This window comes from Aythya ferina (assembly GCF_964211825.1).
Source record: "Aythya ferina genome assembly, chromosome: 1".
Lineage (NCBI taxonomy): Eukaryota > Metazoa > Chordata > Aves > Anseriformes > Anatidae > Aythya > Aythya ferina.
Genome location: NC_140296.1, coordinates 162,678,868 through 162,952,481, shown reverse-complemented (window position 1 = coordinate 162,952,481; position 273,614 = coordinate 162,678,868). Strand labels below are relative to the sequence as shown.

Below are 273,614 nucleotides of genomic sequence, written 5' to 3'. Positions count from 1 at the left end.
CGGTCTATATGAGAGCTTGTAAATGGCATGATGCTCACACTGGAAAGGTGAGGTGACTGTCACCTCACTTTAGGGATGGGATGTAACTTGCAGATAGAGGCACCTAAATTTAGATGTTTATGGGTTGTTACCTAATTGTGAGCTGGGTGTCCCAGAACTCATTTGAGATGCCACAGGGTATATATATCCAGTGGCTGCTCCAGGAGCACATGTGTTTCCCATACCTCCTGTATCAGATCTGGCAGCTCTGTGCAGATGTTTTAGATATCCTAAGGCATCTCAAATCACCTTCGTAAGAGCAAATTTTTCCACTGAGTACTGACGTTCCACCAACTATTTCAGAGCTGAGATGTCTGGCTTATAGGAAGGCACCTGGGTGTTCACCATATGGGCTTCATTCTGGTGCATCAACACCAAATACATGTATGTCAAAGTACTGTAGAGTAACTGAGTCACCAGCATGGGGCTGGCATATGGGACACAAGAGCTGTGGGAAGCTACACTTCTGGAGCAGCTGCTGACACTGGATAACCCAGGGGATCTCAGATGGCAGTAGTGTGTAGTCAACTGAATTGAGTCCCGGGTGTCTACAGAGTAGGCATCTTCATGTCAGCCAGTTGTCCAGATTGCCACTGCAACTGGTGAAGAAAAAGAAACATTTCCAATGGAGTTTCAGTTGATCTGCTCTGGATGAACCAAATCATACCTAAGAAGTACTCTTTTCCCTTCATCAGAGAGAAAGTGAGATAAGATGTAAGGTAATTAATTCAGATACAGATCTTTATACTTGCCAGCTGAGTTGCATACCAAGCCTCCAAAATCATTGCAACACAAGACAGTAGCAAAAAACTGGTGATGTTGGCAGGTCCCTTAGATTGGGAGGCTGTTGGTAGCAAACTAGCTTGCTTTGGCCATTGCATGGCCCTGGAAAGCTAAGCTGGCTGCTGGTGAATGGGAGGGAGCAGCAGCTGGGTTATCCCTCTGTGTTGGCTCTACTCTTTTCCCCTTCTCTGGTCCTGAGGTGCCAATGCTTGGTACTGCCCACAGTGCCCTGGAGTCCAGGGCCAACCCTGCTCCACCAGCTTCAGCATGGAGCCATCTATCAAGGGTGAAGCACTGCAGCCCGTCTCATCACAGACAGGTCTGGAGGAGACAGTGTGTCAAGGAGGTTCAGGGAGTGAGTTTGTAACTTCTATAAAAAGAGGTAATAAAGCAATTAGACACATGGGGAGAGACAGTGCTTAGTGCTCTGTAACGAATGTCTAAATGATATGTATTTTTGGTCAGTGATATTCGCTGAATTGTGAGTATGTTTGTGTCATTCCTTCTGCTTAGTTACCTGTGCAGTATGTTGACAACACAAGAGCAGACTTTCTCCTTGAAAACTCCCCCTGCCAGCACTTATCTCCTTCATACTGAGCTAACATTGCAGCAGCCTCCACCCTGTCCTGCCCCTTCCATTTCCTGCGGTCTTGAATCAGATCAGATACAAACATTACAACACCCTTGGAAATAGTCATGGGGCAGGGGACTAGCCCAGAGGTGACAGACCTCCAGCACAGGCAGCCAGCTTGGAGCACTCTGCCTTAGTCAGGGGTGAAGATGAGGGCAGGGGCTGTCACTTCTGGGTGCCACCTCCCTGTAACATTGGATTTTGTGTTGGGGGTCCCATCCCTGAAGCCCCTCTGCTTTGGCTCAGAAAGCACGTGTCCAAGGATTACCAAAAATGCTACCTGAGTCAAGTGCTTTTTGTTTGGAAATGAAATACATGACGCCAAGAAGTGAATGTTTTCTAAAAAATTTGAAAAAAAAAAAAAAAACCCTCATAGCGGTGTCCTTCAGAGCTGTTACTTGTCTCTGCAGCCATCAGCTCTTCCAAATTGCACGTGTCCTGCTTACCATTTTCAGTTTCACTAACAAAATAAACATTTCCAGTATGTAACAGTGGTGTGTTACTTTGCCAGAAGTGCTGGTTGACACTTTCTTCATTAAATTAATAGGTTTTGGCCAACCTCTCTGTATTCCTGGCTCCTAAATGCCCATATTCCTAGTACAGAGGGTTCATTTTCTGGGAGGGGGGAGATTTGGACAGGAGAGCAAGGAGATTTGTTAAAATACTCAGACCACTGCTACTGAGTATGTATTACAAACAGAGACTTTCAATTCTGTGAATGATCTGCCAGAACATCCCTAATTGGTTAGAAGACCTTACTTCTGGAAATGTGATAGAAATAGGCTGTCTACTCCTCCACCAGGAACAAAATGTTCTGTTGTGCTGCAAATGAGATTGCTTCCTTATGCAATCCCAGGTACGGCTACCTTTGTACCTGTAAACCCAGGGGTTGGCTCCTGAAGCACCCACCTAAACTGTCCTGACTTTATACTTAGACTTGCACCTAGACCAACTCACATTATTTTTCATACACTATAAGTGCAGAATCCTGAGCAAGAACAGGAAGAAAGAAGAGGAAAACAACTATGAGCATCTGTGGCTGGGATCACTTTGCCTAGGAAGAGCCTTCTCATGAAACGGGACTGGTGCCCTTGAAGGCTGTGAGAAAATTCAATGAAAAATAGATTTAGCAATTCCTTTTGGACTTCCAAGTATATGCTGATAAGTGCTTTACTGATCACAACCAAGTCATTCCTTCAGATGTAGTTTTCTGGAGATATCCTGTACCCACCACCTGGGGAGCTAATAGGGTTCCAGTCCTTTTTGGCATTAACATCATCCACTTCTGTGCTGATGCTGTGTGTCCCTAAAGTAGAAAGTTGCACTGGTGGGTCATGTATGTAGACACATACTTGGGGAGAAGCGTGCAACTTTCAGGAAACAGGGGATCTGAAAACATACCAACCAGTAGGGATGTGACCTGACACCCCTGGAAAGCAAGACATGCCAAATTGTAATCAGAAGAACCTACATTTCTAGGAGAGAGAAAAGGATGATCCCAAGGCTGGGCAAATGATTTAGGAGGGAGGGGATGTCTGGCTGCATCTTTAACTGGTGAAGTCTGGCAAAGAAACTATCTGCAACTGCACCAGAAGAAGTTGGCTTTTGCTTTCCCTTGTGCCAGTCCTTCTCATCTGGGTACCCTGCCTGGCCTCTAACAGGATTCCCTTTTTCACTCCTTGCTGGGGGTTGAGGTGGCTGGCTGAGATGCTCACTGGCAGATGCTCAGACCATCTCTTTGGACAGGTGGCTGTTGGCAATAGATTTTCCAAGACATACTTTCTGCCCTGGAGTGTGATGCTGATCTCATCTGATAGCTGTGGCTCGGATAAGAGGCTCTGCGGAGGGCTGTTTTTGCACAAGAAACATTCCTGAGACCTTCAACCTCCGAGTATCACCAATGACATTAAGCTCACTAAGAGCCATAGCAATACTCATTTCATGCATGCCTGCTGCATCTAGTGGTTAAACAGCATCAAAATCTATGACATAATGATACACATTCAAATAGCTGCACTTAGGGAAAATGAGGAGGAAACAGTGCCCTATTGTATCTGTTTAACCAAGGCAGAAATTTAAGTGGGTGTGCCTAAGCTGCCTGAGAGCATTCCAGCCCCAGCCTCTTGCTTCTGTAAGATGATGCCTCTCACTGCAGTTTCTAGCCAATCTGGGTGGGCATTTACCCGCACACGAACACACATTCTTGCTCGCAGGCATGCACACGTAGCAGCCTGGCCGCACCCAGTCCCACGCCACCTGCATCTCCCCTGCCTCTGCTATTGCAATAGGTATTAAAAATAGATAAAAATATAGGATTTGCAAGGTGCGTTGGTGAAGGCAGGAGCCAGAGAGTATAAGAGAGAGAGGACAAGTGCAAGCCACTAGCACCACTGAAAAGATTTTCCCCTAAAAACTCATTGCAGGTTGTTCTGCCCATGCTCCATTGTGACAGGACCTCTTCCCTTGCTTTCCAAAGTGGGATCTGAAAAATCTACACTCTTTAAACGCTATTTGGTTCAGTGTCTGCACTTTATAAGATGGAGCACTTAAAGGCCACAGATTTGAATCCTAGCCAGGGAGATTAAGTACTTGAGAACTGAAGCTGAGGCTGTAATGTAATCCATTTCATTATTTTCCCTTTAATTCTATCGTAATAAAGAGTGGAGATCTCAAGGGGAGAGCTGACTGGAAAGTGCAGTCTGTATATAAAATTTCCACTCTTACCATATTAATCTTTCCAACAAATGCGAAGGAAAAATAACTCAGCATATGCAGCCTTACACATGGAGTCACACACATAGAGAATGAACACACACACACTCTTCCTCACTCCTTTAACCAAAAAGCCATCCTTCCATTGAAAGTTCAAAAATGGAAATTTCCACTGGTGATTCAGAACAGCTGGCAGGACTTGAAGTGTCTCCTCTTTTACTGCTGGGATTGATTTCTCTGATTCACCCCAGGATTTCATTTAAGATAAGATTGTAGGGCTGCCAACATTTGAGCCAGGTGCCTTCCTCTTCTCTTGCTCGGTGGTCACAAAAGACATTGCAAACTTACTGCACGTACGAAGATTGAAATAACATGCAATGCTGGGCTAGGAAAGAGCATTACACTGTTAAACATCAACTAGAAACTTGTGCTTTCCAGGAACATCCAGTCTGGATGCTGTGCCCAGGGCTGGGTGGAGGCGAAGGAAAAGAGAAAAGGGGTGTCTGAACTAGACAGAACACAAAGTTGATTGCCAAATTTCTGGCATTACTTATGTTTCCTCCAACCTTCTTGACAGCCCAGGAGCTCGTCTAAGCTAGGTGGAAGAATGTCAATGTGCTGCCATTTTTAGTAGTCAAACTGAGAGAACTTGGCAGGAAGAAGTCAGGTTTGCAAAGCTTCTGGCTTGTGGTACAGAGAGAAAGAGAGCATGTGCCAGTGGATTTTGGCCAAATTGGACCAATAACCTCAGCTAAGGAGCACCTTTTAAGCTAAAAATTGGCCCTGCTCCACTCCTCTCCCCTCACTCACTCTCACCCTTCCTCTAGTGGGATGGGCCAACAAACTGTCCCTGGAGAGCTGCTGGGCTCTCCAGACCCAGCAGCCCTGGGATGCTTTGCTTGGTAAACAAAGTTACACGCAGTCCCAGTAACAGCCATGCCCCAGGGAAGTGTTTAATGAAGGTTTAGTTGCCAATTAACCTCCTTAAAAATGCAAACACAGCTTCAGCTAATGATATCAGCAATCCAGCAACGCATCAGAGAGATGATACTGCCCTTGGTGTGTGCATGCTTTCCCATGGCAAATGGAAGCTGCAATCTCCCCACAGCAGGTTCTGCTCCTTTTCCACAGTTGTTGCATTGGCTGATCATCTCTTCCTTGATCATTATTAACAAACTGCTACAACAGACATTTATTTGCAGTAATGGAAAAAAACTGACTGGTGTAGGAGCAGCTCTGCTGAAAAAGCTGTGAAGTGCTTTTCCAGGAATCCCTGGCCACATGTAAGACCTCACCCCAGGGTAAAACCTAGCCACTGTTGGGCATCAGACAATGCCACCACATTTTAGGGAGCAAGTAATAACCCACCTCTGGGACCTGCAGGGAGGTTCACATAATCACACAGAAAAATTATTGCCTTTGTGATTACATTCTTAGAAGGCTAAAGGAATTGCTACACATTTTGGCTCTGACCTTCTGTTTGGCACATGACACATCATATCGCATGTGGGATAAGCTAAGATATATTCCTGAAAAAAGTCTATGCTGTAATGGAATGAAGGAATTCCACTTATGCTATGGATCTGAGCAAAATTATTGCTGATCCCCAAGTTACAGAGCCATTATGTATGTAGGGGAAGAAGTTACCATGAGATTTTACATTACATGGGATTCGAGTCTGGATGTTATTCTGGATTGGGTCAACAGATGTCTTCATCAACAGCCCTATGACTTCTCATGCTAGGCTTTCATAGCCTAAATAGCTGTTCCAGCTCTAAGGAACCAGCCTCAACACAATCAGCCAGCTTACATTTAGGTTCCCTTGAACCAGAACTGAACTCACACAGTGAATCTGAAGTTGTGGTGAACTCAAACAGCACTAAACCAGCTTCAGCTCTTACCTGACACCCCAACTATGAACTCAATCCAACCTATAATGATTCACCTGTCTGACCAGCACTGTGTTTTTACTAGAGGTAAAGGCAAAGGAAAGCGACAATCTGTGTGTGATCCTGCCAAACAAAACACACATTCTGGATTTATTAAATGACAGTCTGGCTTCTTTAGCAAACACAGCATCTGTTGCCATCCTGTTTCTAATTAAAAAATGTTTGCTGTTACATAACAGTTAATCCCCAATCTCCAAAGTGGTTAATCTAGATGTACACATAGTTAAAACCTTTGCCAGCCAATTGAAATCTGATTTTCCTAACCACTCATGTATTATTGTGAACCAGAGAAACAGGGCTGTTGAGTGTTACTGGTTAGGATGTATCCTGATCTTCCACGACAGCAGAAAAATTTGATAGGTTTGCCCTCTATCTAACCATCATTCTCTTTGCTCACCAATCAGATTTAAGACTAATGCAAGTTGCTGAATACAAATTAACCACCACTTCCTAACAAGCAGTCCTACATTATCAAGCAATGAGAGACTGGTCCTGCAGGCCCAGCAGGGTCTCCACTGCCTTGTTTAATTTATCTCATTGCTTTGCATCTTCTCGAGCATCTATGAACACAGACCCCAGCCTGTCCCTGACTGGATAAGATAGTCCTGCAGTTGTGCAGTGGAGGGACCTCCACCTGCACAGGGCTGCAGTAGTTTCCTCTAGCAAGAGGCTTCAAAGCACAAATGTCTCCTAAAATGCCATCAATACACGGAGAGCCACACAGGAATTGCTGAGGCAGCTGACATCTCCCCCTGCCCTGGAAAACACAAGGCAGGCAGAGCTGGAGGCAAAGGGGCCAGGCAGGCACCTGCCCACTGCCAAGAAGAATAGCCCACAGGACCATATCATGGTGAGATGTGAGCAGCAAAGCAGAGAACCATCTCTTGGGCAGCTTAGGGACCTGCTTGCAGGCTGATCAGATGGCAAGGCGAGCAGGGAAGAGTGCAGGAGCTACTTTAGAAAGGGGTTTGCATGCGTGAGACTGTCTTGGTGAAAGCAGGAAGTCAGACATGTAAGAATGGGTAAGGAGGAGATGAGAGGTCCCAAAAATGCACCGAATAATGGAAGCTTAATAAGGCACCATGTTCTGGGGCATGCTGAGCACCAGGAAACCCTGCTCAGGGGGCATAGCAGCAGGGTTCAGCAGGCCTGAGCCATCTGAATTTGGGTGCTGGTTAATTACACAAAAGGAGGCCTCAGCTGACACTTCAGAAATAATCAAAGAGGCCTGAAGGCAGGAAGAGAGGCAGCACCCAGGGACTCAGGGGCAGAGGGGCTCCCCTACCCTAGGCCATGCAGAGAGATTCCTCCACGCTGGCAGAGGTGTCTCCCAGCTCTGTTCACCTGCAGCTGGCACTGCCCCAGGATTGCAGTCACCAAATGCTTCCAAAGGTCAGTGGAGTCCCTGGTTCAGCTTTATCTGATCAGATGATGGGAGAGGACTAAGTAGTGATGCAATCCTGCAGACAATGCAGAAAATCAGAGCTTGCCTATTTCTGCTTGTCTGGGCAGAGATTTCACTGAGGTGCCAAGCAGGCAGGATAACCTGCTCAGAGGGGGCAGTCCTGTCTTCCACCTCAGGGCCCAGCCCATTGCCCATTTCAATCACAGAGAACACTTCCAAGCTGAAGGTGGGCCTGGGGCCATGCACAATTTCACAGGACGTGAATCCTGTGAAATCTTTCAATCCAAGATTAATTTTAAGGCTCAACATGGCTTCTGGTGCAGTTACCTCACTTCAGCAAAGCAGGCAGAAGATGACACATTTGTCCTGTCATTGTGAAGGTCAGTGAGACGAGCATCCAGATCCTGGGAGACAGATCGCTTCAAGGCAGGGTCACCTAGCCATGGTTGGCTTCAGATCTCTACTTGTCGAAGGTTGTTTAAAACCCCTTTTGGGGCTTTAAAGCCCCAAAGGGCTTTAAAGAACCCCCTCAAACCAAGAACCTTCTTTGCTGTATGTATAAAACAGAATTACAGAATATCCTGAATTGAAAGGGACCCCCAAGCATCATCGAGCCCAACTCCTGGCTCCACACAGGACCAACCAAAAATCAGACCATGTGTCTGAGAGCATTGTCCAAACGCTTCTTGAATACTGTCAGGCTCGGTGCCATGATCACTGCCCTGGGGAGCCTGTCCCAGTGCCTGACCACCCTCTGGGTGCAGACCCTTTCCCTAACCCCCAGCCTGACCCTCCCCTGTCCCAGCTCCATGCCGTTCCCTCGGGTCCTGTCACTGTCCCCAGAGAGCAGAGCTCAGCACCTGCCCCTCCGCTCCCCTCATGAGGGAGCTGCAGGCCACCATGAGGCCTCCCCTCAGCCTGCTCTCTTGGGGCTGAACAACCAAGGGGCCTCAGCTGCTTCTCATACGTCTTGCCCTCTAGGCCCTTCACCATCTTCATAGCCCTTGTTTGGACACACTCTGATAGTTTTATGGCCTTCTTATGCTGTGGTGTGCAAAATTGCACTCAAGTTGAGGCTGCACCAGTGCAGTGCGGAGTGGCACAATCCTTTCCCTTGATCAACTAGCAGTGCGGTGCCTCACAAAGGTTCCCTAACAAACCTGACTGAAAATAGGAAGCTTGACTGGAGCAAGACCACCAAGCAGGCAGAAGGGAAGCTCCCTCTACATTTGATCTTAATGCCAATAGGCTATCAAATTACTGCTAACATTTCTTCCACAGATCATTTATAAACAGTTTCTGTACTATCCATTTTGGACAGAAGAGCCAATACTCTGCATTTTTTAAAACTTGCATTTTCACCTAAACTTTTCTTAAAAATTGGAAAAGCGACTCCAAGATTCCTAAAGTAATCCTCGTGAAAGGGTGTGGACAGCCTTAGACAAAGATACATATTGATGACAAGTCTAGTGGAAAATTGCCCAAAGATCTGCAGAATCTCTAAGAGGCTTTTTGAGACCTGCAACTGCAGGAAAAGAAAACTGATTCTGTCTAGGCTCTGTCAAAGGGGTCTGTTAGGGTATCTGCTTTATATTGTTGATTGTGTTTGGGGATGACTAGTCCTTAACAACCATATAGAGCCTCTAGCATGCACCAAGATAAAAGGTTTAACACACCTGCATGTATGCACATGAACAGAAGGAACAGGAAATCAGTCACTAGTAGCAAATTTATCATTCCTTACTTTTTGTTACATTAAGTAAAACCGAACAACTCTCCACACTTTCTCTGCAAGGCTTGCTCCATGGATATTGCACTCGCCTTCCATTGCTACTCCACAGAAGTTATTTTTATGACATCAACTTTTATTATGCAAAAGACCTTTTTGTATATTAAAGCCAACAGATTTCATTCATAAGCCCTGGTTCATGGGATAGATCAGAAGAACAAGAAAAACACACAAGAATAGTTTCCTTCTGGAAAGCCAACATAACTGAAGCAATTCAAAGTTATCATGCAACCCTCCCTCTACCTCACATGGAAGACTTGCAGAGCAACTTTTGCTATTTGCTTTTCTTTACACAGAGACGTGTTTGTGGGTGAAAAGTCTTGAAGAGGATATGGGGGATTTAAATCAGTCCAAACGGGAAACGTGATGACTAGCTACCTTGCTTAAGAAAAATATATAAAAAGGAAGAAGTGTTGGACAGAAGAAATAGATTCTGTGAGAGGCATGTCAAATTTTTCTGCCTTTGCTAGGATTTGAATGGAAGACAAAACATTTTCCCCCTTTCACACAGAAAGCCCACATCAGGAACCTTCACAGAAATACCAAGCCAAATGCATAATGAAAGGCAGACACTTCTGACGAAGTCCTACCACTAGAGTTTATTATAGAAAGGCAATGAAGCTGCATGTACATCTCTGCAATTATGATGATCCTCCAGCAGAGAAGGCAAAGATAAAATCTTTGCTGTACGGTCTCTTCCTTGTGGGCACATCGAATTACCCTGCATCAGCCTCTAATCAGCACAGCTTCATGTTTACAAACACTTCCGCCAAAACTACTGAACAAGCTCCAAGGGCACCCACCCCTCCCCAAGGATCAACAGTGTAAACAGCTGAAAACTGCACAGTGCTGCCATCCCCTATTGCACAACTAGGCATGACCTTGGCACAGTCCAACACATACCCTCCCACGAAACATGATGTGCACTTGCCTATCATAGGCAGGAAGGCACAAACCCATGTCCCAGGGGGCTTTGGGAGCAGAAAGTGCTATTGTCATTAGTGTCTCCCCACATCTGGAGGACTCTCAGGAAGAGGTACAGCTCTGGAGGCATTGCTGTATCCATCCCATGGCCAGAGAGACTATTCTCGCTTCCCAGGTGCCAGAGAAAAAACATCCTCTACTCTTCCTGTCAAATAGTTATTCAGAAGGAGCTTTCATAGCTTGACCAGGAGAAAGAAAAAATAATCAAATTCTAAGGACTAAGAAAGTTTCCTTCAACTTTTTTTTTTTTTTTCCCTCCTCAAAACTCAGGGGTTAACCCAAAGCTTGGGCTTCTATGTCAAACTCATATTCTGATTCTCTGAGTTTACACAGTGAGGTTTTTTTCCCCCAGATCAACTGGTAAGTACTTATGCAAGAGCCTGTAAGAATTCAGAATGACTATGCAACTACTTCTAGCACCAAAACTGTATTTTTACAGCATTTGTTTGTGCTGCAACATTTACTAGAAATAATTGCTCACTTGAGTGTTCACAGAAAGTCCTTGCATGCCACCGCAGGCAAACTACAACTTCATATTTATACAAGATCAAAATGCTTGGTACATGCCTGTGTCTTTCACAGGTCATGTAATCAATTCCATTCCTTTTCAAGTACTTCTAAGAACTTTTAAAGTATGTTGGATGTTTTCCTTCTTCAGTGCTTGGCTAACCTGTGAATGTTTACTAATTTCAGACCTGCTTCATAACTAAGTTCCTCCAGATTCCCAATCACTTTTTACTCAGTTCCCACGTAATCTGAGGCTCTTCATAGCACAAACAAACGGTGTTACAAGAATGTCACCACTGTCACCTCTGGTCTTGGGGGCTGACTGAAAGGAAGGCTGTCTGGTCTTTGGACCACACTGCGTTCCACACACAACCTTCAAACTGAGCTGATATATCCACCTTCAGTCCTATGACTACTTTAAGCAGACTTGGGCTGCCATCACAGAGTATAAATCCCTGGGATTTCCCACACTGGTTCCCAGCTGTGCTTTCTTGCCTATGTCTGGTCGTGCACCCCTGTGCAGAGGGCACTGCCCTGCGGAACTGATACAACCAAATCCATTTCAGACAGGTCAGATAACACAGCTCTGGATCATGGTAGGGTTGCAGGGAACCATGCTACGTCTCTGCAGCTATCCTCATAATGTTTATGTGGCGTAACAATAAAACAGAAACAATTTTTGGTTTCTTAGTACTAGGCCTGAACACAACCCTGCTTTCTACCCTAACATCAATGTTTTACTCCTCCCCTCCGAAAGACTGTCCTGCCTCTGCTAGCTCTGTAATATTAAAATGAAAGACATTATATTCCATTATATTCCATTCTTTACCACTTGAGGTTAACATCTGTGCAGCATTAGAAATCAAAATTGTAATAAATATTTTCATGCTTTATAAGTATATAAACCACCATCCTCTCATTATTTCACCTTCGGGGAGTGCAGAAAACAGCTTTTGAGAACAGCTTTTGTTGAAACTTCATTTGAGTTTCAACTACAAAAATTGGCAGGTTGTGCTAGCCTGATCCTGCTTGATTTCACTAAGGTTAATCCTCCACCTCAGCTCCCTGGTGAGCAGGGACTTGAGAGGCTTCTGTAGAAGTATGCTTCAGAATTGCCCTTCAAGGGTCCTCCTAACTGAACAAACACGCCCGCACCAGTTAGTACACAAAGCCACACACATATCAGTGCTGGTATTTTCTTTTATCCAGAGAGAGACAGGTCTCGCTCCATTCTTTTCCCCTCACATTTCATTAGATCAGCCACAGATTTTGCTTTAGTCTGGCTGTAAATTGTTTTGACCAAATTCATCTTTAGACACTCCCTATTCTACTTGGGTTGTATAAACACCCTCCAACCTATCCCTCGTGGCACAGTCAGAGTAAGAATCTATTTCCTGCCACTCCAACCGGCTGAAGTATTTTTAGTTGAAATTGAATGCACATACCTGTGGCAGGTGAGGCACCAGTGAGAACGTGGATGTGGGCAGACCTTTGCTTTTCTAATCCCAATGGTTTCTAAAGCTTATCATTCCAACCAAAGGGAGGTGCCCAACTGTCTAGGCGTCACTCCTCTCACGGAGGATCTGCACCCTTTTACAAAGAGTATACTACTTCTCTCCTGCACTGTTCTTGCTACTAGGGGCAAGACAGATATTCTCCCTCCCCTGCCCCCCCCCCCGCTGATACAGCCTTCCACACAAGAAAGAGCACAGAGATTTCTGGAGTCTGTAAAACTTGTTAGGAAAGCCCCGTGCAGCTTCTGGAAGGAATGACCCTGCCCCATTTCCTCTGGCAGTAAAACTGCCCTCCACATCACTTTATGAGATTGGTTCAGGACTGGCTCTGTGTGCCACCCAAGTTCCACAGCTGAGAGAGCACTCATGGATTTTCAAGGGACCCAGAAACTTGGGGAGTTTTCATTTAGTATAATACAATCTTCACATAATCTTAATTTGCTGATAACAGGTCTAATCCCATGCATTTTATGAATCATAAATTCAAGCACCCAGCAGACCTGAAGAGCAGTCAGAAGAGCTCCCTTGCTCCATAGGGAACAAGCATTTGCATCTCCACCCATATGTTCACTCATTTTTATTCCTCTATCTCTGGTGCTTTCTGGGCCTGTTTTCTCTTACCCAAGTGGATGCCTACCAAAGGACCCTGTAGAATTAACATTGTTACTGCACTTCTACTCCTGCCTCCCTGCTGCAAAGCCCACAGAAGATGCACACTCTCTTCCTGATTTATAGGAATGCTTTCAGCAGTCAACATATCCGAGTTCTGCACTAATCCTAGATTGCTTTAGAATCATCATACTTGAAGACAAACATGTGGAAGATTTGAGTAAACTATTATAAAAAAGGAGGAAGTTAGAACTCAGGCATTCTTCTCAACACTAGTATGTTCCTCATGAAGATACGAGAGTTGACTTAAAGAAAACACATTGCCCGTATTACAAAATACAGCTTGATTAGCATTCATGTTTTGTAAAATGTGTTGCATTTATACTTTTGTTTGGGGCATTCTGACTAGCATACATGTGTATATTAGATTTATGTTGACACTAGGAAAGTAACCTTCCTTCTGGTTTTAATTACTGCAGTAGTTTCTGCTTTCCATTTACCTCTTAGAGAAGAATTTTTTTTGCTTTTCATGGAGCAGAATGCCCAGTTTTTGGGTGGTTCTGGACACTGCATTTCTGTGTTGAATGATCACGAAGGAGCTTCTCACCCTTCTCTGTCCACCAGATAGGCCAGTATAAATATGTTTATTGCCAGCTGGAACTAGCACTAACCTTCAAGTCTGATATGAAAAGTATATTTTTTCCATTCTCACAAGTGTATTTATATGATGCTGATCTCCGTACAAGACAAAGAGAACTGCCACAGAAATAAATAGGGCAAAAAAAGTCTACTCTCCACCATCCAGCTCGTTGGGTGCTTTTCCATGTAAATACCACCCTCTTGTGTTAGTCTGTAAGCACTACAGGAATCAGTCAGAGAACAAAACAAAACAACCCTTGATCTTGCCAATCTTTACATATTCTGGATTGAATTCCAGGCAGTAAACAGCCCAACCCAGCCAAAACTGGCTCTATTTCTGTTGGTCCACTCTTCAGCTGACACATTTAAAGTATTTATGTCACATCTGAATCGCTAATAAGAATGACCTAGGAGGAAAACCTTCTGGCATAGCTGATACTCAAAACAAGCATAACAGGTCAGTGACAAAACACGAAAAACCAGCTAGCTTTAAAATTAATCTATATTTGGAGTTGTCCATGTCACATGTCCCTTCTCTAAGGCAAAATCATAACACAACTGTGCTGTGGAAACTCAATTACTTCTTTTAACTTTTTCATCTCTCCTTTCTTCTGACAGACCTATTTGACTCCAGATGTACTCAGTGAGTTTGGGTTACGGACATAGGCTGCAGCAAAAGGAAAGTTGCACCACCCTGGACTTCTTTGGGGCCAAACCACATCTGCTTCCATGCCCTGAGGAGATGGTCTGGTGTCTCTGGAAGGAAGACTGACCCCATGGTACCACAGTGGACCAATCAGTCTATAACTTGCAAAGCAGAAGAGAGGAAGGTATTTTCCATCTGGACTACCCAATTAAATATTAAGCAGTCCAGAAAAAAAAATCCACTGGAGATGGATGCTGAAGGTCATTTTTGCCAAGCTCATGTAGCCATAAAGAAGTAAAAGCTTGTCCAAACACTGAGCTAGAAGGCTTTCCGTTTCTTCTTTTTCCCACCTGCCACCTTTTTCCTGACACCAAGAGCTTCTTCTGTGTCATCATCATCACCATTCCGAGATCGCTTTTTCTCTCCCTGCTCCCGCAGCTCCTGCAATGCAATCAAAAGATCAATCAGAAGTTATGTCAGACAAGGAAATTCAGACTACAACAAGTACAGCAACAAAACATTACCACCTACCATTCGAGCAAATCTCTGGGCCTCAGCCACACGTTCTGTCAGCATCATAACCTCCTCCTCCTGCATGGGGAATGCTGGCAGCTTCTTGCCAATCAGGTGTTCAATGCGTTGAAACAGCTCTACATCATACCTGAGAAAAGACATTACCCTGAATCAGCCCAGATGGGATTCATTCAGTCATCGCTACCCACAGACACTGTCCCTTAATTCCTCCCAATAGCTACACTTGGCTTGTGCTGATGGTCTCACAAGCAACTCTTAAATGCATCCATATGATGCTATCCTTCACTGATATACCTCAGAAGCATTTGGCAAACACTTTGTTTAGAGGAATATTTCAGCACTTCTTAACAAAAAATAAAAATATTAAACCTGCATATATTATAAAAATGTACATATATTACACAGTGAAATGATAAACAATTAGTTCTGATATTTACATAGATCCAGGATAAATTCTGGAAGCAGATTTCTCCTTCCCCACTCCCCTGGGCTTTGAACGCTCTCCCCTTTAGCTACATAAATCCAACTGGTGCCTCAAAATGAAATACAGTATTTTCTTCTCAACCAGGATCAGGTCAGTTGTATTCTACTCTAAAAGACAACTAGGAAGAATAAGTTTGCTGTAATTTAAGACTTACTGTGTGACAAAGGTGATAGATTTTCCAGACCTCCCAGCTCGAGCTGTTCTCCCAACACGATGAATGTAATCCTGAAAGCAATTTTCTTGATAAGCAATATCACACCAAAAATATACACAGCGAGCACAGAAAAGAAGTAGGGGAAAAAATCAGACTGCATGGTTGTTTCTTCAGGGCAGAGGAAGAAAATGGGGAGAAAATAGGGCCAGGATTATATACTCAGACTGTGTGCAGCATTAAGGTTTGATATTATGTGGCTTGTGGAAGCATCTTAAACATTTCTTTTTTCTTTTTAAAAGAAAAGATCACTTCTGATTACTCAAGACTACAGAACAGAAGTTGTGCCACATGACTTATTACTGGTACTATCACTTCCTTGGAAAGACAGTATTTAAAATAAAAGTGAGCCAATGCCTCCATTTTCTTTCTCAGGATCTAGTGCTCTACATCATCTGTCTTCCATACAAACTCTCTAGCAAGTAGATTTAAAACTGGCAAACAGAGTGAAAGGGAGGATGGATGAGAACAATTTGGAAGCTTCTATCTAGCACCTACAGCTCTGGGCCGTTTTCCAGGTTTTATACTGCATTACAGAAGTTAAAACACTTTATCCTCCAAGCAGTGTCTGTGGACGTTGCTATAACACGAGAAATCAAAGGACATGTTCTGTGACATGGTGAGCTGAGAAGGAGGTGCACAAAATTAATGATGTCGTTCATGTGCCTGGTCCCCCAACTTTAACTTTTGTCCTTTTACGATGGCAAAAGCAATGTCTTCAAAGATGAACTATACTTTCTTCTGTTTGCAGTGTATAGTACCTTTGAGCATTACAGGGAACAACAGCAAATCCTTAACTGCATGTTAGTAGTGTGCTTTCTGAAACTAGGCTGGTGAACAGTCACATCCCTAAGATAATATTACGCTTTCTATAAGGAAGAAACTTAGTAACTCGCTTTTTTTTTCAGTTTGCTATAATTTTGTGATATGAAAGTGGAACGTGCAGACATCTTTCTTGATCAAAGAAATCCTCCAAGAACATTAGAGTCAGAGATTCTTTTTTTTGCCCTTTTCAACAGTTTAAAATGCAAAGACAACACCCGTATCACAGGTACAGAGATGACTTCCTGAAACTTGTAATATGGTAAAACTATTTCCAAAGTCTGTAATCTGCTTGATGCAGCACAACAAAACACATACTCTAAGCAGAAATACAAAGACAGAGAACATCCCTCACTTTTCTTAACTTATAGGATCAGTTCTATAAACCAGATCAGAACACCCAACCAAATAATAGGTATCAACTCAATCGCAGAGGCTGAATAACTTCTTTTCATTAACACAAGTGTGAACTACACATCCAGTCAGCAGAACACAGGTTGTCTCTTTGTCTAGCTTCAACACTCAATACGCCTCACAGTGACAGGAAACCCTCAGTTAGCACACACACTAACTTACCTTAGAGTGCGTAGGAATATCAAAGTTTATCACCACATCTACATGTGGGATATCCAGACCTCTACTTGCAACATCAGTAGCCAGCAGAATAGAACGTGCCTTTGCCTTGAACTTGTTTAGAGAGCCCAAGCGTTTGTTCTGGAAGAAAGGACAACAAAAAGAGAATAACGTTCACTCCAGTTAATATGCTCTTGTTGAAACACTGTTAGAGAAGAACTGGAGGAGAAACCACTCAAAAAAAAAAATAAAAAACTCACTTCTCTAATTGTTTTTTGAACTATTACAGAAATCAGTGGCAGCACTCACATTAGATTAGCTTCTAGGGATCAGTCCAGTCCACTAGTTGTGAAATACTCCTTCTGCAAGGTAGTTGTGACTCATTATGGTACAGCCCATTTCCCAAGAGACATGACTCCTGTCTATTCCATTCTGTGGGATATGCCCATACCTGACTCATCTGCCCGTGGAGAGGAATGGCAGTGAACCCCAGGTTGCGGAGCAGCAGAGCAGTCCTCTGAGTATTGTTACATGTACTACAGAATACCATGAAAGAATTTCCAGCTAGTTCATTCAAGATATAAACCAAGTAGCTGTCCTGTAAAGAAAAACAGGGAGGGAAAAAAAAAAAAAAAAGGATAATCACATATGCTGCATTAAAGAATAAGTTCAGTACAAGCTAGAGAAAATGACAAGATATTTTGCAGATGTAGGAACAACAAGACAAGATACAGAATAAAGAATATATTTTTTATATTCTGTATATATATTCTGTATACAAAGAACATATTCTTTATTCTGTATCCAGGGGTATTACCTTGAATTTGGATGGGATGAAAATGTAGTACTGCTGTAGTTTTTCAACTGTCTGATATTTGGAAGAAACAGCACATTTAACAGGATTCTTCAGAGCAGCACGCTGGAGTTTTTGAACCTTGGAAGAGCAAAGTAAGTTAATACCATGTGGACAGAGACTTTGTCAGAAACCTGGACATGTACCAGGCAGCCGAGACAAAAGTGTAGCCTGATGGAAAGATAATTAAAGCAGAGTACTCTGCTCTCACCTGCTTGGTCATAGTGGCAGAAAACAAGAATGTCTTCCTGTCTCGAGGAATCACTTTCAGTATCTTATCTACCTGTAGAAAGAGAAAAGAAAGAAATGCTGTACAGAACAGCAATCAAGATATAAACCCCCTCCAAATATAACTGTCATCCAAGTGAGGAGTTCTGCCCCGCATGCAACTTCAGCTCACACTAGGAATAAATTTCCCATCTTCTCATGGGAAGTTTTGGGCTGATACTTTGTTGATAGTCATGCAGTGTGCACTCTAGAAGTCAAACAGCAGTGCAAACAGCAAGCAATATTCCTGCAGGAAGGTGTATGTGATTGTCCCATGAGTTACTGTATAACATGTCAGGCATTCCAGAGAAATCAGTAGAGTTCATAGACAAAATGCCCCCTAGTACTCTGCAGAACTCTCCTGCTAAATTCAGCTCTCACCACAGGCTTCCATGCAATTATCAGATCTTCACAACAATTTGCTATTAACTTCTACAGAACTACTTGCTGAAACATTTACATGACTGCATGAAGCAATTTAAAGGGATGCCCCTGTGGTGTTCCAAAAAATCTTCCTTTAGCACATTCCTACCTCTGTCTCAAAATCCATGTTGAGGATCCGGTCAGCTTCATCCATCACTAAGAATTTCAGAGCTCGTAAGTTGAAGCCCTTCGTGTTCTCCAGGTGATCAACTAGACGGCCCGGGGTTGCTACCAAGAGAATCAGAGAGAGCAAGTTAAGAATGAAAGCAAAGGAAAAGATCCAAAGAGGTATGTCATCTGTTACAGAAATTGAATTCTTCACTGAAGAGAAACCAGATTGCTTTGTGGGAAGCACTCTTTCAGAGGTTATCCTTGAAGTGATTTGAAGTAAGACTAATAGAGTCAGACTCTCCGAAGAGCATCCAGCCCCTCAAAAAGCAAAACAAAACTGATGGCATATGAGATATACTGAGAAGAATGAGATCAGGGTTTTGAATACTTCAGAAGAATGAAAAGCCAAGACAAAGGCAATCTAGCAGGAATGCTTTGGAATGAGCTCATAGCAGCAAGGTTACTGATGCCTTCTCTAAAAACATCAACAAGCTAGAACTCAGATCTCAGGATTAAAACAAATGAAGGAAGTACTTTCACTTTTTCAAACACATAAAAGCTTGTGTCACTCTTTCTTTGGATGACTGCAATTTGATCATATTCATACCCCATACCTCCTGCACATTGACTTACCAATTATAATATGCGGTTTCTTGGCTAAAGCCAGAGATTGAGACATGTTGTCAATTCCACCCACAATAACCGCTGCAGGACAAACAGAATAGTGTCAATCTTTCAATTTAGCAACAGCCAACCCCTTGAACCTTTATGCGTTTTCTCTCACTCCTTGCCACCCACAACAGCACTAGACCAATTAAAAGTTTGTTTTCTTTGTGAGAATTCACTGTATTTCCACACACCTGACCTTCCCAGGCCTCTTAAGCTATACACTGAAGCCCTTACCAGCCTCAAACATTTTTTCACAGTTCAAGAGCTACAGACAGAATCTATTCCTTGCAGCCTAACTCAGATGCAGAGTCTCAGAATTCTAAAAATATCCAAAACCAAAAAATAACACAGTTAAAAGGCAAGATTAAATTACAACATACTACAGAGCAGATCTCTACTCAATTTAACTGAACACAAACTCATTATTGGGAATATTCTCTCCTACTTCCATTTCTTATGGTTTGGACATAAAATGCATAAGAACTGCAGAGTGTTCCATAAGGGAAGACCACACTGTCACAAGTATAGTTTCTTTCCCACAACTGATATGTCTGTCGTCCAGGTAAGGCTACTTACCACTGTGGACACCAATGGAAGATCCGAGAGCTTCAAACTGCTCTGAGATTTGGAAGGCCAGCTCCCTTGTTGGTGTGAGGACAAGAGCAAATAACCGCTGAGGTGCCTCCAGCAGTGCTTGAAGAATTGGTAAAGCAAAAGCTCCTGTTTTACCAGAGCCAGTTTCTGCCAGTCCAATTATATCTCTGCCTACAAGTAAGAGGAAGAAGGGCAAGAACTGTTACAATTCTATACTAAAGAGGACTTCAAGGAACTGTGCAAAAAGTACAAGAATTCACTAAGGATAAAAAGAATAGCCTCTGCAATAGCTCCTCAAAAAAAAAAAAAAGAAATACACAAAGGGTGAAGGAAAAAAAAGAACTTCAGAACATGTCTACAGAATTTTAAGAGTTTAATTTCAAATGTACCATAGCAATAATTACAGTCCTGATTCCTTTCGTTCTTCAAATAAATTTCTGACAGTATACAAGTTTTCATACGTTTCACAAACCGCAATGTATTTGGTTCCATAGATTAAAACAGTAATCTAAACCTGCTTGCATCCAGCAAGGATTAAAACAGCAAGTCCTCTACGTACACACACACAAAAAAAACACCACATAGGCAGCAGAGTAGAATTCATCAGCAGGATCCATTCTAACTTCCTAAATCCCAACAGCTGAGAACATGCTGCCAACAGGCCTTAAACAGAAAACCCAGGAACACAATTTTACTTTTGTTTTTGAAGAAAATATTATATATGGATTAAAAGAGCATGACAACAGTTAAGTGCAGGACAGACCAGACACTAAGTTTATTTCCATTTTTAAACCAGCATCACTACATTAAACTGTCGCCGTGAATTCATGATGGATTATTTTTTCATATGAAATATTCCAGAGGTAAAAATACTTGCTGAATTTAATAATGTATTTTCCAGCAGTCCAGTATGATTATAGAAAGTCATAGTTGCTTCATTATTTCTCACTTCAGAACTCTAATTTCAAGGAATTGTATGCTCACAACAAAGCAGATTACACAAGCTATGCAATCAGTCAAGGTATCTCCAATTTCAAACACACATTGTAGATCTCTAACAGAAGATGAACAGTCCTAAGTCTATCAAGAAGCATCCAGCATATCCCTGAGTACTTCAGAAAGACCACGGGCAAAGGTGACTAGCAGCTCAAATAACTGAAAACAATTATATTTAACACAGAGTGCCAGAATTATCCAACAGTAGCAAACACATAAGAACCCACACATTAATCTGAAAGTCTGAAATTTCAGGCAGTGTTGCAGGGGAAATTAACATTTCAAGCTCCATCAGGAAAGGACATAAGAATGAACACTGAAATTCCTTTTATACAGAAATCTTCCATGATGAAATGAGGATGCTTTCAGCCCTGTCAATACTCAGCAAAGTTTACTCCCTCAGAGCTCCTGAGGCATCGATACCCATACCTGGGATCAGAGGAGCACGCTACTCACCTTGGAGAGCCACAGGAATAGCCTCAACTTGAATCTTTGTTGGTACCTTCCATCCTAACTGGTCACAAGCTTCACACAGGACATCTGTCACTCCCTGAATATTAGTGAAAAGAAGAAATGGAGACAAATATCATCAGGCAGCTCTAAATTAAGTCACTGCCTTACATACATACTGCAACAGAGCCACGCTTGTTTCTAACACAGCCAAATCCCATCAAGCCCTCAAATCACCTACATGTAAGCACGCTTTGCTCACAGAGATGCTCACTTCCACCAGTCCCATCCTAGATCTTCCCAAACCCATTAGAAGTGACTGCCATCAGCAAGCAACTACTCATTCCCCCCCCTAGGTTACACAAGCAACTTTCCCCACACAGACAGCTGCCTTCCTTCCTCCGCGGGCAGATGGCATTAGGATGGAAAAAAAAAGGAAAACTCCGAGGCAAGTTGCTGCAACTGGAATAGGGGCAAGCGGCCGGGAGGCAGCACCCGGGGCAGCAACAGCCGCACAGCGGGCAGGGCCAGGCAGGGCAGCGCTGCCACGCACGTGTCCTCCCCCAGCACCAGCAGCTCCCCCGGGCCCGGGGCGCCCCTCGGGTTGGGGCAGGGAGCGGCAGCGGCTCCGGTCGCCCCTCACCAGCTCCTTGAAGCTCTGCGCTGCCGCTGCCGCCGCCACCTCCTCCTCCTCCTCCTCCTCCGCCGGTGCCTCCACCGCCGCCTCCTGCTCGGCCGGGCGCCCCGGCGCCGCTCCCGCCGCCATTTTGTGCCGTCCCCTCGTAGCGCGGCTCGCAGCACGCTGGGAGCTGTAGTGTGCCCCGGGGCGGCTGTGGGACTTGTAGTGCGGGACGGGACGGGACGGGACGCCCAGGGGCCGCAGGGCTGTGGGTCGGCTCTCGTGGTGCTTGGGCACCCTGTGTGGTGTGCAGGGCGTCCCTGCTCCTGAATCCTGCGGCTGTAGAGGAAGCAGGCAAATGAGCGAGCCAGCCCCCGAAGTGCACGCATGCAAGGAACAATTTAACTTATTCAGAGCTTCATTTTGGAGTACCAGTGTGGGGGAAAGAAACCGCAAACGGCAAAAACTGTCATTGTTCATCCTTGTTTTCATGTGCATGGTAGTTACCAAAGTGCCTGAAACGCAACAAAACACGCCGAACTGTAGTGACAGAGCACAAAATGAGAGAACGGGCGTTGGGAATGGAAGATAACTCATGGCAGGGCGAGAGGGAACGGCCTCGAGTTGTGCCAGGGGAGGGTCAGGTTGGAAATGAAGAGACATTTCTTTTCAGAAAGAGCGGTCAGGCACTGGAATGGGTTGCCCAGGAAGGTGGTGGAGTCACCGTTCCTGGGGGTGTTCAAGGGAAGGTTGGGCCTGGTGCTTAGGGACGTGGTTTAGTGGGTGACATTGGTGGTAGGGGGATGGTTGGACCATATGGTCTGGAAGATCTCTTCCAACCTTAATAACTCTGTGATTCAAACACTCCCCCAGCTCTCTTTCGAGGCACTGTCACCACCCAGGCAGGCAGCCTGCAGGTGCACAGGGACAAGTGAAAATGGCGGGGGATGTGGTGCCCTTCAGGGGAAAGCTGTGCCAAAATTCCATGTCATGGCAGTCGTTCCTGAGCTCCCCCCCTTCCATCTGGTCTGGGTGTGCCCTCTGATCTGCAGTCCCAACACTGACAGCAGCAGGGCACTCTTGCAGCTAGGTGAATGTCCTTTACTTTAAGGAAGAATGATGCTACAATATCAAAGGGCTTGGGCCTGAAAAGGACAGCAGAGCTGACTGCAAAACAGAACTCATAAACTGCATTTCTGAGCAGACCTCCATCTCTTGCCACTTGGGAAGCCTGTCTGGGTGTGCTCATAGTGGAAAAGCTGACGTACCTGAGCATCTGTCACTGGATTCCAAGTGTGCCATTTCCTCTGCTCCCAGAACAATGAGGAAAGTGAGAGGAAATCCGAACAAACTCTCTGCATGACAGGGAAAGGAGAGGAAACCTGAAACAATTCACTGTGCAGCAGTGGAAATTAAACTGCTGCATCCCACTGTGATCAGGATCAATGATTTAAAAAAAATAATACCACAGCACCTGATGTAAATGCTAGCTATGAAAATATGTTAAAAAAAAAATTATAAGGGTTTGAGCTATAAGCTTGCTGTATCTGAAGTGTAGGCCTGGACAGTATGTAGACATGAACCCCTGTAAGGGTCATTGGGACGCCTTGGGAAATGGAGTCAGGGATGTGATGGAAGTCACTGTTTCTGATTCTTTGTTGAGTTTACTGCTCAGATAACATGATAGGTGCTGTTTTTGTGGGGGCAAGGGGAGCAATTCGTTAGCTATTCTGGTAAGTTCCGGTTTAGGTGATTTCCTTGTGTACAGCCTCCCATTAGTACAGGTATAATAGCAACTGTTTCAGAAGCGATGCATAATAAGACAAGATGTGTATAGTGGGTGATAGTTAATGCTAAATGGTCCAGTCCACTCATTGGGACGCACAGGGAGGCTATTAGAATATCCTCGCTTCCTGACTTTATTCAGACTCCTCTGTCATTTATACTTTTTATTATGCTTTCAGAACGTACTATGGGATTTCGTGGTAAAATGATAATTGCATTCCTACCTCATCACCGAATCAATCCTCCCTGAAGCAGTTTCAGCAAAAGGGGAGTAAGGATGGCATGAGGAGGCCAGGATTCACAGCTACCAACCCAGGCTATTCATCAGCTCACACATACACACTTCTCTCCCCCACTTCCCAGCTGCTGAAGGAAGAGTTCAGCCAACAAACACATCTACAAATTTGAAGGACTAATAGCATAACTACTATTAAAAAAAGCTGCTGAGATAAGACAGCTCCCCTAAATGTTGCTTTTGACTCTAAGGGAGTCAAAATATTGCAACTAAGCCAATACTGGGGTATGTGCTCCACCCCAACCCTGCCCAGCCCTCCCTCCCCCCCCCCCCCCCCAAAAAAAAAAAAAAAAGAAAAAATACATATTTTTTGCTTGTGTAGCTAAGAATGGAAGTAAAAGTATCTCTGATTTGTCCTCAGCTACTGAAGAGATGGCTGTGATTGCAGTGCAGGACTGTGTTAAACAAACCAGCACTAAAGAAACTCTGAGCTATCAAATTCAGATCTTTTTTTTAGATCTGTCTATTCAGATTTGTGTTGTTGTTCCTATGTTGTTCCCTGTGGTGGGACATGAACACAAAAGATGCATTGCCAGAAAAACTGGGGAGAGCATAAAAGAAGAAATGAGTTATATAATTTTGTCTGTGATGACGAAAGCAGCTGTCTCAAAAGAACCTGGTGTTTATGGTATGGAGCTCTCTGGTGACATGCTGGAGCACTAAGAAAAATTCCACACCATGCCTGTCTTTGCACAGCATGCAGTTCACACTCTGAAAACACACTTATATGCTCACATGTATGCACCTCGCAGCATCTGCATGTCAGAGACCAGCATGCACAGGGTACATGGGCTCATGTGCACGCCAGGATATGCAGTCACACAGAGATAAATGCAGACATTCATACGTGAACGCCAGCTGGGTATCATGGAGTCAATGACCTCACTTTTCATTCTCCCCTTCTGAGCACATCCAGCTGCTCATACAGTGTCTGGAGCTGTGGGGTGAGGCAAGAGGCAGGAATGTGATCACATGCAGGTGTGCAGAGAGACACTGACACAAAAGTTCTTCATATTCATTTAATCAAACTAACAATGTACTTGTTCATTTATGGCAAACAGACATGGGCATTACAGAAATCTGAGTCACATTCTGTGGGACCAAAGCTTTTGTTTTATGTGCCAAAACAAAAGTGGGAGTCATGAGAGAAAGACAAGGTAAGGAAAAGTAGTCAAAATTTGTGAGATTGAGTGTTTCCCTTCCCACAATTTTCTTGGTGCTACAGAATTACAGATTAGCTCTTCTGATAATTTTGATTCATGTTTCTGCAGGAAGTTCCCCTGCGGATTGGGGTCTACCTGTGGAGGTGGAATTGTCGCTGTGTTAAGTCCTCTATCTGTCTCAAGCTAGCTTCTGGGGTGTCTTCCATGTACCTCTGCCAGGTACTGACATGATCCCCATCATCACTGCACTTGAGCACTTTGCGATATTTGTCCCAGAAACACCCTTGTGAGGTAGGGAAGTGCTACTATCCCCATTTTTACACAGCGAATTGAGGCACTGAGGGGCTGAAAATCACTAGGTACGTACTTAGCAGAACAGTCACTAGAAACTGGATCCCAAGTCATTCCTCCTGCTTCCTAAGGGCTCTGACCACTGAATCATCCTTCTCCTCTGCACCCCTCTTGATTATTAGTACCTGTGTATGTATTGTCAATGTGAAGCCTTCCATTGGAAGCACTGCTAAGAGTAAGTGTAGCTCTCCGCAGGCACTGCCTCCTCCCTTCCCAGACAAGTCACTGTGGGTTTCACAGGCTGTTTGACTGCACAGAGAGTGGCACCTCCATCTCTCAGATGTGCTCGCATCAGTGCTAGGCTCCAGCTCAGACCAGTAACACAAGCCTGCTCTTCCCTCCCTGCTCCAAAAGGTACACTTACTTTTCTCCCCAAGAGTCCCCCAAGGCAGTCTCTGGTCCCAGGGTCACTGACCAATCTTCCTCCCTATTTTGGTTCCTAAGATCTGTCTCTGATTAACCATAGTTCCCCATACTTTGTAACTACCATCTTTCAGGCCATGCTTTCCATTTCCTATAGGGGTTTGCCCTCCTTCACAAAGATCATGTAACTTGCTCTCACATGCCACAGACTTGCTTTGCCTCTCAGAACTGCTGTATCACTTCGGAGCAGAGATCTCCTTTTAAAAAAAAAAATAAATACAATATCAAAACCCTAAAATTTTCCTCTGTAAATAAATAGAATACAAATATCACAGTTCTCAGCCAGGAAAGGTTTCTTTAAAACAGACAACAGTTTCTGGCCACTATATATTTTCACCCTGGGATGAAGAGCCATCCATACAGTCTATCATATCTGGGGCTGCTTGCTTCAACAACCTTTCCAGATGTACCTTGGTAATGGGACTGTAATCTACTGGAAACTGGTGGCTGCTGGTTCTTTGAGGGTATCCCAGCCCCCTCACTGTTCATAGATTTGTGAATTATTTACAACCGAGGGTCAGTCAGCACCAAAACTGCAGGGATTTCATGGGTCTACTGACCAGCTCCTTTCTGCTGCCATGGGAAGGCAGAGTTAGGTGGCTGGGGAAACACGACTGAGGAATGGCCACCTTCCCCTGTGATCAGACTCCATGTGTCCATCATAACTTGGTTTAATTATGGGGCAAACTCTTTCAGATGGATGGTCTTGGGGTCTTGGTGGTGGTTTTAGCACCCAGGCTGTTTCCTCATCCGTGGGGAAAGCTGTGTCCTGGACTCAAGGAGTTCACAGACTTCATCCATTGCCCTGGTACAGGTCTCAAGGTTGGCAGCCAGCTTCTGGATTTTGGCCTTCAGCACGGCCTGGCTTACTTTCGTAACCTCCTTTGTATATTCTGGCACAAGGAAGCTGTGGGAGCCGCAGAAGACCAAGAAGCAGACGGAGTTGTACAGCGAAATGGAGGCCCTCTTCTCTGACTGGAGCAGTGCGGGGTCCCCTGGGCCCTGCCCCCGGCGGAGGAATTCCAGGCAGCCGAGGATTTCCCTCATCTGTTTCCGACAAGTCGTTGCAATTTCCTGCACCTTTCTCACCTCCCGGGAATTGCAGAGCACCAAGGAGAGATCAGAGGTGATATTGACAGCCCCCCCAGCAGTGGCTAGGCCCAAACCCACAGCTGATGCCAGGAGGGAGGCTCCCAGTGTAGCCGGGCTCAGGGACAGCCCCACGATGGCCGTGACTGCTCCCGCGGCGGTCAGCGAGCTCCCGCTGATGTTGGCAATCAGGGACCTTTTGCGGAGCTTGTTTATTTTACGAGCTGCCTTGTGGAGGTGAGCAATTTGACCACGCAGCCTTCGTCTCTGATCCAGCAGTGCTATATGGAAGTGGTGCGTGGGGTCCACTGTCTGGGGAAGGGCAGCACCGTTCCTCTCCATGGCCTCTGTCCAGAAACAGAAAAAGTTAAGTTGGGATTTACAGAAAAAAAAAAAAAAAAAAAAAAAAAACCATGCTCAGCCCGGACTTCCATTTCAGGGATGGCACCCAGCCAATTTTCTAGTTTCTCCCGGCTACTTGAAAGGTTGGCTGTCCGCACGCACGCACACGCTCACGTACACACACGCACGCACACACGTACACACGTGTATGTTTAATTACCGTATTCCAACTTTCAGACAGAGGAATTTTTAAATGTTTTTCTTGATCCTTGAGAAGACTAAAATATCTTAAGGACTGGCATCTGAGGTACTGTTCTTGTTTCTGTGAGCACACAAAATATCTCTTCCTACCCTGGGAACAAAAATTTCCTTAAGATTAAGTGACTTGGTGTCCAATGCTGCCAGAACTAATAGGTATTGTCCCCACCATGGAGTTCAGAGGATTTGCAATATTAAAGGGCATCCATCACAAGAAAGGACAGACTCTGAGGAGATCTCAGTAGCAGAAAAACCCCGTTTCAGGACCAGCTAAGCAAAGCTGTTCATTAATGCAGCCATCTTTTCTAAGTATTCTGTACTGTGAACTGGAGGGTCCTGGCCCCTCACACTGGTACACTATGACTAGGTCCCCTGGTGAAGGGATGCAAGACACGGTCTCCTGATGGCTCTTGAACAGGAGACGTTTATTACCCTTTTTCACTTATTACCTTTTTTCACTTATTACCCTTATTCACTTTTTCACATATACTGTCCCCATAGCCCCACATGCTGTCCATGCACCCGAATCTGTCATACAATTGGTTAGAGACCCTCAGACATGTGCCTCGAGCCAGCCAGCAACTGGCCACTGCCCAAAGCTCATCTTTAACACTGTAGCCAATTTACGTTATCTCAACCTTGCTCAAGTGACGTGTGAAACAGCACGGAGCCACCTGCAAATTCCTTTCCCACACCCTGGGGCTTTCATTCTGCAGACTCCCTGTCTTCCAGAAGGAAGAAACCACCTACCAAAGAGTCTTTCCATCCTGAAGTGTGTAAATAAATTATTCTTGTTGCTTTTTATTATTATTATTACTATTTTATTTTCCCTACTGCTTGTCCTAATCCTTCTCACACAGAATCCTTTAGGGCCTCCCCTGTCTCCTGTGACTGTCAGAACAACATCCCATTCTCTCTGAGGCCCTTGGTATCATCAAGCTATTTGAGCCACTTGTGCTTTTCTTAGCTGGAGGCATTTTTTAATATGGCTATAATCAGAGATGAAGCTGAAGAGAGAAGGACTAACACTAAGCTAAATAAATACTGGTGTCAAAATGAGCAATGAGCACATCATCAATGACTTAGCAACAGATCAATATCGTGATCATTAACTATATCAATTCCTGTAGCATCTTAACAACTTGTTCTGCAGATTTTCTCTCTGAGAACACTCTAGTAATACCAGTAGCCATCTAACTGCACAGTTAGTAGAACAGTCATTCAATATATAGCCTCAGCCGTACAGTGAAACATTTCTTTTGATTACACTGATTTATACCAGCATAAAAGAAAACCAAGACATCTCCTGTTTTTAGGGGAAAATCTCCCCAACAATATATATTTTTTTTAATTAATTTACTGTTATTAAGAAATTATAAATACAGTTTATTAATAAATTATTAATAAATATTAGCTTTAGAAATATTATTAAATACTGTGCATAATAGTCCCAAATCAGTTTCTAAAATGCACATGCTTTCCTAATGCAGGTCTCAAACAGATTCCAGTGAAATACTGGTTCAAACTTACCTTTAGTTTCCAGCTGACCTCCCAACAGACAAATTTTGGTCTGTTTCTGGAGGAGACCAATTTATAGCTCCTGTGGACCAATTGCTGCAATGGGAATGCTTTGCCTCATACTGGGAGTTTGCCATTTCCTGCTCTCCCTTGTGCAGAAGGATGTGACACACTGGAAAGTGACCTGAGGGACAGCGAGCACACATCATGTTCAGGAAGCGATCCCTGCGAATGAACATTGTGTGTTCGCTTTTCCTGCAGTGTAGGGGGGAAAAAAATAATAATGAAAAAAATCTCGGCCTATTCCTGGTTCTGAGCTAGTGCAGTCATTCCCCCCAGGGAGCAGTTGCCTTTCCTTTCCCTGAAATAGCAACTGACTTTACTCTATGCTGGAGCCGCCAATTACTTGATGACTGAAGTTTCCCCCCACTCCACATCTAGAGCATCAGCCATTCAGCTACTTCATTCAAGGCCAGTGTACTTTTAAAATCCCGTCTCTTTGGGATGATGGTGCTTGTGACTGGCTGGAATGCAGCAGTGCTGCATGAGAGCTGGAGCGGTGCTCAGCCCATGTAAGGGAAACAGCAAGTGGCAAGGTGATGGCTCTGGATTCACATCCCTGCCCCTTCTCAGTAGACAAAACTGTTGCTCTGTTTCTCAGCCATGGGCACTCTTATTTTCCTAAACTGCATGCCCAGCAGTTGATGACCAGAAAGAAGGGGTCACTGGGATCTCCTCCTTTGCTGCCTGTTATTGCCTGGCAGCCGTGCCCACCTACTGATGTGGCCAGAAGGAGGAGATTGTCAGGGTGTTGGGGAGGAACAGTCTGAGTGACACTCCTGGTGCTGCCTTTCACACTGAGCCAGGGCCAGCTTGAATTAAAGACAGGAAAAGGAAATGACTTTTTGGTGGCACTAAGTGGTGCAGTTCACCTCAGACCAGAGTGGTGCGTGTCCCTCTTTACACAGGGCCTGCAGTGCCAGGGACATCCGTTTCAAGCAGCTGTGCTGGAAGACAGCAAATGTACTTTCTTGCTTGGTGGTTCCTTCAGGACTGCTTGCCTCTCATTCTGCCTCAGGGTCCCCCAGGCATGGCTAATTTGAAAGCCACATAATTTTTACTGAGTGGCAAGTCTTTACTGTTGAATCTGTGAAGTGTGTAGCCACACAGTTGCTGCAGCTGACCCAGAGAAGAGACAAAGACTGTGAAAGAGCAGGCAGGGAGAGGAGAAGGTTGGGGTTGCTCATTTCAGTGCAGCTTGGTTTTAGAACATCTTAAACTGACCATGAAACAGTATGTCAAGTGTTTTGTCATGGGCGGATGAAACTGGACATGAACTAAAAAAATCGATAGCATTAAAAAGCTTCTACAACCTGTCACAGAATGGAAAGAGAAAACATTGTTTTGAAGATGCTTAAATAAGCAATCTTGGTCTGTTACACTTTGTACGTATTATATGTTAACAGGAAGATGACTTTTGACACTGAGGGAAATTGTGCCTTAGCCTTTCCTTTTGTTTTAGCAAAAATATGCTTGAATTGGAGCCCATCTGCTTTGGCAAAGGTTTGCAGTTGATAGACATGAGAGTTCTTTCACACATTCCCAACAGAAAAAGCTTTCTTGATGTAATTGCACCTGCATTGTGACTTGTCTTGGCATAGATATTTTTGTTGGAACAGCGAGTTTTGATAAGAGAGGAGAGGAGAGGAGAGGAGAGGAGAGGAGAGGAGAGGAGAGGAGAGGAGAGGAGAGGAGAGGAGAGGAGAGGAGAGGAGAGGAGAGGAGAGGAGAGGAGAGGAGAGGAGAGGAGAGGAGAGGAGAGGAGAGGAGAGGAGAGGAGAGGATGATGACAGTGATGACAACAATGACAATGATGAGGAGGAGGAGGAGGAAGACAAGGAGGATGAGAAAAAAGAAGGGAGGGGAAGGGAAGGGAAGGGAAAATAAGAAAATATTGCAGAAAACAAGGGATTCCCATTAAGTGCTACAAATAATATCAACTTGATTTTCAAAAGGAAATGTAAATACAAATAAGAAACTTCATTTCCTATGGAGTCTTCCAACAGCAGTATGCTGTGGCCTGTTTCTGTTCCTGTTCATACCCTTACAAGCATCGCTTTGCTGTGAGCATTGGGCTTCACTCCCACAGAGAACACACCAGTGAAGGTAAACTGGCAGGAGGGGGAGCAGAACCATCAAGGAACATCTCTGAACACCTCTCAGGGAGTGAAAGGCTTTCAGTGCCATTAGTACACCTGCCCAGATGTGAGCACATCTCCTGAGTCACCAGGCAGGTCCCAGGGACGCTGACTGAACCAGCTGCCAGAGACCTCAAGACTGTTGGGTCACGTCCGACCCTCCCTGGGCAGTCCTGCAAGCTAGTGGAGGCCCAGAGATCCTGCTGGCTGTACGTGTTCATCCAAGCCCCGCTGCTGCTGCTGCAGTCTCTTCATTCTTGGCTCAAGCTGGTGCTTGAGGGTGGAAGAGGTACAGCAGGCGTTTCACGATTACACTGGCCAAAAATCATCCCTCTGCTCCACCCTTTCCCATCTAGCCTCATCCTCCTGAAATGTGCAGAAGCCAGACCCATGCAAAATCTGCCCTGAAGGCATTTTGAGAGAACAGATGACAAGCAAGAGGAAGGAAGGATGTTTTATGGCCTCAGCTCTCTTCCTTCCAGTGGATTTTGGCAGAAGTGACTGGACTTTCTGCTCTCGATCTCCCCGGCAGAAGGGATGTAGAGCAGAGTGAAACTGTTTTGATCTACTGCAGTGTAGCATTTGATGGTGGAGTTTCATAGATGCACTTCCTTTATTAATACTATTTTGATATAAAGTGCATTCACATTTAAATGCCATCTTTTTAACAGGCATGTTTTGTCATGTTTGGTGCTTTTGACCTTAACTGCTGGATCCCAGGGTTAAAAGTTTTCTCTTTTTTTTCTCTCCCTCTCTCTCTTTTAGTAGAAAAGAGAGTTCTTCTCTTGCATCTTTCAGGTTAACCAGCAGTGCATTGCACAACTTTTGCAGCTACTTGAGAGAGATAACTCAATATTCATAACAATACACAGGGATTTAATTGAGAAATAACTTAGATAAGAGAACTAGCTATCAAATACAGTTATTGGAAGTGGAGTTATTTTAGATGGAGGCTGTACTGAAGGTCTGCATGTTAATTCCATTCCAGTTTTACCAATTATGATGACTTTTGATAATATGTCTGGTGCTGTCCTTCAGCTTCAAAAACTGGAATTTCAGAAAGGGGGATTGGACTTGTGCTGGGATGGTCACAGTCATGTGTCAGAGTTTCATTCTTTCATCGTCAAAGATTTTATCCACAGTTCATAAAGAAACTGATGCTACATTTGAAGATCAATGAAAAGTCGAGCAGTTTGCATTGTGATGAAAAACAAAATCCTAGACTCCTCTAAAATCTTCTGGTCTCCTCTCATTGTTTTGCAGGGTTTTTAAACACTTCCAAGACTTGGCAGATGTTGTTGTTTTGTTTACTTTCATATTAAAGTTTTACTACTAGGTTTAAGATTAAGCAGAAACCATTCTGTATGAAAATACATTATGATGAAAACAAAATAATGAAATCAATTATACTGATTAAATTCAGAATGAATTTGTCTCAACCTATTTCCTTTGTCAGTGAGCATGTTTATGAAAAAAAAAAAAAAAATCTACAGTACTTTCTACTTTCTACCAGAGAAAATTAAAGTTTTATGGGAAGTCAGCACCTCTTCCTACCCTTACAGTGGTCTTTTACCTGTTACAGGATAATCTGGTTGATCAAATACCTGTAAAGCCTGCTATGGGTGGACAAGATGCTGTTCCTGCCTTTACTCATAAAGGCAAGATTTGTTTCACCTAACTTTAGCTATCAACAATTTATCTAAGGACAGTTGTCTAGGCTCTCTCTATGGGCAGGTACCTCCAGAATTTAAGTCACTTATTACAGAGCGGGTGCCTGAAAGAGATGTGCTGAACCAGCCTTTGGAGAAGGCTGTTGTTCTTCCTTGCTCTAGAGAGAGCCTCAGTATATGAATCAATGGGCCGGGTGCAAACTTCTGAAGAGCACTGAAATTAGGTGAGACACATCCCTGCCTGAAGTTCAAGGAAACAGTTTTTAACTCCTCCTTGATTTTTAGGCCTTTGTGTATCTGTCATGTTTCTGTGGTGTCAGCTGGGAGATCAACCAGCAGTACATGCAATTCCTTATCCCTCTTCCACCTCATTCAATGTCCCCAAGGTTTGTTTGTTAGTTTTATGCTCCAGTTTTGAATGCCTCATCCCACAGAGAGAACTCTTGGCCAAAGATGGTCCTTGTAACCCATCACCTGGAGTCCTACAGCACCAGTAGGAAATGCTGTTTTGTCAGCGTGTGGGAGTCTCATCTCTCTGCAGTGCCTTCCTTGTGCACCCCACCAGCACCTGGGCTAGGGGTGCAGTGCTACCTGGCCTGGGCTAGGGGTGCAGTGCTACATCCCTCACCATTCCCTTGATGATAAGGACCTTCTTGCCCACAGATTTACCCAGTACCTTTTGACCCTGCTGATGCCAGCTGCCTCTACCACCTGCTGTGACAGCAAAGCCCAGAAGTTCTTGGTTACTCATGATATAAAGTATTTTGTTTTGTTTGTTTTCAGCTAACATACCAGTTTCATAAAGTGACCCTTGTTCTAGCAGTGTGGAATTTGGGAAAGAAGAGTTCTGCTTTTTCCCTACCCATGGCTTTGGTTATTACGCACTGCATGGTGTGTGGCACATGGCCCCCCTCATGCTCACGAGTGACAAGTTGTTAGTCACATCTTCTAGTATAGTGGAGGATTTGTACAAGCCAAACACATACAGAAGAACAAAGGACTTTTCTGAGCAACAACTGGGAATGCCAAGAAAACGTGTAACCTGTAATATCATTGCATCACAGTCCTAATGATTTCTTCTAGGTCCTGAGAGACTAAGATTCAGATTTAAAAGACTGAATCTGAACAGAATGAACAATTCCAATTTTTATTTTACTTTTTCCCCAAGTAAGACTTTTACTTTCAAGTTATATCAGAGTTGAATAGATGCCAGATTAAGACAGTTTTATTTAGAGTCAAATCTGGATCAGAACTGCACTGAAAAACAGGTCGGCTTGACTCCTTCCTAGAAGTAAAAAGCACAAGATCCTCATTGCAATATTAGAAAACAAATTGCAGGGTACATTCTACATTGAAAGAAATTACTAAAAAACAGGTCAAAAATAGGTGCAGTATTTTTTATACTCCTATATATTATATATACTCCTGTATATACTCCTGTGTATATCTATTGGTCCTTCTGGAGAAGGACATGGAAGGGCACTGCACACAGTTACAGTCTCGATAGCAGAACTCCCCTCCTTCTGTATGGACTCTCCTGCCTTTGGGCACTTGGGGCTTTCTCTGGGCTCCATGTAGCTTGATTAGTTACAACTATTTTTTACTAAGTATTCCCTGTTCTTTCCCAATGAAAAGCTGCCAGCCTGCAGGGAGAACTGGCCATTTCCACTCCAGCTCTTCTCAACACACCTAAAACTGGCTGAAAAACAAAGTAGAAATCTGATCCCTAGCACATCTTGGGAAGGGAAGGATTCCCCTGTTGCATTTCTTTGGGGCTTGAGTTTCATCCAAAATAATAGGGAAGGACTCCTAGTAAGAAACAGTCTCCAGTGGGCACCTATAGCACCCAATGAATGCTTGGATGTTCATCCAACAAGGACTTGCCAATCTTGCTGCTGAGGGACCGGCTGCCTGCTGGCAGGCAGGACAGGAACAGGTAGGTCAGAGAAGGTGGAGATGAGAATGGCAGCTAGCTAAACTACCTATGCAGGTGTACTGGCTTGTAATGCACCACATCTCCAATTTTCCGTTCTCAAAATAAAATATCTCTGAGGTGATTCCTCTCGGCAACACATGAGGACTGGGAACAATAATCAGAAATGTTCTGTCCTATTGCCAGTGTACTTAGACAGAGGAAGAAAGGGAAATACTTCATTTCTGAAAGCCAGGCAGATCTTTTTGTATCTTTCTCAGCATCAGAAATTATTACATGCTCCCCAGGCCTGATGACAGAGTAGCTGTTGGTGACATAAAGTTCTCTGAAGGGAAATTTATGAAGAGAGGGGGGTTTAGGATGGCATGAAGGACATCCTGCTACGCTCATGAAGCCAAGGACCAAATCTGTTGCTGGGAGATCTGGCAAGAGCAAGTCACCACTCCCATAAAGCCTGTGAGCCTGCGTTTCCAGAAGAGGGGAAGGTGCCCTGCTACAAAGCCAGGATGTGATGGGGACTGGCACTTGGCATTTCTCCCAGGCTCTTGGTTGAGATGTGTGCTGTGCCCAAGCGCTCTGCTGTCCAGTGTCCCCAAAGCCATTTGTTAATAGCGCAGGGATGGTCAGCAGGTGTTCTTGGCCCAGAAGGATTTGTCCTGTTTCCTGACACCCTGGACAAATGATCACAACACGGGAGGGAGGAAAGGAAACCTGGGAAAGAGTGTACTTCCCTGCATCCGCAGGTACACCCTGCAAGATTAGCAGAAGCCATAAGGGCAGGGCATGTTTGAGTGACCTCTTGGTGTGCAAACACATACAATTTTAAAAAATGCTTTCTAAAAATGCCATCATCCTGGGAGGTACAAAGATTTGGAGGGGTGGTATACCTCTCTAGTAGCATTTGATCAAACGTAGACTTTTGAAAAATCAGATAGTACTTCTTGGTTCTTGTTTGGAGAGGCCAGTTGGATCCTGTTGAAGTCCATTCAGAATGAAAATGGAAGTTCCCATTGTCCTTGCTCTAGAGGAAGATATGGTAGATATGGTAGACACTTTGCAAACCTTGAGCAGGTTAGAAAGAAGCTCAAAGGAACAGCTCAGAGGATTAAGTTCTCACAGGTGGGTGGAGATGGATGAAGTCACCATGGTGGGGAAACGATGACAGGAAAAAGGGAAAGAAGATGCTGGCACTGGCACTGATAACAGCATGGAGGGCTAAGGGTAAGAAAGCATCATACAAAAAGCTGCAGGAGTGTCTGAGCAAGGAATACAGATAAGAACATAAACTATAGTGGATTGCATATAAGAGTATAACTGAGTTGGCCAAAAAGGGATTAGAAGAGCAGCTATTTAAAAAAAAAATAAAAATCAAATCAAAACTAATACTAATTCTTCCATCTGTCACAGTAGCAGCAAAAATCCTACCAGAGAGCCAGTCAGGTCACAAGACTCCAGATCTGTAAGCCTACTGTCTGTGCCAGACACACTGGTAGAGCTAGAACAAGGATCAGAACAACCTCGTGGATAAATACAGCCTTTTCATTAAAGTCAGCAAAGTTTCAGTTTGCAAAAGGAAGTCCTGCCTCACAAACATCATGAAGGTTTTTTTGATGGGGTCATCTGGTACGTGGAGAAAGGTGACCTAGTTGACATGATTGGCTTGAGTTTCCAAAGGCTTTTAACAAAGCCTCACTGAAAAGACCCTAAAGAAAAATAATCAGCAGCAAGGTAAATGGGAAAATCTAGCGTGGAGAGGTAAGTAATAAAAGAATGGAAAAAGCACAGAACTAAATAGAGAAAGGTTATCAGGGAGTTCTGCAGGGGTCTGCACTAGGATTTGTGCTACTAAACAGAGCTACTAAATGACCCGGAAAAAGGGGGTGAACAGTGAGATGATGGGCTCTGCAGAAAATATGGCAAGTTAAAATGCTGATGCAGTTATATGTTTAGAGAAGCTTTTGTTTCAGTGAATACCAACACTAATGCAATGTGAGGTTGATGTCCACTAAGTATAACCGTAATCCATGTCTGCTGTTACAGCTTTGGGAGGACAGAACAAAACAGAACAGAAAAGAGAACAGAGAAAATATAAAATAAAATAAAATAAAATAAAATAAAATAAAATAAAATAAAATAAAATAAAATAAAATAAAATAATATTGAAATATAATGTAATGTTATATAGTATATATAATACACACAATATACATAATAAATAAAATAATTAAAAATAAAAATATAAATATGTAAATATGAAAATTTATAATATAATACAATATGATATGATATGATATATAAGAATTTTTTTTATATTTTATAGTATAATATAAAAATAAAACAAAACAAAACAAAACAAAACAAAACAGAAAATTTATTTATTTATTTATTTATTCTCTGTTCTCCTGTCTCCTCCCCTCCCCTCTTCTCCCCTTCAGCTTTCTTCCTATGTCTCACATGGACCAGTAAGGTTGGAAGTCTGCAAAGAGAGCTGATAGAAGATAAACTGATATGGCTTGTCTAGGAAACAAGATGTGATCTGAGCTGCACCTTATGGGCAGAGAATATCAACTGAAGGTGGCTGTCACCAGTGCTCTATGCCAGATGTTCTTGAAAGGTGTGGTAAAGCCACTGCTACTGAATTTATACATCTCTGGGAGCAGAGATGGTTCCACTGAACTCCCTTGAATCAAGATGCCAAATTTGACAAAGCTGCCTTTTTAGGCTGGTTGTGGACTCTGCCTTTAGGAACAAATCAAATCCTTGATGCTTAGGTTAGATTTTAATCCAAATCCATAATGTTAAATTTATACTTGCTGACTTCTCTTGAAGTGTCCTAGGGCTCCCCTCTATTATTTTTTTGGGGGATATTATTTTATTTTTGCAGCACAAGAGAGATTGAGTGACTATATAGATCAGATGACAATATTTTTACTGACTGTCAGAGCTTTAGAAAAACTTTTTCACATCTGAAGCAGCTCTTCAGGTTAGAAGTGGACCTGAGAAGCATATGGAGACTGATGCATTTCCTGATGTATACTCAAAAATTGGATCAGTGTGAATGTAGGACTTCTGATATCAATGTGAAGCTACAAGCTGCTCACACTTCCTAGCTGTTCTGCAGCAATCTTCAGCTAGAGAGCTCAATGAACTTTGAAGGTGCCTCTTTGCACAAATCTTCTTGACATGCAGGGAAACAAAGGTAAGGAGAAAGCTGGTGGTTTGCTCTTTGCCTCGTGGGCAGAACCAAATGTTGAATGTAGGTGGCCTCAATTTCAGGTGAGTATTTGCTTGCTGAGGCTACCCTGTGACCCAGCATAGCTTTTGTAGCACTGGTCAGGCTGTGATTTTAAATTCTGTTGTTCCAGGCCCCATCAAGATTGGAGGGTGAGACTTTCCATTTCTGCATGTACTTCATGCTTCTGATTCTAGGCAGCTGGATGTGAGGAATACTGATTCAGCCTTCAAGGCCACGGCATTCTTTTCTTTACATTTACTGGGAAAGAAAAGGCATCAGTAGGCCAAAAGGAATGTTTCCTGTGTAAAGAAAGGGACAAAATTCCTGTGTCCTCTGGGATAAAATTTCATTTTTGTCTGAATAGGACATCTGTTGTAGGAATTTCTCATTTGAATACATGCCAGCAATAAAGAAGGAAAGAATGTTGCTTGCACAGGTAAAAGGAACAAGAGTCATGGATGCCTTCAGGGTCCCAGAACTGAGCACTGTACGTAAGACACCCTCCACATGCTCAAAAGGAAGGTGGCAAAACAACCCACTAGAAGTATCCCTCCTCCTCCAGCTCTTCTCTGATGTCCGCTTGCCCAGCCCCACGCAGCTCCCCTGGCTGTGCAGGAGCCGTGATGCCAGCAGCTAAAAGCGCTTCAGCGGCTGGACGTCGGCGCCGAGCTGCTCCTTTCCTTTGCAGACTCTGCATCCCAGTGGCCTCCTGGAAAAGTGCAGGGAGCATCAGCCTCGGGCCCTGCCCTCCAGCAGCCCGGGGAGAGGAGCCTTCCCCGGGCGGTGGGCGTCTGTCCCAGGAGCAAGGCGCCGGCCGAACCCCGTCCGCGCAGGGCGCAGCGCATCTCCTCGGCCTCTGCGCAGAGCTGAGGGCTTGCTCTTGGCTTTGGGTACCGTGGGACACTGGCTGCTGGAAGAAGGGAAGTGAGAAGTGTCAAAGCTATGGGTAAAAAAGGAACAAAGCTGACCATGAAGGGTCTTTCTGCGGAGGCTACAGGGCTGCCTAAACGCAGCGCGTGCTCATCTCCGAGCAGTTGTGTTACCAAAACGTGGGTCACAACACTCAAGAGAGCTGAAATGGATTCAGAAGACAGCTCTGAAGAATCTAGAGTAATGGGGGGAGAGCTAACAGGCTCGGCTGCTACTAGCAACTGAAAGAAGTTGTCCTCTCCTTAGCAGACCTGGTGACCACCACTGCCTCTGGCTCTTCCCCTCTGGAGAGGCTGGGAGGGGAGGCCCAGGGTGTGTGAGACCCGAGGAACATTTACCAGCCGGTGGTGTGAGACCAGCTGCCTTCGAGGAAGCCAGCCCAAGGTGGCTGAGGCAGCCCCGTGACACGGGGATGTGGCTCTGAGTGGGCTGGGTGCCCACGGGTTCTCACCTGTGGTTATCAGGGACTTGGTGTGTTCACCCAACCCACAGCCCTGCAGCAGCATTTTCTGCAGACAGCAGCTAAAAGGTGGAAAAAATGGCTCTTACTACTGGTCTCTTTACAGTTTGTATTTTGCTGGAGCAGATGGAAATGTTATCTAGGACAGGCTGGCAACTGAAGCTGGCTGCTGTTAGCCCACATCCCCTCAAGGTGTTTCCCCATGGGGCCAACCACACCTGCAGGCTGACATCCCCACTCGGCCTGTGTGAGCGCAGGAGGGAGCTGAGGTTTGTGACAAATTGGAAGTGAAAATAAACAAACAAATTAATTGCATTTTGACTTTTCTTTTTCCTTCTTTTTCTTCTTCTTTTTCTTCTTCTTTTTCTCTTTCTTTTTCTTTTTCTTCTTCTTTTCCTCTATTAAATTAAATGAACATCCCTGAACTGTTTTCTCCTGATAGGAAATGTGGAGAATTAACATCTTAACAGCAGGAGTGCAGAAAATCTGAACCTGACAAAAGTTGGAGGATCCAAATATGATTCAATTTTTAAGAAATGTGGAAAAGTGACTTCCAGTTCTCCCACCTCTAAAGTGGGGGTGGCCTTTACTTGTTTTGGAAAGATGTGGAAACACAAAAAGAACAAACACAGTGTGCTTAAACACTAATGGCACGTGGAAAACTCATAAGGAAGGGCAGGAAGAGGAGCAAAAAGAAGTCAGGAAGAATTATCACAAGTATGTGTAGACAGATAAATGCTAGGTTACTGTAAGGTGATCTCCCTAGGGCCAGTAATGACATTGATGGTGGCCTCTATGCTTCATTACCTAGAGCAAAGTGACCATAAAAGGGACATGCAATAAATTGAAAACTACCCTAATATTGCAACAACTTCTTATTGTCTTGCAGGCTTTAAGTGTGGTTTGAATTACTGTATTTTTTTAGAGTTAGTAGGCATATGTTATTGGTTACAACAATCCATATTCTTCACGCTGGCTGTGCTCTGTAAAGGCTTTCAGGTCTGGTTTTGCAGTTTAAGCTGGCTCACGTTGATAGCACTAGCAGCAACATTCTGGGTGATTTGCTGGCAGATTACCTTACCAGATATCTTTCTCCATGCCAACAGCTCCGAGGTCCTGTAATTTCTTGATGGTTGCCTCTTCTAATGTGAGGCAACAAAGCTTGCTCTAATTGCAATGGTAAATGGATAAGAACGGTGACGGTGAGGGAGGGAGAATCTCTCATAGCAAGTATCCTCCCTATCTGCTGTTTTTGTGTGTCTGCATTGCAGGGAAATGTGTACGACTTCTGTGTATCCTAATTAGGCCTCATCATGACTAGAGTAATAACCTTGGTGCATAACTTCGTGTGGGTTTTTCTTTGTGCTGCACACAAGGAATAGCTGTATTTGGGGGAGGAGGGCAAACCACTGTCCCTGTGGTTTCTCATTCACTGACGAGTGAAGTGACACTATACATGTATTCAGCTCTCCCTGTATGCCTTGATTTTTCTCTGGTACTTATGCACCCTCCACCCTCATACGCACTGCTTTGCTGCTTGTTTCTGAGATGGTCATGAGAATATACTGTCTTCTAAACAAGAATGGAAGGGAACAGTGGAGTAAGCAGATAAATGGAAAATCAAATAATCAGAAGCAGTTAAAATAATTATAAAAATGGCTTCAATTTTTAAAATTGTCATTTAACATTTGGTGGAGATCAATAACTTTAAAACTGGAGTGAGGGCTACATCAAGGTGCTGCAGCATTGCTCTGGCACATATCGAGAGGCTTTTCCCCTGAAGATGGTTGGTGCTGTAGTTTATCACTGCTATATAAGATTTAGACAGACAGCTGTGTTCCATTTGACTACACGTGTGCAAGATTTTTAATACTCAGAGGAAAACAGTCTTGAGAATATCAAATTACAGACTGGAGAAAAATCTTGCAGAGAATGGGGGAAATTGTTTTATTGTGAGGTAGAAAGGTTTCCATCCCAACCCCCAGTCTCGGCACCAGAGATGTGAAAAGAGTTAGTGAATATTGAGAGATTCAGCCACTGCAACAAAAATAGTTTTTAGGGAACACTAAGGGTTTTACCAGACCTAGATGGGATGGAAGAGAAGTAATCATACACATGATATCAGGAAAAGTTAGGAGACGACACTTATTTCACTAGTCAGTTCTCTGTTCCCCCTATTGCTACGTGCAGTAAATCTGGCTTACAGTCAAGTACTCTTGCCCTTGTAAAATTCCTAGAGAATATAACTATATAAGCCATCCTGCTTCCAACACTATTGGATAGCCCACATCCAGATGTGATGGATTTTCCATCTAATACTCTCCTTTCCTGTGGAATAACTCCTCAACTAGGAAACCCCGATGATGAGGAAGAGTTAGGTAGAAAGCATAAGTGGGAGAGATGAATATTTTTATTTTCCTGAAATCATTTTTACCAGAAGGATTGGAGAAAAGGTCAAAATATGCATACAACTTTTTTTTTTTTTTTTTTTTTTTTTTTTTTTTTTTGAGAATGGGACTGTATGAATTAACTGAAGATGACGGGTCACCCAGAAGATCTGAGAGATCTGAGAGGTTAATTTGCCTGTCCTGTAGAGGAATGAGAGGGGTGATCAATTTGTTGAAACAATGAAGTTGAATTTCTGGTCAGCACCATGTACAAACTATACAAGAACAATTTTTATACATTAGGCATAAAGACAGCAATATAATGACAGGGTGCTAAACAAGGTAATGGCTATTAACAGACAACCTTTCAGATAAATACAGTTGTAAATCCTGTTAGGTTCACAAAAATATATACAAAGTTTTTGCTGATAAGGAGGCATGCGTGCTAATAGGGTCACCATTTGTCACCACAGCATGGACAAACAGCTTTGGGTCCCTGTATACTGCAGTTAAAGATTTTGTGTACAGAAATTGCTGTGACTTTATCTGTAATCTGCAGAATGAGCAGTGAGCAAAGACTGTGATTTTTCTTCTTAGTTTGGCATCAAAATATGCACAGAATGGTGTTTTATGTCTCCCGCAGATGTGATCTCTTGTCAGTTATGTCCATGTTACTGAATCATACCAACATGTTTCACAGAAATAGCACTATGTGCTTTATTTAGCGTGTGGCTTGTTTCTCTATGCCGGAGACGTACATGAAGCTCAGTGATTCGACACAAACGTTTTCATATTTGGTCTTCGCGTTCCTGTTCATGACATTAACATTAAAGAGCCCTGTGCTGCGCTAACAACAGCAAAGAGTTGCAGAGAAAGTTGCCCGTTGGGAAGTGAATAAAGCGTACACTATCTACTGCTTCACAGGGACGCTCTGGAAATCGTAGCTCGGGAAATACGGGGGAAAAAATCACTAATTCAGTGTTTCTCAGGAGCCGGAGGTACAACGCTCGGTGAGAAAGGCTGCGGCACGGCTTCTGGGAGCTTGTGCTACCTCACTCTCTTTGAAAGCTTTTCATTTCAAGCAGGTAGCTTCTAAACGCTAGCTTTCTTCTCTGATGGGAAGAAGACCCTCTGAAGTTTAGCACTGAGTGTCTTGTCTCCCGTTATCATTAAAGGATAATTCCTAATTTACAAAGAAAAACAAAACTTTCGCTCTCTCGAGGACCGCTCGGTTCCAGGACGCGGGATTTCTGCTCCCCTCTCTCCCCAAACTCAACTCTTCCCGGAACGAGACCCCGACGGACGAAAGCAGACACCCCCACGACCCCCCAGGGGCAGAAAAGGGGCAACTTGGCGGGGGATAAAATATTTAAAAACCGCTTTATTCTCGCCCAAGAAACACAAGCCGAGCCGCCGAGCGCCGGGCGGCGGCGGGGCGGGGCGGGGCGGCCGCACCAATCAGCGCCCGCTGCGCTGCTATAAAGGGGGCGCCGCCGCCGCCGCCAGCACCGCGATCCGCGCCCGTCTCGACATGGCCGAGACCGCGCCCGCCGCAGCGCCCGCAGCCGCCGCCGCCCCGGCCCCCGCCGCCAAGGCCGCCGGCAAGAAGCCGAAGAAGGCGGCGGGTGGCTCCAAGGCGCGCAAGCCCGCGGGCCCCAGCGTCACCGAGCTGATCACCAAGGCCGTGGCCGCCTCCAAGGAGCGCAAGGGGCTCTCCCTCGCCGCGCTCAAGAAGGCGCTGGCCGCCGGCGGCTACGACGTGGAGAAGAACAACAGCCGCATCAAGCTGGGGCTCAAGAGCCTCGTCGGCAAGGGCACCCTGGTGCAGACCAAGGGCATCGGTGCGTCGGGGTCGTTCCGCCTCAGCAAGAAGCCCGGCGAGGTGAAGGAGAAGGCGCCCAAGAAGCGGGCAGCCGCGGCCAAGCCCAAGAAGCCGGCGGCCAAGAAGCCTGCCAGCGCCGCCAAGAAGCCCAAGAAGGCAGCGGTGAAGAAGAGCCCCAAGAAAGCCAAGAAGCCTGCGGCCGCTGCCACCAAGAAAGCAGCCAAGAGCCCCAAGAAGGCGACTAAGGCTGCCAAGCCCAAAAAAGCAGTGGCCGCAAAGAGCCCAGCTAAGGCAAAGGCAGTGAAGCCCAAAGCTGCCAAGCCCAAGGTGGCCAAGCCGAAAGCCGCGAAGGCGAAGAAGGCACCCAAGAAGAAATAAGCCCCTGTGGAAGAAAACCTTCCACGCTTAAACCCAACGGCTCTTTTAAGAGCCACCCAACCTTTCCCAAAAAGAGCTGAAACACTGAGGTCGATCTCTTATAGACCACGGGAACGATAGGTACTGAGAAGGATAATGCAGATACTGAGGACAACGTACGTTTTAGTTCGGGGACAGGCAGAGCAGGCTCGGACCAGACGCTCTACGGTCCTGAAATCCCCCTGCCGCTTAGAAACGGAGCGGCAAGCGAGTTAAAGCTCCGCAGCAGCGCTTTGAACCACCCGCACAGCGCCGGGATTGGCGGCGGCCCGGGGCTGCCGAGCTGCGCCCGCAGCGCTGCGAGTGTCGCGCGGCTCCGCCCCCGGACGGGGCGTGGGGAACGGCGGCAGGGCCGGGAAGGGCTGCGCCCTGCACTGCTGGGGCTCAGTTCTCCGGCTCCGATTAAAACTTTGTGGAACAACTGTTGCTTTTACTGACTGTAAACAATGAGATTGCAGCTCTTTTTCTGGACCTGTTGGTGGCTCTGAAAAGAGCCTTTGGGTTTCGATGGGAAGAGCTTCCCAGGCACGGTTCTCGGTATTCACTTGGCCTTGGCCTTGTGGCTGTCGGTCTTCTTGGGCAGCAGCACGGCCTGGATGTTGGGCAGCACCCCGCCCTGCGCGATGGTGACCTTGCCCAGCAGCTTGTTGAGCTCCTCGTCGTTGCGGATGGCCAGCTGCAGGTGGCGGGGGATGATGCGCGTCTTCTTGTTGTCGCGGGCCGCGTTGCCCGCCAGCTCCAGGATCTCGGCCGTCAGGTACTCCAGCACGGCCGCCAGGTACACCGGGGCGCCGGCGCCCACCCGCTCCGCGTAGTTGCCCTTGCGCAGCAGCCGGTGCACGCGGCCCACGGGGAACTGCAGCCCGGCCCGCGACGAGCGCGACTTGGCCTTGGCCCGCGCCTTCCCGCCCTGCTTCCCGCGCCCAGACATCACAGCGACTGACCGATCACCAGCGGAAGACGTGGAGAAATGCCGGCAGCCTCGCAGCTCGGCCTTATATCCCTTCCCAGTAAAAGCAGCGTGATTCGATAGGCCGAGAATTAGATACAGCGAAAGCAGCCAATGGGAAGGCGGATCGAATTCTGACCAATGGAGAAAGTAGACGGAGAGCTATGAGAGTAGGGATACGAATCAGCCAATGGAAACAGAGGAACGAGGAACCCCTAATTTGCATACGGTTACTATATAAGAAGGGAGCACTGCTCTGCCGGAAACACCTCAGCAGTTTCTGAAGAAGTGCGGGAGCAGACAAACGATGCCTGAGCCGGCTAAGTCTGCGCCCGCCCCCAAGAAGGGCTCCAAGAAAGCCGTCACCAAGACGCAGAAGAAGGGCGACAAGAAAAGGCGCAAGAGCCGCAAGGAGAGCTACTCGATCTACGTGTACAAGGTGCTGAAGCAGGTGCACCCCGACACGGGCATCTCGTCCAAGGCCATGGGCATCATGAACTCCTTCGTGAACGACATCTTCGAGCGCATCGCCGGCGAGGCGTCGCGCCTGGCGCACTACAACAAGCGCTCGACCATCACGTCGCGGGAGATCCAGACGGCCGTGCGGCTGCTGCTGCCCGGCGAGCTGGCCAAGCACGCCGTGTCCGAGGGCACCAAGGCGGTCACCAAGTACACCAGCTCCAAGTAGAGCGCCGCGGATCCTGTTTTTAACCCAAAGGCTCTTTTAAGAGCCACCCACCTTTTCAATAAAAGAGCTGAGGCAGTGGTGGTGGATTGCAAATATATATATTTTTTTCTTTAGACATTGCCTAGTTGAAAATAGGTATAAGTTGCAAACATGCCATAGCACCTTTAACGCACTCCTAAACGTGCACGGAAGTCCACTTGTTTCTTGTGTTTAGTTTGAGACAATAACAGGATCATCGGTGTTCCTATCGGTGCCTGCACTAAGTGTTCTGGAGAGGAGACACTTGCTTCCCGCCCCCCTCCTCCCTTCTCCTCCCCTCCTACCAGACGTTCACATAACGGGCAAGACGGCTAAAGACGAGTGTTTAATCTTGCTTAAAGGAGGCAAGAGGCTTGTCAGTGGACGACTTCGGCGTTTCCGTAGACCTAGGCGAACGGGAAAGCAATCCGGGCTGCTTCACTGCGCTGTTGCCCCCCGAGGACGGTGTACCCCGCGGCCAACTCCTGCGCTCCCGGCCGTTTCTCTGCGCTCCCCCGCAATGGAAATCTCCGCCCTGAAGCGCCCGGGGCAGCGGAGGGAGGGGGCGGGCGGGCGGCGCTGGCGATCCCCGCCGCAGTCCGACCTGAGTGAGAACTGCGCGGAGCCTCCCGGCAGGCGGCCCCGCCACGGCTCTGGGAGGGGGCGGGGCCTGGCGGCGTCAGGCGGCTCGGAGCGCGGCCCCGTTTCCCCGCGGGGAGCGGGGCCTTAAGGCGGGGGAGAGGGGGGCGGGCGGCTGTGCGGGGGCTGCAGCCAGGAAGCGTTCCCGGTGACGGAACTGAGCCTAGTTCCGCGAACTACGCCTGGGAGGGTCCTGTTATCACCCTGAACGGGCAGCGGTCGGTGAAAGAGCAGAAACAGCGATCTTACGGGCGGCGGGGCTGTGCTGCTCCCGTCCCTAGTATCCGTGTCTGCCGGCAGCGCCAGCCTCTACGCCCGCCACGCCGCTACTCGTGGGGGAGGCTCCCGCATTGCTCCTTGGGCAGCACAGCAGCCGGCGCCTAAAAGCTGCGGAGGACCGGCCCGCCCGCGGAAAGGAGCGGAGCGCTCAAGCACGGGGCTGGCCGCGGCGGGCGGGGTCAGGCGCTGCCGGCTCCGGCTCCCGGGGGGCGGGGCAGGCGGGCGGGCTTCCCGGCCCCGAAGCGCGGGCTTTTCGAGCGCCCGCCTCGGCCAATGGCAGGCGGCCTCCCGCGGGCGGCCAATGGGCGGGGGCCCTCGGCTATAAATGCCGCCGCCGCCGCGCTCTCGGCACTGCTCGGTGCTGGGGGCTGAGAGAGGGCGGCGGTGACTGTTAGGCGATGGCGCGCACAAAGCAGACGGCGCGTAAGTCGACGGGCGGGAAGGCGCCCCGCAAGCAGCTGGCCACCAAGGCGGCCCGCAAGAGCGCGCCGGCCACGGGCGGCGTGAAGAAGCCGCACCGCTACCGGCCCGGCACGGTGGCGCTGCGCGAGATCCGCCGCTACCAGAAGTCGACGGAGCTGCTGATCCGCAAGCTGCCCTTCCAGCGGCTGGTGCGCGAGATCGCGCAGGACTTCAAGACCGACCTGCGCTTCCAGAGCTCGGCCGTGATGGCGCTGCAGGAGGCGAGCGAGGCCTACCTGGTGGGGCTCTTCGAGGACACCAACCTGTGCGCCATCCACGCCAAGCGCGTCACCATCATGCCCAAGGACATCCAGCTCGCCCGCCGCATCCGCGGGGAGCGTGCCTGAGGCTCCTGACCCAGCCCTTTGCACCTCCTCTGTTCTCAGCAGAGGAGGCTGCACTCAGACCCAAAGGCTCTTTTAAGAGCCACTCCATCCTCAAAAAAGGCTGTTATTACTTACGTTTAATGGTAATGTTATATTAAATCCCCAGTCCCTCAAAACACATGAGAAACTAGTTATTTCTCTAAGTTTAATTACAGTACATATTATGAACGATAGATGCTTCCATACCAAAAGTGTTCCAACATCAGACAAACTAGATTTATCATATAGATAATTGTAAATTCTAGGAAAAAACGATGTGATAGTATTAGTACGTGTAGTCACTAGCTACCCTATGAACATGGTAATTAGCGGAACCATTACACTGTGCCTGAGGCTCCTGCCATGCCATCACCAAACCCAAAGATCCCTTTTAAGAGCCAATCCATGCACAACAAAAAGAGCTGTTGACAGTGTAAATGGTCCTGATAATTACTCTTAACATGATAATTAGTAACTATCACATCTAACATCTGTGGTGGTTGTTTTTTCTCTCTACAAATCACAATAATCTAACTAGGTTATGCCTGATTATAACGTATTTTAGAAAGCTTTTAGTATGCAGGCTCCTAGTGTCCATAATGTATACTGTAATTAAACTTAGAGAAATAACTAGTTTCTCATGTGTTTTGAGGGACTGGCGATTTAATATAACATTACCATTAAACGTAAGTAATAACAGCCTTTTTTGAGGATGGAGTGGCTCTTAAAAGAGCCTTTGGGTCTGAGTGCAGCCTCCTCTGCTGAGAACAGAGGAGGTGCAAAGGGCTGGGTCAGGAGCCTCAGGCACGCTCCCCGCGGATGCGGCGGGCGAGCTGGATGTCCTTGGGCATGATGGTGACGCGCTTGGCGTGGATGGCGCACAGGTTGGTGTCCTCGAAGAGCCCCACCAGGTAGGCCTCGCTCGCCTCCTGCAGCGCCATCACGGCCGAGCTCTGGAAGCGCAGGTCGGTCTTGAAGTCCTGCGCGATCTCGCGCACCAGCCGCTGGAAGGGCAGCTTGCGGATCAGCAGCTCCGTCGACTTCTGGTAGCGGCGGATCTCGCGCAGCGCCACCGTGCCGGGCCGGTAGCGGTGCGGCTTCTTCACGCCGCCCGTGGCCGGCGCGCTCTTGCGGGCCGCCTTGGTGGCCAGCTGCTTGCGGGGCGCCTTCCCGCCCGTCGACTTACGCGCCGTCTGCTTTGTGCGCGCCATCGCCTAACAGTCACCGCCGCCCTCTCTCAGCCCCCAGCACCGAGCAGTGCCGAGAGCGCGGCGGCGGCGGCATTTATAGCCGAGGGCCCCCGCCCATTGGCCGCCCGCGGGAGGCCGCCTGCCATTGGCCGAGGCGGGCGCTCGAAAAGCCCGCGCTTCGGGGCCGGGAAGCCCGCCCGCCTGCCCCGCCCCCCGGGAGCCGGAGCCGGCAGCGCCTGACCCCGCCCGCCGCGGCCAGCCCCGTGCTTGAGCGCTCCGCTCCTTTCCGCGGGCGGGCCGGTCCTCCGCAGCTTTTAGGCGCCGGCTGCTGTGCTGCCCAAGGAGCAATGCGGGAGCCTCCCCCACGAGTAGCGGCGTGGCGGGCGTAGAGGCTGGCGCTGCCGGCAGACACGGATACTAGGGACGGGAGCAGCACAGCCCCGCCGCCCGTAAGATCGCTGTTTCTGCTCTTTCACCGACCGCTGCCCGTTCAGGGTGATAACAGGACCCTCCCAGGCGTAGTTCGCGGAACTAGGCTCAGTTCCGTCACCGGGAACGCTTCCTGGCTGCAGCCCCCGCACAGCCGCCCGCCCCCCTCTCCCCCGCCTTAAGGCCCCGCTCCCCGCGGGGAAACGGGGCCGCGCTCCGAGCCGCCTGACGCCGCCAGGCCCCGCCCCCTCCCAGAGCCGTGGCGGGGCCGCCTGCCGGGAGGCTCCGCGCAGTTCTCACTCAGGTCGGACTGCGGCGGGGATCGCCAGCGCCGCCCGCCCGCCCCCTCCCTCCGCTGCCCCGGGCGCTTCAGGGCGGAGATTTCCATTGCGGGGGAGCGCAGAGAAACGGCCGGGAGCGCAGGAGTTGGCCGCGGGGTACACCGTCCTCGGGGGGCAACAGCGCAGTGAAGCAGCCCGGATTGCTTTCCCGTTCGCCTAGGTCTACGGAAACGCCGAAGTCGTCCACTGACAAGCCTCTTGCCTGCTTTAAGCAAGATTAAACACTCGTCTTTAGCCGTCTTGCCCGTTATGTGAACGTCTGGTAGGAGGGGAGGAGAAGGGAGGAGGGGGGCGGGAAGCAAGTGTCTCCTCTCCAGAACACTTAGTGCAGGCACCGATAGGAACACCGATGATCCTGTTATTGTCTCAAACTAAACACAAGAAACAAGTGGACTTCCGTGCACGTTTAGGAGTGCGTTAAAGGTGCTATGGCATGTTTGCAACTTATACCTATTTTCAACTAGGCAATGTCTAAAGAAAAAAATATATATATTTGCAATCCACCACCACTGCCTCAGCTCTTTTATTGAAAAGGTGGGTGGCTCTTAAAAGAGCCTTTGGGTTAAAAACAGGATCCGCGGCGCTCTACTTGGAGCTGGTGTACTTGGTGACCGCCTTGGTGCCCTCGGACACGGCGTGCTTGGCCAGCTCGCCGGGCAGCAGCAGCCGCACGGCCGTCTGGATCTCCCGCGACGTGATGGTCGAGCGCTTGTTGTAGTGCGCCAGGCGCGACGCCTCGCCGGCGATGCGCTCGAAGATGTCGTTCACGAAGGAGTTCATGATGCCCATGGCCTTGGACGAGATGCCCGTGTCGGGGTGCACCTGCTTCAGCACCTTGTACACGTAGATCGAGTAGCTCTCCTTGCGGCTCTTGCGCCTTTTCTTGTCGCCCTTCTTCTGCGTCTTGGTGACGGCTTTCTTGGAGCCCTTCTTGGGGGCGGGCGCAGACTTGGCCGGCTCGGGCATGGCGATCACCGTCTCACAGCAAACAGCACCGCTTCCGTTTCTCCTCGCAGCAGCGCAGTGCCACACCCGCCCGCCGCAGCCGCTCTTATAGGGGCGCGATGCAGAGCAGCGGCTCCACCGCTCCGCGCCGCCATTGGCTGGAAGTTTGGCTTTGTGTCGTCACCGAACGCCAGACTTCGGCATTGGACGCCTTTGGATCCTCACTGCCATTGGCTGCCGGCGTTCTGCCGCCCTCGCAGCCAATCAGCGCTGCCGCCCGCGGTCCGCCCGAGCCGAATATAAGGCGGCGGGGGCGGCCCTAGGCAGGTCGCTGCGTGCGGTGTTTGCTGGAGTCGCTGCGATGTCTGGGCGCGGGAAGCAGGGCGGGAAGGCGCGGGCCAAGGCCAAGTCGCGCTCGTCGCGGGCCGGGCTGCAGTTCCCCGTGGGCCGCGTGCACCGGCTGCTGCGCAAGGGCAACTACGCGGAGCGGGTGGGCGCCGGCGCCCCGGTGTACCTGGCGGCCGTGCTGGAGTACCTGACGGCCGAGATCCTGGAGCTGGCGGGCAACGCGGCCCGCGACAACAAGAAGACGCGCATCATCCCCCGCCACCTGCAGCTGGCCATCCGCAACGACGAGGAGCTCAACAAGCTGCTGGGCAAGGTCACCATCGCGCAGGGCGGGGTGCTGCCCAACATCCAGGCCGTGCTGCTGCCCAAGAAGACCGACAGCCACAAGGCCAAGGCCAAGTGAATACCGAGAACCGTGCCTGGGAAGCTCTTCCCATCAAAACCCAAAGGCTCTTTTAAGAGCCACCCACAAAATCATAAAAGAGCTGGGTTATTTTTTGTGTTTGTTATTACTTAAATAACAATTTTTACTTGAATGCGGAATTGCTTGTTTTCCTGTTACCACACATATAATTTTGTCAGAACTAAAATATATGGTGACACATGAACGTTACTTTATCTGCTACTCTCATTTCTTTCTCTAGTAGTTGCATATGTCAATGAGCAAGGGAAAGCAGTAATGGCTGCTATACTATTGAAGAACAAGAAAGGAATTGAGTCCTCTATAAACAAAAGGAAAAAGCTTTCCCCATTATTGCAGTGATAATTGGAGTAGCATCAAGAAATGCTCGTATTTATATCTCAATGGAAAAACCATACACGCTAGTGTGAGTTGTCGTAATGTAAGTTATTCACCAAATTTTACTATATTTTATGTTAATGTCGAACAGAGTATTTCAGCTCCTTTAGAGAATGTGTGGGTGGCTCTTAAAAGAGCCGTTGGGTTTAAGTGCGGATCAAGAGTTTTCTTCCATGGGGGCTTACTTCTTCTTGGGTGCCGCCTTCTTTGCCTTGGCTGCTTTGGGTTTGGCAGCCTTGGGCTTGGCAGCTTTGGGCTTCACTGCCTTTGCCTTAGCCGGGCTCTTTGCTGCCACTGCCTTTTTGGGCTTGGCAGCCTTGGTCGCCTTCTTGGGGCTCTTGGCTGCTTTCTTGGTGGCAGCAGCTGCAGGCTTCTTGGCTTTCTTGGGGCTCTTCTTCACCGCCGCCTTCTTGGGCTTCTTGGCGGCGCTGGCGGGCTTCTTGGCCGCCGGCTTCTTGGGCTTGGCCGTGGCCGCCCGCTTCTTGGGCGCCTTCTCCTTCACCTCGCCGGGCTTCTTGCTGAGGCGAAAGGAGCCGGAGGCGCCGGTGCCCTTGGTCTGCACCAGGGTGCCCTTGCCGACGAGGCTCTTGAGCCCCAGCTTGATGCGGCTGTTGTTCTTCTCCACGTCGTAGCCGCCGGCGGCCAGCGCCTTCTTGAGCGCGGCGAGGGAGAGCCCCTTGCGCTCCTTGGAGGCGGCCACGGCCTTGGTGATCAGCTCGGTGACGCTGGGGCCCGCGGGCTTGCGCGCCTTGGAGCCGCCCGCCGCCTTCTTCGGCTTCTTGCCGGCGGCCTTGGCGGCGGGGGTCGGGGCGGCGGCGGGCGCCGCCTCGGCAGCGGGAGCGGGCGCAGTCTCGGACATGTCGGCGCGTCGCAGAGCTGGGCGCAGCGGCTGGCGGCGGCCGGCGGGGCCCTTATTTATGGGAGCGCAGCGGGCGCTGATTGGTGCGGCTGCAGAGCCCGCCCCTCCCCGCCGCCCGGCGCGCTGCCTCTCCGCTTGTGTTTCTTCCTCCTCGAAAAAGTGTGTTTTTCGTAAAAATTCGTCACCGCGGCACCCCGTTTCTTCACAGCGGTGCTGGGGACAGAATGTAGTTTGGTCTTGTGGTTTTTCTTTCGCCTCAGGGTTAAAATGGTTTTCGTGCGAGGCTGGAATCCTTGAGTTTGGGGTTTGCACGCAGAGCCGGACAGTAAGATTTTTATTTTTACTTTTGAATTACAACTCTACTTCTGACAGCACTGCCATACTGGCAGCGAATTCGTGTTCTTGAGACGGTTTTTCATCAGGGTAGTCTAAAATGGAGGTAATCCCGAGTCATTTTCATCGCTTAAATTAGCTTTGAAAAGAAGCAAGTAACACAAAGTAGCCTCTGAGCTCTGAAACTGGGTTATGAGTTATTTCCCGTAATACGGCTTCATCTCTTAAAAATAATGAAACCTTCGGGCATACTGCCCTATATAGCTTTACACAGGACTTATAAAAAGTAAAAGAAAGATGTCTTTCACCAGAAATGTTTACATTAAAACCACGTCTGTTCAATTAGCTGGTGTGTTCAACATCTTATAAGAAGATAGAGAAGTTTTTCCTCTGTTTCCTTTATTTTTCTGCATTCTTGTATTAACCTTTTGCTTAATTATATTTCTGTTTCTTTCTCCAAAAGAGTTCTTTTCCTTAAGCAAGATAGGCACATTTGTTCATATTTTCAGATTTTAAGACCAACTATCTATTTTTGTGTTTATCTTTGTACTGTACTGCAGGGTACTTTGTCAGACAAATAGAGCACTTGAGCAAAAAATAATCAAAGTGTAACGTGCATGTTTTCCCTGTGAAAAACAAATAATAAAATATAACCAGGTTAGACTGCAGGAAGTTTTTTAATATTATGATTTAAATCCACTGGCTTAATCAATTATCTCCTTAGTACTCTTGCGGTAAATTAGAGCAGGGGATTAAAGGAAACCATTAGGAGGAAATTCTATAATACAACAATAGTTCACTATTTCTCATGAAAATGTCTTTTTTTTTTGCCTTTTTTTTTTTTTTTCCCTTAAATTTCAGGTCAAGAATGCTGTTAAATAACCTGTGAGAACTTTATTTTGCATATAAGTGCATCTTTCTAAATTGAATTTCAATATGGTACATTATTTGCTAAGTTTTGTAAATACAACCAATAGATTTCTCAATTCATACGCATGTACCTGCTGTCTCCTCTCCTTAGCACACTTCTTTACTCTAGAAGATCATGTGTGGAACTCTAAAGTCATAATTAGTATCATGAGTCTTAATAATGTCCAGGTTATAATGAGAGATATGTTTCTGTTGGCATGTCTTCTATGTCATACTCATTTTAATGTACAAGTTATTATTATAATCCTGTATTTCATTTGTCCAGAAGTACATGAAACACAGCAAATACGTAAAGCATAGCCACAAATCTTCCATCTTACAGCATATATTTTTTTTTATCTGCACATAAACGTTAAAACAAGGATCAAGATGGCCAGTGCCATAGTTCATGAGACTTGTAGAAGCAGAATCCAAATAGGACCCGTCCAGACAGAATCTTTTCATAGGCTACTGGATGAACCCTCATGAAAACAGAAAATAACCCCGACTTTGCCTTCCAGTTATTAACTGCTGTTGCAGAAGAGATCATAAACACAACTAAGGCGAGAAGACAGGATGCAGCAGCAGGCTTTTGTCTTGCTCTGAGGCTTCACACAAGATGGAATAACTTACAACCACAACACAGATTTTCCTGCTCTCAGCACTGATCCTGCTGCCAGCAGGCATTTTTTTTTTCTCCTCTCTCTCTCTCTTTTTTTTTTTTTTTTTTTTTTTTTTTTTTTTTTTTTTTGTAGGTCATTGAGGAAACTGCTTAAACAAAGAAATGAGGCCATAGCAGCTTTTGGAAAATTCTTCTCTTGACTTGCTCAGGTTGCTGAGGCAGAGCATTGTTCAGTCCTGTTATCACGAATTTCCCTTCCCTTGTTACAAGGTCAGAGAGTGGCAAAACATGCACATGCACATACATGAAAAGGAGCTCAAGTTTTGAACTGGCAGATGAGAAAAAACTGGGTGGCGGGGGCGGGGTGGTAGGGGGTGCGGTTTCTTTTTCCAAGCCAGGAGTCTGTGATGTGGGATAAACTGAATATGTATAAAATGAATTTTTTAGGATGGGCTGGATAGAGGAGTTACTTGTTTAGAAACATGCAGTACAATGTGGGAAAGAATAGGAGACCTTAGTAAATCACTTGATATTATGAAAATGCAGTCATTTGACTTGCTTCACTTCACTTCACACAGACATTCTTGTGGATTGGGGCAATAGAGGGGACAGTTTAAAGGTCTTGTTAGTGGTGCTGATTTACCATGACTCAGGTGTAGCCAGTGTGAGAAACTGCCAAGAGATGTGGTAGCATTCGAGAGTGGCTTTTGTCTACAAAAGACAGAATGGCATTACTTGCAAAAGTATGGCAACAATATAAGGAGATCAAGTGAATTTGGAGCTAATATCTACACTGATGCTGAATTTCATTAACGCTTGTTATATGCGATTTATTTAGATTAATTCTGACTTTTGGGTAGTCCACATATACCCAGAAAACAAATGAAGTCACAAAGTCACTCATCACAATGGAAATCTGTCAGGCTTAGGATGATTTGTGGTTCACTTTTCAGCTATGGATGTAGGATTTTATTTAAAAACTGGTTTATCGTGCTGTTCTAAATCATAATACATTTTTACATTAAAAAACAAACAAACAAACACTTCTGTATCTCAATAGGAAAGAGTTACTATTGCATACTGCTCAGTGTCTGGGACTGATTCTTTCCCATAATAAAAGGATTTTATTATTCATAGACTTTTAAAATTCCCAGATAGATCAGTATTATCTTTACATAAGAAAATGATAGGCAGAGGCAGAAAGTTTGCTGTTATCTAGTTAAAGAGATCTATACAGCCTTTACCTTTTTCATTAAAATGAACTCCCTGCGAAATTATTCAGATTTCCAACATTCAGCTTTAGTTTGATGCGAAGCAAAAGAGAAATAGCTCCTGGATCATTCCGGGCCATTTATTGAATCATTGAACAGCTTGCGTTGGAAGGGACCTTAAAAATCATCTAGTTCCAACCCCTCTGCAATGGGCGGGGATGCCACCCCCTAGATCAGATTGCCCAGGGCCTCATCCAGCCTGGTCTTCGGCATTTCCAAGGATGCAGCACCCACACTTTCTCTGGGCAACCTGTTCCAGTGCCTTACCACCTTCTCAGAGAAGTATTTCCTCCTAACATCTAATCTAAATCTCCCCTCTTTTAGTTCAAAACAATTCCCCCTTGTCCTGTCATTATCTGTCTGAGCAAAAAGTCGCTCTCCATCTTTTTTATAAGCCTCCTTTAAGTACTGAAAGGCTGCAGTGTGGTCACCCTGGAGCCTTCTATTCTTCAGGCTGAACCTCTCCAGATGCTCTCAGTCTTGTCCAGGTAGTATATCCATGTAACCACAAGATGGTTTGCCCACTTTGTCTAACTAGAAACAAGATAACTAATTAAAAAAAAAAAAAAAAAAAAAAAAGTTTTCAAGCAAGGCTATCAGTCAACCCTCAAAAGATAGAGTTGCTGTTGGCCAATTTCTATCTCACAGCTTCCTTTGAAATTAAAGAGGTATCAGCATAGCTATCTAACATCAGCCAATTGCTTCTTATAGTTACATATCATTTGATGAATTACTTTGGAAAGAGCCTGAGGAATACACTAGCAAGACACAAAAGGTGGAATAGCTGAAGATTTTGTGGCAATTGTTGATTTAACTTTTGTTTTTTTTTCTCCAAAATGGGCATACAACTTATTTTCTCACAATTAATATAAAAGTTGAATTTTATAAAACTTGTTATGAACTATTAAGTAATATACACTTTTTCTTTCTTTTTTTTTTTTTTTTCTATTTATAAATTCTATTCTATACCCTAAAGTTATCCCTCTTGACTTCATTGCTACCTCCATATAAACTTCCATTCCAGGTAATTGGCTCTGCACTATCAACATCGTTATACTCTCCCTGCCCCCCAAAAAATTGCATTTTAAGGAAAGATTAAAAGCAAGTGTGGAAATTGACAGAAGTTGCATGTGGGGAAGATGACTGTTAAAAAAAAATAGTAGCATGGAACAAAAGAGCATGGAACTTGAGCTACTGACAAGCTAAACATTTGAAAATAAATAAAATAAAATAAAATTAGAAATATAGGAAGAAACCGTGGAGACTAGAGAAGTAGAGAATAGGCTAACAAGGCATGTCTGTGTAATAAATGGCTCAGTCTTCAAAATAGGACTATAATCAAAGTTTACAATTTATTAAAGGAATAGAGGTAAGCAAACAGCGCTGGGTGCGCCGGGAGTCTCCGCTCCACCAAGACACACACCAGTTACATAAAGCAGCTGATTTTTATGCTCCTAGGCTAATACATATTCATTACTACTTCTAAAAAAAAACCAGGGTTATTATAATTAGTTTCCGGAATCCAAACACTCCTACTGGAACACGCGTATCAGTCTCCGGTGGTCCCTCTAGGGGTCTCTAGGGGTCTCTCGTGCTGAAGGCTCATAGTCTTCCTCCTTCTTGTCCTTCTCCTTTGTCCAACGTGGCTGTACGTCAGAGACTTGTGCAATATCCCCTGCAAGCTTTGTCTTTTAGTTGTTCTTCAGCTCTCCCCGTCTTCTTAATCTCCTGGCCAGATATCAGAGACTTGCATAGTGTCCCATGCAATAGTCATAATAGTTAGCAGTTATTCTGAAACCCCCAGATATCAGAGACTTGAAGAAAAAGCCTACAAATACATTTCCTTTCAAGCTCTCTATTGACATGAATTGCTAAAACATTCCTTTGCAAGATACAAGAACATGCAAGATATATTATGATATATAATTAAGATATATAATGCAAGATACATTAACCACTCTGTTTTTCTTAGACTTGTGGTTATACAAGGGTATGTAAGACAGAAGGTCACATGCATCATACCATGCGGCCCTAGCATTGTTCCATACTGACATGAATCAGATGAACATATCTCACATCTGCAAGAATAGGAAGTGAAAGCATTGTATATTTTCCAAGAAAAAATAGAATAAATGTGTAGTTTTTGCTAGATTCCAAGCTCCAAATTAAGGCATAATTTCAAGAATCAGTTCAGCTCAATCAGTCAATATAAAGTTTCATTTCAATGTGATATAAATACAAAATGAAATATGAAAATGAAATGAAAAAATACAATATGAAAATACTACTGTTTTGGATTACTTTATATGTGTATACCAATGATTTCTAAAAAAGTTTAATTTTACTGATAAGAAGTGCAGATTCAAGTAGAAAGTAGCCATTCATCATTTTTCTTTTCCATTTACCTTATTCCTTTAACAAGCTGGGAGTGTCACAGGAGACACAGCGTATGACATGTTTGGAAAATGTATTCAAGAGTTTGGAAACCTGTAGGATGCGTAGAATGGAAACTGTGTACCATTGATATTGAAATTGAATATTTGTAGTCATTCAGGCAAACATTCAGGATCTTTTTGGCAAATGTGAACATGTGAAAAATCACTTCACAATGGCACATTAACTTGACTGTTTCTTTCTTTGCTGCAGCACATGTTGCGTGTGTCATCCAACATCTCCCAGTGCTGCATGTTTGGACCACTGCTGTCTGTCCTGTCCATGGTGAAACAGCAGCTCCTTTCCACTTCAGCTTTATTCTGGAGAAGGAGGAGGCATTCTCCTAGGCTGTCCACTCCACAAACAGCCTCATTAAAATGCTGGTTTACCCAGCCAAGTCTTTATTTGCACTTCAAGGCTTTGAGAACAAAATATTAGTTTTGACTTCTAACCGGCACCTGCAGCAGTATGGGTATAGGTTTTGTCAGGGTGAAATAAGAAATGACAGGTGTGTAGCAGTACACCTTGTTGTAGAACTCTAAAGTCCTGTATGGTTTCCTACATCAGTAAGCAGTGTGGACAGACGTGGGGTGGTTGAGCTGCTTCCTAATTGCCTGGTGACTTGGCTTAGGAGAAAATCTTTGATCAGTTCTGGAAAGAAGTGCTACACAGATGGGAAGAGTGCCACCAGCTGCAGTACTTCAGGAGGAGGAAGACATCTGCGCCACCCTTCCCCCTTGTAGCCTGTGGTATATGAGCAGCAGAGGACTGCAAGATCACAGAGGACTGCGCTGAGAACACAGATAAGATGCTGAAAAGTTGGTATTCGTGGCTCCTTCCCAGACTTTTTGAGGTTGGGAAAACTATGCATTTCAGGAGCTGGTAGTCCTTTCCTTCTTGGTGATACCCAGGGAATTATAGAGGTGTGAGGTTTTTTTTGGTGTTGTTTGTATTCCTCCTATAAGCTTTTTCATTTGGTTCCTCCAGCCCCTATCTGCTGTTTCCTCCTTCCCTCTCATAAATAAACAAACAAACAAACAAGTGTTATGGGCCTTGCAGAGCATTCTAGAAACTTCCCTGGCAAGATTTCTCTACATGCAGCCCAGTATTCACAGGATGAGCCTTGGTACCAGCAAAATCACTGGGATATTCCAATTTTTGGTGATGCTTTCCTAACATGGCTTATGGGCCCTTACCCTGGCTGCTTCACCTGTCAGTAGGACCTCTGCATAGGAATGTGTGGGTGACCAGAAGTAAGCACTTCCCTCTAGGATGTTGCCAACTATTTCCTGGGCATATGGGCACCTGAGGCAGGTGGTCAGTGCTGCTCAGCTTTGGTTCACAGGTTCCCTGGGATTTTGGTCTCTCCTTAAACTATTCAACCACTTACATCACTGTGTCACCTCTGCCACTGTCCATCTCCTTTGTCCATTCTTTTCTTGCTGTAGATCTACCCCTGCGTGCTTGACTGCACACAGACAACTGAGGCAGGATGGGGAGGGTGATACCTATTCTTTGTTCAGTTGGACAAAGGAATGATAAAAATATCTTCTCTGGTGCTTAATATCTCCTACAAGCTTCACCTCTCTAGGCCAACCACACTGACATTCAGCACATTTCTTGGCTGAGTTGCTATAGTTCAAAACCTCAATCCAGGGATACAAAGTAGGCACATTTGGTGAGGTAGGGAGGAGATAGATGTTACGTATTTAATAATGTCAGGCTTTGCTTGTATACTGTAGAGAAGAAATGGTTCTTCTCTGGGAGGAGGAGTGCTGGTGTGTAACAGATTGCTGGAGACAAGAGAAACAAAGAGCAGGAGGCACCTTCAGATGGGTGAAGTGGATGAGAGGGAAAAGAGGTGAAATAAAGAGAAAGCAAAGACAGAACAGACTGATGGGCAGCACTGTTGACACCTATGATACTTTGCAGTCAATATTCACTCAAACAGCTGTTGTGGTTTAACCCGGCCTGCAGCTGAACACCACACAGCCATTTGCTCACCCTCCCCCCTCCCTCTCTGGGATGGAGGAGAGAAACAGGAAAGTGAAGCCTGTGAGTTGAGATAAAGACAGTTTATTAAGACAGAAAAATAATACTAACAATAATAATAATAATAATAATGATATTAGGAAGAAAATTAACTCTGTCATAACTGAAACCAGGACAACAGCAATCCTGAATTGGGTCATTCCAAGTAGGAAATTGGTCATCTTTACACAAATCAAAGGGAGCCTACCGTGACATTAATCCAGCAGCAGGTATCTTGAGAATCCAAGAAATCCTGGCATAAATTGCCTTAAAGTATGGCAAATGGAAAGGAGGAAAAAGGACATAGAAAAAGGAAGTATGGTTTCCTTGTGGGAACAGAATCCTGTCAAATGCAGAAGCATAAGCAGAACTGGAGTAAAATCTTCCTCTATGCAGTTAACATGATATACAAAGCCTTTTTGTTCTGTACTGCTGGATAAGGGTCGGATTTTCCATCCCATGGAACCAGAACCCAAAATTCTTCCAAATGTCATTCTGTGCTCAGGGAATCCACTCTTTGGTAAAACTGGAAAGCACACAAAAGGCCAGGGGAAGCACAGGCTGGTTGTGTGTCTCTGCGTGCTGTTCCTGTGGGAAAGACAGTGTTTCAAGAGAACAAAAGGGTGCTAAAACCGCTTCTTTAAAATGTGCAGATTTCTTCTTTGTCTTAAGTAAATTCCCATTTCCTTTGACATCAGGTTGGTAGACCCATGCCTGAGGAATGATTTCAGCTTCCTCTTTCTCAGCTCTCCATCTAATTTAGAACAATGTGTCTAGTAAGGCATCTAACAAAACTTGGTGACTGATGTTTTTGTTTTCTTATGCTTGTGACTGCCTGGTGAACTCCCAGAAGAAAACTGGTTTATGCTGCCTGGGATTTACTTAGTGAACCTTCTGGTGCTGATTCCAGCTGTTTTTTCCATCTCTTTCCATGACATTTAACTTTCTCTCCCAGAAAATATGTAATACGCACCTGTGTCTATTAGGGAGAATATTTTGCAGGCAATAAATGGCAGAGAGATGATAATTGTTTGTCTGCAAAATCCAATAACAGGGTTTGAATTTAGAATCTCTTCATCTAATAAATAATAATAAATGAGAGTTTCTAAGGGTACGGGTCATATGCAAATCAAAGTGTTAAGCTATTTGGTAAAGTACTTGCTAATATCAGTGATGGTAGTCATAGTTCTGAGGAAAGGAGGAACTTTCACACTTCATCTCATGCCAGGATGTTCCTACAGTTGTTAACTATTCGACTGTGCTGGGCCCATATTAATTTGTTCTTGTGTGGCTAATGATAGCACAGAAAATTAGTGAATGATAACTCCCATGTGGAGCTCTTAATTAGGCAAAGGGTGGGTTTCCTGCATAATCTGTGCAAATGAGAATGTGTTACAGATGGATGGGAGGTAGGAAGACTCCTGAAATACTTGCCCCTAGTGTGGGTTGAGTGAAGGATTTTGGCTGATGAAGGGCATGGTGCTGGGTTGTCCTGAGTGCTGCCTGTGCATATTATCCTGTTCCACACAGGGTGAGGGGCCACTCCTTGCTGGGAGCTCTGCTAGAGCCTCCCTTCCTATGTGGAGATCCCTCCTGCTGGGCTGTCCGTGTGTGGAGCTTGGAGCTGCAGGTGTAGCTACCATGTGAAGCAATAGAGTGAGTATGCAGGCCTAAAACTCAAGGGAACTGAGGAGGAAACAGCTGGGGAAAATGGGGAGGAGAGGGAGCAGTGGGGACTAGTGTTGTGCAAGCAGGTCAGTGCCCTGCTGTGACTCAGTCCTGAGCCTGATTGCTGCAGGCTGTCCTCTCCGAGTCTTCATTTGTGGCTATTTGCTGTGAGGGAAGGGGTCAGTAATCCAATAAGAAAGGGGTGAATGATGCTGTATGTGAGGTGGACACCACAGCACTCTGTGTCTTGACGCAGCAGAAGGAAGACCTGATGTCCTTGCCCAACTGTGCCAGGGTCCCAGCACGGAAGTCTTATCACAGTGATCTTTGAGGCTGCTGCATCCCAATTTTCATCCGGAAAACAACTGTACACCCCCTTAACGGTAACATCCGCGGGTAACAAATACCCTAACATCTCTGGCCACGGGCTAGGGCCCTCCCACCTGTTTTTTCTCATCAGAGTGATGCAGCCCCCGGTGGTGGCAACCACCGCCATTCCGGCCAATGGGGAGCAACACCGCATGGGCTCAAATTGCCTCGTTAGGCAATTAACCACCTCTGTTTGGATTTAACCTCCCGGCTCCACGCATCGTGGGCCGGGGACTCTCCCCGAGTGGCACCTGTGCCAGCCGAACTGGCCGAGCACACTGTGTCCGAGGGCGCCAAGGCCACCAAGTACACCAGCTCAGGTACATCACTTCCATATCGATCCTTTGTGACTCCCGTGGCTCTTTTCACAGCCACCCACTTTTTCATTTGAAAGGCTTTGTCAGTGCTCTCTGTCCTGTAAACCTAGCTTGCATTATTTATTTTGAGACCAACTTAAGCGTATTTTTTCATTCTGTTGCAGATTTCCCACTGAAGATGAGATGTGTTATTTGACCTTATAAAACATACGGTGCCTAGAAAACCCGGGAAAGCCCGTCAGGGGGCAGTAGAGACTAGGACAACACAAAAAGTAACACAGATCTCACCCATCTGAATATTCCACGCTAAAATAATTCATGGTCTTGCATTAGAAACCTTAGAATAAAGAAATATTATGAAATACCTAATAATAACCTCTAACGTATGTTTTAAGTATAAGATAAATGTTCTCTTTGTGGATTTGTTAAATATACGAAAGGATATAAGTATATTTGATTATGTACACTACTGCAAAAGTAAAGCCGATGATACAGGAGCAAGAACAAAGGACTGAGCATCGACATGACTTTCCCTTTCTGCCCTTGCACACAGCAGGGATGCTCATTGAGCAGTGCCACACATGTGTAAGAATTGCCACAAGTAACTAACAGTGTAGCCCAGAAGAGTGCAGTAAAGGGTGGTGGTAAAGAAGCTACTGAAATCAAGTTGTGATTATAGCATAGAAAGCACTAAGTTTGTGTACATTAAACACAGTGTCAGGACCAGGAGATAAAACACAGGTATAACACAAGGACTATTAAGTAATCCACGCTGAAGATGTATTTAAGATCGGAGAATGTACCCTTAGTAATATTTAATGGTAATTAAAGCCCTTTCAGTGAAAAGGTGGGTGGCTCTTAAAAGAGCCTTTGGGTTAAAAACAGGATCCGCGGCGCTCTACTTGGAGCTGGTGTACTTGGTGACCGCCTTGGTGCCCTCGGACACGGCGTGCTTGGCCAGCTCGCCGGGCAGCAGCAGCCGCACGGCCGTCTGGATCTCCCGCGACGTGATGGTCGAGCGCTTGTTGTAGTGCGCCAGGCGCGACGCCTCGCCGGCGATGCGCTCGAAGATGTCGTTCACGAAGGAGTTCATGATGCCCATGGCCTTGGACGAGATGCCCGTGTCGGGGTGCACCTGCTTCAGCACCTTGTACACGTAGATCGAGTAGCTCTCCTTGCGGCTCTTGCGCCTTTTCTTGTCGCCCTTCTTCTGCGTCTTGGTGACGGCTTTCTTGGAGCCCTTCTTGGGGGCGGGCGCAGACTTGGCCGGCTCGGGCATGGCGATCACCGTCTCACAGCAAACAGCACCGCTTCCGTTTCTCCTCGCAGCAGCGCAGTGCCGCACCCGCCCGCCGCAGCCGCTCTTATAGGGGCGCGATGCAGAGCAGCGGCTCCACCGCTCCGCGCCGCCATTGGCTGGAAGTTTGGCTTTGTGTCGTCACCGAACGCCAGACTTCGGCATTGGACGCCTTTGGATCCTCACTGCCATTGGCTGCCGGCGTTCTGCCGCCCTCGCAGCCAATCAGCGCTGCCGCCCGCGGTCCGCCCGAGCCGAATATAAGGCGGCGGGGGCGGCCCTAGGCAGGTCGCTGCGTGCGGTGTTTGCTGGAGTCGCTGCGATGTCTGGGCGCGGGAAGCAGGGCGGGAAGGCGCGGGCCAAGGCCAAGTCGCGCTCGTCGCGGGCCGGGCTGCAGTTCCCCGTGGGCCGCGTGCACCGGCTGCTGCGCAAGGGCAACTACGCGGAGCGGGTGGGCGCCGGCGCCCCGGTGTACCTGGCGGCCGTGCTGGAGTACCTGACGGCCGAGATCCTGGAGCTGGCGGGCAACGCGGCCCGCGACAACAAGAAGACGCGCATCATCCCCCGCCACCTGCAGCTGGCCATCCGCAACGACGAGGAGCTCAACAAGCTGCTGGGCAAGGTCACCATCGCGCAGGGCGGGGTGCTGCCCAATATCCAGGCCGTGCTGCTGCCCAAGAAGACCGACAGCCACAAGGCCAAGGCCAAGTGAACATATTTATGATACGTTTGGAAACATCCACAAAAGGCTCTTTTCAGAGCCACCCACAAAATTCACAAAGAGTTGAGTCATGCTTTGTAGTTCTGAGTTTCCTAATGAATGCTGATGCAAATGTGTAAATTGTTTCTTGTTAGTGTTTCTCCTTCCTCTACCTGTCTGTCTGGGTGGTAATAGTTACTTTTGTGACTTTTTTTTTATGTTGGGTGGGGTGGGAGAACAGATCTTTCATGGTGTTTTGTTTGTTTTTTTGTTTTTGATGTATGTCTCACCAAATGTACTCGGTGTTGCTGTAAAGTCTCATTAGAGCTGCAACTACAGGGTAATACATAAAATCGATGCATTATTGTGTATTGTTTTTCCTCTGATTTACCTGTCAAAGGGAGGGCTGAGTCGTTCAGCCTGGGTGCTGCATGAGCTCTACTACGGCTGTGGTATTTCCACCCCTCTGGCACCAGGGTCCCACAGCCTTGGATGGCTGCGTGTGCCAGGGGTAGGGAGCCTCATGGGCAACGCGTTTTCAAGCGGAGGAGAAAAGGAAAACAAAATAATAACAAAATAAAAACATATCAAACAATAGCATGCAGTCCTGGTGTCTCCACTGAACTAGCTTTTTCCCAGGGGGAAGGGTTATAATTCCCTGCCTCGGGCCCCTTGGTGCTTTCCCTTTTATCGGCTCATTAACGCTGTTACGTGGGCGAGTGCCCGTAGCTTGACGGAGCTGGCCGGGGCGGTGAAGGCTGCGGCCGCTCCGCTGTCCCCGCCACTTTCGGTTTCGGTTTTCCACTGCTCCCGGCCCGATGCGCTGCTTCTTGCCCAGAACGCGCGGGGAGCTCCAAGCTCCCGGCCGGCTTCGGGAGCGGTGTGGTGGTTTTACCGTGCTAGGCAGCTAAACACCACAACCGCTCTCTCACTCCTCCTCCTTAGATGAGGAGGGGAAGAAATAAAGTAAAGAACTCACGGGTTGAGATAAGGATAATTTAATTAAAGGGAAAAAATAATAACTATTATTATTAAGGAAAGATTATTAACTAAACGATTTAACTAAAGAGGAAAAAAGGTAAAGGGGAATAGGGAGGGGGAAAGGGAAAAAAGGAATAAATAAATAAATAAATAAATAAAGGCTATGTGGAAGTGCAGAGGAAAGAAATTAGTCTCTACTTTCCACAAATGAGCAATGCTTGACCACGTCCTTGAAGCAGGGGCCTCAACGCACGTAGCTGGTGTTCGGGAAGAGGACTGATGTTTTCACAATGAGAGCCCACCCCTCCCTTCTCCTGTTTCCACATTTTATTGCTGAGTGTGACATCATATGGTATGGAATATCCATTTGGTTGGTTTAGGTCATCTGCCCTGGTGATGTTTCTTTTCTCACTTTTTTGCCCACCCCCTAGGAGGGTTAGAGAGTCCTGATGCTGTGCCAGCACTGCTCAGCAGCAGACACAACACTGGTGTGATAACACTGCTGTTCTAGCTACAAGTGCAGAACACAGCACTGTATGGGCTGCTACAGGAAAACTTAATATCCTAGCCAGACCCAGTACAAGCGGCTCGAAGAAAGGCTGTCGAGCTTCCAGCGGGATGTGATGTGCTTTTACGGCCGCTTCAGTGTTTTCTGTTGTGTTGCTGTGTTTGGCTCCGGCTTCTCTCTCCTGGCTTCAGCGAGGCTCCTCGGATTTCCCTTCCTCTGCCCCCGGTACTTCCCAAGATAGATGTGGACTAATGTATCTATACATCTGGTGTTTATTGAGTTTAGTTTTCCTTAAATCGACTCGGGAATAAATTTTCCCAGTCCGGGGGAGGAAAGTCTTCACTCCCCATCCGTTTGTTCCACGCTGTGAAACTGTCTTTGTATCAGCCACTGAGGATTGCAGCAGAAATGCAGGAGGGGCCCTTTGAACCCCCCAGGGTACACGTGGATCATCCCGATGTTGTGTGAGAGAATCTTAATTCTAGCTCCTAGACCATAGAGACTTTCAGAAGAACAACCTTTGGGATTTTTTTTACCTTATAAATGAGTACTCTGGGATCAAAAGTTCAAATGCAAAGGTATGGAAGATACTATATTATTCTTGTAAATGTCCCTCGTAGTTCCCTGTTGCATAATTATTTTTTGCATTATATACCTGTAGTTTCCAATCATATGTTCGGAAAACAAAGCCTAAAAAATAGTAAATAAGCCTGTAGGGCTGTGTGAGGTCTGAACTGTGAAGGGTGGCAGGCCTCAAATGCATTTTGTACAGCCAGACACTTCCGTGGAGATGCTTCATAAAAGTGAGCTTCCAGAACTGGGTAAGTGGATGGATTTATTTTATTATTTTTTTTGAAAACGTTTCTTATAAGGTGTGGGAATAGAAGTGTTGTTTTTGCAGAGTTACATTGTTTAGAGGAAAGGAATGTGGTATTGAGATATGTTTACAGTGATAAGAAAGCTTAGCAGGCGACCTTGTAAAATGCAGACAACCAGACTCAGAGCAAATAGGTGAAAATCACGGTGTCAAGTCAAGTCAGATAAGTGAAAAAACATTACTTTAAACAGTAAAAATGTCAAAAGAAATTTGAAATTTAACAGGCTGGCAACTGAAGGTCATGCATTGTCTCTGAAGCATCAGATAGATTGTGAACCTGGATTACCCACGCAGTGGGGAAACAGGGGAGGGTCCTGTCATCAAAAAGTATATAAACTTTGTTTTGGAACTAGTAGGTGCGCTCCTGCTTGTGGGGGCCCGCCATTGCAATCGCGAATAAATTACTACTTCACTGAGATCCTCGCCTGAGCCTGTTATTGGCTACGGAGTGTTTCTCACGAAGGTGATCATGAACACTCAGCGCCTCGCCTAAAGGGCCCGGAGAAATTATCGATCGCTTCCTTACCGTCACTTTGGTTATTGAAAAGGCAAAAAGGAGGAGGAAAGATCGAGGAGGATCGAATGCCTGCCACCAGGAGTCACGGAGGACTCAGCACCCCGGGCGAGCCGGGACTGCGGGCGGCCTGGCCCCGCTCCGGGACCGTGAGGACCGATCCGGCCCCGGAGCGGAGGGGGCTGGCGGCCGCCAGGGACGAGCCTGAGGAGCCAGCAAGGCACGGGGAGGACAAGCGGGGAGGGACTCGGGGCCCAAGCCTCCGAAAAGCCCAGGGTTGCAAGAGACGCCTGGGAAGGATAAGAAAAGGGTCGGGGAGTTCAGCTAAAGGCAAAGAAAAAGTGTAAATAACCCCCTGTTGTTCTGAAGCTTCCTGATGTCCACTGTTCCTTAAGCCCTGAACCATTTCCTCCTGAGACATCCGTTCTGTCATGCAAATGTTCCCAAGTGGAAAATAATGCGAAATTAAAGAGCTGTTGAAGACTCTTCTGCCTTCATGGTGTTGTCAGAAGGGTTAATTGTTCTGATTGTTTTTATCAGCATTTTAGACCACTTCAATGTCTGATTTTTATCCATATCAATAAATATTGATATGTAATTAACGGTATTGATATGTTATTGACGGTTGCTATTATAAACGTGCAGTACAACACACGCCGTTTTTCCATGGGGTTTTGTGACATTTAAGTAGCTGTATAAGACTAAAACTGCTCTAGCTTAGGTAACTGGTCTGCTCTTTTCTCCAAGACCTAAATGTGCATTACAACCATGTGACCAGCTCTGTTCTTCCATGGGCTTTGTATCAGTGATTTCAAACAGCAGACTTTACGAGTTTCTCCGTACAGGGAGTGAAACAGATTTGAATACATTGTCTGAGCTTCTTGAGCCAGCTCGGCTCTGTCCAGGCAGCCTTTATTTGCCTGCGGTGCTGTGAGACTGGTCTTGTGCAGAGCACAGCAAGAGCTGTTCTATCCAAGGAACTATTCTGATGTGTAGAAAGACTGGGGATATCTGATTCCTATGGTAATGATCTCTTTTCTGAGGAATGATTATTATTATTTTTTTTAATAGTCTTTCTGTGATACAAGGTTATAAGGAAAAATAACAACAACAACAAAAAAACACTGGCATCGCCGTGGTTGCTACTTGCTGCAAAAGGAAAAGTGAATGCACACAAGAGAAGTATGCATTTCTTCATGTCTCTGATGCTGCACAATGGTAGTGCACATGTTTGTGTTTGTCAAAAATAAACAGAATTAACTTTTTTGTTAAAGTTCAACGTCATTTTTTACAAGGAATATTTTTGAAACCTCTCTGATGGAAGCAGGAGGAGGGGTCATGAAGTACAAGTAATTTGCATCCACAAAATTATAGTAATAGTAATAAAGAGTAATAGTAACAAAAACGATAATGCAGCAGATGACTTCCAGAGGTTGTTTTGAACCTATGTAGGCCTCTGTTTCTGTGACCCCTGTCACCAAGGACAGAGCTGCTCTGCTCTTTATGTTTCTTCTCTCCTTGTGTGTATGTGAACAAGAGGCATTCCCAGATGTATTCCTCTCTACTTCCAGGCATTTTATGCAGTGAGATTTGTGTCATGTCTTGAGCTGCCCTGTGTTTAGATACAGCACAACCTAGAGATCACATTTTTGGTGCTGAGGACTCCATATTTTCATTTAAAATCTGAACTAGTCATATTTTCATTATTGATCAAAAGCATTAAATCAAAGTATAAATAAGTCCAAATATTTTTCAATTCCTCCTGCTAATAATTTCTCTCTTAATGCTAGTTGTTTTGAAATATACTCTTTCTTCATAAAACTGGAAAATAAAGACTCTGAGAAAGTGGCTAGACTAAAATATCAATAATTGTCACTATTTTTAATAATAAATAGTCTCTGGCCACTAGGACAAACAACTTGATAAGTAGGTGAGCAAATATTAACTTACTCAAAAACAAACAAACAAACAAAAAAACATAAAGTAGTATAAAATTGTTATATCAGGCATGTGTTTTGTTCTGGTTTGGGATCAGGTTTATGACATCAATCATTTTATTTATAATTTCTGAAATTTATTCCATTTTTTTTATTGCCCCATTAAGTAATCAGAGAAGCATAGTTATTCGAGGTGGTTTATTTACTTTTAGCAAAAAAAAAAAAAAAAGTATATTTTTATTTCATTTTGCTTAACCCATAATGTTTGATAAATATAAAATTTACTGAGGGTACACTGATCTAGAGAAGGTATGTATTTCCCAAAATGCTACAAACTCTACTAGTCTATTGAAAAGAAAAAAAAAAAAAAAAGACAATGGAATTTTTTGACTGTTTAGATTGTTCTCTTTACAGATCATTGTGGCTGATAATGCACTACAGGCATACATAACAGCATAACTCTGACCATTTCATATAGAAGGTACTAATTAAAAAAAAAAAAAAAAAAAAGTATTTTTACAACGTTTGTATAAACAAAAATAAATATACCCTGTATTTCTGTTGCTGCGAATAGAGAGATGTTTTGAAGATAGGCACAGACAGTAGAAAAAATACAGTATAAATGACCTGTTTAAAGATCACGGTTTATAGCAATTCCTAGGTTGATGTATTTGAAGATTATGCCACACTACAGTTCCTGGGCAATATAATCTGAGAAAAATGTCTCATATAAGACAAAGAAAATTACTTTGAACTGAATAGTAAATATTAAATGACATGAAAGATGTATGAATGCACTATCATGTGATTTTATATTCACACTATTGTCTTGATTAATTTTCACTGTTCATACTCCTGTGGAATTAAATCATTATGTTTCCTATTCTTGCCTAGCCTAAATCCTACTGCTACTGCTGGTGGTAAAAAAACAAGTACACATTTTCCACAGTAGTTGGGTTTTGTCTCAGTGACTTGGGTCTCAGCACTGGGATACAATTTCTGAAAGAAAGAACAATTTCTGGATTACAAATAGATCTGAGGATGCATGTGTGCAGATTGAAATGCTTTGTTCACATTATAGCCCAATAATGTTTCTGAGGTTTAAATATTGTACTAAGATTGGAAGAAGAAATCATAAACAATAGTTTATCTGGAGACAAATTCCAGGACTCTAGCAAAAACTGCACATACTGAAACAGTTTTATTGCATATACTGAACAGTCTTAAAATAGAGTAAACAGAGAGAATGATCACACAAAATTTATGTGAAAGCTACATAGATAAAGCAGCCAGCATACAAAAACAGGAAAAGTTGTAATAATGCTTGTGGATTCCCGAGTTAGTGGGACAAAATGCACCACTGGGCTCCTGTGGTAGGTGCAGTCTAAACTAAGCTTTTTATTTATTTATTTAAGGACAACAGAAATGAATTTGACTTTTACATAACTGATTACTAAGAATAATAGCTTCTGCCAAATTGTTCCAATGATCATCACCACTGTCAAAATATGAGCGCTTTTAGATTCTTTCTAAATTCCCTCTCTAGCCACCCACGTATTCCGTTACATAAGAACCTAGAGACTGGAACACAACATTCATCTTTTTAAGTACTGGATGCATAGAGAGGCACAGAAAATTAAAACTATTAAATTAAAACTAGTTTATACTAAGGCGCTTGAGAGCAGATCTCCAGACACAGTTTGAAACTGCAGAACAGGGAGTGTGGAGGGCTCCTACCATCAGATGTCCAAAATCCAATCCAAGATGTCCCCCATCAGCCTTCAAGCTGAAATTAATTCCTGTACATTAGTAACCAATGTAATAGACTTAGTGCCTGCCTCTGTACCAGCACTACCAGACAACAGTCAGTCAGTACCAGAAAGCTTGACTTTGGGGTTAGGCAGTCCTCGTATGGGGCCAAGTGTGTTGATGAGGCCACAAGTTAACATTTGGAATTAAGGATTATTCAGATCCATTTGGGGAAGAGGATTATTATGGCTCAGATCTGCATTTGCAGAAATGTCTAATTACCCAAGAATGTATATGATGGGGAAAATCAGAAAAACAGTGATTTGTGGAATGAAAGACTTCAGGGCTACTCAGTAACTACAATAAGCTCATGATACACAGTGCCTAGTTTTGAAGTTCTTAATCATTTCAATATAACTGAGATATAAATGTAGGAAACCTGAAGTACATATGAAATAATATTCATGTTCATTTGGCATTTGTAAGGGGAATATTCTCTCCTGAAGAAGATGTAGGGAGAAGCCGTGCAAACTCCTGCAAAATTCACACGTACAGAAGAAAACTGCTGAAGGTAAGTAACTTTTAGAAAAAAACTTGTGTTTTATTAACCATTATATGCTTTTTTAGACGTGGAAGCTGGTAGCTAGTAACAGCGATTAACAGTTTATCAAGAAAAAAATTGTTATTATTTAAGTTTTTACATTACAGTGCACTGTGGTCACCTGCTTTAGTTCAACTCTGAAAATATGTAAGGACTGAGGCACCCTCAAGCGGTAGACGTCGTTACAGCAGCTACAACACCGTACGCAGTTTCCATAAAGCAAATTGAATTCTCTCTCAAGACCTAATAATCTACGCAAACGTTTTCCTTAAATTTGCAGCAGATACATGAAAACTGTAGGAAAACTGAAACAGGACATTGATCAGGATGCATTGTACAATAAATACGTAATTTTAAAAACAAAAGTGAAAAAGTAAACGGTTGAGTTTCACCTAGAAAAAAAAATTATTTCCATCACAATAAAGACATTACTGGCACATACTTAGTTTTCATTTTCTGATACACAGAATTGGCTACGAATTTTTTTACCATAATTAGTTTTAACTGTAACTGCACATGACTCTCACATTAAATAACATCTTGAATCGTCCTCCCCCCCCCTTATGTGACTATGCAGCCCTTTTATTGAAAAGGTGGGTGGCTCTTAAAAGAGCCTTTGGGTCGAGCAGGTCTGGCACAGGCTGCGGAGGCAGCTTACTTGGAGCTGGTGTACTTGGTGACCGCCTTGGTGCCCTCGGACACGGCGTGCTTGGCCAGCTCGCCGGGCAGCAGCAGCCGCACGGCCGTCTGGATCTCCCGCGACGTGATGGTCGAGCGCTTGTTGTAGTGCGCCAGGCGCGACGCCTCGCCGGCGATGCGCTCGAAGATGTCGTTCACGAAGGAGTTCATGATGCCCATGGCCTTGGACGAGATGCCCGTGTCGGGGTGCACCTGCTTCAGCACCTTGTACACGTAGATCGAGTAGCTCTCCTTGCGGCTCTTCTTGCGCTTCTTGTCGCCCTTCTTCTGCGTCTTGGTGACGGCTTTCTTGGAGCCCTTCTTGGGGGCGGGCGCAGACTTGGCCGGCTCAGGCATTGCTCGCGGCGGGACTGTCTCAGAGAGCGACTTCCACTCAGCTGACAACAGGAAGACGAAAGTGGAGGAAGCGCCCGCGGGCCATTTATTTATAGCTCCCCTATGCAAATGAGCAGCATTCCTTTTGCCTCCTCTCATTGGTCAGTACGCGACCGCGCGTCATCCGTCCTCTACAGCCGTCTTTTATTGGTCCGAACTGGATTCGGCCCCTCATTGGCTGCCCGGCGAAGCCCGACGTGCCAGCCTATCAGCGCGGGGGCTCCGGCCATAGCGGGGGTATAGCCGAGCGCCGCCGGCTGCGCGCTGCGTTCCCCTGCTGGGTGCTGTGCGGAGCGGGTCGCTGCCATGTCCGGGCGCGGGAAGCAGGGCGGGAAGGCGCGGGCCAAGGCCAAGTCGCGCTCGTCGCGGGCCGGGCTGCAGTTCCCCGTGGGCCGCGTGCACCGGCTGCTGCGCAAGGGCAACTACGCGGAGCGGGTGGGCGCCGGCGCCCCGGTGTACCTGGCGGCCGTGCTGGAGTACCTGACGGCCGAGATCCTGGAGCTGGCGGGCAACGCGGCCCGCGACAACAAGAAGACGCGCATCATCCCCCGCCACCTGCAGCTGGCCATCCGCAACGACGAGGAGCTCAACAAGCTGCTGGGCAAGGTCACCATCGCGCAGGGCGGGGTGCTGCCCAACATCCAGGCCGTGCTGCTGCCCAAGAAGACCGACAGCCACAAGGCCAAGGCCAAGTGAATGCAACAGGAAGGCTGCGCGTTGTCACACCTCGAGACGATAATTAAAAGGCTCTTTTCAGAGCCACCCACAAAATCATAGAAGAGCTCAGGAATCCGTAATACACTTATGCAGTTGCATGAACTACTCAAGCCGTGCTGTGTTGTTTTTTTTTCATATGTTTATTATCGGTATTTTTGTTTGGGCCATAGTAGCAACGCTTTCCATGTTTTTGTTAACAAAGTCGTGCCATAATGTTCTCCCGAAACAAACTCCTCCAGGGACGAGACAGAATACGTTTAGTTCTCAAACCGCAGAAAGCGAGAACAACCCATTTCGGTGTTAAGTCCCGCCTCCGTCCCCCTTCCGCGTTTTCCTTCCTTACGGGCGGCAGCAGCCGCCGCACCAGCCGCGATCTTCTCCGGGGAAGCGCGCGGGGAGGGGGAAGGGGGCAGCGGGCTGGGCTCCGCGCTGGCCAATCCTTGGTCAGGGCGGGCTTTTCCAATACCTAAAGCTTCTTTTCTTTCTCAAAGAGGACAAAAGGAATTGGAGGACTCAGGGCTGTTTTCGGGGCGGTAAGAAAAGCCTCCCCTCCTCCCCCCGTAGTACACAAAGCATTTAAAGAGGCACCTTAAGAAATAATACAATACATTAGACATGGCTCAGTAGTAGCGTGCCTGGCAAATCCATTACTTTTGTTACAAAATATATACTTAAAAAAAGTTACATCCGATTTTTATCAAATCATTATAAAACATTTCGTCGTGACAGTCAAACCAATTACTCGGCAAAAGATGCAAAAGTCTACACTTCCCTAAAGCCGCCGCGCTATACCGTGCTCGTTAGGGTTCGCTTCAGAAATCGCAGGGGAAAAAGACAATTGACCTCTGACGACTTACGAATTTCTGGATCCTTGCTGCAGGTGACTGACGACCTCGGTGCCTCAGCTCCTTTAGGGAAAGTGTGGGTGGCTCTTAAAAGAGCCGTTGGATAACAAAATATGTACAGCAGGACTCTTCGAGGATAATTTACTTCTTCTTGGGCGCTGCCTTCTTTGCCTTGGCTGCTTTCGGCTTGGCTGCCTTGGGCTTGGCAGCTTTGGGCTTCACCGCCTTTGCCTTAGCCGGGCTCTTTGCTGCCTTCTTGGGGCGGCCAGCCTTGGCGGTCTTCTTGGGGCTCTTGGCTGCTTTCTTGGTGGCGGCGGCTGCCGGCTTCTTGGCTTTCTTGGGGCTCTTCTTCACCGCCGCCTTCTTGGGCTTCTTGGCGGCGCTGGCAGGCTTCTTGGCCGCCGGCTTCTTGGGCTTGGCCGCGGCCGCCCGCTTCTTGGGCGCCTTCTCCTTCACCTCGCCGGGCTTCTTGCTGAGGCGGAAGGAGCCGGAGGCGCCGGTGCCCTTGGTCTGCACCAGGGTGCCCTTGCCGACGAGGCTCTTGAGCCCCAGCTTGATGCGGCTGTTGTTCTTCTCCACGTCGTAGCCGCCGGCGGCCAGCGCCTTCTTGAGCGCGGCGAGGGAGAGCCCCTTGCGCTCCTTGGAGGCGGCCACGGCCTTGGTGATCAGCTCGGTGACGCTGGGGCCCGCGGGCTTGCGCGCCTTGGAGCCGCCCGCCGCCTTCTTCGGCTTCTTGCCGGCGGCCTTGGCGCTGGGCGCGGGCGCATCGGGAGCGGCGGCGGGAGCGGTCTCGGACATCGCGGCGGCGTCCTCTGCGGAGCAGGCGAACACAATTGGGCTGGCGCGGGTCAGATGCTCGTATTTTTAGAGAGGAGCCGCGCGGTGATTGGTGCGTTGCAGAGCCCGCCCCGCTGCACGGCCGGGGAGCCCTTCGGTGTGCTCGATTTGTGTTTCTTTGGACTAACAAAAGTGTATTTTCCTCGGAATTTCTGCCACCAAATCGCCCCATCTCCCCGGGGAGGGAGGAGAAGACCAGGTACTTGCGTTCGGGAGAGTTTCCAGCCGCGGACACGCGTCCTGAGATAAAGGAGAAGCCAGAAATCCCGTGTGCTGCTGCTGGAGAGACCTCTGAAGAGAGAAACTTTTGTTTTTCATTGCAAATTAAAAATTTCCTTTCGACATAAATGTCACGGCAACGGCTATATCTGATTCTTTAGAGGGTTTTCTTGTGGTCTAAACCGAAATCTGCCGATTTAAAGCTATTTTGACTGTTTAAATTGATTTTGAAGAGGAGGAAGTAACACAGACTCCTCTTTCAGCTCTGAATATGGATTAAGAACCGGTTCCTTTGACCATGTGTTTTACCTCCTAAAACGCTAAAGTCTATTGAAATAGTGTCTCATACTACCTCCTATTGCACTTATTATACAGCCATAAGCAATTTGTTAATGTTTGGAAATCTATGAACATGTAGTTGTTTTATTTTGTCTTCTTGGAATTTCACTAGAAGGGAGGCAAAGTTACCCTGCTGCCTTGTGCTTTTTTTCCTTTGTTTGTTTTCCATATGAATTTCTGTACTAATTATTAAGTGGATCAAGATTATTTTTTTTCACATTGCATTTCTATTTCAAGTAACTCAATACCCTACATTACAAAACAGCAGCATTCTAACAGAAAGCAATCTCCTAAACTTCTGGTTATTTTTATTGATATTACTTTTGTGTCTCTAGTAATTTAAGATGTGGAGGACCTAACGTAGCAGTTATGTAGTTAGGTTCTTACTGCCCAGAAAGCATTATCTTGTTGTGTATTTTTTGTAATAGCTGGAAAATTTAAAACCACATTACTTTTTTTTTTTTTTTTTCTGTGCCTCTCAGACAGTGTATTGAAACAAAGGTTTCAACAAAGCCAATGCTGAATCTTCTCACCGTTCAAAAAAGAAAAAAGAAAAAAAAGCCCACCTAATTCTTTCTTAGGCATTTTACAGTCATAGAAATGAGGAACTGCTTTCCTGACAAGAACTTATTGTGATAACCTGGGTTTCAATTAGGGGAGTGGTAGGCCATAGTTCACTCCTAAAGAACCAGGAAGAATTCAATCAATATTGATATCTGGTTGAAGATCATGTAATCTGCTGAAAACAGGATGGAGTTCTGGAATAATACTACTGAATCTGTACCTTTTTATAAAGAAGCATATTATCCATTGCCTTTTAATAGTTATTTAAGAATCACACAAATATTACACTTAAACCTAGCTTTCTCATTTTCTTTGATATCACCAGATATAGCACAGATGTAAACACAATTTATGCAGATATTGGCAACCAAAATTTCAAATTGTATAAATGCTTAACTTTAGATAAGTGTAATTCTATTTCCACTTTTTTTTTTTTTTTTCATTTACAGCTGCTGCTTTGTCAACACTAAACATGAATACAACATGAAAACGTTAGTTTTCTGTTAAATTGGGTTTCACTGATTACAAAACCAAACACTATAAAGAGAAGCAATGCAACCTGCATCCTAGAAGACAAAACTATAAGGAAAAAGATTGCAGGAAAAGTGCACTTGAGCTCTGTAATGTTACAAGAGGAAGGTGATAGAAGGAGGTATCTCATTGGAGCTTTCTGGATCTTGTTTGTAAAAATTATGCAGCACAAGAGAAGGATATGAGAATGAAATATATCGGACTGAATGTGGATATTGAAGACATACCTCCATCAGTTACCAAAATTGCAGTAAAATAAGATTTTTTGTTAGCTCATTTTCTACACGTGCTCATAAACCAATGAATGAGATGTTCCAGTGACTTGATTACATAGGGCAACATCTAGCAGGGCTTGGAGATGACATTTAACAGCTGCCAAGAGACTTCACGGCACATAAGACAGAAGAAAGGTGTAGATCATGTATGACATGCCTGCAGCATGAAAACTGTTCCTGCCCAATCTTGTTATTCTGAACTCATATGCATTAACTTCAGTAGGCTTCACTGAAGGAGATTTAAATACTGCACCCCTCAGTTGTGGCTTCACAAGGTGTTGATTTGTGTTTATTGGGGGCTGAAACCGAAGTGGCTAAGATGGTCACTGTCCCAATTGTCTGCCTAGCCTTTCTCCCAGCACTTGCTACCCTCTCCCTTTCCCAGAAGGGCCAGCTAATAATATGGGTAGGAGCTTCTGATCTACAACAGTTACAGCTTGCCACTTTAAAATAAACTGAAGTAACTTCATAAATTTCATGACATGGGGATAACACTAGGTTCTGCTCTTTCTTTTCTAGTGGCTCTCCGGCAAAGGTGGAAAATAACTTCAGCAACACAGAACTGTGTTTGTAGCATATCATCTCTACTTGAAAGAAATACATGCAGGACCAATATTGTGGAAAGCTATAATGCATTTGGGAGTTTGAAAAAGAGTTTGCTCCACAGTCAGAACAGATAGGTAAGAAGGAACGGAGAAATGTAATCAGGCAAATAAAAAAGGTGATGAAGGATTCTAAAGGAAACAGGAATCACAGTTTAATCTCTAGGTGAGCAAGTGAGAAAAAGGAAAAAAAAATAATCTTATTTTATGCATGTTAGGCATTTTAGGCATCTTTTGTTATAGAAAGACCTCAATAGGCCCCTACCTAAACTCTTGCCTGCAGTTTGGTTTTCCCAATAAGGAGAGTGGAGGGAGGTAGACTTCCTCATTCATTAAAAAAGGAGGAGAATGACATAAGGATCTCCAGAGGTGACTTTAGAGAGATCATCACTGTAATATCTGCTACGTCTGAATGACTTCAATTCTTCTCACCTTGTGGGCAGCCCAGCAGGCCACACTACATCACAAACCTGTACATGATTGCAATCTGAGCACTACAAGTCACTTCCCTTCAGATGTCCAGTTCTGTCCAACTTTTGCATTTTTCTATTAAGACCTCTTGGTGTAAGCAAGGAGACACAAACCACAGCCAAGAGATGGTGCAGCACGTGAGAACTATCAAACATTCCCATCTCCAGTTTAGGACCTGCCAGTACTTGTTCCTCAGAATATGATCTCTGGGTTATATTTAGATATGTGTGCATTAGTGCAGGGTAACATGGCGGTTGTTCTCAAGGAATTTGGTTAGGAGGCATTAGCATGAGAGCTAGCCATGCAAACATGGTTCATGGGCTACTCCACCAGCTGTGGAAGAGTCCTGTGATGGATCTTTCTTAGACAGCTGGAGAAAGTACAGTGGGTATGCCCAAGCAGCACAGTCCCTTCCTTTCCTCCAAGCAACAGTTTCCAGAGATTTCAGTGAGGGTCTTTATGCTGTGTGCTGCACTCCTGTGTACATGTTCCTCAGGAATGAGGTGTAAATACTCCCTGCAACCGTGATTACACTCATATTACAACGTTACACCCATGTCTTACTTACCCTCAGTGACTTCATCTTTATCCGAGTTACAAATGTAATAACTCTTGTGATCCAACCAGCCAGCACAGTTTAACAGCTTTTTAACCCTTTGCTATGCAATTTCAAAGTAGTACCTACCAAATTACAAACTCATTGCAGTTCTTCAAGTCTTTGCCTACATAACACCAGTGTTGCTTTTGCTGCTGATGCTGAGGAAGACTCCCAGGTGTAATGAAGCCATGCAGGGCTTTTTAAGCCAGCATAGGGCCAAGCATCTGTAGTGGGCAGGACAAGTAGGGTAGGGCAGTGGGTGACTGTCTCTGTAGACTCAGCTTTCTGGAATGCTGCACACTCCTCCCTGTACTCTTGGTTAAGGGATGGGGCACTCATTGAGGCCTCCCTGCATTGACATTGCTATGCCGTGTCATTTTGGAACTGAAAACCTAGTCTTTAACCTGGGTATGGCAATAGTCAAAGGAACAGGGAAGGATGCCCTTCTTGGTGGGCATTCCCCTTGGTCCGTAGGGGAAGGGAAAATAAGCAACAAAAATTTGGAGGCCAAAACCTTCCCCCGGAGCAAGGGGGAAAAAAGATGCACTTTGCTCCGTGCCACACAGGAGCCTCTACTGTTGACCAGGTTAAAATATTTTTACTTTTCTCACACATCGGCAGAGAAAAGGTCCTCGTTGTCAGTCAGCTATCAAAGAACAGTATTATTCATGTCTTAAAGAACTCTGGTCTTCCAAAACTAAAGTAAGGCATTTGACAGATGAACTTCTGGACCACCCTGACATGCTTTGAATGTAGTCATCAGCCATAGATCAAGAATGTCAGGCCCTGAGACAAGCTGTCTGTGATATGTAAGCAACAAGAACAGAAGCTCAACCATCCATTGCTACACAAAGAACTCCTTTCCACCCGAATTGCTCGTGCTTTTCTTTTACCCTCATTTAATAACAGTGAATGTCATTAAGAAAGTGTGCTACCATATTGTCCTTTCAGAGTAGTGTCTCCATCAGCATGGAGGTCTGACTTCTCAGACCAGTGAGCAGCCCACACAGAGCAATGCTGAGCAGCCTGCTCTTACTCCCCACAACCCCTTGGCAATTCTTCACCTTTTCTGCTCTCCACCCTTTCCTACGTGTGTGCCTGTACGCCCTGTGAATACTGCTAAGAGCAGCACTGGTGCTTGCAGGGAACAATATGATCAATCTACATGCTCCCCTACCTCCAGTTAGAGCTCTGTTTGACATTTCTCAGGGAACAAAGTGACTTTGGGTTGGTACATGCATACAGAGCAGGTCTGCAGTCCACCCTGATGGATAACACCCCAGGTGCTGATGAGACAAGATGCAAGGTAGATTTGGGTTGCAACCCAACAAACACCTTTTTTTTTTTTTTTTTTTTTTTTTTTTTGTCACACAAGCAGTGACAGTGGTACCCAAATACCATGTAGGCTTGGCACACACCATCACTGAGAGCCAAAGTGTTTTGTCATACAGCTTGTGAAGTTGCTTTTGCTAAGGGATGCTGCCTTGCCAGTTTTACTGAGCTGTGGGGGTGAAACAGGTCTTTGCTCCAGATAGGGCTGTTTGTGCCATCGTTCTAGAGCAGGAGTATCACAAGGCAGCATTAGGTTGGCAGTGACATAGGCTTGCTGTCTTCCTTTAGAAAACAGAAAAAAAAAAAAGGTTTTGAAGAGGTATTAAATGCTGTGCTTTAGCTTATGTTTTTTATAGCACATGCTTCACAGCTGTGAAAGCTAAACGCTGGTGCCACAGAGGCACTGTCCCTGGTTAGGAGGTCACCCAGACTGCCAGAGACACTGCTAGGGCTGGCTGGTGCCCCTATTTCCCTACAATAAACAAGTGAGGGCCGTCACTCAGCACTCCTGCTATCAGACAGCTAGGAAGTCAGGAATTTGGCTTCACAGGCTGCTGAGTGAGATATGTGTGTACAGGATGGGCACATTCAAGAAGTCCCAGCACTTTATTTTTTCATGTATTTTGCCTGCAACCTGCCATGTGTATGCTAGTCTGAGGAAGTAGTTAAGTAGTTAAGTGTATTAAAGTCTAAACCTTGGCCTTCCTGATACAGTTTTTTTGTTTGTTTGTTTTGTTTCTTACACGCTGAAAATGTAGTGAATCTTTTGTTGATTTGTACATGAAATAAAGAGCAGAATAATAAGCTTAACTAGTGTGTTGTTTAAATTTAGAAGTCTGTAACACCTTCCATTTAACTATAAGGTTTAAAGACCAGGAAACAAAGCCAGCACTAAGCAGCTATGGGCAGGGATCAGCCTCTGTCCAGCTCTATAGAGGTAGCAAGTGAAAAGAAGCCAGGTGGGTTTTGGGGTTTGTGGATTTACCCAAACTGCAATAGGAGGCCCTTACAAGGAAGGAAAATTCATAGTCCCCATCATCCAAGTCTGTTGAGAGAAGGGTCTGCTCATTATTTGAGTAATTCTAATACCAACTGTCTACATTTAATGCATATTCACTTAAATAAACATCTGCTGGTGGGAGGCGGCAGGAAGAGAGAAAAAGAAAAAATGGAAGAAAAAAAGAAGCAACAACCAACAAACCAAAAAACAAACAAAAAACATAACAGTGTAGGATAAACATTTGTACCAAAACCTAAGTGGAGACAAAGGTGTAATCTCTGCTTGTTCTTTAATTAATTATTTAGGAGAAAAGAGGTTTTGGCTTCCTTGGGTGCATGGAAAGGCTTTCAAGGGTTACTGCTGTCAGCCACATCACTGTACAAAGCCAGAAATATTTGTTTGCTTTTGACACCGAGGAAAAAGTAAAGCATTCTTATACTTTAAAAATATTAATTTTTAGGTTTTTCTCTTTTTATTTTACAACATATTTATTCTCTTAACATGGTGATTATTGAAAATGATTTTATCTCTTTTTTTTGTAACTTCCTTCCCACTAGGGTGACAGGAACACCTGGTTATGGCCTCTTCAGTGATGAGGGAGACATTTGCTCTTGCTCAGATAAGGTCAGTATTAGGGACACATAAGATATAACTCTGGGAGGGGACAGAGGAGGAATACAAGGTGTAGTAGTTGAACTTGATTCTGCAGTTAAGGAATCCTGGATCCTAAGCAGGGAGAAATGAATGAGCAATATGACTGGGGCAGCCTTGAGATTCTGCTGCCCTTTGTAATGTATTCTAGATAGTGACTTGTTATCATAACACTGCAAGAACTGAGTCATTCACAAAAAACTGTCTTGTGGGCCAATATCCCATCTGTGACAGAGGCCAGCTAAATTAAAAAAAAAAAAAAAAAAAAAAAGTGTATAAGAACACTGTCTCACCAAAATGATCTCTTAACTCCTAATGATTTGTAGGCCAGAGGCACCGTGAGCCAGAGGGGATGTCTTTGAACTGGAGAGCCCTCAATGGATTTTTTATCCAGTGTTTATTGACTTTCTCTGTATACAGATTTAGAATCATGATTACATGATTTAGTATTACATGAGAGATACTAAATCATTACATGATTTAGCATGACATATAATAAGAAGCTGAGGAACAGGGACATTGAAAGTGGGTGTGGGAGATGGGGAAACAGTTGATGGACATGTATACTAAGTGGGATTTATCTATTTATTTGAGAAGAATCCCGTTTATATGCAGTTAAGTGACCTGTCTGTATGTGTTTGCAAAAAGCTGAAAAACGTACTTTCTATGGTGCAGATGAAGTGGGACAAAGTGGCAACCAGCACAGTAGGAAGGCTAAACACCCTTTCTTGTGGCTGAGGAGAGGTGAAGAGAATATGTCTACTGGGGAGGGAACGACAAGTAATTTGACAGGACAGAGGAAAAAATCAGAAGCCTTCAAGGCCAGGCAGAGAGATTCCTGTATAAAATATCTGAGCTGAAAGGTGCTGGGAAAGAATTACCTCATCATTATATTTTTAGATCCCATCACTTGCACAGACCTTCCCTCCTGGAGTCACCATGACAGAGACAGAACCAATGCCAGTGCCAGCTAGAAAAAGGCTTGTCAGAGTTCCCAGAGCCTTTCATCTTGACAGGCTTTCCTCTGTCTCTGGATAATGAGGTGTGTATCAGGATTGTAGTCACACTCTCCATACTGGAATTATGCAAATCTTACAGCCCCAGAGGGCTTTGAGCCCTGCAAGGACAGCCAGCAGAAACTGAGGTATAGCTTTAACTGTTGTGATGACTGATTTTCTGTTGTGAGGTTGTATCACAGCAACAAATACATATTACATGAAAAGAAAAAAATAATTAAAAAAAAAAGTACCTATCCACTCAGAATGATGTCAGATCTTTGCAGTCATGGAGGTACACATGCACATAGCTGAAGTAGTCACTTTTGTTGTGCATTTGATGTGCATGACTAATTTTCATCCAATTAGTAGCAGTGATCTAGATGGATGTATAATCCTTTTTAAGCATGACCAGGATATTTGTGACTTAATCTTCAGCAACACTCCAGACACAGGAGAGAAAAAAAGGATCAACTCCAGCTCCGTGCTGATAAAGCCCATCATGGACTCGACAGCGATACCACAGTCTGAGTGTCAGGCATAGCCAGCTTCTACAATAAGATGCACACTTTTCTCTAACCTGAGGTGAAGGCATAGAAATGGCTTTCTTAATGGCCTGTAGCACAAACCAGATGCTAGCATAAGGCCTTGGGGTGACCCATCACATCTTACATTTAGCAGCCAGTGCTCAGCACTACCATTGAGTTCTTGCAATATGACCTCAGAAGTACTGAGACATGGTTCACATCTTAGCAACGGCAGTTGTCAGCAACACACACACAATTTGCTTGATTCAAAAAGTGGCTAACATGGGTCTTTGACTAATTCATGGTTGCGCAGAGGTGAGCTAAGATTTTTTTTTTCCCATCTGGAAATTGATTCTATTTCTTACTTGTGCTTAAGTTAGTTCTCAGGCTCATGTATCAAACTCATGTAGCATAGTCACTTATATAAGGAAATGGGTTATTTATGATGCAGACAAATATCTTGGAATGAATGACAAAAGGCTTTCTTGAACTTACAACAATGGACTGGGAGAAAATGGCTTTCCTACAGTTGCCTAGTGCAGCATGCAGGGTGTTTTGAATGCAATATTTCAGAGAAGCTATCACCTGGAAACACAGTAACCCAGTGACATCCCAGCTTCTGCTCTCAAGAGCAGTCCCCAAGAATCTTGTAAACATGACAGAAAGAAGCCACTGGAAGTGGCAATGATAATTCTAAATTCATGGGTGCTCCAGGGGATATTGGGAGACACGCTGTGTGCATTATCCCAGCCACAAACTTTATTACATGCTACCTTCATTTATGAATCGAGGAGAGTGTAGGACTAGATTTAGAGATTTGCAGGGACAAAAAAACAAACTTCGGAGTGAGTAGCATGCATGGTAGGCATGTAACCAAATTAGTGGACAGATATTTTAAGCTAGAAAACTGTATCTGGTTATTATACTTACTAATAAATGCATGATCTCTGTAGGTAAAATTCAGAGATTTGCTTCCAGGTGCATGAAAACTGATTGCTTTCACACAACTGATTACCACTCAAGTACTCCTTGGCTTACCAAGTATCCTGTGTGTCAAACAGCCCACTTAACAAGAAATAAGAGAAAATTGTAATTGTATTGATTTTAATATTAATTACTAATAATATTAAATTATAAATGTTTATTTTAAAAACAAATATGTAGAATTAAAAAATAATATTGGAGAAGCGTATGCAGTCACGCTCGGCCCCGGAGAGAAAGAAGCCGGAGCGCCACCGCCCCGCCCGGAGCCGCCGGGGACCGGGAGGGGCGAGGCCGAGGCGGGGCCGGGGCCGGGGCCGGGGCCGGGGCCGCGGCGGGGCCCCGGGAGGTGCCCGAGAGAGGCGGCGGAGGGCGGAGGGCGGAGGGTGAAGGCCCCGCCCCGCCCCGCCCCGGCCGCAGGAGGGGACGCGCCGCCGGGACCGCCCCCGCCTCGCGCCCGCCCCTGCTTCCAACCAGGTCGGCTCCCCCGCTATAAAGGGCGCGGCGCGGCAGCGGGCCGCTCGCATCTCGGCTCAGGCAGCAGCAGCGGCACCATGTCCGGCAGAGGCAAGGGCGGGAAGGGGCTTGGCAAGGGGGGCGCCAAGCGGCACCGCAAGGTGCTGCGCGACAACATCCAGGGCATCACCAAGCCGGCCATCCGGCGCCTGGCGCGGCGCGGCGGCGTCAAGCGCATCTCGGGGCTCATCTACGAGGAGACGCGCGGCGTGCTCAAGGTCTTCCTGGAGAACGTGATCCGCGACGCCGTCACCTACACCGAGCACGCCAAGCGCAAGACGGTCACGGCCATGGACGTGGTCTACGCCCTCAAGCGCCAGGGACGCACCCTCTACGGCTTCGGCGGCTAAAGCGCGCAGGCAGCTGCTTCTCGGACCCTCTCGACACCCCAAAGGCTCTTTTAAGAGCCGCCCACCTTCTCTTCAGAAAGAGCTGTATCGCGTTTGGTCGGGTTCTTGAAGCTGTTTCTGTACAGAAGTATCTTGCAACTAGTTTCTACCCGCCCCACTAAGGTTTTGGTGCCTAGCACCGTATCGTATCGTGGTGCTTGAGGCTGTTTCGCAGGGCTCTGTTATGTAATTCCCTTCCCACTTCCCTCGCTGCTCTTCGCGTTTAGCAGCCGCTTCCGGGAGAAACTGGTTGGGCTGCTTGTTAACTGAGCGCTGTACGAGCCGGTGGCCCTTCCGAGGGAGGCGCCCACCCCTACTGCGAGCAAGCCTGCAATGTGCTGGGCGTAGGCTCCGGTCCTCCCAGGGCTGTAGCCACGTCCGGAAGAGCCGCGAGCGAAGGGGGGCCCCTAGCGAGCAAGGGGGGAGGAAGGTATCCGCCTTGTCAAGCACCCTGAGGGCATGGGGGAGGCCACTCTTCCCTCCCAGTGGCTCCAGCCCGCAGAAAAAAAGCACAGCGACCACGCGCGCTGGGCTCGCTTTAGGAGGCGGAGCGCCCTCACCCTTTGAAAAGCCCGCGCGGGGCAGCCACAGGCTCCAACCGCTCCCGCGCCACGGGCGGCTCTGCTCGAGCCCGGCTCGCCGCAGCTGGCGGCGCCTGGGCTCAGAGCGCTGCTCCGGGGGTGAGTGCGGGGCCTACGAGGAAGGGCCGAGGCTGCCCGGCCGCAACCGGGCTCTCCCACGTAGAGCCTGGGCGTTAGAGCAGGGCAAGACTCCCGCACACTTCTCGTCAGAAGGGCGGGCGTACGCCCCCTCTCCTCTCTCTGTACCTCTTCAACAGGAGCGTCTCAAGCTCTTTCTCGAGGCTGTGGGTGGCTCTGAAAAGAGCCTTTGGGTTTCAGTGGTCCGCGCCGGCCTGTCTCCGGGGCCGCTTTACTTGCTCTTTGCCTTGTGGCTTTCGGTCTTCTTGGGCAGCAGCACGGCCTGGATGTTGGGCAGCACCCCGCCCTGCGCGATGGTGACCTTGCCCAGCAGCTTGTTGAGCTCCTCGTCGTTGCGGATGGCCAGCTGCAGGTGGCGGGGGATGATGCGCGTCTTCTTGTTGTCGCGGGCCGCGTTGCCCGCCAGCTCCAGGATCTCGGCCGTCAGGTACTCCAGCACGGCCGCCAGGTACACCGGGGCGCCGGCGCCCACCCGCTCCGCGTAGTTGCCCTTGCGCAGCAGCCGGTGCACGCGGCCCACGGGGAACTGCAGCCCGGCCCGCGACGAGCGCGACTTGGCCTTGGCCCGCGCCTTCCCGCCCTGCTTCCCGCGGCCTGACATCGCTGCTCGCTCTCTGCGCGCTGCACACACACCCGACGAGAAGCCCTCTCCGAGTGAATTACCCGCGCCCCGCGGCCCGCCCTTATATCCCTTCCCCTTGCGCGGCCCGCGCCTCCTGATAGGCCCAGGCGCACCCGGGGAGCGCGCAGCCAATGCCCGAGCGAATCTCGCCCTCACCAATCGGCACGGCACAGCGACCCTTCCCCCCACCTCTCCTTCTCGGCCCAGCCAATGACGCCGCGGGACGCACCGGGCGGCTCCGCTCCGATCGCGGTGCGAAAACTCGGCGCCAGGCGCTGCAGCCCGCTTCCGCGCCGGCCCCCGTCCTTCTCGTCCCTTTTGTCACCGCTCCTTTTTCCTACGGCATCTCTGCCGCTGGGGGGGGGGGGGGGCGAGTGGATGGCAAACCTGGGGGATTTGAGAATGGGGGCAGGGAGAAATGTTTGGGCGGGTGCCTCAGCGGGTGAGGGGAGATCCGGCAAAGGAAACATGGTATCTCCTTGTTTGTACTTATTAATAACCATTTATAATTTAGAAACGCTTTTCAGAAGGATGATCTGCTTTGCCCGATACCTACACCTTGAAGATATAGTTAACAATTATATTCCAATAAAGAGTGCCACAGCTCTTTTTACGGTTTATGTATTGGCTCTTAAAAGAGCCTTTGGGATGATGATAGTTGTCGTGTAAAATTGAGATTTTGTGATTGAAATCTGCTTATGCACGCTCCCCTCGGATGCGGCGGGCGAGCTGGATGTCCTTGGGCATGATGGTGACGCGCTTGGCGTGGATGGCGCACAGGTTGGTGTCCTCGAAGAGCCCCACCAGGTAGGCCTCGCTCGCCTCCTGCAGCGCCATCACGGCCGAGCTCTGGAAGCGCAGGTCGGTCTTGAAGTCCTGCGCGATCTCGCGCACCAGCCGCTGGAAGGGCAGCTTGCGGATCAGCAGCTCCGTCGACTTCTGGTAGCGGCGGATCTCGCGCAGCGCCACCGTGCCGGGCCGGTAGCGGTGCGGCTTCTTCACGCCGCCCGTGGCCGGCGCGCTCTTGCGGGCCGCCTTGGTGGCCAGCTGCTTGCGGGGCGCCTTCCCGCCCGTCGACTTACGCGCCGTCTGCTTTGTGCGCGCCATCGCTAGCAACAGCTACTGCAAGCGAAGCAACAAAAGGTAGTGAGAGCGCGTTCACACACTGCCTGTATATATAGCAGCGTTCCCAGCTCTGATAGGCGGATACATACACGCTGAATCTCATTGGTGGATTCTAATTTTAAATTTACCGCCTTTGGAAAAGACCACCCCCTGGTTCCGTCTTTGTCCTTTCCATTTACTTAGTCACACGGATAATTTTTGATACACGGTATCAACTTGTATTTCCATTTCAGGAATATATCCTCATACTACCTGAAGATTCTTTACAAAAGCTTAAATATATTTTACTTTCCCTTCTGCATATTTCTTTATTAACCCTATGCAGAAAAAAAAAATGTATGTTTTCAGCATCGATGTTTTCATGCAGAAAGGCTTTAGTTTATCATTAAGTTCTAAGAAGCCTTACTTTAACTTTTTGAAATATTGCAGTAAAAAAGAAATCAGAAAGTAGGAAACAATGGTATCGAAGATACATAAAAATTAGGAAATGTGTAATGGAATTAAAGTGAAAAAATCTACTCTATTTTTTTCTGATGATGTGATAACAACACTTTAATTTTAATCAGAGGACTAGGCGCTGTTTAAAGTCATTGAATATTTGTGAATTCGACTGAAGCTACCGCGTTTCGTCTGCCAGACCCCCCACCCCTCTGCCCTCTGAGAGTCCTCCAAAGACACCCAGATCTGCCTTTCCCTCTCTGCATCCCCCCCGCCTCGGCGGTCGAGCTGCCGAGAGCGATTGGTGAGGGCGAGATTCGCTCGGGCATTGGCTGCGCGCTCCCCGGGTGCGCCTGGGCCTATCAGGAGGCGCGGGCCGCGCAAGGGGAAGGGATATAAGGGCGGGCCGCGGGGCGCGGGTAATTCACTCGGAGAGGGCTTCTCGTCGGGTGTGTGTGCAGCGCGCAGAGAGCGAGCAGCGATGTCAGGCCGCGGGAAGCAGGGCGGGAAGGCGCGGGCCAAGGCCAAGTCGCGCTCGTCGCGGGCCGGGCTGCAGTTCCCCGTGGGCCGCGTGCACCGGCTGCTGCGCAAGGGCAACTACGCGGAGCGGGTGGGCGCCGGCGCCCCGGTGTACCTGGCGGCCGTGCTGGAGTACCTGACGGCCGAGATCCTGGAGCTGGCGGGCAACGCGGCCCGCGACAACAAGAAGACGCGCATCATCCCCCGCCACCTGCAGCTGGCCATCCGCAACGACGAGGAGCTCAACAAGCTGCTGGGCAAGGTCACCATCGCGCAGGGCGGGGTGCTGCCCAACATCCAGGCCGTGCTGCTGCCCAAGAAGACCGAAAGCCACAAGGCAAAGAGCAAGTAAAGCGGCCCCGGAGACAGGCCGGCGCGGACCACTGAAACCCAAAGGCTCTTTTCAGAGCCACCCACAGCCTCGAGAAAGAGCTTGAGACGCTCCTGTTGAAGAGGTACAGAGAGAGGAGAGGGGGCGTACGCCCGCCCTTCTGACGAGAAGTGTGCGGGAGTCTTGCCCTGCTCTAACGCCCAGGCTCTACGTGGGAGAGCCCGGTTGCGGCCGGGCAGCCTCGGCCCTTCCTCGTAGGCCCCGCACTCACCCCCGGAGCAGCGCTCTGAGCCCAGGCGCCGCCAGCTGCGGCGAGCCGGGCTCGAGCAGAGCCGCCCGTGGCGCGGGAGCGGTTGGAGCCTGTGGCTGCCCCGCGCGGGCTTTTCAAAGGGTGAGGGCGCTCCGCCTCCTAAAGCGAGCCCAGCGCGCGTGGTCGCTGTGCTTTTTTTCTGCGGGCTGGAGCCACTGGGAGGGAAGAGTGGCCTCCCCCATGCCCTCAGGGTGCTTGACAAGGCGGATACCTTCCTCCCCCCTTGCTCGCTAGGGGCCCCCCTTCGCTCGCGGCTCTTCCGGACGTGGCTACAGCCCTGGGAGGACCGGAGCCTACGCCCAGCACATTGCAGGCTTGCTCGCAGTAGGGGTGGGCGCCTCCCTCGGAAGGGCCACCGGCTCGTACAGCGCTCAGTTAACAAGCAGCCCAACCAGTTTCTCCCGGAAGCGGCTGCTAAACGCGAAGAGCAGCGAGGGAAGTGGGAAGGGAATTACATAACAGAGCCCTGCGAAACAGCCTCAAGCACCACGATACGATACGGTGCTAGGCACCAAAACCTTAGTGGGGCGGGTAGAAACTAGTTGCAAGATACTTCTGTACAGAAACAGCTTCAAGAACCCGACCAAACGCGATACAGCTCTTTCTGAAGAGAAGGTGGGCGGCTCTTAAAAGAGCCTTTGGGGTGTCGAGAGGGTCCGAGAAGCAGCTGCCTGCGCGCTTTAGCCGCCGAAGCCGTAGAGGGTGCGTCCCTGGCGCTTGAGGGCGTAGACCACGTCCATGGCCGTGACCGTCTTGCGCTTGGCGTGCTCGGTGTAGGTGACGGCGTCGCGGATCACGTTCTCCAGGAAGACCTTGAGCACGCCGCGCGTCTCCTCGTAGATGAGCCCCGAGATGCGCTTGACGCCGCCGCGCCGCGCCAGGCGCCGGATGGCCGGCTTGGTGATGCCCTGGATGTTGTCGCGCAGCACCTTGCGGTGCCGCTTGGCGCCCCCCTTGCCGAGCCCCTTCCCGCCCTTGCCTCTGCCGGACATGGCGCCGCTGCTGCTGCCTGAGCCGAGCTGTGAGCGGCCCGCTGCCGCGCCGCGCCCTTTATAGCGGGGGAGCCGACCTGGTTGGAAGCAGGGGCGGGCGCGAGGCGGGGGCGGTCCCGGCGGCGCGTCCCCTCCTGCGGCCGGGGCGGGGCGGGGCGGGGCCTTCACCCTCCGCCCTCCGCCCTCCGCCGCCTCTCTCGGGCACCTCCCGGGGCCCCGCCGCAGCCCCGGCCCCGGCCCCGCCTCGGCCGCGCCCCTCCCGGTCCCCGGCGGCTCCGGGCGGGGCGGTGGCGCTCCGGCTTCTTTCTCTCCGGGGCCGAGCTCGCCCCCGAGATCGGCGTGCTCCCTCCGCCTTGCCTCACTGGACCGAGTCCCGGCGCGTCCCTGCGCAGGGGACCGGGGACCGTGGACCGTGGCGGCTCCTCGGAGCGATCCATAGGGCCCCGGCTCGCCCCAGGGCAGGATCTCCGAGCAATGCGGCATCCCTGCTCCTCTGCCTGGCTTGTTGTCTTCTGCCATCTGCTGGGCATGAGTTCATTTTCATCAATAAATTCTGATAATTTTTAGATTTGACGTGAAAAATAAGTTCTGGAGCATGTATTGATATATATATTTTTTTGTCTCTGCTTATCTTTTTTTTTTTTTTTTCGTAATTATGATTATTTTGTTTATTACTTCATTTGTCTCTCTGCATCACATCTTCTTCGTTATTGACATATCTACCCTTGGGTGTAAATTACCCTGTAGGTCTTGAGTATGTTTTGTTTGTAAGATTGGTTGCTGTTCTTACATATTTTTTATTTCTTCCTTTTTACATTGCAGAAAATCCCTGAACTTTTCATCTATAGTTATTTCGGTACTGGGTACAGTATGCATGCAACGAAGATGACTACAGTGTAAAAACACTTGAATGGTATGTCCATATTTCTTTTTTCCTGTTGGCCTTTTGTATTATGCATTTTGGTCCTACTTATGTCCCAAACTCTTGTAAATACTAGTAGAAGTAGAAATAAATAATATATTGCAAAAATTATAACTAATATATTTTAAAAACAATTTATAAAAGAATAGGCCAACTATAGAAAACATCCTTTTAAGTACCTGTGTAAATTCTGGATGCGTTTCTTGAAGATTTTCTTAATGATCACTGTTCCCTGTTCTCTTAAACTATCTGCATTTTTACTTTTCTTACAATACTCTTCTTAGCTTCATCTTCATAAATCATCAACATAGACTATTACTATAGAGACCAGAGAGGTTTTATTAGTGCAGGAATACTTTTATATGAGGGTGAAAATATTATTTATAGGTTGCAAACACAAAGTCAACCTCTTGTGAAGACCAGAGTTGAAGATGTGAAACGTGATCATCAGATGTAAGATGAATGTCAAAAGAGTACACACAGAATCAATAAACAGTTGAAATCACTTCAAAAGGTCGGCCTTCTTCTTTGTTCTTGTTTATGTCCCTAAATTATTTCAACTATTGGAGCCTTAGAAAGCAGTATTTCATGCACATCTTATTTCATACCTTTCTGAAATATATTTCCACTCACTTATGTATCACCTTGCTACTTTTCCCTGCTGTCTCCACATCAGTATATGCTGAAGTATTCACCTGCCAATCTATTCATACATGCAAGGATTAAAATCTTCACAAAATAGCTAAGCAGGAAGGGATCTATTTGAGATTACAGAAACTCACTGTCCCTTGAATTTTGGGGGATTATTCATGAATTCTAAGCTTCAAGAACTGGATGGAAGCTCTCTTGAAAGCTTTCTGAAATTCCAATATCAGGTCTCATAGTTGTGGTTACTAGAATTTAAGTAAATAGTTCTATAATGCAAATGATAATTTTAAGGTTTCATCAATCACGGTGTTAAAGGAGAAGAGGAGCTTTAAGAATTATAGGACAAATTTCAGTCTCTGTAGAGCAGAGACTTAGCAGAAGATCCAAATGACATTTTATGTTAATATAATAGAAAAATAAAGTCTTTTTAAGTTTTTATGTTGCAATTACATTTATTAATTTGTTTGTTTGTTTATTAAATAGTTAACCTAGAGCAGTGAACCATTCTGGCATTGAACCAGAGAGGCACTCCTTTTAGTGTAGAAATACCTAGGCTTGGGCTGCGGTAGGCCGCAAAGGAGCTTGACCAATTATACCATAGAAGGAATTAGGCTTATTGGTATCAGTGGTGTTGGGGAACTCCACATACTGCTTTTGCCACTTCTGGGGAAATAAAAGACATTCCAAGTACATTAGGGTTTTCCCAAGCATCCTGGCTTTCCTCTACTATACTCAAACTTTGCTTGTGTCATAACTGGAGTTTCCAAAGGGCAATAACTGCTAGCTGCCTGTGGGCAAGATGGCCCCATTCATGTCCTAACTCTGCAATTCTGGATGGAGTTCTAATCTGATATTTTAAAAAGTGCTCTAAGTCACCTCATTCTTCAGTCATCTTTGGGAATTTGAGAACTGAAAAACAATACTTTCTAGCCCATCCTAATTTCTATTAATCTAAAAATCCTTATTTCTAGACCTATACTGTTGACTAAGCAAAAATTGTTCCTTATTATCATTTCCTCTCTTGTGATGCTGAGTTCGCTTCAGCTGCAGGTATTTGGTCTATTGCTTTATCATAAACTGTGTTTGCTCTACACAGGAGAAAAAGAAAAATTAAAAGTTCCAGTCCACTGGAGCAGCATGCGGCTTCTGTTTCCTCAGTAGCAATGTTTCAGTCCTCTGAGAGTGATAGTGAAAAAGGCTGGAAGACAGGGAAGTAGGTTTCATCTGTATTTTAATGGCATTTCTGTGATTTATAAATAATAATATTTCCTGGTAATAAGGCAAGTCCTGTTGTTTGAAGAACAATGTGATTTTGAAATTTCCTCAAATGTAGAATACAGGCTCTTTGGAACATTTTCTAATGCATATCCCGCCTTGAACTGCAGCCAATATCCAGGAATTTGACAAAAGAATCAAATAAGACTGACATACTTATAAGCCAAGAGCCTCATCATTGCAGAAGCCACAATTTACGGTGAAGTTTATTAAGAATCTTTCAGACTGATAAGGATGACAATATTGCTTACTGTACAAGTCCAGAGAGTTGACAGAAAGCCATTTAATGTAATAAGCTTGAACAGAAAGAAAGCAAGAAAGTGAGCAAGAACAAAAAACACACATGTGCAAATGTTAATGAACTAGAGAGTGCTTAGCTCCTCTGTCTCTGTGAGGACTTCATACCTACGTTCATTGTTACAATGAGGTCACTGCTACTAGTTTAGAAAAATCTTTTCCTCAGAGTGTCAGAACTGCTTGCAAGACAGTCTTCAGTAATGTCCCTGAGGATCTTAATTCCCTGAATTTTAATAAATAACCACCAGATACAATTATTTTTTTTTAGTTTCTGTGTTCATACAATACACAATACTGCAAACTCATACCTAGCATTTCTGTCTTGCTTGTTATCACAGACAGATCTTTCAGAAGACGTATTTACCTTTGTCTTACAGGCTGATCTGCATTCTCTGGGACACCTCACATAGCCATGTATTTCTTCATTCATTTCACCTCCAAATAGAGAAAAATAAAAAATGTGTGTTAAATTACTGAATAATTCAAGTCCATACTTTAATGTAAAGATTTCACATGATTTGCTTTTTGAGTGACTTTAATAAAACACAATTATTAAAAAATGTTCAGAGGGGTCATGTGATATTTCCATCTTCTTTCATTTAGCAGGAGTTACTGTCAGGATATAGTTCCTGTTATTTCTTAGAGACATTCAGTTTCACATAAACACGTGTAAATAGGAAAGAATATGATATTTCCCTAATGTAACGTGGACACTCAAGACAATGTGTTTGTATATTTTCCCAGTCCCGGGCTTCTGGAATTCTACGCTGTACAGTCATTTGATTTACCTTGTTACAATTTCTTGTAGCCCTGGACAGATCTGCTCTGCTGTTTTGAGTGGCTGATGATAGCCTACTATCTATTGTGTGATACAATGTTATTGCAGCCAGGCTGTTAAATGTTTCATATTAAAAATAATTATTATAATTATAAAGGTAGGGAATTTTTTGAAGGCTTGAAGGCAGAAACCAAGAATTCGTTGTTTTTTTTCTGTTGGTTTATTTGTGTGTTTGGATATGGAGCTGCCACTGTCGAGGAGAAAGAGACTTCTTGAAACGGTGTAAAAAGCTATCTTTCTTCTAAAAAGATCAAAGCGGCGAGTCATCTGATGCTGTCAGCCGAGCAATACCATCAACATTCCCTCATTAGGACAGAGAAATCAGTCCTGCATAATAAAGGGTCCTGGTCGCACTCACCAAGGACGGGGTTTGCAGCTTTACCTCACCGCTCAGGTCAAATTTTCACTACGCCCCAGATTCTGCTTCTCAAGGAATGTTAATAATTTGCGATACACAGGACATACTTCTTATATTTTAAGATTAAAAGACAGTGTACTGCCGTAGTAAGTATGCTGACTCCCAAAGTCAGCAGACGGAAGCAGCTTTCCGAAGGGTGTATCGAAAGCATATTCCCAGGAACATCAGCCCGCACAGAGAGGTGCGGCGGTGCTTTGCTCCCAGACAGGCGCAAAGTGATGCCGGCTTTCCCACACGCTGCTGGAGCGACGGCTTCTGCCAGACGTGGGGGCGGCCGGAGGGACGCTGAGCTCCCGAATCCTCACGGGGGGCCCCGCTGCGTTACTTCCTCGGGGTTACGCCGCTCTGCGCGGTTTCCAGCCCTTGGAACCACTTTGGTGTTGGCCCTGCTCTGGAGAGGACCTCCCAGACCGCTGTATGCCCGCGGGCTGTGCCAGCTCGGGGATGGGTGGGTTTTAATCTAAAAGACAAAGCCAAAGTTTCCCTGTCCCTGCGTAGGAACGGCCCCGCGCCGCGGGGCTTCTCGGGTCGCAGGTCGCTCGTTTTTCCTCCTGCCAGCGGGAAACGCCGGCAGAGCCCGCGCCCCACTCCCTGCCGGCACGGAGCAGGGACGGCGAGTTTGGGAGTCGAAGGCGCCTGGGGGCGATGCAGGAGCGCGGCGGGGCCGGGCCGGGCCGGGCCGCACCAATCAGCGCGCGCGGCGCTGCTATAAAAGGGGCGGCGGCGGCGGCCGCGCCATTGTTCTGCCGGCTCCGCAGGAGGCGCCATGGCTGAGACCGCTCCCGTCGCTTCGCCCGATGTGGCCGCCGCTCCTCCGGCTCCGGCCAAGGCAACCCCCGCCAAGAAGCCGAAGAAGGCGGCGGGCGGCTCCAAGGCGCGCAAGCCTGCGGGCCCCAGCGTCACCGAGCTGATCACCAAGGCTGTGTCTGCTTCTAAGGAGCGCAAGGGGCTCTCTCTCGCCGCGCTCAAGAAGGCGCTGGCCGCTGGTGGATACGATGTGGAAAAGAGCAACAGCCGCATCAAGCTGGGGCTCAAGAGCCTCGTCAGCAAGGGCACCCTGGTGCAGACCAAGGGCACCGGCGCCTCCGGCTCCTTCCGCCTCAGCAAGAAGCCCGGCGAAGTGAAGGAGAAGGCGCCCAAGAAGCGGGCGGCCGCGGCCAAGCCCAAGAAGCCGGCGGCCAAGAAGCCTGCCAGCGCCGCCAAGAAGCCCAAGAAGGCAGTGGTGAAGAAGAGTCCCAAGAAAGTCAAGAAGCCGGCGGCTGCTACCACCACCAAGAAGGTGGCTAAGAGCCCCAAGAAGGTGACCAAGGCTGCCAAGCCCAAAAAGGCAGTGGCTGCAAAGAGCCCGGCTAAGGCAAAGGCGGTGAAGCCCAAAGCTGCCAAGCCCAAGACGGCTAAGCCAAAGGCAGCCAAGGCAAAGAAGGCGGCGCCTAAGAAGAAGTAAATGGTCCTGAAAAACTCCCGTCTGCCTTGCAGACAACCCCCAACGGCTCTTTTAAGAGCCACCCAACCTTTCACGAAAAGAGCTGAAACACTGTTTCTTACTATTTTATGTGGTTCTTGGTGTAACTTCCGTTCTCCGGCACTACTGCTGCTGGCAGTCCCTCAGATAACGGTGCACACAGCTGCTTCCGCGTCCTTGTTCTCCGCGGGCGGCTCCGGCAGAGCGCGGTACCGCTCGCTGCAGCCCGACAGCGCGGGCGCGGTGCGAAGAAGCTCCGGGGCAGCTGCGGGATGCCCCCCGGGTACGATCCCGGACCCGCTGTGCTTCGGGCAGCGCTTACCGCCCCGGCCCGCGGCGGGAGGCAGCTCTCGCAGGCACTGCTCTGTCCCTTATCAGCCCGGGAGTTGCACCGGGAGAGGGGGGGGCGCGCTCGGGGCCGCTCCCGCCCGCGCCCCCGGAGCTGTGCCCATTTCGAAAAGCCCGCGCTGCGCGTAGATTGGCTGCGCCTCTCGGGCTTTGCTGGTGCACGGGAGTTTTCGGGTTAAACAGACGCCCCGTCTCTAATCCGACAGGCGGGGTTTTACGTTCTTCCCGCAGAGGAAGAGGTTTATGAGCTTCCTGGTACGAGCCTGCTTCACAGCTGAGGGCTTTTTCACTCCCAGTCTATATCTGCCCCCCCTGGAAGTCGTAGGGTGAGGGGACTGCCGGCGGCGCGGGGCTGTTCCTCGCCTCCCCTAGAGCTGCCCGCGTCCCCGCTCTCCGGTCTTTGTCCCTTAGAGCTGCTGGCCTGGATCTAGGGGCTCGTTTCGCCAGGGGAGGCGGCTACGGGCACTGTAGGAACCCGCGGGGGCCCGAAGCGTCCCCCGCCTGCCCCCAACTCGCTGCCCCCGCCTCTTCCCGGCGATTTGACCGTACCCTCCTCCCTCCGCCTTCACCGCATTCAAGGGATGCTTTCCCTCTCCTTAGCTGTGGCTGGGTGCTTGGTGGCAGGAGAAAGGAAAAGGGACGGGAAAGCTCTTTCCTCGCTTCTAGTCATGGCTCTGGTATCACTTTCCCCAGCGGAAGGAAGAATTTCGTAGATTTATCTGTTCAGCTCTCAGCAAAAACGGTTGATCTCAAGTCAGTAGCTCTTAAATCCGAAGTGATTAACCCAAAACGGGGTTCCTGCAATTTAGAGAAGAAATTGAGACGTGATTACTGTGTTGCTGAAATAAATAAATAAATAAATAAATAATGGACGTCCTAAGTCCTTGTGCTGAAACGTAATGAATACAAAATAGACCCTTCCCGATTTGTGGTTGAGGAAGGTGTCTTAAAATAAATACATTTTCCTGAAACATTTCTCTTATGCTTCTTCTGCATGTCTACCTAGAATACAGCTGACATTTTGGCCCTTATTTGAAATTGCCTCTTCCCCTACATAACGTAGAAACCCACATACACATCACATTCTTTTTTTTCCTTTTTTTCTAAGATTCTTGGGCCGCGTCCCTGCATCCTGATAACTCAAATTCCTGAGCGGAGATGCGTGTGCCTTTGCAGTGTAGGTGTGCATCTAACATGCTCTCGTGGTTACCATAAATGAAAGCTGTCGGGTGTCACACCAATTAATTTTAGAGGGTTTCACCCGACTGCTGGCACTGACTCGATGAGACTGGGTCCAATGCGATTCTCCAGCCACCTACACCTGGTTAAAAAGGAGTGGAATTTGACTGGGTACCGTCAAACAAAAGGCTGTGCAATGAGAGAGAATGGGGGCGGCGGTGGTGGGAAGGAACACGTAAAATCACAGGCCGAAAATGCATATTTTTCATAGATCAATGTTTTGTGATATCTTTATGGGAGGATACATTATATGAAGCCTTTCAGCTTGAAAGGAGGGGGGAATAAAAAATGTCCATGAGAGGGCAGCAAACACTCAATAATGGAAACATTTTTTTATTTGTGATCCTTTTTAGCTTGAAAGCCAGCTACTTAATGTCGGTCGCCGAGATCTTTGATAAATACTGCTTGCAACAGTAATACCGCAGCAGATTTTCCACTCCAAAAGAAAGCAAAGTAAGAAGTAAATACACTCCCCCGAAGTATAAAAACAACTTGTTTTTCAGATATTTAATCTTTCAGCCTCTTTAAAAAAATATCTAAATATGTGTTTATACTACCATAGGAATGGAAAATATTATGCAACTATTTCTCCAAAGAACACATTTAGTCATAAAAAAGAAACTAAAATGCAGTAAATAAAGATTAAACTCTCTCGTTTAATGTACATTTTTGTTGTTAGACTTTCATTGAAGGAACGCTCAGAAAAGGCAGGAAATAGAGATTATTCAAGGAGGAGGAAAAAAATCTTAGAAATGCTATTGGACAGATTTTGCTGCAAGACACACCATTAAAAAAACGAGGAGCAGCTTTTTTAAAAACTACATCCATATATAAGAATCAATGCTACTGGAAAATTAGTCGAAGAGGTTCAATTGCAATACAAACTACGTACCCATATTTTAAAATAAAAATTACAATTGAAAGAGAAATTTCAAAGTTGCAATAACCAGGATACCCTTATATGATCGAGATTTTAGTTCCAACTCAGCGTGATGTAGCAGACTTGGGGGGGCGGGAAGAGGAAAAAGAAAAGCTTCTACAGGTATATCTTACCCGATACATTTCACAAGTCTCACGAATTTTTGTGCGATTGGGGCTCGCTAAACCACCGGCGGGAACATTCGGCGGGACCGAGCCCCAGGCCCCGCCCTGTGCCGGCGCAGTCCCCAACCAGGTCGGCTCCCCCGCTATAAAGGGCGCGGCGCGGCAGCGGGCCGCTCACAGCTCGGCTCAGGCAGCAGCAGGGGCGCCATGTCCGGCAGAGGCAAGGGCGGGAAGGGGCTCGGCAAGGGGGGCGCCAAGCGGCACCGCAAGGTGCTGCGCGACAACATCCAGGGCATCACCAAGCCGGCCATCCGGCGCCTGGCGCGGCGCGGCGGCGTCAAGCGCATCTCGGGGCTCATCTACGAGGAGACGCGCGGCGTGCTCAAGGTCTTCCTGGAGAACGTGATCCGCGACGCCGTCACCTACACCGAGCACGCCAAGCGCAAGACGGTCACGGCCATGGACGTGGTCTACGCCCTCAAGCGCCAGGGACGCACCCTCTACGGCTTCGGCGGCTAAAGCGCGCAGGCAGCTGCTTCTCGGACCCTCTCGACACCCCAAAGGCTCTTTTAAGAGCCGCCCACCTTCTCTTTAGAAGAGCTGTGATATTGCATGTGTTCTTTGAAAGAGCTGTGTGTTAAACTTACTGCTTACTGGAGCCTTTCTTTGTATTGACAGTTACTGTTTCTGAAAAACTTACGGTAATGGCAGTTTCATCCATTTCCCAACGTTAATGGCAAAGCTGCTTGTGCTCTGTGAAAGCCTTATTAATTCCCCTGTGATTGCTGAGCACGCTGCCAAAATTTAGTGTGCTAATGAGACCAATGATTTCCTAATCACATTTTTTTTTCATTTTCACAGACCTATGTGTAACCTGGAATACTATTCGATGTATTATTCCTTAAAATGTTTTATATGTAAGTATAGGTTATGTGCATTTACAGGAAAAGAGAAGCTAATGGAAGAAAAGATGGAAGTTCCTCCCATATGAATGTTTCTTTTCTCATAACTTTTCTAAATAAATTTTCTTAACTGTAATCTGGTTTCAGTTCTATGTTAAATATTTTAAAAAGTCCTTTTCACGTGTAGTATTTAATGCAGGTTTTTGGAAAAAAAAAAAAAAATATATATATATATTTCCAGTTTTCCCCCTCATGCACCTGGCAACACATCTTAATAAAAAATAATCCCCATCCATTATTTTATCAAAAGGAGAATTGTCCATAGGCTCCTGTCATTATGCAGTTCTCCCTCCCAACTCAGTTTTCAAGGAAGTATTAATGTTTTCTTCATTTCATCATAGATGAAGATCAAATGTAAAATAAATAAATAAATAAAAATCTTTTATACTTATATAAAAATACTGGTTACGAAAGTCGACTCAAATGGCTGTCAGTAGATGCTCGTGGTCATTTCTCTGTTTCTTACAAATTAAGTTCTCACCAGTGGAGTAGAGCCAAAAGAAATCAGTCTATTCCAAAGTGCTTTTCATTACACCAGAATGACCCTTGTCTAAAATTTCTCAGTCAAGAATTTAGCTGACAATGCTTATGATCTCTCATGTTGACTTCCTTTAGCAACAAGTAAATGACGTAAGAAAAGTAACTGAAAAGACTTATCTTCATTGTTACAGCTCGTAACATAATGAAAATTTGTAGCTGTGGTAAGTATAGGATTTCCTAGGCATTTGTCTCTGGGAAACTAGGGGACTTTTCTTCGAGGCTGTAAGGTTAGTGTGCCTGTTACTGTAAGAGGGGGGGATGTATAAAATAATAGTAGTAGTATGATTATTATTATTATTATTATTATGTAATCAGATCACCAAAATAAACTATTAAGCTAATTTATATAAAACTGCATCTTCTTTGAGCCTCCACACGGCTCTTAATCTGTCAGGAACCCGGGAGAGAGGGAAAGCCAGAGAAGCAAAAGCGATGTCAGCGCTGTGTCTGAAATGCAGCCCCTCCGACCCCCTCCCCCCTCCCCCACCCCGGTTCGAACACGGAGTGCGCCGGGACGGGGGGAGAAGGAGGAGGGGGGAGAGGGGCAGGCAGCGGCGCATCCGCCTTCCTTGAGCCCGGGCCGGGATCTCAAGGTACCCAATGAGGATAGCGCTCCTCTCGACCAATCAGCGATGGGCCTGCTCTATAAATAGCGATGCTCCGCAGGCAACTCCGGTGCCCTGTTCGCAGAGCCTGCTCGGTGACTGTTAGGCGATGGCGCGCACGAAGCAGACGGCGCGTAAGTCGACGGGCGGGAAGGCGCCCCGCAAGCAGCTGGCCACCAAGGCGGCCCGCAAGAGCGCGCCGGCCACGGGCGGCGTGAAGAAGCCGCACCGCTACCGGCCCGGCACGGTGGCGCTGCGCGAGATCCGCCGCTACCAGAAGTCGACGGAGCTGCTGATCCGCAAGCTGCCCTTCCAGCGGCTGGTGCGCGAGATCGCGCAGGACTTCAAGACCGACCTGCGCTTCCAGAGCTCGGCCGTGATGGCGCTGCAGGAGGCGAGCGAGGCCTACCTGGTGGGGCTCTTCGAGGACACCAACCTGTGCGCCATCCACGCCAAGCGCGTCACCATCATGCCCAAGGACATCCAGCTCGCCCGCCGCATCCGCGGGGAGCGCGCCTGAGGCTCCTGACCCAGCCTCCCGGTCCTTGGTCCTCAACTTCATCCCTGCACCCTAAAGGCTCTTTTAAGAGCCACCACTTCACCACTCGAGAGAGCTGAGACACTGCCATACCCGATATTTGAATACGTGACAGTCTTTGAGTTCTTTCACGGTATTGTACATTTTAGACTGTTTTATAAGTACTATTAAACCTTGCTTTTTTTTAGTTTTCCCTCCCTGTGCTCTGCAGTTTATTATCAATAGTCCAGAGGAAAAAAAAGTTTGTAAATGTTTCTCAGGAGTATCCTATTGGGTTTTTAAGTAAACAGTGTTATGTGCTGTTTCAGTTGAGGGGCTTGGAAATAGATTTGTTCGGCTACACTGAATTAGAAATTGTGAGAAAATCAGCAAATGAGATATTCATTAAGCACGGTGAGAGCTATACCGTTCATTTAAAACAAACAAACAAAAAAAAGATTGGCAGTATTATTGGCCCCTGCACGGGTTACTACAGTTAAGGAACATGGAAGGCAAGGTCAGTGTTAGTATATCGAAGATTAACATAACACTTTTTTTTTTTAATTTTATTAATGTAATTGATACAAATGTACTGAGTCACTACTTACAAGAGGGTATAGTGTAAGACTTAAGACTTTATAAGGTATGTAAGAGTCCTACTTCCTTGTGCATCACGTGAATAAAATAAAAACACTAGTTAAGAAATCCTTATGTTAGGGATAATAGGAAACTGAAGCAAGTGAATTTATTTGCTCTTTTGTATTCTCAGTGTTGTTTGCCTGACTTGGAGAAATCCGGCTGGAGCACTGTAAAGCAGCGAGGCTGGGAAAAACAAGCTAGAAGCTGGAGGAGAATCTGGAGGATGCTCCTGGGAAAGGTTGCTGTCTCCCCCATCCGTCCCTCCCCCACCGCTCCGTTCTCCTCGCCCATGTCTCCCAACCCCCTCCCTCCCCCTGCCCTTCTCAAAGAAGAAGCACTGGCACAGGAGGAATATTTGTGGTTTTCATTCGGACCAAAAGATCTAGGGGAGGGGAAGCAGCTGCCAAGCCCTTGAGGCTTTGTTAGAGGCTTGTAGGAAACATCTTTGCATGGCTTTCAGAACTGAGGACAAGAGTTTGTATTTGATTCTAAAAAGAAGGTAGAGTCAGAAGAGAAATACAATGTGAGATCAACGTTTACTAGAATTTAGTTTGTTAGTGCAAGATTTTTGTAGGCAGGAAATTACAGTTGGCCTCTAGCTCACTTTCATTTTCCAGTTTATCTTGTCTAGTCTTGCAGTCTCTATCTGTTCAACATCTCAGAATAGTCACCATTTATTTTCATTCACAAATAAAACATTCAGATTACTGTAATTTTGATTCTTATGGCATCTTTTCCTCTGCCCTTGATCAGTCTGGCCTATCGAATATGCTGCTGTAAATGTTATCATCCAAACTGGTCTGAAATGAAATTGAACTATTTGAGGATGGCATCTGGGGAAACCTGCACTAAGTTTCACAGGGCGTTTCAGAAACACTACACAGGAGGTAAAACATGCTCAATACAGGAAATATTCTTAACGTTATTTTAGATATGAAAGGGACAGGGACTAGAAAACAGCAATGCTTTTTTTTTTTTTCTGTGAAGGTCACATGTAGGGTAGCAATACATACATACAGACGTACATATTTTATATGTAGACATGAATGTCCATACACACACACATACATATATATATATATATGTATACTTTTCCTTCACACAGTATCTATCATCTTTCTTTCCAAATTCCCTCTGTCTCAGAATGACCTGGATTTATCTTTTTCATTTTTTTTTTTCTTCTCTGTGGTTCTGATCAGTTCTGCTGTATTGATAACAGAAGTGAAAGAAGAAACTACTCTGTTTGCACAATAACACTTGCACAATGAGGGGTGAAAATTTGATTAAATGGAACTGCTTAAGCTAGAGTAATATATAGACTGTGCCCATAAGTGTAATTTAAAAGGAATTATTAACTATGTATCTGACTATACTCTAAGACTTTGGACAACAGGCTACATACTGTTTGTTCTTCTTGTTCCATGTTTGCAAGAGATTCGTTGCTGAAATGACTTAAGTTTGTAGCCAAGTACCACTTTGAGGTTAGAAAAGGTTAAAATGTCAAAGCAGGCAGCCTTGTTATGTATGAAATTAAATGAAGGGGAAGATAAAAGAGGGGAATAAAAATTACCTTGCTGCCTATGTACAGTGCCATGCTTGATCACAGAGTGGAGCCTGCATTGATAGTAGTCCATGGAGCTAATTGCTACAGCGAATGGGAAAATTTTTCATCATGACTGATGATTAGTTAATCTAATCCTAGGTCATGTATCTGCAGTATCTATCAAAACTGACCCAAAATGAATAGCTATGATGAGTTACAAAAGACAAAACTTGAAATAAAACAGTGCAGCATTTTTGTATTTATTTATATATTTTTTTCTTCTGCCCAGTGAATATAAAATATGTTCTATAACAACCAAAATACAAGAATACAACTCAGGCTATGATTTTGACCCCTGATTTTTGAGAGAACGTGAAACTTCCAAATTATAAATTAAATATTACTTCTCACTTCATAATGTTACAATAATGAGAAATGTTTGTTATGACATACCATAAAACCTCAATTCCAAAACCTGCCAATATTTTTTTTCTGTATCCTTTGAGTTTCTTTTACTTTGACTCAAAATGACATTAGAAATGTTATTACGTTATTTACATGTAAATAGGGGTGAAATCTGTGGTTTATATATATGTATATATACACACACACATATATCCTATTCTTAAGAAGTAAAAATCAAAAAACGGAGTAGCTCCTTTGTCCATTTCCTTTATGATTTGGTAACTTTTAATCTCTTTACTTCCTTTACAACCTAATCTCAAAATAAGGACAAAAAGATAAATGTGTTGGGTGAATTATTTTATTTGATTTATTTATTAATTGGGGGGAGGGGAGATAGGGGGAAGCACAAGAAGGAAATCCACAACCTCATTCTGGGATGATTACTACAGTCAATGTATGTTGCCATCTCCTTTTCTCATTTCTCGTTATCTCTGAGTGTTCTCTGGGACTGTAAGGCACAGCAAGTTACGTCTTAAGAATACTCTAAGTGCAACAGGTGACTGCTCTGACAGGGTAGCACTCTTTGCTGCTAGCCCATGTTCAGTGCCATCCCAGGTTTAGTGTCATACCCCAGGTAATGAACTGGGAGCTTTCACAACTAAGGGAGAAGGAGAAGATGTTTTTCAAATTAACAGGAGAAATTCCTATTTCTCTGTTACAAATCCAAAGCCTCATATAAGACCTCTGAATGTATCAGTGAAGATTTGTGCAAAGGTAAGTGGGAGATGTTCTTACCTGAGAAAGCCATGTATACATACGTCTATACTACCACAGCCTGCTATTTAATCCTAGAATTCTAATACTGCTCAGTATTTTTCCCCAACTGCTTAAGAGTGCCTATCTTTTCATTAATACATATGGAAGCGCAAGTTCAAACAGATTATATATGTTGATTATTGGAAAAAAAAAAAAAGTCTTCACTCTTAATATTTTTATAAATCTCTTAATAAAACAGAAATCGTCAGCACCTCAAAATACTTGGGAAATACATGAAATATCTTTATACAGGCACTAAGTTAACAAGAATCTGGAGGGCAGGGGTCTCAAACACAGTGCTGCAGTTTGGAAAAAGACCAAATATTTCAAGTTACTATTTCTAAACACTATTTAAGAACAGTGCTACAGCTCTTTTTATTGTGCATGGAGTGGCTCTTAAAAGAGCCTTTGGGTCTGAGTGCAGCCTCCTCTGCCGCAGCAAAAGAGGTGGAAGGGCTGAGTCAGGAGCCTCAGGCGCGCTCCCCGCGGATGCGGCGGGCGAGCTGGATGTCCTTGGGCATGATGGTGACGCGCTTGGCGTGGATGGCGCACAGGTTGGTGTCCTCGAAGAGCCCCACCAGGTAGGCCTCGCTCGCCTCCTGCAGCGCCATCACGGCCGAGCTCTGGAAGCGCAGGTCGGTCTTGAAGTCCTGCGCGATCTCGCGCACCAGCCGCTGGAAGGGCAGCTTGCGGATCAGCAGCTCCGTCGACTTCTGGTAGCGGCGGATCTCGCGCAGCGCCACCGTGCCGGGCCGGTAGCGGTGCGGCTTCTTCACGCCGCCCGTGGCCGGCGCGCTCTTGCGGGCCGCCTTGGTGGCCAGCTGCTTGCGGGGCGCCTTCCCGCCCGTCGACTTACGCGCCGTCTGCTTCGTGCGCGCCATCGCCTGCCGATTGCCGAGCCGCCGTTTCCAAGGGGAGCCGTACGATGGGCGAGCTGCGGCTCCGCGGCCGCTCTTATAGCGTGCCCCGCTCCTCGATTGGCTGGCAGGAATACTGCGGATTCATTGGGTGCTTTCAAATTCAAAAAGCCCGCCTCGAAAGCGCGCCTCTTCGCTAACCGGCCAGCGGCGCCTACCCTCCCCCTCCTCGGAGTCGCCGCTGTTGCTTTCGGCCGCGTCTGTTCCTTAGGGATGGAGATCTCCACGTTGGATCTCCAAAATGGAGACTTACAGCGGTCTGCGGGAAAGACGTTGTTACGCTTTCCCAACCACATGGGACATTCGCGTTCCTTTTCTTTCAACTCACTTGCACCCGAGCTCTGAACATAAAGCGTGCTCCAGATTTTTCTCAACAGGAACCCTTACAACAGATCCTTTCATTAAGAGAACTTAGTCCTTGAGAAGTACAAATTAATACTGCATCGTGTGTGCTAGATGCTTTCCAACTGATATGAACTGTAAGATGCTCTAATCCAAGGAATGAGGTTTTGAACACAGAATTTCTTTTAGTATAGAGGGTACTATAAATCATGCTATAATAAGCACGCTTATTTCTATGCTACGTTCCCCAGCCGGGAGGGATCCTGAAACGGGGACGGGTTTTTGAGCGAAATGAAGAGCGCTGATGAAAAGTGGATGCCCGGAACTGCTCAGGCTTCAACAGCTCCGCATTGAAAGAAGAGACGGTACAAGTTTTAATACACTTCACATACAGATCGTTTGAGATGATTTCTGAAAAAATACGTTCGGACACTTGGGGTCATTCCAGTATTTGCGTGCTTATGAGGTGTTCAGGGGACGAGCAGCTGTGGGCATGTCCCCTCCCCCTCCTCCAGCACCCCTCTCCCTCAGCACACTTCCTTTTGCTGTAAGGCAGCACAGGGAACAACGTGATTTAAATATAAATAGCTGCCTACATCCGCTCTTTGTTTACTCAGCGTTTGAGAACAGCCCTGCAGAGGAGGCCCCTGCTGGGCGACGCAGACCTGCCCCGGGCTGATCCAACAGCTCCAGCCTGGAGTAGTAAATTAAGGGGGGTTCACTTCTGATATCCGGCCTATTTTATTTTATCTTTCGGGAAATAAGCCAATCCTAACCTTAAGATTCCCGTTACACTGCCGAAGGGGAAATCAGTTACACAGTGCATTCTCTTGTTCGCTTATCTGACTTAACAGAAGTCAAGCCACGAAACAACACAAAACTAGTAACTGGGTGCTTAAGTACGTCTCACTTAAGGCTGCCTAGTAAACCATGTATGACTGAACTTTAAAGAAACAAGGTATAGATAAGTGAAACTTCTTTTCGCTACGTTTAAAGCAACACAGCTCCTTCTAAAGAGAAGGTGGGCGGCTCTTAAAAGAGCCTTTGGGGTGTCGAGAGGGTCCGAGAAGCAGCTGCCTGCGCGCTTTAGCCGCCGAAGCCGTAGAGGGTGCGTCCCTGGCGCTTGAGGGCGTAGACCACGTCCATGGCCGTGACCGTCTTGCGCTTGGCGTGCTCGGTGTAGGTGACGGCGTCGCGGATCACGTTCTCCAGGAAGACCTTGAGCACGCCGCGCGTCTCCTCGTAGATGAGCCCCGAGATGCGCTTGACGCCGCCGCGCCGCGCCAGGCGCCGGATGGCCGGCTTGGTGATGCCCTGGATGTTGTCGCGCAGCACCTTGCGGTGCCGCTTGGCGCCCCCCTTGCCGAGCCCCTTCCCGCCCTTGCCTCTGCCGGACATGGTGCCCCTGCTGCTGCCTGAGCCGAGCTGTGAGCGGCCCGCTGCCGCGCCGCGCCCTTTATAGCGGGGGAGCCGACCTGGTTGGGGACTGCGCCGGCACAGGGCAGGGTTCCCGCCGTTTTTGCTTTCTATTCTCTCTCACTGACTGAGATTTAAGTTACTTTGACCTCCTGTTAATTTCGTGCTGTTGTTCATTTACTGGTTTCTTTTGTTTATATTTCAGACTGATGAACTTTTCTTCAAAAGTTTTCATGTTTTGATATCCTGCCATACAGGCTTTGTTCTTTGGAGCTTTTTTCACAATATTTGTACTGTCAGATTTTCTAAAATATTGTTTTTGCCTTTTGGTTTCCAGCTCTCGTTTCTAAAAAGAGGACTGTGATACTCTTTTCTCATGTTTACATAACTAAGTTTGAGTCTATATACACACATTAACCATAATACTGAATTGAATCTTTTCATTTATATATTTATATTTATATTTATATTTATATTTATATTTATATTTATATTTATATTTATATTTTATGATCACCTTTATTTTGCTCATTTGCACTTACTAATGTGAGTTCTTTTTCTCTTATCTTTTACCATATTTCCATTGTTGCTATTGTTTTGATTTTTTTTCCTGCCTATCCAATATGCACTATCGCAGAAAAGCTGTATGCTAAAAAACAAGGGAATTATCTTTTTTTTTTCTGTCTCCCTATGTGAACCATCCCTCACTAAAACCTTCTAATCAACTGCTATACTGCACCTAGTAGAAGCATTCACAGTTTTTATTTAAGCTGTACCAACTGTGCTTGCTCTTCCAGAGGTACCAAGTGATGTTGGTATACTCTTGTATAATCTAAATTGTAATATAATTAGGTATAATCTAAATTCCTGTAGATTTGCCATAGTCTTATTAATATCTCCTTTCTCTCCCTGGGAGGAGTTAACAGGCAATGTGAGTACAATACTGGGGCTTAAAAATAAATAAATAAAAATAAAAATGTTGCTTGCTTCAGTTCCTGTCAAGTCACAAAACACTAAGCAAGCTTGGGCATTTTCTGCTGTTACTAACCTAAAGGAAGATTCTAGTACTGTGTAAGGTTTTTGTTTGTTTGATAGGTCGTACTGTCTTTACTTCACTTAGTAGTGCCTCGCTATCAACAGAACACAACATTTCAGAAGCCTTTCCCTTCTGCTCCCTGACACCAGCCAATACGTAGTAGTGACAGTGCTCTTGCAAGAGCATTAAACATTTTTTGAATGTTTAGTACAAATGCATACTAAGGAAAGATTCACAACAAGATGGAATCACGACAGATTGGATTTTGTGAGACAGAAGCAAATGATTCTGGTGTGCTGACAACACTTGCTATCCATCCATGTGATAGGTACTCTGGATTTTTTGGTTTCCATCTGTAAGATTTTGACTGCCACACTTATATTCTCTTTGTGTTGTTGCTTTGTTTGTTGGTTTTTTTTTTTATTATTATTATTATTATTTTTATTTTTTCACCCTCTAGTTAACTAATGTAGTTTTTCATATGTGTTTAAACTATAGCACTATTTGATAGGGCTGGAGGGTTTTATGTATGCATTGATAACTTCAGAGTAAGTAATTAGAATATACAGTTTTTAATTTAATCCTGAGCTTAAAAATAAAACTATCACTTTGGTGCTGATGCCATGGTAGATAGTCTGAAACACTTTTAAATTGGACTGAAAATACAAACTAAAGCAAACCAAAAACTGTCCTGTATGTTGTGCATGCATACCCCAAGATTCAGCCAAAACCACCACCAGGGGAGAGAAGTAAAGGAATTAAGTCTGGGGTGCAAAAGCTGGGGGAAAAAAAAAAAAAAAAAAAAGGAAACCTTGAAGAAAATAGGGAGACCTGTAGTTTGTGTAGTCTTTCTACAGGTTACAAGCCTTCAGGAGTCCCAGGTAGGAGCCTTCAGAGGCCTGGACAGGACTGTTTGTGTTAGAATTACAAAAACACACTTTGTAGGGTATTTCTCACATACAGCAACATAACAGCTCTCAGGACTGAAGGTCATGGCCAGACTAGCATGCCTCTGGATTAGTAAATCTGGTGTGTCTACCTTGTAAAGAAAAGGCTTCCTATAGCCTATTCCCCACCTCACCATACACGAGCTGCATGCTAGCTGAAATATATAGGTCCCTCTTTCCCCTGCCACTACACTATTTAATAGCTTAGTGGATAGCATTGGTGACAGGAGGACAGTTGGACTAAATTATCTTGTAGGTCCTTTTCAACCTTGTGTTTCTATGATTCTATGATTCCACAGTCTTAAGAGATATGCACTCGTGATTGCAGCCTGGCAATTCCCCCAGGCTACCTAGGCATGGGCTGGTGCTGGCAGGCTCACTGAATAGCTGGTGTAGCTGAATACCTCTATGAAGAAAGACTGGGGGAACTCCTCGACCAGTACTGGGGAGTTGGGAAGATATTAGCGTACCTAGTTCCTCACATGAAGCTCTTTTAGGAAACAGCAGAGAAGGGACAGGGCAATAAGTTGAGACTGGGGACAGGCATAACCTTGCCCATCCATGTTGTCCTTCCTGGGCTCTGGGCTTCTTCCAGGAAGAAAACAGGATTGAGCCCAGTCAGATCTCACCAACAGTTGCTTCAAGTGGTTTTCCAGGAGCAGGGTGGTAGATAGATGTCAAAGCTCTGTAGCACACCATGCATATCTGTTCCTACACCTGCTCACCAACTCTGCTGATACTAACTGCTTCTCTTAAATTCTGATTTTACTTCCTAAACTGGCACTTGAAGCAGCACAGGTCTCCTGATATATTGACCATTGATTAAGCGAGAAAAACCTTTAATGAAAGCATTGTAAGCATGAAGTTTCCTACACAGCAGAGACTGTTAAGATTTTCCCTTGCCTGGGATCCTGCAGAGCTGCACTGGGCAATAAGTTTTCTTCCTGAACTCTGCCAGCTCCTATGGAGTTATAAATACTTAAAAGCAGCTGAAGTACTGTTCAATCCTAGGAGTGATTCTGGGGCATAGTTTTCCAAGAAATGAATCTACTGTGGGCATGCCTGCAGAAATGTCTTGAACTTTGTCTTGGGCTGTCTGTTTTTGGAGGAGGCCAAGTCTGTAAAATGGTGGTATGCATTGTGTCAGTGTCTCCAGACACTACTGCTGTGCTTTTGTCATTGTTTCATTAATATTTTGGTTGGAAACCCAGATGTGGGAGGCGGGTTTTTTGTTTGTTTTGTTTTGTTTTGTTTTTGAAACCCCAGCTGCTTACAGAATTTTATTTATTCTTAGGCTCTGGCCACAGCAACAGGCTTCCCTTTAAACACCCAGTACCCGGGAAAGATGACCTTAAGCCCCAGGTCCTTTGAAGGGAGGCTCCAGCCAGTCATTTCCCAGACCACGCTGATGCAAGTATCTTTTCTGCTTTGTATTTCTATTTGACAGACTGCGTAAATTCTATCTTGGCCCAATCTTCAAGTTTATTTAAATCTATTGGAATCAAATACCTTACTTTTGTCTCTTTCTACCTTCTATCTAACTTAGTGTCTGCCACACAAGCCATTCTGTTTTATCTTCCAGGTTATTACTGAAAACACCAAATTATTCCAAGTATCAAGTCCTGGGAATTTCTTCTCTTTTATGAGTGTCCACTGACATTGAGTTGTTAACTGCAGTGCTTTGACCCCATGCTACAGCCAATTTTCAAACATCTAATGGCCTGCTGATCCTGCCCATGTTCCCTCAGACCCCAAATGAAAATGCTGTGGGAGATTGTTCCAAAAATGTTCCTAATTGCAAAGTGTAGTGCACTCTTCCCTTGCACATGCAGATTTTCTCTGATCCATAGTTCTGTGATAATTACCAATATTTAGATATCAGCATTTATTTGTTGCCCTCCACCCATTATCAACAGTTAATCATACCCCTTTTATTTCTGACAGCTGCTTAGTATCACTGACTCTTGGACACTTCACAGTCTTCCCAAGCTACATTTTTCCAGTGTGTCACTCTAGTCTGTATTAGAAATTATTTCCTTTCATCTAATTTGCTGCAGCAAATAACATTTTTTTTGTATTTCCCACAATGTACACTCAGCAAAGTTAACGCCCCTCCTCTTAATATTTTAGGTGTGCAAGAAGGAATTTCAGGTTCTCAGCCTTCTCTTTGAGACAGGCAACTGCAATTGTATGCACCTTTCTATAAGATAATACTTCTTAGATTTCTGATGGTTACTGTTGCTTTTTTTTTTTTTTTTTTTTTTCCTCTTCTTATTACCTGATGTTCTGCACTAAAAGCTAGGCATAAAACACACATGTACAATGAGACTATACCAGTCCTGACTACAGTGGAAGATCTTCTCCATCTATGATGCAGAAACAATCATTGTATACTCATCACACATATAATCATGTTTTTTTTCCTTAATACCTAGTAAAATAGTTGGTTCATTGTCAAGCTATAAATATATAACTTCAGGTTATATATACAACCTTTGATACCCTATAGGTACATGTATAACCTGAAGATACAGATCTACTCAGGCACTAGTCAACTACCATTGTACAATATTTATAAAACTGACATATTTTTTTCCAAGTGAGTTTCACATTTGGGAAGACAGTGTCTCCAATTTATACGGAGTTTGTCACTTCATAACCTGTACCACATCCTTCTAGCATTTTTTTTAGCTTGTTGATACCCATAACACCTCTAGTTGTGCACTGTAGACTATAATTCAAATCAATAATAAAATTATACCAGGACTAGGATAGACCCTTGCAGGAGTCTTTTTGACACAGCATTTTAATTTTATAAATGACAATCATAAGCATTCAAATATAAATTCGTACCCACTGCATGTACATGTTTGTTTTGTGTTAGAAAAAGTTGTCCTGATTAGTAGTTTCATTTACAATATTTTTTGTGCTTATAAGAACTTCCAAAACTGAGTAAAATTGAAATGGAAGGAAAATCTGTAATATATCTGGCAGCAATTGAGAAATATTCCATTCTCTACTGAGAATATTTCCAAATTTAATTTAAATAAATAAATTTAAATTATTTTAAAATTAATTTAAATCTAAAGTTAATTTCAAAAACAAAGTTAATTTTGGAACAGAGCAGTTTCATATCTTCTTTGAATTTGGCTGGCCTGGTAACTAGTACAACTCAATGTCAATGAGGTATTCCTTTCCCAAGATATGCTGAGTCTGTAGCCATGTAGCTTAGCTCTTGCCCATGCTCTTTAGAGATCTTAAGAGTAAGAGTAGTCACCTAGGTAAGAAATGGAACTGAGTATTATCACAGGTGAACTTCCTATTTAACTTCACTCATCATGATAGGTTAGAACTACCTTTGATATCTTAAGAAATGACACCTAAGAACATGCACATCCTCACTGCCACCGAAGGGGTAAGACTTAGATTTTCTATATTGATGACCCAGTTTCAATTTACATCTCTGACACCAAGTTAGTATTTGCAATGTGACTGAAACACAAACACACAAAAGGCACTCTTCTGAGCATCTGGGAAAATAGCATCAGGCCTAGGCTCAGCTACCTTTTTTGTTTTGGTTTGGTTTGGTTTGGTTTTTCCTTTCCAGGCCCCTAGTATTTTTTCTTGCCTTTATTTACCTGCTTCATCTTTTTCTTCTACTGAAAACAAGACAAAGAGTTCAATGATAATTTTCAGTCTCAGTGAAGGGAGGATAGAAATAAAACATGGTTTTGTGAGGATTTCTCTTTCAAAGCCAGAAAGGACACTTTGATGATTTAGACTGCTGTTTTCCATGCAGACAAAGAGATCTGGGGCTTTGTTCATGAAAAGATACAACCTTGTTTTATTTTCTATTTAGCAAATATTCAGCAATGATGGCCGATAGGGGAGTCAGTTCTCCCTAGACTGGCTTTGTTGATTTTCTTTTATCTACTCACATGCAGGATAGAAGTACATGTGATAGAAGGATAGAGGAAAAACAGAACCTGTACTAGATCCCTCTTAGATATTCCAATCACCTTATTTTTTTTTCTGAGTAATTCCCTTTCTTGTACCAACCTTTTGATCAACCGTGGATGCAGGGCTTTTGTTTCATTTTGATTTGTATTGTTATCTAATGTGGCAGTTCGCTGAGACTCCAACTAAGCTTAACAAATCCTACAGCCATGGACAACATGACCACAAAGCCAAACCAGAGTAGTAGCAACTTCTATTTTACAATCAGAAGTTGAAGTGGCAGGAGTACAATTCAGCATTAATCTGCATACACATTTTACAATTTAACCCGGATAACTGCAGTTTGCAAACTAGTACTGCAGGAGGTGATCATTTCCCTCCACTCAGCACTGATGAGACCTGTCAGGAGAGTGGCATCTGATTCTCGGCTCCCTGGTGCAACAGAGACATGAACATAACTGGAGTGAGAGCAGCAAACGGTCACAAATATGATAAGGAGATAGGAGGACCATCTGTCATACAAGCAGAGGCTGAAAGAGCTAAGACTGCTCAGCATGGAGGAGAGATGTCTCAGGGAGATTTTACCCATGTGTATAGATACCTGATGGGGGAGTAAAGGAGACAGAACCAATCTCTCCTCAGTGCTACTAAGTGACAGGATGGGAGGCACTTGGTAAAAACTGAAATGTAAGATCTACTTAAACATAAAAGTGTTGTTTGTTTGTTTTGGTTTGTTTTTTACTGTGAAAGTGGTCAAATGTTGGAACAGGCTGCCCAGAGAAGTTATAGTGTCCCCCTGCTCGAGCTGACCATGCTTTGACTTTGGGGTTTAGACTAAATGATTTCTAGAGACATTTTCCAAATTTCATCTGAACTGTCATTCTACAATCACTGTGGTCTTACAAATCCCTGTTGTTATCCTCGAGTGCATCCCTGACAGCAATCCTGCTTTGCTGAACCTAAGCAAATATGAAAACTACTAGGGAGATAGCTAGATTCTTCTATGATGGAGAGATTTTGGTAGGAACATTACCCTCATATCTCAACTTCTAAGATCTCAGCGAGATGATGGTCCTCAAAGTTATTTTCCTTTCTGTGAATATTTATGATTTCACTTTCTCAGACATTCTTTGTGTAGCAGTGCCCAGAATTGTTCCTGAACTCAAGGATTAAAACATATCATGGCAATGTACATGTGTTGAAGAAAGAAAGCAGCAGTGGCTATCCTACCACTACTCAGCTGCAAAAGAACTTGCTTATATTCTCTTTCCTAGAGATGGCTCACAGTGTTTTTCCAAGTGTCTGGATTAGACCTTTGACCATGGGTCAATTTTTTCTTGCGTATCTTTAGAACTATGTGTCTTGGCTTATACCAAATGGAAATTCATTTTTCATAACCTTCTAAGCTGTTATATCACTTCAGGTAGTAAACTAGAAGGCAAGATACTTCAATTAGGAAGCATGATGCCCTAACATCCAGTGATGTATTTTTTGTTAGTTTTATTGAGATATATATAAAGGACAGGTCACTTTATCACTGATAGCTCTTTAACATCTTAACTCTTCCATAGTATATAATTTTTTGCAATTGCTGAAATAGTATGTCAAGAAATTTGCAGGAACTTGACTAATATCTCTTGATCTTTTTATGTTTGGGTGCTCACCTAAATGTGTGCAGAAACATCCTTTGTCAACAGAATGGGATGCTTAAATTAAAAGATCATTATTTCTCTTTGTCTTCACCATGCTGAGAACAGTAAATATCATTAGTGTAGTCTTTCAACTACATTTGACTAATCAGTTTATCCAGATTGTTTCCCTGTAGTCTGTAAATCTAATCTGTCTCTATCTGTCTAATGTCTAATCTGCTTTTCCTCCATGTGGAGCCCACTTCCTGATGGGGGGGAAGACAGAAAAAAAAAAAAAAAAAAAGTTTCTTCCTTTGTTATACAGTTGTAGGAATGATTTCTTATATAGGAATTCTTTTTGTTTTGAACATACTTACATTGGACCTCTCTGCATTGGCATTTTGTAGTACCTTCTGTAATCTACATTAGTACCTCTACTAGTACCTCTACTAGTAGGCAAGGAGGGAAGTCAGGATACATTGTGTGATGATAGTTGGAACTTAAGTTCTGTTTTCAAGAATTAAGGCTTATGTAATGTAAGGAGACAAAAGAGATTGGTTAGAGGTGCTGAGCAGGAGAAAAACAAAACCTGCATTTAAACAGGATGCTTTGAAGGGAGAAAGAGAAATGGGAGAATTTTCTATCTTTGCTGTTTGGTTGAAATCTGGTATAAAATGAGTAACGTTTATATACCTGTTTCTTCACATGGAAACTGTAAAAAAAAATCATCATCATCATCATCATCATCATCATCAATCATTATCATCATCATCTCACTCAAAAACTTCTGCTTCAAGTAATATTGCTTGGCAGTAAGAAATTTCTCTGTGAGGTTGAAAAACTGTTTTCTGTTCCATACTCATTGATTTGCTAAGTTAAGTGCTGAGATGATTATTTTATTTATCTTTCTCTCTCATCTGTAAAACATCTGGGGCAATAACCATGCTATTTTTGAAGTAGATTTTGATTATTCTTTAAAATCTGAGAACTGTTGTTTTGGTTCAGTGTTGCGTTTAACAACTATATCCAGAAAAGCCAACCAGAAAAGCAAACTTGTCAGAGCTACCGACAAGTTGTTTTTATCTGATTAACTGTAAAATTTCACGTCTACATGCAGGGGAGGGAAATAAAACTGTAAAAAAAAATAATAATAAAAAATAAAAACTAACTTTGTCACGCCACCTCATATTTCTAGAGGCCCACCCTTTAAAACTTGTGCAGAAATAACTGGTAAGATGAAGAAAATACTCATCTCCCAGCAGTAGGCCAGGGATAAGGCTTTGGGCAGAACAGGGCAGGTTTGATGGTTGAGGAACAGGATAAAGTATAAAGGATGCTGACACTTAATGCTGGAGGCCAACTGCCAAGAGTTCACGTGCCTCAGACAACCAGGGAACAGCAAAGAATTCGAGAAGTGCAACTCCAAAGAGTCAGCACCAGGAGGAGAGAACTATTAAAAAATAAATAAATAAAATAACACGGACTCATCTAGAACTAAAACCGGGAGAAGTCCAAAATTCTTCTCCTTGCAATCCTCAAACCGGGACCTTCTTCACCATCTTCCCTTACCAAAGCCGAGGCGATCTTTTTCCCTGAGGTCTTGGCTCGGGGCAGGCTCTGCCATCCCGACCTGCCGACATCATGCGTGGGGGGAGCCCGGCCAGAGCCGCTGTTTAGGGAGCAAACCTCAGAACTGCCCTACCGCCTCTCTCCGCCTCCTATCTCCATCCCTAACCTACAGCCCATTTAAGGGCAGAGGGAGGAAATCATCTGCTGGTGCTCTGAGGACACATTTGCAAAGAGCGAGCTTGGAGGGACGCATGCTCCAAGGTGCGTAGGTGAGGGATGGACCTGGAGCAAGACCCGTGTCTGGGGCTGCCCAGCCCCAGCTGCTCCCAGCGTCCTGGCCAGTTTGCCTATACTGAGCCTGACTTGTAGAGATCTAGCCTTAAATCGTCCGAGCTGCAGAGTAAGGTACATTACACATCCTCCAGCCTTGTTCCCAGACGTGTGCGTTACATTAAGCAGATCTGAATGCCTGACAGCCCTTTTGTGTCACTTACAGCCTGATTCTGCTGCATGGACATCTCCGTCCCACCAATCTTGAAAATTAGCACAATGCCTTCATCTTACTACTAGCAACGACCTTTCTTGCCTCCATGAATATCATTCCTATTATTCATTTAGATTACCAGCCTGAGATCCCAAAAGCTGTGGTTTCTGTGGATGTGCTCTGGTTGCTTCTCTGTGAATGACATCACGTTCACAAGAAAAGCATGGCAGATTTCACAGCCAAATTCAGGGTGCCATTCAATCTGGCTTTTACAGTAGGGTACAGAAAAGCTTAATTTTTCCTTTCCTCTGCGTTTACCTCCGTCTCCTTCTCACTTTCAATGTATTTATTAGCTGGCATAAATGCAGACACAGCAATCAAATATAGAACCAAATCAGAATAAGAAAAGGGAAGGTGGCAGTTCATTGTTTTCACTCTAGCTACTCTAATGTATCTCATTTCTCCCTAACATCATTTCAATCAAAACTACATACTTTTAAGAAAAATGTAATGGTATCTTCAACATTTTATCAACAAAACTAAATATCAGGGCCTTTTCTAGCATTTTACTTGTCTTCTAGAGTCTCAAATGTATAAGTGCTGGAAGAAATGCTTCTCTGCTGAAATAGCACACTGATGTTTTGCATGGCAGGTATTCCTGCAAATATGGGGCAAAACACTAGGTTTCATCTTAATTTGATCTTCTCAGTGAAGGAGTAAATGTTTGTTTGCATTCTAATTTGAAGCCAATCAAGGCTACTGTCTTCTGATTAAACCCAAAAATACTGATAACAATACGTAGTACTCCTTAAAAATACTAAAAGTATTTAAAGAGAGAGAGAGATTTAATTTCTGCTGTCACTTTGCAAGATTTTATAATTAAATGAAAATCAAAGCAGATTCTTAATTATGAGGATTATCAGGAAATTATTTAAATATTATGAGGATTTGTAAAAAACTGTAAAGACTCTTTAACACTTCTTCTTTAAAGAAGAGTGTTAGGTTTTATGAATCCTATAAAAAAAAAAAAAAAAAGTCCATATGCAAACATCAGTAAGTAAAATGGAGTCTGATTCATTCTGTTCAGAGAGGCCAGAATTCCATTTTATTGTATTTATTTGCGGATAAATGATGCTTCAGCTTGCTCCATTAATGTTTAAGAATTGTGTGATACTTATTTGTGTATCTATACATGTTTGACTTTTTTACCCTGCAAATATGTTTACTGCTGCAAGTATTAAAGAATAGTAATATACAGTATTGTAAATGAGACGTTAAGCTATCAGTTTATCCGGAATTTATTTGTGTTAACAAGACATTAACAGCTTCGTTTTTATAAACACAAACTGTTTTCCGACCCAATTAAAAATAAAAAAATAATAAAATAAAATAAAAAAATCAGAATCCTGCCATTCATTTACAGCACACCACAAAAGATATCGAGCCATGACAAGTTCCAGACAGTTTTAAGAAGTATATATATTCGTCTGAAGGTCTCTTATTTTCCTCAAACATGAAATTCTGTGGAAATACAGTATCCTTAATAGTTTAAGATGTGGTTAAGGGAGCCGATTCTTTATCCATATTCAAAGCTCAGCCATGAAATTGTGTTACTTCCTTCTCTTTGAAATCAATTTATGACAAAAGTATTGAAGCTGCCCCCTCGGTACCTGTTCTAATCTGGAGAAAAGCCCCTAAAGAACACCCCAGCATTATGGGGGAAGTTTTTTAGCTACGAGTTTTATTTTAATTTAGAAGGAAAAACAAAAGTTCGCCTTCCCCGGGGTCTCCCTAGCTGCACGACGGGAGGTTAAACGCATCTTTTTTCTCTCATCGTGGGTGTCTACAGCGAGAAACTCCCCAGAATGAAACTTCACACTCTTCTCTTTACTCCCCGAAGAAACTGGGGTGGTTTCGCGGCAGGCATTTTCCAAAAAATATGAATTTATAACTCCGAAGAAACACAGACTCGGAGGACGAAAAGCTCTTCCTGGCTAACAGTTAGGCGGGCTCTGCAAAGCACCAATCACAGATCACCGCTTCGCTATAAATTCAGGCATCGGGGTTACTGTAGCCCAATTACTTTCTTTTGATTAGGAAGAAGTCTCGGCAGCGATGTCGGAGACCGCTCCCGCCGCAGCGCCCGCTGTCGCGGCCCCCGCCGCCAAGGCCGCCGGCAAGAAGCCGAAGAAGGCGGCGGGCGGCTCCAAGGCGCGCAAGCCCGCGGGCCCCAGCGTCACCGAGCTGATCACCAAGGCCGTGGCCGCCTCCAAGGAGCGCAAGGGGCTCTCCCTCGCCGCGCTCAAGAAGGCGCTGGCCGCCGGCGGCTACGACGTGGAGAAGAACAACAGCCGCATCAAGCTGGGGCTCAAGAGCCTCGTCGGCAAGGGCACCCTGGTGCAGACCAAGGGCACCGGCGCCTCCGGCTCCTTCCGCCTCAGCAAGAAGCCCGGCGAAGTGAAGGAGAAGGCGCCCAAGAAGCGGGCGGCCGCGGCCAAGCCCAAGAAGCCGGCGGCCAAGAAGCCCGCCAGCGCCGCCAAGAAGCCCAAGAAGGCGGCGGTGAAGAAGAGCCCCAAGAAAGCCAAGAAGCCGGCGGCCGCTGCCACCAAGAAAGCAGCCAAGAGCCCCAAGAAGGCGACCAAGGCTGCCAAGCCCAAAAAGGCGGCGGCAGCGAAGAGCCCGGCCAAGGCAAAGGCGGTGAAGCCCAAAGCTGCCAAGCCCAAGGCGGCCAAGCCCAAAGCAGCCAAGGCAAAGAAGGCAGCGCCCAAAAAGTGAAGTATTGAAGTGGAAATACTTAAACCCAACGGCTCTTTTAAGAGCCACCCACTACTGTCCGAAAAAGAGCTGATACACTCGGTCACCGTGCTCCGCGCCCGCAGCCGTGCTGACCACACGCTGCTATCCGCGTGGGACGGGGCGTTCGGCTGTGGGAAGGACGGGACGCCGAGCTTCCGGCCGTAGAGACTTGGGAAAAATAAAGTTTGCGATCCTTGGAAAAAGCTTTTCGCAGGCTGGCTTTTTTGAGCACCGCAAGGGGGTGCCTTTGTTAAAGGGACCGGTTAGGGCGGGTATCGCTGTGGGGCGTGCAGGTTTCTCTCAGTGCTTTAACCAGCTCAGTGCTTTAACCAGCACAGCGCGGTTCCTAACCGCAGCTCCAGCCGCACCTTTTAGGGACCCCGTCGGTACGGCTCTCCCGCGTCCTTGGCAATGAGCTTTCCGCTCGGCAGGGTCGGCAGGGCGCCTCCTAATTTCTGCCTGACCTCACAGCACCGCTTCTAGAGCGGGAGCTGCCGGGGCGGGAGGCGGGCAGCGTTGCCACCTGTCCTCCCCGCAGCCCGAGCGCGGCGGCTCTGTCGGTCGCTGCCCCGACCCGCGCCAGGGGACCTGGAGCCGCAGCCCGGGCAGAGCGGAGCCGAGCTCTCCGCATGCTGTGGGGCTCAGCCTCTGGCCTCTTCTGATTGGCTGATGGGGGGAGCCGCGGCCGCTGATTGGTCATCCGGGAGAATTCGAAAAGCCCGCGCTGCTGCCGGCATACGGAGCGCGGCCGGCGCCAGCTCCACGAGCTTGTCCCCGGGAAGCTCATCCTCCGAAAGCCTCCGTCCCGCCTCCAGTCTGTATTCTTTTCTTGGTCTGCAGAGCTAAATGCTCTCTCAAAAAGAAAGAAAATAAATATCCCCGAAATAATCATAAAACTACTATACACCAAAAAAAAAAAAAAGGCTTTTTTATATACCTCCCGCCGGCCAAGAGGATGTGCTAATGAAAGTTTTAGGACACCTGTTAATTTCTATTTGTGATCGACTGGTGTGCTTCATTAAATGAAAATCACTTAACAGTACTGCTTGCATTTATTGGAAAAAGATTTATTCTGACGTGATGATGTCAACATTTTTAAAAGCTTAAAGGTAAAAGATATTGACCAATGATTCCAGAAATTAATCTTGTTAATCAGTGCAAACTCTTTTAAATTGGATGTACAAAAGCAGTGTTTCTTCGCTTTGCTTGTCTATTAAGTTACTTTTCAAGTCTATTAAACAGTGTGACATGCTGTGTTAAAGCTCTTTAAGGAAAAGGTGGGTGGCTCTTAAAAGAGCCTTTGGGTTAAAAGCAGGATCTTCTACAGATCACTACTTGGAGCTGGTGTACTTGGTGACCGCCTTGGTGCCCTCGGACACGGCGTGCTTGGCCAGCTCGCCGGGCAGCAGCAGCCGCACGGCCGTCTGGATCTCCCGCGACGTGATGGTCGAGCGCTTGTTGTAGTGCGCCAGGCGCGACGCCTCGCCGGCGATGCGCTCGAAGATGTCGTTCACGAAGGAGTTCATGATGCCCATGGCCTTGGACGAGATGCCCGTGTCGGGGTGCACCTGCTTCAGCACCTTGTACACGTAGATCGAGTAGCTCTCCTTGCGGCTCTTCTTGCGCTTCTTATCGCCCTTCTTCTGCGTCTTGGTGACGGCTTTCTTGGAGCCTTTCTTGGGCGCCGGCGCAGACTTGGCTGGCTCAGGCATTTTAACAGCGCTTCCCCCTCGTGCTGAACAGGAACAGCAGCTAAGATGGCCTCGGCGCCCCGCTTTTATAGGACTGCTATGCAAATACAGTGGCTCTGACTCGTGCCACGCGATTGGGCCTGGTTTCGCGGCCGTTCCTCTGTGTCTATTGGTGGCGGCGCGATCCGCTCTCGCATTGGCTCCTCGCACCGTGCCCGGCACCAGCCAATCACCGGGGCTAATCCCGCCCAGGGAAGGTATAAAAGCGAAGGGCGCGGGTGCTGGGAAGACTTACTCGGCGTTGTTTTCGTGGTGTTCGTGGTCTGTGGTTCTGTGTGCTAACAGCAGAGCGATGTCTGGCCGTGGGAAGCAGGGAGGTAAAGTCAGGGCTAAGGCCAAGTCCCGTTCGTCGCGGGCTGGGCTGCAGTTCCCCGTGGGCCGCGTGCACCGGCTGCTGCGGAAAGGTAACTATGCCGAGCGAGTCGGGGCTGGAGCGCCTGTCTACATGGCGGCCGTGCTGGAGTACCTGACGGCCGAGATCCTGGAGCTGGCGGGCAACGCGGCCCGCGACAACAAGAAGACGCGCATCATCCCCCGCCACCTGCAGCTGGCCATCCGCAACGACGAGGAGCTCAACAAGCTGCTGGGCAAGGTCACCATCGCGCAGGGCGGGGTGCTGCCCAACATCCAGGCCGTGCTGCTGCCCAAGAAGACTGAAAGCCACAAGGCAAAGAGCAAATAAGTTCAATCAACGAAACAGCTTAGGATTTTTTTTAAAGCATAATATAACCCAAAGGCTCTTTTCAGAGCCACCCACGTAGTCAGAAAAGAGTTGAGTTGCTTTCTTTGTGATAGTGCCTTTAGTGTCAAGTGTTTCTTTCATGCTGCCTTTGTTTTCACAGTTAAATCTATGCTCTGTAACAGTGTCTTGAAATTTTAGGTTCCTACATAAGACCTGAGATACTTCAACCATGAATCATCCTTTTCAACAAAGAAAAGCTGAATATATACACAGTTTTATACTAGATGCTTTTTTTTTTCTTGTAAGTGCTTGTTTTATTCAATTTGTTCGACTTTATTGACCCTCTAAATGGCATGTTATGGTCTTATGCTGTGAAATGAAGGGGGGCAAGAGGTAGCTAAAAGGTGGGAAAAACAGCATGGTACATAAGAAAATAAGTGAATGACCTGACTCCACATAACTACAGCTAACAATGAGTAAAGGTTTCCTTAGGAGGCCCGTGGTCTCTTTTTTTTTAAAAAAAAAAAAAAAAAAAAGTTTAACTGTGGCTGTACTTTGTTATATAGGTATTGAATTGGGAATGCCTTAGGGGATATAGCTTATTTTGATCTGGACCCTCAACTAGTCAGACTCAGGCATTAAATCACCAACTGTAGCATCTTTTCATTCAGAAGAAACCAGCACTGACACGTTCCTGTTTTAAGCAGGATTTTCAGATGTGAAAGTCTTTTTAAGTTCCCTCACAGTGCGTTGCTATTCCTGTTACATCAGTTAAAAGTGGGCAGCATTACGTGAATAAATCCTATAATTTTCTGGCACAGATGTCACCCAAGAACATAGCGCTAAAGCACTTTGGATTCTCTGATGTGGGTTATTAGAAAGTGGTGGGTTCCTCTTGTGAGGGTGTTCCTAGAAGCTGCCCGTGAGTGCAGTGAGGCCATTGCTCTCACCTGTGCAATGGGTCTGTCCCCTCGATCCCCTGAGGAGGAGGAGCAGAGCTGTAGAGGAAGAAAAATACCACCTATTCAAGGCAAACACACCCCCCACACACACCTCAGCTGTAGCAGAAATACTCTTTGGGGGGAGGGCTCTCATATCTGAAGTAGGATATTGCGGATAATTGGTGCAGAGAGACAGAATGGAAGTGAGGCAGAAAAGTGGTCTGACATGGTAGCAGTATCTGTGCTTAATGGTTCTGTTCTGTAATGATATAAAAAATGTGTTCTAACATGCATATTTCTTTTATATTGAGTCTCCAGAACAGAGTTCTTTGTGTGTTTGTGTGTTTTGAGGATTGCAATAGCTAGATTAAAGCATTGCAATGCCATAAAAAGCACAGAGGTTAGAGGCATCTGTACCCTGGTGTGGGATCAGATCATGAACAAAATCCTGGACATGGCAATCAGTTGGAACCACGGGAGAGGACCCCTGCCCTTTGCTGCATGCAGGGATACATCCAACATAGCTCACAGAATTCTTTTTGTCTGACCAGCAATTCACTATTTTTCTCTACAATCTCATTCCAAGCACTGCCTATTTCTCTCAAATCTCTTCTCAAATCTGTAATTTTATCCTCTGTAATACTTATGTCCACTTCTAAGCATTCCCTATTCTTGTTCTTAGTTACTAGTGGTTGTACCGGTTGTGATTCCAGTGCTGCCAACACACTGAGGCTCCAAAGCTACGCATCCTGTAAATCAGATAATTCTGAGGTAAAATGAGTTATCACGTAAGAGTTCTGGCCAGCCTTCAGTAGTTAAAGACCAGTGGCTTTCAGGCAAATTATACTGGATAAAGAAAAAGAAGAGGGAAAAAAAAATAATTCCCCCAAACAATGTAGGTTAATTAGATTCATCAGTAACTCTGTAATACCAGTCTATATATCAAGCCTTAGAATTGCGTAGTTTAAAAGCAAAATTAAAGATTTGTGCATAATTTTTCACCTTTATTTTCAACGTTAAGAATAGAGGCATGCTAAAAAATAAAAATAAAAATCCCACATCTCTTTAATTTGCATTATTCCAGGTGTAATAGATACAGACACAGACATAAATTGCCACTTAAGCTTTCAAGAAAATCAAGGGTAATTTTGAAGTAATATATAGTTCACTTGTGCTGATTTTTTTTTATTTTTTTTTTAACTTAGGATGATGTTTGATCCACCTAACAGTTAATGTCTCCAAGCCACAGTAAAAGCAACTTCATTAGAAACTACTGAGCAACAATTTTCTTTCTGCATCAAGTGTTTTTTGTATAAGAAAAGCTGCTGGTCCATGACAGAGCTGGGAATATAACTAAGAGAAACACATGGGAAACACCTGTCTGTGGTCACTACAGACAAGGCAGCTACCCAGGAAGTATGATATCAAAGTATTTTAAATATGCTCCACACCTTGGGGAAAGTGGGTTGCAGTAATCAATCTGTAAGCTACCGGTCTCAGCCTCTGTACCACTGTTCTGCCAGAACACTTTGGAAGGCTATTTTTCTGGTGTTTCAGTGCTTAGACTGCTGGAGGAGAAAGTGACACAAGAATACTCACCATGCACTAGGAGTTATGAAGAAATTATAACTCTAAAAGAAGAAAATATTTTCTGTAATTCTTTTATGATTTGGTAAGTATTCTGGCGATGGTTTTAAATGTTTTGACACTCCACTGCTTCAGGAAACATGTCTAGACACAGAACTTTAGGTATAAAGAACAAAGCAGACACCATGCAGCCAAATGGTAATAGTTGATACCAGCTTGGCAGGTCCACCACTGACATGCCTTCCAGCTGCTGTGTGAATAACTTGAGTTCTTTCTGTTCAGTCACAAGATGACAAAATGAACGCTGCTTCTACCAGATCAGGTTGTATGCATTTGGTAGGTAATTCTTCCATTTTCATTTCAATTCAAACTTATTGTAAATAAATTCAGATTATAGTACTAGTTATAATCATAGAAAAGACTTGTGCTTTCTTGGATACCTGTAAATTAAAAATTGAAAATCTTTATCATATTGTCCCTCTAATTTAATATATTCTGCCAAGAAATACAATGGAGATGCGGCCCATGTGATGTAAATTATGTTCAGAAATTAAATTATATAAATATCTGTACAAATTTAAAAGGAATTCACTTAAAATGAGGTAGAGAAGTTGGATGTGCACAACATGCTAATAGTATAAGCAAAGGGCAAGTGTCACTATCATAGGTTTTATTTAGTGTAAAATGACATTTAAAAATACATTTTAATATGTAGGCTCTTAAATCTTGACTAATTCATCTACTTTTGAATACAGCCTGACATATTCTCAGAAGCATATGTGACAAGTCCATTAGCAGAGATGTGAAGCAACAAACTTTTTGGCCATGTCAGTTGAAGGAAATATACTTGGTTGTCGTTCTTTTTTTTTTTTTTTTTTTTTTTCCTTTTTCAGTGGTCATTCAGACATGCTCTGGTAATGTTTATAACGTTCTTTCGTTTGTAGTCTCCAGCCACGCATTAGCGAGCAATTCCCCGGTCCAGGGGCAGCTTGGGGGATGGCGGGGAGGAGGAAAGCAGATGGGGGTAGAGACGAGGGCCCTCCTGCGCGACCGAGTAGCCGATTTGCGCCGTAGGAGGCTCAGGGTCGCGCATTTCCCACCCGAGCCCCACAACGAGCGTCGCAGAGCGCCTCGCTCCCCGATCCCCTCACCGAGCTGCGGATGCGGGCACGAAAGCGCCGAACACTCGCGGCCCGAACTGCGGAGCTGAGCAGACGAGGGGAGCGGCTGCCAGGAGCAGAGCCCCCGAGAAGGCGAACAAGGCGGGGAACGGCCGCGCTCGCACCGAACAAAGAGAGCGCGGCCGCGGAAATGGCCCCCGCTGGGCCCCCAGCGAGCGGAAGCGGGAACGGGCGGCGGGGCGGGGCGGCGGCGCCGCGCAGGGCCCGGGATTGGCCGGATTTTGCCGCAGACCCCCGGGCAGGGACGGGCCGCGCCGGGGAGCCCCGGGGCTGCTGCGGACACGACCCCGCGCGGGGGCACGGCCGGGACCGGGAGGGACCGAGCCCGGCGGGAGCAGCGCGCGGGGAGCGCCGAGCGCGGAGAGCGCCGGGCGGGAGCCCCCGAGCGGGCGAGGCCGCGGCTGAGGGCGAGGCCCGGGGCGGGCGGAAAGCGGCCGAACGCCCGGCTCGGCTGCCGGCCCGCGGGAGGGAAAGGGAGCGGAGGGGAGGGGAGCGGAGGGGAGGGGAAGGGAAGGGGAGCCAGGGCGGAGCCTGCGGGGCTGCCCCGCCCCCTCGGCGCCCGCCGCAGTTCTCAACCAGGTCGGACCCCGCCACTTAAACCGCGCCTCGGCGGGGCTGGCGGCGCGCAGTGTGGTCTGCGGGCGGTGCGAGCATGTCCGGCAGAGGCAAGGGCGGGAAGGGGCTCGGCAAGGGGGGCGCCAAGCGGCACCGCAAGGTGCTGCGCGACAACATCCAGGGCATCACCAAGCCGGCCATCCGGCGCCTGGCGCGGCGCGGCGGCGTCAAGCGCATCTCGGGGCTCATCTACGAGGAGACGCGCGGCGTGCTCAAGGTCTTCCTGGAGAACGTGATCCGCGACGCCGTCACCTACACCGAGCACGCCAAGCGCAAGACGGTCACGGCCATGGACGTGGTCTACGCCCTCAAGCGCCAGGGACGCACCCTCTACGGCTTCGGCGGCTAAACTCACTTCTGAGACCGTACACTGTTAAACACAAAGGCTCTTTTCAGAGCCACCCACAAAACTCACCACGAGAGCTGTTAATTACTAAAAAGTAGAAGTTACATAGTTAAGTATTTAAAGATACACGTAGTTAATTCCTAGGTCCATAAACACCTAGGTTCATAATTTCTTTCAATTACTTTTAATCATAGCATTTACAAGGAAATTGGGGGGGAGGGGGAAATCTGAAAAATAACCAAAGGTATCCTTTTTAGTTTATTTGCAATTACAGCTCTTTGTAAGAAATTTTGGGGGGCTCTTAAAAGAGCCTTTGGGTTAGATTAAACTGATTTACTTGGAGCTGGTGTACTTGGTGACCGCCTTGGTGCCCTCGGACACGGCGTGCTTGGCCAGCTCGCCGGGCAGCAGCAGCCGCACGGCCGTCTGGATCTCCCGCGACGTGATGGTCGAGCGCTTGTTGTAGTGCGCCAGGCGCGACGCCTCGCCGGCGATGCGCTCGAAGATGTCGTTCACAAAGGAGTTCATGATACTCATGGCTTTAGATGAGATGCCCGTGTCGGGGTGCACCTGCTTCAGCACTTTGTACACGTAGATCGAGTAGCTCTCCTTTCGTGCTCTCTTTCTTTTTTTGTCGCCCTTCTTCTGGGTCTTGGTGACGGCTTTCTTCGAGCCTTTCTTAGGCGCTGGAGCTGATTTCGCCGGCTCAGGCATCTCTCAAACTTTCTTTCCGAGCTCTTCACCGGACCTCGACAACACCGAAAATGGCGCCTGCTCGCCTATTTATAAGGACGTTATGCAAATTAGAGGATTGTAATCACTCCATTCCTATTGGTGCAAAAGAAAGCAACGTAGTTAGTGGCACTTCCGATCTGTTGCCATCATACCTTTTACGATGTGTACAAATAATAGATTTCCCGTTACGTTGATGTCAGTAATTTTAAATCAAAAATTTGAAAACGTAGCGAAATATGTACTGCGATTTTACTAACGAAATGTAATATTGGAACTCAATGCGCACATCGTGCACGCTATAACATTTGAACTGTACGTGTTTTCTGGGACTGCTTATAAACATATTACTTATGTTTGTAAAGAACTGTTATTTTCTGAACGTTATAAGCATAGTGACTTGCCCTAAATGAAGGCAGTAATTAACAGCTCTCGTGGTGAGTTTTGTGGGTGGCTCTGAAAAGAGCCTTTGTGTTTAACAGTGTACGGTCTCAGAAGTGAGTTTAGCCGCCGAAGCCGTAGAGGGTGCGTCCCTGGCGCTTGAGGGCGTAGACCACGTCCATGGCCGTGACCGTCTTGCGCTTGGCGTGCTCGGTGTAGGTGACGGCGTCGCGGATCACGTTCTCCAGGAAGACCTTGAGCACGCCGCGCGTCTCCTCGTAGATGAGCCCCGAGATGCGCTTGACGCCGCCGCGCCGCGCCAGGCGCCGGATGGCCGGCTTGGTGATGCCCTGGATGTTGTCGCGCAGCACCTTGCGGTGCCGCTTGGCGCCCCCCTTGCCGAGCCCCTTCCCGCCCTTGCCTCTGCCGGACATGCTCGCACCGCCCGCAGACCACACTGCGCGCCGCCAGCCCCGCCGAGGCGCGGTTTAAGTGGCGGGGTCCGACCTGGTTGAGAACTGCGGCGGGCGCCGAGGGGGCGGGGCAGCCCCGCAGGCTCCGCCCTGGCTCCCCTTCCCTTCCCCTCCCCTCCGCTCCCCTCCCCTCCGCTCCCTTTCCCTCCCGCGGGCCGGCAGCCGAGCCGGGCGTTCGGCCGCTTTCCGCCCGCCCCGGGCCTCGCCCTCAGCCGCGGCCTCGCCCGCTCGGGGGCTCCCGCCCGGCGCTCTCCGCGCTCGGCGCTCCCCGCGCGCTGCTCCCGCCGGGCTCGGTCCCTCCCGGTCCCGGCCGTGCCCCCGCGCGGGGTCGTGTCCGCAGCAGCCCCGGGGCTCCCCGGCGCGGCCCGTCCCTGCCCGGGGGTCTGCGGCAAAATCCGGCCAATCCCGGGCCCTGCGCGGCGCCGCCGCCCCGCCCCCATCCCCCGCCCGCCTCCCCCGGTTCTGTTCTGCGTTGGCCGCCCCGGGCGATACTTTCGAAACACAGAAATCCGTGCCCGGTTGCTGCAGGCCTTTCTCAGACAGACCGAAATAATCTCTGCCCGCCTTTCCCTATCCGACTTCCAGCTTCTTCCTGTCATTGAGTGCCGCGTTTGGTGGGACGGAACTGCTTAACCCTCATGAAATAGCTTTTTCCTTTTAGAATGTTCCATAGCATTTCCTTCATGTGGACGAGAACGCCTTAGGTTTTTTCTCCAGCGCACACACGCACATACCCGTGCTTGCTCAGCTCTTTAATATTTAAGGGAAAACAGAGTATTTATAATAGTGTTGCTCTAATCCTTGGTTTATCTTCTTGTTAAATATATGTCAATTAAAACAGTAAAGCAACTTATTTTTTCAATGGTTAACAAGAGGACTCTTCAAATTTTACTTTTATAGGTTAGGGTAGATTTATACATACTAGTACACTTTACTTCCTGACACAGAAAACATTCATCTAATTTCCACTGAGATAACATTTGTGCGGGGCAAGGGAAGCATTTTGGGTGTAGCTGGGGCTTTCTTTTTTGTTTTTAGCAGCACAGATTTTCAAAAATTTTTACTACAGCGCTAGTAAATATTTTTGTGATTTAAAGAGCAATAATGAAATAAATATGTTTTCAAAAAGTGTGAACAATACAAAACGTTTTCTGTGTTTTTTGTTCTTGTGTCATCTATTTTTCCTTATTATTGGCATTCAGTCTTCATATTTTGAGACTTCTTTAATGATCACCATCTAGTATTATTATTTGGAAAATGGGAAATGTTCAGTGGAAACCACAACACAATCCTGAACCTTTCTTATTTATTAATCATAATAGGTTCCACATTTCTGTGCTAACAAATTTATCTGTTTCTTTCCCATTTCCACTCCTCCTGCATTCCCAGAAAAGTGAACTCAGCACAGGTGCCAAAAGCGAGAAAGAAGAAAAAAATTCTCTCATTCTCTTTTACCTTTTCTAAACACAGAGACAAAAAACACTGTTGTGCTTTTGTTTCTGTTTGGTTTTGTTGTTTTTTTATACCTTTGTTGTTAGCTTTTATTTCTTTTTCCATTTCTTGTTTCACCAGACAAAATGTGGTTCAAGATTCTTCAGATGCCTTTTCTGAAATTGTGTAAATCCATTAATGTAATCAATGCTATCATTTAGATAAATGTCTGACTAAGAATTGTGGCTACAGCTTTCAGGGAAATGTCATAAACCTTTTGAAATTATTTTCTTGATAAAAGATCCTGCTGGCTTTCCAGCTTATTTGTCATCTTAGACACACCACCAGTCAGCTTTCTATTTGATTCCCATGTATAAAATGATGAATCTTAACATGAAGGGATAGATTCTTTCACACATTGGAGTCAGCATCAGGTCAGACAGTAATGCACTGCATAAGCCTCTTATATTTACCAAGCAAAACCAACAGCAACTGAACAACCCATGTCAGAACACTCTATGAAGATGTCTATAGGAGTGATGGATACATGAAGCAATTATGGAAACTTATTCCAGGGAGGAGACAGGATGCAAAATGATCTCCTCTGCAACAACAAACACCTAGAGGAGCTCTATGAGGGTCTCGGGGAAGCTGGGTGAGGTCCACTTTACCTGTACTTTACCAGTTACTTTTAGTATCCATTAAATGTTATTTATAATACACTTTAAAAGAATATAAGAAAGAATAAAGAATATAAGAAAATAATATAGGAATAAATAATATAAATAAGAATATAAGAAAGAGAGAAAGAAAAAGAAATGAGAGAGAGAAAAAGAACAAAAGAGAAAGAAAAGGTGTGCGTGTGTGTCTTTAGAATACAAAGTATCAGCAAATGTAAGTGCTGTAGGCCTCAAAATGCAATGTATTCTCAAATTTCTCTTTTGTGGCCTCAATGCCATTTTTTTTCCAGGGTCATACAGCCTCAGAAATTTTGTAGCCTTAAGAACTTCCTGTTTGTGCAAAGAATAAATATTCCAGAATATCTACATATATTACAGATATCTAAAAATGTATAATATGTGTCTCATGTCCTTACAGCATGTAATCAGTATTGACTACTTCGCATTAAGCTGGCTGTTCATTTTATTTCTATGAAGGCTGCACTTGCTTTGCAGCTAGGACATCACAAACTGCACTCATCTGCCTAAATAACCAGTGAAACAGCAAGATCTGGCCTGACAGTAATGCAGGCTATTAAAAACATCAGTTGTTCCATGCAGAGTTGGGGTGGTACTTTACTGAAATTTCTGTACTGTATTGTCCTACATAGAGATTATCAAAGTACCCTCAGAGAATAAAACACTGATATCCCAATCATTTTCTTTGGTACCTGTATCATCAACTCTCTTAGACTTTTCTCTCCTGAAACTGGAAGGGTCCAAATACAGGTAAATGAGCATCATTTATTTTCTGGAAATGTGGCTTTTCATTATAAACAGAACAAAAATTCTGTGTCCCTCTCAGAAGAACTGATGGATAGATAAAAACTCGCACAATGAAGGAAAATAGCATTTCAACAAGCAGCATATATTGATAACGGGAAGGGAAAAAGAAAAAAAGCTTTCTTAAACATTTCAGACACTACATAACTAACTCAATTTGTGGATAGCATTGTTCTTTGCTCAGAAGTCCTCTAATCTTCATGTAACAATGATTTTAACACCAAACATGGCACAGGTACACTGTGGATCTTATCTTCTCACAGAGTATCAGTATTCTGAGTTCATTCTAAAAAGGTACATCACTTGGCTTATTGCATGTGTCTGACATACACTGAAAGGCTTGCATCTGATTAGTGACCCTTCCTGAAAGGCTGTTGCACTGAAAAAATCCTTCTCTATTCCATCACACTTCTTATACTATGTCTTATACTCTGCATCCCTGTGGTAGCACACCTTGGGAATACATTTTTTGTTTAAAATCTGAAAACTGAAAATTCTCTCTCATGCCCTCTGGAACAATTACTTCCTTAGTAGCCTCACAGGTTGAAGCTAGTGCAGGCCCGAATTTTTAATAGCTTTGCTGGATCAGTGTGCTTGGGACAACATGCAAAAGTGGAGGTACAGCACGAAGATGTCTGTAACCATCTCAAATATTCATAATAGGGCAGGTATAAAACGAAATGTCAGAAAGGTCTTTAGAGATGTAGAGTGATGGATCAGGATAAGTGTAAAGAAGCAGTTGAAAAGGATATAGAGCAGACTTGAACAGCTTTGTGAATATTTTGACTGTACTTCATCTCTACATGTGCATCAGTGTGTTTAGCACAGAGGACTTAGCACAGCACGGTACCATCATTGCTGATGTATAAACATGGGGTGATCAGGCCAAGACAGACACATTCTTAATACCCTCCATTTCCATGCTAGCAACTTGACACAATTCGTGGGTATACAAGTCTCCAAGACAGTTCTGTAGCTGAAGCCATATACTGTCACTGCAAAGTGATGGATAGTTCTACATCTGTTATTAATTTTTAAACAATGTTATGAAATGAGAAAAAAAAAAAAAAAAAAAAAAAAAAAGAAGGAAAAGCACCCAACACTGTGTTGTTGCAAAACACAGTGCAAGAACATAGAAAGAAGGGAAGGTAATCTTATTTTAAAAGAAGTGATCTCACTCACACACCCTAAAACACACAGACACTCCAAACACCAAGCAAGTTTCCAAGTGGGCAGGGCAGGTTTGCTTGCAGGGACAGGCAGGACCAGGAATGCTAGCAATGTGCCCTCAATGGGTCCCAGGAGGGGCAGGTCTTGCGCTCACTGCAGCAGGGCTGGTGTCTGAGTGCACTTCTTGTGCAGCTGAGAAGCTACCCGAGGTTCTGTTCTTTCCTCTTTCTGCCATATAACACCTCTGTCAATGTTAAAATTTACTCACTGACCAACAGCTGAAAGCCTTATTGCTCTGAGACAGATTGTTATCTTCCTGTTATCTCCCAATTGCTTTGTAGTCCATCCCTTGTTTTATGCTGTGCTTTGTTCTAGCAGCCTGGATGTCCCAGAGAAGCTACAAGCAGATATTTTGGTATCTTGATTATCTACTCTATTGGTGCAATTGACTACTGTGCTTATAGCTTCTTTTCTGCTCAATCTGGTGCTAGCACGCACGCTATTTTCAGAGTTCTTGGAATATGTATTTTTTTCACATCTCTGAGAAAATGTGAATTCTTTCACATCTTATTTCAGCTATTAATGTTGTGTCAGTACTCACAGGAGTTTGGAAGGCCACTGCTTTTCCCCAAGAAAACATAAGGTTCCAAAGCTCAGCAGCTGCTGAATGGTGAAGTGCACCCCATGTAAAAGTGCTGCTCCATCCTAGCCCTGCACCATCACCCAGGACATTCCTGCATGGAAGTCAAGAGTTTTCTCTCACACTGAAAGAGGGTTGCTTAAGGACTCTGCCAGTGTGGTCCTTGGAACAACAGCTGTGCCAGGATAAATGAGATTAAAGAGGCAAAAAATGTCTCATCTTTTAACTTTCACATTACCAAGAGGGTTCTAAAGGGGACTGTTTACAAGCACAGTTATTTGTATTTACACTGTGGTATATTGTCCTAACCTTTTGAAAAGCACAGAAATACTTGTTAGACCTAATTTTAGAATCACAGAATCACAGAATTTTCTAGGTTGGAAGAGACCTCAAGGTCATCGAGTCCAACCTCTGACCTAACGCTAACAGTCCCCACTAAACCATTTCCCTAAGCTCTACATCTAAACGTCTTTTAAAGACTTCCAGGGATGGTGACTCCACCACTTCCCTGGGCAGCCTGTTCCAGTGCCTCACAACCCTTTCAGTGAAGAAGTTCTTCCTAACATCTAACCTAAAACTCCCCTGGCTCAACTTAAGCCCATTCCCCCTCGTCCTGTCACCAGGCACGTGGGAGAACAGGCCAACCCCCACCTCGCTACAGCCTCCCTTGAGGTACCTATAGAGAGCGATAAGGTCACCCCTGAGCCTCCTCTTCTCCAGGCTGAACAAGCCCAGCTCCCTCAGCCGCTCCTCGTAGGACTTGTTCTCCAGGCCCCTCACCAGCTTCGTCGCCCTTCTCTGGACCCGCTCAAGCACCTCAATGTCCTTCTTGTAGCGAGGGGCCCAAAACTGAACACAGTACTCGAACTGTGTACAGAACTTCCAGGGCAGTGTCTATTTTTCATATAGTTTCAAAACACTAATAGAACTACTTGGTAGTTAGAAGAAATTAGTTTTCAAAGCCAAATTATCACATTAAGCTTACAATTCTCACCTTCCAGCTGCTCCGATCAAATGGTTTTTTTTACTGTATTGATTTATGTACTGTGTTCCATTAGTAGGTTTTCTTTTTGTTATTAGTCATTATGCCTTCGGTAACAGCTTCTCATTTTACTATAGCTTCCTAGTAACTGGGAAATAGTACTTCCTAGAGTTTAATGTATGAATAATATGGAAATACAGCAAATGTTTGCTCTGCACCTCAACATTTGTACATCTACAACACTGAATATGCTTATGCTCAGCTGAAGAGACAGCATAACTTTAAAGCCAGAGAGAAGAGAGAAGAGAAGATGCAGCAAGGCAGAACTGCCCTGGCTGGCAGAGCTTCACTCTTCATAGTTACTGAAGACTGGAAACAAAAAAAATAAATGACCCATTTATGTGAGGAAGCCCTTAAGAGGGATTTGCAAGTGAAGAGAATGATAGGCTTTATCTTCCCCTACTGGCTTGCAGGAACACAACCATACCACCTCCACATAGATTTTACATTACAATGGTCAATGCAAATGAAAGCTTTATCTCATTTTTTCATATGGAGAAAGCTTCTGCTTAGATCTTTTTCTGAACTAATAAATGTCTGAGGTAGAGCTGATTCATATATTTTGGTTTGAGAAAGGTATTTTGATCAGTCCTTCTTCTATACATTTCTGATAAATGAGGATTAATTTCACCAGGATCTCAGTGGTTATGGTTTATCTTAACCATTGGACTGATTCATCCAAGCAATGATTTAATCCAAACTGTGCCAATAAAAAGTTGTGGATCACTCTCAGTGGGTGGAAGAGCAACCAGAAACAGTCCGGCTCATATCTCACTGAGCAACTAAAGCCACATGCAAAAGCACTTTACATGCTAACCAACAGAGTGCAAAGCAGCAGCAGTTTGCAAGCCAGTCCTCTGCACACAGCCAGCTTCTACCTGGCAGCATTTGTTATCTCCAGCCCTCTCCTAAAAAACTCACAGAAAAGTTCCCTTCAATTTAAGAAATTTCAGCATTAAGTTACCTGTGTGTGACTTAGTACTATGCAAATGCTAAAGTAAAAAAAAAAAAAAAATCTATAGCAAAATCTATGTTGCTTTGTGTTGCTGCTGTGCTTGAAGACAAACTTCTTACCAGATTTATTATGTATCAGACTGGTATTCAGGTTTTGAGTTTTGATAGAATTCTATAAATCCCTAAACTAATATATCTCTGGTCAAAAGTACATAAGTATTCTCATTACTAGTTCTTATTCATATATTATGAAAGAAACCTCTTTTCTATCCAGATATGATTTGTTATTTTGTGGTTACTGTCATAGTTAAAGGATTTAATATCATATGCAAACTCATAGAATTCCAGGCAGAAATTATGTAAGGAGGGAAGAGCAAAGCCTATTTCATAAGCTAGTCAGTCTACTGTGGCTTGCCATATCACCACTACAACCATCTGCAACCAACTGAATTCAAAATCCATTGCTAGCCTCATCCTCTGGAACAAGCTATGACAGATTGTCTTTCTATAGTTTATCTCAAAACTTCTTCAGGATCAAGCATTACAATTCACAGTTCAAATGAGCTCACCTTTCCTGCAAACACTTGCACTTTTGCTTCCTTCTCAACAGATCATGTGTTAGCATTTATTATCGTTTATACAGGTAGCTCTCACAATAGGAGAGAAAGTAATACTATATTTATTAAAAGTCCATGGTCTTTTAATAATAATAGAAGAAAACTGACAAAACTTAAAATCCATAAGGCCCATCGCCTTTTCTTCTCAAAATAGTTTATTTCATGAGCATGTAAAAATATTCAGCATTTTCACCCAAATTGCTACCAAAATGTAACTATTTTCAATACTGGCTTACATAAGATGGTCAATACCCAGTACATAGTAAAAATGGGCATTAGTTTACAGTTTAATCTTATCACTGAGTTTATGCTAAATATATTTTGACAGACAGGTAAATAGATCCCTTCTTTTGGTATAACAGGCAGTAACAGGAAATGAATTACATTTCACTAAAATTTCTAAACTCACATCAGCAATTATCTACTAAAAAAAAAAAAAGTTCCAAAATAGACAAGTCTTATGCCATAAAGTAAGGGCGGGGGAGGGAAATCAATTAAAATCACTGATTATCTTACTTCCCAAAGCACTCTTCTGAGATCCATTTCCCCCCCACCCCCTGCTTTAGTGCGCCAAGAGTGAGTATAGAAAATGGCTGAATGCAAGAAAAAAGCAAGGGAAACAAAATGGTGCATCATGGAATTTGATTGGTCAGATTTTGCTGCAGAGTCCAAGTCCGTGATACAGAGAAAGGAATATTTCCTGAGAATAAAAGCTAGCAATAAATAAAAAGAGCCTGGGAATCTTACAGTACAAGGCTTCAAAAAATATTTATTTCCTCTAAGCAATTCTCCCTGTTTTCTTGTTTATCCGCTTAAGAGAAAGCTGAATTGAACTCAATCCAACTGCCTCTTACAGATACATCCGTTCAAGCGTAGCATTGCAAAACTGAGACTTAGATTTCCTACTGGAATGGAGCAGAAAGCTCCCTGAATTACATAAAGGGCCTACTGCATTGAAAAATAAATAAAACACCATGGAAATCCAGAAAAAAGATCTGGAAATATCTTTTTAGGTGCTAAGTCCAAATCTATTGAGTAGGAGGACAAGAGTTTGTACAGGTGAGCGCAACAGTCAGGGAGAAATATCATTTTCCTGGAAGGTCTACAAGAGCCACTGATTACAACAGGTGGCTGAGAGTCTGCATTTAATGATATTCTGGACACAGTATCAAGTTATGAATCACTAATAGTCCATGGGAAAAACACTGTGTGTACTGGGTGCAGCAAAGATTTTGGGGGAACCTAAACATTCCCGGGAGAAAATTGATCCAGATACACATCCCTAAGCATTCAGAGCCAGAATCACGAATGATGCCACAAGTGCATCTCAGAGCAGACATTTTTCTAAACGTTTTAGGTTAAATTTGGAAAAGTTACCCAAAACAGGGGGCAATGTTTTCCAAAGTTGCCCAACCCTAGGTTCCCACTGCCCTACACCCAGCTCTGCAGGGAAACATTACACTTATCTCAGAAAAATTATGTGCTGAGAAGGGCCGGAGACCAATGTCACTTGTGATAGAGACGTTCAGAGCAGAGTGATAAAGAACTGAGAAAATTACTGACAGAACACCCGCCATTAAAGGGCGGGAAAGAAAACGTTCTCACTTCAGAAATAAAAGATTTAAAGAGAAAAAGCATTTGGAAAGGGAAACACTTGCTATTACGGATTAACTGTTAGTGGTACAAGAAGAAAATAGTATTTGCTGTGTAAGAAGGGGTATTTAAAATATACTAACCTCACAATTCATTGTTACTAATCAAAGAAAACAGAACTGTAAATAGAGTTGCATTAGTGCATTCATGATTGTTTTTAAGAGCAGACAGTAAAACAACTAGTTTCACTTTCAGCCTGACAAAGCCCGCGAAAAGAACTTTTTCATTAATACCTCAACTTGACTGACAAAACCTATGAAAAGAAGCGTTCCCCATTAATGGAGATTTGTCGAGTAACAATCACAGCAGGAATTAATCCAAACTGGTTTAATGTCCTCAACCCGAAAAAAAACGTAGCTTACATTGTTTGGCACTTACCTCGTAAGAAATGTGCTTTGGCCCCTGAAAAATTACAAAAGATGCAGGAAAGCGCATCTTCTATTATACAACATGAAGAGTTTACAGCTCTTTTTAATGGCCATGTGGTGGCTCTTAAAAGAGCCTTTGGGTTTTCGATAGTCAAAGATCCTTTTGTTGGAAACTTAAGCACGCTCCCCGCGGATGCGGCGGGCGAGCTGGATGTCCTTGGGCATGATGGTGACGCGCTTGGCGTGGATGGCGCACAGGTTGGTGTCCTCGAAGAGCCCCACCAGGTAGGCCTCGCTCGCCTCCTGCAGCGCCATCACGGCCGAGCTCTGGAAGCGCAGGTCGGTCTTGAAGTCCTGCGCGATCTCGCGCACCAGCCGCTGGAAGGGCAGCTTGCGGATCAGCAGCTCCGTCGACTTCTGGTAGCGGCGGATCTCGCGCAGCGCCACCGTGCCGGGCCGGTAGCGGTGCGGCTTCTTCACGCCGCCCGTGGCCGGCGCGCTCTTGCGGGCCGCCTTGGTGGCCAGCTGCTTGCGGGGCGCCTTCCCGCCCGTCGACTTACGCGCCGTCTGCTTCGTGCGCGCCATCTCCCCCGGAGCAGCCTCCCGGCACTGAAGGACGAGGGGCTTGGGAGAATGCGGCTGCAGGACCCGCTATTTATAGACCCGTCCGCGCTGTGATTGGCTGGCGGGATGGCGCAGATTCCATTGGTCTGCGGCGGGCGTTTGAAAATCCCGCGCTGCGGGGGGAGGTAACGGCCGCTCCCCGCCCGCAGCCCCCCTTGCGCGGCCCCGGCTCTCGCCCCCCCGGCCCCGGCCCCGGCCCCGGCCCCGGCCGCCCCTCACCCCGCGGCCGGTTTGACCCAGGTGCGGTCATCGCCGCCCCCGTCCCGCACAGCCCGGTTCCCAGCCCCCGCGTTACGCCCCCCCGACGCATCCTGCGCGACCCCCACTTCGATACAGCGCGCTCGCTCTCCTGGTTACTTTCCTCGGGCTTGACCTGCTCTTTACTTCTATCGTTCCCTGTTAATTTCAGGTGATGATGATCCCCTTTTTTCCCCAGCGTTTCTTTCATTTTATTATAGTGACGGGAAAGCGATCTGCGCCACGCACTTGGGGTATCCCCGAGGCTCGTTAAAATGATACTTTTCTCTCTGTACTTTGTATCTTCAGCTCTGTGTGGCTCGGTAACCCCCATGAAACAGTGTTGCCTTGCCGAAGGTCGCGCATATGCGGCATAATCCCCATGGAGTACCCTAAGTAAACAACCCGCTCGGTGGCGTTCGGCCAAGTCGCCTGGGAAGAGCAGCTGATGCTTAAAGGGGACGGCGGCACTTTATTAGAAATGGTTTATTTCATACCGGAGGGACAGAGAATACCGTGTGTATCTCTAGGACTACCAAAATCCAAAGTTGAAATAAATACCCTAATGAGAAGACAAGATGAATATTTAATTGCTTAGAACTTGATTTTCAGTCTTTATATATCTGTCCTTGCAAGAGCCCACTTACGTCATATAAAAATCCACCACTAAAAATCCCATTTTCTCCTCACAAGCAAAGAATTATTTTTTTCCCCCCTATTAATCGGAACATCCTAATCTGGAAGACAAAGCTAATACTAAATACCAGTGCAACTCACCGAAACGAACAAGTGTGAAACACTCTTTTACTGAAAAGGTGGGTGGCTCTGAAAAGAGCCTTTGGGTTAAAAACAGGATCCGCGGCGCTCTACTTGGAGCTGGTGTACTTGGTGACCGCCTTGGTGCCCTCGGACACGGCGTGCTTGGCCAGCTCGCCGGGCAGCAGCAGCCGCACGGCCGTCTGGATCTCCCGCGACGTGATGGTCGAGCGCTTGTTGTAGTGCGCCAGGCGCGACGCCTCGCCGGCGATGCGCTCGAAGATGTCGTTCACGAAGGAGTTCATGATGCCCATGGCCTTGGACGAGATGCCCGTGTCGGGGTGCACCTGCTTCAGCACCTTGTACACGTAGATCGAGTAGCTCTCCTTCCTGGTCTTTCTACGCTTCTTGTCACCCTTCTTCTGGGTCTTGGTGACGGCTTTCTTGGAGCCCTTCTTGGGCGCGGGAGCGGACTTGGCTGGTTCCGGCATTTCAGGGGTCTGTCACTACCTGTCTACCGCAGGAACGACGTAAATACAATAGCGGCGGCGCCTCTATTTATAGGGGCGGTATGCAAATGAGGCGGCTCAGGGCTGTTCTCTTCTATTGGACGCTCCGGGTCGGTGATGTCAAAGCCTTTCCCGGCGCGCAATTGGCCTGTGCCGCATCGGTGCCCCCATTGGCCAACTCTGCAATCGCAGCCTCCGCCAATCACAAGTGCCGCGGAAGCCCAGAAGGAAGGGATAAAAAGGCCGGGTGGAAGCTTTTGCTTTACTCCTCCGGATTTCGCCGCTTTCCTGCTCTCTTCTGCGGGCCTTGCCGATTTCCGAACTTCAGCCGAAGACATGTCAGGCCGCGGGAAGCAGGGCGGGAAGGCGCGGGCCAAGGCCAAGTCGCGCTCGTCGCGGGCCGGGCTGCAGTTCCCCGTGGGCCGCGTGCACCGGCTGCTGCGCAAGGGCAACTACGCGGAGCGGGTGGGCGCCGGCGCCCCGGTGTACCTGGCGGCCGTGCTGGAGTACCTGACGGCCGAGATCCTGGAGCTGGCGGGCAACGCGGCCCGCGACAACAAGAAGACGCGCATCATCCCCCGCCACCTGCAGCTGGCCATCCGCAACGACGAGGAGCTCAACAAGCTGCTGGGCAAGGTCACCATCGCGCAGGGCGGGGTGCTGCCCAACATCCAGGCCGTGCTGCTGCCCAAGAAGACCGACAGCCACAAGGCCAAGGCCAAGTAAAACCGTAGCAACAAACAACCCAAAGGCTCTTTTCAGAGCCACCCACATCTTCCTAAAAAGAGCAGGAACACCTAAGTATAAGTACTAGGATCACTTGTTTCTTTGGAAACAGATTTTATGTAACAGAAAACTTGCATTTAGGGGGAGTTCTCCTAAACAGCAACTCCATATTTAATGAACCAGCTCTGTTCTGTAAGTCCCTTCAATTTTATTCTCTAACAAGTTACTATTGCTAAAAATCAATAAAGTTTGGGGCGGGGGGGAGACACGAAAAGACCACCACCAAGCTCCGTCCCTGGACACGCCGTAGGACAAAACCCAGCCCAGCCCCACCGGGCACCGCGCGGCTTCCGAGGGGAAAAGCCCCGCGGACCCCCGGCGGCGGGAGGGGGCGTGGCCGGGCCTGGCCAATCAGGGAGAAGCGCGCGAGTTTCGAACCCGTGGCGGGAAGGGGCGCTCTGCCTCCCGGGTTGCGCTGGGTCCTTCCCCTTGGCTTTTTTTTTCCTTCCCCTCTTTCCTGCTTTTTTTTTTGTTTTGTTTTCTTTCTGAATTTTACACTTGCCATGTATTGCTACTAGAGCTTTCAGGCAACACTGGCAGATCTGTAAGTTCCTCACCAGGATGCTATCTCACAGGTTTAGCTTCTAAAGGTCGGGGGGGCTGTTCAAGTACATGATATTGGAAATGCAGTGGAGGTAATGGAAGATCATGAGTAAAATAGACTGAAGGGTACTTTCCTGCACCGCATAAGTTCCTATAGGGGATTGTTATGTACCTGTCTGGGCTTAAACTGAAATCTTTTCTTTTCTTTTCTTTTCTTTTCTTTTCTTTTCTTTTCTTTTCTTTTCTTTTCTTTTCTTTTCTTTTCTTTTCTTTTCTTTTTCCTCCAACAGCATGGCTAGCTGTTAAAGGTGCTCTTGGTTTTATCTGCAAGTTTTCTTTTCTGATATCCTTACATCTTCTTGGGCCATTTCTTGCCTTGGCTGCTTTGGGCCTTTTGCTGCCTTGGCCAGATACTTTGCTGCTACTGCTTTCTGTTGGGGCTTGGCAGCTGCACTCACTTAAGGCTCTTGACCGCTTTCCTGACGGCAGTGGGCGCGGTCTTGGACGCGCTCAGAGAGAGGATTAAAACTGGAGGAGGAAGATAAACAAGTGAAATCATCCAGAAGCTGGTATCCGCAAGGAGGAGCCTCCCACCGTTCGCGCCTCGGGGATTCGGATTCTGCCTTGCTGTGGCTCTCCACTCTGTGTTTTTCCGGAACATATATGTATATTTTTATTTATATATATATATATTTTTTTTTTTTCTTCCACTGTAATGGACCCTGCATGTTCCGCTTTGTCAGGCAGATACAGGCAAAGCAATTTATATATATAGGTTTTTTTTTATTCAGTAATGTTTTATGTGCAAGAAAATAAAGCTGTCCGAAGGACAGCCTTGGAATGCAAGGTCCGGAAGCTGTGGGAGGCTCTGCGTGAGGCTCCGCTGGGCAGAGTATGGCCTGGGGGAGTTTTTTTTGTGTTCTCTAAAAGCGGCTCTTGAGAAAGACAAGGAGGAAAACAGCACGCTATTCTTTTCAGCGTCCTCCCTCAGGAGGAGGAGGAGCGGGTCACTTGTGGCGATGTGTTAATCTGAGGCTCAGAAGTGTTGCTTGGAAACATGATGACAATTGCGCGGTTGTTTTTAACCGGTTATTACTTAATCAATGCCCAGTTTTGATTCGTGATTTTTTCTCCTACTTTTAAAGTGGTTCTCCTGAAAAGTTGAACTTTGAAAACGTAATAATTGCAGGACTGTAGTTCTGCATAAATTCGAGGTTGGAACTAGGTTTAAAACTTTCGGATTTTTTAAATATAATATCTGTTTCTCTTATATAGTGTGTTAAACAGAATAACCTCCTGGTAGATTCTTAGTATGGGGGGTGGGAAGTGATAAGATTAACTTGAAGGAGAGCATTAATTTGTAGAAGGTGCTGATTGGGCCTTTTGGGAAAAAGTTTTGAAACCGAGGCCTCCTAGATTTCATTTTTACTTTGGAATCACGGTGTGAGGAGGGAGCATTTCTCTCTTTTCAGAATCGACGCTCAAGCTGAAGTGCGTGACAAGAAAGCCTCTGTTTTGCTTGTCCTGGAAGTTTAAGAAGGAAGGATATCTTTCCATAAAGATATTTGAAACATCCTTTGAAAACACATGTATTCTGACATTATGTTTTCAAATGACATTTGTCTTGGTTGAAATGTAGTCCGAAATAGATTTTTTTCTGTTCTATTTGCTAAAAAAAAAATTTCCACTTAGTTGTCATAAATCACCAACTAATATTTTGTTCTTTGCCTTACCACCCATGCTTCTACCTTGCAGTGGAGTAAATAAATATCATGGCTTTCTTTCATAGCACTTTATGACTAATGTTCTTTTTTATGTGCCACCAAAGCACTATCATGGCATCTTACAATTATTAATTAGTTATTTAAGGCATACTCTGACCTATATATTCCAAATGCCCCTATTCTACAGCTAAAACATAACTGGAATATTTTCGTACAACTACCAGCTATACTTTCTCTTCCTTGTTTTTCTTGGCAATCTGTATTTAAAATGGAAAGGCAATATGTTCTTCTGCCTCATGTTAACATGCTTGGTTTAGATTAATACAATTTTTAACCTTGTACAATAGTTCCATAAAAGTCATGGATATTTTAAATTAGAAAAGAGAAGTGGATGAGCACAGCTATTTATGTATGGAATGACAAAAAAAAAAAAAAAAAAAAAAAAAGTACTATTTAGAAAAATTTCAGTTAATATGCAGAACTTCTATTTTATTTGGATCCCTCCCAAAATGTCTTTACCAGCTATTCAGCCAGCCTAAAGTATGGAAGTATTTCTACATAAAAGAGGAAACCTGTTATTTAAGAATGATTCATCACAGGTATTGGTAGTCATGGGGAAAAAAAAAACAACAGCCACAGACATACCTAATCTTTTGACTATTAAGTCCATACAAAGCATATCTTTATGCTTTAGAGCATAAGAATGTATAGCATAGCATAGGTGATGCCATTTCTCAGATAGCCTGGCCTCAAAGGGTGTTATTCAACCTGTAGTTGCTTTATAGGTCCCTGTAGTTATTTCATAGATATTTTTTCCATAAAGATAGTAAGCAAAATGATATCAAAAAAGAAACCATACTTGGTTGCACAAACATTTACTAGTATGTAGAAAAATAAGGAAAACCATAAAGGAATAAAAGAAAATTCACATTTTGGTTAACTTTACTACAGTGACAGTAGCGCATGGAAAAAAAATCCTCAAATATTCTTTCTTTCAGAAAGATTTATCCATGCTTTTCTTAAAGACAGTATTTGATTGCTCTGTAACATGGCATCTTTGTGGATGGCAAAAAGATATAATCCAAGCTCCCTTGCTTCTAAACAGTTTTCCATTAGAGGAAGGTGTGATTTTTATTTATTTATGTTTTCCTGCCTTTCAGGAGGAGATGTTGCTTCGGGATATGCTATTTTCTAAGTGTGTAGGCAAGTTAGAGAATTCCCCCAATTCGAACAAAAAATAATTGAATGAATTGTATGTTGTTGAGGGTAAGTCCGTGAAATTGTGTAAATCTTATTTAATGCTGTGACCATGTGACAGTTGATACAAAACATAAATACTCGTAGATTTTTCATTGATTCCTCTCAAACCTCTTCACTCAAATATTTAACTCCTTTAGTACCTTTCTGCAACTGCACATAGCAAATCAAGATATAATCAGGTAGAAATATCTCTCAGTTCTGCTGTAACGCAGAAACATTCTGAATAATATCATCAATACATTACTGTTTGTGAGCCCTTGAAAACCGATCTGCTTAGACAGCAAAGGGGATGAAAACAAGTTATTGATGTTATTAATTTCTCTGAGATATATGGTACAGGACTGATTGGTAAACACGAAAGGAAATCATGTGACTTCATTCATGTAGTAATTTCAGTCAGTGCCTCTGAATTCAGGAAATCTGAATGGGAGGATTGGGGTCTGAAAGCCAATTACTTTGTAGCTGCACAAGCACAGCAGAAAATCTGCCTTTGTAGTAAAAAATAAACGCTCCGAGTGTATCCAACAGTAACACAAAAGGCGGATCGATGTAATAAAACGCAGCTAACGCTCTGTACGCTCGGCATCGTCGCAGGTTCTCCCTAGGATCGCTGTAGCACAGCCGGGCGGGGGGGTCGCGGTGCGGGGCCCCTGCCCCTGGAGCGCGGCCCCAGCCCGGCGCTGCAGCAATTTCTGTCCAATCCCGCCCGGGCAGGAGCTGCCCGCCCTCCTCCTCCTCTTTCTCCTCCTCTCTCCTCTCCCTCCCTCCCCTCCTGTTCCTTGCCCCCCCGGCGCTCTCTTCCCCGGCTCGTTCTCATCTCAGTCACCTCCCGGCGGGGTAGGAAAGCGCCGAAGGGCGTGGGGGGCGGAGGGGGGTGGGGGGGCAGCCCCCTTCCTTGCAGTAGAAGGCAGCTGTTAAAAGCAGCCCGTGCTTTGAATGCCTCTCGTGTTTCTGGGATCGAGCTTTGGTCTTACTTAAACCGCGTTTTCTTTGTATGGTGGCTGCTGCTCTGCGTAAACAGCCAAGGAGCACTCAGGGTTATCACCTTGCCGTCTTACAAAATATTGTTTTGGTTCTGCAGCTGAGAGCAAAAAATGCTCCAATCTGCTTGAAAAACTGCTTCTGTAAGGAGTCTGTCGTTACAGCGTTTTCCCCCATGGTCGTTCTGTATTAGAAAACCTGATGTCTGTCTAGTGCAAAAACAACCATACCATCTTAAGCAGGCCAAGGTGGACAAATCTTTTCCTTTCTGGATGGCATTTCTATTAAGAAATAGTAGGAAGAAAGGCGCTTCCTTAAGAATTTGACTGGTAAAGTCTGCACTCTGCATATGAATGATACTGCTCTTTGATACATGGGGAAGGATTTCAAACCAAAACCAGCTCCTTCCCTCCTGCTACAAATGTTGCAGCTTTCCTCTGCAACATTTTCCTCATTGCTTGCCCACGTGGTTTGTGTGAGAAACACAGAAATGCCTGTGGGAACCAGCAGGAAGTGTTCACAGTTATGCAAACAGCTGCATTCTTTAGAATTTATTTCTGTAGAGGGGAGAGAGAGATCCATCCTCAACTTTTCACTCACCACATTCAGCTCTTCCTTCCTTGGAAAAAGACTAGAGAGACAGGGAGTCCATTTGTTCAAGGAAACCTGCAGTGCATAGACAGCTCTTTGGGCCTCTGTAACTTTTTGCTTGTTAACTAACTTTAGATGTTAAAATCGACCTCACTGAACTGACAGATTTAACTAATTATGTTATAAACAGTAAAGGAGATAAGTAAAACCATCTTCACCCAATAGTTGTCTATGTCCTGAAATTGTCCTAGTCTCAAGTAGGTCCTTGTATGGAAGCCATTTCAGACCCTTAAATCATCTTAATTACATCTCCCAGAACTTTCTTTTCCAATTCCACTACACTTTAGAAAAATATTTTAATTTAATTTTAAACAAAAATGTACACAATTAACTAAGGTGCATCTATTTTATCAAATGTTTCTATAGTACAAAGATATGGTATGCTCTGGTTTGCTCTCTGTTACTCTTCCAGTGATTCTTGACATTCAAATTATTTTTGTTTTAGCGCTTCTGAGCATTGAACAAATGATTTATTTAACCATGCATTAATTGTCTGCAGATGTGACAGGATTTTTTTATGCATCAGTAATAAACACGTGCATACTTTTTTTTTTTTAATGTCAAAACTTGTTAATGCGGTAATAAATTGTTGCATGCTGTCCCTCCCTATTGCACCTTTACCTCCTGGTTACATGTTACTTCCATGGCAATAAGCTAGCACACACAAAAAAAAAAAAAAAAAAAAAAAAAAAAAAGTATTATTAAGATAGGCCAGCACAGGATTATTTTTTTTAGCAAGACTTATAAAGCTCTGTCAGAGAAGAACCCCATTGGGCTTGGGATAGGAGATGTCATGATCCTCACTGCACAAGCAGTTCTAGTTTCTACCTAGAGGAAAATGACTTTGAACACAGTGGTGGTCTTCAGCATGCAGATGCAGGTAGAGCCCAGAGGCAAATTCACACCTGAAAAGAATTGCTGCTCTGCACTTGGATAGGCAAACCCACAGGGAGCTGTAAGTCCAGCTGTCAGGGCCAACAGGTTAGTCTACCTGAAGGAAAACAGAAATGAGGGCTAAACTGACCAAAACTAAGACAGACCATCTGTAATCTAGAAGCATATTGAGCTACAAGGCTCAAACTGCAGGATTCTCCTTTATATTGATGGGTAACCACCAACTTTGGCTATAGACCTGTCTTCAGTTTCATGGAAGATGACCTGTGCAGAGGTGTAGGTTGATGGCCTGAGCAGAGACTGACATCTTCAATGTTCCATATTTGTGGGGTGAGCTCCTTTCTAACAACTAAACACGTTTCCTCAACACCCCAAGGAGAGTAGAAAGTAGTGGGAAAAAAAATGTTGAAATTCACATTATTTCACCAGTCTTCTCCTTGAAGTGTTGGTTGTCTTTTGGGAAGGTCAGAAGTATTAGTGGGAATGGCAAGACGTGTGATTGAGAGCAGATGCAGAGGGGAAGATGAGTGCTATGATCTGCTATGACATACAGGAGCAGAGCTGTTTTCTCTCTCCTTTCCTGCCCTCTCCCAGACTGTTCCAACTGTTTTCTCTGTCTGCCTTGCCATGTCTGAGAGACAGCTAAAGCCTCTTCCAACTGATGCTGCCTGATCAGGAAGAGGAGAACAGAACTAATTACCCTCTCCGTTCTGTTCTGACTAACAGGGAAAGCTGACCTATAAAAATGACAAATAGGTAGTTCATAGCTTAATAACAACTTATTGGGGTCTATGAGTACCAAACTCCATACAAAAGAACCACCAGGAGTAAAGGGTAAACACTGGGTGTGGAATACAAGACCAATATGTCACATTAGGAGATATTTAATTCATCCAGGAAAGTTTAATACTCCGTTTACTGATGTCCTGGTTTCAGTTAGGACAGAATTAATTTTCCTCCTGGTAGCTGGTAGGGTGCTATGTTGTAGATTAGGATGAGAAGAGTGCTGATAACATGCTGATGTTTTAATTGTTGCAGAGCAGTGCTTACACCAAGCCAAGGGCTTTTCAGCTCCTCGCTCTGTCATGCCAGTGGGCAGGCTGGGGGTGCAGCAAGAGCTGGGAGGGGACAGAGCCAGCTGACCCAACCTGGCCAAAGGGGTATTCCACACCATAGGGCATCATGCTGAACAAGATATAGGGTTGGCTAGCCAGGGGTGGGGGGCGGCTGCTCGGTGACAGGCTGGGCATCGGTCAGCAGGTGGTGAGCAATTGCACTCTGCATCACTTGTCTCATACACAGTAGTAGTAGTAGTACTATTAGCATCATTATTGTTATTATTATTTTTCTGTCTTAATAAACTGTCTTTATCTCAACTCACAGGCTTCACTTTCCTGTTTCTCTCCCCCATCCCAGAGAGGAAGGGGGGAGGGTGAGTGAACCGCTGTGTGGTGTTTAGCTGCCAGCCGGGTTAAACCACAACAACGGATTAAACTTAATTAAGGAAGATACTAATAATATAAAATAACATTGATAATTTCTCAAACTTTATGAAAGTCCCAAAAAGAAAGACTCCAGAAAATCTAGGGGATGTGAGAAAAAATCATTCAGTCTTGTGCTACATGGTTTAAAAAAATGGATACAATTTCATTGCTTTTCATAGTACTCTTACACTAGAACAGGAAAATGTGAGAAACACTGACAAGCCTAGTGTTGGCCAATATATGGTTAAGTTCGGGAAAAAGAAATGTAAAAGGACAAAAAAATAGGAAATACTAATACAGTACCTGAAAGGAAAAGAGTCACTAAATTAACATGAAAAACTAACATGAACTGTTTATGTTCAAGATAATAATAGTAGAGACCTTTTAGAGAAAAATACAGTAAATATATAGTTATATACCCAAGTGTGGGATATATGAAGACCTTAATACTGTAACTAACCAGGCATGACAGAGAATAGTCTTCGAAAGAATTAAACGGTATGTTCTCAACGTCTGGAATACAAGTTAATCGATGATTTTTCAAGAACACAGGAGAATACCCAGAAATGTATATTCCCGGTAAGTATAATTAGGAAGAAAGAGGGCCAAAGTCACACGGCATGTGAGCGCACCCGGGGCTCGGCGGCTCTGCACCGCCTGCCCTCAGGAGAATGGGCCGAGGACGACGCGTACTGACGGGAGACCCCTGAGGGAGTCTCCCTAGCAAAGGATGAGGTTTCAACCCGAGAGCGCGGGCGCAGCTGCCCCCGGTCCGGGCCCTTTGTGTGAGCGCCGCGAAATGGCGGCGGGGCGCGGGCGGGGAGCGGCGCCGCCATTGGCTGGGATTTGGTGCAGGGCCGCGGCCGCGGGGCCCGGGTCCCCCAGCGGCTGCGGGGAAGGCGAGGCGGGCGCCGGGAGAACGGGCCGGGCCGAGAGGCGGACGGGTCCCGGTCCCCGCCGTGCCCGGGCCGGGCCGAGCTGAGCCGAGGCAGCAGCGGCGGGGCCGTCGCCTCCCGGGGCCGCCCCGCGGCGCCCGCCCCCTCTCGGAGGCGCCCCGGGGCGGAGGCGCGGAGGAGAGCCCGCCCCTGCCCTGCCCCGCCGCAGTCCTCAACCAGGTCGGACCGCCGGCAATATAGGGGAGCGCGGGCGGCTGTTCCCGCCACTCGCTGTTGGGGCAGAGCGCGGCGGCACCATGTCCGGCAGAGGCAAGGGCGGGAAGGGGCTCGGCAAGGGGGGCGCCAAGCGGCACCGCAAGGTGCTGCGCGACAACATCCAGGGCATCACCAAGCCGGCCATCCGGCGCCTGGCGCGGCGCGGCGGCGTCAAGCGCATCTCGGGGCTCATCTACGAGGAGACGCGCGGCGTGCTCAAGGTCTTCCTGGAGAACGTGATCCGCGACGCCGTCACCTACACCGAGCACGCCAAGCGCAAGACGGTCACGGCCATGGACGTGGTCTACGCCCTCAAGCGCCAGGGACGCACCCTCTACGGCTTCGGCGGCTAAACTCGTCGTAGGTTAGGACTCGCTTTTACCAAACACAAAGGCTCTTTTCAGAGCCACCCAAGCTTTCAAGAGAAGGGCGTTAATCACTGCTCACACGCGTATTGCTCGTAGTGTCGTGATGTACTTCACTGGGGAAAAAAAAGAAGGCGGCTGGGTTCTCCCGCCTTGGTCCGGGATCGTCTCCCCCCCACCAACACCCCGGTCTTTCTCTCTCCTTCCTTCTAAGCAGCAGGAAAGCTTGCACTTGAGGACGGGGGGGGGGCGGGGGCTGCCCCTGCCGCTCTTGTACTCTCCTGCAAAGAATGCGCGGGGAGCGGCTGGAAGGCTTGACTCGCTCATGCGGTTCGCTGGGCTCGAGGAAAGAATCCCTCGGTTCCAGCTCCGGCCTCTGCCATTCTCCCCCAACAGCCGCTTCCCCTCTCCCAACGGTCCGACGTGGGGTGGGGGCGGAGAGGGAAGGGAAACCAGCGGTGCGGGGAACAAGCGCTATTGCGAGCCGCGTCTCTGCTACCGCCCTCGGAGCAGCAGCCTCAAGCGGGAGGCTCCTGAAATAACGGGGCTCTGTTTCCTCCCGTCCGCTCCCTACGCGGGGATTTGGGGGGGGGGGTGGAATAGCAGCGGCCACCATCGCTCGTGGCGCCCCAGGGACAGGGCAGGAAGGAAGCGGCACGCCCTCAGCGAAACCCGCTTCGCTTATTGCCCTCCTCCCGCTCGCTGCCCGAAAGGCTTCCTGCCGGCTCCCCGGGCTCGTCTCCCGCTGTCCCCCTTCGTCCCCCCCCCCCCCCCCCCGCCTCCGGCAGTTTGAAATGAAGAACCAAGGAGATCCCCCCACCACCACAACACACAAGGGGCGGGGGCCCGAACTAAACACAGCTTGCGGGCCGCATCCCTCCCAGCTCCTTTGTTTCCGACCGTCGCAAAAGAGCCCTTGCACGAATCATCGCGCGCCTGCCGCCGAAACAGAGATTCAGCTCTCTCTGGTGGCCGTGTGGTGGCTCTTAAAAGAGCCTTTGGGTTTGGTGGTCGAGGGGCAGCAGCCTCAGGCGCGCTCCCCGCGGATGCGGCGGGCGAGCTGGATGTCCTTGGGCATGATGGTGACGCGCTTGGCGTGGATGGCGCACAGGTTGGTGTCCTCGAAGAGCCCCACCAGGTAGGCCTCGCTCGCCTCCTGCAGCGCCATCACGGCCGAGCTCTGGAAGCGCAGGTCGGTCTTGAAGTCCTGCGCGATCTCGCGCACCAGCCGCTGGAAGGGCAGCTTGCGGATCAGCAGCTCCGTCGACTTCTGGTAGCGGCGGATCTCGCGCAGCGCCACCGTGCCGGGCCGGTAGCGGTGCGGCTTCTTCACGCCGCCCGTGGCCGGCGCGCTCTTGCGGGCCGCCTTGGTGGCCAGCTGCTTGCGGGGCGCCTTCCCGCCCGTCGACTTACGCGCCGTCTGCTTCGTGCGCGCCATCGCTCAGCGTCTGCCTCAGAGCTTGACAAAGCCGCACAAGGCGAGCAGTGAGCTGTGGCGCTGCCCGACCCCCTTTTATAGCTCTCGCTTCCTCTCCATTGGCTGATGGAAAGCACCGATCTCATTGGGTCATTTTGAAAATCCCGCGTTAACCCCATTGTGTTCTGGATAATCTCTTTAATCGTTAAATCCAAGGCTCGATCTTTTCGGCTTTCGTTCTTCTACAAACATTTCCTTTTAACTATTTCTCTACATTAATGGTCACGTTCAGATTTCCATAATATTCTGATGTTCCCCACTTAACCTTTGGAAGAAGTCTGCTACCGAAGAGCAGTAGATATATCCTCAGAGTAAAGCAGAGTGTATTTTTTTTTTACTTATTTAAAGCTATTTTCCTCTATATTTATGCTTTATAAGCCCTTAAGCAGATATATACATACTATTTTCCACGTTTAGAAGACAGGAAATCAGTGCTTTTTCATTTCTACATTGCAAAACTGAAGTAATAAATATCTTACTGGCTTCTGTTTTGTTGTTACAGCTAAGAATTTTTTTCCTAACCGATCGTTTTATTTGAATTTCAACAATAAAGATTGTTATGCCAGTGCACTTTTCTTGTACTACATCCATTCTGTTTTCTTTCTATGTACACAAGTATACACAACAACGACATTTCACACACAGGCACAAAGATGAATATTAAAAAAAAGGAAGATTTTTTTAAAAGTCCTTCTTTCTAGGAAGGAGATAGAGGTTGAAAATGTACAAACGACTCCCTTTAGAAATGGATGGACCGAGCACATCTTCACCGCACCGTGAGGCATTGAGGAATGCTCCGAGTCAACCAATTACACGCATCGCTTTGTCGGCCAATCTCAGGCGAGGAGGAGGGGACAACTCCTATAAATAAGAGCCGGCAGCCCTTGCTCTTTCTTTTCCCAAGAAAAGCCTTTGAGATCTGGGATGGCGCGCACGAAGCAGACGGCGCGTAAGTCGACGGGCGGGAAGGCGCCCCGCAAGCAGCTGGCCACCAAGGCGGCCCGCAAGAGCGCGCCGGCCACGGGCGGCGTGAAGAAGCCGCACCGCTACCGGCCCGGCACGGTGGCGCTGCGCGAGATCCGCCGCTACCAGAAGTCGACGGAGCTGCTGATCCGCAAGCTGCCCTTCCAGCGGCTGGTGCGCGAGATCGCGCAGGACTTCAAGACCGACCTGCGCTTCCAGAGCTCGGCCGTGATGGCGCTGCAGGAGGCGAGCGAGGCCTACCTGGTGGGGCTCTTCGAGGACACCAACCTGTGCGCCATCCACGCCAAGCGCGTCACCATCATGCCCAAGGACATCCAGCTCGCCCGCCGCATCCGCGGGGAGCGCGCCTGAGGCTGCTGCCCCTCGACCACCAAACCCAAAGGCTCTTTTAAGAGCCACCACACGGCCACCAGAGAGAGCTGAATCTCTGTTTCGGCGGCAGGCGCGCGATGATTCGTGCAAGGGCTCTTTTGCGACGGTCGGAAACAAAGGAGCTGGGAGGGATGCGGCCCGCAAGCTGTGTTTAGTTCGGGCCCCCGCCCCTTGTGTGTTGTGGTGGTGGGGGGATCTCCTTGGTTCTTCATTTCAAACTGCCGGAGGCGGGGGGGGGGGGGGGGGGACGAAGGGGGACAGCGGGAGACGAGCCCGGGGAGCCGGCAGGAAGCCTTTCGGGCAGCGAGCGGGAGGAGGGCAATAAGCGAAGCGGGTTTCGCTGAGGGCGTGCCGCTTCCTTCCTGCCCTGTCCCTGGGGCGCCACGAGCGATGGTGGCCGCTGCTATTCCACCCCCCCCCCCAAATCCCCGCGTAGGGAGCGGACGGGAGGAAACAGAGCCCCGTTATTTCAGGAGCCTCCCGCTTGAGGCTGCTGCTCCGAGGGCGGTAGCAGAGACGCGGCTCGCAATAGCGCTTGTTCCCCGCACCGCTGGTTTCCCTTCCCTCTCCGCCCCCACCCCACGTCGGACCGTTGGGAGAGGGGAAGCGGCTGTTGGGGGAGAATGGCAGAGGCCGGAGCTGGAACCGAGGGATTCTTTCCTCGAGCCCAGCGAACCGCATGAGCGAGTCAAGCCTTCCAGCCGCTCCCCGCGCATTCTTTGCAGGAGAGTACAAGAGCGGCAGGGGCAGCCCCCGCCCCCCCCCCGTCCTCAAGTGCAAGCTTTCCTGCTGCTTAGAAGGAAGGAGAGAGAAAGACCGGGGTGTTGGTGGGGGGGAGACGATCCCGGACCAAGGCGGGAGAACCCAGCCGCCTTCTTTTTTTTCCCCAGTGAAGTACATCACGACACTACGAGCAATACGCGTGTGAGCAGTGATTAACGCCCTTCTCTTGAAAGCTTGGGTGGCTCTGAAAAGAGCCTTTGTGTTTGGTAAAAGCGAGTCCTAACCTACGACGAGTTTAGCCGCCGAAGCCGTAGAGGGTGCGTCCCTGGCGCTTGAGGGCGTAGACCACGTCCATGGCCGTGACCGTCTTGCGCTTGGCGTGCTCGGTGTAGGTGACGGCGTCGCGGATCACGTTCTCCAGGAAGACCTTGAGCACGCCGCGCGTCTCCTCGTAGATGAGCCCCGAGATGCGCTTGACGCCGCCGCGCCGCGCCAGGCGCCGGATGGCCGGCTTGGTGATGCCCTGGATGTTGTCGCGCAGCACCTTGCGGTGCCGCTTGGCGCCCCCCTTGCCGAGCCCCTTCCCGCCCTTGCCTCTGCCGGACATGGTGCCGCCGCGCTCTGCCCCAACAGCGAGTGGCGGGAACAGCCGCCCGCGCTCCCCTATATTGCCGGCGGTCCGACCTGGTTGAGGACTGCGGCGGGGCAGGGCAGGGGCGGGCTCTCCTCCGCGCCTCCGCCCCGGGGCGCCTCCGAGAGGGGGCGGGCGCCGCGGGGCGGCCCCGGGAGGCGACGGCCCCGCCGCTGCTGCCTCGGCTCAGCTCGGCCCGGCCCGGGCACGGCGGGGACCGGGACCCGTCCGCCTCTCGGCCCGGCCCGTTCTCCCGGCGCCCGCCTCGCCTTCCCCGCAGCCGCTGGGGGACCCGGGCCCCGCGGCCGCGGCCCTGCACCAAATCCCAGCCAATGGCGGCGCCGCTCCCCGCCCGCGCCCCGCCGCCATTTCGCGGCGCTCACACAAAGGGCCCGGACCGGGGGCAGCTGCGCCCGCGCTCTCGGGTTGAAACCTCATCCTTTGCTAGGGAGAGTCGCCTCTTCTTACGTTTCGTTTCGGGGGTGCGTTCGCGTTCTCGTGTGCCTGTGTGTCGGAGAGTTGTTTGCTTTTATTTGCCACATCTCTGTATGATGAAACACGGCGCTTGTTTGCTTTTATGGGACTGTGGGGCTGGTGAAGGAACAGGTTTGTGTTTGAAGTTAATGTACCCATGGAAATATGTACATTGCTTCGAAATCTTTTAAGAACGTGTCACTCTTTGCTCACTTTCATGTTCATACTCTTTCCAAATCGATAGCTACACACTGTCGACACATAATACTGCCAAGTGTTCCCTTTGCTTTTTTCTTCATGTTTGTACTTTCTGAACAGAAAGCACAGTATCTTTTCTAACTGCAGTTATGCAACTGCACTGACAGGGAAGAGTACATGATTTTAATGATTTGCATTATAATCATTTTTAGAAAACTAAAGTGTTCACATGTTATTCAACACAGAAAATGGAGAATAAATTCTCCCTCCCTCTTTGTCTTTTTCTGTCATTTTATGTCTTTTTCAGTACAGAAATGCTCTAGAAATATTCTAGAAATTTTCTCATCTTTAAATAGCTATAAGGTCTTTAGACAATAGTGACAGTCAACAGCTAATAAAAATAGAAAACTTGCAGCTATAGATGACAATGTATACAAAATATAACACGTTTAATATTTCAGTCTGAACATCTAAAATAACTGTCATAAGTATCGATATCCTTTAAAATAGACTTCTTAAATGTGGTTCTAAGGTATGCTGCGTCCTTTTGAAGTTATATGGAATGTTTATGAAATGTTACACTAAATTTTCTCTTTCAGAGCATTGTAACAAAATGTATTGTGGAGACAAAACCAGAGATCTTAGGGCTACACTGCCCCAGACTGGTACATTGAGGTCTGGACTTCTGGACATCTGAACACTGCAGATGTTCACAAGAGAACTGCCATTACTAGACAAATGTGTTCTCAGTAGTTTTCAAACCATTTTTATGCCCACTTGTTCCTTATGAGGGGAGTTCATGGGTGGGGGGAATGGGTGTTAAATCGGAGAGTCTGAGCATCACAGAAACTGAGTGAAGCTTCTCACCTTGCTTAGAAGTTCAGCACAGCAAACCCCCTGGCATCCTGGGTCCCTCTCTTCAGACAACACTACTTTGGACATAGGATGGAAATCTTTGTGCATCCAGAATATTGTACAGCAGGGTAAAAGGCAAAATGCAAAATCAGTAACACCCTGGTAAGGTGTACAGAATGTTGTATTGCTGCATCAGAATATTTCCCACTATTCTGACAAACCTTGAAAGATTAGATTTGTTATGACTTTAGCAGTCTAATCCTTTTTAATCTGCATTTAGCTATGCCAGACAGGTCTCTTTTATAGGTCTATAAATCAATTTGTCTGATACCAAGAAATCTAAGCTTTGAATGGCCCTTAAAGGTTCCAAAAAGAATATATATATTGTATTATTTTTATGTATCAGGCTATGTAGCCCTAGTTCCATCCAACCAAAAAAATAACTTAATTTCTTTAAAAGTGGTTTATAACACTAATTTACTCATGAATTAATTAAAATTTTAATTTATAATGTCGCTATGTGATACTTTAATTCTAAAAATCATAAATACTCCTTTTCTGAATATATAGAGTACTGCTATAAAACATAACAATTTCTCTATCATAATGCACAAATATCATCAAATCGGGAATCTTAACATCATAGAATAATTTCAGTCTGTTTAAACAACTTTATTTTCCTCTCGGGCAGTGAAGTCAACTCAACAAGAAAGCAGCTGAATTTCTGATTCACGATGAGTTTAAAGCTTAATCTTAAATCCAGGTTTCAATTTTATTACTAGGAATATCTTCGGTTTTGAAACAAATTATTCTAACATTTATTACGATTAAAAAAAAAAAAAAAGTCCACGTTCTTTCAATTACAAATTAAATCAGGGCTTTAATCTCATTTAACGTTCTGAAATATGAACCATGATGTGAGGGCCCCACCTTTCAAACATTACTAACAATGAATATTATTCCAGAGCCTTTATACCTTTTTGGTTGTATTTAATTTACGCTTGTTACAAATGCAGATTATTAATGATATTTTCAGATATACTTCTTTTTGAAGAAGAAGGGGGGGGAAAAAAGTAGCCTTGCAGATATTTTATTTTATTTTATTTTATTTTATTTTATTTTATTTTATTTTATTTTATTTTATTTTATTTTATTTTATTTTATTTTATTTTATTTTATTTTATTTTATTTTATTTTATTTTATTTTATTTTATTTTTCCTGGAGATAACCGATAACCACGCTTTCTCTATGCACAGACCGACCCCTGGGGGCGGCTGGGGGCTGTTCCCGGCCGTCCCCCCAGGCGGCGCGCTTCCAGGCAACGGAGGACGAGCTCTGCCGTAGAACGATGGGATTGAAAGAGCTGACCGTGATTGGTTGAAGGGATTTGAATCATTAACCAATAGCAGCATGGGATTTGCCATGGACCAATTACAAAGACGTCGGTACGAGGCGAGACGTCACAGGCTTCGTTATCCAATGGAGGCGCTGAAAGCTGGAGCCAGTGATTTGCATAGGGTCCCTATAAATAGGAGAGAAATCGCCTCGGCCGACACTCTGGGCCGTGTAGGGACAGGGGAACGTTCGCAATGCCTGAGCCGGCCAAGTCTGCGCCCGCCCCCAAGAAGGGCTCCAAGAAAGCCGTCACCAAGACGCAGAAGAAGGGTGACAAGAAGCGCAAGAAGAGCCGCAAGGAGAGCTACTCGATCTACGTGTACAAGGTGCTGAAGCAGGTGCACCCCGACACGGGCATCTCGTCCAAGGCCATGGGCATCATGAACTCCTTCGTGAACGACATCTTCGAGCGCATCGCCGGCGAGGCGTCGCGCCTGGCGCACTACAACAAGCGCTCGACCATCACGTCGCGGGAGATCCAGACGGCCGTGCGGCTGCTGCTGCCCGGCGAGCTGGCCAAGCACGCCGTGTCCGAGGGCACCAAGGCGGTCACCAAGTACACCAGCTCCAAGTAGAGCGCCGCGGATCCTGCTTTTAACCCAAAGGCTCTTTTCAGAGCCACCAACTTGCTCAAGTAAAAGGGCTGTATTGCTGATTTCTGTAGGAGGTGTGCGATTAGCTGTAGAAGTACTTAATTTCTTATGGCAGGTTTCATTAATCATGGCATTTCATTTTCAAGAGAGAAAAGTTGTGAATATAGGCAAGAATTAAGCTACTAGACGTACTGAATAACATTTGATAGGCTGAAGCAGTTGTATGCTATTGATTTGGGCAAGTTCTGATGCAGTTTTTGCTAGCTATTCAAACTCAGTTGTTGGGGACGGTAAGTACTTCTTCATCTACATTGCTGTGATAATTGTTCTAATTTCTAAGGATTTGTACTTCTAAGTGTTACTGCAATTAAGTCCTAGTTGATGCTGCAGTTTGCTTTATGTACTCTACAAATGTTCACCCATAAAAGAAAAGTCCTATTTTTTACCTACTTCAGTCACAAACAATAGTGTGGGAAGCACATACTGAAACAGGTTTTCCAGCCGTTCCTTTTCGCTCCATATGTCACAGCGTGCCCTCCTCAGTTTCCCCTCCCCTCATTACTATCTAATGGTGTTGTGCTTAGCCCATTAGACAGGGGGAGGAATTCTTCATCACCCTCGTTTTACCACCGACACCGCCCGATCTCGCGCTGCAGCTGGCTCGCTGTAGGATAAAGTTCTCGGGGAGAGCTGGGGGCAGGCGGGGGCGCACGGGGCGAGGAGCGCTGGGGGTGGCGCACCCCCCATTGCCCGCCCCCGGTGCGACGCGGCCGGGGTTCCCCCCAGGGGGCGGGGCCGCGGCTCCTCCGCGGAGGGGGGGCTCGGGGCGGGGCCGGCGGGGGGCAGGACCAGGCGGGGCCAATCCCGCCCCAGCGCGGGACTTTCGAACTCCCCCGGGCTGCCCGGGAAGGGCCGCGCCGCGCCCCGCCCGGGGGGACCCGCGGCTGCCGCGCTCCGGCTGCGCCCATCGGGGCGGGGCGGGGAGGGAGGCGGGGCCGCGGCTGCGGCGCTGCTGTCGCGGGGCTCCCGAATTAGACGTCAGGAATCGCTTCCTCTCTGAGGGAGCCCTTATCGGCCGTGCAGGTTGGAGCCGATGCGCCTCAATCCGTGCCCTGGAAAGATTTCTGCCGCTGCGACTAGCGTAGCGCTCCAGCTCTTTCTGGGAATAAGTGGGTGGCTCTTAAAAGAGCCTTTGGGTTTATTTAAATGAGTAGACTAATTTCTTCTCAGTCGTTTTACTTCTTTTTGGGCGCTGCCTTCTTGGCTTTGGCCGCCTTAGGCTTAGCTGCCTTGGGCTTGGCAGCTTTGGGCTTCACCGCCTTTGCCTTGGCCGGGCTCTTTGCTGCCTTTTTGGGGCGGCCAGCCTTGGCAGCCTTCTTGGGGCTCTTGGCTGCCTTCTTAGTGGCAGCAGCCGCCGGCTTCTTGGCTTTCTTGGGGCTTTTCTTGACTGCCGCCGCCTTCTTGGGCTTTTTGGCAGCGCTGGCAGGCTTCTTGGCCGCCGGCTTCTTGGGCTTGGCCGCTGGCTTCTTCTTAGTTGCCTTCTCTTTCGTCTCACCTGGTTTCTTGTTCAGCTTGAAAGACCCGGAGGCGCCCGTGCCCTTGGTCTGCACCAGGGTGCCCTTGCCGACGAGGCTCTTGAGCCCCAGCTTGATGCGGCTGTTGTTCTTCTCCACGTCGTAGCCGCCGGCGGCCAGCGCCTTCTTGAGCGCGGCGAGGGAGAGCCCCTTGCGCTCCTTGGAGGCGGCCACGGCCTTGGTGATCAGCTCGGTGACGCTGGGGCCCGCGGGCTTGCGCGCCTTGGAACCGCCCGCCGCCTTCTTCGGCTTCTTGGCGGCCGCTTTCGCCCCGGGAGCGGAGACAGCGGGAGCGGCAACAGGCGCGGTCTCCGACATGGTGGCAGCCGTCGTCCACGAATCAGGGGAAACCACTGGGCCTGGAGCAAGTCGGTGGCCTCGTATTTATAGAGAGGAGCCGCGCGGTGATTGGTGCGTTGCAGAGCCCGCCCCGCTGCACGGCAGAAAGGTCCCTTCTCCCCGCTCATTTTGTGTTTCTTAGGAGTCAAAAAAGCGTGTTTTTTCGAGAATTTCTGCCACCGAATCGCCCCAGCTCGCAGCGGCGTGGAAAAGAAAGACTGTTGATCCCCTGGGCAAAGTTTCCCTTCGAAGAGGCAAAGGGTGAGTTAAAAAAGAGCCGATAAACCCTGAGTCCTGGACCTGGACAGACCTCGGGAGACAGAAACTTTTGTTTTTCCTTCCAAATAAAATCTACGTCGTGGGCACCTAAATTTCCAAAGTAATTAATTATTATTCTTTAAAGGGTCTTCTCTTAATCTGAACAGAAAACTAGGGATTTGAATCGATATTTTCATCGCAAATTGATTTCAAAGAGGAGGAAGTAACACAGGCTCATCTTGAGCACTGAATATGGATTAGAAATTAGCTTCTTTGTCCAAAATCCTTTACCCCTTTAAAAATAATTAAAATAAATTAAATTAGTGCATCATGCAACGAGGCGAGAAGCAGATTAAAGTCTCTTAAAGGACTTTTTCTGCCCCAGAAGGAGATGACTTTTTATAGCATTGCAGCTTGTACTGTGTTGCTCTGTGTGCACAATGCAGACATGGTTCCCTATTGCTGCTTTACAGAAATATTTATTCTTAATAAAGTACGTGGCATCAAAATTTCGAACAGCCTGTTGTTATTAACAATTATAACTCATACCCTGACAATTTATAATTCGGTATTGTTTTTATTTTGATCCAGTTTGATTGGTGAAAATCTGAGTCATCATTATTTAGGGAAACAGCGCTGCAGATGATTTTCCATTCTTCTAAACTGTAAAACTTTCTCAAGTCGTTCTTTACACCTCTCCTTCCACAACAGATAGCTAAATATTACATTTTTTACTATACAGTGACTGATTCCTACATTGGAAGTCATATTAATAACATCTAATTGATGCATCTGTTGTTCTAAAGCGAGTGACTGCTAGCAAGAGGGGAAAGTCTTCACATACACTTTATCAAGACCATAAAATAAACACGTTTTGTTTCTTATTATCAGAAGATGCTTGTTTTAATTCCCCATGCTCTTTTCATTATTGTCCACAGCCCTTTGTTTTTCCAAAGACTACCCATAAGCTGTTCTTTACCTCTTGCTGCTGTTGTAACTGTCAGTGGTGCTAAAATTTAGCATCACTTTGATTCACATAATTTCTTATGTTTTCAAATGGAAAAATATTAAAATGTGTTTATTGACCCATGCCCAGTGATTTTTGTTTGTTTCAATATCTTTATTGTAATGTTCAGCGCTTTGTATTAGGCAAAATCAAAGTTGGCAACAGTCCTTTTAACCTCAAAGTGCCTCCCAATGATTTTAAATTGTTCTCATTCAGATTTCAGACAGAAAATGGACATGGTAGCTCACATAGCAATGAGAAATCTGCATTAAAAATTAATAATTCTGAATGCCTATTGTTAGGGAAAAATGACAAAGTCTCTAAATCCGTAAGTAGTTTGGAGGGGGTTAGGGACAGGCTGACAGACTTTTTTTTTCTTTTTTTTTTTTTTTTTTGACTGACATCAGTGAATTAGCTCAACCTGACATAGGATTGAACTGAAAAAGGAGACTTGCTGGATGAAGCTTTTTTGTTGTAGTAACATTCCGCTTATGTTTATCACCTGTTCTATAATAAAATGACTCCTTTGATATGGAATCATTTCTTTTTTCCTACTATATATATATGGGCAATTAAGTTATTTTATCAGATGGAGTTTTTTACTCCGGTGTGTAGAGCACATCAATACTGTGCTGCCTTTCAACAGCAAAGACCACGCAAATGTTTTTGTTTTTTTTTTGCTCAGGATCTACAGCTCCTTTTACGAGGATGTGGGTGGCTCTAAAAAGAGCCTTTGTGTTGCTTTTGAGGTGGGAACAGTCCCCGGGTTTTTACTTGCTTTTAGCCTTGTGGCTGTCGGTCTTCTTGGGCAGCAGCACGGCCTGGATGTTGGGCAGCACCCCGCCCTGCGCGATGGTGACCTTGCCCAGCAGCTTGTTGAGCTCCTCGTCGTTGCGGATGGCCAGCTGCAGGTGGCGGGGGATGATGCGCGTCTTCTTGTTGTCGCGGGCCGCGTTGCCCGCCAGCTCCAGAATCTCGGCCGTCAGGTACTCCAGCACGGCCGCCAGGTACACCGGGGCGCCGGCGCCCACCCGCTCCGCGTAGTTGCCCTTGCGCAGCAGCCGGTGCACGCGGCCCACGGGGAACTGCAGCCCGGCCCGCGACGAGCGCGACTTGGCCTTGGCCCGCGCCTTCCCGCCCTGCTTCCCTCGGCCTGACATGGTTCCGACACTGTCCCTGCGCCACCCAAGCTGACGTACAACACGCGTCGCTACGCCCCCCGCCCGGCCCCTTTTATAGCCTCCCCGCGCGGCCCGGCTCGCCTTTCGATTGGCTGCACCGCGCTCTCGCTCGCTCCGACCAATGGCGCTGCGGATCCAAATCCACCCAATGGGGAGCGGGCCCCGGCCCATCCCGCGCGCTGCCCCCGCCCTCCAGCGGCGCTTCCGCGGGGGCGCTCCCGGGGCGGGCCCCGATCGTGCCTCGCCCCCGCTGGCGGCGGGCCCCGGGCCCCGGCCGTGCCCCAGCCCGGGCATCCCATGACGAGGAGACCGGAGGCGTGCAGCTGCCTCCCAGGAGCAAGGGGAACCTGTGCTAAGGCCGCAGTCGTTTAGAAATGCCCCTGTGTTTACAAATGCTGCTACAGCATCATGGTCGTTGTCGTTCCTTTCTTTGTTAAGTTTTAATTTACAAACCACATTTGCAACCCCACACTACCGATATGTGCGGAAATGAGACAGGAGCATGAAACAAAGGAAAATTCTCTGAGCACTCACCTATAACTCTAATCAAAGGGAAATATTGGGTGTAAGTCTGTTCTGCAGAGCATTAGAGGTCAGTCTGCAATGCTTTACTCAGACTGGAAAACATCTCAACTGCACACATAAACAACTTCATCAACATTCAAGATGCCTGTATTGTGATCTGCTCTCATTTATGGACAGGTTCATATACATTTTTCCTCTTTCATTGTTCTAATTACTTATGTTTTCTATTTCCAGCTATCTTTTTCTCTTTCTTCTATATATTTCTAGCAAGTGCACGCACTATCATTGTCTAAACCAACAAAGAAGCCTGCACGCTGGAATTAGCCACATCCTTCTCCTATCCCATAGTGCTTGGTAGGCTCCTCCTCCATTTTCCCCACAGCCCGAGTTCTGCTCTCTCCTTTAAATAAATTCCAGTTCTGCCTGGTTGTTGTTCCCACCTTCATTCCTTGATGCTGTTATGCTCTGACCCATCACTCTTCTTTGTAATTCATATCATAGAATCTGAGATGCATATCACAAAATTATGATGAAGTGAACAGTGTGGATACCAGACTACTCTGCTCACCCTGGATACTATCACTGTGGTATTACAGGGAAAATCAGAGACCCCACACCCACCAGGCCATCCATGATACACCTTAAAAAAATAAAAAACACACCTGTGTAATTCAATGGATGTGAATGCTTTGCCAAAGCAAATTTTATTGATCTGTCATTGCCAGAAGCTAAAGACAACGTACACAGATAAAGGGAAAAAATAATCTAGATGCTGTGAGTATTGCCAGTTTAGAAATGAAACTATTTCACAACCATTTCTGAGTGCTTTCACTGCAACTGGAAGAGAAAAGGTTGGCAGCAATCCTCAGTGCTGGATCTGACCTTCCTGCCATAAGCCTATCACTTGAGTGATTGAAGTATGAGACAGTTACAGGAGCAAATGGATTGAAGCACGAGCACCCCCGGAACCCACTGCTTTGATAAAAACAACAAAGAATTTGTCTGTTTGTGCTCTTTCCACTTAGAACTGTGCTAAAGGCAAGGGGAAAAAAATCCCCCATGTTAATTTAGCTGAAGACAAGCCAGAGATCAGGTCCTTCAGATGAAGTATGAACCAGTTTCTACATGCACAGTCCCAGCCATGTGTGTTTGCAGCTTATCCAAAACCACAGAACAATGCGAGAAGCCTTGTGAACAAGCACTACACAAGAGGAGGTAGGCACCACCTTGGACTCTTCCCAGAAAATAAAAATTGTTTCCTGGAGAATTTGTATAGTCAAATCCAGCTCTTCTGCCTGGACTCAGAGCCCATCCAGGAGCACCCTCCCCCTATCTCACCCCTACCTGTATTTTTTTCCCTCCCCATGGCATTTGAGAGATCTAGCAGTTGTAGGAACCTACCTCCCTCCTTGCCCTGCCCAGGTTGAAGGCAGGGGAAAAGAAGCTTTGTTTCTGACATTATGCACACTCCTTGTGCATGAAATTTCTCTTTTGAGCCCGCTTATACATTTGGTGAATCCTTTTCCATGTCTGAAGAGGATAGTTACGGCTCAGGCAGATGTTCGCTGTTCCAACAGAAGAAAAAAGTTGGTTCACCTATGTGAGAATAAGGCAAATAGAACCCCTAAACAAAAAGGTTAAAAATAAAATAATAAATCAGATTTAAGTGAAGGAATGGAATGAATCAAATGACTCCAGCAGGCAAGTGATGTAATCACAGGCCTGCTAGGGAGATTTTCTGGATCTTGAATGGCAGGGACAAAGGTCCTTACCCCAGAACAAATTCCTCTTCTCAGGCTCTTTCCTGGGCTGGATGTCTGACCATATTATCAAGACCAAGGTCAGAAGTACCACAGCGATAACCCAACCCCTCCCTTCCCCAAATCATCATTCACATATTTCATTCTAAAGAATAAAAACAAAACCACAAATATTTAAAATAAACTAAACAGATTATATCCCATAAGTCTTTTCCACTAATATTTAAGATGCTGTTGACACAACTGTAATTAACTTCTGAACCAGGAAGCAATCTGTTGTAAAAAAAGATTGCTTGTATCCAGAAATCATGAAAATAAAATCAAAGTGCGAGTTTGGGTCATTAATCATTTTGTCTCCTTAAAATGGATTTAACCTCAAAACACTGAATGTGGGACTTATAACCAACAAAAGGTATTGTTTGAGCTACCTGGTAGTCTGGCAGCCTAAAATTATTATAAACTGTATTGAAATCTAAGAATCACCAGTGTCTGGATATATTCACCTAGAAATTGATATGTTCTTAGAGAACTCATTCGTAAGGCACTAAAGACACCCACAAGACCTTCAACAAGGACAACAAAGTTCTACCAATCTCTCTTATGGGATATGCTACTTTTAACAGTAACTCTTTGTAGTTGTTGTTTTAAAAGCAGGATAAAGACACCTACATAGTTAATCACTAATCTTGTACTCAAATTCAGTGTTCCAGACAAAATTCATTTGGGAAAGACTTATTGCCCACACAAACTTATTCCACCGGTCTTTTTTTTTTTTTTTTTTTTTTTTTTTACAATGTCTTGTAGGTAGTTTTGTCTACAAGATCCCACAATATTTTATTCTCATTTGAAATAGACTGCAAATATTTGCTTCTTGCATGTGGTAAGGCTTATTAGAATATTGTCTGTCAGCATAAATAATGAAACAAGAGAAACATTTCAATCAAAATCAGAAAAAAAAATAAGATGGAAAATGAAAATGCCCTTAAAAAAAAAAGACCTGCAGCTATATAAACAACTTCATGAACTTGGAACCAGAGATTTTACAAAAGTTAAATCATCTGTCAAGCTCTTAGACTTGTTTACTAATTTTTATTTAAAGTATTCTGTCCAGGACACATGCAGTGGGTATCTGACATTTGATATCAGGTTAGCCTTTCAAATACATAAAATAAACTTTTATAATTACTAGCATTAGACTTAACTTTTTTTTTTTTTTTTTTTTTACGGTGAGTCCTGATATACTCAAAAACTTCTAAACCATTTCTTATGGCCTTTGTTGGTAGATGGTAGAAGCCTAATTGTATATATTATTTATAATGTAGCTATTGCTCTTCCTGAGGTTCAGAATGCTGGTATTGTACCCCAAGGCCAGTGAAGAACCTCCTCCCCTTCCATCTGTATGCTATATTTATACATATCACAAGAAAGCCAGTATTTTGATACACTGAACATTTATTGTCTTTCACAAGACAAAATGAAGTTTCCCCTGCCGATGAAAGCCATCAAGAGGACTGTAGAGGGGACAGGGTGCAAAATTCCAGTGTACAGTATACGCAAATTACCTCCCTGACTACCCCAGAAGATGATTGATCGATCTCACTGCAACTAAAAAAACAGGACTATAAAATATTTACAGAAAAGAACAGTACAGAAAATAAAAATTGGACAACCATGTGTGTATGAAATGCTGCTAACACTTTTCTGGCTCCTTAAAAATTGGTTCCACTACCCTCACCAGCGCATTCAGGACGTGAAAGGACTCAGGCAGAGCAGAGGTGCCTCCCACTCCCACGCCCCCCTCCCCAGAGTACCACTCCCTCCCTCTAAGGAAGGGGGAGGGCTCAAGGGAAGCAGCATCGCCTTACTGACTGTGATTTCCTTCCACCAAGTAGACATGCTAGCTCTGAGAGGAGGTGCCTAGCCACACCTCATCTGCAGCGGTCTCTATTCAGAGCACACTGGGCAAGTTGACCTGTGGGTAGGGAACTGTTCCCTGTCATGCGAGCCCTTTCGTTGCTTGCAGAAGGACCTTTCCTTCTTCCTCCGTGGTGGTCACATCTGTGTTCAGAGGGCAGGAAAGCTGACTGGGACAGGTCACAGGAGACCTTCCATTTCCTTCATGAAAGCTTCATACACATCATCCTTTGTCTGTACAGAGATAGGGGCAGACGATCCAGCCTTAGGGGCAGCTTTGGTTAATGGCAGAGCAGGCTCATCATCCTGTTTTCTCTGGGAGGCAGCCAGAGCCCCTTTATTCTCCCGGCGCACTCGCAAGGCAGTGGGCACGAAGCGAGTGATTTCTGCCTTGGGGTTAGTGATCTGTGGCTTTGCACTGATAGTAGCCGTAGCCTTCTTCTCGATGGTGGCTGCACTGGTGTCATCCGCCTTGGGGCGCTGAATCAAGCTGGGTGGGGCACTCAGCACCCCGGGATTTGGGATGGGAGCTGGGGGGAAGAGCCCAGGTGGAGCAGGTCCTAATGGAGGCACCAGAGGTGGCCGTAACATGCCTGGGCGAGGAGGAGGAATACCTGTAAGACAAAGAGAAAGCATAAGATGGCTCCAAACCTGGGAATTCTAAAACCTCTGTACAAATAAAATGCAAAGGCTCTGAAAGCCAAGGAACGTCAACCAAACAGAGTAGTGCTCTCTTTAGACAAGGAGGGAGGGGAAATACTTAACCATGCACCAATTGCTAGCTCCCACCAAGAAGGTAGAAGGAAGAAGAATCAGGACAAGAAAAGTGCCCCACTGACTTTGAAAACTACAGGATCCCATGTATTGCTCTTTCAAATTTTAAAGTAACCTGAAAATTAAGTTTTTGATAATTTATCCCACTAGAACTTAAGCAGCATCACAAACCCATGGCTAGCGACAAAAACACAAACCACACCCTATCTCCAACTCAGAAACAGACGAACATAAGTTTAAACTCTGAAATTCCTTTTTTTTTTTTTTTTTTTAAATGACATATCTTGCTACCAAGCTACACACAGCAATATGGAATATATGGAATTATTTGTACCAAAAGAGATACAACCCTAAGGTGCAAACCTGGAAAAACTTACGGGTGTGCTTTTAGCCACATGTACAGGAACAAAGGGAAATTGGAGAAACATTCTTTTAGACTTTAAATAATGCCTTGCTACCAATTAGATGTACTGGCTCGTTCACCAGAGCAAAGATTATAAGCAAAGTGAGAAAATAAAGCAGGGAGAGACTGGGCTCTGAAGCAAACAGAGTACTTTACCTGGTGGGGCAGGAGGTGGCAGGCGAGGAGGGGGCCCACGTGGAGGAGGGCCTGGGGGCAGACCAGGCGGGGGGCCAGGTGGAGGGCCAGGAGGTCGCCCAGGTGGGGGGCCTGGTGGTAGAAGTCGAGGTAAAGGCCCACGCAGACCTGGTAAACCAGGAGGTCTCAGGAAAGGAGGAGCTCCTGAAAGCATACATACAAGAGAAGAGCAACTTAGTTCATGGGTAAGAGAACAATCCCATCAGCTACCACTAACGATCCTCAACACAAGCTTGAAAGGTGTTCTAATACCAACCAGCTGTCAGATTAAATAGACCTGAAAGTCTCAAAAAGAGGCAGGAGGTGTAGAGTGAAAGTTTCTTGGTTATAGTCAAATATAAGCATCCATCTTCTCTAACGTGGGGAAAGACTCTTCTCCATGCATTGAAGTAATAGTTGGGAACAGCTACTCAGTTAGGGTTATCTGAATTTAAAGAGCTAGAAATGAAATAAGTTTTCAGTCAAGCATTTGACTGTGCTTCTGACCTGAAAAGTAGAATAGAGCAAAATTACTGACTAAGTAGCTGTTTTGACGTTTAAGGTTCCCCCTCTAGGAAATAACAGAAATCAAACTGTGGGAGAGACATTGGGAAGAAAACAATACGCTGACCATAGAAGACACCACACAGGCCTCAGCAATTACCACACTGGGCTTCTCTACTTCATGTGCAACATGCTCTGCCTTAAACCTCCCAAACTGATTCAATGTCTGTACAACTGACAGCCTGCAGCCTTCAGAGCAGATCAAATATTCACCTGGCGGAGGGCCAGGAGGAAGGCCAGTGGGTGGTCCTGGGGGCCTCAGTGGAGGAGCTGGAGGCGGTCCTAGCGGAGGTGGCCCAGGCAGAGGAGGTGCCTGTATCTGGTTCGCAGCAACAGACTGGGAGGACTGTTGCTGCTGCTGCGTTGAGGTTGCAGCGGAAGACCCAGTCTCTGCAAGAGCTTCCTCACTGTGTTGCTGCTGCTGTTGTTGTGATGTCTCCTCAGACTCTGAGTCGTCTTCCTCCTCCTCCTCCTCTTCTGAATATTCCTCCACTTCTCTCCCTTCTTCTGGAATTTCCTGACCTGGAAACGAGATGTATTTACAAAAGCTGAAGCTTCTGCTAACAAACTTGAACTGCAGCTATTTGATAAGTTTGTGGGAGTCTGGAGCAGGGCAGGGAGGGCAGAAGGAACATGGAATTATTTCCTATGATCAGAATAGTTCAAAAAGGAAAGAGGGTGGAGAGAGAAAAATCTGTTCTGTTTTAATTTTAAAACATTTATTTAGCCCCCTAAACAGACATAATTCCCACTTGCAAGAAACTGCAGCCCTCCTAAAAGATACTGCTTTTCTTCTTCTAGAAAGACACCTCAATCTCAATTCCACGGGTTAATATCTTTCCGCAAAATTATATTCTAGATAGTCTTAACCCCTGTAGATTACAAGCTGAACACAGTATCACCTTTTTTCATTAAGAGCTTCATATTTCATTTGGCCAATTGATTAAAAATTAAGCAAAGATTTAGAAAAGAAGGGAAAATCCCAGTACATATATAAAAAGTTGCTATTTTAACTTCAACTCAATGTGAAAAACGTACATTACTAAACTAAAAATAATAATCTTAAAAAAAACACTAATCACAGCTTCACAGCTGACAATCTTAGAAGATCTTACATTATGACAGTAATTCATTTACACATGTAAAATAGAAATTGCATAAAGCAAGCTCACAAGAGAAACCTTAACCAGAAATGTAACAGTATAGCTCCACTTTATCTATACCACCCACCTGCCATACGTAACATCATGGCCTGGAGTGGAGTCAGTTCTTTCATGTTCTTTTTCTTTTTCCGTGACTTCCCAGGCATGTCCGCAAACCGTACACTATGACCTGGGGAAAGCAAAGCACAGACAAAAACCAGGGTGAAAATCCGGGGGGAGAGAAAACAAAAATACATACACAAATATATTTCAGACATATGGAAGTCTTTTACCAGGTATGGATAATATATCACGCTAATGTAACAATGCTCCCACATAAGAGTTAGGCGTAGTCTTCCTAGCCTTAAGTTTTTCTAACCTAATATTCTCTAACAATTGTGATCCTTAAAAAAAAAAAAAAAATCAAGAAAAATTATCCAGAAGCACTAGTAGTACAAAACGTGGTTATCTCAAAGTAACATTTAAGTCACTGAACAGCAATTATATTTATATTAAGGCTTTTTTTTTTTTTTTTTTAATTTTTGTATTTTTTCCCCAATACTTCAGGTGATAAAACAGCTTACACCCTCACTAGGCTAACTCAACTGCTAATAAACAGCTAAATCTGAGATGTACATTGCACATCTTCTCCACTTCACTTCTAGATAGTTTCCTTCTGATCCATTTTATCAGGAAGATTCTTCAGCTGGAATTTAAGTCAGTTAGAACAGAGTTAATCGGATAAGCCAACTACTTCCCCCCCACCCCATTGCAAGGAAAACAGAGAAACTCTGTTAAGTAAATATTCTTTTCCGACAACTCAAAGCCCAACCTCAAACTTCCCATCATACCTGATTTCTTTTCTTCTCCACCTTCTCTCTCCTTGTCATTATCACGATGCAGGAAGTCCTCACCTTCACTGTCTGCATCTGACCTATCGCTGTCACTGTCATCACTGCTCTCATCATGCTTGTCTTGATCCATATCCTCAGGATAGCCTTCATCCTCGCTGGTACTAGACATATCATCATCGTGCCCTCGCTGTCCTGCAGGAAGCAAAGTATTAGGAAATGCATAAACTCCAAATATACTGGTGGGAAAGACAGAATATTTATGTCCACAGTTCGGAAAATTTTCCTGGCAACCAAGTGAATATATTGTCAATCCTTCACTATTTAGCACACTCTAAAAGAGTATTTTAGAAAGTCTATTTTAAGATTCCTTATTAATAGCTGATTAATTTGCACAGTGAACAAGTAAAGGCAATTCTTATCTAGAAGTCATTAGTACATTTGTATCCAACAATTTCCCCCCCTTTGAAATAATTCAATCCTTTCTGGCATGCAATAGGCCTAATCTACCCATTCACAGTTTTCTATGGCAGATACAGCAGTTGTATGAAAAAGGAGAAACTACGTTCTCCTAGCCAAAGTATTCCCTCACTACTTTTTTTGAGGGGTTTTTGTTTGGTTTGTCAGGTTTCATTTTTAGAAAAAGGAAGAGTTCTCTGAGGATATACGTACTATCTCTTTTTTTTTTAAAAAAAAAAAAAAAAAAAAAAAACACGTTTCAGCCTCGTTAAGACTACATGGGAAAATAATCTATGCAACGTAATGGAGAAGTTGTAATTACAAGTCACAGCATTTAAAAATACAGCTAATTTTGTTAAATCGTAGATATTATGAAATATACCAAAATATCTCAGAATTGCAAATCACAACATTCTTCAACTAGTATAAACATCCACATTGCCCAGAGTACACCTTTTAAGAGAGAGATGGGAGAGTCCTTACCTGTTTCAGAACCGTAAGAAATCTCTTCTTCTCGCCTTCGAGGAGCCATCTCTAAAGCAAAACCCACTTTACGGCCATACATCTGTAAGACTTGAGGTGGGGGTGGCCCCGGAGGAGGCCCAGGGGGCTTCCTGCCAGGAGGTAAACGTGGAATACCGAGACCAGGAGGAGGAAGCATGGAAATGGATCGAACTGGTGGTCTGGAAAGAAGACAGGAAATTAAAACCAGAAAAAACACAGACAAGTTGTTTACACAGCAGACTTCCATAAAGAAACATGACTGTTTCAAAAGTACAGTTGTGCCCCAAGGAGTTTACAACCTTTTTGCTTAAAATCAGACAAAAAGAGAAAGTTTCTTAGAAGGCAACCAAAGATGACAAAGCAAGTATTGAATCCAACCACAGAAATACAATGAACTAACCAACACATTGAGAATGAAATAGTATTAGAATGAGAACCAGATACACAAGTAAACTACGAGCTTAAACTGAATACACCAGCAAAACAGAAAAATGCCTCTTAAACTGTCACATAGGTATTTATGCTAGAACGAAGCAGCAGTTTCACTGAAAAACCGAAAGACAAGTGCCAGAAGGTACAGTATACTACTCATAAACCAATTAAAACAAAAACTGTAACAGTAGAGAAATATTAAGGTCTTTCACTAAAAAAAATAAAAAATCACTCCCACAGAATCCCCAGTTTATGCTACTTAGTATTACCTCTGTTTCTACCCAACTCTTCCCCACTAAAACAGGAACACTTATTTTCCCTCACCCATAGGCTGATGTCTTCTTGAGGATAGAAGGTGGCTGGGCCCCAGGAAGGGGAATGTCCTGTATGAGGATGTTGGAGGGAGCATGTGGCATATCTGGTAACGGGATAGTTTCCACTTCAACATGTTGAGCATTCTGAGGGAAAAAGAAAACAGAGGTGGGTGGGGGGAGAGAGAGAACAAGTTACTTCCACAGAAGCTACCACACAGCCTCGTTACCTTTCAGAGGTCTGCAACACAAGGGACCTGCTATCACTTGCCAAAGGTCTGTTATGAGGGCAAGCTGCCTTGCAGTAGTCAACAGTAAGTTTTCAATACAAAAACCACACAAGAGGTGCAGGCATGAAAAGCTTCAGTCTTTCAGGCAAACCCCAGTCAAATCTCCATCCCCCTTTAGACCTTCTGTCCTCAAAGCAAAGCGGCTGCAGACAAGTATGCCCACATCTGTGAAGTATCTTGAAGGCACAAATCACAGGCACTGCATGTTCTAAGAAAAGAAAACTTTAGATACTTGCAGTTGTGCAACATTATGTTCTACAATACAGCTGGAAAGAATTTAAAAGAAAGTTCTTTAAGCAAATGCCAAAAGATACTCACTATTTCCAGCACCAGGTTTAACAGAAATTCACAGAAGTATCAACTGCACACTCACAAACTCTCTTCTTGATACAGAGAACAGATTCTGATACTGATTTGCAACCTAAGTTTCCCTTTTCCCTGTAATTTATTGTTAAATGAAATCAATACATGAGAAACAAATACAGACTTGACATCCCTCATGCTGTCTTCACTGAAATGCTAGAACTGTAGATACAGCCCATTAAACACAAGTGCTTAATATGGCCCAAATAAGGTATATATACAATGGTCTCTTATGAAGATCCCACATTTTTTAACTGTTGCACATAAGAGCAGACACTGAAGTATACACTACCACAGTTACAAACCTGAAGTATCACAAGTATTACCTTGACAGCATCAAAATACTGGCTGAGTTGTGATCTTTTCTGCTCATACTCCACTTCCAATTTGCGCAGTTCTTTATAGATGTCAGGATTCTCCTTCTCATAAAGCCGCAAGATACGCTCAAAAGTCTCACGGAGCTTTTTGCGTTTATCCTTTAGCACTTTTTCATTAAGCTGTGGCTGCTGTACCGGGTTAAATTCTAACCCAAGACAGCAAAAACAAACCAGAAATTCCTACAGTTACTCTACTCTGCAACTGTAACTAATGAAACAACTTCAAAGTAAAACATCTCCAGTTCCTATTTTCATGAGTTCCTCAGTCTTGAGACTCTAAGTCACTCCCATATCCTTTACTCAGTGCTTATGTCAGCTATCTTCCCAAAAAGACAAAAACACACTTTGAAGAAATCTACTTAAAACCATAATCAATTCCTGATTATTCATAGAATTTCCCACTCTAAAGCGGGAAAAAACAAGATTGTTCTATTTTAGTCTCCCAGTCAACCCTTGAACTATGTTTTGTGTTTATATAAACCACTGCCTAAGTCCAACACCTGGTACCTCTCACTCACCCATTTCATCCAATTTTTCCATGTCCCGGATGATCTGCTTTGGATCTTTCATCTTCAGTACAGCTGCTCGTACCATCATTCGTTGCTTTTTGTTCTAAGACAATCAAAGATCAAGGAAATCACAACAGTGTCACAGGAAAAAAGAGACAATCTTTGTACCAGTTACTCTCTCAATATTCCCAGTCTGCAAAAAAGGCACCTCAAAATGCTTTGCAAATACTAACCACAGCACAAGTCAGCAGCAAAGATATTTAAAAAAACATGAGTTTTAATTCCACTACCTCACTACTTATAAATGCTTCTATAATCCAATTAAGACACATAATAAATCATGCTAACAACTAAAAAAGTTTGTGTTGTTTTTGTGATTTTTTTTTTCTTGTTGTTTTTTGTTTTTAAATTCCCAAGTATTTACAACAATGCTGTGGAAAGCTGTAATCACCAAAAGTTCAAAAACATAGCAGATGACGTGATATGGCTGCTCAAACCCAGACGTCTGTGTTTTCTTAAACCACTTACTCGGACAGTATTTTCCAAACTAAATCTTACAAAATCAATCGACACGTAGCTGGTCTGTTCATCTGCCATGTGTCGTTACAATCACAAACACAATGAATAGCACAGGGAATACCAAGTAAATGTTTCTGGTCTCTTTACCTTCTTTAGTTCTCTCTTCCGGGCCTCCTTCCCTAGAGAGGGTGGAAGAAAAAAAAAAGAAAAAAAAAAGGAAAAGAAAATAACTTGAGACAATCAAATCCATGAACAACTTTACCTTCAACAAGACTAGTGCTTTTTTCTAAGAGTTCATTCATTTTACAAAAAAATGCAACTTTTAAGGTCATATTCCCATTGATAGAAAAATACAGTGTGAAATACATTCCTATTTCATATATGAAATGGATTTCAAGTCTAGAAATAGATGCCTATGTTATGTGTGTTATACAGAAGGAGAAGGAAATACAGCATTTCTCCACACGTCCAGAAGCTGGGGTGTTTTACACAGAAAAGAATAAAAGACAACACAAGTCATAGCAATTCATGCAAGCATGAAAGGATTGCCACTGAAATGTAGTGCCAAGGAGCAATGATGCACTTTAAAAATAAGTAGGTTTGGAACATCCATCTGAAATGAAGCATTCACAGTGGAAGTCTGGGTTTTCTGTATCTGTTTAGCACTGATGCCATTTGGGATGTCACAAAAAGGTAAGACAGAGTTGGACAACTCCCTCATGTAACCACAGCATTTGCTAAATTTGACACGTTCCTCAGGTTCTAGCCTCAGACAAACTTCATCCCAAGAAGCAGCTTAGCCAACAATTAAGTAGAGACCTCAGAGCACTGCTAACTGCAGTCAAAAGTAAAATACTGCAGAGCAGCCACAGCACACAAGCAAGCAGCCTTCTCAGGAAGTTCTTACACCAGACAAAACTGAGCTTTTTATCTGTTTCCAGAGACACAGATTTACTCCTTATCACCCCCATTCCCTTCTGCTTAGATTTTACGCATACTTACGGGCCTGATCTGTGGGATTCATGAACTTCCCACTCTTGGTGGATGACGTGGATCTCCGCCCCATTTTGACTGTTTTTCTTCTGTCTCAAAATGAAAAAGATCTGGAAACGATAACCTCAGTTTCAGGTCCTGCACACAAGCAGTATGAGTACACTTACTCCTCCTCCCTGTATCAGCAGTAGGTTGATAAAAAAAAAAGAGAAAACACTCAGATACTGTGAGATCTTCAAATCCTACAGAAGTTCAGACATTCCCATCAAAACCATCCTATTTTAACTAAGTGCCACTTCTTAACTATGTACTTACAACCACTTAACCAAGTACCTACTTTAAACTAGTCAGTTTGGCATTTGCTCCAGACTTGAATTTAGAACCTTCTTGCTTATGGTATGGAAGGGGGCAGGGGAGCACATTCTGCATATCAGAGTTATTCTAGCTTTTCATTTACTCCCATAAGAGCTCTCCATTTCAAGCATTTGTTTCCCACAAATTCCCTTCTTCCCTCAGGCTTCTAAGCTGCTCTTGATCTCTCCCCAGCAACCACCGTATCCATCAGAGTGCTCTGCACACATTCCTGCCTTTTTCTGCTCCTCACAGACCACTGCCACGCCCCTGCCCCTATGCTACCTCCATCAGCACTGTTTCAAGCTGCATTACAATGACCAAAGAAAGAAGTTTATTCTGAGGAGAGTTATTTCCTTTCTTTAGATGTTTTAGAAGACCTTTAGAAGTTCTTTAACTTATAGACAACTTCAGTAGCAGTTAAACTACAGCCAGGCACATTGCCTTTCTCACAGCTTTAATTTGTACCTTTTGGTACGAAATTCTCACAGCTTTAATTCGTACCTTTTGGTACCCCTTGCAACCCACCACTTTAGAGAAAAAGCAACCAAACACACCCAGATTCCACGCCAAAATCTGAAACAACCTCTAAGATCCAGGAGCTGAGGGGATGCAGGTTTTGTCGCCATCCTGCGTGCAAACCAGCAGCATCCAAACAAAGACTTTGTAAGCACAATCTACAGTTCCCTACAGCCTCACCCAAGTCACCAAACACATCTTTCTTTCCTAAATGCAGGAGATGCCACCTACAAATTGCTGAAGTATCTACCCTCTTAAAAATAAATAAATAAGCTGAAGCGTCATTTAGCACATTAACACCTCATGGAAAGGCTTCTTAGCAAGCTCCTGGAAGCGACCACATTCAATGTTTGTCCACTAAAAAACTACAGAGCTCTGCTCATGCCTCACATCACCAAATTATTCTCATAGCTGGCCTGCTGGCATCTAAAGCACCCCATGGTTTGGGAACACCAGTAGCGTACCTCCTGCTCCTCAGACTACGTGTATTTTATAATGATTTCGCGATTTTACAGATACTATTATTTCCTTCGATAGGAACCAGAGCCAGGATTCCCATTTGCACCCCACGCTCCCCAGACACCTCACATTTCAAGAGGAACGACAAAGCTCCTCAAACCTCCATCCCAAACCCTTATCGGGCACAAAGCAAAGAGCTTCAAAACAAAAAGGACGGGAGGGGACAGGAAGCAACCAGGGAGCCCCATCTACCGTTTCTCGGCCGCTGGGGAGCGAGGCAGAAGCCTCCCATGAGGCGCACGAAGGCCTCTCCTCCTCCCCCGAGGGAAAGCAGCGCAAGAAACCCGCTCCCTCCCGCTCCCGCTCCCTCCCAGCCCGTTCCCGTCCCCGTCCCGCTCCTCTCACCCCGGGCCGGGCCCGGCTCCCCCCCGGTGCGGCCCCTACACCCGCAGCGCTGCCCGCCGCCGCCGCGGCCCCGCCGCCATCTTGCACCGGGACGGAGCGGGGCGCCGCCGTAAAGCACGGCTGTCGCAACACGCTCCGCTAATGGGGACGGCAGCGCGCCCGCCGCGACTCTATGGTACCGCGACTCTATGGTTGGGCTGGGCGGAGCAGGGGCGGGGCTGGCGGCTGTTAGGGGCGGCCGTTGGGGGGGGGGTTTCCCTGCTCTGCCTCAGTGCCCGCAGCGCATCTCCTGGCAGAAGTCCCCTGTCAGAGCCCCCGTGAATTCCCAGAATAAAGATACGTGGAGGATGCCCTTGTGCCGTTCTGTAATAGGGAGGGGGCGAACTTGGAGCTTTATGAAGAATCGTTGCAGGCAAAACACGAGGCTGTGAACTGCAGCACGGTGACACCGACAGCAGCCGCAAGCCACACGGCACCCAAGTTACCAGACTATCACACCGGGAGCATTTCCAGGGCCAGAGTCCTGAGAGCTCTCAGCACCTCAGACTCACCGTGTGTGCTCACCATGCGTGCAGGCAGCAGAGCCCCTTGTGCCTCTTTGGGCTGCTCTTTTATGTTTGTCCTGCTACTGGGAGGAATTTGTTGCAGTACAAATTTTCACAGAATCACAGAATCACAGAATTTCTAGGCTGGAAGAGACCAGGTTGAGAAGAGACCATCTAGGTTGGATCATCGAGTCCAACCTCTGACCTAACGCTAACAGTCCCCACTAAACCATATCCCTAAGCTCTACATCTAAACGTCTTTTAAAGACTTCCAGGGATGGTGACTCCACCACTTCCCTGGGCAGCCTGTTCCAATGCCTAACAACCCTTTCGGTAAAGAAGTTCTTCCTAAAATCCAACCTAAAACTCCCCTGGCGCAACTTAAGCCCATTCCCCCTCGTCCTGTCACCAGGCACGTGGGAGAACAGACCAACCCCCACCTCGCTACAGCCTCCTTTAAGGTATCTGTAAAGAGCGATAAGGTCACCCCTGAGCCTCCTCTTCTCCAGCCTGAACAAGCCCAGCTCCCTCAGCCACTCCTCGTAGGACTTGTTCTCCAGTCCCCTCACCAGCTTCGTCGCCCTTCTCTGGACCTGCTCAAGCACCTCGATGTCCTTCTTGTAGCGAGGGGCCCAAAACTGAACACAGTACTCGAGGTGCGGCTTCACCAGAGCCGAGTACAGGGGGACGGTCACCTCCCTAGCCCTGCTGGTCACACTGCTTCTGATACAAGCCAGGATGCTGTTGGCCTTCTTGGCCACCTGAGCACAATGCTGGCTCATATTCAGCCGACTGTCCACCATCACTCCCAGGTCCTTCTCTGCCTGGCAGCTCTTCAACCATTCCTCTCCCAGCGTGTAGCTCTGCTTAGGGTTATTGCACCCCAGGTGCAGGACCCGGCACTTGGCCTTGTTAAACTTCATGCAGTTGACCTCAGCCCATCGGTGCAGCCTATCCAGATCCTCCTGCAGAGCCTTCCTACCCTCGAGCAGATCAACACACGCACCTAACTTGGTGTCATCTGCAAACTTACTGAGGGTGCACTCAATGCCCTCGTCCAGATCATCAATGAAGATATCAAAGAGGACCGGCCCCAGCACCGAGCCCTGGGGGACGCCACTAGTGACTGGCCTCCAACTGGATTTGACTCCATTCACCACGACTCTTTGGGCCCGGCTATCCAGCCAGTTTCTAAACCAATGAAGCGTGCGCCAGTCCAAGCCAAGAGCAGCCAGTTTCTTCAGGAGAATGCTGTGGGAGACGGTGTCAAAAGCCTTGCTGAAGTCAAGGTAGACCACATCCACAGCCTTTCCCTCATCCACCCAGCGCATCACTTTGTCATAGAAGGAGATCAGGTTCGTCAGGCATGACCTGCCTTTCATAAACCCATGCTGACTGGGCCTGATCGCCTGCTTGCCCTGCAAGTGCTGTGTGATGACTCTCAAGAGGATCTGCTCCATGAGCTTCCCTGGTACTGAGGTCAAACTGACAGGCCTGTAGTTTACCGGGTCAGTCCTCTGGCCCTTCTTGTAGATGGGCGTCACGTTTGTTAGCCGCCAGTCCACTGGGACCTCCCCCGGTAGCCAGGACTGCTGATAAATGATTGTAAGCTGCTTGGCCAGCTCCTCTGCCAGTTCTCTCAGTACCCTTGGGTGGATCCCATCCGGCCCCATCGACTTGTGCACATCCAAGTGCCGTACCAGGTCACCAACCATTTCTTCGTGGATAGTGAGGGCCACATCCTGCTCCCCATCCCCTTCCACCAGCTCAGGGTACTGGGTATCCAGAGAACAACTGGTATTGCCGCTAAAGACTGAGGTAAAGAAGGCATTGAGCACCTCCGCCTTTTCCTCAGCTCTTGTTTATAACAATCTCCCTACATAGGTTTGGGACCAACTTAGAATCATTTTGCCTGTTTTACAGTTTCTTTTCCTCGTTGGAGTTGTTCTTATCTAGAATATGCACAAAGTACAGTTTTAATTCTAATTTTTGTTCAAAACAACAGGATGCATGCTGCACTGAGTTCAAGAACAAAGTAAAAAGAAAAACAGAACTGTCAGTAACACAAGCAAATCCCATGATTTTCTTATTGCTGGAGTTGGGGGAAAGAGTTTGGGAAGGTCTTAAGGAGATCAGTGTTTTGTGTGTGTTTTTTTTTTCACCTCAAAACTGCCTCATGGGGCTGGAAGGTGCCATACACACCCTTCTGTGAGGTCATGGGTGCCTGCCCCACCTCGCTCAGGATTCCGGCCTACCTCATAAGCAGAAAAGGCTGCAGACCATCGGCCTCCAGCACCACCAACATCTTCCAACATCTCATGGACATAACACCTTAACACCTGCTTTTTCAGGGAAGATGTCTTTCTTTTAAGACCACCAGAAACAAAGATCTATCAAAAGGTAAATACAAATTGCGTGGATTTATGACCTTCATTCCATGTCCTTCCTCCCCCAAACTGCTTAGCATTTATTTTCAAAATGCCTGAAAAGTGCAATAGATTGGTTTTTATTTGGCTCCACTAGTCTCCTACGGCAGTGATCAGCAATCTCACAGGCACGTACCGAGCTTGTGCTTTTTCTTCCTAAATTAGAATGTACATTTGCACATAGAAAGTGAGCAGGAACCAGGAACTCCTGCCTCTCCAGCACTCAAAGTATTGCTGCTTCTGCTGATCGCTCGCCTCTAAACAAATACCCCTAAACTGAGTGCCATGTGGGTCAGGAGCAAGGAGAAGTCACGTCTTATAGAAACTAGCTGTTTCAGGTCACCATGTCACCACAAACATTGTGTCTAGGTAAGGAAATGCTTTTTGTCTCCTCTGAATTGCCTCTCCTGAGCCACATCGCCCAGTCTGCAGCTTGTGCTGGTCCCTGGTTTTCATTCCAGCCCTGGCCTCTGAGCCCCCTAAGCTCCCGAGCTCTGGGCTTTGTCCCTAGCGGCTGTGAGAGCTGCTCGAGAGCCAGCAGCTGCATTCCCATTGCCATCTAGTGGCTTCCTCGCAGATGAACACAAAAGAAAAAGGAGTCGGAAGATAATGGTTTAGAATGGGAATCGTAGGAGGCTGGCTGGGGGGGGGGGAGGGTGGAATAGTTAAGAAGACAATGGAATGGAGAGCTTCTTTGATGTAATCTCACACGCCTCTTTATTTTCACAGGCACGGTCTAGCTATTAAAATAAACGTATAATATTGAATATTAACAAGTACGTATGAATTTGAATATGCTTCTAGTATGGGGGGAGCTGGTACTCAAAATGGATCTATACATTCTACTGACTGTAATTTTACTAGATTAATCGATCATGGAGACAAACAAGAATTGATAAACTGCATGTATAATGAAGATTTTAATCTTTTTCACGATTTGGTTTGAGATCGATCTTTGTGACAACAACAACAACAAAAAAAAAGTATATGAAAGAGAGCTCTTAAAATAGATATTTTTTATTATTTTTTTTCTTCAAAGATCAAAACAAAAAAAAAGGCATTCTACGCAAATCAGAGCTTGACAGCAAACCATGTTCTTCTAGCTTTCTCTTTAAAATCTGCAAAATAAGGACATTTGAGAGCACACTGCAAAAAGAAGAATCTGTGCATGTTCTTGGCAGTCCCGCATTGGTGGCTTGTAAAGGACTTGAAAACAAATTCAGCACATTAATAGGGCTGTAATCCTACCAACCCTTGTTTAAGTGCATAGTGCCATGTCAATAAACAGAGCAGCAGCTGTGCACAGAAATGTTCACCTGTGGGTGAGCAGGAGCAGGGCAATACCGAGCATGAGAGGTTACTCACAGTCAGACACACCTGCTGCTCTACAGCTGCTTTCCCTCAACTGTGGGGCAAGGTTGTGTGTGTTTGGCTGTAGGCCCATGATTTTCTTATCTGTTAATCTGCTGGCATTAGATTTTATTTAAAGATCTCTGGCTGGCTCCTCAGGCAGGAATGGGACAGGAAATGTGCTTCAGCTAGTCCTTGTAATCGCTTCTGTGAACAGGGAATTGAGCCTATCAGATTTAGAACAAATCCACGTTAAGAGAGTTTAGCAACTGCACCTGTTGTGATGAATCATCTAGATGAGGATATGGAATGCTTTGTTGAAATAATTGTCTCCCATCATGATGCCATTTTGACAAAGCAACTCGGTAAGAGAAAAATCACACCTTCTCACCGCTACTGTTTCAGCAGTGAATATTATTGTCACCACTACTAATAATGTTTCAAGGTTATCTACAATGCATTCTGGAAAACAGCTGAAAAGGTGCCAAGTATTTAAACTGTTGCCTCCCAGGAGCACCTTTAAGCCAGTTCACTATCAACATATTTCTGTGCCAGTTCTCTGATCTGACACATCTATCTTTTCTCTGCTGCCACTAATAAGAAAAAAAAAAAATAATAATAATAAAAAAATCCAAAGTTCATCTACTGTAATGAAACAAACAAACAAACAAACAAAAATATCTGCAGGAGTAGTTGCTGCAGTCATTGTCACAGCAGGAAAGAGAACACTGACTTCTTTCACTGAACCTGGTGTCTGACTGAGGAAGTCACTTCATGTATGGCACGCTGGTATTTTTCTGAGGCTTCTTTAAACTCAGCCAGATGCTCCTCATAGCTTCTCACGGCAGCCAGGAGCTGATTCCTCTCCACAGCTCCCAGAATGGCATGCAGGATCATTTCAATGCCGAGCCCAAGAATGGTGATGCTGATTCCCCCAAGAACGGATGCCCCGATCTGGGCAAGGAGGCTGACGAGTTTGCTAACAGTGAGAGTTATAAGGTTGGAGCCAATTAGCTTGATAGCTACCATCCCAGCTGTAGAAGTTGCTTCTCCGAGAATGATGGAAAAAACTCTATGGGCTATTGCAAGTTTCTCCAGTTCAGGCTCTTTGATGTCATACAGCTTCTGGTATAGCACAGGCTCTAGCTTCTCCTTCATGTCACTATCAATCTTCTGCACCTGACGCTGAATCTCACTCATCGCTTGAATGATAATGTCACAGTTTTCCTTGACAGTGCTGCTCTCTCTCATCTTGATGTGGCTAATAGTACATCCCAGGTGTGTATTCAGAACTCCAGCCAGCTCATTTGTTGCATGGAAATTCATGGACATGCAGTCAAGCAATTCCTGGTGCAGATGGATCAATTCTTGTCGTCTCTTGGGGTTATCTGGATAAAGGAGGTCACTCAGCGCCATTCCTCAGAAGTCAGCTACTTCAAGAGATCAAAGAAAGTTCTCACTGTTTACACCCATAGTCCCAGCCCTTAAAAAGCAGTGAAATGTAAGCTGCTTTGTCCCTGCCCCACCGATTCTTTTTATACTCAGCAAATCAAATCCCAAAACATAGCTTGTAAATCTAGAAATCTTAAACATTGATTCATATCATTAGCCAAATGATTGCAAAAGGACCTTATGAGACATGAGAGCAACAAAAACAGCTAACAAACATGTAATTAGCATATTGTTACAATGAGCATGGGTCTTTCTTCACCTAGGAAACTGCAGATGGTAGAAGCAGAACTCGTTTACTAAAAAACAGAACAAGCTCATCTAGTCAGCAAAGTCTAAAATAAGCTGTGGAAATGAAAGGCCTGTTACCGAGACACTTTTGTATCAGCCTATTTTTTTCAGTCAGTGGCATCTAATTTTTAAATGACTGTGATGATTGGTGGAGCGTGCACAGTCTGTACCAGTGTAAGGGTGTTTAAAGCCACTTCTTGCATTTAAGAGGAAATGTTACCATACAAGACATTTGTGTGCATGCTAATCAACTCACATTTGGGAATTCAAAGAGAACGGCAAAATTATCTATCCCAAACGCATCCTAACCTATTGCACCTTACACACAGCTCCAACTGTGTTTTCTTCCCTGATAATTTACTCCCTTTTCCCTCATTGATTCTTTCTTCAATATTCCTAATCACATCCCCTTCTAATGCTGTCATTGAATCCCCGTTGTTTTTTCACTGGTGAATGTCAAGCATTACCTGCCTGACAAGATACGGCGTCCAAAGTGACTGAGTTATCAGTGATTGTGGAGTTACTTCTCATCTCTAAGCTTCTATAATCAACCCCGTGCCACTTTCTCTTAACCCATCACCAGCTGCAAAGTAAAAATGCTTTAGCATGATTTTGACTTAGATGTGTGCATCTTACATTGCAACAGGGGCAGATTATGGAGGAGTAGGATGACTGGTTTCTTGTTGGTACTTTCATTTTCTCAACCCTTTTATTGCAAATCTGGGCCAACTTCATGCGTTACTTTGTGTTTTTCCAAGATAAGTCCTTTCTTGCTCTTGGTGCCTACACACCACAGCTATAGGTACAAATAGTTGTGTGTAGGAGACTAGCTAGATTTTTCTTCTTAAAAGATTCATTTGTGTCATTTTGGTCCTCTGGAGTTCTTGCATTATCTGCTAACTGCAAATCAACTGGCACTGACCCAGCTGTATTTCACTAAACACACCCTCCCCAACAAGATCACTGTAGAAACAGAATGATTTCAGCAGTCCTCTAGACAGCTTTTAGTCTCAGCTTTGAAATACAAACCAGTCTGAAGGGATATTTTTTCCACAGTGTTTTGCACAGCAGTGTACATTTCTTTCAGCCGCTTACCTTGCATCTCTGTTAAGAGAATAAACTCTTTAACTCATCTTTCTTCAAGCTGGAGCAAGCAAAGTTCGTATACAGTAAAAGTTTGTGATTTTCAGGAGACATAAAACCCTGCCAGTATAATTTCATATCAGCTCTGCCTCTGGGATGTTGGTGGCGTGCTCTCTGACTCAGTGTTATGTTAATCCTTTCCACTCCAGTGACGTTTTGTTGAAAGGCCATTTGTTTATGCTCATTTGCAGAAATTGAGACGAAAAAATATTCCAAAAGGAACGGCACATCAGTGAACATTTTACATACTAGAAAGCTGTGGAAGAGACTTGGAACATCTATTCTGTCTGAATCATTCTTTCATCTTCCTGTGACTGCTGTTGATTTTATGTCCTTTAAACCTAAAACAGCCTCTTACTCTTCACATTAACACTTTTTCCAATTTTTACATTTGTTTTCTACAGTTAGGCAGACACCACATATATCTCTGTATTTCTGCTTATTTCTCGAGCTCCCCAGAGATTTTTCCCAGAGGATTTTCTAGTTAAACATTTAGACTGCCTACCTGTTTTTGCCTGAGTGCTCCTGCAATCGGATGAATGCGTACAGGACAGTGATCTCATCCTCTTTCCCCTGTGTTCCTCTGGTGGTTTCCAGCAGCATCTGATGAGTTAGGAATCCAGAGCTGGGCTTCAGCTGGGTCCTGTTGCCTGCCTGCTTGTCATCAATTTTATTATGTGATGTTTACCCTGATTTTTCTCATTTTCTTCCTCGTTTCCCCTTCCTTCCAATTTTAACTCAGTTTATTTGATGCTACTTCAAAATTGTTATTTCCTCCTAAGGCCACCTGTTCCTGAAGAGAACAAGTACAGCATGAATGTGTCTGCCTATGACAGAGGTACCTTCACAGGTACCTGCAGCCAGGGCTGGAAGGGGAAGGTATTACTTGCTGTTCTCAGGATATAAAACATGTTGGGAAGCACTTTTCATTTGTATGGGTACAAGATTTGGTTTCATATAGGGATTTATACATTTTCTGTTTTTGAAATAATGAATTGTTGTCATGACTGGTTTTGTACACCTGTGAATTATGGAAGAAAAGTTGAACAGTCCCACATAAACACAAAAAACCAGCACTGACAGTGAAATCAGTACAGGCTTCATGTGTGCCAGCAAAACAAAATCTTGTAGTTCTGCATTCATCCAGGTTAGGCTTCTTCCAAGCTCTGATCCTTCAAAAGATGGGCCTCCTGCCCACAGGCATCTGGTTGCCAGTGTTGTCTCCTCAGGAGAGAGTGGTTCTAAGATGAAAGAGCAAGATAAAGCATAAAATGAGTAAACTGCAATTTCCAGCTTCTTTTCCCATGAAAAAATGAGCTATTATAGTCAACCCAGAAATAGAGTACCAAACCCCACTTGTCTTCAGAGCTGTAGACGTGAAGATGAGCTTTGAGAGATCAGTAGTCATTTAGCTACCACTATTACATGTCTGCAATGATCAATTAGTTGCTCACAGCTTTTTCCCATCTGTGACTCCTGTTATTAACTGAGAATGTTATGTAGGCCTGAAATACTTCTTCAAATACAGGACTGAAATGAATTCATCAGGCTGGCAACTGCCAGTGACACATCCTGTAGTCTGGAAGCCAGTTTTAGATTCTCAAGGTTAGCGATGGGTGCCAATTCTCTTCTGAGTCTCTATCTATCCTTTGGAACATGACTGAAAATCTTTTAAACAATAGTCAAGCAGTTTTGTTCCTGGTTTACTCCAGTTCTTTAAGGAAGATAAATAGCTGTTGCTTCAAATCTTTATGAAGTCTGGGGAAAGGACTTCGTCTGAAGTGTCTCTCACCCTTCTTTGGTGCAATTCCCCAGGTTCTTTCCTCTGGTGCTCTGGGAGTGGAAGAAGATGTGGAGTCCCAGAGACAGCTCTGGATGAACAACGGTGGATACTGAAAAAAAAAAAATGCTATTTCATATGATTTCATACCACTTGCTTCATGGGAAGGGAAAGAAGGAAGAGGCAGAGTTGAGCTGCATACTGAGAGAAAAGCCTTAAAGAGTATGGAGTGGGATGGAGCTGATAAAATTTGTCTGATGCAACCAGTCTGTCTTCCCAGGGCTCTAGCAGAGACAAAGACGATATCGGAAGCAGTCCCTCAGCAGCATGTTGTCCCAGGACTGTGCTGGCAGTTGGCCTTGGGAGTTGGCCTTGGCCTTTTAGGTGTAAGCAGAAGAGCAGAACTTGCTTGGTAGTCAGAACAGTAGCAAGAGAGGAGCCAAGGCAAGGAGAATGTTTTTCACTTCCAACTCTCAAGGAATGCTTGCAATGTTTAGCCACTGTGTGAACTGACAGACACGGGTCACTTCACAGCAAGCACTAGCCTGAGAAAAAACACTGCATTGCTCAGCCTTCAATTGCTTTGCCTGTTGCATGTAGATGACTCATGCATTTGACTCTGCTGTGTCCATTCCCCCTCCCCAGAATACATTTAATTCTGTGCAGACCCACCAGTACATACAAACCAAAGGGTTCTATTTCTAAGGACGATGTAAAGTAGATTGTTTGATAGGACTTCCATACATTCACCAATAAACATCAAAAAGGAGAGAATAATTCATTTACACTACTTCTGTTGCTTTTCAGATGACATGCTGAAGGTCAGATCTGTAATTCCTGCATCCACAAGAATAACTACACTAGCAGCTGTTTACACCACATTTTGCCGGCCTGCTTGGTAAGACCCCTTCAGAGGCTAACAAAGAGCCTTTTCTAACTCTGAACGCCTGGAGGGAGGGTCAGGTAGTTTGATAATTTGTAATACTAGTTTCAGAAATGTAACATTCTAGATGAAAATATTTTCACTCCCCCACCCATCCACCCTTCCCTGTCTCCTGGATTTCTTCTGTTTCCTTTTCAGAGCCAAACCCTCACTCCGGAAATGTTAGCCTGCCTCGGTCTTCAGAGTGATAAAGAAAGGATCGTTAAGGCCTGCGAGAATCTGTATGGCTTAGTATACATCTATGTCTCTTCAACCAATACAATATTCAAAATCCTCAATCATTATCTTGGCACTGAACTCCCCATCTTGGTAGTAAAAGAAAACTTTAGCATTAAAGAGAATCTGCAGCTCCTGATCAATGCTTTGAAAGAGATGAAAGCCACAATGGGATATGATGAAGATGGAACCGTAAGCCCAACATTTTATTCTAGAATTGCTGAACCATTCAACACTTTGCAGGACAACGTGGCTACAGTAAAAGGTCTTTATAATAATTATAAGGGGATTGTAGGAAGCATGGTGTGTGCATTTGTTGGAGTGATGTTACAAAGAGATAATTTCCCCCACACAGTAGAGGCTGCTGTTCATCAGTTACTGAGTTCACCTGCTTTATCCCTCCATGTATCAGAACTTCTCTTGGACTATGCTGATATCGCTAAGATGCTGCAACAAAATGAGCCACCAAGCACCACAGAAAGCGACTCCTCCTCAGGTGAAACATCACAACAGCTCAGACTTCGTTCTCTACCCTCCTCCTCTTTAATTTTCATACGGACCCTCCTTCGAGGACAGAGAACCATAAAGAAAAGCCTGGAAACAGCAGCTGACTACTTAGAGGAGGCTTGTAGAGTGCTGAAGCCACCTTGTGAAGCATTCCATAGCTTTGTTAGAATGCTGGATTCCTGCGTCCCAGCAATAGCAGAAAACTTGCAAGCTCCATAAATGTACTGATGTGTTAGAAGTTCATCTTGATTCCTTTAACCCTCGATGGAAAGTTTGAGGAAAGTTTGAGCATGTCCGTACAACACATATCTGCAGCAGCTGCTTCTGGTTCTCTCTGTAGTTCTTTCTGAAATCTGTACTTCGTATCTCCGAGCATTTAGGCGTCAAAATAAAGTTCTGTTGGTAAATTATTTGAAGTCACTGGTAAAGCAAAAACAACAAAAATGTGGTGTGAAATATAAATACAAAATAAGCTTATAGTAAAATAGTTCTGTATTAAATCTGTTCTAAATGTGCGGACAAATACGCCTCAGGATTTCAGGAGCAGTAGTTCAGCTGGACAGAACATGCTACTACATATCAGACGATGATGGTCTCTGCCATTGCATATGCCTAAATCTGGTACCTGCAATGCTGATACTCAAGTTACTCCTTTTAGTCTACCCAAAACAAACAAACAACCAAACAAAAAAAAGACCCCCACATTCCTTAGGTATCTACATTTCTAATGCTCAGGTGCCTGAAGTTCTGCACTCCTTGCCACAGGATTTCCAAGGGAATGGCACCTCCAAGCTTTCATGGAGCTGCTCAGAGAGTAAAGCAGTTCACCCAGGGGCTTTTGAATATCCTTACCTTTAACTAATAAGCTGGTCAGCGACTTGTGCAGTCCTCTTATATTCAGATCTCATTTGGATCACTAACGTGTTGCTTACCACTTTGGAGAGGTGATGGTGAACACAGCTTCCTGCCAAGTTCACGGGTGACTGAGAGGTGTTACCACTCAGGGGTCATTTATGAAACATATCAGTGAGTTTCAGTTCAATTATCTGGTGACTCCACTGCAAAGTTAAATCACCACAGCTGGTCTCCTGACCATAGCCTCAGCCCAGGCCCAAGGGGTGAGGAACCAGGGGTGAAGAAGTAGGGTAGGCATATTGGAAGGGGGATTTTGCAGGCAGAAAATGTTCTTTATCTTTTCCACATTGTTATGTTTTGGGGATGGAAGAACTTCATAGCTGCTCCAGTTTGGGCATCTAAGGCCCCAAAACTGGTAAGTAAACACATAGAAGTTCAACCCCCAACATTAGTCATTGCAGAGCATTGAAGCAAAAAGACAGGTAAATACATTTCAGTCACATCCAACATGTGACTGAATTCATGGGTAAAAGAACAATCCCATCAGCTACCACTAATGATCCTCAACACAAGCTTGAAAGGTGTTCTAATACCAACCAGCTGTCAGATTAAATAGACCTGAAAGTCTCAAAAAAAGGCAGGAGGTGTAGAGTGAAAGTTTCTTGGTTATAGTCAAATATAAGAATCACAGAATCACAGAATTTCTAGGTTGGAAAAGACCTCAAGATCATCGAGTCCAACCTCTGACCTAACGCTAACAGTCCCCACTAAACTATATCCCTAAGCTCTACATCTAAACGTCTTTTAAAGACTTCCAGGGATGGTGACTCCACCACTTCCCTGGGCAGCCTGTTCCAATGCCTAACAACCCTTTTGGTAAAGAAGTTCTTCCTAAAATCCAACCTAAAACTCCCCTGGCGCAACTTAAGCCCATTCCCCCTCGTCCTGTCACCAGGCACGTGGGAGAACAGACCAACCCCCACCTCGCTACAGCCTTCTTTGAGGTATCTGTAAAGAGCGATAAGGTCACCCCTGAGCCTCCTCTTCTCCAGGCTGAACAAGCCCAGCTCCCTCAGCTGCTCTTCGTAGCACTTGTTCTCCAGGCCCCTCACCAGCTTCGTCGCCCTTCTCTGGACCCGCTCAAGCACCTCGATGTCCTTCTTGTAGCGAGGGGCCCAAAACTGAACACAGTACTCGAGGTGCGGCTTCACCAGAGCCGAGTACAGGGGGACGGTCACCTCCCTAGCCCTGCTGGTCACACTGTTTCTTATGCAAGCCAGGATGCTGTTGGCCTTCTTGGCCACCTGAGCACAATGCTGGCTCATATTCAGCCGACTATCAACCATCACTCCCAGGTCCTTCTCTGCCTGGCAGCTCTTCAACCATTCCTCTCCCAGCGTGTAGCTCTGCTTGGGGTTATTGCACCTCAGGTGCAGGACCCGGCACTTGGCCTTGTTGAACTTCATGCAGTTGACCTCAGCCCATCGGTGCAGCCTATCCAGATCCTCCTGCAAGAGCTTTCCTACCCTCAAGCAGATCAACACATGCACCTAACTTGGTGTCATCTGCAAACTTACTGAGGGTGCACTCAATGCCCTCGTCCAGATCATCGATGAAGATATCAAAGAGGACCGGCCCCAGCACCGAGCCCTGGGGGACGCCACTAGTGACTGGCCTCCAACTGGACCTGACTCCATTCACCACGACTCTTTGGGCCCGGCTATCCAGCCAGTTTCTAAACCAATGAAGCGTGCGCCAGTCCAAGCCAAGAGCAGCCAGTTTCTTCAGGAGAATGCTGTGGGAGACGGTGTCAAAAGCCTTGCTGAAGTCAAGGTAGACCACATCCACAGCCTTTCCCTCATCCACCCAGCGCATCACTTTGTCATAGAAGGAGATCAGGTTCGTCAGGCATGACCTGCCTTTCATAAACCCATGCTGACTGGGCCTGATCGCCTGCTTGCCCTGCAAGTGCTGTGTGATGACTCTCAAGAGGATCTGCTCCATGAGCTTCCCTGGTACTGAGGTCAAACTGACAGGCCTGTAGTTTACCGGGTCAGTCCTCTGGCCCTTCTTGTAGATGGGCGTCACGTTTGTTAGCCGCCAGTCCACTGGGACCTCCCCCGGTAGCCAGGACTGCTGATAAATGATTGTAAGCTGCTTGGCCAGCTCCTCTGCCAGTTCTCTCAGTACCCTTGGGTGGATCCCATCCGGCCCCATCGACTTGTGCACATCCAAGTGCCATACCAGGTCACCAACCATTTCTTCGTGGATAGTGAGGGCCACATCCTGCTCCCCATCCCCTTCCACCAGTTCAGGGTACTGGGTATCCAGAGAACAACCGGTATTGCCGCTAAAGACTGAGGCGAAGAAGGCATTAAGCACCTCCACCTTTTCCTCATCTCTTGTAACTAAGTTTCCCCCCGCATCCAGTAGAGGATGGAGATTCTCCTTAGTCCTCCTTCTTGTGTTGATGTATTTATAAAAATCTTTTTGTTATCTTTAACGGCAGTAGCCAGATTGTGCTCCAGATGAGCTTTGGCCTTTCTAATTTTGTCCCTGCACAGCCTTGCAACATCCTTGTAGTCCTCCCTAGTGGCCTGCCCACTTTTCCAAAGATTATAAACCCTCTTTTTTCTCCTAAGCTCAAGCCACAATTCTCTGTTCAGACAGGCTGGTCTTCTTCCCTGCCGGCTCGTCTTTGGGCACGTGGGGACAGACCGCTCCTGCACCATTAAGATTTCCCTCCTGAAGAGCGCCCAGCCTTCCTGGACTCCTCTGCCCTTCAGAACCGCCTCCCAAGGGACTCTACCAACCAGTGTCCTGAGCAGCTCAAAGTCAGCCCTCCGGAAGTCCAATACAGCGGTTTTACTGGTCCCCTTCCTGGCCTTGCCAAGAATAGAGAACTCCACCATTTCGTGCATCCATCTTCTTTAACCTGGAGAAAGACTCTTCTCCATGCATTGAAGTAATAGTTGGGAACAGCTACTCAGTTAGGTTTATCTGAATTTAAAGAGCTAGAAATGAAATAAGTTTTCAGTCAAGCATTTGACTGTGCTTCTGGCCTGAAAAGTAGAATAGAACAAAATTACTGACTAAGTAGCTGTTTTGACGTTTAAGGTTCCCCCTCTAGGAGATAACAGAAATCAAACTGTGGGAGAGACATTGGGAAGAAAACAATACGCTGACCATAGAAGACACCACACAGGCCTCAGCAATTACCACACTGGGCTTCTCTACTTCATGTGCAACATGCTCTGCTTCAAACCTCCCAAACTGATTCAATGTCTGTACAACTGACAGCCTGCAGCCTTCAGAGCAGATCAAACATTCACCTGGCGGAGGGCCAGGAGGAAGGCCAGTGGGTGGTCCTGGGGGCCTCAGTGGAGGGGCTGGAGGCGGTCCTAGCGGAGGTGGCCCAGGCAGAGGAGGTGCCTGTATCTGGTTCGCAGCAACAGACTGGGAGGACTGTTGCTGCTGCTGCGTTGAGGTTGCAGCGGAAGACCCAGTCTCTGCAAGAGCTTCCTCACTGTGTTGCTGCTGCTGTTGTTGTGATGTCTCCTCAGACTCTGAGTCGTCTTCCTCCTCCTCCTCCTCTTCCGAATATTCCTCCACTTCTCTCCCTTCTTCTGGAATTTCCTGACCTGGAAACGAGATGTATTTACAAAATTGGTCCACAGGTAATAACTTTGATCACAAAAAAAATGATCACACAAAATAAGAAGGAAAAAACAAAAATTAAGAAAATCACACTAAAGAAAACCGATGACATTTAAATTACTACATTGAAAATAAAAATAAAAATAAAAAGCAAGCACGGATTTAGATAGCTCTGCTTTCCTACGGGAGCTGAAGCTTCTGCTAACAAACTTGAACTGCAGCTATTTGATAAGTCTGTGGGAGTCTGGAGCAGCTGTAGCTGCATTCTCCCAGGAGTGACTGCTGACCCAGAGCTGATGTGGAGTGTGATATTGCCCCATACTTCTCACTTGCCATATACTTCTGTCACTCAGAGAAGTAGCACCAGGAGTCTAGAGGAGAAGAGCCAGCAGCCTGGCCTTAGACTGGTTATGATACCCATGGAAGATCAAGTGTAAGACTGATCAGAGGACTAGGAAAAGCAGGCAAGTATATCCTGTTTGGAGGGACAGTGTTTCAGTAACCTAGCAGAAGCAGAGAGGTGAACTCATTCTGCCCTGCTGGCCTCTCTCATTTAGCCAGTTGGATGCATGCTGCACTGAGTTCAAGAACAAAGTAAAAATAAAACAGAACTGTCAGCAACACAAGCAAATCCCATGATTTTCTTATTGCTGGAGCTGGGGGAAAGAGTTTGGGAAGGTCTTAAGGAGATCAGTGTTTTGTGTGTGTTTTTTTTTCACCTCAAAACTGCCTCATGGGGCTGGAAGGTGCCATACACACCCTTCTGTGAGGTCATGGGTGCCTGCCCCACCTCGCTCAGGATTCCGGCCTACCTCATAAGCAGAAAAGGCTGCAGACCATCGGCCTCCAGCACCACCAACATCTTCCAACATCTCATGGACATAACACCTTAACACCTGCTTTTTCAGGGAAGATGTCTTTCTTTTAAGACCACCAGAAACAAAGATCTATCAAAAGGTAAATACAAATTGCGTGGATTTATGACCTTCATTCCATGTCCTTCCTCCCCCAAACTGCTTAGCATTTATTTTCAAAATGCCTGAAAAGTGCAATAGATTGGTTTTTATTTGGCTCCACTAGTCTCCTACGGCAGTGATCAGCAATCTCACAGGCACGTACCGAGCTTGTGCTTTTTCTTCCTAAATTAGAATGTACATTTGCACATAGAAAGTGAGCAGGAACCAGGAACTCCTGCCTCTCCAGCACTCAAAGTATTGCTGCTTCTGCTGATCGCTCGCCTCTAAACAAATCGTCCCCCTGTACTCAGCTCTGGTGAGGCCGCACTTCGAGTACTGTGTTCAGTTTTGGGCCCCTCGCTACAAGAAGGACATCGAGGTGCTTGAGCGGGTGCAGAGGAGGGCGACGAAGCTGGTGAGGGGCCTGGAGAACAAGTCCTACGAGGAGCGGCTGAGGGAGCTGGGCTTGTTCAGCCTGGAGAAGAGGAGGCTCAGGGGTGACCTTATCGCTCTTTTTAGGTACCTCAAGGGAGGCTGTAGCGAGGTGGGGGTTGGCCTGTTCTCCCACGTGCCTGGTGACAGGACAAGGGGGAATGGGCTTAAGTTGAGCCAGGGGAGTTTTAGGTTAGATGTTAGGAAGAACTTCTTTACAGAAAGGGTTGTGAGGCATTGGAACAGGCTACCCAGGGAAGTGGTGGAGTCACCATCCCTGGAAGTCTTCAAAAGACGCTTAGATGTAGAGCTTAGGGATATGGTTTAGTGGAGGGCTGTTAGCGTTAGGTTGGAGGTTGGACTCGATGACCTTGAGGTCTCTTCCAACCTAGAAAATTCTGTGATTCTGTGATTCTGTGAAATACCCCTAAACTGAGTGCCATGTGGGTCAGGAGCAAGGAGAAGTCACGTCTTATAGAAACTAGCTGTTTCAGGTCACCATGTCACCACAAACATTGTGTCTAGGTAAGGAAATGCTTTTTGTCTCCTCTGAATTGCCTCTCCTGAGCCACATCGCCCAGTCTGCAGCTTGTGCTGGTCCCTGGTTTTCATTCCAGCCCTGGCCTCTGAGCCCCCTAAGCTCCCGAGCTCTGGGCTTTGTCCCTAGCGGCTGTGAGAGCTGCTCGAGAGCCAGCAGCTGCATTCCCATTGCCATCTAGTGGCTTCCTCGCAGATGAACACAAAAGAAAAAGGAGTCGGAAGATAACGGTTTAGAATGGGAATCGTAGGAGGCTGGCTGGGGGGGGGGGAGGGTGGAATAGTTAAGAAGACAATGGAATGGAGAGCTTCTTTGATGTAATCTCACACGCCTCTTTATTTTCACAGGCACGGTCTAGCTATTAAAATAAACGTATAATATTGAATATTAACAAGTACGTATGAATTTGAATATGCTTCTAGTATGGGGGGAGCTGGTACTCAAAATGGATCTATACATTCTACTGACTGTAATTTTACTAGATTAATCGATCATGGAGACAAACAAGAATTGATAAACTGCATGTATAATGAAGATTTTAATCTTTTTCACGATTTGGTTTGAGATCGATCTTTGTGACAACAACAACAACAAAAAAAAAGTATATGAAAGAGAGCTCTTAAAATAGATATTTTTTATTATTTTTTTTCTTCAAAGATCAAAACAAAAAAAAAAGGCATTCTACGCAAATCAGAGCTTGACAGCAAACCATGTTCTTCTAGCTTTCTCTTTAAAATCTGCAAAATAAGGACATTTGAGAGCACACTGCAAAAAGAAGAATCTGTGCATGTTCTTGGCAGTCCCGCATTGGTGGCTTGTAAAGGACTTGAAAACAAATTCAGCACATTAATAGGGCTGTAATCCTACCAACCCTTGTTTAAGTGCATAGTGCCATGTCAATAAACAGAGCAGCAGCTGTGCACAGAAATGTTCACCTGTGGGTGAGCAGGAGCAGGGCAATACCGAGCATGAGAGGTTACTCACAGTCAGACACACCTGCTGCTCTACAGCTGCTTTCCCTCAACTGTGGGGCAAGGTTGTGTGTGTTTGGCTGTAGGCCCATGATTTTCTTATCTGTTAATCTGCTGGCATTAGATTTTATTTAAAGATCTCTGGCTGGCTCCTCAGGCAGGAATGGGACAGGAAATGTGCTTCAGCTAGTCCTTGTAATCGCTTCTGTGAACAGGGAATTGAGCCTATCAGATTTAGAACAAATCCACGTTAAGAGAGTTTAGCAACTGCACCTGTTGTGATGAACCATCTAGATGAGGATATGGAATGCTTTGTTGAAATAATTGTCTCCCATCATGATGCCATTTTGACAAAGCAACTCGGTAAGAGAAAAATCACACCTTCTCACCGCTACTGTTTCAGCAGTGAATATTATTGTCACCACTACTAATAACGTTTCAAGGTTATCTACAATGCATTCTGGAAAACAGCTGAAAAGGTGCCAAGTATTTAAACTGTTGCCTCCCAGGAGCACCTTTAAGCCAGTTCACTATCAACATATTTCTGTGCCAGTTCTCTGATCTGACACATCTATCTTTTCTCTGCTGCCACTAATAAGAAAAAAAAAAAATAATAATAATAAAAAAATCCAAAGTTCATCTACTGTAATGAAACAAACAAACAAACAAACAAAAATATCTGCAGGAGTAGTTGCTGCAGTCATTGTCACAGCAGGAAAGAGAACACTGACTTCTTTCACTGAACCTGGTGTCTGACTGAGGAAGTCACTTCATGTATGGCACGCTGGTATTTTTCTGAGGCTTCTTTAAACTCAGCCAGATGCTCCTCATAGCTTCTCACGGCAGCCAGGAGCTGATTCCTCTCCACAGCTCCCAGAATGGCATGCAGGATCATTTCAATGCCGAGCCCAAGAATGGTGATGCTGATTCCCCCAAGAACGGATGCCCCGATCTGGGCAAGGAGGCTGACGAGTTTGCTAACAGTGAGAGTTATAAGGTTGGAGCCAATTAGCTTGATAGCTACCATCCCAGCTGTAGAAGTTGCTTCTCCGAGAATGATGGAAAAAACTCTATGGGCTATTGCAAGTTTCTCCAGTTCAGGCTCTTTGATGTCATACAGCTTCTGGTATAGCACAGGCTCTAGCTTCTCCTTCATGTCACTATCAATCTTCTGCACCTGACGCTGAATCTCACTCATCGCTTGAATGATAATGTCACAGTTTTCCTTGACAGTGCTGCTCTCTCTCATCTTGATGTGGCTAATAGTACATCCCAGGTGTGTATTCAGAACTCCAGCCAGCTCATTTGTTGCATGGAAATTCATGGACATGCAGTCAAGCAATTCCTGGTGCAGATGGATCAATTCTTGTCGTCTCTTGGGGTTATCTGGATAAAGGAGGTCACTCAGCGCCATTCCTCAGAAGTCAGCTACTTCAAGAGATCAAAGAAAGTTCTCACTGTTTACACCCATAGTCCCAGCCCTTAAAAAGCAGTGAAATGTAAGCTGCTTTGTCCCTGCCCCACCGATTCTTTTTATACTCAGCAAATCAAATCCCAAAACATAGCTTGTAAATCTAGAAATCTTAAACATTGATTCATATCATTAGCCAAATGATTGCAAAAGGACCTTATGAGACATGAGAGCAACAAAAACAGCTAACAAACATGTAATTAGCATATTGTTACAATGAGCATGGGTCTTTCTTCACCTAGGAAACTGCAGATGGTAGAAGCAGAACTCGTTTACTAAAAAACAGAACAAGCTCATCTAGTCAGCAAAGTCTAAAATAAGCTGTGGAAATGAAAGGCCTGTTACCGAGACACTTTTGTATCAGCCTATTTTTTTCAGTCAGTGGCATCTAATTTTTAAATGACTGTGATGATTGGTGGAGCGTGCACAGTCTGTACCAGTGTAAGGGTGTTTAAAGCCACTTCTTGCATTTAAGAGGAAATGTTACCATACAAGACATTTGTGTGCATGCTAATCAACTCACATTTGGGAATTCAAAGAGAACGGCAAAATTATCTATCCCAAACGCATCCTAACCTATTGCACCTTACACACAGCTCCAACTGTGTTTTCTTCCCTGATAATTTACTCCCTTTTCCCTCATTGATTCTTTCTTCAATATTCCTAATCACATCCCCTTCTAATGCTGTCATTGAATCCCCGTTGTTTTTTCACTGGTGAATGTCAAGCATTACCTGCCTGACAAGATACGGCGTCCAAAGTGACTGAGTTATCAGTGATTGTGGAGTTACTTCTCATCTCTAAGCTTCTATAATCAACCCCGTGCCACTTTCTCTTAACCCATCACCAGCTGCAAAGTAAAAATGCTTTAGCATGATTTTGACTTAGATGTGTGCATCTTACATTGCAACAGGGGCAGATTATGGAGGAGTAGGATGACTGGTTTCTTGTTGGTACTTTCATTTTCTCAACCCTTTTATTGCAAATCTGGGCCAACTTCATGCGTTACTTTGTGTTTTTCCAAGATAAGTCCTTTCTTGCTCTTGGTGCCTACACACCACAGCTATAGGTACAAATAGTTGTGTGTAGGAGACTAGCTAGATTTTTCTTCTTAAAAGATTCATTTGTGTCATTTTGGTCCTCTGGAGTTCTTGCATTATCTGCTAACTGCAAATCAACTGGCACTGACCCAGCTGTATTTCACTAAACACACCCTCCCCAACAAGATCACTGTAGAAACAGAATGATTTCAGCAGTCCTCTAGACAGCTTTTAGTCTCAGCTTTGAAATACAAACCAGTCTGAAGGGATATTTTTTCCACAGTGTTTTGCACAGCAGTGTACATTTCTTTCAGCCGCTTACCTTGCATCTCTGTTAAGAGAATAAACTCTTTAACTCATCTTTCTTCAAGCTGGAGCAAGCAAAGTTCGTATACAGTAAAAGTTTGTGATTTTCAGGAGACATAAAACCCTGCCAGTATAATTTCATATCAGCTCTGCCTCTGGGATGTTGGTGGCGTGCTCTCTGACTCAGTGTTATGTTAATCCTTTCCACTCCAGTGACGTTTTGTTGAAAGGCCATTTGTTTATGCTCATTTGCAGAAATTGAGACGAAAAAATATTCCAAAAGGAACGGCACATCAGTGAACATTTTACATACTAGAAAGCTGTGGAAGAGACTTGGAACATCTATTCTGTCTGAATCATTCTTTCATCTTCCTGTGACTGCTGTTGATTTTATGTCCTTTAAACCTAAAACAGCCTCTTACTCTTCACATTAACACTTTTTCCAATTTTTACATTTGTTTTCTACAGTTAGGCAGACACCACATATATCTCTGTATTTCTGCTTATTTCTCGAGCTCCCCAGAGATTTTTCCCAGAGGATTTTCTAGTTAAACATTTAGACTGCCTACCTGTTTTTGCCTGAGTGCTCCTGCAATCGGATGAATGCGTACAGGACAGTGATCTCATCCTCTTTCCCCTGTGTTCCTCTGGTGGTTTCCAGCAGCATCTGATGAGTTAGGAATCCAGAGCTGGGCTTCAGCTGGGTCCTGTTGCCTGCCTGCTTGTCATCAATTTTATTATGTGATGTTTACCCTGATTTTTCTCATTTTCTTCCTCGTTTCCCCTTCCTTCCAATTTTAACTCAGTTTATTTGATGCTACTTCAAAATTGTTATTTCCTCCTAAGGCCACCTGTTCCTGAAGAGAACAAGTACAGCATGAATGTGTCTGCCTATGACAGAGGTACCTTCACAGGTACCTGCAGCCAGGGCTGGAAGGGGAAGGTATTACTTGCTGTTCTCAGGATATAAAACATGTTGGGAAGCACTTTTCATTTGTATGGGTACAAGATTTGGTTTCATATAGGGATTTATACATTTTCTGTTTTTGAAATAATGAATTGTTGTCATGACTGGTTTTGTACACCTGTGAATTATGGAAGAAAAGTTGAACAGTCCCACATAAATACAAAAAACCAGCACTGACAGTGAAATCAGTACAGGCTTCATGTGTGCCAGCAAAACAAAATCTTGTAGTTCTGCATTCATCCAGGTTAGACTTCTTCCAAGCTCTGATCCTTCAAAAGATGGGCCTCCTGCCCACAGGCATCTGGTTGCCAGTGTTGTCTCCTCAGGAGAGAGTGGTTCTAAGATGAAAGAGCAAGATAAAGCATAAAATGAGTAAACTGCAATTTCCAGCTTCTTTTCCCATGAAAAAATGAGCTATTGTAGTCAACCCAGAAATAGAGTACCAAACCCCACTTGTTTTCGGAGCTGTAGAGAGGAGCCAAGGCAAGGAGAATGTTTTTCACTTCCAACTCTCAAGGAATGCTTGCAATGTTTAGCCACTGTGTGAACTGACAGACACGGGTCACTTCACAGCAAGCACTAGCCTGAGAAAAAACACTGCATTGCTCAGCCTTCAATTGCTTTGCCTGTTGCATGTAGATGACTCATGCATTTGACTCTGCTGTGTCCATTCCCCCTCCCCAGAATACATTTAATTCTGTGCAGACCCACCAGTACATACAAACCAAAGGGTTCTATTTCTAAGGACGATGTAAAGTAGATTGTTTGATAGGACTTCCATACATTCACCAATAAACATCAAAAAGGAGAGAATAATTCATTTACACTACTTCTGTTGCTTTTCAGATGACATGCTGAAGGTCAGATCTGTAATTCCTGCATCCACAAGAATAACTACACTAGCAGCTGTTTACACCACATTTTGCCGGCCTGCTTGGTAAGACCCCTTCAGAGGCTAACAAAGAGCCTTTTCTAACTCTGAACGCCTGGAGGGAGGGTCAGGTAGTTTGATAATTTGTAATACTAGTTTCAGAAATGTAACATTCTAGATGAAAATATTTTCACTCCCCCACCCATCCACCCTTCCCTGTCTCCTGGATTTCTTCTGTTTCCTTTTCAGAGCCAAACCCTCACTCCGGAAATGTTAGCCTGCCTCGGTCTTCAGAGTGATAAAGAAAGGATCTTTACAGCCTGCGAGAATCTGTATGACTTAGTATACATCTGTGTCTCTTCAACCAATATAATATTCAAAATCCTCAATCATTATCTTGGCACTGAATTCACCATCTTGGTAGTAAAAGAAAACTTTAGCATTAAAGAGAATCTGCAGCTCCTGATCAATGCTTTGAAAGAGATGAAAGCCACAATGGGATATGATAAAGATGAATACATAGACCCATCATTTTATTCTAGAATGTCTCAGTCCATGGACACCTTGCAGGACAATGTGGCACCAGTACAATGTCATTATAAAAATTATAGTTTTGCTGTAAGAAGCCTGGTGTATATATATGTTGGAATGAGTTTACAAACAGATAATTTCCCTGACACAGTAGAGGCTGCTGTTCATCAGTTACTGAGTTCACCTGCTTTATCCCTCCATGTATCAGAACTTCTCTTGGACTATGCTGATATCGCTAAGATGCTGCAACAAAATGAGCCACCGACCACCACGGTAAGCAGATCCTCCTCAGGTGAAACATCACAACAGCTCAGACTTTGTTCTCTACCCTCCTCCTCTTTAATTTTCATACGGACCCTCCTTCGAGGACAGAGAACCATAAAGAAAAGCCTGGAAACAGCAGCTGACTACTTAGAGGAGGCTTGTAGAGTGCTGAAGCCACCTTGTGAAGCATTCCATAGCTGCGCTAGAAGGCTGGATTCCTGCGTCCCAGCAATAGCAGAACACATGTACTGATGTGTTAGAAGTTCATCTTGATTCCTTTAACCCTCGATGGAAAGTTTGAGGAAAGTTTGAGCATGTCCGTACAACACATATCTGCAGCAGCTGCTTCTGGTTCTCTCTGTAGTTCTTTCTGAAATCTATACTTCGTATCTCCGAGCATTTAGGCGTCAAAATAAAGTTCTGTTGGTAAATTATTTGAAGTCACTGGTAAAGCAAAAACAACAAAAATGTGGTGTGAAATATAAATACAAAATAAGCTTATAGTAAAATAGTTCTGTATTAAATCTGTTCTAAATGTGCGGACAAATACGCCTCAGGATTTCAGGAGCAGTAGTTCAGCTGGACAGAACATGCTACTACATATCAGACGATGATGGTCTCTGCCATTGCATATGCCTAAATCTGGTACCTGCAATGCTGATACTCAAGTTACTCCTTTTAGTCTACCCAAAACAAACAAACAACCAAACAAAAAAAAAGACCCCCACATTCCTTAGGTATCTACATTTCTAATGCTCAGGTGCCTGAAGTTCTGCACTCCTTGCCACAGGATTTCCAAGGGAATGGCACCTCCAAGCTTTCATGGAGCTGCTCAGAGAGTAAAGCAGTTCACCCAGGGGCTTTTGAATATCCTTACCTTTAATTAATAAGCTGGTCAGCGACTTGTGCAGTCCTCTTATATTCAGATCTCATTTGGATCACTAACGTGTTGCTTACCACTTTGGAGAGGTGATGGTGAACACAGCTTCCTGCCAAGTTCACGGGTGACTGAGAGGTGTTACCACTCAGGGGTCATTTATGAAACATATCAGTGAGTTTCAGTTCAATTATCTGGTGACTCCACTGCAAAGTTAAATCACCACAGCTGGTCTCCTGACCATAGCCTCAGCCCAGGCCCAAGGGGTGAGGAACCAGGGGTGAAGAAGTAGGGTAGGCATATTGGAAGGGGGATTTTGCAGGCAGAAAATGTTCTTTATCTTTTCCACATTGTTATGTTTTGGGGATGGAAGAACTTCATAGCTGCTCCAGTTTGGGCATCTAAGGCCCCAAAACTGGTAAGTAAACACATAGAAGTTCAACCCCCAACATTAGTCATTGCAGAGCATTGAAGCAAAAAGACAGGTAAATACATTTCAGTCACATCCAACAACCATGAAGAGAGCAGTGGGTTCCACAGGCTCTCCTTCATTTCAATGTATAATAACCAACGGATATTCATCAGCCACTAGAGGACAGTTATGAACACATCACCTGCCTGACTTTTTCAAAAGAAATGCTAAAGGCAAACATAGAACCTGAAGACAGGCCTGACACCTCCTGTGACCCTCTGCTGCTAAGTTCACGTCTCAAGGAAGATTTATGCTTCTGTCCTCTACGTGTGAGATGTAGACAGTCAGTTTGAGATGAGAGCTATCAGATGGCTTTGGTGTGTGGGATCATGTACTGGGGAAAGGCTGCTGTGCTGCTGCCATAGCCTTGGCTGTCTCCTGGGACACAGCACTTACAGGAGATATGTAAGGAAGCACACTTACCCACCACAGTCTACCACCATGGTGCCTTCTCCATCACACAGCCAGATGCTCTCTCACTAAAAACAAAGTTACTAAGAGATCTGTAAAAATGTTGTTAAAGTCATGTGTGTCTTTCCTGAATGCCCAAGGGACAAACTACCTACAGTGAATGATGTCACCGCCATGCTCTTCATTAAGGCCATAGATAAATGCCCTTCTGTCTGAATGAGTCCAGGGAGTGTCTGCTTTGATGAGCTAGGCTGAATGACCCAGTTTCATCTGGAGAGCTGCAGCTGAAAGCAAAGGAAGTGATGAACCTTCTCTAACAACAGTAACTCCAGCAACTGATTTCCTGTCTATTTTTCTGTCTTGATAATCAAATGCATACATCTGGATGTAGCTGGAGAATCAGTCATTGCTTAGCCAAGCACAAGAAAACTCCAACTACACCGGGAAGAACAGCAGAGGCAGAGGCAGTAGAACCACTGTTCTTGATTCTTGAAGCTGAAAAAAAGTGAAGAGAGCAGTCATTTAGGCCTCCTTCATCTAATCAGAGCTTCCTGCCCTTGCTAACACAGCATTTGCCCCAAAGAGACACCTTCTCCAGTCTACCTACTATTCTGGCTTAGGGCAAAAATTTTCATTCCTGAATGATTGTTTTGTACCCAGAGGATGAATTGACACACTGTTTTCCAAACAGACAAAAGCAGGTGTCCCATATTGGTGGAGGACTCTTAGAAGAACAGAGCTGTGGAACAGACCTAATGTGGTCTTCCAGCACAGAATAGTTACCTCTGTAGCCAAGAAACTGACAGAATGTGCTTTTCCAGTCAGCACCTCTCCTCTCTTCTGCCACAGGAGAGAGAACAGGACTAAAGCAACAGTATCACAGAATCACAGAATCACAGAATTTTCTAGGTTGGAAGAGACCTCAAGGTCATCGAGTCCAACCTCCAACCTAACGCTAACAGCCCTCCACTAAACCATATCCCTAAGCTCTACATCTAAGCGTCTTTTGAAGACTTCCAGGGATGGTGACTCCACCACTTCCCTGGGCAGCCTGTTCCAATGCCTCACAACCCTTTCTGTAAAGAAGTTCTTCCTAACATCTAACCTAAAACTCCCCTGGCTCAACTTAAACCCATTCCCCCTCGTCCTGTCACCAGGCACGTGGGAGAACAGGCCAACCCCCACCTCTCTACAGCCTCCTTTAAGGTATCTGTAAAGAGCAATAAGGTCACCCCTGAGCCTCCTCTTCTCCAGGCTGAACAAGCCCAGCTCCCTCAGCCGCTCCTCGTAGGACTTGTTCTCCAGGCCCCTCACCAGCTTCGTCGCCCTTCTCTGCACCCGCTCAAGCACCTCCATGTCCTTCTTGTAGCGAGGGGCCCAAAACTGAACACAGTACTCGAGGTGCGGCCTCACCAGAGCTGAGTACAGGGGGACGATCACCTCCCTAGCCCTGCTGGTCACGCTGTTCCTAATACAAGCCAGGATGCCGTTGGCCTTCTTGGCCACCTGAGCACACTGCTGGCTCATATTCAGCCGACTGTCCACCATCACTCCCAGGTCCTTCTCTGCCTGGCAGCTTTCCAACCATTCCTCTCCCAGCCTGTAGCTCTGCTTGGGGTTATTGCGCCCCAGGTGCAGGACCCGGCACTTGGCCTTGTTAAACTTCATGCAGTTGACCTCAGCCCATCGGTCCAGCCTATCCAGATCCTCCTGCAGAGCTTTCCTACCCTCAAGCAGATCGACACACGCACCTAACTTGGTGTCATCTGCGAACTTACTGAGGGTGCACTCGATGCCCTCGTCCAGATCATCGATGAAGATATTAAAGAGGACCGGCCCCAGCACCGAGCCCTGGGGGACGCCACTAGTGACTGGCCTCCAACTGGACTTGGCTCCATTCACCACGACTCTTTGGGCCCGGCTATCCAGCCAGTTTCTAACCCAACGAAGCGTGCGCCAGTCCAAGCCAAGAGCAGCCAGTTTCTTGAGGAGAATGCTGTGGGAGACGGTGTCAAAAGCCTTGCTGAAGTCAAGGTAGACCACATCCACAGCCTTTCCCTCATCCACCCAGCGCGTCACTCTGTCATAGAAGGAGATCAGGTTCGTCAGGCATGACCTGCCTTTCATAAACCCATGCTGACTGGGCCTGATCGCCTGCTTCCCCTTCAAGTGCTGCATGATGACTCTCAGGAGGATCTGCTCCATGAGCTTTCCTGGCACTGAGGTCAAACTGACAGGCCTGTAGTTTCCTGGGTCTGCCCTCCGGCCCTTCTTGTAGATGGGCGTCACGTTTGCTAGCCGCCAGTCGATTGGGACCTCCCCCGATAGCCAGGACTGTTGATAAATGATGGACAGCGGCTTGGCCAGCTCCTCTGCCAGTTCCCTCAGTACCCTTGGGTGGATCCCATCCGGCCCCATCGACTTGTGCACATCTAAGTGCCGTAGTAGGTCACCAACCAGTTCTTCATGGATAATGAGGGCCACATCCTGCTCCCCATCCCCTTCCACCAGCTCAGGGTACTGAGTATCCAGAGAACATCCGGTATTGCCGCTAAAGACTGAGGCAAAGAAGGCATTGAGCACCTCCGCCTTTTCCTCATCTCTTGTAACTAAGTTTCCCCCCGCATCCAGTAGAGGATGGAGATTCTCCTTAGTCCTCCTTTTTGTGTTGATGTATTTATAGAAACGTTTTTTGTTATCTTTAACGGCAGTAGCCAGATTGAGCTCCAGATGAGCTTTGGCCTTCCTAATTTTGTCCCTGCACAGCCTCGCTACTTCTTTAAAGTCCTCCTTAGTGGCCTGCCCACTTTTCCAAAGCTTATAAACCCTCTTTTTCCTCCTAAGATCAAGCCACAATTCTCTGTTGAGCCAGGCCGGTCTTCTTCCCCGCCAGCTCGTCTTTGGGCACGTGGGAACAGACCGTTCCTGCGCCATTAAGACTTCCCTCTTGAAGAGCGCCCAGCCTTCCTGGACCCCTCTGCCCTTCAGAACCGCCTCCCAAGGGACTCCACCAACCAATGTCCTGAGCAGCTCAAAGTCAGCCCTCCGAAAGTCCAATACAGCGGTTTTACTGGTCCCCTTCCTGGCCTCGCCAAGAATAGTGAACTCCACCATTGCGTGGTCACTCTGCCCTAGACAGCTCCCGATGATCACGTCCTCCACCAGTCCTTCTCTGTTTGTGAAGAGAAGGTCTAGCGGGGCACCTCCCCTGGTAGGCTCACTGACCAGCTGTGTCAGGAAGCTATCTTCCACGCTCTCCAGAAACCTCCTAGACTGCTTTCTCAGGGCTGTGTTGTGCTTCCAGGATATGTCAGGGAAGTTGAAGTCCCCCACGAGTACAAGAGCTGATGATTTTGCAACCTCTGTCAGCTGCCTGTAGAATTCCTCATCCGTCTCCTCATCCTGGTTCGGCGGTCTATAGCAGACCCCGACCAGGACACTAGCCTTGTTGTCCCTGCCGATCCTAACCCAAAGGGACTCGACCTTGTCATTCCCAACCTCGAGTTCTACAGCCTCGAAAGACTCTCTAATATAGAGAGCCACACCACCACCCCTTCTATGCTGCCTGTCCCTTCTATAGAGCTTATAGCCAGGCATTGCAGCACTCCAGTCATGAGACTGGTCCCACCACGTCTCCGTGATGGCAACCAAGTCGTAGCCTGCCTGCCGCACGATGGCTTCCAGCTCCTCCTGTTTGTTACCCATGCTGCGTGCATTGGTGTAGATGCACTTCAGCTGGGCCATTGCCTTATCCTCCGGCCTTGCCATTGTTCCCCCCGGCACAGCCCCAACAATCCTAGCCTCAGCCCCATCCCCCTTCCTACCTAGTTTAAAGCCCTCTCAATGAGCCCTGCCAGTTCCTGGCCCAGGATCCTTTTTCCCCTAAAAGATAGGGACCCGTCTGCGGCCATCAGGCCAGGTGCTGAGTAAAGTGCCCCATGATCAAAAAACCCAAGATTTCTGCGTTGGCACCAGCCCCGGAGCCACGTGTTTAACAGGTGGGCTTTCCGTGTCCTCTCTGAACTCCTCCCTGCCACCATAGGGATGGACGAAAACACCACCTGCACTCCCGCTCCATCCACTAACCGACCCAGCCCCCTAAAGTCCCTTTTGATAGCCTTGAGGCTTCTCTCTTCGATGTTATCACTGCCCGCCTGGACTATCAAAAGGGGGTAATAGTCAGAGGGGCGTACCAGGTTAGGAAGCTTCCTGGCAACGTCCCTGACCCTGGCCCCAGGGAGACAGCAGACTTCCCTACGGGTAGGGTCCGGCCGACAAATAGGGCCCTCTGTTCCCCTAAGAATCGAGTCACCAACAACAATAACCCTCCTGTCTTTTTTGGTGGAGGCAGTCCTGAGGCGCGGAGTCGACCTCCTCGCTCCAGGCATCCTCCTGGGAACATTTGCTACCTCTTCCTCACACACCGGCCTCTCAATCTCTAGGGCCTCAAACCTGTTGCGTAAGGGCACCTGGGAAGGTGGGGCCGGAAGGGGAGAGCATCGCCTGCGATGTCGAGCAGGGACCTGTTTCCATTCCTCCTCAGCTCCCAGATCCCCTCCCTCTGCCCGACGGGGACAGGGCAGGGGGTCCGCCCCCATTTGGGGAGTCTCACCTCGGCACCTCCCCTTGAGGCCCCGCAGGGAGTTACTCCAGAAGTCTATCTCCCGCTCACACTCCCTGATGGCCCTCAACCTCTCCACCTCCTCCTTGAGCTCCGCCACCATGCGGACCAGGTCATCCACCTGCTCGCACCTCACGCACGCAGTTTCTCTGCCTCCCGCCGATGGGAGCAACAGGCTCAGACACTAGTAGTTTTGTTTATATTTACCTGAGCTTGCCAGAATAGTGGTGGATCAAAGTCCAGTGTAATCCTGAGCCCTGCAGTGTAGCTGCCTTGCAAGCCACCAGAATAATACCTGAATTCAGGCTGCCTGCAAATCTCATCTGCCATTGCAATAGGGATGCTGGGGTCCCAGCACATGTATCCTGCAACATTCTTGCAATGGTAGATGGGATAAGTGGACGCCGAAAAGAACCCTGAGATCTGTTAGGTAGCGGGTGGATTAATCATCAGTGAGCTGTAGGGTCTCACAGGTTTCATGACAAATGGGTGAAAACTAGGTCATGTGGCTCTCACAAGCAAACACAGGAGGTAGGCTACAGATTGGACATTGTGTGTGGCCCTGTATATGTACAGCTGATGAGGGCTGATTGGGGTACTTGAGAACAGACTGTCCTGCATCCCACCTGCCCAAAGGGACGATATGCAGTACCTTCCAAGAGCTGGCAGTGGTACTTGCTGAAATTCCCCACAGAATGCAGGTGCAGCCGGTTGCCATACTCTGTCCGGAAGAAGTTTTTGACAACGAACACCTCATAAGGGGGAATGAGGACTTCCTTCTCAGATGTGTAGTAAGAAAAGCCTTGCAGAGCTGCTCCCAGGCAAGTTGTCACTGTGAACAAAGTTTCATTTCCAAACTTCTGGGCTTCATTCCAGAGGCGAGATGTAGAGGTGAAACGGCCAAATCTCACTCTTCTGCCTACCATGGCTTCAATATGTAAGTCTTTTACACCCCTATGCACTCGGTAGCACTTATGTTTCCTCATGTTCTCCTTGCTGCTCTGCCATTGCTTCACTATCTGGATAGCAGTCGTTAGGTAAAAGTGAAAATATTTGAAACTGAAGTTGTGTCTGTACTGCTCTGGAGAGCTTCCTGCTGTGGATGTGGCCCAGTTCAGCTGAGAGTGCAGGGAAGAATTCATGGTGTAAGCCATGAGGACTATGGCGTGACTCTCCTGCATTTCCCTTAAGAGACCTACAGGGCTCTTTAACAAAGCCTCCTGAGCCTTCTTCCAAAGACTGAAATAGTTTTTATTAGCAGCTATTTCCTTATGGAAATAGTCTCCTCTCTCCAGTTCTTCCATCACCTGCTCTCTGCACCCCAGGTACTGATCGTCAAAGGAATGTAGAGCCATATCCATCATAAGTTGGGACACAGACTGCAAATCAAAAAAAAAAAAATAATAATAAAAATGAAGGCTAGCATCAGAATTATGATTTTTTTTATGTATATCTGTAGATGCAAGACAGGTTTTTCCCTACCGCCTCTTTTATTTTTTTTCAATACTGGCACAAACAAACACACCAGGCAGGCATCTTCAACAAGCCCTTGCTGAGCAACAGCAGGTCAAAGCCCCACCTCAGGCAAATGCCAACCAGAATGCTAGAGTTCTTATTTTATGGCAGTCATTAACATTAAAAACTTCAGAAGATACATTAAAAACTTCAGAGAGCAAGGGGATAGAGACAATAAGACTGACCCATAATCCATGTATTTCAATATTCTGTTTATGAATATTAAGTGATTTTGAAGAGAGAAAGAACGAACAACACAGTATTCTGGGGTGGTGAAACCTACACACATCTCAGGGGTGAATTTCTTCTTTCTGTCTTATAATACCTCTTGGACATGTTCTGGCTCCAGAGCGTAATGTTCAACAAAGACAATATAGTAGTACTGTGCCAGGACTTTTACTTATCCAGTTTCTTTCAATAAGGCCAGCTGGACTTGTCATGTAAATAAACATTAAAAACACAAGTAAGGATTTAAATAGAAGGATGTTATAAGAGGAAAATAATTTATAATATAATCTGTGAAACACCGCACTAATTTTCTGTTTTTAGTATTTTTAATTAATAAAAACCCTGTGCAATAACACCTAAGAAATGGTATGTTTGATGACAGCTCTTTTCCCTTTTTGATCTCTTAGTGGGCTAGTCAAGTACTATAGCCAGTTGATAGTTGAACTCTGCAAGTAGATACTCACTTCATCTCAAGTATTCATCCTAGACACATAACTAAATTGGTAGCTTTCTCTGAAGTTAGAATGGCCCATAAACTATAGAGGGATTCATTTTATTTCTTCACAGTACTGTAATTTCTCTGAGGGGGAGCTAAAAGACACTTTCAAGGAATAGGGCAATATGGTCACTGCCTATCCAACAACACACTGTTGTTGTCAGAGTCTCAGATGAAACAGGCTGGAAAAGGAGAGGAGCAGTTCTATGAGACCCAATCCAATGCTCCTTAAAAAAATCATACTTAACATTTATTTAAAAAAAAAAAAAAAAAAGTTTTTATTTCAGTGGGATAAGTGATTTCACCATTTCAAACAAAGTACGATGTTTACCCCTCTTACCAGTCTTTGCAAGGAGATCAGCAACAGAAGGCTGGCCAGCAGATGTACTGACATCCTAGAGTCCACCCAAGACATTATAAAGAACGTTGAGCTGAAGCAGAGAACACCTGCATCTGTTTCTTTTCCTTTTTTCTTGAATTCTGAAGTTTCTAATTTGCACTCACATTTTTGTGACAATTCTTCAACCAAGGATTGTTTGGTAGATTCTTAAAGCAATTCAGAGGTCATTAATCAATCCAGACAGGTAGATGTGGAGCCATAATCCATAGGAAAGGGTCTAGAAGCATTGAGACCTCATGAGTTGTTTCTTCACTCCAACTTTAGCTGGTGTAGATGCCCTTTGCCTTGATATTGCTTTTAATTCTAAGGTATCTTGCACTCTTGTTCTTGCAAAGAGGAAGAAAACTCTGACTTGGATAAGTCTAAGGGAGTTCTTTCCTGAGGACTGTATGTGAAGATGAGGTGGGGAGTACTCCCTACCTAAGAGCTTAAAAAGTCCCCTTAATGAAGTGCTGAGCTCTGATAAAGCCAACACAGAAATGCATGGTAGGTTGGGATCCCATCTGGAAGCAGAGATAACATAACTGTCACACTCCTCCTTAGTTCCTCCCAGTTCCTAATAGTGTGCTACCAATCCTCCATTCATATCACTACAGAGTGGCCCCTTGTTGAACTGTTTAAATGGGTACGCTCAGAATAAGGGCATAAATCCATATTCTACACCAAAACTAATCCCTCTCTACTGGCCACTTTCCAGTTATTCTTCCAATCAAAGGGCAATGAGCTACCCACATGCAAAGACCCATGGCCTCTGACAATATTTCTGCACAGAAAAACAGCAAAAAGGAGTCATCAGGGCCTCATTCTGTGACACAGAGAATTGAAGCTTGCTTTTCATTACCTGCTAGTGATAGGTTGGTCAGAGAGATTTTGAAGAGAGGCACCTGCAGTCATAGTGTGATTCCATGGAAAAGGCAGCACCTGTGCAGCTGCTTGTTTTCTGTGGACAGAGAGCATTTGCTGAAACAGCATGAGGGATGACAAAAAGGTCTCATACTGGGTTGCCTAAACATGATCTATAACACTGCACTAACTGATTCTGATTCTGAGTGACAGTATCTGCAGCCACTGGTGGCATAAGATGACATGAAAGATGATGCAAAAGTTGGACATGAAGGATGATGCAAAGAGATAAATTCAACCTATCCACTTCTCCTTGGAATTGCCCCATCACTTCGGGCTGTACTTCAGAAAGCAGTTCTTCAACTGGCAAAGTGAGTGCAGAGAAAGGGTTGTGAATTTATTCAGAGGCACCTCCTCTCTTGTTTATGTAGAGATAAAAAACAGCTAACAACTGTGAAAGGCTCCAGTGGGAAATTCAGTCAGGAAAAACAGCCACTCTAGAATGTGAGAGTCGCTATCAGTCCAAATGGATATAATTCAGTTGCAGATCATGTCTCTTGACTTTTTTTTTTCCTGTCCTTTTAGCATATGATGCATTATGAAGAGAATGAGGAAGGAAACCCACTCACTGGCTTTGCATTTTAAAATCCTTCAAAAGTAACGTAGGGTACTGTCTCATGACCTTAAATACAATGGCCATAAGATGGCAGCAGAGGATGTGTAATGGCATTTAAATGTGCCTTGAGCAGGTGAAAATCGAGTTCCTTCAATCCAACATTATATTTGTAATCTGAATTGTACACTCAACTCTCCAAAGGCCATTCTGACTTCAGCCTATATAAAGATCTGGTGACATAGAACAGATTACAGGACCAAGGCCTTAATGTTCGCCTTCCCAGAATAAATAAATAAATAGATAGATAGATAGATAGATAGATAAATATCAAAAGGAAGATACAAATATAAAACTAATAGAAAGATGCAAATACACACAGGATAATTTTAACAAACAAAACTATACAAAAACAATGAGCCCTAACATTAGTACAGCAGATATTAAGAGCTCATTAATCTCTACTAATCTTCCTGATGAAAATTTTGCTGCTTTCAATGAGCACTTTGTTCATTTTTAATAGATGGCATTCAGAGGTGAGTCTTGTTGTGAGCAGTGAAGCTCCATCAGTTTATGCTAAAAGAGGAATCAGCCTCAGGTACTTGATTGAGACAAGCAGGGGTAATTATTAATGTTTTCTCCTTGGCCAAGGTCAGTATAGCCAATGCAAGTCATGACAGCTTGCCAAATGAAGGCTGTCACACACACATCAGCACTGGGGCAAGGTCATTTAGAGAAATGCTGAACTCAGTAGATGGTGAATCAGGAAAAGCTTGGTTCTCCTCTCCCTTACTGTCACAGTGTACCGGAATTGTGATCTGAAATTCAGTGTAGTCACTTCTGATTCACTTTGGAGCACAGGAGGGGAGAAGGAAGCCTCATGCATCTGGATCCTGCTCTTCAGGGTTAACAAGAGCAGGCTTTATCTTCTGGACATCTCTTTAACTGCAGATATAGGTCATACAGAGGAACAGAGAGAAGCAGCACAACAACCTGCTTTATGTAAGCAGTATTTATTGCAGTCAGTAGCTGGGAACGGCTGCACCAGATTACATGGAAACAGAGAGATTTGGTCTTCCTCAGTCTCCTGTGGTTCGGCAGTCCATATTGTTGGAGATGGGATCTGCCATCTACCTCTCAGGGAATACAAGATGACAGACCATGTCAAGAGAAGCTGTGCAGAAAGTTGCTGACATGCAATATTCATACTGGGAGACAGAACAAAGTAGTGCAGATGGAAGACTATATATATATGCACATGTATATGTTATATATGTATATACATCAGAGAGAGAGAGACAAACTGCCTTGTATAAACAAAATGTTGGCCCAACTTCAATCCACTATTGAAATGCTTTATTTTTATTTCATAAGGTTTATTTTTTGTTGTTTATTTGTTTCTTTTGAGAGCTATTTTAACACATTTAGATTCAAGCATCAATGCTAAAGCATCAGAGGAACAGATTTGTTGTTTCTGCTTGGGTATATCCAGCTTCACTGGAAATCAATTGTAGCAAAAACAAGAAGAGATTTCCAATTCACTTTTCATGGTCATTGATTGTAGCATACAAATGGAAAGGCTCATCCAAAAGGACTCCTCAAACACACTTTTTCAGATTTAAACATTGATGCAATACAGGCAGATTTTGTGACAGAATAATCAGAGGAGTGTACTGAGACATGATTTCTGGCTATGTAAGAGCATTTACAAGGGAAACAGGTAAGACAGTCTTCTCAACAGTGAAAATACCATGAAAGTCAATTGAATAGAAACATTTTTCATGAAAGCAAGAAAGATAATGCAACCTAGAGAAGTGGGATAACTATTGCCTTGTTTTTTTCAGCTGGCTAGGAAGACAATTGAAGAAGGTCCCAGTCTATCTTCCCTCCTTCCCACCCACAACCTTCTTCCTGCTGAGAGGTTCAGAGTGGTCCTAAGCCAGATGAACAAAGTGATCATCCCATCCTTAGTATCTCCCAAAGAAATGGTTGTAGGCCATGAAAAATCCTATTTGGTCAGACAGATAATCACAAGGAGGGTAGCTTTCACAACGCTCATGCATCTGCTCCATTGGGGTTTTGTAATGCATAAAGTACCTGGAGTGGACAAAGAGAAAGATGCTGTTCTGCATATTTAGTCAATGGAGTTGGAGAGGTTTCATAGCCCAATACCAGCAGGAGAAGAGTGATTCCCCAGGGTACTTCTCATTGTGAGTTAGATACCTATTTACATGGGGATAGACCTCCTTGAGAAATGCTGAGGAAAGTTGGAATTGAACCCATCTTAAAGCAACTGCTCTTGAAGTTTTATCAGGAAATGAGACCACAGAAGCAATTAGTATATTTTTGTTTGGTTGTTTTTTGGCCCCAACCCCATTCCCCAGCTATCTGGCAATTTATTTTTTTATTATTATTAAAAAAAAAAAAAAAAAAAAGAAAGTTATTATTTATTTTATAATTAATTTATTTTATTATTTCTTTTTTACCTTTATTTGTGCCCAGTTTCTGCTCATTTTCCCACTAGATACTCTTTTCCCTTAGTATAAGCAGTTTTCCCTCATCATTCTCACTTCTATTGTAGACAGCAACCCTTTCCCCTCACAGTTCTTGTCCTGCCATACTGAGCAAGCCCAAATTTTTTAGTCTCAGCTACACAGTAGTTTCTTGTAGCAGAAGCTACTTTTATGATGACCCACCTGTAAGGGGGCGGTCAGTGTAGTCAGCAGAGTTGCTACTTCTGAATTTCATCTTGTTTTTAATCACTCCAGGTTTCAACATCATTCAGTTCCCCTGCTACCATGCACTGATCCTCTTCTCTACAGATAGGACCTCCCACTTTTCTGTCATCTAAAAACTACATCATCTTTCCAGTCCAAGACAGATCAAATAATAATTCTTTTTGACACGGGCCTACATGAGACAGCAGCTTAACAACTTCTAGGAAACGTGAAGAATATTCTTGCATGAGCTCAAATTTCTCCAAGTGTTTATATCCAGGATTTCTCCAAATCTTTGTGCCTAGAATTTCTGCACAAATGGATATAGGACCTGCAGCTTCAGATTTAGCTTAATCACTACAACAGAGCTGTGCTTCTTTTGTATGGAGGTAGAGGTAGTGACCAGGACTCTGTGATGCTCATTATCCTGGAATTTGGATCTAATGTCCCTGTAGGTTTAAGCAGCTTCTAACTTGTACCCTGTTGTCCCCATGGCTAGCCCAGAAAGCTAGTACTGTCCTCCATGGGAAGGAATAACAAAGTCTAGCTATAAGCTCCCGAAAGGATATTTATGAGGAAAAAAAAAAAAAAAGAGCCATTTATCTGTCACTGTCGGTCTCTTAATACGTTATTGTTTCTACACATGATGTGTAGATGTGTGGCAAATGATGAATACTTTGCCATGGCCCCCCACCTTCCCACCCCTCTTCAGAACAGGTTCAGAGTCCAGCTCTCAGCCTTACTCATGCATCATTACCGTTCGTAAAAGTCAGATCTCTTCTGCCTCTTCACAAAGGCATTGGCAACTTCCTTTTTAATCTTGATGCCTACCAAGAGAGAATGCAGCAGGTTAGAGATGCAGGACCACTGACTACAGAAATCAGAGATCAGTCTACACTCTGAAAATGGACTGTTTTATTTCTTCGTAAGGAGGTAACTTCTGCAGCCAGTCCTACCTGCCCCACCCCACTGTCTACTCCAAGATTTGACAAGTGGGCTCACTCCTCACCCCAACCTGCCTGTCTACATGGAACAAGGGCTCTTCTGTCTTAAACTTCATTCCCTTATCATGTAGCATAATATCATAGAATCATACAATTATTTAGGTTGGAAAAGATCTCTAAGATCATCTAGTTCAACCTTTATATGAGTCCACAGCAAATTTACAGAAGGCAAAGTCATGACAGAATAAGATACGAACAAGAAGAAAATGAAGGAAATGGCATCCTGTCTCCCTAGTGCAGCTAACTTCAGTCTTGGCTTGCTTTCTATAACCTGCCTCAGACCGAGTGATGTGGGACAGGAGGCACCAGACCTTGAAATACCTGTAATTAGCCATACGCTACAAACAGCACATGGAACTGCTGATGCTCACATGTGCACAGCTCCATGGAAAGTGAAAGGTATGAAATAACAAAAGTAAATGTTACACAAGGAGAAATACACCCAGGACATGCACATCCCAGTGTTCAGGCACCTGGAGAACATGAGAGGTCTTTTTGCCATGTCAGCATTCACCCCTGGTCTCTACTAACACACCTTGTCAGCACAAATTTCTTATTTGCCCCCTTGGATTTGTGGCTGTGCAAACAAAGAAGGGTTGTGGAGCACCCCACAAGCAGGAGCTAAAGCCACCTCACTGTCCCCAGCCAGGACTGAGCACAGCACAGCCTCTCTCTGTGAGATGGGCCCACAACCGCAGAGGTGTGCGTGAATGCTGGCACACTGGCAACTCCAGCAGCTGCACACCAGCATGTTTCAGCAGAGAAACTGGGAAACTATCAGTGTCACTGAGGGAATGCAATTTCTAAGAGACAGTGGATTTTGTGCCCTTCCAACACTGTGGGATGTTTGTTTCTGCTTAGCTGGTGAGACGTGTCCCCTCACCAGCATGCTGGGTTTACTCAGGATCCAAATATTGACTGCACAGAAACTGCCAGTTAATGACTTGTCAGAAATCACCGCCTTTCCCTGAACACTCGTTTTGTGTGTGCTTTTTTTTTTCTCTCTTTCCCAAATGATGTTTTTATTGGCTGACTGGAGAAATACCAGCTTTCATGCTCACCAGCAGCAATGTTATCCTTCAAGGTGTAAAAAAGGAGGGACAGAGAAGATCAAGGGGGATTTTCCATGCAGATTTCTGTCAGGATCAGCTTGCCGTGAAACCTGTGGACATCCCAAGGCATGCAAATCTCTATGTACTAGGCAACCTGACAGAGGAGAGACTACAATCCTCAGCTGCAGCCAAGTAAGGGACTTGCTTTCAGGTATTAAACCTTTCTTCTCTGTGATCCTACGCACTAGACTGGCTGAGCAGCAGATCCCCCAAAAAACAGTGCTTGGAAACCCTCAGGCAGGTTCTGATCTCTTGAGAGGCTGGGGACACAGCAGTCCCTTTGGAGGGGTCCCTGAGGGCAGATCAGAGAAGCATGGAGACCAGTCATGTTACTCCATCCACATCACCCTCTGTCATGGAGGGGAGGTGCAGCCAGCCACTAACAACCTGCAGGGCTCATGTCTTGCCTCAAGGGTTGTGGAGATAGAGGCTATGGTTCTAGTACAGCCAGAGTGATATTCCCTTGCCAGTTCAGCGAGGCTGACCCCCCTTGTGCCTCCCGCCCTGTGGCTGTGAAAGGCAGCCCCTCCATTTGCTGCACATGCTCCTGCACCTCAGGGGTGGCGGTGCTGAGGGAGCAGAAGGGGAGCAACTAGAGGGAGTCAACACAGTTCTTGTTCATCCCTTCAACTCATCAAAGGGAAGAAGAGAGGTGGATGCAGGGGAATGGAGCTAAGAGTCATTACAACAATATACTCACTGGCAGCACTGGGAGGTCCTGAGGGGCCTTCGGGATCTGTAAGACAGACAGACAGGAGAGTTTGCATGTGACGTCTGCTCTTCTGGTCCACTCTCTACCTGAATCCCTCTTTCTATTGAATGGATCCAGCTTCCCCCTTTTCCAGAAGGTCTGTCCTTCCCAGAAAGAGTTTTATCAACATCCAAAATTCAGGGATGGATTTCTCCACCACAAAATTCACTCATTATGCCTGGATTCATTTAAATTCAACTTCTCTAAACAAGGTCAAATGACACAATAACCATGCAACTACTGTGGAAGCTGGAGGAAGACCTTCTTTTTTCTTCCTCCCTACCCTTGCTAGGAGCAGAGACAGTTGGAGCTCAGGGACCATTTGAGCAAAATCCCCGATTTGGACAGAATCAGAAGATAGCTGAGCATCTCGTCTTTCTTTTGAAAGAGTGTTTTCCCTGACTCTAGGAAGAAATCACAAGCTGTTAATAGGGAAGAGAAATAGAGGTGAAAATTAAGAAAAACTCTACCCTCACAGCTTTGCAGCCTAGGGTTGGAGTATCTGGCTCACCAACGACCTCCTTCCCTCTCCCCTAAACAACAATAGATTTACACAATGTATTTCTGTTTTCATTTCTAAACTTAATTTTTAATGCTGTCTGCAAAAACCCAAGCAACACGTCATCTAAGAGAAATGTTAGGTCTCCTCTTCATCTTGGCTTTCCCACACTGGACTGTTTCACAATTATTTTTTTTCTTCCGGTCTTTAACCATATTTTTCTTCAACAGTGTTTGTTCCATCCAAGCTCCTTGGCATAAGCATACTCATGGGCAGAAAGAGGACTGTGGAGACCAAAAAATAACAACTCTGCTTAAACAAAGACTTTGTGAGAAGGGGTGTGTGTAGTTCTATTTTTAAGCAATGTATATATTCCTTGGATTTCAAAAACGAAAATAAAAATTAGAAGTTTCTCCAAAATTATTAAGCAATCTGGAACATAACAACAACTGGGAAAAACAAAAACAAACAACAACAAAAACATAGAGATACACTCAAGAGCGAGAAAGTGAACAAGAGACCAACAGGGGGAAAACACAGATCAAACAAAATATATGAAATATATTTGCCAGTATTGAATCATGTATCTGATGCCAGGGACTTAATGAAAATTAACTTTGAATGAGATAATACAGGCAAAAACAGGGCCCCTTCCTACTTGGCTTCTCTTTTCCTGCTGTCAGGAGAAAACACTTGCTGTTCCTGATCTTTTGTCCTTTCCCTCTCTCTTCAACTAAAGAGTTGTCACTGCATTACTGTCTCTTGATTACAAAATCACCATGGCTAAATCACCTGTGTTTTTATTCAATGAGAAGGCTTCCAGTTTTTCTAACCATCAATACGAGGTTTTTCCCCTCCAGAGTTCTCCACATCCTACATTTTTCTGCAGGTGATGACTTGACTCAGTGCCTATCTCCGTGATCCCACGGCACCCCAGTGCTGGCAGGTATTAAATCCTCCTCACTGTGATTGACACAACTCTTGCCTGCAGCTCACCCCAGGGCTGGGTTACCCAGTGACTCCAAACTGAGCATCCAGCCTACCTTTGCCAGGTCACCTAAAAGCTTCAACATGTTAAAATAGTTGGAATTCTCTGCTGCAATGCAATGGTGCAATCCTAATTTTTTTGACCACTGGAACAAAGCGCCCAGTAGGAGATAAGGCTGCCTAACCCCAAGCCCTGTTTTTAATTTACAGCTGCCCCTCAGAGACCTGAGGTTGTGCAATGACCCATGGCGCTGCCTCCCCCCAAAACCTTGCATCTCTCCCAGGGTAGAGGGAGGCTCCCTGGGGGCTGCAGCTCCAGCAGCTTTCCTAAGGAAGGCATCCTCTTACCTTTTTCACAGCAGCACAGCGCTGCCAGGGCCATAGTCAAGACGAGCAGTGCCAGCAGACTCCTCATGTCGTCTTTGGCTGCGCTACTCTTCCTACACACAGAGCGTTCCTGGAGGATACCGTGGCTCTCTGGAGCTTGCTTTCAGGCAGCACTTTATATCCTGTGATAGCCTGGAGAGATCAGGGCTCTGGCTTGCGTTCCTGTGTCTGAGCTCCAAAACAAAGCCCGTCCTTTGGGCCAGGAGACATCAGGTCCTGGCAGCCTGTTGCATTAAAGGGGACTTATCAGAGCCAAATGTTTGCCTGTTTCAGAGCCTCGGTGAGGACTTTCACTGAGACATTTTCACAAAGTAGAACATATTTACTAAAGTGACAGATATAACATATTTGGCATTGCTGTTGATAAACACACTGAGTGCAATAGCACTAATATAACAGTGCTAGCAAATGGCTGTCCTGGGTACTTCTCACCAAAAGCTGAAGGCACAGAGATTACCAAGAAGGTGTTCCTTGTCTTTGTGGAGGAGAAAGAAGCATTGCCTGTCAACTGCCTCTTCCAGGTCTACAATTTCTTCTCTCCTACTCACTCCCACCCACTCACCCACTCCCACCCACTCTTCTTTTTTTTTTCCTAACTCTAACATTTTGTCCTAACACTAACTGCCATTTAATATCCTAACTTTAACCGATTTTCTCCCTGGAGTGACATTTATCATGATTTGGGTCTAGTGCTATAGTCATATATGTGTTTAGCATGTTCTTCATTGAGCTCATGATCATGTTCAGAGGTGTTAACTTTAATATTCATTTTACAAATAATTAAGTAAAAAGTTTTACTCCAGTTACTGTAGCCTTTAAGATACTGTTCTGCCGCCAAAACAGGGCTGCCCTGACACCACAGTACTCCTTTCTTCAGCAACCTCTCATACCAAGCTTGAGGACCTGCATCTACAAAGTTTGTTTAAGAGATAAACAGGAGCAAGCTACTCAACTGCCCCTTGGCCAAGGGCAGTGTTTATCATGACACTAACAAGTCTGACTGTTCTCCACAGAGCTATTTGACATCCATCTCAGGACTCATGGCATTTCCAGAAGATTTTATCTGAGGTTTTGAATAGGTCTGTTGAAGAAAAACGTCTGGATAAAAAATCCGTTTTATTATAAACATGGAAGTCATTCAGCTTCTCGCAGGAAAGCCAGGGGACAGACCAGAAAAACCTGAAGTGGAGCAGTTGCTTTCATGTGGTGCATGGGACTTACCCATGTGGAAAATAAAATGAAACAACCTGATGGTGACTCTTTTCCCTCATCCTACCCTGACACATTTCCCTAAAGAAAAAGACATCCATAAAACGGTTTGCATAGGGCAAACATACAGTAGGTTTTTACTTCAGACAGTTTCAAGAAACCACTCCAGAGAGCTGAGATGTTTACATTATCGGGATCTTTGTAAGCTAGTTTGGGGAAGTAGAGGGGTGTCTTTCTTTTTTTTTTTTTCTCCCTGTAAATCTTCCCAGTTTGGAGGCTATGAGTCTGGCCTCTCTTGTCTCAAGATCAAATAAGTCTTGAGACTCCAGGGTTCTTTTATTTTTCAGGACTTGGTGGCTGTGGTTACTTGGTATATCAAGAGACCCGATATACTCGGTATATTAAAGCCAAAAGTATGATTGTGCCCCTGACAGCTCATCTCAACATGCTCCCTTTATCAGTGATGGTGTCTGCAAAGTCCCACATGCATGGAAGCACCACTGCTGTCCCTGTCTGTGGAAGCATCAGTGAGGAGCACCCAGAGCCCACACTGCTCTTAGCACTGGTAACAAACCAACCAATCAACCCCAAACATGTAATTAAAATAAACTCAAGTTGTGGGGGGCCTTTTTTTTTTTTTTTTTTCAGTTTATATGAATTATACAGAATCTATTCGTTTCAGTGAGTATTGTAGCTCTGCCTTAAAATTTAAATTAAGTCCTTGGGTACGTCCTCAGATATGGTGACAGCCATTTCAGCTTCATTGCCAAATGTACTGTTTTATGTTATTAGGTTAGATGTTAGGAAGAATTTCTTCACTGAAAGGGTTGTGAGGCATTGGAACAGGCTGCCCAGGGAAGTGGTGGAGTCACCATCCCTGGAAGTCTTCAAAAGACGTTTAGATGTAGAGCTTAGGGATATGGTTTAGTGGGGACTGCTAGCATTAGGTCAGAGGTTGGACTCGATGATCTTGAGGTCTCTTCCAACCTAGAAATTCAGTGATTCTGTGATTCTGTGATTTATTGAGTCAGATGATGGGCAATGCTTTTGTTCACACACAATATGACTCAACCTCCTCTTGCTCCTCACTGTGTGACCCTCTTCTACAGCCTGTCTACCAGTAACCCCATATTCCCCAAAGCCAGTAGCCAAGTTTCCAAAACTATGTCCCACACACAGCACACGGATAACATCTTCCTCCACCTCACATCCAGTCCTCCTTGGCCCCCCACACAGGGGAGACATCCAATGGTTACAGAATTAAAAGGCTCACAGCCACTGGGGATTCAGTCAATCCTCAGAAACATTCTTTTATCTTACATAGAAATTAGAGAAATTTCAAGTTTAAAAAACAAATGTTTAGCTTTTCTACAGTCCAGGAGAGATTGAATGCATATACTAGAAACATCCAGCACAAGTGTCTTAAAAAGAAACATTCTAGAAATAAATAAATATACTCAACTACTGGGTATTCTAAGAAAGCTGTGCTTCCAAAAGAGAGCATGAAAGAATATAAATCCAGAATTCTGATTATTCAAACAGCCTTATTTCTCTTCCCAGCTTTTCCCAAGCTTTTTAATCATCATGTAGTCTCTTAGACATGTTTGGTTATTGCTTACATTAACAAAATCCCTCTGAAACCTCTGCTATTATTCATTATTTATCCTGGTAAACCAGAGGTTGAAATTGCCAGATATTTCTGGACACAGACAACACTAGTGCTGATTCTTCTGTTTTGGTGGTGTGACAGTGTCAGGTTAAACCCAGACACTGCAGACTTGTTGACTGTTAGGGTATGAAAGTTTTGCTTTGGTTGGTGTTCATAAGATTCACCTACTTGGGAACATGCAGAACAAGTGAGGGTGCAAAAATACCTGATCTGTACAGCTTTTTTTTTTTTTTTTCCCTATCCTCATTTCTCTCTCACTCTTTTTCCTTTGGACAAAACTTAAGCAACTTTAAGGGTGGAGTTTCCTATCAGAAGTGTTTTCAAATAAATAAATCTGTTTTCTTTCCAAAAACTCATCTGCCAAGCCTTGAAGTATATTTCTGAAAAGATGCATGTTTCTAATGTGGAAGGTAGATTTGGCTCTAGACTTAATTTCATAGAATAGTCAGCAGCTTGATACTTTATATCTCATCGCCTTTGATAGTGTGCCATGAATCTTTCCCACTTCTCTGATTTGCAGGTCCCTGAGGAAAACTGAAGATGTGCATACTGGAACAAGCTGTGCCAAGCTGAAATAGAAGATTTATGTCTCCTAAACTACCCACACCGATTGGTGTTCAAAGAGCTGTGGCTGCATCCTTCTGCCTCAGAAGCAAAGAGAGCAGAGCAGAGGAGTGAGAGCTATGGGGTCAGGCTGTCTTACTTGGTGCCAGTGGGGTGACAGACAGGGTGGCAAGACACAGCGCTACCAAGAGGAGCCCTACTACCTCCCTTCAGCCCCTCACCACTATCACCAGCCCTTCCTCCTGTGGGGCTGCAGCCATCACACAGTCTCATAGCCATGTGGTAGAGTACTTGCCCCATCTCTCCTCAGATACAAGTCCCTCTTTTGTCACTTGCTGATGCTTTGGCTCTCAAATCTCCTCTGCCTCCTGGGTTCAGAGTGACACAAGAGGGAACAGAAAGAGTATACAAGGAGATATATTTGCCTCAGGCTGACTTTCTAACTCAACAAGAACAAGGTGCTGAGCCAAGGGGAATATATGCCTGCAATCTTGGTTTTAGCTGAAGAAATAAAAATAATAGTAATTTTCATATAATATTTCAAAGTGAAGGGTTAATGCGAAAGTTGTCTGGAATTATTCTAAGTGGAAGAAAGGGGATAAAACAGCACTCCTAACAGAAATATGAATTAAGTCTGGACCACACTATGGGAGCACCAAATGCCAGAGCCAAAGGATAGCTGGAAAGATACATGTAAGATGTCATTTACAGGCTTTTTCTGTCACTAACTCTCAACTGACTTTTGCCTTTAAGATTAAACAGACACCTTCTGAATTTTATTTACCCAACTGAGAAAAGATGGTATAGATTTCGTTTTCAAAAAGTGCATCTCGATTTTAGACCCTGGAGCAAAACCACAGTAGATCATTACAAACCTCATGTGATCATGTGGTGGTGACTTGTTTCCATAATCTGCACCAGATTCTGTGATAAGGAAACTCAGCTTCTTCATGAAAAATTACGCACCAAAATACTGTGACTCATGAGAAGATAGTATCAAAGGAGCAATTTATTGTGCAGTAACCACCCACATCCTGAACTCTCTCTGATCTCTGCTATGTCAGCTCAGCGCTAATCGACACTGTGCAGGAATCCATGGCTATACGGGAGAGAAGCAGCAGGCAGGATAACATACAGGGACACAAGCAACTGAATATGTTTCAGAGCTATATCTTTTTTCTGGGAGGATACCCTGGGCTCCAGGCCCCAGGGTGGGGACACATCATCCTTTACTTAGTCCTCCTCCTCCCATAATAATGCCTGTAAGCAGCAGCATAGCCATGGCGAGAAGCGTACAGTTCGCAGGGATAGTAGTCTTCGCAGATCTCCCTCTGATGCTCCTGGGGTGCCTTATTACGTTCCCTGATCCTGCAGAAGTAGGATAGATGAGGGGTAAGTGTTGTCATCTTAAATACCTGTCTACAGCCCTTTTTCCCCCCCACAACACCCCACCAGGATTAAGAGCACATCGCCAGCCCCCATCACCAAGCTACCAAGACCATGGCATACCAGCATCTGTATTCACCACACCCAAGGGACTGATGTGAGCACAGCAGGAGTGTTTTGCCTCCCCAGGTAACATTTTACTTCAGGGCTAAGTAGGGTGGTTCGGCTCCTGCCTCAGCCTAGTGCAGAAGGAGGAGGCTTCCAACCTTCTCCCTCCAGCTATTTCACTATTCCCTAAACCCATGCATGAAGCAGAGAGCTGAAACATCCTGCAAAGGGGACAACATGGTGCTGCTGAGAGGGTTTGCCTCAGTTCCTCTTTAGGAGAGGATTTCTGTGCCTCAACTTTTATTGTCACAAGCCCCACATGAGACATAAAACTGCCTGTATCTGCCTTTTATAGATGAGGAAAGGAGGCCCACAGAAGGCCTTGTGATTTAGAAAAGGTCATGCAAATCCTGCATGAGACCTGAAGACTGGAACAAGATATCACATTGAACTTTCTGGGTATCCCACACTGACTCTCTCTCTTTTTGTTGCTGCTTCCTTCAGACAAATTAAACAGAGCCCTCCCAGTACAGGACGTGTCCTCAAACACAAGGACCCACTCTCTGCTGCCTGAGCTTTGGCTTCTCCCAGGGCTGGGAACTTGACAGGCACCTCAAGCTGAGGGAGGGGCTGAGGCTTCTCAGAAGTCACCATGGCTTCTTCCCCTGCTACCAGCCTGTGCTTGGCAAGGAGAAACCTCTCCCCACTCCCACCCTCAGTACCCCGAGGTCACAACATACCTCTCCTGAGCAATAGCTTCTAGTCTCATGTCAGTTTGCATGAAGCCGTTGGCCCTTCGCCTGTTGATGAAGGGATCTGAGAAGACAAGGTTCTGTTTTGTTTTGTTTGCAGAGTATATAAACACTTTTCACGAGACCTGATTTCCAGAAAGCCCATCTCCCACACTGGTGACAGCCTCTCTCTCTGCCCTCCCCTCACAGTGAAACCCAGGACCCCTTAATACTCCCCACCATGCACTCTGCTGGCTCCCCCTATGGCTTGTGCAGCCTGTATGGAAGCTCAGGGTGCCCAAGGGAACGCTACTGTGAGCCTGGTGCTGCAGCCCCCCTGACTGGAGCTTGGCCAAGGGTTGGGTGCCAAGCTGCACAGACCACAGGAGGCCTGGGTGTACTCAGTAAAATCAGCAGGACTGTGTAGCTACAAGTGGGAACAGGAAGGGCCTGAACAGGTTTATCTGCCTCCATGGTTAGGCAGTAGAAAAGGTCTGTGTGGAAACTTTGAACTGAAGTGTCTGAAGGTCCCTTCTGTCCTTTTTGAGAAGCAGCACAGTCCGACTGCAGAACTGAGGAGTCTGGGGATGTCTTTGTCACTGGCTCCCACTTGTGCCTTTGTGCTTCTGAATCACTGCTCTGTGAAGTCCTTCTCCCATATGGTCTCATTTCTTTTTAGCTTTGATCCATCTGTTCTCTAACCTCTCCAGGCTATAGCTCGTTCCTAAATGATGCTCTCCACCTTCTCCCACTGCTTCTGTGACACTAACTCTCATCCAGAACAAAGATGCCTCCTGCCCACACACCCACCTGCTTCTTCCAAGGTGCTGAGAGTTCAGTTCTCCCTGTCTTTGAGTAAGGACAGCCAGTGTCACTGTCTCTTTCCACACTCCTCCCAGAGCTCTTTGAATAATGCCCTTTTCTAGTACCTTTTCTAGTACCTGGTTTAGGTGCATGCAGCAGAGATCCAAGTTCATTGCTCTTTGCTTTCCAATTCTTATTACATTCTTTGCAAAGCACAGTGGTATGTACTTGTGCTCAAACACGTGAAGTCTTTTTTATCTCTCTTCCTATTCATTCTGAACTCTGACATCCAATAAATTCAATTTCTTTGAGCTGAGTGGTTCTGCCTATTTAATCCCCATAGTAAAGCACAAGGAAATAGTCTTGGAGATGTCTGCAGCACACTTTGAATTAAAAAAAAAAAAAAAAGTAAAGCAGTCTTACTGAGATACTCATGGGATTCCATGCTCTCATGGGACTCTGGGGAAAGAAAGAGGAAAAAGGAGTAAGACACTGTATTCATAGGATTCGCAGAGTCTCACACACGACAGATCAGTAGAACATGCACACACAAATCAGAGAAAACAGATTATAAGGCACCTGTTCAAGAGGGAAAGAAAGGGTTCAGTAGTGTCATGTAGTATTTATATGAGGAGTTTACAATGTTCATGTGTTCAGGATGGAGCTATCTGGTGTCCTAGCCAGGACTTCAAGGGTCCCACTTGGTCTTCCAGAATGTGATTCTCAAGCATATTTCTTTCCTTCACATTCTTGACACTACAGTGTTGCTTAACCTCAAAGCCTACATGTGTGCCTAGGAAATGGATTAGCACAGGGAAGTGTGCTACTCTTGCATAAAATAGCATCTTAACTTCATCTGTATGCCTGACAGGAGGAAGGTGCTGATATTACAGAAGGGGAAAGGGAGATCTCCCATTAACAATGAAGAAGTCTTGACTTGGTGTGCAATAGGCTAGCAATTATGCCTTGCAAAATAGCCTGTGGGACTGTCACAGCCCGAGCACCTCCTATGCACCCCTGTATGGCTCAGCCTTTAGAGTTGTTCTGGTGATCAGCTGTGTCCCCCAGCCATCCTGCAAGGTAACTATAAATTGGAATGACCATTTCAAAAATGATGTAGTCTCTTCCAAGTCCTGTTATTGTGATCCAGACAACAGAGGAGTAGTCTGCAGTGTGAGCTGGAGCAGAGTGGAAGGGGCTGAAGCATCCTGGACTGCAAAACACAGTGACTGGAGCTGGCTGCTCTGGAGCAGGGCTGAAGCAAGGGCAGGAAAGCAGAGGTAAAGGGAAAGAAAAAACAAAGGTGAATAAAAAATTCCAAACAGATCCAGAGATGTCTGCAACTTTGGAGCTGTTGCTCTACCCCATAAAAACGATCACCTACCATAGCAAGTAGCGGCCATGATCAAGGTAGCCAGGAGTGTCAGGATGATGAGAGTGCGCATTGTGCAAGTGCAGGGAGGGCTCCCTCACTCCGTCTTCCTTGTTGTGTCTCGCTCTCTTCCCACAGAGGGCAGCCAGAGATCCTGGGCTGCCTGCAAAATTAGCAGTGGAATGTTTATTATGAAAACAGAACCAGGATGGGGCCCAGAAAGAACCTGGGGAAGGCGATGTCTGGCTGGTACACACTCATGGAGCTATTACAAAATATTCACTATTAGCAGACTGAATCAGGTTTTGGGAAGGAGGGGGCATGCCCTCTTCCTCTCTCAGTTCAGGGCGGGGGGCACAGTTCACAGGCAAGCATGTCCCTTGCACTCAGAAACCTGGCCTGTGCAAGTGGAAGGCGTTCCAGGGGCTGCCGGGGGGCCTGCAGGGAGAGGCGTATGCTGATCCCAGATGTACATGTTTGCCTTTCTAATTTTTCCTCTGATCTGCCCTCTCTGCCCTCGCCATGCTCTGTCTGGAAACACAGCCCAGACTGTTCTGTCAGCTCTGCTCGTGGAGACATGGAGAGTACGGCTTCAGATGCTTCCTCCCCACTCAGCCCCCCTTCCTCCAGCTGGCCCCACCGCCCTCCCAGCCTGCCAGCTGCCAGAGCAGGAATCCAAGCCCCCTCCCACCTCCTGCTTTCCTGCTCCAGAAGTGACAAGCAGCAACACAGAAGGATCCCTTCTGCTGGTGGGATCATGAGCTTTGCATTGGGACAACATCAGCAGCACCACCCATAACTCTATCTCTGCAGGTCCTCGCTGTGCTCCTGCCCCTACGCTGCCCCTCTGCCAAGGGACATCTTCCTGAAAGCAGGGGAGACCAGGTGTAAAAAAGGTGAAGAGCAAAGATTACCTTTGCCTTTTCAATGCCAAACTCATGCTCTCTGCCTGAAGCCTGTGCTCTCTGGGAGATGAACTGAGCAGGGCCTTCAGCTTCAGGCCAAACAGAAAGAATTGTTTTTCTTCCTCGCTATTCCACCCCACACAGAGAGCAGCTCAGTCCTTCACCATCAATGTCCCCCATACCATCCACATCCTGCCTGTTCAGTGCTTAGCCTAAGATGAGGAGGAAAACTAGGTTGTGCGGTGACAGAAAAAAAAAGTCTGTTTTAGTCACAGGGTCACAGAACTAAGACTTTTCTCCTGTCCCTCTGTGCCCTGTCCCACTCTGGTCTCTTTAAGTGAATTCTCTTCTCTGGGATTGTTTTCATTCCTTAGAGTCCAGGGTTTTGGAGTTGGTATTGAATGTGGATTTTATAGGTTTCCTGAATTTTTTGTACACTGTGACAGCTCATCGGAACTGCCAAGGAAGGGAGGTTTGAGGGATCGAGCCCAGCGGGAAAGCAGTGAGGCACAGGAAGGAAGATGCTGGGAATGCTGTGGAATGAAGGTGAGGCTGCACAGTGGGAAACTCCGGCAGACTTTCCAGCAAACCCCTCTTTATTTACCTATCTGCACTCAGGGCAGAGCTTTCTCACTGGAAGACCACTCCCATTTCAGAAACTCACTGATCCCAGTACACCTGGAGCATCCCCTGCCATCATCACAGCAGAAATGCCTCAAGCACCACTTTAACCCAAACATTTCACTTTTCGCCACAGAAGCAATGCATTTTCTAAGAGATGAAAGAAATTGCTGACTACACAGCTCTATACCAACAAATTGACTTCAGGGAACACATTCCCTTGTAAAGAAACACTGCCCCTTGACTCCCCCTGCACTCTTGATTCTTCAGCACACATCTCTCCTCTCCAGAATCAGCATGCTGCCCCAGAGATAGCACACCACAAAGTACAGGGAGCTCAATCCTCCTGCTTTCTATAAGCATCCACTGGTTGGAAATACAGAAAGAAGAGGTAGAATAAACTGCCTGCAAACACCAGGGAGATTTCCACAGTCTCCCCCAAAAGGGGAGATCAGAAAAGCAGCCCTCTGGCCTGTCTCCTGCTGGAGCGGAGAACCACGATGTCACACATGCCATAGCAATCACTCCTAACATTTTGCAGCTGTGAAGCACCAGCAAGGCATTAATAATAAGAAGCCATCCAGTAAAAGTAAGGCGGTCCCTGCATACTCACTAAGCCGTCCTTCCTGGCCAGCCTGCAGCTCGTCTGAGGGGGCAGCTCTCCCGGCGTCCTGGACCCTGTACTGAAGGAGAGGGACCTTTTATTTATTAGCATTGATGAATGACTCCGCCCCTCTTCTGTCTCCCACTCCCGATCCACCCCCAAGCTTCCACCTTCTCAGTCAAAAACACCTTCTGCCCACAGCCAGGAAACAAAAACCTCAAGGAACTGAGCCAAGGGGGAAGAGGAGAGAGCCAGAACAGGCACCAAGGGCCAGTGGGGCACAGCCACAACCAGGCTGCTTTTCTGTGCCCGGGAGCAGTGAGTGGGCAGAGGTCCAAGGACAAGCTCAGTCTTCCCCTTTGCAGCCTGATGCCCCCCATCTTCTGCCCCCTTCACACTCTGTTCAGAGCCACACTGATGGCTAGGCCACCCGCTCTTCCATGGCGAGCACAAGTCCAGGAGGCCCTCGCCTGTCTCCTTTCATGTTCCTTTTGTGGCTGCCTGATGTCCCCTCTTCCAGACCCACAGCAGTGCTGGACAGCCCGCTGGACAACCCAGGACATGCCCAGCTCGGTGGGCTGTTGGGTTCCTGGGCTCCTGGCTCTGACTGTGCCTGAGGTACCCAGGCCAGGAGCATACACACACATCTCACTGGGGCAGTGGTCCCTTGCTCAACCAAGATCAACCCCCGGTATGCCCAGTGGGGGTGCTGGCAGGTCCAGTCCCTAAGTAAGGGTAGGCACAACCTGAAGGACTAAGCTCAGGAGACCTGAGATGGAGGAGATAAGCAGCTGCAGAATCAGTAGTCATGAGGTTAAGAAAGAAAACATATCGCGTCTATTCACTGACCAAACAGCTGGTGGCTGTGGCTGGTTTGGTTCAGGAAAAGATCAAGTATGACCTGACTTAGCGCCTTGGTTGCAAAAAGAAAATACCAGCATAACTGTGGAGTTACCACTGATTGTCTGGGACAGAGTTGGGTTTGCTGCACTTTTGTAGGACACTTTGTTACCTCACAGTTAGCACATACATCTTTGATCTATGTATTTTTGCCTGGTTCCCAAAGGCTCTTGTCCAAGGGCAGGACCTGTAGCTCCTACAGCACTTGATGATTTTGACCGAGGAAAGTTCAGACCTACCGGTGGCTCAAAGGTACCACATCACGTGTCCTTGCACAAGCAGCTCTTGGCTCTCAGAGCCTGAGAACTGCAACCTGACATGGAAATGGCTGGACTGGAGTCATACCATTATTTCCAGAGACAGCTTGCAGAGTTTTAGGGATGGTCAATACATAGTCCTTGTGACCAGTGTTGGGTCTGGTTATTACATATTGAGTTCAGCACACATACACTTCCAGAGATGAAAGCTCTGCCCTGATCTCTGATATGACAGAGATCTGTTTACTTATTTCATTCCTCCAAGGACAGGGGAGGAATGGTACATTCTGGTAAAATGTTCCCCAGAAGTCTTCAGGGTGTAGGGGCATTGCCCTGAGCCGTATTTGAAAAGCAGTGTAAAGAGCAGAACACTTCTTGCCCCCTCTTCTACCACCTTCCAGGGACAGCTGAATATTTGCCCCTGTGTTGTGCAGAACCCTGAGAGAAATAAGGACACGGAAGATCTGTTTGTTCCCATATGTCTTGGTATCAGGAAAGCTTTGGCCACAGTGCCATCTGGCAAATTTTTAGTTAAGTTGGAGGAAATGGATGCTGAAGCCATAAGTGTGAGATGGCAAGGAAGCAGACAAATGAGACAGAAGTTTGAGCAGTGGAAAAGAGAAATGTTGAGAAATTACCATTTGAATTCCTCTTGGGATTAGCTTAACTGAATACTTCAGTTAATGATTTGCTCGGAAAGGGAATACTTTCTCAATGAAGTTTTTTGATAACACAAAGCAATAAAGCAAAATCAGTGGAAGGGATGCCTGAGAGGTCCTGCAGGAGGAAAAAGATGGCCTTGAGAGCTGGAGTAACAGAAACAGGGTAACATGAAATAGCACAAATGCAAGGTCTTCCAAGGGGATTAGCAGAAAGAAAATCCTGCTGCAAACTAAGAGCTCATAAGCTAGGAAAAAAAAAAAAAAAAAAAAAAAAAAAAAACCTTATGAACCAACAGCAAAAAGGTGATTTCAGAATGGTGATTCTGAGACATCTGCTGAGAATCTACCAGCAGAGATGGGCAACTGAACTGTTAGCACCACTTGTTTAGGATACCAATGAGGCCTCAGAAGGAGTCCTCTGTATGGGCCAAGTCACTTGTATTCAGGGAAGATCTCGCATGGAAATAAATGACAATGATGTAAACAATGCTGTTAAGGAAAAAAAAAAAAAAAAAAAAAAAAGCTCATTGAGCTAATGAAGGTATATAATTTGCTGTCTATGAATGTGTTGTGATAAGCACTAGGGAGGTAGAATTATTAAAGCCAAGGGACAGTACTTGAACAAAAACACATGGGTATTGTTTATGTCCCTGAAGACATGGGGGCTTGAAATGGGACGTTTCCTAACCATGATAGCTGTAGGCTCTGAAACAACCCTAGGGGTGTACTGGAAATAAAACCTAATTACCAGTCTATTTTCCTGCTGTAAAAGCCTTGTGGTCAACAATGAGAGGCTCAGTGACTCCCACAGGTGATGGCAAAAAGATGTCATTTTGGGGGTGACTGAAAATCACCCCCCACAAGTGCCCAGCACACTGAGTGTCCAGCTTTTATACCTCTAGGAAGGCTTTGGCAGATTCACTCACTGAGCACTGACCACAGCAAGGGAATAAACTCCATCAGCTCCATGGCAGAGATTTCCAAATCCAGGTTGCCCAGAGTATCAAGTGACTGAACTCACTGACCTGGAGAGCCCTTCCCAAGCTTGCTCTGATGTTTCAGGATTTAAGTTAGTCAACCACCACATGGGCTATGGCTTAGCGATTTCTCAACATGATAAACAAGTGCTTTTTGGAACAACTAGTTCTACAGCACATGAGAAAACAAGACTTTATTTTTACTTTTTCATTTAGTCCTAAGTAATACCTAGGAACAGATCCAAGAAGCAAGTATAAATGAGCCACTAAGTAACAGTGTCCGAGTATTCACGATATAATTAAAGTCAACAACCTCATAAAATAAATCGTGCTGAAAACTAGCACACAGACACTAAGCTTTAGAAAGGGAGATATTTTTTTTAAACACAGGGGCTAGTCAAAAGACTATGAAATAAAAATAAATGGAACACATTTCAGACATTTAGAGAACTTGATATACATATCTGGACGTGTGCTAGCTCTGGCAGCAAACTCACTCAGCTACCCGATATTAACCCTAAATCTAGTTCAAAAGTCATTTTTTCCAATCTGGGAAAAACATACATTTAAGCATTTCAAAACTAGATTTAAAAAGCCCCAGAGATTAAAAGAAATAAGGTACACATAAGTATGAGAAACCTAGTTTCACAGCAATCAAACAATTTTTGTTTCAAAGTAACTGAAGTGATTTATTTCCATTTCAGTGGAGGGGTGGGGAGAAATGAGTAATTTTATAAGAATTAAGTGTGTTTTATTTTTTTTTTCCAAAAATATTTAAGCCCATATATTTGAAATCTGTTTCTACCTTTCCCCTGTGAAGAATCTTGTCATCAGCATTACAGCTTTGTGCAAAAAGAAAAGTTTCTAGTGGGAAAACACCTATTAGTTATGACTAAAATTTCTTCTAATGAAGCAAATATATGTCATATGTAATCATAGGACCACCTTAGAAACTACCATCTGAAGCTTACAGGTAGCATCTGTCTCATATGGAAGTGGAAAGTTCCCATGCCAGCTCATAGCTATTTTCTTAGATGCTTCCTCCAAAGTTTTGGGCTGGGGTACATTTTAGAAACTCTTCTTTAAATCGTACATGATGCCTTTCAGTGATCTTCTCCTGCCCATGTACATGGAGCACACCTGCACATTCAACCTGATGGATGTCACTTAAGTCTGGGATGACTGGTTGCTCAGTATTCCAGTACCAAAGGAGCAGGACTGAAATTAAGCAGCATGAAAAGGCCCAGTTCCTTCCCCTTCAAGCAAATCCAGAGGGTGAGATGATAAATATTCTTTCACCTGCAGTGTCCTACAGAATTTGCACTACCGTAAAGAGAGGTTTCCAATTTGTCAGCTGTGGGATTTGTCTGGATGACTGGTTGGTTGGTTGGTAGATTGTTTTCTTTTCTTTTCTTTTCTTTTCTTTTCTTTTCTTTTCTTTTCTTTTCTTTTCTTTTCTTTTCTTTTCTTTTCTTTTCTTTTCTTTTCTTTTCTTTTCTTTTCTTTTTCTAGCTGCTGTATTCTTTTTTTGGGGACAAATCTTTAATCTATTGTGATTCAAAGAATAGTGTCCAGATACAACTTCATAGCCATGGTCTATGGAGCTGTGATCTTTGAAATTACTCCTTGTAATCCATCAGACTTCAAAATGAAACCCAGTATAAATACAGGAGCATTTGGGGTCAGCAGTACAGCTCAATGGGAAGTCATTACTCTCCAATTCTGCTTGCTGCAAAAAAATTAGCCTGGCTCAAGCCTTTGACTCCAATACTCAGCACTCTCCATGGGATTTCATTTAGTTACCTCTAAGACTGACTCGCTGTGTTTGGCCAGGGCTTCCCAGAACAGCTGTGTTCTGAAACAATGAGAAAAGATTTCTGGTAACAGGAAGTTCATGAGCAGAGAAGACCAGAATTTCACAGAAGCCAAACCAAGGTTATTTAATTCACTGGATAAAGCAAGCAAAACATATAAAACATTCAGGACTAAGATATAATTCTGTTGCTTCCTTTGGCTTCACCCCACACTACCCCCACCCACCTACCCACCCACATATGTCCATATGCACTAATCAGCCTATTTCTTTTGCTGTCTGGGAAAGAAGGATATTGTTAATATTATTTGGATGTTGAGAAATTTGGCAGAGGCTCCTGTGCAGGGATTAAATAATCCATACAAGTAACTAAAATTGCTTGTACTTCCAGTATCCTATAAAAAACTGAGCAAACAAAAAGTTTGAACTCTGACTGTAAAAACAGAGCGTGCTTCTGGTTTGCAGCAATCTCTTCTCCTTTTCCACCTGCAACCCTTTTGCTTCACCACATGAGCACATAAATGCCCTGACATGATTCATTCCTGGGGATCACAGGAGATTTACCCGCCTTATTTCCTGTCCAGACGTACAGTGTGATAAGAAAGTAGCTGTGGTTTCACTCTGCTCATCCATCTGGTAAATAATAAAGAACAATATTGTCTCTTTTTTAATCAATGATCTTAGACATCATCTTAGATCCAAAATCTGCATGTCCTTGTGAGACCAAGATTAGACTTAAACATTTCTGTGCTCTCTTGAACGCAGGAAGCCACTAAAATATTTACAAGCACAATTGTCATGCAATATATGTCTCTTTGTTCTGTCTCAGGTTCAGTATCTATAGTATAGATTTTGTCTTTAGTAAGCAAATAACATTTTCTGTGGCACACCAAGACCTGATCTTCACCTCTGTTTGTTGTCAATGTCTGATAGGCTTCAAAGGAAGATGAAAGGAATGGGGGGAAATCCATGATACCCAGCTAATTGTGAAATACTGTTTGTGGTGAGAAGAAAGGCTTCCTTATTCCTTGAAGCACTAAATCCAGTTATTCTTATCTTCCAGTGCATAACTACAAATTATATTAATGTTCCTAACATCACACATTAGCCAAGTCATTTGACTTGATGATCTTCCATAGTAATGAATTTAACGTACTGTTTTGGAGACGTGTTTATGATTTGTATGAAATTTGACAACTGTTCATTTTTATCAAGAAACATCTTCTCATAAAGCAGGAAATAATTTTAAAAGGGGAAGGAATGACAGATCAATTTTTATCGGTTTTCAATTATTTTTTTCTTTTTCCTCCAATGGCACTGGATCCAGAATTCACTACTTTACCAGGGATAACGTCTTTATCACTGGTGATCATAATTTCCTTTAAATTGTAATAAAAACAATAAGATTGGCATAAATGGAAGGAGAGCTCTGGGTGTGGAAGTGCTAGGAAGACAGAAGGTCTACAAGAACAGCACATATTGATGGCACCTAGAATATCAGATCATGAATTTCCCAGCATTTGACATACAGAACCTCTAGATACCAAGATCGGAAAAAAAAAAAAAAAAAAAAAAAAAAAAAAAAAAAAAAAAAAGGTCTAAAACATGACATGTACTAAAACAAGGGAGAAAGCATACTTAAGACTTAAAAAGGGCCAAAATCAAACCATCAGAGATGATGGTGTTAAGAAAAAGGACATGACAGAGCCATGAGATACCTAGATAAGGAGGCAAAAAACAGTGAGACCTTATGGTACTCAGAGGTGGGGAAAGATAAAGAGATGAAAGACGACAACTACTGCCAACCCTTCAAGGATGCAGGAGATGCATCTAAAATGAACATATGGTGGCCAAACTAAGACAAATGTGGGAGACATAAATGAAGACTCCAAAGCCCTTGTCCTGCATCTTCTGTGTCATTTAAAATAAACCAAATTGTATGAATAAATGCATCTTGGTGTTTCTGAATATGTAGTTATGAGAGTTCTAGTCTGGATAAGTGAAACCAGTGTGGCTTAAAATAAAACAACCTTTCCTTTCCTTAGTGTCTCACATTGATTTCTGCTGCTCCACTACTGCAACTTTATTTAATACAAAACGAGGTATTAAAAGGTACCATGCTGACTTTTTAATGATATCTTCAGTATATAAAAGTCTTAATCCAAAACCATCTCACATCAATCTGCAGCTTTGGCAGTGCTCTGTGTCGTAAGAAACTTCCCTCAGAGCTCTTACCACTTTGGCTTGTGGTCCTCTTAGCCAGATACCAAGAGAAAACTCGGGTCAGATACACAAGAAGAGCACCAGTATTGCAGGCATGAGGCTTGGGGTGACATTCTTGGGTTCACCCTCCTTCCTTGTCTGGCTTGGTCAATGTTGGCTGGGGTCTGATGTGCTGACACTGTTCACCCATTTTTCTCTCTGTACATGATAAAGGATGGCCTTTTAAGACTCAGTACATGCTCCAAAATTACATAAAATCCCACAAATGACTTCTATCATGTATCAGTCCCAGAGGTTGCATAGAAGTTTTTCCATAGCAGGACTTTTCAATAGAGACTTCTACCAGCAAAAACACTTCTGTCCTTCCTGGTCTTGTAACTAAGATTTTATTCACCCTTTGTTCTACTAGTGGGATCTATAGGCAATACTTCCTGGCTCCCAAAGAGTAGTATTAATTGGGATTTCTATTTATACGGTCTTCTACATACAGCCACACCTGTACTGGAAAATGGTACTGCATGATCATCAGCAAGATACACTGCATGAGTAACCTCTTCAGTACATAAGAATTGACAACTCTGCTGGCTGACTAAGACTAAGATTACTGAGGACATTATCTAATACCATACATTTTCCTAAAGCAGACATTGCCTGAGAGTCTTTGCTCTGCATATGTTATTTACCAAACATTTGTACACATTTGTAGAATGAAGTTTCTTCCATATTACTTGGCTAAATGTTTGTCTGTCACTTCAGCTCTTTGAGGTAGGCACATGTCTTGCTCGATGGTCAGTTCACTAGTAAACCTGCTGGATCATCTAATAAATAGAAAATACTCACTAGCTCTTAGAAATACCCTTGTCTGTTTCTAGACCTGAGCATTCATCTGAGATGAACAGCTAACTCCAGTAAGGACTGCAGTCAGAACAGTCTCTTCCAGAATATCCCCGAAATACCTTACTAGCACTATGGTCCTGTTTGTGCCAGGTCCTGTACGAGCCCCAGAAGGGAGAGACATGTGGTTACATGCCTGTCCTTGCCCCTCCACAGGAGAAGATGCCTGTCTGTCAAGAGCACCTTTCTCAGCTGAGGAACCCCTTATCATTGCCTGGCCTCCCCAAGCCTCGGGCTTGGTGATAACAGATGATACGCAGGCATCCAAAGGCTCAGATATCAAGTTCACCATCTTCTTCAGCCCTTGAAGCTCTCTCTCTTATCTGATCTCTCTGCCCCGTTCTGCACTATCAATGACAATCTGTTGCTGTCATCCAGCAACTATTGCAGACACTGGGCTGCTACACAAAAGCCTGCTGTTATACCTCAGGCCTGTTCCTAGCTGGGGAGATTATCAGATAGTAAGACCATAAGAAAATAAACCACAGTGGGTTTGTGCTTCCAGAAAGGAAGCACAGAATGTCAACGGGAGTGTTACAAGGAGCCAACGAACAATGAGACCTGCAAGGCCGGAGTAAGAGCTGAGAGCCTGTCTTTAGCTCCTTCTTTCCTACCTGAAAACAAGCTCCCAGGATTGCTTTGGTCATGTTCCTGTGTCCTCTGTGCAACATTCAGCACTGAGACACAACACTGACTTTAAGCTGCTCCTGAGAAAAATGCTCCTGCTGGCTTGCTGCTGAACCTTTTGTGCCCATCCTGCCATTCTTGGTGGCTGCTGTTCTTTCTTCTTGGAGTATGCGGAGTCGTGAGCTCCCTGAAAGGCCTCCAGGCCCCAGGCAGGATTTTTTCTGCAGCGCTGCCCTCCAGCTGCTCCTGCAGCAATGTGAACCCTGTCCCCGCCCCCCCCCTCCTCCCACCAGAGCAAGTGCCCAGCAGTCACAGAGGAGAGAAATGGCTTGGGAGAGGCCACCAGGTTGGGATGACCAGACCAAGACAGCTTACCTGTACGAGTCTGAATTCCATTAGGTATCAGCAGGCTTTGATTTTGTTGGGAAAGGCCAACAAGGCTTTACCCTGAGGCCAAAGAGGGCCTGGAGCAGGTGGGAGCTGGCGGTGCCATATCTATTGTGGAGGGGACAGACAGCCTGGGGAAGGAGACAGGGCTGTATCTTGGAGTGCAGGACACTACTCACCCATTTTTCTCACCATACCTGATAAAGGATTGCATTGTAAGATTTGATACAGGCACAAAAATCATATAGAACCACACACACGACTTGTAGCATGTATCAGTCCTAGAGGTTGCACACCACCTAGAGGTGGGACACACCAAGGCAGCAGCCCCAGCCCCAGCCCCAGGCCAAGAGCAGCTGCATAAATAAGGAACGAGGCAGCAGACTGAAGTCTGGGTTCCCTGGGGCCTGTCTCAGGACTCTGTCATCTCCTCTCTGCCCTTACAAGCATTTGGGGCAGATGACGTTGCCGTTCCTCCCAGCCCCGTCCTCTTTGCTGTCGGTGGAAGTTTGCTGCTTTTCCCAACCACAAGGAAATGTGCTAAGTGGGTGGTGGGACTGGGGGGGATACTGGAGGAGGGGAATGCTTGTCTGGAAACAGAGCCCGCTCAAACACACACCACCCAAACATGGCATGCCTGCCTGTCAGAGAGAAATTCACAGAGACAGATTTAATACATTAAACATAAACAAACCAGCGCCAAGCCTTTGGCAGATCATCACAGCTAGAAATAGAAGCTAGCCACTTCAGGGGCTTTCGGTTTGCGTGCGTGATGGGTTCCCAGCACAAGGACAGACATTCAGGCTAGCCCTAGCCCAAATGAAAGTAAACATTCCTGCCTGGATTTTCAAGAATGGGGTACAGAGGTGAGTTGGAGAACTTCAGCACCTCGCAAGGCACTGGGCAAGAAGCTAGAAGCAGCTCCAGAGCAGTTTGTCTCAGGCAGGGGCTGTCTTGAGTGCCCCAGCAAGGATGTGAAGGCATGTAGTGGGTCAGAACCACCACACCACCAGAATAACAAGGCTAATGATACAACTTTTTGGACTTTCCTTTTCTGCTTAACACTTAGTGCCACAAAAACAGTAGCACCGATAGTATCTTAGAGACCCTTGTCACGCTGTCAGGGGCAGCTTGTCATTTGTAAGGGGGGACAGGACAGGTAGACACACAAAACACCTCATTTCCATACAAACATCCACAGAAATAATCCCTCCCTATCATGTTAAATGCTGGTAAAGGAGCTTTTCAACTTACAAACACCCTGAGTACTGTTGTCTTTACTATTAAAATAAGAAAGGTGTTTTTGTCCTAGAACCAGTTCTGCCAAGAGGGACCACTGAAATACTGGTCCCAGGATCAAGCAATAATGGTAAGGCAACTAAAGATGGCTGATTCTCTGATACAAGCATCACTGTCTCAGGTACAGCATCAGAAATACCCTGAATCTATTTACCTTTCACTGCAACAGTCCCTTCGTCCCTTCATTTCTGCAGTGTTACTGTCTTGTTGAAGGTCTTGCCAAAACTAAAATATACCAAGCAGTGGTGCCTCATTCACATGTTCCTCTGACCTGCCATAGATCTTTTTTAATCTTCTTAATATGTGAAGATATTTTTAGAAATATCTGAAAATATTGATATTAGGATGTCTTAATAAAAGAAGACATATGTTAATATCTTTAATAAAATATTCTCAATAAAAGAGTATTCTGGATCCATGAGATCTGGGTTCTCTTTCCAGCCCTGCCCACAAGCTTCCTCTACAATCTGGGGTAAATTACTGTCCATTTCTTAGCCAAGTAACAAAAATAATTGGCCAAGGAAAATAAAATCTTGATTACAATGGCAAGTCATGAAATAGCCTAGGATCAACACCCACACTGAATTCCGAAATGCCAATGAGTCCTTAAAGCACAATAGTGTTTTAAGATACTGAGAATATTGTGTCTATTATTTTAAGAAATAATCTTTTGGGCATACAGTTCTGTATTACTCGTGGATGAGAAAATGGATGAAGAGTATTTCTGGGGGTGATTATTCTGTTGATTCCAGTCATTAATATAAATACATAAATAAATAGATATATAAAAGGAAAATTGCAAGACTTCTCCACTAAATTCTTATAAGCAAACAAAAGGGCATATTTCTCCCCACAGACCAAGGAACCAGAAGTGAACTGTACCAATGATGACTATGTCTTCTGTTACCTGTGGAAGTAATGACATGCTGTCTCAACCCTGTACCTCAAGAATGTACAAAGAGCTATACAACCAATGACTCAGCTGCTAGATAAAGGGCAAGAATTAATGCTGGTGGTGCAGATATTATACAAACCACATGACCTGGAGGGCACTGAATTGCACAAAGCCCCTGACAAGATGATGAAATCTGGACTCCAGGCTGGGAGGAGTGGGAGGTGGGAGAAGTGAAGGCACACAGTTCTTGTAACAGAGGGACAGGGAGAAACCTGGGTGAGCATGGGGGGAGCAGGACACAGCACTGGTTACAGCCATGATAGAAAAGGCAAGTGCACAGCTGCCATACTCAGAGGCTTGGTGTAAAAGTGAGACAGTTATTTTCCTCTTACCTGGAGAAATGTGCTGCTTTCCAGCTCTGGTGAATAACCTACCTGCCTGGATTTTTAGGTACATTAGCAGTGAAGGGAAAAATTCAAAGGGGTGAACAAGTGCTTTCTTCTTCAACATGCATCTGAGGCTTTGCAGGTTTTTCCACTGAGAATATTCCTCTGAAGTTTTCTTAGTGACTAAGCCAAAGTGGGTCAAAGAGAAACTTGATTCACAGTCCCAGAAAAAAAAAAAACACTGCTACATTCTCCTCCCCATCATTATCAGCTCCCACCCAGCACCTTCTCTCACTGACCCTTGCCTGCCCTCGATGGCATCACCCCCTGGACAAGTTCTCTCCTCCTCCAAAACCAGTCTCTGGCTCTTCTCTGCCCTGCTCTTTCACGCTTCTGCAAACCACTTCCTCAGCTGCATCCTTCAGATGACATTTTTCTCTCCTGTGTCAACTGCCCTCACCTCTTTGCCAGCCCATGGGCTGCAGTTAGTGGTGCTGAGGGGAAGCCGTCTTGTGCAGAGGTGCGGAGTGACTAAGCCCTGCGGTTTGTCCACCTGGAAGACAGGGTTTGCTTCTAATATCGCTGCCTGGCTTTACTGGTCCAGCTTCCACAGTTTAGGTGCAGAGGTGTTTGGACTGAAATTCTAGGTTCACCCTGTAGCAGACAGGGGACACTACAGAGGACTCTAACACAAACATCTGTATCCTCAAGGCACTTGCAAGCACCAAAGAGAAGTGCCCGAGACAGCTGAACAGTGTGCTACAAGGATCTGAAGCTTACTTCTCCAGGGGAGGGGATGTGGGGAGCACTCATGGGACCCTGGCTTCATTTCTAAGGAGCATTTATTTTTTTTATGTCACACAAAATTGTTTAGGTGGAAAAAATAATGATAATCAACAACAACAAAAATGTTAGTCCCCTTGCTGAACCTCCAGGCCTTTGTAATATTCTGCTTCTGGAGGTGTTCAAATCCTTTCTCACCAACGATGAACGTGAATTCCATCTTCCACAGTGCAACCCAATTCCCTGCTGTAAAGACAGCAGCTCTCACATGCTGCCACAGCCTAGCTTTGCTGTTAGGCAGGCTCAGCTGCCAGCTTAACTATTTTACAAGTCCTTCAGGTTCAGATGCTGCTGCAGAGCAGGGGCTCTCACACCACAGTGTCCTGCTGTCAGTTTGCATTAAGCCCTTCCTCTCCTTGAAAACCAGCCCAGGCTCCTCAGCCAGCTCAAAACATCTGGTCCAAGCCACAAACGTGGGTCAGAGATAACGCAGATGGTGACAAAACCCAAAATCAAACAACAGATTGTCCCTCCACAAGATTCTGTCTCTGTTTTCTGCCCTGGATGTATCGTCACAGTGATTAAACCCAGTGCTAAGGCTGCATTGCAGAAGCCTTAGAGCACAGGGATTAAAGCAGGCCCCTTGGATCCATTGGCACCACTGTGAAAGTCCTGGGGCAGCTGGCGGAGGAGGTGGCTTTTCCTGTGATTGCCTTGTGGCTCCCAAGGTTGTTGGTTATGTTGCTGAGGGAATTAACACCCCCCTACACCACCGCTCAATGAAGATCCCAAAAAGCTGTCCCTATATTTATCTGTGTACACAGTGAACAGAATCACCGGGGACATGGCTTTTGCTCCCAGGTTTGTTTGCAGAACCAGGGCTTCTTTCACATCCTGTTTTGTTTCCCTCTTACAGTGAGGAAGAGTCACATTGCTGTGCCCAAGTCCTGCAGTCATTGTGTCTCTACAGGGCCAAGAGAGGAACCTCAGACACCCATGCAGCAGGCCAGTACCCACACACTGTTTGGTTTGGACCACAGGGGTGCGTGACACTAGAAACATCTACAATGCCAAGGCTCCTCACAGATGTCTCTGCAGAACACCTTCTCACTGTACCTTGCGGCAGAGAAAGCAGTAAAAACAATTCCTAGGGAGGAACAAACTATAGCCATAAAAAAAAAGGAGAAACTTTCTCATTGGGAGAAAGAAAGCAGAGCCCTTGCTAGAAGACACAGACCTGCATGTTCAAAAGCAGGAGCTCATACATGTCTCACACCACTGGCACAGGGACGTAGGAAGGCAGGCAGGAGTTTGCGCTGCCTGGACTCTGGGCCACTGTGAGGTGACCCATCTCTGATCCCCAAACCTGTAAAATGGGGCCTGGGATGAGACCCTGCATCTCCTCAGCACTTTGGAGGGGCCAGGCCCTGCAGTAACATCCTCACTCAGCCCTTGAATCAAAGACAACTGCACCCAGCTCCTCCTGCCTGGCACCACACAGGCCATGCATGGGCCTGGCAAGCCTCATACATAGTGCAGGAAACTCCAATGAACCTCAGAGGTTTAAAACAGTTTAAGGGCTGAAGGCAGACACTTCTACTTTCACCAGGCTAAAGAAATAAATATGCACCACATCATGCCCCAATCTCACTTCTCCCATGACAGCCTCAGTTTTATTATCTAGATGTGTCCAAAAGTGATACCAAAGGTTCTCCCATGCCACATGCAAACCAGAGGTTAGGGAGCACTCAATTGTGACAAGGGAAAAACTGAACAGAGGTGGTTTGCCACTCTCTCCTCTCCTTCCCTCCCTCTTTCCCCGCTCTCGTCTAACCTGCCTCATTTAGGAAACAGTTCTTGGCTATTGTGTTTACCACAGAGCTTCTGAGATCCCATGTTGCCCACCTCCCTACCCCTTAGGGGGGTACAAATGCCTACACAAGGAACAACCTTGAATATTGCTTTGGTCATCTACTCTCCCTTGGAAATGGGCAGAAATGCTGATTCCCCAAATGACTGTTAGAGCATTGGACCTGCTTTAGGTAAGTGGAGGAGAAGGAAGGGTAGAGTACTAAAGCAGTTACATCCAGCTGTGGCCTTCACTGTGGTGGCTGTGAGTTACTTTGCATCCCCTCCAGCTCCTGACCTCTCCCTCTGTGGTGGGGAGCTGTGTTTGCCTCATCTGCAACTCTTTTCTATTCCCAGTTCTGTGCCTGATGGCTGAGAAAGGACTGAGGTTTCTCAGCTCTACGCCTCTTAGACTCCCTGTCCCAAGCCAAGTCTCTCAAGCCCTGATACACAATGCAGTCACTGTTTGACAGCAGCACTCATGCTCTACGCCAAAGGATGCTGGGCCAAGTATGAGGCAAGGCTATTGCATGCATTTTGTACAGCAGAAGAGAGATAGCTTGTACACCTCACTCCCTCTGTACCAGAACTGAGACCCCAGACACCTGAGATCACTACAGACAACAGCCTTTCCCTCTAATGCAGTGCAGAGGTAGTTCCCATCTTGCAATGCAACTTTCTACTGCCATTCTACAACAGCTTCCATTCCTCAGTCTGCATCTCACTATTTTTTCCTGCACCAGCTCAGATCTGCTGTATACAGTGCTCTTCTTATCTCAGAACCTCACAGAAATCTCTCATCCTCATGGATGTGTTGATCAGAGGTCTAATTCCACTGGGAAAGACTCTTAGCAACTAATCCATCTGCTCAGACAGTGCAAACCTGGTTATATTCAGAGAAAGATTTTTGAGCTTACTCATTCAAAAATACATAGGCTTTGTTCTTAAGAGGCAGAAATGGGCAGTGGGAAATCACATATTTGCATACAAATTAGGCTACTGACTTTCTGCTTTATTTAGAAAAATAAATGGAAAAGTTCATGTGACATCAAGGAACCAATCTGTTTCTAGTGTCAGGACAGGCTGACAGTGGATCCCAGCATAGCACCAAACACAAAGAGAACAAGTCAGGCACCATGAGAGAAACAGATCTGTCAGTCTCTCTGGGAACAACAAGCTATATCTGTGATATTGCCATTTTGCTATATTGCCCTGTGCTCCATCAAAGGCAGTATGGAAGGACACCGGGTATTGCAATAGCAGAGCAAATCTGAGAAATGAGAAAAGAGCAAACCAGAAGGGAAGAGAGATGTGTAGAGAGGACAGACAGCATATATGTACATGGCATGGAGATTGGAATCCATGACTGACTTGGCCCCTTAATCCTATTATCCCAGGAATTCCTGATCTGTGAGGCTCAGTGAACTCTTCATACACCAAGAACAGATGGCTCTAGGCACAGTCATCCTGTTGGCTTAGAAAGAATCAGAGTTCCTCATTGAGGGCCTTCTTCTCTTGTTCCTCTTCTTTCTAAAATATATCAAAGGCATGAAATCAGTTTTGACATGGTTCAGTTTCTCAGTATAGTGATAAAAGGAAACAATCCAGTGTAAGTGCTTCCCTCTGTTCTCCATGCCTTTACCCTGCCTATCCCATTTCAGTTGCATAACAGAGGGTTCTGATGCACAAAGCCTATGTGTTATAAGAAGGTGACATTTGACAAAGAGGGAACACTAACACTGAATGTTCACAGAGATTTAATTGTTCCTCTCCCAGCCCTGACCTCCAGTAGAGTTCTGAGCATATCTGTATACTCTGCTCTGTGGCCTTCTTGATAAATTTACTTCCTATCCCTGCCACTGTCTCCCTGATCCCCTCCTAACTGCTGGCAGCCACCATGACCATTCTAATTGTCCTAGTGCACCCTTCACCCTACTGCCCTAGCTGCTGCTCCCAGAAAACAGATGCTTCCACTGAGTTGAAGTTCCTCATACAGTTGCAGAGGTCAGACAAGTCTTTTTGCTGTAGACTAAGAAGGCAGATCTCAATGAATAAAGAGGCTCTGCAAACACATCCATATCTGCTCTGCTCTAGATCTAATGCAAGTGAAAATGAAATAGAGGTGGCAGGGCTGGTGACAAAGTCAAGAAACTGAAGTCATCTGACTGAAGAGCCTTGCGAGCAACACCATCTTTATACAAGATCCCAGCTTCCTGTAGACTGTACAGGAGTGATCCCTTACCTTTTGTATTCTTTGTAAGAAAGTATTACAGAAGTCCTGCACACGCTCAACAGAGAATTCATCCAGAGGCAACACATCATGCTCCTCATCTGGTGTGTAGAATATAGCCAGAGCTGGCAGCTGGGACTTCTTCAGTTTGAAGTATGCCATCACTTGTTCATTGCTTTTCAGATTAATGTCTACCAGGATAAAGAGAATCTGTGATGTAAATAAGAGATAAAATGTGAGCAAAACAGAGACTGAGAGAGAAAAGAGATCACCAAACAACAATCATACAAAGATTAATAGTGATATTTCTAAAACGAGTTAGTGAAAACCTACCATACTCTGTTGGAATAACACTTTCCTCTGCCACTAAGTGCTCCTTGCGGTGAATTTTTCCATATTTTATCTAGTCCATATGTACACTATCAAACAAAATGTCTTGTTTTCTCTTCTTTAAAAATATATTCATAGTATGGCAGGAAGGCAGTCTCCTGTTCTCTTAATAGATGAAGAAAAAAGATGTCTTTCATCTCAAAGGCACACGTAGAAAAAGCTGATGCCTCTTTTTGCATGTTTTCAGGATAATATGCTCACATCCATGCAAGACTCAGTGTGGCATGGTTAAAAGGTATTTTAGTAAGTGGAAAATCAAACTCAATTGCAGGAATGTGGGAGTGAAGTACAGGGCAGCATAAGCCGGCAAGGATAAGAATACCAAACACAAAGGGTGTATTTATGTCAGCTGCAGTGACTAGAAATGAAGGTGCAATCATTTGGGAAACAGGAATTGTTGGCACAACACCACTGTACGTAGAGCCAGTCTCAGTGGAGACTTCTCAGACCTGGGGAGAGAAGCCCCTCAATGAGTAAGCCAGGGTGAGAACAGCCTATATTTTTCTGGGCTCCCAAAAAGTCTTGGAGAGCAAGACCGAGACAAGGATTAGGATACTGCCAGGCCAATTCAATAGTACTGATTTATCACAATTGGTGACCTACCCCATGATTTATTTAGGAGTAAATTTAAACTGAAGTCTTAAAGGATTTCAACTTGAAGTCTTAAAAAATTTTGGAATCTTAAAGATTTTCTGTAAAATGTTCAGCTACCTCAAAAATGTTTGTTAAATTGTCTCTTAATACTAAATACAAACATTATGTATAAATTTTGGAAAAAAAAAAAAAAAAAAAAAAAAAAGGCAAATAATTTAATCAATGATCATCAATGATCTGATTAAACAGAATCCTTCAGCAGGCGACATCCAAACCAAAGAAACAAACAACAAACATCCATCTATCATGCATCACTTGATCTTCCCTTTAAACCTTGCAGTCTACTGGACCTAGCATATACAACATAACTATGGACATGAGTATGACTAATTTATACAAGAAAAAAGAGGAGTTTAAGAAAGAACATTAATGCAATGTTAATATGATGTGCCCAGTTCCCAGGCTGTGACTCATGTTTTCCTTTCTTTTCAATCAAAAACACTCAAATTAGTTCAAAACTTTTTCTTCTCTAAAAATAAATTCGGTAAATCTACAATCCTTTATTAAATGTGTTCTGCAAAAACAAAAGTAAAACAGCAAAGAAAACAACCAGATATATCTGGAAACTTTCCTAGGCAACAGCCTAGGAAAAGGGGAAGAGGGGATATTTAGGCTGGTATAAGGTTTAACTGCAGTTAATCAGTGTGATAAAGAAATGAGAGCAATGGCTTCACTGGATATGACAGTCACCTACCACTAGCAATTTCTCTGCCAAAAGTCAACTGTGCACCAAGGGCAACAAGCTAATGAGCAGACAGGTTGTGGGGAACTTCTCCCAGAGTGCTAAATTCATCCTTTTGTAGGATAAAACACCAAGCTAGAGAAGCATCACAAATTCAAGGGTCACAGATCTAAATGTTTGATCTAAGAGTTGAACTCCAAGCTTTCAGCTGGAGCAGAAAGAATTTGAACATGCCTTCTGCTGTAGGGCTCTCTTTCCAACATGCAAAATGGAAACAGAGGTTACTATTGGAGGAAAGTGCTTTCAGAGGAATGGTACAGGGGATGGTATTATATTTTTCATCATTTCAATCACCACCTTTTGTTTTTCTCTATGAAAAAATCACTAGACAATAACATTTTGTTAATCAAATGTTAAACACGAATTTAATCAAAAAAGCCTTTAGAATACCTAGTTTGTTAAATGCTAACTTCTATGCAAAAGTTCCTCCCCTCTTAAAAGTTAAAAAGTTCCTAAAAGTTCTTAAAACTTAAAAGTTCCTCTTAAAAGAGATAAGTGGCATTTTAAAATGGTAATATAAATGTTAGTAAACCTTCTTCCCTTTATCAAGTTTCCAGCCTTTGTTAAAAATACCCAAACTAAGAAGCTGTCTATGAACACAAAGAGCAGAGTAAGAATAAAAGGATAAAAAGTTTGAGCATTAGAACCCCAAACATTTTTTTTTTCTTCCTTGCAGAAGAAAACAATTAAAACACATGAACAGTAGGCTCCTCAGCTAGGACAGATGAGATAACATCATTCACAGTTCTTGATTTGGATCCCTCTAATGACTCATATTTGGCTCACACATTTGCAGGATGCCAACGTACAGCAAAAGTTCCTTCCCCTTCTGTGAATGATATTCCAGAAATAAGGGAAAGACAACAGTTTTATCTGCCCACTGTCAATCGAAATAAGACACCTTATGCCAATCACACCTGTTTAAGAATGATATATTCCTGTAATGCAATGACATGGCATGAACCCTCCTTCAGAATTCATAAATCTGTGCATCCTGCACTGGATGCACTCCAGGGTTCCTGCCAAGGCTGGTGCTGACTCGAAGTCACAACTGTGAGGCAGCCTGTATGGTGCCCTTGTACTGAGGCCACAGGCACTGAATGCCTGGTCTCCTCAGCAGCAAGAAACCAAGCAGATTTCTGAACGGGGACATGTCCACGATAGATTCTATCTGGTGGAACTGGCATTTTCTCATACAGAATTTATTTTGTTATATGATTCCCAGCTAACTCTAATCATAAACAATAAATGCAGTAACCATTGAAAATGATATTGACCCTCAGACAAGATTCACTTTGTCTAAGTCCTGATAGCCAAATCTTGGTCTGGTCTCAGGCAGTAATCTAGGGCAATGCCTACAATAAATGGTGACAGGCAATTTATTTCACATATTTTAGAAGGGAAGAAAGGATGCTTGTCCTCCTTCACCAGTGCTGAATACAGTCTAAAGCCTTTGCTCAAACTCCTTACCAAAACTATAGCTCACCAAAACAAATTCCCCTTATGATGCCAACTCTCATATCACTGCTAGAAATTAGGTAGTTTCATCCAAAATAGAAAACTTGTTTTCTATTTCAAACTATCCTCTATAATAGCTATTTTTTTTACTCCTGAAGCAATTTTCTATGAAATTGTTTTTTCTTGTCTGTGTTCAGAGACCTGCTAATAGAGACAGTGAAGGTTCTAGTGTATGTATGAGGAACTCTCAAAACAAATTCTTCCCTCCAGACTTGATATTCCAAGAACACAGAACACAATGAAGTATTAGCTGTGCACTGTCATCTGCAGTACACTCTTTCAAAGATTTTTTTTTTTTTCCACTGGTGCTGTCTTGGTGTCTTGACAACTTGCTTCCTAGCCCAGTGCTTTTAGAACATGAAGTTCCTGGTAAATACTAAGATATGGAATGATGTTATTCTCCAAGGAACTCAATGTAATTGAAAATAGTACTGCAATGGTAGAAACCAATTTCATGTTTCTTAGTTTTCTCTCTACAGAAGGCCAACAGGAAGGATGGTCAAGCTTCATATACATTGTTTGATATTGAGCTGTATGGAGCTGTGAACTTCACTTTTAGGAGACTGTATAAGCCAAAAAAAAAAAAAATCTGAAACTTGAGTAATTTATTGAGTAGTTTACATAGTACATCAAAATAAAAAGAAAACATCAGTTGTAACTTAAAACAAACAAAAAAGCTATTAAAACAGCTTTACTTCAAATATCTGTCAAGTGACATCGACATTCCATATTTATGAGTTTTCCTGTTTATGACTAAAAAGAGGAATCTCCAAAGATAATCTGTCTCATTTCTGGAGCAATCAAAGTCTGGCAAGAAAAATAAGAAGTGTGTGAATGACTGTCCAAGAGAAAGGACACTATCCTTTCCTTCTCATAGAAGACCTCCTGAAGGATTCTCAGCAGTTTCTCAGAACTCATTTCTAAATGGGTCTACATATAAGTTAAAAGGGACTTCAAGAACATGACTACCCACATCTTTTTGACATTATAAGCCATGTTATATCAGTTGCAGCAGAAGCTGCTTTTGTTATTCCTAGCATCATCTTACTGAAAAACTTCTGCAAACACCTGTGAGGTACACCATTTGTAATTATGTTATACTCTAATACTGTGGAAAGAAGAGTGAAGATGCTCATGCTAGTCTGGCTCACTAGCACTAACCCTGACATTTCCTTTCTAATAGAAAGCTTGGATTCTTGGCAGTATTTTTCCAAATGAGCACATATTTGGTCCTTCCAAGGACACTGGTGGGTTCACTCTTGCAGCTGCAGTGCTGAGTTCTCTGTTCACTGTTACCCACCCACAATTGTTTCTCAAGATCTGCTAGAGTAGCACCATGTTTCTTGTGATTCTTGTCAGCTCTTGGTAACTTAGCATCATCTAACGTTTGCATTTTCCACTCCAGCATTTTACAACCCTCAGGCTCCACTATCAAATCTAGAAGAGTCCTCCAGATGAAAACTTGAGATTTTTCACAGGCAAAAATGGAAAGAACATAAACCAAAGATGAAGGGACCATAGCCCAGGAACTGGTAGGGAAATCCCTTCCTTATGATCTTTTTTTTTTTTCATTCTCTGGGGTCAACCACTTACCAGCACTTTCTCTTCATCTCCCTGTGAGTTCAAGCAACAGGTTCTCCTCTTCCTACATCTGGTGATGACAACAACAAAGACTATTCTTCCCTCAGACCCCAGCAGAGATGTGTGAAAGGATGGGTACCCCCGATCCTGCCTGAGAACCCTCTGAAGCCTGCATCAGTGTTCTACACTGTCACTGAGGAGAAAGTGTAACACAAATCCAGTCTCCCCTTGCTCTTCTGGGACGCTGCAAGCACTGTGAAAGACTGCTGGATGCAGTGGTACACCCATAGAGTGGGTCTGAACGCTTCTCCACTGCACAGCAATGCTTGCTCAAACCACTGACAGAGCTAACTCTGCAGCACAAACAAGCCTTTCAGCACCAGCCTACAGGCTGTGAATTTTTCACTTGTAATTCTGAATAAACTTAAATTCAAGAATCTTACATTTATTAACAAGACAATTTGCAAGCCACAAAAAGCAAGTCGAGACAACCCTAAGTGGGCATATTGCTCTGCTTACTCCTTAGGATCCAGATCTAAGACCCAGGTGACCTGAACAAAGGTATCCTTACTCTTTCTTCCTGCTTTGTAAGAAGGCAGTCCAAATCACAAATTATTTTGCAGAATGACCCTTCTTTGGAAAAAAAGAATATACTAGGTTCCCAGTCCCTTCATCTAGGTATCTTGCAGTACCCCTGCAGTAATATTCGGATAATTATTCAAATGCCTACATTTTATTATGGAAAACTTCCTCTGGACTGATTCAGTGGGAAACTTCCCTGCACAAATGTAAAAAAAAAAAAAAAAAAAAAAAAAAAAAAAAAAAAGTTCAGATTTGGGTTGTTGGTAATTCTTAAATTATTTGTACTTCAGTACAGCTTTTCATCCAATTCTTCATGAGAAATTTCTAGGAAAATTATTCCCACTCACTCAGATCTAGGCATCATATTAGGGGAAAACTGGCTGCAGCTGCATCAGCAAGGGACTGTGGTGCTCAAGAGTATTGTCTTAGAAAAGTTAGCTGCTTGCGAGAGACCTGGATCTGGCTGTGCTGCTTATGGGCAAGGATAATGGTGTCATTGTAACACTTATCTCACATGTGACAGCTGGAATTTTTCAGATAAATGAGTCTTCTTTTATCAGCATGTATTTGTTAAAGCAAAACACTTTTCAAAAGACCTTTTGACTTTCATGCATGGTTTCTGCCTGCTCTCTTGACAATGGGTGGTAGAGATGGCAAGGTCAAAAGAAGTCTTGCCATAAAAAAAAAATGCCAAGTCTCCTGAGTGTGCATGGTTCTGAGGTGGCCCCCCCACTTGGAGATAAAGATATACTTGATTTTTAATCTGCTCCTTCAGTACTGCAAACAGATGCATGCAGATATTCTTGTTCTCAAACCTCAACTCTTTTCAGCTCCACATTTCTCCCAGGATGGTCACTTTCACTGCCACTCAGTTCAGCCTTCTCCACTGCTGTGATCCTCTACCCCTTCCCATTTGCTATTCTTCCCCACGTTAAATGTCTGCTTGCTGTTCCCAATCCTCCTTTCTCTGTCCCCTGGACCCAAATTCCCCTGTAATCCAGCTGCTGGCAAGAAATCATCCATGGAAAGCTAAATTGCCTGGGGAGTTCTGCCCACACAGGGGTGGGAACCAGGGGAAATTTCTCTGAAATACCCCATCTATCCCACCACCTTGCTGTGGTAAATCCGACAATACCCATCCATGATTCCTTTAAAATAGCTCTTTCCCCAGGAACCAACCAGAGGGCTAAGGGTTAAGAAGTTCTGCGACATTAATTGCTGTCTGGTCACTTATATAATGCTCTTTGGCATCTCTCAGGCTGTATATACAAGATCACCTCTCACACCAGTGGAATGTGACCACTGCCGGGCTGAAGTGCAGCAGCTGTTCATCATCTCCCAGGGCAAGGGAACAACACTGGACCAGAAGCAAGTAAGTACACACTGTCCCACCGTGAGAGTGGGGGAGCAGAATACAAAGGATATTTTTCCCACACGGAGGCAAAACTGACAAAAGATGAACAGATCCAACTTCCCCACTTAATGATCCAGCTAATTGTCTTTTCAACCCACTTGGCCATTGCTCCTCTAATGCACAGAACAGTAGACGATGCCCACCCCATCCATGGATGAAACCACTGTCCTCCTATTTTTTTCTCTCATGGCTCCTCTTCCTCTCTGTTTGGACTTACCTTCTTCTCAAAGAGCTCTGCTGCCGTACGATATCTGTGCATTCGCTCAGGGTGCTCTGGGGACTTCTTGTCTGTGATCAGGAGGAGGTGAATCTCGAGAGAACTGTGCATCACACCTACAGCTGTCTGCCAAAAGCATGGCCACCACAGACAGAGAGAGAAAAACACACAGACAAGGAGATTGAGTGCATTTAATGCACATTGGATGCACTGCCAAAGGGACATCAATCCTCATGCCTCAGCTGAGGCTTCTTTGTAAATCAGCCCAACAAGCAGGACAACCTCCTTTACAGCAGGATGGATCCAATCTGGGTTTTTGTGGAAACACTTAACCTCTTGGTTTTGCTTATTCCAAAGCCAAGAGTTTGAAGACCACAAGTGTTCCTCACTGGCCTCAGGCCCGTCAGTGACTAGGCAGGGGGACTGCCTGGATGCAGCAAGCTGTCATCTAGAGGGACAAAAAGGAATTGGAAAGGTAAGGCCACCAAATGTGGTGCCCTGAATTTCTGGGGCGCAGCACCTGACTGAAATGGGAACGAGCAGGCTGGAATAATTTGGGATGCTAGGGTTGGTGTGTCCCCTTGCTCCCTTTGTGCAACACGTTGTGAAGTGCATCAAACAAGGATGAGTCCAAAGCCTCTTTTCAGCAACCCCAGAGGCTGGGCAGCCCGCAGTGCTCTGGGTTAGAATTGGCTCTGCAGCCCTGCAGGGGGAAGGACCTGCATCTGGCGGTGCCCTGGGCAGGCACAGCGCACAATGGCCCTCTGTGAGCAGGCAAGGCTGGCACTGCCCAGGAAACCTTTGCACCATCTCCAGGCACTCAGTCGCTCTTCATCCCCCTTTCCCTGCAGCCTCTCCCTCAAACCAAACAGAATGGGGCCAGGCTGCTGCTGACCTGCTGCCTCACCCATGCCACCAAAACCACGCTGGTGCAGGCAGTAGAGATCCCCGCCAGCACTTCCCCAGAGGTGGAGAAAGTTTCCACATGCTCCAGGAGTAACAAGGATGGGGTCAGGGAGTGCATGTCTGCAAGGGCTGTGCACCACAAGGCATCCAGTTTCTCGTGACCAGGATTTTCCCTTAGCCTGATGCTGATGTGGTGTTTTGTATCACTTCATTTGGGTCAGGGGAGAGTAGAGGGGAAGCAAACCAGGGTTAAAGAGAAGACCTCATGGAAGAGGACAGGGCTGAAAGTGAGGGTGAAGCCGTGCAGCACCAAGAGCCACAAGGACAACAGGGGCACAGCTCGAGCAGCAGCTCCTCTGGCAACTCCTCACAGAGGTGTGTCTGTCCACAAAACCTTTTGCAAGAGATTTGCATAGCTCATCATCATGAATGGATCACATTGCACTCTCCTGGGAAGTACACATGGTAAGCACTGCCTAAAAATGACTGAAGTACGTGGGTGAAACAGTGAGGGCCCCAGGACAGGGAATGAAACTCTTGGCAGTACTCAATTTGTTCCCTGTGATCCAACCCCTTGCTGACCTGCAGCATACTTGGATGTAAACAGCATATGCACTGGGAATAAATATTTATGGGGAAAAAAAAAAAAAAAAAAAAGCTATGCTAGCAGACCTGGAAGGGCTTCAAGCCTTGGACGGCAGGAGGCACTGTTAATTGCAGCACCTTGCTAGGGATCCACAGTGTCAGGGGAAAAAATGAAACAGGATGTGTGTTGCAAGCCAGGCTGGAGGGAACGGCTGAACAGCCTGTGGGTTCTGGGGCAGAGAAACAGTCTGGGTGCTAAATGGGACACCAAGGAGCAAGAACCCCAAGTATCATCAGAAACATATGAAGAAAGACACAAGATCGGATGAATTGCAAAAAGACCACAGTGGAGGCTACAAGCCTGGCCGTTTATGAGGATAACAAGAACATCCCCACTGTCGTTACTTGGGTGATCTCAAAGACCTGTAAGGACAGTGGGGCAGAGTACAGCTTTTTTGTCCTAGGAAATGTTCCATCATTTTGAAATGCTTTTCATATCCCTTAGGTAGATGAAGTAAACAAAAAACAAATCTGCTTTTTTTCTTTCTTTCTTTCTTTCTTTCTTTCTTTCTTTCTTTCTTTCTTTCTTTCTTTCTTTCTTTCTTTCTTTTTCTTTCAAAGAAAGTAGAACAGAACTTCTGCAGTAAGTTTTCTCTGGAAAGAAAATGTTGTATTTCCAAAACAAAATGCTCTCTCTCCTGGCAGGCTGAACCTGAACTGGGATACGTGCCAGCCCTCTAGGCTGATGTTTGGCATCCATTTGAAAAGGTACAGCTTTGAAACAGGTCAGGCCATTCTCCTTTGATTAAACTGAGCATGGTCAGCATTGCTGTAACTATTCAGAAGTCTGCAAAAGACCCCATCAGCAATGACAGTTTCAGCCTTGCAGCCAGCTGGGCTTCACAGCAACCAGCCCAGTGAATTGCTAGCACTTCAGGGGAGCCTAAATCCTTAGCCACCCTCTCTACAGGAAAGGAGCACCAGGAGCTTTTGATTGTCTGTCAGGTGGGTGAGTTAATGAAGATGGCCAGCAAGGAAGCATCCTATGTCCAATTTTTCTTTGTTGAACTGACAAATTATGGGGTGAGGGATGCTGGGGATGGGAAAAAATTTTGCTTGGGAAGTTTCCAACCAGCTTTTGAATATGCTTTCAAATAGCCAGGTGTATGTTGGGCCCTGGTTGTTGGGTGACAAAGGAAAGCCTGCCTCCTAGAAGCAGGTCATTTGGGTTCCCATGTTTCTTGAGGCTTCCCAGCCACAGAGATGGGCAGGGTCTGCAGGCACAGTACAACATAGCAAATGCCCAAGGGAGGAAGCAGCAGGAGCAGTAAGAAATGCAGCTCTTTGTCCACCAATGCCCCAGATTTACTGGAAGGCCAGAGGAACTGCCTCCTTTCCCCTCCCCACCCCACCTGAATGCCCCGGTGCTACACCTGCTCCCACTCACTCTATGCAGTAGCAGCAGAGTTGTATGTCTTCCCCATCCCCATCTACACCACTGTGCAACCCTTGCATACATCCACGTGCATAAACACTTGGGCCAGAGGAGGCCCATGAGGAGGAGACTGAGTGCTGGGGTGAAGGCTGTGAGGAGCTGGTAATTACCACAGGGTTGTACTCCGTCACCAGGCGGAGCTCATTCATCCGAATGAAACGACTCATCTTCTCAGCATTGATGTCCTCACTGTCCACATCCAAATCTTTCCGGTCATTGTCTGCCTGAAGATATGCAAAGACACCTCCAGTCACAGCTGTCCTTTCCTCTCAGAACTTCCTCCAGAGCTGCTGATGGCTCTCACCCACAAAGACACCCACCCCTTGGACACCACCCTCCTCTCCTTTCCAGGATATAATCCCCATTTCTTGAGGTCCAGAACTATTAGACCTACAGAGGTCTGCCACCACTTTGAGCTAAGGATCTTCTACCCTCCCTCAGCCTCCCAAGGACAAGGCAAACTCATGGCATAACAGAAATCCCTGGGCACCAGACATCCCTAGCATTATCTGCTCCTACTGCACTGGAGACAGGGAGGATTAGCTGATAAACCCTTCCAAGAGTTGTGGGGAGAGATCATTAATACAGCCTAACTCCTTACGTAGATTTTGGCTTTACATCCCTCTTTAAAATCTTCATCTGCTTATTCTATTTCTTCTACAAGTAATAAACATTGGCACGGGACTATATGGATTTCCTGGAAACATTGTGCAAGCAGGAAATCTCTCCAATAAAAAGAGGATTTTTTTCCAGTACAGCAGAAAAAAAAAAATAAAATAAAATCAAACACAGCACGTTTTAGCTTTAAAGGACTATCCATCCTGCCACACATCTCCCCACACTCACAGCCTCCAACCCCCAAGATGAGGTTTGCTTTACTTAGTAAACAGAAAAAAAGCAGGCAAACATCAAATAATGGTTAAACCACCAAACAGGGCACAGTTGCTGTACAGGACCACTGCTGGAGGTGATTGAGTTGGGCCATGGGGGTGGTGGGCTGTGACAAGCAATAGGATCAAAGTCTGAGATTTGAAGATTTTTCACACACGTGTTGAATGAGGTTCTCGGCGCTGAGAAAATGTCCACATGCACGCCCTGTATTTTATTCTCTGTATGCGTACAACCTCTGAAAGCACTCATGTCAGTTTTTCCAGTGGTGTGCAGACATCTGAAGCCCTTTTTGCTGTTCCGTGGTCACTGGCAAGATCTTTGATCTAGTAAGGGACCACTGTGCCTTGTCTGGAAAACCAAGCTGGTGCTTTTCAGACTGTGCTGCCTGATTCCTCTCACAGATGTGCTCCAGAATAAAATGAAAGGACAGCTGTACTGAGTAAATGGGATCAAGCCAGTGCAACACCTGAGCAGGCAAGATCAGAGAAGCCTTGGGAACCAACCAAAAGCACCCTAGGCTCCACGGAAAACTTTCTCTTGACTTTTGTGGGCTTCTGTAAACTCCTGGTTTTCATGTTGGGATAATAATATCCTTCATCTGCTCTCAACATTTAGGATTCCAAGAAGGAAAAAAAAAAAAAAAAAAGTGAAAATTATCCTGCATCTAATAGTTGACACTCTGGCCAAAATGTCTTTATCACTCTACATAATTAGCTTATTAGCATCTGTTAATTAGGTCCTTCTTAGGTCTGTCAGGCCAGATCCTTCAACAGAATAAATCAGTTTTGCTCCACTATATGCTAAGAAGTCTCAGCAGCCCTTCCTGCTACTGTAATTATAAACTTCTCAGCCTTTTATGTGCTTCATACTATGCAAAAGGAAAGAATGAGTTTATGCCTCTGATTCACTGCTATCCCGGTCACCCATCTTTATATTTTTCAAATGAGTATTTCATTCCAAGTTCCTGTCTCAGTTCTCTTTTCTTTTCCTTTTTAGCTCTGACCCCTTACTCCTACACAGTCTCCAGCACAGAATAAAAGGAAAAATAACATCTGAATAACTTAAATTTAAGGAAAAATGAAAATTAGGTAAGAGAATTGTCAACCCCATTTGAATCTAACTAGTGTGTTTATTTCTTGCTTTTTTTTTTTCTTATTAAACAAGAGTTCAGCTGCAAAAACTGGACTGTGAACAATAAAGTTTCAATACAATACAAATTCCCACAATCCAAACACTTCAAATACACTTCAAGCATCAAATACCCTCCCAATACAGTCATCCTACTATCTGCCACAGTGCAAAAACAAAGGACCTTTTCAATGTTTTTGGAAGAAAATCACCATGCCTAAGAACCAACATTGAGATGGGTGTCACTTCAAATTGCAACATCTGCACATGGAAAGTAAAAAGTTAAACAAAAGGACCTGCTTTCCTGTTGGTCACTCTTAGATCATTCTCCTTGCACTGTTTGGATAATACCAGTGGTAAACACGGGGCAGGAAAAGATGAGAAAGGGGAACAAACTGGCTTTTGTAATGTTGTATGACCTGCATCTAGAATTTGGCCAAGCTACCACATCCAGCTCCTCTATTACACTGAGCTACTCAGTGAGCTTAGAGCTCTTGTGACACAGCTCTTCACAGCCTTTTAGGACATCTTGTACCACCTAGTGCCCCTCTCCCCCTCTGACGTACCTCTCTACCCAGTTTTCAAGTGCCACATGGGGCAACAGGAGGTAGCTGATACGCCTGCTTTTAGCTTTTGTTTGGATTGTTTAAGTAAGGACATGGCCCTTCCAAACATTGTCTCCTTACATTTCAGCAAGAATATCTTCAAATTCAAAGTGAAGCACCAGCAGCTATAGCTGGAGTCAATAAATAAATAAATAAATAAATAAATAGATTGAATTTGCACTACACCCATCCCTCAGAAACTGCAAAGTAACAGTATTAATGGGTCCATGGCCAAAACATATTTAGGCAATTAAATCTTCTAAACTTAATGTAAGACCCAAGACAGATCAGGGTGTTAGGAACTTCTTTTGGTGGCAGAGCATCTATAGCTGCAGATCCCCAGCCTGGATCTGTTTTCAGTCATGATGGCAAAGTGGTGCACCCAGGGAGACAGACAGCTTTGCCTTCCTGAAGCAACACTTGGCAAGATTTGTTTTCAAGACTGCTGTGTTGATCCACTGTAACACGGCCCCTAGATGCTTTTCATGCGTCTCAGGAGGCTTTCCAAAACCACAGAAACCCCATCCAAATAACACCATGCTCCAGACTAGCTGCTCAGAAACAGAGCCATCATTCTTTGCAAAGCACTGAGCACAAGGTTAAAATGGAGCATCTGATCAGGTGTAAAAACACTGCTCGTGTCAGGGATGCAAAAAGTAAAAGACCTCTTCAGAGCAGCAAGCTCTACAAGCTTTTACGTGCTTGGGCAGGCTGAGTCAATGCTAAGCCCTCTTTGGCTTCCCAGCTCTAGGCAGAGCTGAGCAGCTTTAAGCCCTTTCGTTATCACTACCGACCAGCGATTACATTTCCTCTGTAACATGGTTGGGGGCAGTTTTTAAGCGCTTGCTGTAAAACCTCGCTCACTAAAATTAGTCAGCAGGGTAATTTAACAAAATAAAAAAAAAATAAATAATAATAGAAAAAGGTAAAATCAAATAAAATGGAGTAAGGTAAAATAGAATAAAATAAAATAAAATAGAATAAGGTAGAATAGAATAGAATAGAATAGAATAGAATAGAATAGAATAGAATAGAATAGAATAGAATAGAATAGAATAGAATAGAATAGAATAGAATAATAAAATAAAATAAAATAAAATAAAATAAAATAAAATAAAATAAAATAAAATAAAATAAAATAAAATAAAATAAAATAAAGCAAAACAAAAGTAGTGTGGAGGAGATGTGCTGCGGCACCCTGCGGAACAGCGTGACGGTGCTCGCCGAGACGCCGAAGTGCTCCAGGACGGCGGGACTGCTGCTGATGCCGAAGGGCACCTCGGGGATCCGGCCGGCCACCAGGCGCAACTGGGCCGCCGCGGCCCCCTGCGGCTCCTGCGGGGCACAGAGAGAGGAGGGCAGTGAGCGCAGAGCAGAGCAAAGCAGAGCAGAGCGGCCCGGCCCGGCCCCGCCGCAGCCGGCGCAAGGCCGACACCTACCGGCCGCCCGCGGGGCCCTCGCTCCGCCATTTCGCGGCCCGGCCCGGCCCGTGCCCTCCTCCCGCCCCGCCCTGCTGCGGTGCTGGGGAGCCCGGGGGCTCTTGGAGGGGTGATGTGGGGTGGTGTGCTCGTAGAGCCCAGAGGCAGCGCACTTGTGCGCGTATGTGTGCTATACAAGTGGTAAAAATACATCATTTTTAAGATAACCTCTTGATTCTGGACTCAGTGGGGTTACACTGTTTAAACACCCCTGGTTAACGGTATCGTAGTTCCTTTTAAAATGGTATCCTAGTTCCTGTCTTAAATCTGCCCTTTAAATGTAGCAAATACAGCTGCGTCAAAGCATAGAGCTGTGCAATTCCTCAGGAAGCCGGGGTCTGCTCCCTTCAACTGAGAGCATTCACTGCAGCCTTAGACTGTATTAAAGCATCCGTTACTACTTCCATTCCTGGCTTTTCTTGTGAGGGATGCATTTTTGATACTCCTACTTACTGGATTTAAATCCTCAAGACACAGCCTGTGCTTGGAAATTGTTGTTTTTCTTTTCGATTTGAACCATCAGCTCAGCTGTTTGCGAGCCCAGAGAGAATGGAAAACAAAATTCTTTCTTCGTTCGAAGAAAAACAGCTCTTGTGACCTGTTTTGGAAATGCGAGCTCATTGACATGGCTGCGGTGAGAGCACTAAAGCATGGTGTGGGAATAACCTCACTTTGTTTTCGATCATTCCTGTGAAAAATGGGGTTTAACCCAGCCAAGCAGGCCACTTTCTCACACAGGCACACGGGGTTGCTGGAGCAGCATGCTGTTTTTCTATCATGGCGTGCAGCTCCCAGTCAGGGAGAACCACACTCATTATATGCGGAGCTCACCGAGCTGCGTGCTGCAGTGAAATGAAAGGCTGCAGCAGGGAAGTGATTTATGGTGAAGAGAGAACATGGGCATTATTTGGATGAATATACTCTTGGGCAGAGGGCCAAGACAAGCCCTCATGGCACTCATACATCCTTATCTGCTGTTTAAAGGCAGCCCTGTTGTGCTCCACACATTGAGCGCACGCCAAGCTGCTGGCTGCTGGCAGCCAGTGCTGTCCCCACGCTGCAGGACAGCACAGTTGTCCCTCCCTGCCCTGGCACCCCCTGTGCTGCCTGGGACCAGCATCTTGTTAACATCAGTGAATGAAATCGTGCAGCGGGAGGGATGTGGTGGCGTGGGACACTAGTGGCATGAGGCTTTGCCTGCAGGAGATCCAAGTGCAGAGCCCTGCTACAACCCCAGCCAGCTACCCAGGGGCAAGGAGACATCTGAGCAACTTTCCTTCTACCTGTGCAGATTGCCTCACTGGCTTGCAGGAGCTCTGAGGAGCTCTGAATGCCTGCAGGCACCCAACCCGAGGCAGGTGGTGCTCTGTGATCAGTGTTTAGCAAGGCCCCGGGGTATAAGCCTCCAGCACTCACACACTTGTTGCAGCAGAAGCATCGGTCCTTGCTCTGCAGTGTGCCGCAAGATGCTGTTGCCATACATCTGTCTCACAACCACCTCCCTGGGCAGCCCTCCAGCCACAGAACCAGGGCCCAAACCCTCTTAGAAATCAGAAGACCCATATCAGCACTGCTCCCTGAGACGCAGCTTCCTCAGCCCCACCACAAAGGCAGTGCCTTGCTCTGCCCTCAGTGACTAGAGCAAACAGCTGATGTTCCCACTCACCCCGTGCCAGTGCACTCGCTTTCTTTCCCACCCACGTCACCCTCTTCCTTCCCCTGCAGCATTTCCCTTTCTCCCATTCCAGGGCTCCCATCAACATCTTCACATTCCCCCCTTGCTCCATCTCCCTTTCCACACACCCCTCCCATAATCTCCCCACACTTCTGTCACAGCCCCAGCACCTTTCTGTGGAAGGAGCTGCTGTCTGAAGGTGTTTACACCACATCCAGCCCCGCTCTCCCACCAGGGCAGGATCCAGCTCCCACCTGGCAGAGGGGACCCGCTGCCAACACACCTGGAAGAACCCAACGACTGCCACCTCCACCCCACTGATGAAGGCCTCCACGTCTGCGATGTCATTCAAGGGGACGAGTTTCTCTGCATCTTGCTCTGTGCCTGGAGAGGACAGGTCAAGGTTGGGCAGAGGGTGCATGAAGAGCAGCTCAGAGGCCACACGCACACGCAGACATCCCACCCCTCATGCTGCTCCCACACCTCTCCCACCAGAATATAGGATACGAAGCTTGCACAGCACACCCTCGGTGAGGTGGGCTCCCCACACCAGGCCCAGGAGAGCGGACTTACTGTGGGATGCAGAGCCGCTGTCTGCAGCACAGCCCCCGGCAAGGAGGATGACGAAGAGACATGGGAAGACGGAGGTGCCCATGGTGCCAGCTCGCCCTCTCCTCACCATGCCACTTCCACTCCTCTCCTTGGCAAGCGACACGTCAGCTGCTTCTGGGGCTAATAGTCCCTCCCAGGGAGGTGGGAAAGGAGCAGCTGGCCAGGGGCAAAGCCTTCAGCTCCTGAGATAATGTGTTGGCTGGGAGAGAGCCCCGGGCCTCCCAGCTGCATGGGCATCAGCCCTGGAGAAGCTCACCAATGCTGCCACCAGTGTGCCCTTACCCACAGCGGTGGACATCTCAGCTCCTGCACCCACACAACCAGGCACCGTAGGCTGTGAGAACACCCCTCCGCATAGAGGGAGCCACTGCACCTCCCCAGGTGCTGGGTCTCACAGAGGCTGATGCCCATTCGTGCTTGGCCAGTCAGTGGGACACAGCTCCTGCACTTCCTCTGGCTGGTGGAAGCTACAGCTGCCAGGTAAATGTTAAACATGAGAAAGCCATGGGCTACCTTCCTGGGCTCATTCAGCTGCCACTCTGGATGGCAGGTGGAGGCTTTTTTAGCCCTGAAGCCCACCCTGATTGTGGGCAAGTTTGGGCTTCAAAACAGGGTTCATGAACACCCTGAAGGAAGCCACTCTGAAATAATTTGCCTTTAAGGGGAAAAATATCTCTTGGCTTCCTATTCATTAGAGTTTTGTCGACGTTCTGAAGCAGAAGGGCTTTTTCCCTTATGAAACACACTCTTAAGCCTTCCTATAACACAGTCCCCACACATACCTTACTGCAAAACTCTGATGCAACAGTACCCACACTCTAGAAAAGAATGAAACACTCATGCAGAGAAGAAGAAAGAAACCATTTTTATTCTTGAGACACTGAAGTCTTGTTACAGCATCTAGCTGCATCCCCCTGACTGATTTTGCCTGCACGAGTATGGATTTCAACAGGGTAGGGCACCAGATACAAACCAGGAGACCACCACGGGAGGTAAGTAGCCATTTACAATGAGTCAGAGCACATGGCAAGTGTAACTCAGAGAGGGATTTTCCAGGGACCAGTCCGCCCTGCCAGGAGACTCAAGGAGCTGGCGAGGTGATCTTGCTTCCTAGAAAAGGCACTTTCCGGGACCGGAGTTGGTATAGAAGGAGAAATGGAGGCAGCAGGAGGAAGTACTGGGAGAAAGGGAGGGAGATGCTTCCCAATTTAAACCATTATGTGTCGTGATGGGGCAGTGGTGAGAACGGGTGGGTTATTTTCAGTGTATCAGAAGAAGCAGCCAAGGCCACCTGCCGGCCTGTGCATTGACCAAGGCTGGCACAGAGCCCTGGCACCCTCAGGAAGGGCTGCAAGGGCTGTGACCAGCCACAGTGGCAGGAGGGAGCAGCGTGGTGGGCATGGCCCACCTGGAGACTGGTGCAGGAGGCAAGGGGACGGGAAGGGGGAAGGCAAACTGGGTGAACTCATTCTGTCCATTCCTTCTTGATGGACAGGTTCCACTCCCAGGTGAGATGGTCATGCTTGTCATCATCCGTGAAGAAGGACTTGTTGTGATAGGTACCTCGAGCCAGCATTCCCTTAGGAGCCTCTTCAATAGGCGTCAAGAACTCATATTCCTCTGGCCGTGGCCCATAGCTGCCAACCATGAACGTGGCTTTGTCCACTAGGAGAAAACAATCCACAAGGAATGAGCTCCTCAGGTGGGGAAATGATAATGCAGACAAGAAGGCAAGAGCATAAGCCAAGAGCATAAGACAGAAAGGAAGCAGATGGAGAGAAAGGGATGGTAGTCAACAAGGGGAACACTCAGTGGAGGCAGCGAGAAAGCAGGCAAGTGGAACACCAGGACTGCTGGAAGGATAAATGGATGGATGGGCAGATAGACAGGCACTTCAGTCTGCACCCTCACAAACGTGCATGCTGCAGGAGGGGAGTGACCACCAGAACACATGGCTAGAGGTCTTTCTTGATCCCCTGCTACTTCTCTTTTCTGGTGAGAAGATGCTACTTGTGTGCTTAATGGACTTCAGCCTTAGTGGTGGTTGCTTGCAGAAAATGCAAATGTGAGATGTGTGCGCAAAATGTGGCTTTCCTCTGCCAAGCCCAGATGTGGCACCACTGTAAAATCACAAGAGGTCATGGGCAAGCACAATTCTGCATGGACATTGGGAAGGGTTTCAGAGCAGCTCTAAATTTTACCAAGTACATCTGGAAGGACTTTCATGGCTGACAAACTCCACAAGGGCTGAGCCACTCTTCAAATGCTGATGGGGGAGGTGAAAAGCACTATACAGAGGAAATCTGTGGCAAACACCGTCTAAGCAGTGTCTCTGGGGACGTTTCTGCTGCAGATGGTGGTGCAGCAAACAGACACCAGAGCTGGCTTGCAACGAGTTCACACAGGCACAGGAAACAGTTGGCCTGGGTGACACAAAGTGCAGGGTAATGCACTCTGCCAAGAAGTCTCATCTCCTGCGTGGCAAGAGAGGCTCTGTCCTGGCCCAAATCTGCAGGGACACTTCTTTGAGCAAGAGTAGGAGCATGGGTGTACAGGGCATGATGGTCTCTTACTCACCTTTCACTCCTGTCCGGTAGGTATGCTGCACATATTTCAGTCCCGACACAATGTCCCTGTTTACCTGAAAAAAGTGACCAGAATTAAGAGTCACCAGGAGGGTTTTCGTCCTCTGTCTGCTGTTATTTGCTCCTTAGATGTCCATCTTGGATCTCTACACCACTGCTCTCAAGGGCTCAGCACAGGACACATTGTGGGAAGCCCTAACATCACTTCTCCACATGCACCCAGAGACCTACAAATCCTCGGTTTTGTAGGGCATCTCTTGCCTTTCCCCATCCTTCCCCTGACTTTGAAGCTGACTGGAGCATGTAAGTCAGGTTCTCAGAATAGGCTGATGAGGACAAAGCAAAGTGAAGCAGGGAGGTCCCAGTTAATAGCTTCCATATGGAAAACCAGGGATGGGTGACTGGAGTCATCCCTTCAGCACAAACAGGTGGGCAAGATTCACTGAGCTCTCCCAGATGCCCTCTAAACTCAATGGGGAGCTGGCTCCTCAAGAGATGGAGAGCACCATTTTGTTAATAATCTTTCTTCAAATCTCCCAGGGACAGCTTGTATGTATCCCTTTGCTGTCCTTATCCACCATCACCGCCCTCCTGCAGCACTGTTCAATCTTGTAACAAGATGGGCAGATCCTTTTACATCCTGGGGAGAATCCACATGGTGCCAGTTCTTACAAGCATTGGGACTGAGGGAGAGGGTTAGAGTAGCTCGTCTGTCTCCAAGCATCTCCTATCAACAGGGCTCAGATACAGACAGAAATATTTCACAGCACAAAAGAGAAATGAAGTTGTCTCTGGGGACAAAGCCATCTCTGAGACAGCAAGTGAGCCTCAGAGAGGGAGGGAAATCTTTCCTGCAGAACCCATACATTAACAGTTTCCCTGATCTGGTTCAGGAGAGCTATTCTCCTTCCTTTTGTACTCTCTGCCAAACCCAACTTTGCCTGCAGCAAACATCTGTGGAGGTGATCACTTCAGTGACAGATGCCACACTGCAAAGTGATCAAGTTTCATTTTCAGCTGGGAACAGAAGAAATGGCTGACACAGTGGTTAATGGGAGGAGGGGAGAAATTAGCCTACTTGGGCATATTGTGACACAGAAAAATTCAGATATCTTCAGCCAAATGCTAAATCTTTTCTATGCATTCAAGTTCAGCAATACTGACTGAACCCCGAACCAGTACCTTATGGAAGGCCCCTATGTCTTCTTCTTCCTTTCCATTCCCACTCTCTGTGAATTAAAGACTAAAACTCAAGCCAAACTCAGCTAAAAACTACCTTTTTCACTTCCAAACAACCTGTTGTTCACCATAACAGGTGGACAGAAGGCAACTTCTTCCAAGGGGTGGGCAAGCAGACATAATGCTCTGGGAAGACCCAGTTCCTCATTGGGTAGCACGACACCTAAATCTAGGGGAACTTTACCAAGGCCCAGCTTGTCCAGTTCTAGATATCTGATAGACTGCAGGTGACTGGCTTCAGCAACTGAGGAGAAGCAACCAGAAGGAAAAAAACTCACTTTGAAGTGGATCTTAACTCTGTATTCAACTCCTTCCTTTAATACAAAGGTCTCTTTCTTGAGCGCTTCAAGGTCACCTGCAAGGAGAGGATCAAGCCATTAGCTAGAGGTGTCACAGGGAGAAGAGACCACCCACAGGGGGATGGGTCTGGGACTGGTGTCGGAGGTGAGGATCACTCCAAAAGACTGCACACCTGCAAAACGAGTGCGCAGTGGGTATAAGGAACTGCACAGAGTGCGCAGTGGGTATAAGGAACTGCACAGTGAGCACACACATGCAAAACTGCCTGCACCTGAGCACGTGTACATATATGTGTCGGTGTCCACTTCTGCACTGAAAATGCCCTAACAACCCTTGGAGACACGGGTCTGGGCACACACACGCAAATGTATTTACATGCAGACCTGTTGTGAGCTACCTGCAGGAGGGTATCGTGCTCCAGCCATGCCCAGCCCCAGTTTTGGGTGAGCTGAGCGTGTTTCACAGCCTCTGCCCGGCCCGCGAGGCCAGGCGGGCGCTGCGCGGTTTCAGCTGAGCAGGAAGCCTCTCGGCTGCTGCGGGCCCAGCTTCCCCTTGTGCAGAAAAGCCCATATAAGGTGAAGCCTGGTCCTCTCCCTGCGTGCCCCGGGGCCGGAACTGCAGCATTTCTTGGTTCTGAAGTTTCACAACAGCCCGCTGCCCAAATGCATGCGTGTCCCTGGTGCTCACGAGCTTAGCTGATAGGAAGCAAGAGGAGGCAGCAGAACCCCAGGAGCTACTAGGGCAATCCAAACGAAGAGAAAGACCCTCAACACTTTCCTGTTGCATCTCCTTTTTCATACAAATGCACCTTAAAATAAAAAGCGAGGCTACAATACCCTCAGGATTCCTCTAAAACCCACTGTAGTATTCCAAGGACAAATTCCCTTTCAATTTGAAGCATGCCGGGGCCTTTGCTTGCTCCCCTGTGTGCCCAGTGAGAGCCCATGCCTACCTGTAAGGTCCATGGTGATCGGTCCTGGGGCAGAGTCACACACCAGGGTGAGCCGGGTGACCACCACATTGGGAGCTGTTGGATCTGCAGGGAGGAAAGGCAGGGGGAGGCTCTCAGGTTGCGAAATTAAGTGTTTGGGGGGAAAAGTGAAGAAGAAATGCCACTGACTTCCCACTCAGAGACTACACAAAGCACCCAGCACCCAGTACCAGCAACACCAGACTTCTCTTAGCACAACAGGACCATGCATCTACCCCAGATGCTCAACACAGATCCCTCCAGCCACCATCCCAATACACAGGAGGTCTTTTCCCTACAGGTGACTCCCCTCTTAAAATCACTTTGAGTAGCAAGGTCCTGTTTTAGCACAGGCTGGTCCCCTCACATTTCAAACCCATCAGGAGTCCTCCAAGGCCCACACACCCTCACCACAAGCCCCTTCCTGATGCTAGCACTCATTGCTACCTTGCAGGTAATGATCAGAGCATTTTCTCTGCCTCCTCTTTATGCATCTCCCCACCTTCCCATAGCCAGTCCTCCATCAGAAGCAGTGTCTGGTCAGACAAGCTCCCTCTTCTCTGAGGCCACCTTGCCCCATCCCCTAGGCACACTGTTGCTGTGCATCTCCCTACATCTCCCATTCCTACAGGATGCTCAGCCTACCTGCCACCACAGGTCCATCTCCCAGCAGGGACTTCTTGTATTTAGCAAGGCTCTCATCATCTTTGTCCAACTCTTGCAGCTCCTGCAGTGTTTTCTGGGGAGGAGGTTTGTAGTTCAGTTTCCCATCCAGCTCATCGTCATCGTCCTCCACATGAGGCTCTTGGGTCTTCTCAGTCATGATCACTTGGTCTGGGTAGCAGAGAGGAGCAGTCAATGGGATTGCTCTGCAGGGGAACAGCGTCCCTGGGAGCACGTTGTGGGTCAGTCCCCAGGCAGTCAGGCAGGCACCTGCCTGGCGCTGAACTCAGCGGGATCGTCAAAGGCAAATGGCGACAGCGATCGGCTGCAATCCCGACACTGCTGTGCTGATATCGAGGCTCGAACACAACCCCCTCCTGCCCCCACTCCTCTCCCTGCAGGCACCGCGCACACGCAGACCTACACCAGCCTTCCCTCGCGGGGAGGAGGCACGGGAGCGGAGGCTGAAACCGGCATGATTTACAGCTGCTCTGCAGCATGATCGCTGGCCGGCAAGCCTGCAATTACAAGCCACCGCACGAGGCTTCAGCGCCTGCCAGAGATCTCACACAAAGAGCTACAGCCACGCAGCAGGGCACAGAGACATGAATGTAACCAAGGATGTGTGTTTCATTCGCCCTCTTGTTCTAAGCCAGCAGTGAGGCAGCGTTTCATGAAAAGATCAAGTACCCGACATCTGCTCCCTTCCACTAGCAAGTTTGCTAAAGCCCTCAAAGAAACACACACACTTCGGGCTATCTGCTGGCATCCCTGTTGTTTGCTCCTGGGAACAGCTCACCTCACACCCCTCAGGTCTCCTTCCTGCTAAGGAAGGAAGCACGAGGATGACTGCATCGAGCCCAGCTGCAGAGCTGCCCCGCATACCTGCGCTTCATCCGCAGGACTTCTCGGAAAAGAGAGGCAGGAAGGCTGGGGCTCGCAGCCACGCACTCAGCACAGCCAGGTTGTGTGATGCTGAGTGCTGGCAGTGAAACAGCTTGGGTAGCATCCCAAACAGGAGCTGGAGCAGGGAAAGGGTGATGGGCAGCCTGGCAGAGGGCACAAGATGGGGAAAGAGAAGACAAAGGCAAGCAAAAAGGAGGTAGAGGTGAGCAGCACTGCGCCAGGTCCCCTCTGTCAGCTGCCTGCCTGGCAGAGCCAGCCGCATGGTCCTAACCTCCTTCCCGTCCTCCAGAGAAAGGCAAAAAGACAAAGCCATGCCCTCCGGCGCCAGTGGGTGTTGTATAAAAGGGACAAGCCGCTCCTTGCTGTTTGACAGCGAGGTGATTTGGTTGAGCTACACAGACCATTCAGTTCACTTCAGCTTATCCTTACATTAACTCCTTCTCTGAGGCTATCTCTGCCAGAAATTCACTTTTTGCCCCGTTCCTTGCAATTCCCCCATCAAGCCCTTTATACCTCTGTACAGCTGTGGCCATAATGCTCCCAGAATTTCCCAGAAGGGAGCTACCAGTATAGTTTTCTCATTCATTGAAACAGAACGGAAATAAATAAATAAATATGCAACAGTTCACAGTGAATCAGCAAGTGGAACCAGGCAGCAATGAGTAATATGCAGACCTCCCAGTGTAATCCCAGCACAGGTGAGACCAGAGAAAAACATTCAAGGAGGCATATATCGGCAAGGGGGATATACATACATACACAGAGGGACAGAGAAGGACCGAGCAGCACAAGAAGGAGCGTACTCAGCCAGGCATGCTAATGGATAACGGTTCTGATGCAAGACTGCTTTGCAACAGTGCATTGCTGTGAGTCAGGAACTAGTGCAGGGGGGCAGCTGGGAAATAAAAGGAAATCCCAGCTCAACTGGACAGGAAGAGAAGCGTGTCCCAGCAGCCAAATGCCCTGGGCTGAGTTCATGCCCATTCCTGGCTCCGGGAGTGCAGAGGACCTGCATACCATGGGAAAGGCACCTGAGTTTGTCCTAATGAGGAAGGAAACCAGCAGCTCCCCGCCAGAACCACAGAACAGAGCTGTCTGCCTGCCCCTGTCCTCCACATATCAAGGCTGTGGTTTAATCACAGGAGGGGGAGAGACCCAGAAGGAGAGACAGATCCCACCAGCCACATGCACAGAGGGGGCAGAGTCAGGGCCGGACCAGCTGACTGCTGCCCATCCCTCAGACCTTCCCTTTACATCTCACATGCCGCAGACTTTCCCTCCCAGCCCAGGGGGCAGCTCACTTGAAGCGGGGATGCTTTTAGGCTCTGAAAACCTCCCAGAGGGGTACAGAGGCAGCCTGCTGTGCCAGTGGCAAGAGCCATGCAGAACGGCACCAGCCATGCTGCCTGGCAGGAACACCCCCAGCTCAAGGGCGCCTTTGGAAGATGGCACCGATCAGACCCCACTCGGGTGCTTCTCCCCAAGCTGTGGGCCTGACCCTGCCTTCCTACAATGCTCCCAGGCAGGGAGATGATTGTGAGGAAAGCTCACATTCCCACTGCCCCTGCCCTTGTCTTGCAGGCAACAGCTCCCTGAGGCTGGGAAGAGCTGCAGGTAGTGGGGAGAGCTGGAGCTGGGCACAGCCCTATGCACTGAAGCTGCTCTCCCCAGCTCTGGGGACTCTGCAAGCAGGGAGATGCTACAGGGCTCAGGCACACTGAGTCTCCGTGGGTAAGCGTGTCAGCGCCCACCTGTCAGCGTGCCGGGCTCCCGTACCACTAACCAGACCATGGGCTCTCCTGGCACAGAGACCCCCTGTGCCTCAGGCCATGAGACATATTAAAAGCAAAAAGCATTAACTCCATAAATGCTTTACGCAAGGAGAGATCTGGCTGATTTGTGCCCCGCTCTGCCCTATTTTTCTTGCTTCCCCACAGCCCCAACCCGCAGCTGTGCAATGCCTGTGCTTCTGAGGCCCAGGAGCTCCCAGGCAGCAGGAGGACTGTGTTAAGGACCCCCCAGAGATGGCTGCAGGAGGACACGGAGGGATTGTGCTCTCACAGCCGGCACTGCCTGTGCCGGGGTGGGGGCTGCCCTCTCTCCTGCAGCATTTGGGGACGGGGGGCTGCAGACAGGGTGGGTGGTGGGCACCTCCTCAGCCCCCCCGCCCCGCTGTCACAGGGCACGAGGAGGGGCATCACAGGGGCAACATATTATCCACGCTCCCTCTGCGCATCAAATTCACCCCCCAAACCTCCCCCCGACCCAGAACTTATCTCCGGTTAGCGGCTTTGGCAGGGGGGCAGCAATTTTCCACTACGGGGGAGCTCCGCGCCTGCCCGCCCAGCGCCCCCCATCCCACCCCCAGGGGTGCGAGGGCAGAGGGGGAGCCCAGCACCTGCCAGCCCCGGCACCTTCGGGTGCCAGGCAGGGGTTCCCCCTCCGCCGCCATCCCCTTGCCTGTGCCAGTGCCCTCCCGCCACCCTGGGGGGCACAGGGGCCGCCCCCCCTTCCTCTGCCCCTCCGCCCATCTCCATCCCTCCCAGCCCAACTTCCCCCGAGGATGCGGGCAGGGCCCTGACCTCCCTGCCCGTCTCCCCGGGCGGTGGAGCCGCAAGCCAGAACAAAGGCGCAAAGTTGCGGGGCGCAGCATCTCGCCCCCTCCCCGGCCCCCCCGACCCGCGGTCGGTCCCCCCCCGCCCGGGTCCGCACTCACTGCCTGCGCGGCGCCTGCCTCCGGGGTACTCCTCTGCTCGCAGCGCTCCGCGTTCAGCTTTGGCAGTTGGAGCAGGAAGGAAGTTGATGGAAAAAAAAAAAATAACACTCACACGCTCAAAAAAAAAAAAAAAAAAAAAAAAAGCCACCACCAACCCACTCGAAGAGGAAGCCCCGAGACGCGGCCAGGCTCCGCATGCCGCGGAGCTCCGCGCACGGGGGCGCAGCGCCCTGCCCCGCTTTGTCTGCGCTGCGCGCCTCCTGCGCCGCTTTGTCCCCTGAGCGGCCCCGGGCTCTTTGTGCCCGCTGCTGCACCTGGGGGTGGCCCTTTGTTTTTCAGCCCCGGTTTTAGTTGCACTGATTTTCCTCCTTGCTCGGGATGCTGTAATTAAGGTGGATTTGAAAAGCTGACCCCCATTTATACCGCTGTTATACTGCTGTTATACTGCTGTTACACCGATTTATACTGATGGTAAGTGGAGAATCAGGTCGTGTACATCCGTGCATACGTGGGAAGCTTGTAAATGGGGGTCGTTACACACGAACCTCATTTTTTCCCGGTTAGCACATGCTACCTGCTGCATTTAATCAGCAAATTGTTCCCATCCAGCCGCATGTTCCCAACTCTCAGCCATTTTCAGACAAGCAATTTCAAAGATCAGCTACCTCAGGAATAAGCTCACATTTCCTAGGGATGCTTAAATGATCACAAAGATTTTACAACACTTCCTCTCTGAAATATCAGCAGATTTTAATCTTCCTCTTCCACTCACAAATTGCCCACTTAGTTCTTCAGTCACATAGCTCCTGCACACACATAATCCTCAGCGCAGAATTGAAGAACAAATTGGATCATTGGTCTGCAACCAACAAACCTGGATCTGAAATGACTGATGGACTCCTTTTAATGCATTTGCAGAAGCAAACCAAGCAAAACAAATCTATTGTCAAGGGGATTCAATTCACTGCCCAGGATCCACGAGTCTATTAGAAAATATTTATCATACACAGATTTTGAAAGGCTGCGGACAACTAAGTAAGAGGAATCTCTGTCAGATCTGAGACTGATCTCAGAAGGGGGAGATGATTTTCTCAGCCTACATGGTTTTGATTCAAGCTATGGATGGCACTTGGAATTCTACCCTCATGCATTTCAAGGGACAAACAGAGTATATCTCTGGCTGGCAATAGATTTCCATTTAGCCAGAGCTGTAGCCTTAGAAACACTTTTAGCCTCCATGAATTAGCTCCAAGACCAAGAGAAATTATTTTATGCTCTGCTGCTATTTCTCACTCCTACATTCACCCTTCTTGTGGGCCAGCACAAGAGAGCTGAACACAGCACTGAGCTGTTTTAAACATACCTGCCAAAAATAGGTAAGCAAATATGTAAGTATATACCAGTGAGTTTATACATACAAATACAAAAGTGAAAGTATATAAAGAAGAGTCTTCCATCCTTGTTCACTTGTGCTGGCACAAGGGAAGGGGCTGTGTGGGCATGGGGATGGGGAAAGGACAGAGCAAGTTCTTGCAGTGGCCATACCAAATTCTGGTGGCTTGGACTGTGTGAACAGGCCTGGGCAAGCTGTGAAGAGCTGGGTGTGTTAACTATGGGGAGCTTTGAGAAGATGGTCTTATTTTGTTGCCTCCATGTCTTATAAATCCAACTTTTTGGATTGGTTCTAGAAGTGTCCTGACTATCTCCAATTTCAGCAGAATTCCCAGTTTGCACTGGGGACCAGAACGCCCTGGCCAGAAAAGTGTGTGGGTTGAGGTTACTGTTTGCCCACGGCTTGGCCTGAGGTTTCCTTGGGTCCTTGGGTTTAGAGGCTGTGTACAGAGAAACCAGTGCAATTGGAACTCTAGAGTTATTGTCATCGTTTTTGCTGGGGAATGGTTGGATTGAATGGCTTTATTATTTTATGTATTCATTTATTGAGATAAATACTAGACTGCCTGTGTCTTTGTGTAGGTATATACACATTATTTCTAAATGTACGTGAGCATACGTCAAGACCAGTATATCCCCAAACATGAGCATAGAGGTGTAGGTATGTACATCTGTGTGCCACCACAGGTATGTATGCTTAGCCTATACTGGCATGAATGCCTAGCACACAGGCGAGATGGGTTTTACTACTAGATTAGAAATGAGCCAGTAAGTAATTATGGACAAATCATGTCATTGCTCTGTGCTTCAACTTCTTGTTGGTAAGAGGGGTGAGAAGAAACCACAGACATTGGATATGTACCATGGAGAGCAGATGGGAGCTTAGAAACCAGGCGTCATCCTTCAGGTTGGCACATCCAGCATCCCGCTGGGGAACCACGTCACTGATCTGCTGGAAGAAAGGCAGGTTTTGAACTGTGTTGCAGCAGAACATCACTGAAAGCAAATCCCTACCACCAAGTATTTCATCTCTGACAAACTGATGCCATGCAACAAAGATCATCTCTTGGCAGACTTTGTCCAACCCCAGCCAATTCTTACTTCTATGACAGAAGGAGGCAAGGACAACAGCTAGACTGTACCCGCTTCGTTGCAAAAGAAATTGCCATGTTTCAAATGTAGGTTTAGTTGGAAAATAATATTTAAAATATTTAATCAAATATTAAATAAAATAAGTATTAAATATCATTCAGTCCTATTTTCTTTCTTTCCACTGACCACAGTCAGTAGTACAATTAGTTGACCACATTAATACATGTAACCAACCAATAGCATCTATTACAAGTCAATATTCAAAACCTTATTCAAATTTTTAAATGCATATCCTTCAACTACAACCTTTACTCCCAGCTGTCTAATGCCTTCTGTAGCACCTTATTGGACCAACAGATCCTGAACTTTCTTAACAATTTTAAGATTAAAAAAAAAAAAGGCATGGTATTTTTTTTTTCTATTTGTGTTTGGATTGTTTCCGCAAGCTGTCCACCATTTCCATGTTGGAATTTTTTTGCCTGGTACTACATTGCTGTGGTGTGCTGCTAAATGTTATCTCCAGAAGAGATGGCTGCATTTGAGGAAAGGGAACTATTTTATAGCCTTTAGAAGTGACTAACTCAGGAAAACATCACCTGTTATAATCCTGTACTTTGATCTACTATTTAACTGTAAAACGTTCAAAGTGGGTGCTGAAATTTCCCAGGCTGGAAAGCACCAGCATGGGGACTAAAGGTAGATTTCAGTCTGGGTGGGGAATCCTTTTTTGTAGTTTTAAGAGGCTCGATAATGTAATATTTTTCCCACTGCTCTTGTAAAGTAGCTTGGTCTGGAGCTACTCATTTGCACTTGCACTGAACTCAGCACAGGGTGTTGCTGGCTCACACTGCTCGCTAATGAATAACACTGCCGAGTCCTGTCACTGTCATTAGCCTTGCCTCCCCCTCAAGCTTTTCATGGTTTCCAGGAAGACTACAGGCACTACACTGGGAAGACAACCTCATGGTGCAGCAAACTGATGTCAACAACTGCTGTAGGGGTAGCATCTCTTTTGGCCACAGGCGTCCCCAGGCAGGGTAGTGTCCCTCGCTGCATTTGGATATCTCCTACAGAGATCACAGGGTGATCCAGACCTGAGGGAGTCACAGGATGAGCACAGGAAGGCAGCAGGTCAGGACGTTTAGACACGGGGCCTTTCCCTGCCATATGAGACAGCATTCACTGCATCAGAAGGTGCCACCCAGCTCCCTGGTAAACCCAGCACTGCCTCCTTCACCTCTGGTTAAGCAGGATAATTTGGGGAATGCAGCTGGTGAAACATGGATTTGTTCTGTGTGAAGAAAACACAGGCTCAAGGTAACCCAGGATTTGCTTTAAAAGGCGGC

The 273,614-nt window shown here is 45.9% G+C and overlaps 44 protein-coding genes, 1 long non-coding RNA gene and 5 pseudogenes across 61 annotated transcripts; 18 read left to right on the top strand and 32 right to left on the bottom strand.

Moving 5' to 3' along the window:
* Positions 1 to 14,045: 14,045 nt before the first annotated feature.
* Positions 14,046 to 22,168, bottom strand: DDX47 (DEAD-box helicase 47). The gene is made up of 12 exons (XM_084505993.1): positions 21,838 to 22,168; positions 21,201 to 21,294; positions 19,731 to 19,919; positions 19,119 to 19,190; positions 18,484 to 18,602; positions 17,896 to 17,967; positions 17,649 to 17,765; positions 17,283 to 17,429; positions 16,835 to 16,972; positions 15,380 to 15,450; positions 14,739 to 14,868; positions 14,046 to 14,648 (listed from the first exon to the last, which is right to left on the bottom strand). The coding sequence occupies exons 1-12, from the start codon at positions 21,958 to 21,960 to the stop codon at positions 14,526 to 14,528; spliced, it is 1,395 nt and encodes a 464-aa protein (XP_084362119.1). The 5' UTR covers positions 21,961 to 22,168; the 3' UTR covers positions 14,046 to 14,525.
* A 2,730-nt stretch (positions 22,169 to 24,898) lies between these two features.
* On the bottom strand, positions 24,899 to 29,132 carry APOLD1 (apolipoprotein L domain containing 1). Its single transcript, XM_084507265.1, is given in 3 exon segments — positions 24,899 to 26,571; positions 26,573 to 27,266; positions 29,050 to 29,132. Coding segments are annotated over 2 exon segments (738 nt in total). The 5' UTR covers positions 27,262 to 27,266; positions 29,050 to 29,132; the 3' UTR covers positions 24,899 to 26,522.
* Positions 29,133 to 43,381: 14,249 nt separating this feature from the next.
* Positions 43,382 to 45,061, top strand: LOC311429788 (histone H1.01 pseudogene; annotated as a pseudogene). Its single transcript has one exon. The product of its transcript is annotated as a histone H1.01 pseudogene (transcript).
* On the bottom strand, positions 44,565 to 45,020 carry LOC311429794 (histone H2A-IV; the record flags this gene model as incomplete). The annotated part of the gene is made up of 1 exon (XM_084505989.1): positions 44,565 to 45,020. One exon carries the CDS (start codon positions 45,018 to 45,020, stop codon positions 44,631 to 44,633), a length of 390 nt encoding a protein of 129 aa, XP_084362115.1. The 3' UTR covers positions 44,565 to 44,630.
* Positions 45,062 to 45,345: 284 nt separating the features above from the next.
* Positions 45,346 to 45,819, top strand: LOC311429797 (histone H2B 5; the record flags this gene model as incomplete). The annotated part of the gene is made up of 1 exon (XM_084505992.1): positions 45,346 to 45,819. One exon carries the CDS (start codon positions 45,346 to 45,348, stop codon positions 45,724 to 45,726), a length of 381 nt encoding a protein of 126 aa, XP_084362118.1. The 3' UTR covers positions 45,727 to 45,819.
* A 1,193-nt stretch (positions 45,820 to 47,012) lies between these two features.
* LOC311429790 (histone H3.2) lies at positions 47,013 to 48,700 on the bottom strand (the record flags this gene model as incomplete). The annotated part of the gene is made up of 1 exon (XM_084505985.1): positions 47,013 to 48,700. One exon carries the CDS (start codon positions 48,698 to 48,700, stop codon positions 48,290 to 48,292), a length of 411 nt encoding a protein of 136 aa, XP_084362111.1. The 3' UTR covers positions 47,013 to 48,289.
* Positions 47,061 to 50,474, top strand: LOC311429789 (histone H3.2; the record flags this gene model as incomplete). The annotated part of the gene is made up of 1 exon (XM_084505984.1): positions 47,061 to 50,474. One exon carries the CDS (start codon positions 47,061 to 47,063, stop codon positions 47,469 to 47,471), a length of 411 nt encoding a protein of 136 aa, XP_084362110.1. The 3' UTR covers positions 47,472 to 50,474.
* On the bottom strand, positions 49,958 to 50,564 carry LOC311429795 (histone H2B 5). The gene has a single exon (XM_084505990.1). It carries the CDS (start codon positions 50,413 to 50,415, stop codon positions 50,035 to 50,037), a length of 381 nt encoding a protein of 126 aa, XP_084362116.1. The 5' UTR covers positions 50,416 to 50,564; the 3' UTR covers positions 49,958 to 50,034.
* A 155-nt stretch (positions 50,565 to 50,719) lies between these two features.
* Positions 50,720 to 52,417, bottom strand: LOC311429787 (histone H1.01 pseudogene; annotated as a pseudogene). Its single transcript has one exon. The product of its transcript is annotated as a histone H1.01 pseudogene (transcript).
* On the top strand, positions 50,756 to 51,355 carry LOC311429793 (histone H2A-IV; the record flags this gene model as incomplete). Its single annotated transcript, XM_084505988.1, has 1 exon — positions 50,756 to 51,355. The coding sequence occupies one exon, from the start codon at positions 50,756 to 50,758 to the stop codon at positions 51,143 to 51,145; it is 390 nt and encodes a 129-aa protein (XP_084362114.1). The 3' UTR covers positions 51,146 to 51,355.
* Positions 52,418 to 63,201: 10,784 nt separating the features above from the next.
* Positions 63,202 to 63,632, bottom strand: LOC311429796 (histone H2B 5; the record flags this gene model as incomplete). The annotated part of the gene is made up of 1 exon (XM_084505991.1): positions 63,202 to 63,632. The coding sequence occupies one exon, from the start codon at positions 63,630 to 63,632 to the stop codon at positions 63,252 to 63,254; it is 381 nt and encodes a 126-aa protein (XP_084362117.1). The 3' UTR covers positions 63,202 to 63,251.
* A 340-nt stretch (positions 63,633 to 63,972) lies between these two features.
* LOC311429791 (histone H2A-IV) lies at positions 63,973 to 64,491 on the top strand (the record flags this gene model as incomplete). The annotated part of the gene is made up of 1 exon (XM_084505986.1): positions 63,973 to 64,491. The coding sequence occupies one exon, from the start codon at positions 63,973 to 63,975 to the stop codon at positions 64,360 to 64,362; it is 390 nt and encodes a 129-aa protein (XP_084362112.1). The 3' UTR covers positions 64,363 to 64,491.
* Positions 64,492 to 71,492: 7,001 nt separating this feature from the next.
* On the bottom strand, positions 71,493 to 72,690 carry LOC311429784 (histone H2B 1/2/3/4/6 pseudogene; annotated as a pseudogene). Its single transcript has one exon. The product of its transcript is annotated as a histone H2B 1/2/3/4/6 pseudogene (transcript).
* Positions 71,493 to 74,951, bottom strand: LOC311429786 (histone H1.01-like; the record flags this gene model as incomplete). Its single annotated transcript, XM_084505983.1, has 1 exon — positions 71,493 to 74,951. One exon carries the CDS (start codon positions 74,949 to 74,951, stop codon positions 74,295 to 74,297), a length of 657 nt encoding a protein of 218 aa, XP_084362109.1. The 3' UTR covers positions 71,493 to 74,294.
* Positions 72,898 to 74,988, top strand: LOC311429785 (histone H2A-IV; the record flags this gene model as incomplete). The annotated part of the gene is made up of 1 exon (XM_084505982.1): positions 72,898 to 74,988. The coding sequence occupies one exon, from the start codon at positions 72,898 to 72,900 to the stop codon at positions 73,285 to 73,287; it is 390 nt and encodes a 129-aa protein (XP_084362108.1). The 3' UTR covers positions 73,288 to 74,988.
* A 9,611-nt stretch (positions 74,989 to 84,599) lies between these two features.
* Positions 84,600 to 86,300, bottom strand: LOC311429779 (histone H2A type 2-C; the record flags this gene model as incomplete). The annotated part of the gene is made up of 1 exon (XM_084505977.1): positions 84,600 to 86,300. One exon carries the CDS (start codon positions 86,298 to 86,300, stop codon positions 85,911 to 85,913), a length of 390 nt encoding a protein of 129 aa, XP_084362103.1. The 3' UTR covers positions 84,600 to 85,910.
* On the top strand, positions 84,630 to 87,469 carry LOC311429782 (histone H4; the record flags this gene model as incomplete). Its single annotated transcript, XM_084505980.1, has 1 exon — positions 84,630 to 87,469. One exon carries the CDS (start codon positions 84,630 to 84,632, stop codon positions 84,939 to 84,941), a length of 312 nt encoding a protein of 103 aa, XP_084362106.1. The 3' UTR covers positions 84,942 to 87,469.
* On the bottom strand, positions 86,944 to 87,428 carry LOC311429777 (histone H3.2; the record flags this gene model as incomplete). The annotated part of the gene is made up of 1 exon (XM_084505975.1): positions 86,944 to 87,428. The coding sequence occupies one exon, from the start codon at positions 87,426 to 87,428 to the stop codon at positions 87,018 to 87,020; it is 411 nt and encodes a 136-aa protein (XP_084362101.1). The 3' UTR covers positions 86,944 to 87,017.
* An 896-nt stretch (positions 87,470 to 88,365) lies between the features above and the next one.
* On the top strand, positions 88,366 to 90,068 carry LOC311429778 (histone H2A type 2-C; the record flags this gene model as incomplete). The annotated part of the gene is made up of 1 exon (XM_084505976.1): positions 88,366 to 90,068. One exon carries the CDS (start codon positions 88,366 to 88,368, stop codon positions 88,753 to 88,755), a length of 390 nt encoding a protein of 129 aa, XP_084362102.1. The 3' UTR covers positions 88,756 to 90,068.
* LOC311429775 (uncharacterized protein) lies at positions 89,661 to 90,626 on the bottom strand. The gene has a single exon (XM_084505974.1). The coding sequence runs from the start codon at positions 90,553 to 90,555 to the stop codon at positions 89,725 to 89,727; it is 831 nt and encodes a 276-aa protein (XP_084362100.1). The 5' UTR covers positions 90,556 to 90,626; the 3' UTR covers positions 89,661 to 89,724.
* Positions 90,627 to 95,176: 4,550 nt separating this feature from the next.
* On the top strand, positions 95,177 to 95,944 carry LOC311429776 (histone H1.01 pseudogene; annotated as a pseudogene). Its single transcript has one exon. The product of its transcript is annotated as a histone H1.01 pseudogene (transcript).
* Positions 95,945 to 98,706: 2,762 nt separating this feature from the next.
* Positions 98,707 to 99,565, top strand: LOC311429783 (histone H4). Its single transcript, XM_084505981.1, has one exon. The coding sequence runs from the start codon at positions 98,735 to 98,737 to the stop codon at positions 99,044 to 99,046; it is 312 nt and encodes a 103-aa protein (XP_084362107.1). The 5' UTR covers positions 98,707 to 98,734; the 3' UTR covers positions 99,047 to 99,565.
* Positions 99,566 to 100,709: 1,144 nt separating this feature from the next.
* On the top strand, positions 100,710 to 101,545 carry LOC311429774 (histone H3.2). The gene has a single exon (XM_084505973.1). The coding sequence runs from the start codon at positions 100,744 to 100,746 to the stop codon at positions 101,152 to 101,154; it is 411 nt and encodes a 136-aa protein (XP_084362099.1). The 5' UTR covers positions 100,710 to 100,743; the 3' UTR covers positions 101,155 to 101,545.
* Positions 101,546 to 104,876: 3,331 nt separating this feature from the next.
* On the bottom strand, positions 104,877 to 105,475 carry LOC311429773 (histone H3.2). Its single transcript, XM_084505972.1, has one exon. It carries the CDS (start codon positions 105,433 to 105,435, stop codon positions 105,025 to 105,027), a length of 411 nt encoding a protein of 136 aa, XP_084362098.1. The 5' UTR covers positions 105,436 to 105,475; the 3' UTR covers positions 104,877 to 105,024.
* A 1,044-nt stretch (positions 105,476 to 106,519) lies between these two features.
* LOC311429772 (histone H4) lies at positions 106,520 to 107,242 on the bottom strand. Its single transcript, XM_084505971.1, has one exon. It carries the CDS (start codon positions 107,209 to 107,211, stop codon positions 106,900 to 106,902), a length of 312 nt encoding a protein of 103 aa, XP_084362097.1. The 5' UTR covers positions 107,212 to 107,242; the 3' UTR covers positions 106,520 to 106,899.
* Positions 107,243 to 118,902: 11,660 nt separating this feature from the next.
* On the top strand, positions 118,903 to 119,849 carry LOC311429771 (histone H1.01 pseudogene; annotated as a pseudogene). The gene has a single exon. The product of its transcript is annotated as a histone H1.01 pseudogene (transcript).
* Positions 119,850 to 120,679: 830 nt separating this feature from the next.
* On the bottom strand, positions 120,680 to 121,454 carry LOC311429767 (histone H2B 1/2/3/4/6). Its single transcript, XM_084505967.1, has one exon. It carries the CDS (start codon positions 121,356 to 121,358, stop codon positions 120,978 to 120,980), a length of 381 nt encoding a protein of 126 aa, XP_084362093.1. The 5' UTR covers positions 121,359 to 121,454; the 3' UTR covers positions 120,680 to 120,977.
* A 170-nt stretch (positions 121,455 to 121,624) lies between these two features.
* On the bottom strand, positions 121,625 to 127,463 carry LOC311429768 (histone H2B 7; the record flags this gene model as incomplete). The annotated part of the gene is made up of 2 exons (XM_084505968.1): positions 121,625 to 125,047; positions 125,759 to 127,463. The coding sequence occupies one exon, from the start codon at positions 127,461 to 127,463 to the stop codon at positions 127,083 to 127,085; it is 381 nt and encodes a 126-aa protein (XP_084362094.1). The 3' UTR covers positions 121,625 to 125,047; positions 125,759 to 127,082.
* LOC311429766 (histone H2A.J) lies at positions 121,690 to 122,150 on the top strand (the record flags this gene model as incomplete). The annotated part of the gene is made up of 1 exon (XM_084505966.1): positions 121,690 to 122,150. The coding sequence occupies one exon, from the start codon at positions 121,690 to 121,692 to the stop codon at positions 122,077 to 122,079; it is 390 nt and encodes a 129-aa protein (XP_084362092.1). The 3' UTR covers positions 122,080 to 122,150.
* On the top strand, positions 126,441 to 128,325 carry LOC311429769 (histone H4; the record flags this gene model as incomplete). Its single annotated transcript, XM_084505969.1, has 1 exon — positions 126,441 to 128,325. One exon carries the CDS (start codon positions 126,441 to 126,443, stop codon positions 126,750 to 126,752), a length of 312 nt encoding a protein of 103 aa, XP_084362095.1. The 3' UTR covers positions 126,753 to 128,325.
* LOC311429770 (histone H4) lies at positions 127,924 to 128,296 on the bottom strand (the record flags this gene model as incomplete). The annotated part of the gene is made up of 1 exon (XM_084505970.1): positions 127,924 to 128,296. One exon carries the CDS (start codon positions 128,294 to 128,296, stop codon positions 127,985 to 127,987), a length of 312 nt encoding a protein of 103 aa, XP_084362096.1. The 3' UTR covers positions 127,924 to 127,984.
* A 9,331-nt stretch (positions 128,326 to 137,656) lies between the features above and the next one.
* LOC311429765 (histone H3.2) lies at positions 137,657 to 138,417 on the bottom strand. The gene has a single exon (XM_084505965.1). The coding sequence runs from the start codon at positions 138,295 to 138,297 to the stop codon at positions 137,887 to 137,889; it is 411 nt and encodes a 136-aa protein (XP_084362091.1). The 5' UTR covers positions 138,298 to 138,417; the 3' UTR covers positions 137,657 to 137,886.
* A 946-nt stretch (positions 138,418 to 139,363) lies between these two features.
* On the bottom strand, positions 139,364 to 139,903 carry LOC311429764 (histone H2B 8). The gene has a single exon (XM_084505964.1). It carries the CDS (start codon positions 139,818 to 139,820, stop codon positions 139,440 to 139,442), a length of 381 nt encoding a protein of 126 aa, XP_084362090.1. The 5' UTR covers positions 139,821 to 139,903; the 3' UTR covers positions 139,364 to 139,439.
* Positions 139,904 to 140,101: 198 nt separating this feature from the next.
* Positions 140,102 to 140,840, top strand: LOC311429763 (histone H2A-IV). The gene has a single exon (XM_084505963.1). It carries the CDS (start codon positions 140,175 to 140,177, stop codon positions 140,562 to 140,564), a length of 390 nt encoding a protein of 129 aa, XP_084362089.1. The 5' UTR covers positions 140,102 to 140,174; the 3' UTR covers positions 140,565 to 140,840.
* Positions 140,841 to 149,353: 8,513 nt separating this feature from the next.
* On the top strand, positions 149,354 to 149,758 carry LOC311429760 (histone H4; the record flags this gene model as incomplete). Its single annotated transcript, XM_084505960.1, has 1 exon — positions 149,354 to 149,758. One exon carries the CDS (start codon positions 149,354 to 149,356, stop codon positions 149,663 to 149,665), a length of 312 nt encoding a protein of 103 aa, XP_084362086.1. The 3' UTR covers positions 149,666 to 149,758.
* Positions 149,759 to 150,654: 896 nt separating this feature from the next.
* Positions 150,655 to 151,256, bottom strand: LOC311429757 (histone H3.2). Its single transcript, XM_084505957.1, has one exon. It carries the CDS (start codon positions 151,113 to 151,115, stop codon positions 150,705 to 150,707), a length of 411 nt encoding a protein of 136 aa, XP_084362083.1. The 5' UTR covers positions 151,116 to 151,256; the 3' UTR covers positions 150,655 to 150,704.
* Positions 151,257 to 151,943: 687 nt separating this feature from the next.
* Positions 151,944 to 152,539, top strand: LOC311429756 (histone H3.2). Its single transcript, XM_084505956.1, has one exon. The coding sequence runs from the start codon at positions 152,079 to 152,081 to the stop codon at positions 152,487 to 152,489; it is 411 nt and encodes a 136-aa protein (XP_084362082.1). The 5' UTR covers positions 151,944 to 152,078; the 3' UTR covers positions 152,490 to 152,539.
* An 896-nt stretch (positions 152,540 to 153,435) lies between these two features.
* LOC311429761 (histone H4) lies at positions 153,436 to 153,840 on the bottom strand (the record flags this gene model as incomplete). Its single annotated transcript, XM_084505961.1, has 1 exon — positions 153,436 to 153,840. One exon carries the CDS (start codon positions 153,838 to 153,840, stop codon positions 153,529 to 153,531), a length of 312 nt encoding a protein of 103 aa, XP_084362087.1. The 3' UTR covers positions 153,436 to 153,528.
* A 2,843-nt stretch (positions 153,841 to 156,683) lies between these two features.
* On the top strand, positions 156,684 to 159,309 carry LOC311429759 (histone H2B 1/2/3/4/6). Its single transcript, XM_084505959.1, has one exon. It carries the CDS (start codon positions 156,982 to 156,984, stop codon positions 157,360 to 157,362), a length of 381 nt encoding a protein of 126 aa, XP_084362085.1. The 5' UTR covers positions 156,684 to 156,981; the 3' UTR covers positions 157,363 to 159,309.
* Positions 158,551 to 159,272, bottom strand: LOC311429762 (histone H1; the record flags this gene model as incomplete). The annotated part of the gene is made up of 1 exon (XM_084505962.1): positions 158,551 to 159,272. One exon carries the CDS (start codon positions 159,270 to 159,272, stop codon positions 158,616 to 158,618), a length of 657 nt encoding a protein of 218 aa, XP_084362088.1. The 3' UTR covers positions 158,551 to 158,615.
* Positions 159,310 to 159,386: 77 nt separating the features above from the next.
* Positions 159,387 to 161,755, bottom strand: LOC311429758 (histone H2A). The gene has a single exon (XM_084505958.1). The coding sequence runs from the start codon at positions 161,715 to 161,717 to the stop codon at positions 161,328 to 161,330; it is 390 nt and encodes a 129-aa protein (XP_084362084.1). The 5' UTR covers positions 161,718 to 161,755; the 3' UTR covers positions 159,387 to 161,327.
* Positions 161,756 to 165,457: 3,702 nt separating this feature from the next.
* On the bottom strand, positions 165,458 to 176,470 carry WBP11 (WW domain binding protein 11). Of its 2 annotated transcripts, none has more exons than XM_084505944.1 (12): positions 176,337 to 176,470; positions 174,612 to 174,778; positions 173,757 to 173,788; positions 173,100 to 173,193; positions 172,531 to 172,727; positions 171,565 to 171,698; positions 170,788 to 170,987; positions 169,846 to 170,040; positions 169,083 to 169,184; positions 168,066 to 168,374; positions 167,271 to 167,453; positions 165,458 to 166,551 (listed from the first exon to the last, which is right to left on the bottom strand). In XM_084505944.1, exons 2-12 carry the CDS (start codon positions 174,673 to 174,675, stop codon positions 166,118 to 166,120), a joined length of 1,944 nt encoding a protein of 647 aa, XP_084362070.1. In that variant the 5' UTR covers positions 174,676 to 174,778; positions 176,337 to 176,470; the 3' UTR covers positions 165,458 to 166,117. The 2 variants fall into 2 exon arrangements, with proteins under 2 accessions (XP_084362070.1, XP_084362071.1); XM_084505945.1 differs by having other exon boundaries at positions 174,612 to 174,712; positions 176,337 to 176,442.
* Positions 176,471 to 180,008: 3,538 nt separating this feature from the next.
* Positions 180,009 to 188,474, bottom strand: LOC311429753 (single-pass membrane and coiled-coil domain-containing protein 3-like). 4 transcript variants are annotated; one of them, XM_084505949.1, is made up of 4 exons: positions 187,839 to 188,474; positions 187,126 to 187,406; positions 184,046 to 184,781; positions 180,009 to 182,090 (listed from the first exon to the last, which is right to left on the bottom strand). In XM_084505949.1, exon 4 carries the CDS (start codon positions 182,071 to 182,073, stop codon positions 181,396 to 181,398), a length of 678 nt encoding a protein of 225 aa, XP_084362075.1. In that variant the 5' UTR covers positions 182,074 to 182,090; positions 184,046 to 184,781; positions 187,126 to 187,406; positions 187,839 to 188,474; the 3' UTR covers positions 180,009 to 181,395. The 4 variants fall into 4 exon arrangements, with proteins under 4 accessions (XP_084362075.1, XP_084362074.1, XP_084362077.1 ...); XM_084505948.1 differs by having other exon boundaries at positions 187,126 to 188,474; XM_084505951.1 differs by lacking the exons at positions 187,126 to 187,406; positions 187,839 to 188,474 and adding an exon at positions 186,868 to 186,986.
* Positions 188,475 to 193,743: 5,269 nt separating this feature from the next.
* Positions 193,744 to 198,161, bottom strand: LOC311429754 (single-pass membrane and coiled-coil domain-containing protein 3-like). Of its 3 annotated transcripts, none has more exons than XM_084505952.1 (2): positions 197,782 to 198,161; positions 193,744 to 195,826 (listed from the first exon to the last, which is right to left on the bottom strand). In XM_084505952.1, the coding sequence occupies exon 2, from the start codon at positions 195,807 to 195,809 to the stop codon at positions 195,132 to 195,134; it is 678 nt and encodes a 225-aa protein (XP_084362078.1). In that variant the 5' UTR covers positions 195,810 to 195,826; positions 197,782 to 198,161; the 3' UTR covers positions 193,744 to 195,131. The 3 variants fall into 3 exon arrangements, with proteins under 3 accessions (XP_084362078.1, XP_084362079.1, XP_084362080.1); XM_084505953.1 differs by having other exon boundaries at positions 193,744 to 195,823; XM_084505954.1 differs by lacking the exon at positions 197,782 to 198,161 and adding an exon at positions 197,229 to 197,774.
* A 73-nt stretch (positions 198,162 to 198,234) lies between these two features.
* ART4 (ADP-ribosyltransferase 4 (inactive) (Dombrock blood group)) lies at positions 198,235 to 209,676 on the bottom strand. 6 transcript variants are annotated; one of them, XR_014688377.1, is made up of 5 exons: positions 208,806 to 209,668; positions 206,879 to 207,605; positions 201,985 to 202,100; positions 200,024 to 200,289; positions 198,235 to 198,517 (listed from the first exon to the last, which is right to left on the bottom strand). XR_014688377.1 is itself a non-coding variant. In XM_084505946.1 (4 exons), the coding sequence occupies exons 1-3, from the start codon at positions 208,878 to 208,880 to the stop codon at positions 202,009 to 202,011; spliced, it is 894 nt and encodes a 297-aa protein (XP_084362072.1). In that variant the 5' UTR covers positions 208,881 to 209,634; the 3' UTR covers positions 199,552 to 200,289; positions 201,985 to 202,008. The 6 variants fall into 6 exon arrangements, 2 of the variants coding, with proteins under 2 accessions (XP_084362072.1, XP_084362073.1); XR_014688379.1 differs by lacking the exon at positions 198,235 to 198,517 and adding an exon at positions 200,723 to 201,889 and having other exon boundaries at positions 199,552 to 200,289; positions 208,806 to 209,634; XR_014688378.1 differs by lacking the exon at positions 198,235 to 198,517 and having other exon boundaries at positions 199,552 to 200,289; positions 200,723 to 202,100; positions 208,806 to 209,638.
* A 1,639-nt stretch (positions 209,677 to 211,315) lies between these two features.
* Positions 211,316 to 218,275, bottom strand: LOC311429755 (osteocalcin-like). The gene is made up of 4 exons (XM_084505955.1): positions 217,740 to 218,275; positions 215,855 to 215,890; positions 213,796 to 213,865; positions 211,316 to 212,418 (listed from the first exon to the last, which is right to left on the bottom strand). Exons 1-4 carry the CDS (start codon positions 217,804 to 217,806, stop codon positions 212,289 to 212,291), a joined length of 303 nt encoding a protein of 100 aa, XP_084362081.1. The 5' UTR covers positions 217,807 to 218,275; the 3' UTR covers positions 211,316 to 212,288.
* A 3,936-nt stretch (positions 218,276 to 222,211) lies between these two features.
* MGP (matrix Gla protein) lies at positions 222,212 to 227,918 on the bottom strand. Its single transcript, XM_084505943.1, has 5 exons — positions 227,761 to 227,918; positions 225,634 to 225,784; positions 224,673 to 224,708; positions 223,455 to 223,530; positions 222,212 to 222,588 (listed from the first exon to the last, which is right to left on the bottom strand). The coding sequence occupies exons 2-5, from the start codon at positions 225,692 to 225,694 to the stop codon at positions 222,450 to 222,452; spliced, it is 312 nt and encodes a 103-aa protein (XP_084362069.1). The 5' UTR covers positions 225,695 to 225,784; positions 227,761 to 227,918; the 3' UTR covers positions 222,212 to 222,449.
* A 3,291-nt stretch (positions 227,919 to 231,209) lies between these two features.
* On the bottom strand, positions 231,210 to 236,606 carry LOC311430401. The gene is made up of 3 exons (XR_014688767.1): positions 236,480 to 236,606; positions 234,596 to 234,781; positions 231,210 to 232,402 (listed from the first exon to the last, which is right to left on the bottom strand). It is a non-coding gene; the product is annotated as an uncharacterized lncRNA (long non-coding RNA).
* Positions 236,607 to 242,693: 6,087 nt separating this feature from the next.
* Positions 242,694 to 260,490, bottom strand: ERP27 (endoplasmic reticulum protein 27). Its single transcript, XM_084505942.1, has 7 exons — positions 260,367 to 260,490; positions 260,077 to 260,177; positions 257,838 to 257,975; positions 254,127 to 254,240; positions 251,031 to 251,156; positions 243,945 to 244,142; positions 242,694 to 243,232 (listed from the first exon to the last, which is right to left on the bottom strand). The coding sequence occupies exons 1-7, from the start codon at positions 260,473 to 260,475 to the stop codon at positions 243,188 to 243,190; spliced, it is 831 nt and encodes a 276-aa protein (XP_084362068.1). The 5' UTR covers positions 260,476 to 260,490; the 3' UTR covers positions 242,694 to 243,187.
* Positions 260,491 to 261,245: 755 nt separating this feature from the next.
* Positions 261,246 to 269,936, bottom strand: ARHGDIB (Rho GDP dissociation inhibitor beta). The gene is made up of 6 exons (XM_084505939.1): positions 269,785 to 269,936; positions 266,145 to 266,333; positions 265,482 to 265,565; positions 264,508 to 264,584; positions 262,983 to 263,046; positions 261,246 to 262,070 (listed from the first exon to the last, which is right to left on the bottom strand). Exons 2-6 carry the CDS (start codon positions 266,320 to 266,322, stop codon positions 261,871 to 261,873), a joined length of 603 nt encoding a protein of 200 aa, XP_084362065.1. The 5' UTR covers positions 266,323 to 266,333; positions 269,785 to 269,936; the 3' UTR covers positions 261,246 to 261,870.
* Positions 269,937 to 273,614: the final 3,678 nt, after the last annotated feature.

What these genes read in the sequence shown, in the direction of transcription:
- DDX47 (XM_084505993.1), bottom strand. Translation starts at nt 21,960, where the DNA reads ATGGCGGCGGGAGCGGCGCCGGGGCGCCCGGCCGAGCAGGAGGCGGCG. An exon ending in TCCACGGGCAGATGAGTCAG is followed by an intron (nt 16,973 to 17,282) that starts GTATGGGCATAT and finishes CCTTTCTTCCAG; the next exon opens with AACAAACGCTTGGGCTCTCT. An exon ending in CCCAGAGATTTGCTCGAATG is followed by an intron (nt 14,649 to 14,738) that starts GTAGGTGGTAAT and finishes ATTGCATTGCAG; the next exon opens with GAGCTGCGGGAGCAGGGAGA.
- LOC311429795 (XM_084505990.1), bottom strand. Translation starts at nt 50,415, where the DNA reads ATGCCCGAGCCGGCCAAGTCTGCGCCCGCCCCCAAGAAGGGCTCCAAG.
- LOC311429775 (XM_084505974.1), bottom strand. Translation starts at nt 90,555, where the DNA reads ATGGCAGAAGACAACAAGCCAGGCAGAGGAGCAGGGATGCCGCATTGC.
- LOC311429783 (XM_084505981.1), top strand. Translation starts at nt 98,735, where the DNA reads ATGTCCGGCAGAGGCAAGGGCGGGAAGGGGCTCGGCAAGGGGGGCGCC.
- LOC311429774 (XM_084505973.1), top strand. Translation starts at nt 100,744, where the DNA reads ATGGCGCGCACGAAGCAGACGGCGCGTAAGTCGACGGGCGGGAAGGCG.
- LOC311429773 (XM_084505972.1), bottom strand. Translation starts at nt 105,435, where the DNA reads ATGGCGCGCACGAAGCAGACGGCGCGTAAGTCGACGGGCGGGAAGGCG.
- LOC311429772 (XM_084505971.1), bottom strand. Translation starts at nt 107,211, where the DNA reads ATGTCCGGCAGAGGCAAGGGCGGGAAGGGGCTCGGCAAGGGGGGCGCC.
- LOC311429767 (XM_084505967.1), bottom strand. Translation starts at nt 121,358, where the DNA reads ATGCCTGAGCCAGCCAAGTCTGCGCCGGCGCCCAAGAAAGGCTCCAAG.
- LOC311429765 (XM_084505965.1), bottom strand. Translation starts at nt 138,297, where the DNA reads ATGGCGCGCACGAAGCAGACGGCGCGTAAGTCGACGGGCGGGAAGGCG.
- LOC311429764 (XM_084505964.1), bottom strand. Translation starts at nt 139,820, where the DNA reads ATGCCGGAACCAGCCAAGTCCGCTCCCGCGCCCAAGAAGGGCTCCAAG.
- LOC311429763 (XM_084505963.1), top strand. Translation starts at nt 140,175, where the DNA reads ATGTCAGGCCGCGGGAAGCAGGGCGGGAAGGCGCGGGCCAAGGCCAAG.
- LOC311429757 (XM_084505957.1), bottom strand. Translation starts at nt 151,115, where the DNA reads ATGGCGCGCACGAAGCAGACGGCGCGTAAGTCGACGGGCGGGAAGGCG.
- LOC311429756 (XM_084505956.1), top strand. Translation starts at nt 152,079, where the DNA reads ATGGCGCGCACGAAGCAGACGGCGCGTAAGTCGACGGGCGGGAAGGCG.
- LOC311429759 (XM_084505959.1), top strand. Translation starts at nt 156,982, where the DNA reads ATGCCTGAGCCGGCCAAGTCTGCGCCCGCCCCCAAGAAGGGCTCCAAG.
- LOC311429758 (XM_084505958.1), bottom strand. Translation starts at nt 161,717, where the DNA reads ATGTCAGGCCGAGGGAAGCAGGGCGGGAAGGCGCGGGCCAAGGCCAAG.
- WBP11 (XM_084505944.1), bottom strand. Translation starts at nt 174,675, where the DNA reads ATGGGGCGGAGATCCACGTCATCCACCAAGAGTGGGAAGTTCATGAAT. An exon ending in GGAAAAATTGGATGAAATGG is followed by an intron (nt 172,728 to 173,099) that starts GTGAGTGAGAGG and finishes GTCTTGGGTTAG; the next exon opens with AATTTAACCCGGTACAGCAG. An exon ending in AAGAAGACATCAGCCTATGG is followed by an intron (nt 170,988 to 171,564) that starts GTGAGGGAAAAT and finishes TCTTCTTTCCAG; the next exon opens with ACCACCAGTTCGATCCATTT.
- LOC311429753 (XM_084505948.1), bottom strand. Translation starts at nt 182,073, where the DNA reads ATGGCGCTGAGTGACCTCCTTTATCCAGATAACCCCAAGAGACGACAA.
- LOC311429754 (XM_084505952.1), bottom strand. Translation starts at nt 195,809, where the DNA reads ATGGCGCTGAGTGACCTCCTTTATCCAGATAACCCCAAGAGACGACAA.
- ART4 (XM_084505946.1), bottom strand. Translation starts at nt 208,880, where the DNA reads ATGTCTTGGGTGGACTCTAGGATGTCAGTACATCTGCTGGCCAGCCTT. An exon ending in TGATCTCCTTGCAAAGACTG is followed by an intron (nt 207,606 to 208,805) that starts GTAAGAGGGGTA and finishes TTTGATTTGCAG; the next exon opens with TCTGTGTCCCAACTTATGAT. An exon ending in CCACTGCCAGCTCTTGGAAG is followed by an intron (nt 202,101 to 206,878) that starts GTACTGCATATC and finishes ACTTTTTTTCAG; the next exon opens with CTTCAAGAATCAAGAACAGT.
- LOC311429755 (XM_084505955.1), bottom strand. Translation starts at nt 217,806, where the DNA reads ATGAGGAGTCTGCTGGCACTGCTCGTCTTGACTATGGCCCTGGCAGCG. An exon ending in GCTGTGCTGCTGTGAAAAAG is followed by an intron (nt 215,891 to 217,739) that starts GTAAGAGGATGC and finishes TCTGTCTTACAG; the next exon opens with ATCCCGAAGGCCCCTCAGGA. An exon ending in AGGACCTCCCAGTGCTGCCA is followed by an intron (nt 213,866 to 215,854) that starts GTGAGTATATTG and finishes CTCTCTTGGTAG; the next exon opens with GCATCAAGATTAAAAAGGAA.
- MGP (XM_084505943.1), bottom strand. Translation starts at nt 225,694, where the DNA reads ATGCGCACTCTCATCATCCTGACACTCCTGGCTACCTTGATCATGGCC. An exon ending in CATGGCCGCTACTTGCTATG is followed by an intron (nt 224,709 to 225,633) that starts GTAGGTGATCGT and finishes TTCTTTCCCCAG; the next exon opens with AGTCCCATGAGAGCATGGAA. An exon ending in GAAGCTATTGCTCAGGAGAG is followed by an intron (nt 222,589 to 223,454) that starts GTATGTTGTGAC and finishes CTACTTCTGCAG; the next exon opens with GATCAGGGAACGTAATAAGG.
- ERP27 (XM_084505942.1), bottom strand. Translation starts at nt 260,475, where the DNA reads ATGGTGAGGAGAGGGCGAGCTGGCACCATGGGCACCTCCGTCTTCCCA. An exon ending in CAGCGGCTCTGCATCCCACA is followed by an intron (nt 260,178 to 260,366) that starts GTAAGTCCGCTC and finishes TGTCCTCTCCAG; the next exon opens with GCACAGAGCAAGATGCAGAG. An exon ending in TGACGGAGTACAACCCTGTG is followed by an intron (nt 251,157 to 254,126) that starts GTAATTACCAGC and finishes TGCTTTTGGCAG; the next exon opens with ACAGCTGTAGGTGTGATGCA.
- ARHGDIB (XM_084505939.1), bottom strand. Translation starts at nt 266,322, where the DNA reads ATGACTGAGAAGACCCAAGAGCCTCATGTGGAGGACGATGACGATGAG. An exon ending in GATCACCATGGACCTTACAG is followed by an intron (nt 264,585 to 265,481) that starts GTAGGCATGGGC and finishes CTCTCCTTGCAG; the next exon opens with GTGACCTTGAAGCGCTCAAG. An exon ending in CTACCGGACAGGAGTGAAAG is followed by an intron (nt 262,071 to 262,982) that starts GTGAGTAAGAGA and finishes GTTTTCTCCTAG; the next exon opens with TGGACAAAGCCACGTTCATG.